General features: G+C 38.7%; 1 protein-coding gene across 4 annotated transcripts; it reads left to right on the forward strand.

The window, feature by feature from the left end:
* Positions 1 to 109,051: 109,051 nt before the first annotated feature.
* On the forward strand, positions 109,052 to 243,538 carry PTPRZ1 (protein tyrosine phosphatase receptor type Z1). Of its 4 annotated transcripts, none has more exons than XM_031046271.2 (31): positions 109,052 to 109,233; positions 141,886 to 141,951; positions 177,662 to 177,841; positions 179,670 to 179,821; positions 181,308 to 181,403; positions 181,667 to 181,733; positions 186,396 to 186,553; positions 187,140 to 187,290; positions 193,711 to 193,895; positions 194,635 to 194,761; positions 201,419 to 201,462; positions 204,197 to 207,767; positions 211,472 to 211,616; positions 218,768 to 218,859; positions 222,181 to 222,266; positions 224,523 to 224,543; positions 224,720 to 224,816; positions 225,583 to 225,665; positions 226,375 to 226,509; positions 227,784 to 227,918; positions 228,950 to 229,113; positions 229,846 to 229,929; positions 231,529 to 231,664; positions 232,651 to 232,797; positions 234,900 to 234,993; positions 235,308 to 235,381; positions 236,413 to 236,541; positions 239,513 to 239,659; positions 239,951 to 240,093; positions 240,734 to 240,869; positions 242,504 to 243,538. In XM_031046271.2, the coding sequence occupies exons 1-31, from the start codon at positions 109,176 to 109,178 to the stop codon at positions 242,642 to 242,644; spliced, it is 7,044 nt and encodes a 2,347-aa protein (XP_030902131.2). In that variant the 5' UTR covers positions 109,052 to 109,175; the 3' UTR covers positions 242,645 to 243,538. The 4 variants fall into 4 exon arrangements, with proteins under 4 accessions (XP_030902131.2, XP_030902132.2, XP_030902133.2 ...); XM_031046273.2 differs by having other exon boundaries at positions 109,069 to 109,233; positions 204,197 to 205,151; XM_031046272.2 differs by lacking the exon at positions 224,523 to 224,543.
* The last annotated feature ends 255 nt before the right edge of the window (positions 243,539 to 243,793 follow it).

The raw sequence follows: 243,793 nt of genomic DNA on the forward strand, positions 1-243,793 counted from the left end.
TTAAATATGTGGGAGAGCAAAGCCCTGTGTGAGAGTCTGTGTTTTCCTGGCTCAATGACTGTGTTGTTCTATGATCTGCATTTGAAGAATACCAACAAATTTCATCTGGTTCAAAATACAGAAGGCAGCTGCCTGCTCTTTCCCCAGAGGATCTCCAAAGACATGCATTGCACAGAGTGCCCTGGCTCCCAGGCCATTTTTAACCTGCAGTCAGCTCTAGACCATGGAGTGACATATAATTTTGTCTTTGGGGTTTTTAGAATTTGTTGTCCCTTGTTCTGAGGTTAATGATGAAGTTCATTCTGGCAGCAGTGGTAGACGACTAGCTCTGAAATTAGGACTTTTATACAAACACAAATATTGTACAAAAATCTCACACAAAACTGAACCAAAAGTGTAGCACTCCTTCCCCCACCCATATGCCTTCTTGATCTCCATCACAACTACTGAGTTCATTTGAGAAGCTTAATCAGACACTACATCTGTTGATCTTCTGAGACTTAGTGATATGGTGATCTCAAGGAAGGGCATCTGAGTAGCACTTGCCTTAACCCTTAAGTGGCCTGGAGCTCTTAATTCCAGACTACGCTGAGACACCTTCCACTTCATCTGGCTTCTGATGAATAGTAGCATTTTTAGACAAAGATGTTAAAATCTAATGTTTGGGTTTTTGATTTTTTTATTGTGTGACTCTGGATTTAATTGACTTTTGATATCTCTGTTGTCGCAAATGCTGAGACACATAATTTAATGAACTGGAAAATAAAATTGCAAATTGTCAGCATGACTGCTTAGGGTTTGGACTGCTTAGTCACTCTCAAGCCTGTGACATTTTTAAAGGTTGCATGTGATTTTAGTTGCATCGGTTCTGCTAAAGTCCTATCAAATCAGACACCTTTACCTCTCCCCTCTCAGCAGCTAATAGGAGGAAAGAAGTAATCAGAATCAAATGACCACACATGAGTTTGAAAAGACAAAGGCTTTTCCAGAAAACCTAGGGTGGATTAAACTCTTGGTAGTTGGTCTGAAAGTGTGAAGTACTGGTTAAGGAGAAGCATTTTTCACTTTACAGGCATCATTCTAGCACAGAGAGACTTGCAGCTAGAAGTGAGTATAACCAAGGTATCTATCAGTCTAGGTGTATGTAACAACTTACTTCTGGTTCAAGGGGACTATCTGTAATTATTCTGCATTTATATTATTATTTTAAAAAGAAAATAAACCCAAGAAAATGAAAGAAGAACTGTGTCAGCAGCCATGTCAGTCAGGCATATTACACTCCCAGAAGAGTAAGCAGTCTAATATTTTCAGGGGCAAACCTAATGCTAATCCAAATAGAAGCTCTTTGCATCTACAAAGGTAGCCTATGGCAAACACCAGGCTGTGCCTTATATGCCCTTTATTTATTTTCTTGCAATACTAGGCAGGAAATGGGTCAGTTTTCCCAAACCCACAATTTATACCTATTCCATTTTTGTTTCAGACTGCAGTCTGAAGTCTGTTTTTTCAGGTTTTCAAATTTCAAACAGCCTTCTACAACCAGGTAGTGAGACATTGGAAAGTCCCCCTTATTCACTATAGCAGCATGCTTAGCTTTGAAAATACAGTCTCTATAACACAGCATGCAGGGGTTTAACTTGCCTACTGTCTGAAATTCCTAGGATAATTCTGCTGTAGGTGCTGCTATAAAATTTAATGTTAAGAATTGTGTTCCATTGTCTTAATGACTTGCTCTTCACATTCTTCTGCACCTAATTAGATTCAGATCAAATGAAGTCATAAGTGCCTAAGGATAAAGAAAAACTCTTAAAGGGCAATTGACTCAGAGAGTGCAAGTCTCTAAGGGGACTTTGAAGCAGATGCAGTGATTAATTGGTTATTTAAACTTTGTGTGCTGAGCTGTTCTGACAGGACAGGTATTTTCATGCCAACTGGCTGACTCCCTTGCAAAAGCAGTTTTGTTGTGTAAGAGTGCAGCAGCGAAATGAAGAGATGGCCATTTTACGTGCACATGGGGAGTGCATCATCAAAAGTAGCATATGGCAGCTGTGCTCAATATTTAATGAAGAGCTATAATAATTAGTGTAAGGAGCCTGAGAGTATATTTCTAAGATCTAGAGTACACTGAATATTTGCCCCAAAATGGGTGAAGTTCGGAATGGTATGTCAAGTAATAAATATTTAGTTGAATAAATCTGGCATCAGTGATTTGGAAGTAACTAATGCAAAATGTAAATTCTTTTGTATTATGATGAGAAACTCTGAGAGAATACATATTGAATCAGTAGAACAATGGCACTGGGAACAAATGCAAAGGCCGTCAGGACCTATGCTATTATTGAGAAGCCATGTCCAAGCACTGGCACCTGTTGCCTCTAGCTCCTTATGGGGTTGTCAGTGTTAGGATAATTTTCTGAAATGTCGGTATGGTGCTATTCTGTTCTGATTAGCCAGTGTTGAAAAGATGCTCCATACTCTACACCTTCCATTGAGCTTTGCAATGCAAACTCTCAGCTTCTGTTTCATTTACTAATTTGGGAGCAAAACACCATTAGTAAGAGAAGGGATTTCACAACTTGTTGCCTTCCAGGCTATAACTGTACATAATTTCTGTCATATTGCTTTGACCTTTTGCGTATGCTATATCAGTTGTGTTGTGAAAGTACAGTTTGTTCTGAGTTTAGCTGCTAACAGTTGCCTCTGGGATTTCTTTGTGCTCCTGTATTGGAAGTACTTTGCATAACAGACTTTCTTGTAAGTGACTTTTTCCCATCATTCCCTTACTGTCAATCTACTTAGACTTGCATCCTGGCATCAGTTCCTTAGTCTTTCTTTGTTTTGTTCATTGCTCTCTCTTCTCATTTTTCTTTGCCTTTCCTTTTCCCTACTGCTGTGCCCTGTGCAGACACATGCCCTCTTACCCTAATGTTGTGTTTTTCTTCTATTTTTATCTCAATTCTTCTTCTTTTGTTGTTTGTTTTTTTTTTAACAACATACACATTCAGGTACGCACAATGCCCAAACTAGCAAGACTCCTGAAGGAACAGAAAAAGAAACATAATAACACACTGCACTTTGGGCTTGCTTCCCTTTGTTCTTCCCATTCTCCTGATTTTTTTGGCTTCATCTGTCAGGAATAATCAAGCCAGATAAACACTCTGGAGTAGGTACTATATCCTTTATCAGTACAGCACCTAACACGCTTTTGCATGCTATAAAAAGCTACAAGATGTGGTTGAAAATATTTGCGTTAAGAACTCAGTGATATGGGTACTTAGCATTCAGACTTGATTATCTTTCTTATGTTAGGCAATTGGCTCTGAAATAAGAACAGCAATAACAACATATGGAATTAGTCAGCTTGTATCAGCCAAGGGACTGCTCTTGGTTCATTTATAGCTTGTTTACATGGGAAAAAAAAATCGAGGCACCTTTATTGTTTCTCTACAACTTCTGCCTGGCAGTGGAATACTATTGCATTCAAGATTATACATTTAATTTATAGAGGAAGAAGATCAGAACAAAAGCCTGTAAGATGCAAATACTGCCCAAATTATGTACATTTCTGTGTAATAATGGTTCAGTGTTTTGAATTTTCTTGCTTTCACAAAAGGTTTTGCTACTGTGCATGCCCAGTGATAAACTACACAAGTGCCTTCATCACTAGATCTCTTCCCCAAGCAATCCCACCACATTCACAGGGCTTGCACTCCTTTTTACTATATCCTATGCTCAGCCCAGGAGACATCAGCCTTGCCCACAGCTTGGTGGTTAGCAAACTTGCCTGGGATGTTTGATTTGTGGGTCTGAGTCTCTTCAGGTGCCTGTGTCAAGCCTGATAGACAAGTTTCTTCCCACGCTTGCAGGAGTGCTGTGACCACCAGAATATTTGCAAGGCATGGAGAGTATTACAGCAGGAATGAAGAAAGCACTTAACTGTGCTGAGAGGGATAACTGAGAGATCATATGCCAGCTGCAGTCTCCAAGAGATACGAAAGAGAGGCAGAAGCTCAAACATAAGTTCTCTTTTGGATTTTGCTATGATATCCACCTACCCAAGTAGGTATAATCAGATATATAATAGTATAATCAGATAAATCTTAATTTCTATGCTACTATTGCTCCATTCATTGCATATGAAATTCAATCAGGACTATTAAACACTGCCCAAAGAACCAGATAACTAACAGTTAGAATGGCAAAATCAAAATCCTTCTCTGAAGCTGGTCTATGTCTTTGTAACTGTAATAGTTAGTGAGTGCATTAGACCGTGCACAGAATGAGGTCTTTTCAAACTGATTCATTGCCAGGTATTAATGGCTTATTACAATTAAAATTTAATAAAAAATATTGAAGTGTTGGAAGAAAGCAAAAAGCCTGATTTTTCTTATATCATACGTTTAAAGGGTATGTTTAAGAAATGCTTCATGAAAATTAGCTTTAACGCATAACCTTTATGGCATTATGAATAATGCTACATTATTAAAAGTGAATCAGTCTGAAAAATACAGTTTTGCATTCTTGCTGCGGGCAAAGTTTTTGCATTTTATTCATCTGTTGTGACGAGCATAGACCTTCAGGTTATCATTTTGTTTCAATCTAGTTTTATATTTCACTTTGCAAACAGGATCAAGTTTTAGCAAGCACTGACTGGAATGCGGTTAAACTCCCTTTCACTATATTTTTTTATACAATAGAAAAATGCGAATAAACTTCCAGTTTAGTATTTTTTTCCCAGTGCTAGACAGTGCAACAAAGAGAAGAAAAATAATCATCCCCTCCTCAGACAGGAGAGCTTTGAATCCAAAATGACATAATTAGATAATTTCAATGAGGTTGATGTTCCAAGAACACTTCAGGACAGCACAGGTCAGCTATGATGCCAAGTATAACCACCTGTTTTATAACATCCCTGGCCTTGTGTGGCTGTGGAGTGAGTACACAGGATCAGGGAATTGGTCTGATTAGAACTAAAGTAGAAACAAACAATCAAACAGAGTCCTACCCTTCCATGTTGTGTGCCCCTTCTTTCCCCTCCCCTTCTACCAAGAAAGCAGTTATTTTTAATCCAGGTCAGTCCCCTGACCACGTAGCAGCACAGGATAGGTTTCAATTCCGACTCCTGAATGTACTTGTCTCCGGAGCTGAAGTTTAAAGGTGAGTCCCTTACAGGGTGTCTGAACCTCCGGTGCAGTCAAGAGAGATCTAGGCAAGAATTTGGTGGGTACCAGTAAATATCTCAGATGCTCTAGGATATCTAAGGTATGTCCATGAAGCTTGCATGTCTGTTGCAAAATCTAGAGGAGACCCGTGACCTTCCAAATTGGTAGCTGGAGGGGAGTGAGTTAGTCTAGGGACGTACATGGCACTAGATATATATGGTTAACCAACTGAATATTAACGTAGACACTGAACTGTCTTAATCTCAAGCTGAATCCCAACCCTAAACTACCTTTACATACAGCAGGAACCCACTCACAAGCACTCCAACAACAGGGAAAAGAGCAGTGCAAGCTGCAGTTACTGCTCAAAGGCAGTGGGAGTGAAAACTTTCTTTCTTATAACAGAAAAACTTACTTCTGAGATTTAAAACTGTGAAAGGAACAACGTTAAAGAGTTAAAAGAGGTTAAAGAGAAATGGTTAAAGAAATGGTTAAAGAGAAAACTCCTATTGACTGCTGATGGACACTAAACCAGAATGATGTTTAGACAATAACACTCCTTCACCCCAAGGTATCATAGCTTTAGCTACAAACCGAACAGCTTCAGTTTACACTAAGCAGAGATCCAAAGAGATCTGTACAGCCACACTAGCATTCACTGCCTTCAAGGAGACTTCACTGAATTGAAATCTCCTTGTGTACAAGAAATTGTTTTTTTTTTATAAATATCATGCTATAGTAAAAGCAACAGCAATAACCTTTTTAACCTTTTCAGAATAGAAGAGGCCATTAGTTCCCCTTTAGTCTTGCAAAGCCCTCTGAGGAAAGAGGTCCAGCCCAGATGCACCTTCTTCTCTTGGCCTGCAGTCTCTATCTGAGCAAGAATTAGATTAGTCTAGAATATTTTATGTAATTAATTTGAGTTTCTTTCTCCAGAGATCAGAGTCCCTGATACAAAGAGCTTCTGGACTCAGACTGTAAGGAGGTCAGCCAGTAGCCCCCATCAGTCTGGTAATGTCAGTGAACTCTGAGGGCAGTAAGAAAGTTGAGCTGAAGTTTCCTCCACTTCTAAAGCACTAAAATGACGTAAGTTCAAATATGTGTGACTAAAAAGGAGAAAATTGTATTTCAGGAATGCAAACTCCCACTGATTGTAGGTTTCTACAACCAAATACATGGATAGCCTGAAATGAGCAAGGATGAGAAGTCTAATTCCTCTCAAATTAATGAATTTCACCTCAACTCATTTTTCTTCTGAATTGATCTGAATTCCTCACCTAATCTTGCATAAAACTTATGGACAATAAGTCAATAAGTTGGATCTTAATATTTCACCTCTAATGAAATCAAGCATTCCTACATCTTTCTGCTTAGGTGGGATTTCTATGAAGAAGGAAAAAATCTGTTCATTTTGTATTATCATCTGGACCTTTCCTTCTTGGAGATTACTGCCTTTCCCTCATACCATTCCTCCTAATAGAAACTAAAAAAACAAGCTGAGAAAAATTAAACATTCCAGAAGCAGGGAATACTTCTTAAATGTAAACTCTAGCGAGCTTTTTTTCCAGTAAACGTTGTTGCACAATTTTTACATACATGAGCACTGAAGGCTCCAGACAGCAGGATGTAGCAGAAGAGGAATGGCAGAAAGCCTGTTCAGAGAGGCTGATTCAAGAGCTGGGAGCAGCTAGCCAGTCTCATGAGGCATGGGAAGAACATAATGGGAAGAGTTGTTGCAACTCAGAAAGTCACTGAGTCGGCTAAAACCAAACCTAGAAGCAAAAACTTGCCTGCAGGAACATCATGGGTATAAGGAGAACTGGATATAATTCTTGTTTTCTTTTCTCCTCCTCTTCTTGACCTTTTCATTTTGTATTTTCTCTGTGTAGTTAATTAGATCAGCTTGTATAATAAATAATGCCTTTTGTCTTCAGAAGTCCCTTTGGTCTTTGGAACTCTCACTATGAAAAGAAAGTTTAAGCCATGGGCTCAAAATCTCATTTAAACCCCCCTAAAATTCTCAGGTAACAAAGTTCCAAATGTAAATTCTGAACTAGTGAAGGAAACCATCACTGGTAGTTAAATAACAGGATAAAGAACTGTGCGGCAACATTATAATAGCTTTAGAAACACAGAATGCCAGGTTGGAAGGGACCTCAAGGACAATCTGGTACAACCTTTCCATTGTTTAGACTGCTTTTGTCCTGGAAAAAGCACAGTCTAAACAAGATGGCCCAGCACCCTGTCCAGATAAAGATTAAAAGCGTCATATAGCAGGCATCTCACCAGGCATACCAACAAGACTGCAAATCAAGAAACAAATTTGAAATAAGATAAAATCACAGAAGTATAATAAAACATGAAATCAGAAGCTATGCCACATAGAATACAGAGTTATATCTTCTCTGGAAATCATCCATGATTCTGTTCAAGAAGATGGATACTCTGCAGGTACATTGGGTTTACCTTCTGAGAATTACCTTCAAATGCCTACAGTTGGGTAGGCATACAGCAGTGCAATGAGAGCTTCTGCAAGAGACCTCACAAGGAATAAAAACCAAATAAATAAAAAATGAGCTTCCTCTTTAGCTCTTAGTCAGGCTGAGCACCATCAGGGATGACAGACGCTTTTGCTAAATACTATAGTAATTAAATATTTTAAATGGAGAGGGCCAGCCTTTTCAGGAAAAGGCAGTTAATTATCTTCTCACCATACAAACAAACCAAGGGTACAGCTTTTTTTCTATTAACAGGAGTGTTTTAATGTTACAGGTACAGCTACAGTGTATTGAGCATCTACTCAGAAGAGTCTCGGGGAAAATTCAGACAAAGGTGCTTGAACCTGCTTGATTCAACTTAGCAAAGAAATGTCAATCACTGATTTCACAGTAGATGACCTTCAAATATTATATGCACAGAGAAGCTCCAAAGTTGTTAAGGGTGTTGAAAATCTCCTGACAAAAGTGACAGAAAATAATAAGGTAACAGATATGCACATTCAAGATATTCTTCAGGTATGTTTTTCATTTAGGTCAGTGCTAAATTGCTACGCTGTCTCATTTATTGTCAGCCAAATGTCAGCTCACAGAATAATCACTAAAATCAGCTTAGCATATGTTTGCTAAGCTCACCTACATGACAGCTGCCTTCAGAAGCAGAGAAGCTAATCAAAATGGAAGATTGGTAACACTGAGCATAGCTGTGCCCCTGTGCCTAACACTAGCACATGGCTTTGACCTACAACAGGAGAATCAGAGCTGAACTGGCCTAAGTTTTCTCATATAGAGAAACTAGGAGAAAATACGTGCTTCAGAAAGTACTATAAATGCATGTAACATAAAGACCTTGTTTGAAACTTGTCTGAATTTTTCAATTTATCATTACTTTTTAGTTTTCTGGGGAAAAAAAAAATAAAACCCCCAAACAAAGACTTTGCAAGAAATTTTGGGCATGTATTTCTCTGGGAAAAGAAATTGTATCCAATACTTCACTAGAAGCAGGACAGTATTTCTTCCAGATTCTTTTTTCACTGGTGCAATCTCCTAGATGCCTACACCCAGGCTACACCTATACACCACATAATGTTACATTATCCATAAAACTGAAATCCAAAGATCAGGTAGTCATCCCCAGAGTTCTTCCACTATTTACACAAATTTGTTGAGCCTGGAAAGTCTGAAGTTCCCAAGGTGAAGAGAAAGATCTTGTATATTTAAAGACAAAAGGAAAAACTTCAAAGGATGAGCCTTAGTGCTATGGAAGAGTTTGCATTCCTAGGACTTGATACTCTGACAAGACATTACAGAATTAAAACATGGTTTTAAGCCAGTTCCCAATTTATTACCCTGGAGCCCTTTATTTTCTTGTCTAGCAGAGGACTTAGCTCATGATTCTAATGTTAGCTTGGCAGCACTGATTACCCAGAGATGAAGTTAAATTTGACATCAAAAGGGCTGCTTTTAAAATGAATCACATACTCAAAGCATATGTGAAGCCAGAATAGGATTTAAGAAAAACAGTAATGAATGAACACTTGAACACCTATCAGCCAGCTAACTTAGGTCTTGATTCTTCAGACATTTTCAACATGCAGTACTTCACACAGTTCAGTCACCTTGAAAATAAGAGGACCTTTTGTGTGCACTGGTGCTGGAAAGACGTGCTACAAAATTGGCAGGAGCTACTATATATCTATTCTAAGTTGGATAAGCTGAAAATTCCCAGTCCTTCCTTGAACCCTTGACAATTTTGATTCATTTTTTCTCTTTACAGGTAGCTCTTTGGATGTCAGCTCAGTTCTCTGCTAACTCAATTGTTTTGGTTGGTTGTCTCTGCTACCCTGAAAACAGCAATTTTCACTAATCTGTAGCTTTTAAATATATTTCCCATAATTACCTGCTGTATAGTATTTCTGCCGGCAGTATCTGCTCTGTAATTTGCAATGGATTTTTAACTGTTTCAGAGTGATCTGTAATACCAATCCACTAAAATATTTTGAATGGATTTTCATAAATATTTGATTTAGCATCACATCCATAGATTTCCTCAAGAAAATGTATCTGGCCTCAATCAGTTCCATAATAATTCCTTATAATATCATTTTAATTCTACCCCTTATGGATAACTAATACAGCATCTGCATATCTTCCTTTAGCAACACTTTTTGAAAAACAGATACACTTAAGTATCTCGAAGAGGAAAATGCATTAAAACCTTCTGGCTTTCTAGTTTCTAAAAATTCATGTAATTTTCAAAGGCACAAGTTAAACTGATTCAACTCCCAGTCAGGAGTAAGAGGGACTTGTGCTATGGAATCTAACAAAACTCCTGTGAGAAAGGGTTTCAGCCTGGCTAAATCGAGCTACTTTCCACCATCACTTACCTACCTTTGGAAGAGCCTAACTTCAGTGTATGCCTCATTATTTAGCATGAAAGCACTTAGTCTAATACCTGTTCCTGGAAGGGGAATGCTTATTTCCCACTTGAGGCTTTACTGCCTGGTAGTTCATTCAGATAGGCAGCATTTAAGTCCTGACAGTAGCCTGTAAAGTTAGTTGTGCTCAAAGCTAACAGCTAACTTCTCCTGACCTACCAGTACCCTTTCCTCTTTCCCTACCCCTCTTTATAAGGATGTTTGAGGGGATAATTGAAAAGAGGCTGGCCTGCACGTGTGGTGTCTCTTCATTTGTGGAATATAACAAAAGTCACAAGTCCATGGACACTGGAAAGAGGAGTCTCCTGCCACTGGGGTTTTGCATTTTCCAAGAACAGCCTGAACTTTACAGAGGACTGTTGCTGGGTAAAAACAAAACCAAGGCTGAAAGTAAGTTTATTTCACACAGCAAGTGCCATGATAATTAGGCCAGAACCAGGGTTTTGCTTACCTGTTTTCCTCTGTCTTTTGCTCCCAGTAGGATGGCACTCAGCTTTGACAGAGGAACAGAGGATGCCCTAATTTTCAGGCCAATGAATGACATGAATTTAGCTATTCTGAAGGTCTCAATCCTCTTTAGACTTGGGGATTCCAATCACCTAAGTCATCCCTCTTTCTAAGCAGTTTCATTAATCGTTAGGCTATTACATTAAAGATAAATATCACTGCTAACACACAGCTCCATTAAAGTTATGAGCCTCAGAAAAGCAGGAGTAGAGTGCAACATGACTGACAGATAGCTAGCATCAGCAATCTGCATCATCCCTCAAAGTTGCCTAGATTTCCCACACAGTCAGAGGGAATTGCTTAAATTAAGCAATACAGGGTTCAAACAGCTTGGATTTTACATAACTTTTTTAATGGCACAGATTCAGAACCTGGGGGAAGTAAGTTCCCATCTGGCCACTGAACAACAGAATTGGGTAAGAGAGAGCTGAAATTACTATTTTGCAATACACATCATGATCAAACTGTTCTGTGATTGCAAGAAGTCAAACCAGGTGACTTACCCTGTAAAAATATCATATTTTGCTAGGGAGGGAATTTTCTTATTTTGCATCATTTTATGTGTCAGATGCTCCTAAAAAAAAGGCATAATGAAGGATCTTCTAGATGCCTATTGTTCTGTTGTTCTTCGGGTATCCATTTATCTTAATGTTCCACATTCTCTTACTTCCTTTTCATTAAGACACTGAAGATGAAGGTCTCACAACTGTTGTGGTTCAGCTGAACTCTGTGGTTAGTTGCATTCCCTCCCTCTGAGAAGCCTCTTTATTTTAACAGAAAAATTATGAGAAAATACACAGAGAAGCTAACTTGCTGGTGGATTCCTCCTGTACTCTTTTTTGTCTTTTTAAAACTCTTTGCTTATCCAGGGCTAATAAGGAAAAGCAGTGCTGCTGTGGTTGGACTGTCACTGGAACAATGCTAATTCAGTGAAAGGAAGAATGTGCTTTACAGTATGGCGATGGATGCAAGAAGTTTACTTGGACTATAGGGAAAAGACAAGCACTTGAAAAGAGGTTCGTTATAGACTACAGAATCTACACTGGAACTGCCCTGGACTGAAAATGGCCAGAGGCTGAGCAAGCTGGGAGAAGGGTACTGGAAATGACTGTCCTATTCTCACTCTTCCCTAGGTGACTCATCACAGGCACCACTGGAAACCAACTACTGGCTGAAAAGGAGCAATTGGGCTTCTCTTAGTGGATCCAGATTTTAAATAAACAGTATTTCTGCCTCGTAATTAACCAGAAGACTAAAAAGTATTCTGTGTATCTCTAAGAAACATTTGAAGTCCGTTCATGTACCTAAAGATGCCAGTTAAGCAAATTTTAACAATGAAAAACTTACTATGGAAGTCTTCCTCATCTCTGAATTTACCATTATAATATAGGCCTACAGGTCTGTGAGTCATATCCCTTCTAACATATTTTCCCCTAGGAATTTTCATGTATTCTTTTTTGCTTTCTTGACAGAGATTTTAGAAGCTCAGTTAAGAGCTTACAGTGTGAAACAATTAAGTAGTGTACAGTTATAAGAGTATTAACAACTACAACTGCAGCATTCTTTTTATATACAACTTTGTCTATAGTGAGTGAGTAGTTCGAATTGTAATGCTGTGCAAATGAATATGAATAGTCAGCAGTGAGACTGGGCTGTTACATCACACCCAGGGAACTATTATTTAGCGTGTACATATTATTTTCATCCTCAAAGAATTTCATGAGCAGCCATTCATCTCTGAAAGATGCTTCAAAGCCAAGCAGGTAAATATTATCATATCTAAACATGAAAGACAGAAAGGATGGGGAAGTTAAGTAGGTGACTCACCCAAAGGCAATCAGTGAAAGAAAGTCAGTATCAGAGACATAATTATAAGCCAAACACACCTGATTATATCTAGACTGCATTTAGAGAAGGAGCCTGAGGCCATGCAAGTCTAAATACTTTCATCAGCATTGAAAACATGAGGTGGTGGTGACTTTTGGATAAAGCCAAGGAAAGAAATTTTGGATTATATTCTCCTTTGGTGCAGCATGCCTGATTCAAACACCAACAGCAGTGTTTCCAGTCTTCCTTGCAGTATGATGAATGTGCACTGAATTATGTGAGATCCCTGAGCACTTCTGCTCTGTGAGTGAGTGGGATTTGTTGACAAAATAAAATCTCCTGCTGTCAGCAGTATGGATTCATGAGATCAGTTAATGATGGAGAGCAAGCTGGGTTGGACCTGATGATTTCCAATCCTGAATGCATAAGGTGGGTGTGTTTGCCACTACTAGGTCTCTTGATTTGACCATGACTGCATTTTCCCACCCCTGCTCCTTTTATCCCTGTCACTTCCCTGTCATGGAATCTCTCACGAAAGTTCAGTCTTTTTTTTTTGACTCTTACTCTTCCCTGCCTGTCCCACAGAAAAAGCCAAACCCTTTGTTCGTACCCATGTGAAGGGTAGCTGTGCCTGTTGCCTATTGACTGGCCCTTCATGATGAGGGAACATAACAATATCATCATCTGTTATCTCTCATCCTTATTAGCTTCATCACATAAACACTTCATAGGATTTCTACATTCTCCATAACCCATCTATGCAGCAATGCAGTTCTACTTCACCTCTCACAAAACTTATTAACCATTTTTTTAACTTTTTCTATGCAATTTATCTCCAATCACATCAGTGAAGTTGACTTTGCCCTTCTCTCCCTTCTATACCTGCATTTCACAGAGTAACTAAAAAAAATCTTGCTTTTTCCTCTGTCTCATTCCTTTTACCCAAGCCCTCTGCACTTCAGCAAAAATCCCATCTCAGCACTCTTTCCCTCCTCACCAAAAGCTAAATACACCGAGGATATTAGCATAATTGAGCAACTGAGATGACTGCAACCAGGTGAAGGTTTGAGGTTCTGAAAAATCTTTATCCTGTTCTCTTTTGCCTTAACCTCAACCCATCCTCCTCCACCCACACAGAATCAATTCCTTCATAATTAATAACCTTGGTTTTTACATCTATCAAACAACATATATAAGATTGTAGATGCAGATTGACTACACGAATAAGAGTTGCACATTTGTTTGTAACTTTGTTCCTTGTAATTTACCATTTAAATGTGGCAAAGCCTAGAGCATTCAATGAACTGAATGAAGGATCTTCCTGCCATAGTGGACAAACATCCAGAGCTCAGATATCTCTTTTCCATAGGCAAGAAAGGCATGAATTGTCATGTTCTGCCAGCTTGCTTATTCATATAAAAACATATGCTTTCAGATCCACTTCTATTTTTCCGTCCTTGTGGCCAGCACATGGCCAACTGTGCACAAATATACAGTGAAACTCTTTAATCATTAGCAAGCCCATTTTAATTGGTTCATACCAGGGAATTCATGATAAAGAAAATTGTAAAGAAGCAGTAATCTTAAAGGATTGAATTACCTAGACTTCAGAAACATTCTTTGGTTTTGTTTGGTCTTCCTTTATTGTGTTTCTTTTTCTTTCTTACTTAATGAAGAATAGTGCAGCCTGGAAAGCTGAGCTTATCTCTGCTTTCAATGAAGAAAACTTGTCAGTAGAATTTGTTGATGAGTGAAAAAAGTGAAACCACAGAGACCCACTGATGGGATCCTTTTCTGAGATTAATCTTTTCTGTTTGCAGATATTTCCAACAGTTAAAGCAATTCACTACTGAAAGCCAGTCTGAATGGTTGTAAAACTCTGCAACCCTGCAGAAAACACACAGGAGACAGTATTTCCAGTACTGTAAATGAACATATCACTCTCAACTTCAAAAGAGCTAAGATGTTTCCCACCAGGTGAAGACCCAATCCCATAGGAATTTCCTGTTGTGCCAGTGTTCAGTTGCTGTTGCATGTCTGGCTTCAGCTGATCTGGATCAAAAAGGTTCTCAGTCCCAGCTGCTTCTCACTGTCTCCTCTGAGGTTTATCCCCCTGTTCCCCATGCTCCCCCTTTGATATGTGTACACAATTGTTCCCTAACCCAATTCAATCACAATGAAACAGGTTAGGAAAAAACTCTACTATTTAAAGCGTGTGAGCTAACTGGATCATTTTGACTGAACTGGGTCAGGGAGTGATTATATGTGCAGTTATACCAGCTGAGTGAAAAGGAAGGGAGAAAATCTATTTGCTTGGCTTACTAACAGTCAAAGCAAGCCATAGGACTGCAGCTTTATGCGAACAATATTCATAGACTGGCTTTGGATGGTAGAAATTGGCAAGTGTTCTAAGAGATGTCTCACTGTGCACAGCCACTTTCCTTTTAATGTAGTTCCTATGTACCCAAAATGCCCCAGCAAATCCTCCTGAAACTGTAATTGAGGGGGCAAGTGGGCATTTTAGGTCTCCCAGTGTGCTGATGCCTTGGGAAGTTCTGCCACACACACTAGGTACAGCAAAACTCTTCAACCAAAATGGTTTAGAACAGTGCTGGGAGAGATTCAGGACAAAATCTAACACGTATGTCTTTTGAAATCAGCCCAATGTTTTTATTCTGGCAGATAGAGGCAGCCTCCTTTCATGTGAACACAAGAAAGTATTTGCTATTACCATCAGCATGCAAATGTTACTGCATCCTGTCTAACAGATTTGACTATTCTTCAAGTGAAGAGAGTTAATGTAGACATTTGAGTTTAACAGAAAGCACAGCCTTTATCAACAGCTCATTTTATATAACAAGCTTGTACTCTATATGACCTTTTATTTAGCAGAAGGGAAAACCATGGCAGAGGCTGCATGGCCTTGGTTTTGTACATTTTGGGCACGGAAAGCTATGTCTTTCCAGAGCTGGGGCTAATATTATTACTCTGAAACTTATTTTCTTCTTGGAAGGAGAAAAAAATACCCCAATACCCTCCAATGGTTTTGTTTGTTTCATCTGTTACATGGAAACATTCTTCACTGCAAATCCTCTGCCTCAGTTCTCCATTACTCAGGTACTGACAAGAGTAGAGTAACATTGTCCCAAATAAATCAACTTTCTAGGAATCATCTGGGAAATTACAACATGGGACTCTAGAGGAGAAATAGTCCTGCTTTGCCCAATTCACCTAGGTGTCTGCTTATGAGACTTGGGGCAGGAAACCATCTTGTCTTGCAGGCAACACCACCCGGATTTAGCACTACCATGCACTTTGAAAAAGGTCCCTTTGTCCCCAGTTCACTGACTTCCTGGCCATATAATGTTAGTTTAGTTGTTTAACTTGTCTGCACCTCTTTTGTAAAACAGTCTGGAGGATATTCTAGAACCATAGAATAGTTTGGGTTGGAAGGGACCTTTAAAGGTCTTCTAGTCCAACCTCCGTGCAATAAGCAGGGACATCTTCAGCTAGGTCAGGATGCTCAGAGCCCTGTCCAATCTGATCCTGAATGTGTTTCCAGGGATGGAGCGTCTACCACCCATCTCTGGGCAACCTGATCCAGTGCTTCACACACATCATAAAAAATTTCCTCCTTACATGTAGTCTGATTCTCTCCTCTTTTAGTTAAAAAACATTACTTCTTCCTCTGTCATAACAGGCCCTGTTAAACAGTTTGTACCCAGCTTTCTTATAGGCCATTTTACGTATTGAAAAGCTGCTCTAAGGTCTCCACAGAGCCTTCTCTTCAGGCTGTACAAGCCCAGCTCTCTCAGCCTGTCTTCATAGGAGACATGCTCCAGCCCTCTGATCAGATTTGTCCTCTTCTGGACTCACTTGGGCAGGTCCATGTCTCTCTTGTGTTGAGGACCCCAGGAGCTGAACGCAGGATTCCAAATGGGGTCTCACAAGAGCAGAGTAGAGGAGCAGGATCATCTCCTTCAACCTCCTTTTGATGCAGCCCAGGATACGGTTGGCTTTCTGGGCTGTGAGTGCACACTGAAGCTGGCTCATGTTCATTTTCTCATCGACCAATACCCCCAAGTCCTTCTCCACAGGGCTGCTCTGAATCCATTCATCTCCCATCCGGTATTGGTACTGAGGGTTGCCCCAACCCAGGTGTCATGCACCTCACATGGCAAGGTTAACATGGGCTCATTTCTCATGGTCTCAGTTGAATTAAGAAGTTGAACAAGAGGCAATTTTAAGCATTTATTACAGATGCCCAGAAAATATTAGTGAGCATTATGTATGACTGCCAGTTCATGCTATTTGAAAATCCCCCCAACAGCTTTGGTTCACAATTGCTCTCAAACTCGGCATCTCTTCAGACCCAAGGGTTAACCCCAGCTGATGGCAGTTTGCATGGGCACACTTGGCTGGGAGCTGTGGAGTGTGAAGAGCAGACACACTGCATGCTGTACAGACTCCAAAGTGGATTGTTAATCTTTCCCGCACGAAAAGGGTGGACAGCTGGAGGCAGTAACCTCTTTTGCCATTGTAGTTAAATCCATCAGGGACTGTGAATCAGAGCCCTTATTATTTTCCACATGAGCGTTCCCCATTTACGCTCTGATGAAATGATGCATTCAACAGAAAACAAAATGAAGTGCTGAAACCATTAAACTCTTTAATAAGAGGAGACACTGCAAGATTTTGTCATTAATCTGCCATAATTAGGAGCTGCTGTTAATGTTTTTCAAAATACAGAATACTGAAATGGTATTACTGGAAATGTTATCATGAAATGATATGGTGGGATGCAAAATCTCATCTACACCATATCTTGCACTCCTGCCTTTGTTAAGAATTAAAGTAGGAATAACACAAGCATAAAGTTCAAACAGATGGTTTGAAATTAAAGTTTGATTTCCAGAATTATGGTTGACTTTTTCCTGAAAATAATTTTTTTAAAATATAGGGGCTGTGGGGGGAAGATTGCCTGTCTGACTGAAAAAGAATTGTCTGGTTTTGACTCCAAACTGAGATGAAATGAAATCACAACCCAATACTTTGGAGTTCCAGGGATTGATATCACAGAAGAAAAGTGATAAGAATATGTGACATATCTATATAGAACAAGGAAGTTGTTTTCAGGTTACGTGATTTTAGGCCACATAAGTGGGACAGACTTGGCTACCTCTATCATTACATACAATTTTTGTTGACTTTATACTGTCTGAAGCAGCACTGCATGTATATGCGTGTGTCTCTGTGTATATACGTATTTTATATATGTATTATATATATACATTTACATCTCTTTCATGGACACCGCCTTGTCATGGGGAAAGAGCTTGTGTGCCCTTGTGAGGTTGGGAGCTATGCTGGTGATAGCATATGCCTCTGGTAGGGTCTCCCATGCCAGACAGGTCTCAACTGAAGGATCAGACAAAGTGTGTCCATGGGCAGGATGGGCTCACTAGCCTTGAGGCAACCATCCTAGGAGAAGGACAACTCTAACTTCAAACCCAGGCAGATGGAGCTCGTTTAGCTCTGTAAGACCATCCATCTAAGAGAAGGATACTCCAATCAAACCTACGACCTGCAGACTTTGCTGTCACTGTCCAAGCTCGCTAGGCCCTGGCAGGTAAAACTCAGGTGTAAAAGGTGGGGCCAGTTCTACACATGCTGTGCCTCACCTAAAAGATCTACTGCACAGGCCTGAAGGGTTTACTCACACTTGCAAAGCCCTGTAGCAACAGGCGAGGGATCATAGTAAGCTTGGGTAAAGCCCTTCCTAAATCTTCATTTGCAAAGTCAAGTCATCATATATATTTACTTAGGCATTATGTGTTTAGACAGGCAAGAACAGCAATATAATAAAGTGTTAACTCTTAATATACATATTTATATATTTGCAAGAATGACAGCAGCAGATAAGACCCTTTTCAAAGCAGAGCTTCTCACATTTAACAGGCAAATGCAAAGCCAATGTTGATTTGCAGAGATAAAAAACCAAAAAAGACAAAGATGTTTTAAAAAATCCAGTCTGAAGAGGATGCCAACCTCTCTCCCAAGAGTTTTCACCATTTCCAGGAAAAAACCCAAACCAAACCAAACAAAACCCCAAACCACGTATTTATAAGTAAAACTGAAAGTTTCCATTTCCACTGAAAAGCCTGGAAAGATGATTTTCCCTTCTTTTCCCTCCCCAATACAAGTTATGCTGCTGGCTCCTTTTGGAGCCAGGGTATTCAAAATTTCTGCCATACCTACAAGAGACAGATGAGAGAGAGGTAGAGAGGGCGCCAAGACTTCCCACTAAGTCTGCCTGTGGGTTCCCAAGTGGAATACTCTTTTCAGCTCACTTTTATTGATGGGTAAATGCAAAAGTGGTGAGATACTGCTGGGCTCAGAGCTGTGATTTTAGTTTTGTGAGACAGAAATATTGCTGACTATGCAAAAGGACCCTACGTACAACCTTCTTTTCAGATGTATCACAGGAAATGGAATTAGCAAAAAGTGTGAAGAGAGAAAACAAAGTGAACACAACACCATGGTTATTCTTGACAACAATATTCATGCATATCTTGATGGCTCTCTTCAAGACGATTTTTTCATGGAAAACTCAATTTTCTTCTTGCAGACAGAGTGGAAATAGCATTAGGCATATGTTATCTTCTATTTTATTGCAAGATCTGTTTCATTCTGCAAGGCAATAAGACTGCTCACGACTAATTATCCTGTAAAATCATATTCAAGCACAAAATGTGACAGAAACAGTGAAATTCTGGGAGATTGTTATGTATCATTTTTATTTATGGAATTCTTTGGAAAGTCCCTTCCCTATGGAGCCCACAATCTGTGGCTTAAGCTGTGCAATTTAAGGGAAGCCTGAGCTCAAAGCAGTTGAGAACTGCCTCATTTCCTGCAGTGGGAGCATGCCAGCTGCTGCCCTCCTTGTGAAGATAAAGCTTACACATCTGGTGTGCTAAGACAGCTTTGCTATTTCCTTTGGGTCAGTTGCATCCCCAGGGACACAGTGAAAATGTGACATACAGCAGACCTTTGAAAGAGAAGCAAATCCACCTTGAGGCACAGCCCATGTAGGCAGTTGTCTAGAGCAGCAGGCTGCTAAGCTTGCAAAATAGCTAAGATTTTATCATCTACTGTGTGCAGGACAGTCTAGATTTGCTGCTGCTGGTGCTGTCACTGAGAGAGGTCAAGGTGGGTGAAGCAACAGTTGCTGCAATGTGGCAGCAACTCCAATGCAATGCCTTTTTCCAAATGTCTCATTCCTGCAGCAAGGTGGCCAGTCCCTGACTTCCCATCTTCTGAGCAGCAAAACTTAGATTTTCCTAAACTGCCTCTGAAAAGACCACGCTATATGCAGTGTGTGTAGACAGCCCACTCTAGGGCTGGATAAACGAATATATGTAAATAGTACAGTGCACAGTCTTTCAGAGATATTAGTTTGGCTCCCAGAAGCATAATTCATAGTTTTCCACTGGGCAAGTTTGGATGATGCATCATTCTGACATGGCTATAACCCTCACAATTTTTCAGCCCGTTCATTGGCAGACAGTTTGGATATGCTACATGCTGCTACACTGCCTAATGTGGATTTATCCTTTGTGATCTTCCTGCCCTCACAGCCTCAATAGCTGAGTAATGACCCACCCCAGGCAGGTCCTAAATTTGCTAGAGCAGCTCAGACACTGGATATACTGAGTAAGCAGATGGTGTGCCCAACTCAGAGTGGTTTAGATGTCATTTTTTGATTAAAAACTGAGTAGTGCACATAATTCTTGCAACAAACTACTCCAGTCACCAGTTAATCAGTTTGAAGGGAAGATATGATCTATTGCTAGTGTTTTAACTGTTGTGTACTAGCTGCACAGGTAACAGGTTATTTCTTCCCTATAGCGACAGAATGAATTGGAGGACTCATACTTTTGTCATGTTCTTCCAGTCACACAAATGTAGCTATATATTCCACAGTATGCATTACGCAGGAAAAGTTGTTGACCAGTTACCTAGATCTTGCTTTCGACAGATGCCTGAATTTATCTTTGTCAAACTCAAAAAACCCAGTGTTCTTTCAGGAGCCATGCAAGGATAAACAGTAATGGTTCACACTACACATATGCATATGCATTGATATGTATTTTGGTTCTCTTGTGATACCTTCATGAAATTTGACTTTCTTTATAGGAAGTCATGGTCAATACAAATAATAATGTCCCATGTTACACTCCCTGAGAGGACATGTCAACTTGCTAAAAGCAAAAACGCCCCTATAGCAAAGTGATGTTTTGTCTCAGCTCCCAAATCCTGCAAATATGAAGAATGACTCAGAGCATGTAAGCTGAAGTTTCCAGGAGGTCATTTTTTTCTGAAGGTTAGGGGCTTATGTAGTTGTCCCTAAAATTGCCATAGCCTGAATCCCTAAGTACCTTTAAAAATGTATTTGAAATTTCTTTTCTCTGCTTTCAGGATGTTTTGCCTACATGTCCTTTCATATAGATGTCCTTCAGGATCCTCCCCACAATAAGCACACCTAAAAGTATTCAAACAAAAGCATAGCTAGTCTCACTGAAGATGCCTGGGGCTGCCCTATATAGAATATCTCATTGGTCAGGCACTCATCAATAGATGTTCTGCATTTCTCTTGACTTGAAAGCATTCAGACCAAGAAAGACCATCTCCCAAGAAAATCAGCCATCAGACTATTATCACCTTCCTTCCTTTCTAGCTGAAGCTAGAGTCACAATGGAAAAAAAAAAAATGCAAACTTCAGGATGACAGAGAAAAGGGGTCAGATTCTGTAGCAGTTTTCTTCACATAATGGAATTCAAAAAAGCACACAAATAAACAAGATTATTTAAGGAATTTTGATGTTGAAAATTCATTAATATATGCAAAAAACATGCTACCATTAATTACGTAACTAGCTCAGAGATGCTGCATTATTTTCTCCTTCATAATATACATGGTACAGATACTCACTACTGAAACTATTATTAAATCATATACTGATGAATGAGCACAGAGCTATTAATGGCACATAATTTGCAGTGCACATGTCCACTAGAGTATCTAGCAATCCATGTAAATCTTATAGTATGCCCTATGTGCTTTGATTTTCTCTGTTAGATGATTAATGAAAAATATTCATTAAGAGATTTCTCTAATGACCTGTGTTCAAGCATAAAATAGGCCACTCCTTTTATAATTTAAGTGTGGGGTTTGGAATATAAATATCCTCTGATTCCCTATACGAACTGGCTTCAATTAGGGATTTTGTCTTAACACAGATTTCAGGATCTTTGAAGGGTCTTTGAAGTTTATAATTGGATCCAAGCTGAAACGTGATGTCACTCACTCAAACAATGGAGTTCTCACTACTTATGGGTGATGGAAAAGATGACTTTATTTTTCAAGATATATCCCAAATAGTCTGTGGGTACACACTTAGCAGAAAGTTGGAAAAATATTCACGTCACAAAATCAGTACAACACACACACATACACATATATACCACACCCCCCCGCCTCTGGTCAGTTAATCTTGGATCCCATTCACACAATTGCATCAGCCTTAGTCTCTTTGTTTTTCATTAATTTATTAAAGATAGGGGAGGTTGTGTTTTTATTTATTCTGTTTTTATGTACAAGGCACTGAGAATGCTTAAGCAGAGCAATAGGCATTTTAAAAGAATATACATAAAGGTCAAATCTTATAAAAAGCAAAATAGTCTTCTCTCATCTACTCAGGTGAAAAGCACAGAGTGAAACAGCCCTCTGAAATACCAAATGTATTACTTCTGTTTCTTTCTGAAGCCTCTTAAAAGTAGGAGCCTTTACAGCATGTCCTGAGAGTGAAACAGATATGAGCTTCTGGTCTCCTTGGGGAAGTAAGCCTAGCCGAGGACGCTGCTTGTCAGAAGTGGCATTTCTGAGCTGGATGAGCTCACTGGGATTTTCTGTTGCTTTTTAATGTTGAACAGAGTGATAGACCAGGAGCATTCTGCTTCAGTGAAGCTACACTCTTTAGCAGTCATGAATGATTCCTAGCTGATGTTAAATTGGAAACTCACTTTAGCTTCAAACTCCCACCACAGCTGTCCAGCTAGGCTTCAAGCTGAGTTGCTGCACTCATCACTGCCTTGGCCTTCTCAAGTAGAGGCAAAGGAGCCTTCACATGTTGGTAAATAAAGAAAACCAAAAAAACCCACGGAAGCAGAGAATAGACCTTGGCACTGAGATTTGACAAAAAACCCAACATTTTGTAACCTGCTATGTCTTCCAGTAGCTCAAAAAGAAGCACAAAACAGTGGTTCAATCAGAATTAGACTGAGCCGCCTAACACAGCTAAAGAGAGTTTGGTTTTAATGACTGCTCTGGAGGGACAAGCATGGAAGGGCTCTAATCCCACAGGAATGCTCTGTCAATTAGGTTAAAGTTACATTTCCTCATACCTTATCTTCTTTTGTCTCTGTGGTCACTGACCTCCTGGTACACATTCATATCCTCCTGAAATATGGGATGTATGAGTTCAAACCACTCTTCAGCTCAGAAGTCATAGTGAGATTTCTTCCTTCCTTGGCAAGTACCCAAGATGATAGATTTTATGGTAAAGGATAAAACTGATGCCATCAAATTTAAGTCAACCATGATTGTAGGTAGCCATCCAAATGGATTATGAGAAAGAAAAAACACACATATTTGTAATGTAACGTATCAAGATGATCAAAGTCTAGTATCAAGCCTAACAATTTTCTTCTTTTTCTCAGCCGAAACACTTTGAGGACAATCCTGATACTGAGTATGAGCATACTGTCACATCATAATTTAATTATTTCTTCATTTTCTTTTCCTGGAAAGTCATCTTGAATGGTGTCTTCTGTGCTGAATGCTACTCAGTCAAAATCCTATTAGTTATACTGTCAAAACCAAATTCGTTATACTTCCCAACTGAATTTAGGCAATCATTCTTCAATGTCATTGATGTGGTCGGAATACTTTTTCAATTCATTTCTGTAAGAAAAAGATTCCAGGATTGGGAGTGAGCAGCAATTTCTGCTCCTGTAGGTCATACGTGCTTTTACATTACCTCAGTTTTATTGCAAAGGTTCAAAGACACACTTTTCAGTTCCTGTAAACTGGCAGTTTGCTCATTGAGACACAAGTGAACAAGTCAGGTAATTAGGCTAATCTTGACAGCCCTATATCACCTGTGCCTTCAAACCTGAATTTGGTATGAAAGCTTGTTTCTCAGACCAGAATTCAAAGAGACAAAATAGCCATTTTCAACATGATAAGAAGCTCATTTCCTTTTGAAGACACTTTTGATGGTTGCCTTCTATTTTTCTCACATCACTGAAAACAAGCATGAATTCAGTGCCCATACCTTAATAAAACTGACAGCTTTACTGCCTGACTAATCCACAGCCATTGCTAAGATAACCAGCATTTTTGACATGTCTTTTGCTGCAATAAATACCACTGTGATCAAACTTCTTCTTGTTCTTTAATTCTCATCACTCAGCCAAGGCTTTCCAACGGCTGCTCACAGTCCTCTGTGGGTTACAAACATCCACCATTCATTGTGAGAAATTCACTGTACTTTAGTCATCATTCACTCTGGCACAGCTTTCTGCTTTGAGAATACTCCATGAATAATCCACTCAGATCCAAGCTTTGCTATGAAAGTGGCTGAAAAATGCTAGTGAAATGGCTACTGCTAATTGCAGAGACCTAGACATTTTGGAGCTTTTCCAATGCTGGAGAAACCATGCTGCAAATAGTTTTCTACAAACACCTGTCTGATAAAGGAACATTTGGCAGCATTATCGCATAAGCCTTATATTTAAAGTGCTGCACAGAGGGATAAAAATGTGCAGTATGACTGGCCAAACATGCCAAAAAAGACACAGTAATTTCCTTTTTCTCCCTACGTTCTTCTCTGCAGAAAATTCTGTGTTTGAAGGCCCCTCTTAGTTGTTATACCTATAGTCAAGGGAGATGAGGACTCAAGTCACTACTAATCAACCAATGTCAGTTTATATGCTCAATGGAAAGAAGTACATGCAATGACAGGGTTAGAAGGACTTCAGTCTCTAATTGCACAGGTTTTATGTATATGCGATTGAGCCAGTAGCTTGGGGCTAATACATGAAGAGCAGGTGAAAAAAAGGCAAAGCCTGCTCTACTTTCAATTCCATACTGAATTACTTAAGATGTCATGCCTTCATGTTGGCTGAATATGGCTTATATTCTGTTTCTGCACAAAGCACGAGAATCTCACTCATTCTGTGAAGTTTGCAAATCTATGTAATCTCACTCTGGGCAATGCTGCAATGTCTGTGGCACTTCAACACATTTGTTCATTCTCCTTAGCACTCAAAGGCAGTTCACAAGACAAGTGGTATGGGGTTGCACCTCTTAATGAGTTGGCAGATTTTGTTGCTTTCAATGGAAAGTGTACTTAGTTGTGCTTAAAAGCTCTCCAAGTTCTGCTCAAGCCTACCACTGATGTGACCAGACCTTCACTGAGTTTCTCCATTAAAAGGGGCCTACCAGAAAGATAGGGAGAGATTTTTCAGCAGGGCTTCTTGCGATAGGATGAGGGTGACAGTTCTAAACTAAAAGAGGGGAGATTCAGGTTGGAAGCGAGGAAGACATTTTTTTACAGTAATGGTGATAAAACACTGGAGCAGGTTGCCCAGACAGTTGATAGATACTCCATACCTGGAGACATTCAAAGCCAGGTTGGATATGGTTCTGGACAACCTGGTCTATTTCAGAATGTTCCTGTTCATTGCAAGGGGGTTGGACTAGTTGAGCTTTGAAGGTCCCTTCCAACTCAAAGCATTCTGTGATTCTATGATTCTATGTTCTTTTTTGAAGATGACTACTTGTCTTCAACTGGGGGTCACTGTCATGTTCAGAAATTTAAGCCATCTGTTACGCATCTAAATCAGGGGCAAGAGAAGGTTTCTAAGGATATGTGAAGGTCAGTGTTGAACCAGGACATGGGAACTTCTTAGTCTTCTGTAAACACGAAGAATGCTCCATCCCTGGTGGTGTTCAAGGCCAGGTTGGATGAAGCCTTGGATGATATGGTTTAGTGTGAGGTGTCCCTGCCCAAGGCAGGGGGAGTGGAACTAGATGATCTTATGGTCCTTTCTAACCCTAACTATTCTATGATTCTATGAGTCTAGATGATTGGCAAAGATCTGGCCGTGACAAATTCAGCAAGAGAACAGCTTGGTAGGGAAAGTCTGAATGGAGGAATGAGGAGATTTAAGAAAGATAATGTCTAGTCTGACCTGCATATGGGAGGGGTGTAAGGGTTTGCATTTGTGTAAGGCAATTCTAGAGGCAGGAGCAGAGCCCTTGGGAAAGTACACAACATTTCATATGAGCATCAGGCAACTTCAGCTCCTGCAGGCACTTTGCCTCTCATGGTCTATGGGGCAGGTACCACAGTGGTGGGCGAAGTTCACAGGGGCTTCAGAAAAGCTTCAGCTGCAGTCAGCCACACGCTCTATCCATTGGACCTCACCAGCCCAATTCCCCTGTCTGTTTCTCCATTGAGCCTAGACATTTTTCAGTGTATTCTCCTGCTGTTAGGTAACAAAGTTGGGTTGGCAGTGTAAAGGTAGCATATGTACTGCAGCTATGTGCTGTGGGGAAACCCTGTGATCTGAAATGACCTGGAAAATGCATTTTGCTTTTCAGATATGTTCTGGCATGCTCCAAAGCACACACAAACAGTCTCTTGCAAACTGAAAGGCTTTTTGGCATACCACTTCAAACAAGCTTATCGAAGAAATACCTGTGGGAGATATGTCTCTGGGCAAAAACCCCAGAAAGAATTAATGACCATCCTCTGCATTCCCATCTATTTTACCACCTTGGAACTAACAGTGGTTTAGGAACTATAACTGTAACACTCCAGCAAGAGAGAGAGAAGTATTATTCTCCACTTCAATAGATGAAGAAGCTGAAGCTCAGACCAGGGAAATGACTCACCAGTGTAAGTAGGCGTATAAAACATCCCTGGAGTAGCTGAGATGAAAGTAACAAAGCAAGGCTAACAAAGAGCTTCATATGTGTATGTAGCATAATTCCTGCCAGTCACTTTCACTTGAAAAGCATATTTTTTTTTGTCCTTTTTACTGTTATCATTCATCCTGATCTTGCTCTAAATCCACATAAACTGTGCTAATTGTTCAGTTTGGTCACTCACCATTTTTGTCTCATATAGTATTTTGTACTTGAGAGGTCTAAGTTGAATTCACCACTGAATCTCGTTGTAGGTGGTCTTGCAGATGGCATCCACTGACTTTCTTAAGTAATAGCTCCTAAATTCTTCTACTCTCCCATTGTGTAGAAGCCAAGTACACTGGGAAAACCATTTTTAGTTAGCTATCTGTTTTTTCTCATTCTTAGGATTCTCCCTGAATAGCCTACTAGTCCAGCTGCTTTCAAAGAAATGCTATGTTATAAATCTGTTTCATTTGCAGCTTCCTGAACACCTTGGTGGCAAAGCAGGATATAAAATCTGTACCTTGATTCATTAAAATTTGATTTGCCATGGCAGCCCAGCTCTGAGAAACTTCTCTTTAAAGGCTAGCACAACATGTTAAACATCTGAAGAGTTCAATGCTGTTGCCTTTGGATACTGCATAGCATGGTAGCAAAATGCGAGAAAGATATAGAACCAGAAATGCTGCACAGAAGTGCACTAATTAGATCATTGCTTATTCAAGAGAAGAGATCTTTCATCTCCAGGAGCTCAGGCAATTAGGTGAGGTCCCTCACAGTACACCACAGGGGCAGTCAGCTGATACTAATGAGTTTTGTGCTGTAGTTGAGTAAACAACCGGTCATCATGGTCTCATTAAGGCTCTTCCATTTCCATGTTTTCTTACCAGATGCTTGGCTCTGTAGTCTGTTAATGTGTAAAGGCCTTGTCATTACTTTGTGCCTGTACATATCGCTTATGCTTGCTCCTTCTACTCTGTTTTGTCTGCAGTGTGGGACTGGTGCTGACCCTGCCCATTCAGCCCTCACCCCATCAACATAATTCTTTTCATGTCCTAGCACAGCTTCCACTGAATGCACAAACCTGCCTATAGACCTGCCTCTTTTTTTGAGCTTATTTTACCAGCAAAAAAACTTCCAGTTACAGAGAATAACTCAGTTCTGATCAGCTACAATGCTACTCAGCACAACAGTCATCACAACTGGATGAGTTTCAGGCTATTTTATAATGATCATCTACCATAAAGGAGCATATTTTTAAGGTACACTGACAGCTCTTCAAGCCATCAAAATACTTCAACACAGCTAATTTTCAGTACACCTCTTGAACCCGTTTTTTCTTATGTATCAATTAATATTTTGTGGGCATTTTTTCCAAAATAAAAATATCTGCACACAAGAAAATAACTAAAGTCTGAATGCAAATCTGCTTTGCCATTTGAATTCATAAAGAGAGCAAAGATTGGCTCCAAAAGCAGATACACAAAGAAATTTGTGGACTCTGGGCCAGACCATGCTCTCCAGTGCATATCAACTGTGACTTTATACTGGAGTAAATGACAGCAGATGTGTGATGTGAGAAGTTATAAGAGGCCAGAATGTGAACTGCAGAGCTGGACAGAGAATTTTGGGTAGCACTAGAGACTGATGGAATCAACCATTCTTCTGAAATTTAAGACCTTATCAAATGGGATCAATATCACTTGTGCTTTATTTTCAAAGACACCTAGACAACATCAATGCATTGTTTTCTTAACCAGGGCAGTAATTCAATTTCTTATTTATAATATTTCAACATAGCTTCCTTTTCATAAGAGGAAATAAAAATACTTGCAATGAAACCAAAGATGTAATTCAGTCACTTAAACAGAGGTACCTATTGCCATTTAAGATGCACTGGCTGCCTGCTGTTGCTCCAGAAAGGAGGTTTCCTTTGAAGGTCCTGTGTGCAATTAATATAGCACAGGTAGATAGATATAAATATATACATTAGATGTTTGTATTTAGGCAACTAAATCACAGCACCAGTGACTGTCAATAATTGTTTAATGCCTGGATACTTTTCAGCATTAAGATTAACATTTTTAGGTTTCTGTTGCAATTAAAGTCTTTTCTGGTTTTACGGTCCTTGAAATTATCCCATAACATTTTCCTTAAAATACATTTGCTCCACCTCTTCTACATATTACTTACTCTGACACTTCTTGAGCTATAGAGCATAATATTCCATTGTTTCTAATCAAGAACAAATTATTTTCATAAACAGATTTTTATAACATCTGTCTTCATAGACTTTATTTGGGACTGCTTACCTGAAACAAAAAAAAAAAAAATCAAAATTAAAACACTTAATCCAGGAGGAAAGTATTTGGGAAATAGGTAATGCCAGGAAAATGTATTCTCGTTTGAATAAGGTTTGTGCTTAGGGTTATACTTAATTCAATAGTCTTGCATGTGTATACAGACAAACACATGTGTATTCCATCTTAATCCAAGGTAATTTTCAGATGCGTACAAAGCTGTAGCTATTTGCACTTAGTTATATGAAACAAGCTTTTCCTTGTCATATGCTTTTCTTTCCCAACCTTTTCTTTCTTGAAGTAACCTAACCCTTTACAAACAGAAGCCTGTCACACTGCAGAATTTTTTGTCACTGAGGGAGCCCTGAGGTATCATTGAATAGGCACAAAAAACATAAAAATGCCCCAGAAGTATGCTTTATATAAGCACATTTAGCAACAGAACCTGTCTCAATTCTCAGCTTGAACATATTTCACAATAAGCACAAGAAAACATGAAATGGTGGGGAAAGCAAATGCCACCTGTTTTAGTGCCCTCTGAAATGGTAGTTTGCTACAAAATTAACTTTAAGCTGAAGACAGCCACTGACAAAAAGTGTATTTAAAACATAGTCTGCCACCAAATTTTTGAAAAAGAAAAGATTTTGGTTTGTCTGTATTTTCTTAAGAAACACAAGGTTCATGAGGTAGAGCAAAATGCAGAACTTTGAGTGCAGATTCAGATCTCGGTTTAAGTTTTTGCTTTACCGGAATTTTGTAAATAATTGGAGAACTAGACCCTATATGGACTAGACCCATAAAGGGAGCCTTTAAATTGACCCTCAGGCCTCTGCAGCCCATGGGTATGTGCTGAATGTTGACAGAGTTCTCAAACTGCAGATGCACAGAGGAGGATTCCATCTGTTTCACTCTCAAGAGACTCTTGAGGAAAAGTTGAAACATAACTGCACCTCATTGACAAGGGAAACCCAGAATAAAGAGCTGAACCAGCTGATTTCTGGGCAGGGGAACGCCTAGCATGCAGACAGCTGAACACAGTGTCTTCCCCAGTCAAAAACCTGCCATACTTGCAAAGGATATGTAACTACATGTAGAGAAAGGGACTGCAGAATATGTCTGCCCTGCTTCCCTTGGCTCATTTATAAAGTCATTCGATTTCTGCAGCAGAGACAATTACACTGAGTTTTACACTTGTGAAGTAGGAGCTGTCTGTGTTAGATTTAATGAATATACATTGCAATGTTAAAGAGAAAGTCAAGCCCAGTCATTTCATGTGGCTATTTTTTCCCATAGAGTGAGACCACCAATTATTTTTGCCCAGATAATCAAAAAGCTGTTGTGGTAAGTATATGATTGGCTTTTTTTCTGCTGAGCTGGACTACCACAAAAGTCATTGACCTGAAAGTGAGATAGCCGCATGGCTTTATCCATCTTTGGATAAGTTATTTGGTTTTTATCATACCTTTTGCTAAAGAATGACTAAGAGTTGCCAGTCACTTTTTAAAAATTATTAAAGATTGAATTCTGTTCTCGTTTACACCAGTGTTAATAACACCATGGATGAATCTGATCCATAAACAAATGGCAAATATTTTCTCTGATACGAACATAACTCGCTCTTCTGTTATGTAACTTGAGCATATTTTTAGCTTTGTTTTCCTTTGTGGCTATTTCTTCTTTTTTTTTCTATAGCTGTAACATGAAAACAGATGGGAGTTCTGGTCAATATAGACATCCATGAAAGAGAGATACTTTTAATGTAGTGGCTTTAGCTATTACATAAATGAATGACTGTCCTTCTGATCTTTGATTTTTCAGTTATTTTTCTTTTTGTCTGTGGTTTACAAATGAATTTCTTTTTCTTTAGTAGAAAATGTCATTGTGTTCCTGTAATTTTCATGTTACGTTTATGAGGCACATCCTGTTCATTATATCCAGTCACTCTTAAGCATCGAAAATTAAAAATACAGCCCTGCTTCGTGCATGGGTGAAACACAATGAGGAACAATCCAACTAGGCATTGAAAATATTAGATAGTGTTACAATGGCAAGAAACTTATCTATCAATTACAATAAATGAATTCCAGAAGAACATTTAGATTCTCTAGTTGATACAAAGGAGAATACAGATACTTATCCAATTACAGCTAAGATACTATTACAATCACATGGCTTCCTTAAGTGCCTTGTTCTTGCATACAGTGTCTAAATAGACATTGTAACATTATATTGAATAGCACTCTACAATGCAATATGGTATAAAATAAAACCCCACTGTCTTTATCATAGAAAGACTAATAAACAGAAAAGACATTTCACAGTGAGTATTACACCTAAAAAAAATCTTTAAAATGCCATTATTATTTTATCTGTAGTTGTTTCCAAAGTTATTTCCATGTTAACTTTGTTCACAATTGTTTATAATGTACTGAAAGATTCTATTTTCAGAATCAATGTCTCTGTGTTTTGCCTCAAATAAATAATATAAACTGTCTTGTCTGTGATCTGTTTTCCTTCTAATACTTATGTCTCCTTGTTCATTCTTTCTCTTTTCCAACCTCAGCTGAAGTGAGCCTAAGTACTGTTACCTAAAATTACATTGAACAGCAAATCTTTGTGCAGCAAAATTCTAAATGTGTGCACTGACCTTTAAAGATTGTGCACAATAAATTCTAAATGCACCTGTGATTTTCTGTAAGCCACAAATGAAGAGCAACTTTTATTCATAATTGTGCACAGTGATGGGTCTACTTCTTCTCCAAAGGCAAAGCCTCTAACTCCAAATACTGTTACAGTTCTCAAGCTGATAAAATGGTGGATTTATATATACAGAAGGGACTACATCCTATATTTCAGTGTTGGTACTCTACCTCCTGTTCTGGTATCTGAAGCTGCATCTTACTGGCAAATAAAATAGAGGAGGTCCCATTCTTAGCAAGTTGCACCATGTAAATCATGTATGTGCAGTATAGTTACATTACTATCACCCACCTCTGAAAGACACTGTCCTTCCCTGTACTCCTTACTGGAAACAGCTGTTGGCCTAACCTGTTCCATACGCTGGGAGTGTTTACTGGTTTAGATCAAGTGTTTTAGTAATGTGGAGTGCTCAGTGCTGTGCTTTGGCCTAGTTTAGTGTAGTATTACAGGCAGCTCACATGATTTCTGGTACTTGTTTAATTGGCATTTGATATGCAGTTGTCATTCAGCATTTCTGCCTTGCAATTGTAGTTTGACTGTCTAGTATTACATAATGGATCACTTTTCCATGATGTTCAGTATACTTCCCTAGGTCATAAGAGCTCCAGAGGAATGTAAATAAATCCCAGGGCATTTTCTAGCTTTTTATTCTGATGTCTTTCCAGAAATCAGATTTATCTAGGTATATCTGCTTTCAGAGTTTCTAGAGTCTCTGGAGAGAATGTAGACCTTCAGTGATGGATATGATGCTTCTTCCCTCAATGTCTTGGAAACAAGATATAAACTTTGTATAATAGTTCACAGCAGTTCCACCTTCCTGTTTGATTTACCCTGCATATTGTCTGGAGCAATTAAGAGGATTAAGGGTCTGAATCTGCTTTTAACCCCCACTCTCAAACCTGAGTAAGTCTTGTGTTATACTAAAAGTGTAGGATTGAAGAACTGCCAATTATGAGTGATGTTAAAGGTAAATAATCATCAGTATGCAGTAAGCAACGCAGTGGTATTTAAATGTGATGCTGAAGTGCCATGAAGCAAATGACTCTTGATTGTTAACATGATATAGTTATCTCCTCACGCAATGTGATTTTTATAGCAGGTAATGAAAGGCCTTTTGCATAAAGTATAACAACTGCTGCCACTAAAATTAACAGCCAAATCTACATAGAGATACCTCTAGGGGAAAAGGGGAAGCAAAAAACTTTTTAGGTACTATGGAGAACATAGTCTCTAAATGAAGGGCTGATTCTGAAGTTTTTACATCATAACCTTACACAACATATTTTCTGGTTTGTATCCTTCACAGATTACTATGATAGATAAGTAATATTGGTTTGGAGTTGATGTCATTAGACCAGAACTTACACCTTTTTGCTTAGAGTTCTTAGGAGTCCTCAAGTACCAAAAGTTTATCACTATTTTCAGAGCTCAGTCCAATCTACTGCCATCACATGGAATTACTAACCTGCAAACAATAAACGATTAAATAACATATCAGTGTTCAGCAAAAGCCATGTGTGTTCTAAAGTTTTCTTGGAATTAAGAAAATGCAACATTTTGTGTTTCTTTATCCAAGACTCACACTCAGAGTTTATTCTTGAGCACACCATGATAACTGAATGCAAGCAGATACAAGATTTTAAAGGATTTCCAAAACATAAATATATTTTATCATAAACATACACATATCTACAACAAATAATAACACAGCTGCCAGAATTTCCCTGCCTCATTTGCTTTCTCTTCAGCATTAATTGGATATGCTTCAGTGTTCTCTGAGAAATCCAGGGTCTTCCCCACACTGAAAATGAAAGCTCCCAACACACTCATGGCTTCTCTCTCGCTCTTAAGCAAGCAATTTTATTTCTTCTTTGGCTTATCTCACCTGCTGTGGCTAACTATGGGAGATGGAGCTTAGTGATGTGATATAAACTTTGGGCTTAGAAAATCTGCTAATGGCAAACCCACCTGAAATATATCTGGTTGCAATAACATGGGTATATAAAAGCATCTTATGAATCACTTCACTGGGAGCTGTAAAACCTGAAATAGAGAAAGAAATGAGATTCAGGTAGTTCAGGCTGCTTGAGGATGGTTTTGAATATAACTGTAGATATAGAATAATAGAATAGTTAGGGTTGGAAAGGACCTTAAGATCATCTAGTTCCAACCCCCCTGACATGGGCAGGGATACCTCACACTAAACCATGTCACCCAATATAAACTTGTGTTCTATGAATTCATGTCGCTTTTCTGCTGTCCAGCAGTCCTCCATCAGTGTTATTTCTCCTCTTGTTCACCGTATTTCAGCTATGGCACTTTTCACAGGCAGCTGTTTTACTCTTGGAGGAATCAAGCAGATTTCAGATGTTGGTTTGCTGCAGAACATATGGAGAAATTTTTTTCCTGGAATTCCTCAATCTCAGTTCAAAGAGTTTTCTCTGAGTTATATCACCAACCCTTTAGATCCTGCTCTAGTAAATAAGCAAAGAAAACCCCATATTCAAGCCAAGGTTACAATCTGAGCATGGCACATATGGGAAATTCCAAAGTCACATCAGTGTTATAATCTGCATTTAGATATATTCAACAGATTATTAGGTGTTGATTATAAATGAAGGCATGCATTTATAGTTTTTAAAACCCTTAACCCAGTAATTTCTTCTACATAATTAAATAAGAAATGTTTTAATGACAATAAACATAGGCAGTGATTGCTTGCTCATTTCTTACAAGATTTGCCACAAAGTCTCTTGATAACCACATTTCATTCATTGTTCTAAGGAAGAGTTAAGAAGGACAGCCGTGTTACATGCTTTTCCAAGTTTTCGTGATAAACTAAGAATATCCACATTAAAACCTTTGCTATCAAACACCACAGCATTTCTGCTAAAGACAGCCCAAATGAGACTTTCTTTTAAGAAATTAATAAATAGTGGACAATCCTGAACTGGTTTTAGAATATCTGTTAGAATATCTCTTGTTTTTTGCTGAAGACAGTGGTCATTTGTTTCTTTCTCCTGGGGCAGGTGAATATTTCAAATTGTCATAATGAAGTTAGGGTGCAATCTTTGTCCTGCTTAAGTCAATGAGATACCCCCTTCAGCATTTTTTTTTGTAGTATTTTCACAGAATGAGAGAATATCTGAGCTTAGGAGGGATATCTGGAGGTCATTTGGTCCAGCCTCCTGACTCAAGCAGAGTCACCTAGAGCAGGTTGTCCAGGGCCACTTCCAGATGACACTTGAATATCTCCAAGGAGGGAGACTTCACAACCTCTGTTAGCAAGCTGTGCCAGTTGTCAGTCATAGAGCACTGGATACTCAGGTCTTTTTCCGTAAAGTCACTTTCCAGCCAGGCAGTCCCCAACATCCTCTCCAGGCACAGGCCTCAGTGAGGTTCCCCACAGCCCATTTCTCCAGCTTGTCAAAGTCACACTGAATGGAAGAATGACCCTCTGGTGTATCAGCCACTTCTCTCCATTCTGTATCATCAGCAAAACTGTTGAGACTATGTCCCATCATCAAGATCATTAATGAAGATGTTGAAAAGTACTGCACCCAATATTGACTCTTGGGGTACATCACTAGTTACTAGGCTCCAATTAGACTTCACAACTCTGACCACTACCCTCTGAGCAAAGCTGGGGTAGTTTTCAGTCATGTCACTGTCATCCCATCCAGGCCTTATTTCATCAGCTTTTCTACAACGATCTTATGGAAGACAGTGTTGAAAGTATATTGAAGTCAATAATGAAGTGCCCACTGCTCTCCACTCACCTACCAAGCCAGTCATTTCACCACAGAGAGTCACGGGGTTGGTTTGGGTATTCTGACTGAGTTAGCAACAGGGGAACTGGTCTGCAAGTATCAATATCTCATGCTGAAGCTATTTCAGGGCTTCTGAAGTCACTGAAGATCTAGAAAAGATTAGAGACAGAGTCCTAGAGATAGCTGAGCTTGAACACTTATAAAGGAATATAAGTTGGTTTCTGCCCAAAGACCTCCATAAGCATAAATGCAATGGTACAGGAAGGGACAAATCTATATATTTTTTTTTTAATTGAACAAAATAAGGTCTGAGAAAGAAGATTGTAGTCTTCTTTTCAGTTACAACAATGGAGACACTATAAGAGGACATCTAATTCTGTCTTAGCTGACAGTAGAGTTAATGCTAAACGAAAACTATCCTGAATCAACACAGTAAGTAGTGGCACAGGTTTCTTGAACTGGCAGGAGATACCCAATTAAACTGACACTACCCCTGCTATAAAAATCTACTTCACAAAAAAAGGAAAGATCACCTCGATACTAGAAAATATCTATTTTCAAAGACATCTGAAGGAACTGAGACTACACTGCCTAGATATCTGTTTAGGTCATGGGCAGGTACATAGAGGTGGCTGTGTGCTTCCAACTCATTATAAAGCTATTTGCCAAATCTTGAGATCATTTTTATTTCTTTATTTCAGTTTACCACAATTTAAAAATAATTTTCTACCAGAAAATTAATTTTAATGGTGATCTTAGTGGTATCAAACTGCTCACTGAATTCTAATTTATTTATATATTAAACCACAGATTCTATGCAAATGGTATAACATTACCTAGGTTGAATTGCTTAGGGGGTTGTAAGGGAATAATGTGAAACAAATTGTAAAAGTAATAGAGTTTCATGTCTTTCAACTGGTATGTCAAGTATGGTGATCTTTCCTTCCGGAAAATATGTGTTGAATATTTCCTATTAGATTCCACTGACGTTACAGAAAAAAAAAACATAAAAAAATTAAAAAATCTAGAGAGAGATTTTAAAGTTCTTTTTATGTTCTTACTTAATCTTCCACATCATTATATTCTATGTCAAAAGTGGTTAAGAACAGGAGACATGACTGTACTAAGGCAATACAGTCTTTTCGGCATAAAGGACTTATGGCATCATCTATGGTAATTTTCTACTAGAAGGTTGTTATAGACAGGTTGAAAACTGTCATTTGACATCTTTTTCTTTTTCTTTTAAGTAAACGTGCCTATTCTGTATGATGAAAGACAGTGTAGCTATTAGAAACACAATACAAAAATAGGTCAGCAGTGGATTACAGTAATGTTGTGGAGAGCACAGGTTTGCAAACATTAGTCCTTAGGGGTCCTTTGAAAAGCTAGCTAAAAGTGATTTTGCTGAGCTAAACTGGATACACAGACCTTCTTATTTCAATATTCCCTAGTAAACATAGCCAAAAACCACAGCAGCAATTGATTGGAGTGACAAGTCCATGTGAATATAATGTAATGGCAGGTCTTACACAGATTTTGGCTAACATCAGGTAGAAGAACTGAACAAAGATGCATATTTATTAAAAAAGGCAATTTGAAACTGCTCTGCTTGGTGGTTCTTTTAATTTTATTTCCCATGGATACAGTTTCAAACAGGAACGATCAGTTAAACAATACATTTCTAATGAAGCACTAGCAAATAAATATACGTTCTTCTTGTGGAGAAAGCTATTTCCAAGTTTTACTCATCCAATTTGAGGAAGAAAGGAACATCATGTGATGAGCATGTTCTAGCACAGTTCAGATTTTGCATATTCCTGCCAGCAGAGTCTACATATAAAAATGATTTCCCTGAAATATCTGGAGAATAAATTAGAATTGCCAAATGTTTCATTAAAAATGTTTCATAAAAAAAAAAGCCACAAGAAAACAGGCTATTTGACTATGAGAAAGAGCTAAAATAGACAAATTATTAACTAGGGAGTAGCTACTTAGCTTTTCCTGAGATATTTTAATAGCTCGTTCTGAATAGGATAGCAGTTAACTCTTTGTAAATATTACAGATTATCATAGAGAAAGATCAGTTGTTTCAGGTAGTCAGATGATGGCATTGATATATGTGTAAATAAAAACTGAAGTCTTGTTGAGCTTTTCTAGTTGCTTATCACTTGATTCTGAGGATGATCACTTTTAAATATGTTAATGTTTGTATTAAAATGTAAATAATTACTTATCAGATTCTTTTCTGCAAGACAACTGCTTTATATGCGTAAGCTCAGGCAGGCTATACTGATAAACATCACACCTATAATCTGCCCAAGCAACTTGCTTAGTTTGTTTATAAAGTGTGATCAACAGGTTTTCTTGGGTTGGGCTGGTTTTGTTTCAGCGTGTCTTGTACGAAGAGTTGACTTCTGTCTTATGTAATGTGCTCAATACACTCTTTTTCTCCAACACAAAAATCTTGCAGTACCACATGGTAGACACACTATTTCTCAGCTGTTCAAAATCAGTATTTCATATCATAAATTTATAGCATGACATGTTACAACTGTGGCATTTTTCTCCATTGTTTGAAGCTTTTTACAGGCCACTATAAGAGAAAATATATTTCTTCTTTGAAAACCTCATCTCCTTTACTTCTGGGGAAACCATAGCTAATTAATTCAAACCAGCTACAAATTTTCTTGCAATTTGTAGAAATGTCTCCCAAATCTTTCCAGAATCTGACCATATCTAAATGCAGTGACCATCTTGTGGATTGCCTCCTCTCACTCAATTGCATACTCATGCTATAAAATTCCAGCGATGTCTGTCACTGACAATAGCACTGGTGTACTACTAGTTGCCTTTCGAATTTTTCAGTGAATGAAACAAAGAAAGTTATTAACTAGGCTTTTTTCAGTGATATCCAGTGGTAGGACAAGGGACAATGGGTGTAAACTGGAACATAGGAGGTTCCATGTTAATATCAGGAAGAACTTTACTGTAAGAGTGACAGAGCACTGGAACAGGTTGCCCAGGGAGGTTGTGGAGTCTCCTACGTTGGAGATATTCAAGGCCTGCCTGGACAAGTTCCTGTGTGATGTACTCTAGGTTACCCTGCTCTTGCAGGAGGGTTGGACTAGATGATCTTTTGACGTCCCTTCCAACCCTTGGGATTCTGTGATTCAACTGATTTCTGACACAGAAATATGGATTCATACCCAGTATTAAGAAAAAATTCCAGTAATATGTTTAATCCTACACCTGTACACTTAGGAACTTTTCCACAGTCAGGAAAGGAGTGATACGAGTGATAACATCCTTGGTCCAACATGTTAAGAGTCTCAATACGTCTCTTAACAGGTGTAAATCCCTGAGACTGGACTGTAGTGCAAGCACTGATCAAACTATCTGAGGACTCAATATTTTGTCACAATGTCTTTCAGCATTCTTGGAGGAGATATTGGCCTGGGTGATTTGGAAACATCATAGAATCATAGAATAGTTAGGATTGGAAAGGACCTCAAGATCATCTAGTTCCAACACCCCTGCCATGGGCAAGGACACCTCACACTAAACCATGCCACACAAGGCTTCATCCAACCTGGTTTTGAACACTGCCAGGGATGGAGCATTCACAACTTCCCCGGACAACCATTCTAGTGCCTCACCACCCTTACAGTAAAGAATTTCTTCCTTATATCCAGTCTAAACCTCTGCTATTTAAGTTTCAACCCATTACCCCTTGTCCTATCACTACAGTCCCTAATGAATAGTCCCTCCCCAGCATCCCTGTAGGCCCCCTTCAGATACTGGAAGGCTGCTATGAGGTCTCCACGCAGCCTTCTCTTCTCCAGGCTGAACAGCCCTAACTTTCTCAGCCTGTCTTCATACAGGAGGTGCTCCAGTCCCCTGATCATCCTCGTGGCCCTCCTCTGGACTTGTTCCAACAGTTCCGTGTCCTTTTTCTGTTGAGGACACCAGAACTGCACACAATACTCCAAGTGAGGTCTCACAAGAGCAGAGTAGAGGGGCAGGATCACCTCCTTTGACCTGCTGGTCACGCTCCTTTTGATGCAGCCCAGGATACGGTTGGCTTTCTGGGCTGCAAGTGCACACTGCCGGCTCATGTCCAAGGCACACATGTAGACGTGTAATCTCAATTCCTCTATAGAGACAACTGAATGGGCCCAAACAGGACTCCAGCAAATAAATAAAGTTTTAGGTCAGTATTTAGTCTATGCAGAAATACATTATTTGTCTTAATGTTGGATATTTCTCCCCATTCCTCTTTAAAATGTGACAAACTGCTTCTGAAGCTGAAGTTTTGTCACTGTCAACTAAAAATGTAATCTAAGTGAACCTCTCAGCTTTAATTGTCAAGACCTTAGAAGTCAAATAATTTGCTCAGACCCTCAGTGTCTAGGGTCATTTGATTCTCTCTGGGGCTTATAAGTGTATGTGTATTTAGTTTGGCAGATGTGGCAAAGGATCTATAGGAAAATTGGTGGAGTAGCAGCTATGAGGTAAGCAAGACATCTTTGGGCAGCTTAGATGGCATTGAATCCCCTCATGGAGACTGTAGACTCAAGATCCTGACATTTACAGATGCATGTGAAGTGAACCTTTTCCTAACTGGAATTGCTGATTTAACTTCACCATATATTTCTGCATTATTCTGGCACTGGGTAAAACTGTCTGCTTAGCAAACCAAGTTGATTGACTTTTGGGTTGACTGACTCTAGGGCCTTTGTGAAACATGTAGCAGCCTGGACATTATTATGCTCTAATGCTGTGAGAAACTTTCATGCTTCTCAGAAAACAAGGTCTTTGAAGATGCTGCTTTATTGGTCACTAAATCCTGGTGGAAGTGCCAATAAAATCATTTAAGCCATTAAAATGTTCATTGGATGCATTTAATTTATATCACCTACATTTCAAGACTGATACCACGAGGAAAAGATTTAGACATTTGACCTCCTTTTTCTTTCTTCTTTTCTTTAAAAAAAAAAAAATACAACAACAAAGCTTGGCTCCCATTTCAATTTTTAGATATCTCAAATTGGATTGTAAGGAGGAACAGAGAATAAAAATTGATGTGGACTTCTTGGGCCTGCTACAGCCAGCTATTTTTTTGCAGTCATGCAGTATACATATGTGGCATGCAAGAACAAGATGACTGGAAGGCATGTTTATGAGCATATTTGTACATGTTTGCTTTGAATTGTAAAGCACAAGAGTTCCTGCATTGCTTTATGTGCAGAGAAAATGTTGAGGTGAGTATTGCACTGATCCTGCTTTTTCAGGAATAAACTCTGAATGGTTTTCATAGCCTCTGCATTAAATCCATGCTCACAGGTCCTCACAATTGCCACCGTACCTTTGTTGTTGTTACCTTCTCCCTTCATTCTTTTGCACACCTTCTTACCTCACATCCTAAGTTTCTAATGGTGAAAAAAAAGAGGAAATATAAGTATACAGCCACAGTAGCAGAAACAGAAACTATTATCAAGTTAAATAAGGAAAAAAGGGTTTTTCTCTGTGTCGGTGCATGTGTGATATTCTCATACGCAGAGAAAAGCAAGAATAGGTATCGTGTTGGAGAATATTTCATTTGAAAGTGTTTTGTTAGTTTTCAAGTAGGTTATACCTCATGTGATTTGTGGAATTTCTTTCACTGTTTCTTTTTCATCCTAGGTAAGAGCAAAGATTTAAACACTATAAAGCATGTATGCTACAGAAAGGAGGGCAGAAGAATTCTCTGATTATAGAAGTTCACCCAACTTTTTCACCAATTAATTTTCAAAGCTTTTCAACAACTGCTGCTGGCTTGTGAATTCTTGTTCTCTCATTATTTACTCTGTCCTGTTTGTAGAACCCACAGTACATGTAAACACTTTGACATTCTAGGTTCACGTCTTATCTCAGCTGAGTGAGTGTCATGCCAGTGATTTTGGTGAAGTTATCCTGGTTCCAGGCCAGTCATGGGTAGAAATCAATCCTTTCAAGAATGTTTGAACAAAAAAAGCATACTTGAGAAAAGAGGGAATGTATTAACAGCCGATTGCTTTCTAATACTTTGGCCTTCCCACTGATTGCAGTAAGAGTGAAGATGATGAACATCTTGTTCAGTTACACTTGTTTACTGAGTTGGAAAGCTCTGAGATGGGTAGAAGTGGAGCTCTACGTAAGACCCAGCCCAACTATCTCCTCCCACAAACCTGCGTCAGAGTCTTCAGGCACAGAGATTAAATACAAATGTTTCTCTTTGGTGCTTTATCACAGTTGCCAACATTTGAAAACATTAGCCTAATTTTCTCACCTACATTGTAAAAGGACTTTCCTAGGCCTGTTTCTAATTACAAATCCATTTTCTTTTACCCTCTGTATCCCCACCCCAATGTTTGGGTTTTATTTCTTTTTTTTTTCTTTTTTTTTAAATATAAATTAACATTTAAACATTCCTTTTGTGGAAAAATAACTCTAGGATATATGTATGCTTCTTCTCTTTTTAAAGACATGTTTCTTTACTAGCACAAAAATTTATAAAAAATAATATAAATAATCATCTTTGTGGCATCTTTACACACAAAGCCCTTTAGAGAGGCAAGAACCTCAATTTTCAAACAAAATTAGGTTTTCAGAATGTTATTGATTTGCACTTCTGCTTAGTGGTCTCTTAAGAGAAAGCATCTGTTTAACTTCAAGCCAGGAAACACACATGCTTTCAAATTGCTTTGGAAAATCATAGTCCCTTCAGTAAAAGTTTATCTGTATTCAGCACCTGAAATAGGACAACTGAATGACTTTTTAAAGACCTATTTCCAAAAAACATGGTTTTTGTACCAATACCTAAAAAAATCTATTTCTAACACCAAATCACTAAGGGGTTTTTTAATGTATTACCCATGAAAGTCCAGCTTCCATGTGAATTCAAAATCTTCATATGGTTTCCTTCACTTTGCACCTGAAAAAGTGCAAGAAATTCTTATCATTTACTAAGTGATGTTGGTGGTGTCGACACTTTGGAAACACATGGAAATGTGATTCTTGTCTTAAGGCTCAGTCAACCACAGAAAATGGTTCAGACATGTCCGAATATATGAAGGTAAGAAGATATTTACTTGTATGCTTAATAAGTGAGTGTGCTTGAAAGAATGTTTTGGTTGCAAATTGGGAGCAATTCCCTGCAGGTAGAAGATGTTACCACTTCTCTAAGAAAAGATGGAAAAAGTTACCGCTACAAAGCTGAAGTCCCTGAAGCTCTTAAAAAAAAAACCCAGAAGTGTTTCCAATAAACAGGTTTAGGAAGCCAAAGCTGGTGAAGGACAGGTTTTTTCCCACCAGTGCAGTTTCTGAATCCAGCCAAATTCTAATCTGGGCAGTAGCAGTTTTCCCTGAAATCACTCACCAAGCTGAGCAGTGAGCCACCAGGCTAATTTAATTCAATTTTGGTGTATATCCATGAGAGAATTTAATAGTTCTTCCAGCACAGAAAGAGAAATACCACCAGCAGTTGCAGGGAGCCAGAGGCTATCTGGCTTTTGGAGTAACAAGAAGTTAAATAGGCTGGGAGCCGGCTGAAGAAAGAAGGCTCGGTAGCTTGGATATTGGGATGAAAGTCTCAGAGCTGGCATGAGAAACAGTATGTTTCTGGTAAAGGGGCTTATAATAGCCATGAAAGAACCTTGTGGGTGGCCCATTAAAAAGGGGGGTTACAGCTGTGTCTGAAGGAGGCTGGCAGAAGAGGGTTCCTGGATGTTGAGTTTGCCAGCCTGAGTATGCTTGTAGCAAGGTAATGACCCACAGGGAGCTGGCTTTCTGCGCCCAGCAGGCATTGGGCTGTCTTTAGGGCTGAATGAAGTGTGGTGATTTTACATTGGTTGGTAACCATTTGTATACACAGAATATGAGAAGAATATTCCTCAGAAACAAAGGTTGAGAAAGGGTACCTTCAATAAGATCAAATGAACACAGTGTTTCTGAGAAAGGCTTATTTAAACACATCTGTAATCCTCTTGGTACTGAGGCTGCACATCCTCCTTAGACTAACTTTTCTAATTCCTTACTCACCTTAAAATTATAGAGCAATTCCAAATAAAAAAAATATTATAAAAAAAAAGAGTAGCATATTAAGCTATTTCCTTCTTGCCCTACCCTCTGTGGACTTGGAATACAGAAGAGAATTATTCCTCTAACAAAAAGAAGAGAAAAAATAAAGAACTGTTACAGGATTGAAAGACTTTTGGTGTCTTTCCTCTCTTGTTTGCTTTGTTTATATGTATGTTAAATATACCGATATCTTCCAATCTTTTTTATGGGTTCTATCTTCTGAAGAGCTCTTTTTGCTATCTTTCTCTAGATTTTCTTTGATTGCATCTTTCTTAAAATAGGATGGCTTAGTTCAGTATAGTACTCTAGCTAAGTCCTTACCAATGCCAGAGACAGCAGGACTGCAAACTTCCAGACAACACAAAACGGCACGTTTGTGGTTTTTTGTAAATTTGCAAAAAAATGCCTTTTTGTAAGAGCATGACATACACAGTGAATTCTGAGTTAGTCTGTGAAGCTTTCTAACTTTCAGGTCCTTTCTGTGTTACTGCTGCCAATCACTTAATGCTGTCTTCTGTAGTAAATCCCCAAATGAAATATATTGAATTTTACGTTTATTGAAATTCACCTTTTTAAATCAAATGATTTTTCAGACTATCAATCAAGATCATCTTCAGTGAATCTTGCCTGCCATCTTCACTCCCGTTTTAAAGAAAGTAAGTTCTTTCTCCAAGCTATTAGAATATACTGAAGAATATTAAGCACAGGACAGAGACCTATAGAACCTAACATAATAAGTAGTGGCTGACAAATAGCTCTGCACCAGATATGTGCTTTTAGCTGTAAACCTGCCCAAACCATCCTCTATACAAGACTTTCTTTAGAGGGTGACATGTGGAGAGATCTCAGAGGTCAAAAGTCAAGATAACCCTCCTGCCGCCTCTCTCACTGTATATGACATGTTTTTCTTTGAAAAAGAAAGGAATTACAGTGAATACGTTTAACTCTTCACAAATCAGTTGTCTTTTTTTCTTATTATGTGATTTTATTTTAGATACTTCGCAAGCTGCTTTCAATAATTTGCTTTTGATTCTTCCCGGCCATCAAAATGTTTTACTTTTATAATTCCATTCCACCTATTTCAAAATTAGAAAAATCTTTGCTATCGGGTTCCCTTGGTTTCCATGATCTCTTTGAGAAAATTGCTGCAGGGTTGGGGGTTGCTGTAATACACTCCATCAAGACCTCCCAAATTTGAGAATATCTGAAATATTAAAAGGTTTTTGAGCCTTGGTTCTTACTTCTGGTTTTCATTCTTCTTATTTTAAACATGTAGAAAAACCAATTTTTCATGATAGTTGAAATTAAAAAGACTTTGAATTTCTCAGCCTCTTTCAGCTTCTTTTCATCTATTACTTTCTCCTCTTCCCTGATTCCCTGGTAAGCACTGGGCTTGTTCTTACCTTTTCCTTTCATTTGATTCTAAAGCATAATTAGAAGTTTTTCTTCTTGTCTATATTCTCTTGTTAGTCACTTAAACTGAAGCGTTTGATTGTATTCTCTCAAGCAGTCAATTTTTTAATAATAATTTTAACAGTAATAATAAGCTGAACTATCTCAGCCTCCTGGCTCAATTACATCATTACAGCTTGTTCTACTTTAATCCTTCCCCAGAGTCTTTCAGCAGATAGGCTTCTGGTTTCTTGGGAGCCATCACATTAAGCATATTAATTTTTGACATATTACACTGCAATATACGTTGTGTTCACTATTAAGTCTATTGCTCAGGTACTTATACGAAGGGTGTCTAAGGAACAAAGGATTCATGTGTCATAAGCAGGTGGTCTCATAAATTATGGTGATTGATAGTCATAAAATCATAAGCATACTAAAAAAGTAGATGACAAAATGTGTACTGCTTTGCAACTCACTTCTTAAATGGAAAGAGAACTCCAGCTATGTTGAATATCTCTCAGCGCACATTGGAGAATTACTTTCTCTGTAATCTAAAGTAACTTCCTGCACAGTGAACCAGTTCTCTTTCTCTTCTGTTGAGACTCCCATTCCCATGAGGAAGGAAAGCTGAGTGTCTTTTGTATTTTCCTGTGCCCTGTGCTGAACAGAAAGCCTAAGGTCTTGCCTAGCATAAAGGAACTGAAATAAGTAGACAGTGTATGCAACGGTGGCTTCTGGGAATAGTTTCAGGACTTTGTATTTCCTACTTATTTTGTGCTTTTTTGTCAAAGGGTAAACATTTCAAGCTAAATTATTCAGAAGGGATTTAGGAGGTGTTTTCTTTAAGTTCTGCTGAATACAAATGTGTGGAGAGAAAGAAAAATCAAGCATTCGGCTTTGGTTTTGTGTTTTTGTTCACTGGTTACACTGAGATCTTTGAGGAGAAGGATTGTATAGATGTGTGGGGTAATCCAGTTTCCCTCTTCCTGAGTAAGGTTCTCATAGGAAGTCGCTCCAAACCACTGCTTGAAGAGGGCTATCTCAAGCTTACTAAAGGAGAGAATACAAAAATCCTGGCAAATGAAGACCCATGATAAAATCTGAATTGACTCTACACCAAGACCACTGTGTTAGCCACATTTCTTCAGCAAATAGAGGGCACTGAGTACTTTCCAGGAGGCGGTATTATGGGAAGTGGTGGCATATTTTAGCACTGCAACCCCAGAATGAGGCCTCAGAATGTACAGTGAATTTGCCTTCCTGAAAAAATATCTTCTTTACAGGTAGGTGAAGGGATGTAACTCCTTAAAGTATAAGGCAGAAATTTAAGTAGGAGCCATGTGCTTCTGGATTATCACACTAAGAGTACAGTGTATGCATACACTGAAGTGCTTGTAATTTAAACAAACCCAGCATCAGTAATTACTGGAACCATGACATGTCCAAGCACACATAGTTTGCATGAAAGCCAGAAAAAGATGTTTGACCCCGTACAGTGAAGCCTCGCCCTAGGGCTGCTGGAAATGCCATCTTCCAAACTAATGCTTCCTGCAGTACGTGGGAGCAGATGGCCCGCCAGCACCCTGGGATATGACCGGCTGTAAATCGGGACCTCGACTATGGCTCAAAATTTGTAATATATGTGTTTTGGAATTTGTGAGGATGCTTATATGGGAGGTGACTGAGAGGGGAGCAGTTGTTTCAGAAAGGAGAAAACATTACATAGTATTGTGCTCTCGAGTGATACTGAGGACTTAAGGCTTGGTTATGCTAAGTAACCTGCTGAACCTGTGTGCCTTGGTTAGGTTGAATAAAACCAAATGCTCTTAATAGGGTCATTGTCTCCCTTCAGTGTGCCCACAGTGTAATTTCGGTAGTGGAAGAAATATTAACCCCCAGAAAGCTATGTTCCGTGTGGCAACCTGTCTCTAGAACAGTGGGCTGCCTCCTTTTACAATTGGGCCTTTCGGTAGTCAGCATTCACCCATGCTAAGGATTATTCCTCTTATCTGCTATTAGAGATTTGACCTAATTCCATGTGGTACAGAAGCATATGTTTACTTTTAAACACGTGAACCACTATGCTGACTGCAGGCTAATTACTTTTTAGCAACTGACCCCAGGAAAACAATTCTGTTCCAAAACAACACACTGTTCCAGGTATTTTCATAATGATATTCTCTCATAGTTCACAAAGTAGTAGGTGGCAAGGGGCAGGCACGCACAAGAAGTTATGTACATACCGGTTTTTTCAAACAGGAGGTCTAGGTTTACATCCTTGTCCTCTGTCTCAGCATGATCTGTGATTGTTTAGGTCAGAGTTTTCAAGCTAGGACAGCTATTTCTGGGTAGGTTTCCAGTATGTAACTGTGAGACTTACTTGCTTGAAACCCTCTCAACATTAACTCTATTAAAATGAATTTTGGAACTGCAAGGTAATACTGCTCTTTCTGTGCTTAAAATTGAGTACATGCTTAAGAACTTCACTTGTCTGAGCTTGTGAATGAGTCCCCCAAACTAATCAGAAATGGGGGTGAGCTACTTATGACAGAGTCCCAATGCAAAATGTAGTATTGAAAGATAAGGATGAGCTTGGTGGACAAAAATACAATCAATTCTCTCTACGGTGTATCCTTTGTAGATTTCTATCATAGGCTTGAAATGTTGCAGCAACCTTGGAAGAATTTAGGGATGTCCCTAAGGAAGAAATTAATTCCTAATTTGCATAGAAAGGGAAAGGGGTAAGGAAAGAGGAAGACCCTACTGCTATACATTGCTTTTGATTCTTAAAATTCCCCACCAGAAGTCAAGGTGTAATGTGAGACACGCGAGCTTTGTTGGAGGAAAGTTAGGATTACATTTTGCTGTTTTGTTTTTCCCTTTGTCAATTTTTTTCCAGCCCTGATATTAAGAATTTAAGATTTGCCTTTGCTCAAATAAGCTTGGATTAATTTTCCCCATCATCTTTCCCAGTGCTAAAGTTGAGGCCAAGAGAAGCTGACAAATTCAGCTCATGTTCTGTTTGCTGGAGGTAAAGTATGCAAGTACCAGCCTAACACTCCCCTCATGAGGTGCACCCTGACATGGGGCTGAATGTTCTCAGCCAGGCTGGAAGGTCAGCCGGGGCCTGGGAGTGCCAAGTGCTGTATTGAGAAAGCTGTTCCTGGCAGTCACAAAGAACACGCCTTCTTCCAGGAGCAGGTAACAAAGAGAGACCCCTCACAGCAGACCCCCAGGGAACCTTTCAAACCAGTCCATGGCTCCAAGGGAAAATGCAGCAGCTTTCAGCACAGGAGACAAGGTTGAAACTAAATTAACCAACAGAAAATGTTGCACCATACTGATCTGATTTACAGCCCCTTCCTGCAAAGTTGCTGCTACTCTAAAATATTCAGTAGAAGGTGTTTCCAGCAGAATTAAGAGGCAGCTCCCTTAGTGTAATAATTTTCAGGGAATTTAGTTCCCTTGACAACCCTTTGACCTGAGATCTCTACTGTAAAATGCTAGTCTGTTCTACCTGTTCTGAAAGGTGTCTAGTAGTTTGCTCATTTAGGTGGGCATTGCGACCATGCTGTTGTTTTTATCACTTCAATCCTTAAGGCTTCTCTCTGCACTGTCAGACTCAGGAAAGTCATCAGGGGAATTATTTGAAAGTCTGCTTATAACCAAAACACAGGTTTTGTAGTAGGCCATTAAACACCAAGAAGCAGGCTACCAGGGTATAATCTGTTCATGGAGGTTCTCAATAAAATAACAGAATACGGATCCTAAAAATACGTCTTACAAATGCTAAAGTGTATGTTACCTGATACTTGTGCCAGGTCTCAGCTTACTTTCTCCAGTCACATCCAAGCTAGATGATAGACCCACTGGTACTCAAATCATTGTTCATTAAACTATGATTGGATCTGTCATTTGACTGTTATATTTCTTACCCCTTCCTTGAATAATCCTGTCCCATTTATGAACCATTCAGCAGGGGGGTGGGGGGGATGCTGTATTTCTCTAAGATGCAAAATACCCTATATGTCTTTCACCTAAGAAGCATAGGATAGAGTGTTTGTGAAATGCCATGTCTTCTCTGTTCCACATGGGAAAAATAAAAACCTCAACAAAGCTGTTTGTCTAATGAGAGCAGTAGGTAAGAAATAAAAGCAAAAAACCAAGTGATGTTAAATGTAGAGAGCCATTTGCCTGAAACCTGTGAAATAACCAATTTGTACTCATATTTCAGTATGAAGCGCAAGCAGCCCTTGGAGTAAATTATGAACATGAAAGCCTGTGAAAAAGTATTTACTGCAACATAAAACCCTGATATTCTTCTCAGATTTAAAAGGTAAACAAGCAGTGGAGAGGGTTGTTATTTTTTCCTGCAGAATAGGTGGCAATTGCGCTGACACTGTTTTATAGCTACTGTTGTTTAATAGCTATTGTTGGATTCTTTTTTAGGTTGGTACCAAAACAACAGATGCAAAAGATAAGATTATATTGGAAGAGACTTATACAGGAGTGCATAGCTCCTCGTATTCCCAGGTCCTTTAAAAAGATTATATTCCACTCTAATGGGAAACAAAAAAGTACAGAAGGAGAATGCATTTCATTACAAGGAACCCAAGAGAACTGTCTGGGTATTCAGCCTCGTATTAAGGCAGTGCTAAAATAGAAACATGAACATTACATTTTCTAAAGACAATGGTGTGAAATGTTTTCCCTTGAGATGCTTTTAGACCAGATATCCCCAATACTACCAAAAGGAGAGTGTCCTAAAGAACTTCTCTGATATTTTGTGTTTGTACTCATATACCTTTCTCTTTCCAATCCTTTTGCCAAATCTAGGCGAAGCATTTAAAATAGAACATAGCATATGAAAAAGTGCACATTGGGCAATAACATAAATAATATCACCATTCCAAATCATGGGGATAAAGGTGGAAAGCAGGATGTGCAGGGTGTATTGAAGGTAGTTTTAAGAAAAGCCTTTCAGAGATATTAATTGCTGCCAAAATAAGCAAACCAACTTTATTTGGAAGAAATAGAAAACAACTGTGTGGAAAGAACCCTATGCTCTTCGGCAGAAGAAATTCAAGTGCAGAACGCAGGACTGAAGTGATAGTAATTGCAGCTTGAAATGGAAAGTATAACAAATGAAAAGGCTTAGCTTAAAATAATAGTGCCCAAGGTCTCCCAAAAGGTCCTAATTAAGCAAAAAAGAATATTAGCCTCAGGAAACAGCTTCAGTAACCCAAATACCATGACAGTGTAATGATAAAATATTAAAGTAGTGGTTTTAGTCCCACAGCAGTCCAGGTTAAGTCATGAACTTGTGAGGTAAGTGTGTGTTACTGAAACATCAGAACCTAAATTTACTCATAAAATATACAGAGAGGTGATCATGCACAGAGCAAGCGCACACCCACTGAGAGTAGGCAGCCATGCATGCAGAATTACCTCCTGTCAGTGTGGTGCAAAGGCGCTACTTACAGCTCGTCTGTGTTTATTAATGGGGTGCAAAGAAGAGACAGCTTGGATACTGTGTATTGCTAATAATTGAAAAAGGTGCACTGGAGCCTCCATAACTAAGTGTAAGAGAAAGGGTTATAGCAATGCCTGTGAGCAACTACAGAAAAAGATAGAGAGCACTGGGCTTGTAAAACATAGTTCATACTCCTCCTCTGTAAGGCTTTTTCTTACAACCATAATTAGACATGTGCAAATAATTGATTTTTCAGTTTGGTGGCTGAACCTAAAAAATACTTCCTAATTTGTTGTAGGTCAAGCCTGGACTGATTTCCTTTTTTTTAAACCAACAACAACAACATGTGGGTTTCAAGCACTTTTTGAGTTTATGAAAATGATTTCGTAACTACTTTTTTTTTTTAATGAAATAAATAGGATTTGACTTCTGCAAGGAATAATCATTAAAACATTCATTTCATTAAAACTTTTATTTAAAAAGAAAAATAAAAATTGGAATTTGATCCCATATCCACAAATTATTTTGGTAGACCTAAAACCTCTCTTCTCATGTAAGTTCTTTCTTCATTCTAATGTGAATAAAGACACAATCTCCATTTTGAAAAATCTTTACAGGTTTTTCTTCTAATTTCATGTTATTACACTTAATTCTGCCTTCATGTAAATGGAGCAATGTAGCTTTCACAACCACAGGGTCCTGAATCAGCAAAGGACTTGTGTATGCCCTTAATGATAAGGAACCTGAGAAGTCATTTGTATTCTGTCTTAAAAACTGGGTCAATTAAAAATAATAATGAGGTGAACATCATTTCAGCAGTTTACTTCTGCATTTGTTTCCCCCCCACTCCCACATTGGTGTCTGCAATAAATACAGAAACTCTTCTGTACCAAAACTCTTGTCTCTCCTATCTGGGGTCCCCACAACACATGCTGCGGGAAAGGTGATGGAAGGCGGTCTATAAGCTCCCAGGCTACACCACTGATTCCTGAACTGAGGAGCTCTTAGGTTATTTCTGGTCTCCAAGATCTAGATCCACACTGATTTTATCTTGGGGTGATCCCTGTCTGTGTACAGCTCTTACCACACTGATTATTGTGTGGAGGAGATCCAGGCATATGGGCTAGATGAGACCCAAGGAGGACTTAAGTGAAGCTGTCAGCTGGGTGAATCAGTATCCCTGAGTTTTGCCCCAGTGTGAACCTTCTGCAGTTGAGGAGCTGTGAACCATACTCATCCCACCATAGCCCCAGTAGTTAACCCCTTACAGAAAAAAACATCCAGGAGGTGCACAGTAAGACAGGAATTGACTGCATTGGCAAATGGGGAAAATTGACTTTGTCACTTGAGCAAAACCAATAAAATGAAGAATAGAAAAAAAAAAATCCTTAGCAATAATGGCTGCCACTTGTAGCAGCAGTTCCCAGGACATTTAGAGAGGGATAGTGAGCGCAGTACTACTTCAACAAGTTGTCCAAACAACTTTATATTCTTTCAGGCTTTTTATTCTTTTCCTTGTTTCAGTTACACATGAATTGTACCTAAGACAAAAGTAAAAACATTTCCTCCTATTTAGGGTGTGCTACAGGAAGCTTAATTCAGGACATTAAAATCTCAGCCAGATCCAGAGCCCTTTGATAAAACCTGCTTTTGTAGAATCCAGACCCCTGCTGCTGCCTCTTTTCTGAAAGCTGTGCCACTACTCTTGGCAAACTGGGCCTCCTCTCCTGTTCAGAGGATCCTCATTGGATTCAGACTAGGAAATCCTGTTTCTGAGTGGGGAATGAGGCAGTCCTTGCCATCTGCTCTGTCAGCTCTGTGGGTAGCACTTATTTCTCCTTTCTGTCTGTTCAGGCTCAGTCCCAGAAGTCCCTTCTCCAGAGAGGGCCCATGCAGCTGTCCTGTGCTTAGGTCCAGCTCTGGTTCGTGGTCCCAAACCCAGCTGCTATTCAAACAATAATATGTGCCTTATTACTCTCAGTCCCAGCTGAAGTACAGATTTTGTCCCTTCCTTACTTCCAAGTATTTATCAATTCCTATCCCTTCTCCCTCTGGCATTTAAAATTTGGAGACCCTACTGATGCACAAATGTTAAAATCCCACAAAAGGGTCAAAGAGGTTTCAAACCTCAAAAAGAGGTTTCTCCATGTGTGTCCACATCTCTTTTTATGTGCAAATCCATCTAAATGATGATGGAGGAGAGCAAACAGTCCTGCAGTATCTGTGAGTACTTCAACATTCCCAAAGTTTGAAGGCGATGCAAAATTGCGGGAACTGGCTTGATTGCAGAAAAGAAACAAATCCAACTGAGTCTTACTGGCTTACTGTGAAGCCACAGGTTTCCATCAGGTTTGTCACATCATTTGACTTGTATTTTAATGTCTGTGTCTGTGCTCCATGACAAAAATCTTCATAGCACCAAGGCAAATACTGAACTTTGTTTCCCACAGTACTAGAGTCTGCATGCATGTGCAGCTGACATTTATTACATATTTGGTATTGGCATCCATGTCTTCTGCCAAAAGAGTTTTTCAAGGTGTGCATTTACAATGCATTCAAACAGCCTGGTTATAGCCTAATCTGGGCTGATCACTGTCTACACAAGCTGTTGCAGTGGACCACTATGTGGAACAGAAAGTAAATAGAAGGTAGAGGTAACCTGACCTGGTGAAGTAAGGACAGTATTTAGGAGGAAGAGAGTACTGAAATTAGTCTCTATTCCCGACATTCCTTGCACATTTTGTCCAATAAGTGTTAAGTGCACTCAGCACAGGTAGTAGCAGCATGTGGCACAGCAACAAGGACACAGGACCTACCCTCCCTCTCGTTATGGAACCTCTGTACTGAAGGACCACACCACCAGGTCACCTCTTTGTCTCTTTTTCACACAGGCTCCTCTAAGTGGTAAATGTCAACTTGTGAGCTAATGTTTGAGCTCTCACTATAGTCAGCTCTATGCATTCACCTAAAGATAAGAACCTACTGCCGTTTGAGATGCCCTGGAGTCTCTGAGATGCTTGCACAGGTATAGCAGATATGAATCAGGACTTATGGTAGTTTGCTGCTGAGCACTGCACAACACCAAAAATAAACACCCAAATGTGTTTAGACAACTGAATCCCACCCTAGACATCTAGATGACACAGACAGTGGAAAAGAGAAAGCATCCCAAATGTCTAACTATAGGTCAGCTTAAAAAAAACCCTAGTCTCTTATGAGCTGTTGATTCAATCTACAGTCTTTTTTGAGAGCTTCAACACTTAGTCAAGGTTTATAAGTAGACACTTAGGTTTAAGGATCTTAATCTGAGAGCTGTAACCATAAAAGTATGGTCTTTTTTTCACAGCAGCTTTATGCTGGCAGATAGGACAGCCCAAGTGCTTAAACTCTATGACTGAAACTATATTGGCAATTGAATTTAGAGCCATACAGGCTTGGATGTGAACTACTTGCTAATTTAGATAAGCTCAACTGTCAGAATCTAGCCATTATTTCTGGACCCTACAATATCTAAAACTATTTGTTAGATTTATAATAAATAGTATCAGATGCTTTTAGAGCAAATTGAAAGAGCTGTCTGTGAGACTTCTGGCTGAGAGCAAGGCTGGGTGCCAACATTTAACTGAAGTTTCTTGCAGGGGTAAAAATACTTGCATTTATATCAAAGCCACTCATTCAAAACTATCACATTATATCCAGCTGCTTTTACTGTCTCACTGCCACTCAGTAGTGCCCATGTAGAATGATCAGAGTCTATTTGCTGCACAAGGAGGTTCTATCATTGCAAAGGCTCCATTCAGCTCCCTTACACATAGTTTCTCAAAGGAGACCAGAGAATTGTTACTAATGCTTTTACTCAGCCTTGCAAGTTAGGCCTGAGCCACATTCACTGGACATTGTGTAAGGATAGCAAATCGTATCTTCCCAAGGTGTTTAATATATGTCTTCAATTTCTAGTTTGTCAGTCTGATAGCCTTCACTCCAATACCCATGCACATAAAATGAATACATAAATGCAAAACAGCAGCATTATAATAAGCAGTGTCAAGAGTCTCTGAGAGAAACTGTAGATTACTTCTGACAGAAATATCTGTGAGTTCTAAAACAACAGCTGAAAAGATGCCAGAGGGGCAGGGAAAATGAGATCTTTTCTACCAGTTCTTAGTCAGAATTGGTAGAAAACTGAACTGTACTGGGAAAATTTTCCCTAACCCATAATAATCTTGGCAAAAAATCAGCTCTACCTATCTAATCAGTTGTGACATGAACCCTTAATATGATGGCAAGCTTTTTTTGCAGGTAACGATACAAAGTAGAAAGGCAAAAATTTTTAGAATGAAAATCTGCTGCTTATTGCAAACAGACTGACATTGCCATAGGAGCAAAGTGTCATTAAGTTGCTGGAGTCTTTACCAAAATAGCAAGACATTATTCCACAAGTGGAATCTATGTGGTTTATCTTTCTATCTATATAGATAGCTATTCAAATATCTGTAAATTCAATTCCCACTCCTTCATCAAAGAGCTTAAATCTGAAAAATGTAGATCTGAAACTAACACACAAAAACTATGGTAGGGAAAGAGTGACAAGTTTAAAAGGGAAAATTAAACCATGCAAACCATCAATGAAATACAGTGTGTTAAGTACAGATTACTCAGACAGCTGTATGGGATTTGCAGAGTTCACTGTAGGGCAGGTTCAGCTCTGTGCTGTTCCCCAGAGTGGGGAGGTAGCTGGTGATATTCAAAACCTACTGAGAGCAGGGCAGTAGCTACAGCTAAGCCTCGACCCCAGGTTTGCAGATGAAGGGCACTTGTGATGGCCCAAGCCTCCAGCCTGATTCTTCTGTAAAGGACAGTCCTGCAGCAGGCAGGCCCTTTCCACTGAAGCATACAGAAGTTACAGTCTCCAGCAAAGCAAAGTAAGGGTTACAATGGAAACTAAAAATTCTAGCAAAAAAATATCTGAGCCAGGCAAACTGGAGAGGAGAAAGGAGTTGGGAGAAGATCTGCATAATGAATTATAAATAAGACACAGGCAACTTAACTGCAGAAGACTCAAAGAAAAGCATCAGGTTTAGACATAAAATATATTTCAAGGACAGGAGTGCTCCTGCAAGTCAAGGGTCAGTGCTGGATGTGACAGGAACAAAGGGTGATTCTTGTTCTGAAACCTTGTTCTTGACCCTGCCGAAGTCCTCTTCACAGCATAACAGCAGGAAAGAGTTGTTAAGTGTATGAAACAGCTGTTGCTGTGCCTTCTGCTGTCTCACAGAGTCCTTTGATCACTAAAAAATATAAGCAGAGGGTCAGGTTCATTGCTAAGCAACAGCCACATAGCTAAATTCAAGTGTGTGACAAGGTATTGTTCATGTTGGTAGGACATAAGCTTGTAACTCATTTGAAATCCATGTGAATGTTTTGCTGAATATGGAGGCAAACTCTGCCCAACACCACCCATGTCAGAGAAGAGGTTACATGAAGCAGAGGTTTAGACTGGATATAAGGAAGAAATTCTTTACTGTTAGGGTGGTGAGGTACTGGAAGGGGTTGCCCAGGGAGGTAGTGAATGCTCCGTCCCTGGCAGTGTTCAAGACCAGGTTGGACAGAGCCTTGGGTGATATGGTTTAGTGTGAGGTGTCCCTGCCCATGGCAGGGGGGTTGGAAGTAGATGATCTTGAGGTCCTTTCCAGTCCTAACTATTCTATGATTCTATGAAGCTACAGAGATATCAGACTTTAGATGCTTTTTCAATGCTGCTTTTGGACTCAATGTTCTTAAAGGTCTTTTCTAACCTAAATGACTCTATGATTTAGCTTCAGCTACTGCTGGTTTATGCCTGTTCATTCATTTTCTACAGCAGTTTCTGTTTTCCCTTGTCATGAATTAGGGGGAAATGGACCATGAGTAAAACATAAGAACATAACACATGAAGGGATCACTGGATCATCTAATCCCATTACCACCACCATGGGACACCACACGCTAGGCTTTCAGGATCAGGGAAGCTCTACAGAACATCCTCTCCCCCACAATAATCCTGGTTTATAGGACAGAATATAATATATTGGCTAATGTAGGACAGATTAATTTCTTGGTCTGTGCTGCAATTCAGCTCAAGTCAGCAGTCAGTGGGCTGGTTTAGGCTGATGAAATTTCCTCAAGGAACACTTGGGAACTTCTATTGGCATTCTGTTCTGAAATCACAGCCCATAAAAAAGAGGGGGAAACTGACAATGTTATTCCGAAGCTGACTAACCCATGGGAAGACTGATGCAGTAGAGAACAGTGTTAAAATGTTTCTTCTACTTATAAAAGAGTGAATGAGACAGAACATACTTTAAGCCCTCTTGTAGTCTTATCACAGCAGAATAAAAGCCATGTGAAACCCACAGTCTGACAGGTTGAGGATTCATTTAAGGGCAAGTACATGGTATGTTCTTCTCCATCCTCCTCTATATATTGCCTTGGCTAACAGTTTCTTTCCAACATCAGTTTTGTTCACTAAAACCATTTTTTTCTGCATTTAGATTCCTTCTTCATGCCCCTTTCTTCTGCAAGAAGGGTGAGTGACACGATTTTTATGTATAATTATGTGTGTATGTGTGTATACAGAGATAAACAATATATACACAAATATATGCATTTACATAGCCACTTGCTTTCAGAAACATGAGAAAAGGAAATATGGGGTCTGCTCTGGGATTCATGCTTCGTTGCCCAGTATTGACTCTACTATTTTTTACATTCACTCCTCAGAGCACTATGGAAACAAGTTTATAAGCATTTGGCACCTGAGAAGTGCAATTCTGTTCAATCTCTCAAATCAATAGTTCTAGATGCTGCTGAAAATCTGCAAATGAATTAGTTGCTATAACAGCCACTAAAATTGTGTTGGAGAAAAAAATCTAACTGACCCGTGAAATTAAGGGATCACAGATGTTCACAGTTATTCTATCTATTTTTACTAAAATCTACTAACAAAATGTATAAAGACAGCAAGACTGCACCAACAGCCAGCTGGGTTCTGGGCAAGTGCCTTCATGGCTGAGAATGGTACCAAGGTTTTGCCAGCTGTTCTTCAAGAGACAGGAAGAAGAGCAAGAAATGCAGTCTCCCACAGAAGGGATTCCTCACAACTCGCTGCAGATGTTTGTAATGTAAATTCCTGTGTTTGAGGTAGCTACCCCCAGGTAATTTTACCTGGAGACAAAACATCTTTCATTGCCAGATCCAGGAATCAGCCTGACTCATCAGATGCAAGCAATGTGTAATTATATAGGCTAATTGTGGTTGCAGTTTTCTCTGGTTGTAACTTTATTGTTATAAGGTTTGGAGATCTGTTCAGTTCACTTGAACCACACCTGCTCAGAGAGCAATTCTAAAACTTTGCCTCATGCTTTTTTTACTGACATAATGGTTGTAATTATCACCCCACTTCAGGCAGCAACGCTTTTGATGTGGCTTCTGAGGGCTCAAAGATGACTGTACAGTGAACAATATTCCTTAAAAAAAAAAAGCTGATTTTTACTTATGTAAAATATTTCACACAAATGTGAGTGGTATTCTGGACCCATTACGCTCTTCTTGCAAGTAGGAGATACATCCAAGCAACCTTAATAAAAAAAAAAACAGAGCAGCTCTGATTGCAACTAACCACAATGTACCAGAAACAGTTAATCTTCCCCTCCACTTTCAACACCATTCTAATTTCAACAGGTCTGAAATGTATTTTATCTTGATCAAAGGCAAAATTTCATTTTCATGTCATCATTTCAATTATTATCTTATGCTAAATGTTAATGTGTATTCTTTCATAAAGTTAAAAACAATTTTTGTGTTTTATTGAAAGTAGACATAACACTGGAAGCAGTTTAATCTTTTCCAAACAGACCATTGTACATGCACGATGATGAAACATCTCAAGAAGACCAATCCAAATTTTTAATTCTTTAGAATTTTGAAATATTTGGCTTCTCATCCCATTTCATATCTCAGAGATCCTTTCAGAATGGAAATTCAGATGAAGCCTGGTGAAATTTTTTGGGGAATATCCAAGTTCTCTGAAGTCTACTCAAATTCAACTACAACTGCCTGGAAGAACCATGGAAAACTATTCTTTCTAAAACCTAGATTAATTTTTCAATTTGTGTGACTGTGGCACTCCATTAAAAAAATCCATATGATATAAATCAGAATCCCTGAATTATGATTACTGAGAAGACACAAAAAATCCTGTGCTTTTTGCACAGAAATAAATGAAGAGACAGTGCTTGATTTAGGTCTTCTCTCTGATATCTTGGTATGACTTGGAGAGCTAATAAATTTAAGTCCCAGAATGATCAATTAATTATTGGTATTTTCAGTAACTTTAGAAAATGGTAAGGAAAAATCAATTAACTGGAAGCACCTAAAACAAAGTACTTAGATGTTATTTTAGACTCAAATTATAAAGACCAAAGAACAAAACCTTACAGCAATCACCAGCATCACAGGAGATCTTTTTACTAAGCTCATTTAAAACATAGATTTGCACCTAAATCCCTTCTCATGATCTTCCTTCTGTCTAAAATTTCCCAGAAGCATAAATGTTGAGGCACTGGTGTGCAAATGGAGCAATTAAAAGTAAGATTAAAAGAAATTTAAAGAACATATTTCCTTCATAACTCCTCTTATAACTGCCCTGAATTTTCTCTGAGTCTTGTTTGATTTCCCCAATGTATTTTTAGTTTTATTCTAGTTCTAATATCAGTCACAATCTCTCCCTTCAGAGTAACACATCTATTCTCAGGGAAAGGAAGGGCAGACACATAGCGAACCTCGTCTAAATCAAGCCAGAAATCTTGTGAACTAGTTATTAATTTTGTTTTCTTTCTGGCATTCTCACTGTCATAGAGAAGACACAGCAGGTAAAGAAGCACTCGTTGTGCATAGAAAAATATCACATAGTTTATAAACTATAGATAAGCCACTTATTTCTCATGAAAGTCAAGTGTATTTAAATAAGCAGATCTCACATTTATTAGGAAGAAATGGGATTTGGTTTTGCTATTGTTTTCTAAAGGCAATTTAGGACTTTGCCTTTTGTCACTGACTGTAACAGAATGAACAGTTGTTTTTAAGACTGGAATGATCATAAGCAGTTTATAGATATAGGCAATTTTGCTGGAAAAAAAAAGAAAAAACTTCATGAGGAAAAATAATTATATTTGCCCCAAAGAATTGCCTTATTTATTTAAAAAATTAAATGGCTTAAATCCTTGAGGAGTTATGTGAGCTTTCACCTTCCCAGAGTACAATCCATAAGCAAGGAACCCAAAACTGACCCATTTGATTTTTAAAGCTCTTCCATAGCTCTTGTAATTTGGACAACCCTGTTGCTGCTGAAACAGTTTGATCAATATGCTCTCTACAGTTGTCTCATATACAAGTTGTAGTCAATGGAAATAGAAGAGTCAGCACAGTTAATTAGGATTTTATTGCCAAAATAGTTTCCCAACTTGATTAGCCAATATTAAAAGGTAGCAAAACACTTTCTACTACCTTTAATAGCCAAAACACTACATCCCAACCCCTAGGAAAGAACCTAGCCACAGCCATATAGGTTTGAGTTCTCCTACTTGGATATGGATGCTGAGACATGGTGAAACCTTAACCTCACATAGCGTGCAGCAGCTCTCCTCTGATGGGCATAAATTCTGAGAACACCTGAGGTTCAACATCCAGCACCTGCAGCTTCTCTCCCTTTCACTTCAAAGTCACACTGACACTGTTGGGCTGTCAAATGTTTGATTTATATTCAGCAGACTTACTTAATTGACTTCATTTTTTTCTGTATTAACAACTGCATAGTTACTCTTCCCTTAGACAATTAAACCAGCAGTGCGTAGGGAGTGCAGGGAAAACGCAAGATCTCCAGCTGTGAACCAGCATAAGAGAAATAGAGAGAAACATAGTAGAAAACCAGATCATGCTTGGAATAGACTATAAAATATCTGCAAAAGGCTTGACAGTATTTAAGAACCAAAGAAAATAATGGAAATAATAAACTACAAAATAATGTACAAAAACCTCTCAAACCACGAAGAAGCAGAAATGAGTCCCATTATGCTGTCCACTATTGACAATGTTATGCAATCCATGGCTAGCATACTGAAAGCCTTACCGTCTAAAGAGAAAGTCAATATGGAGTGAAATCACCTTATCCTTTTATCACTTCTAGAATTGCTACAGTTCAACTTACCTAAGCCTCGTAACTATTTTATACTGATTGGCAGCAAATCTTAAACTGTCCAGAAATTACATGTGGAAAGACATATTAAGTGACAAAATCTACCTGCTTATCTTTACAGGATTGTTTCCTAATCAATTACTCTTCATCAAAAAGGTTACAATCCATTCTTATATGACTTTGAGCTCAAAATTAGTTTGTGCTGATTACCATACTTACTAAATGTATGGTACCTTACAAGCCTTTAAAGAAAACAAGAAGAGGCATTTATTCCAAATTTCTGGATGAAAAATTGACCTCAACAATATTTTAGTTCCATGACTGCACTGAATCACATTTTATATTCTCCATATCTTCTAGGTGGGTTATTTAAAACTTCCAAAGGTTCACACATTGGTTCTAAGATCTTCCATTTCTAAACTGCAGCTGAATGAATGGACTCAAGCGCATCTCTGCACTGAGCTGTACTTCTTCTCCTTTGACAGCTGTAGGTGGAGTGAAATGCAGTTTCTTCCTGGGTGCTTCTGCCTACTCAGGATGTGAGAACAGAAATAACCCAGTAGTGAGTTGTAGTAGTTTGTGAGGTGAAACATGACATGCTAAATGCCCTTCAATTCAACTTTCCTATGAGTTTGTTGATACTGCTTAACACCAAACCTGACAGTTTGGGGCTTTAAGCAGTCTATTTGGATGACTGTATTCATTCAGCCTTTGAAGGAAGCACAGAAGGTAGGTGGCTTGATGACCCAGACAATGGCTTCCAGTTACTAAATGTGACCTGAAGGTGATGTGGTTAGCATTTACAAAGTTTATAATAAGGCAATGCTGTACAAGTCATTATGAAATGCTAAAATAATCCTTTAGTTTTTCCCATCAGCAGCATGGCTCTAAACCTTTCAGCTTTCACTATTGCCCCACCTTTCTTCTTACAGGCATTGCTGTCCTTGTTCTCAGTGTATATGTGGGGTAGTCAGTTCCCCCATTCTTTCCCTGAAACAAAAAAATCTCACTTCCTTTTCAGAGAAAAAAAAAAGTAAATTTGGAATTCAGAGTATACAATCAACGAATGAAATGACACATAGCTTCGTGATCACTACTACTTGCAGTGTTCTGCAGGACAGCATCTTACTTGGCAATCAAATGAGCTCATGTTTGCTTTGAACTCTTTGCTTCCTTGGGAGAACAGCTCTGACTCAGTATATGACTCTGTGATGCTATGTATACTGATCACATAGTTTAATTTAGAAGCAAACCCAGATCAGTCAGCAGCAATCTGCTAAACTCTCAATGCACTTGCATAGATAGCATTAGTACTATAACTGTTCTGTACATGCTGGCTTCTGATATGTTTTAAAGAACTACTTCTAAATAGTTGTACTAACGATAATTTATTCTGGCCTTCATAGCTTACGTTACACGCTCTTCTCCTGACAGTAAAATAGCCATTAGAACAATGAATTGACTGTGGCATAAAATACTAGAAAATACTATGCATTTATACATATGATGTGGCTAGTTACATTTGCAATTAACAACTAGCCACTGCAAAGTCTAAGCCTGTGTTCCATTAAGAAGTCCTAGTGACATCCGAAGCCATGAATCCAGAGCTTAAGTTATACAGACACTGGAAACCCTCTGCAGAATCATATCGCCAACTGTTCAAAACAAGGTTATTTTTAATATTTTATACCAACATAGGTCTGAGCCAGGACCTATGACCTGCCTTTATATCTCCAAATAATTGCTTATAATGCATTTCTTCAGCCTGGAAATATTTTCTGTCCCTTCCTAACCATTTAGGACTTTTTCATTGCCTTCAGAGAGTATCTCTTCCTCCATGTAGCCCACTGCTGCATCTTCTGTCAAAGCTCTCAGAACTGTCACTATACTTTTTCAAGATACACACCACCACCTCCAGATGCTCTGCCTTCTGTCTTCATTTTTACCTTCTCACTGGAAAGGCAAATAATTAATCTAATAATTCATCTAGTATCCTCTAATAATCCATCAGCTTAAGGAATTTCATTCTTTCTAACCAAATCAGAAGTTATATTGCCACAGACTTTGCTACCAGCTTGGTGCTGAATTCCACAAACTAAGATAAACTAGCAATTCTTTAGAATTTTATTCAAGAATGTCTAGAGACTTACCCTACTGCTAGAACTATACTGATGTGTCCATGTGACTATGCTTCTGATGTTGTTATAAAGTGTGTTGAATTTATGATTCATTTCCATTTTGAAGATAGTCAATATACACCCATATACACAAAAATCAAAAGGCTTGTCATCACTTAACCTTTTCAAATACAGTTTACTTTCTATTTGATGTCAAACACAGAAGCCTTGTCTGATTGTAAATGTTGGATGCTACTGTCCATGACTCATTTTTGAAGTGTCATCATGGGAGGAAGCTTGAATCAGAAACTGCTTGCTCTTTTATTGAGGATCATAAAATGCAACACGTGTTGCTTATTAAGTGATGTTAGGTATAAGAGAAGGAACAATATACTCCTTCGTGAGTCAGATTCTGTGCAAGTTAACTACATCCCAATACAACAATCAAATGTCAGAGGTGAATGTCACTGTTAACTTTTACTTAAATTCATGGTACTTGCATATGCAAACCGTTTCAAGAAAAGGATGCTGTGACATACTCCTAAATCCACTGAAGTTAATGAAAGGCCTCAATTTCTAGTGAAACAATTTCAAATCCTATGACAAATATTTTTAAAATTGTACATTCCTGATTGCCAATTTTCTAAAAAGTACAGCAGTTATTATATTTCATTAGTAATTTTTGCCATAAATTACGATTGGAAAATACCAAATGTCAGAACTTCCCAGTGAGCACATGTACTTCTGCAAAGTTTAATGAACAACGTTTTTCATTTGTGGTTTTTTATTTATTAGTTTGTTTACATTCTCATTCTACAGATGATTTGCATCCCCTAAATACCTACTTCCCTTTATTTACGTAAGTGGAGCCATGGATGGTTAGTACATGCATACACACAAGAGCATAGATGTCTGAAGTTAGGTGGATTGAATCCCAGTTTTGTTATTCAGAAATCATGACACCAAAGGAGACATATAAGACAGCATGACTTCTTGCCCTACACAGGCTACAGAATATTACCCAATGATCTTTCCTCCAGGTCAAGAACTTCCAGTATCTGAAGGGGGCCTACAAGGATGCTGGAGAGGGGTTCTTTGTCAGGGGCTGTAGTGATAGCACAAGGGGGAATGGGTTTAAACTTAAACAGGGGAAGTTCAGATTACATGTAAGGAAGAAGGTCTTTGCTGTGAGGGCGGTGAGGCACTGGAACAGGTTGCCCAAAGAAGCAGTAAATGCTCCATCCCTGTCAGTGTTCAAGGCCAGGTTGGACAGAGCTTTGGCCAACACGGTGTAGTGTGAGGCATTCCTTCCCATGGCAGGGGAGTTGGAACTAGATGATCTTAAATTATTTTCCAACCCTAACTATTCTATGATTCTATGATTCTAATAGATAACTGATATCCCACCTGCTGAATGAAGTAAGTGAGAAAGTTAAGCATAGGCAAAAAAAATAGGTAACATACAACTGTATGTAATCCATTATTCTAGAGCCAAGAAAGACAGCAGATCATTGACAGCACTATAGTGAACAATTTTGTCTCAAAAATACCATCAAGGCTTGAAGTTCCAGTCAGACATCATTTCCCTAGTAGTTTTGTTCCAACTAGCTCAAATGTTAAAAATATATAACCTCTACATAATTATCTGGTTTAACTTCAAGACACTGCCTTAGCCTGCTAGATTAAAGACTGATTGCATCTACTGATCTCTCTTTGTTGTGTACATATATATGTATGTATATATTTATACCTACATAAATATCTAGGCTGTGCATTGATTTTCCTTTTGATCACATAGAATCAGAATCATAGAATAGTAAGGATTGGAAAGGACCTCAAGATCATCTAGTTCCAACACCCCTGCCATGGGCAGGGACACCTCACACTAAACCATATCACCCAAGGCTTCATCCAACCCGGCCTTGAACACTGCCAGGGATGGAGCATTCACTACCTCCCTGGGCAATCCATTCCAGTACCTCACCACCCTAACAGTAAAGAATTTCTTCCTTATATCCAGTCTAAACCTCTGCTGTTTAAGTTTCAACCCATTACCCCTTGTCCTATCCCTACAGTCCCTAATGAATAATCCCTCTCCAGCATCCCTGTAGCCCCCCTTCAGATACTGGAAGGCTGCTAAATTAAGAATAAATCCCTCACTTTAACTTATGAGCACTTCATGAACTGTGTTACCTTATTGATATGTGGTGGCAAATGCTATCTGCTTTAATGTAATGTCTTCACTACAAGAAAATAAAGACAGAAATATCATACCCTATTCATTGTAATGAAAGTTTTAGTGTCTGTATCTAGCTTTACCGAGTGCAAATTAAACTCTAGAAAATAGCACTTAATAGGATCAAAAACCCCATTCTGGTTTTAATTTTCCAAATGCACATCAAAGCCTCCCACTCCCTTCCTAGGGCTCTCAAGCTGCTGTATGAATATGTGCTCTGTTGTCTGACAGTAAGGAAGAAGGAATGTTCTGGCAATGTGACCACTGCAAAGCATAGTATTGCAGGTAGGGGAAAGAGAAAGTTTTACTGTGAGGCATCATGAAACTCAATTGAGCTAAGACTATTCTATGATTCCATGAAAAACAGGTAAGAATTGCCACCCAGGTTTTAAAAAAAAATCAGGTGTTCAGAGGCATCTTTTGACTCATGGAATAGAAGCATGAAAACTTGCCCAGCAACCAAGGCACCCTAAGAGTCTCTCACAATGCCACTCAGAAGTAGAATTGAGTCATATTTCTGCTCATTACAGTTTAGAGACAGTCAGTTCTGTCAGCTCTGTCAAGTAACAAAGAACTTACTGCTCTTCTAGTCTACCGAGATCCTGTGAGAGCCTCTTTTTGCACCTCGCTACATCATCTGAAAGGCTGGACATTCAGTCAAGTGTAGATCTGAGAGGAAGAATTTTTGCTGTTTCTCCTACTTGAGAAGGAAGTGTTAGTTCCATGCTGTTTGATCCTTAGATGTTGTCTCTTCATGACCTCAGGCATACTGTCTTCCTTAAATCCATTTGAGTTTTGCAAATCCCAAGTGAGGAAAAAGATAGATGCTGCTATTTTCTAAAAGGACACCAAATAGGAGTATGCATTGCCCTGGTCAGGCATTTTGAAATGCATTGTACTTGAAAAATAATAGATAATTCTGAGCTTTACATGCTTTCTCAAAGAGCACACAGTACCTTGTGTTAAATAAGGAATAGTAAATCATGCTGCATTGCATTACACACCTGACATGAACAGATTGTTTCATATATTAAAACAAAGGACAAAGAATTGTTTGTGTAAATTAGTATTTCATTTGTAGGCATTACCATTTGCTTTCCATGCATCACCATGGTATATCAACCCCTACTACCTAAGGGTTAACAGATTGTTAAAAACTATCAGATTAGAGGTGCATCTCCTTTTATCGGTAAGTCAGATCTTTGTTTTCTACATTCTTACAGAAGCTTTATGGAAGTTTTCTTGTGGCCAGTAATTTCAAAGGCTGAATTTATTTGAACATACTAATATCTAGACATCCAGATAGGACCTTTCTGTCTAGCAGTATAGGAGCACAAAAGGCTACAGGTATCACTCTTTTGTTGCATACTGAAAAGCATCTATGATCAGGTGGAAAAAAGCAAACAGGACTGAATTCTGGGCTCCTGACAAGAACAGTGGATTAGAAATATCAAATGTCCTGGGTTTTGTGCCTCTTTTCCTACCTAGCTGCTTCCATGGAATTGAACATATCCTGTAAATAACTTCCCAAGGAATGAAGCCTTCCTCCTATCTTGAGAGTTTTGGCTTCATTCCCAGATGCTATAGGGGTCAAAGGATGCAAAGAATAGGGGTCGTTACCATGAGGTTGTCACAGTGTACAGCTCCAATAGCAAAATGCATCCTTCAGCACAACGTAAAAACCCAGGACAGATTAATTCCTGTAAAGCTGGAAGGCATTATATATTCCTTAAAGTAAAATCTTCAAAAGGGCCTAAATTAGTTAAGGTGTTAAAGTCCCATTTTCAAAAATAACATAAGCACTTAGAAACATAAATCCCATTGAAACCATAGCCTCCTGATTACTGTAGCATAGTAAGTTACTTCACATCAACTGAGAAGCTGTAACTACTGTGCTTATCCTGCTAAGCTCTGCAAATGAGGCTTAGGCAGCTCTTCCTTTGCAGGTTAAGTACAGTCAATCTTTTCTTACTTCCCATGTAGTATGTGTGCAGCCTGTTACAAAGGCCTACCTGACACATGGCAGATGATTAAGTTGTAGTAACTCCAGCATTAGCAAATGAAATGAATAGGACTTCGGAAATTATGAATATGTAAATTCAGCTCGTGAGAGGTTTTTGAGTCATATCCTAGACAGAATTTCACCCACCAGAATTTCCTCCAACAATCCCACAGTGGCTCTTTGAAGACAGACAAATGCACACAGAAGCTTGCTTCTTTATCCTTAGAAATAGTTGCAGATGTTCTATACTCTGAAATATTATTCTGAATATTCTTACACAAGAGCATGTATTTTTTGCTGAGAGCCTGTTGATCCTTTCTATTCCTTTATTTCTTCTACCTGTGTCAGGTTACTCAAGTTTTTGAGTAGGTATATGCCTTCTTTGTGTGTGTGTGCATGTGTTCGCACGCACATGCATGTGTATACATTAAAACTATAAACAATGAAAAATGCTTTAAGAAAAGACACACTAACAGGTTAATCATCCATATAAAACTGTGTGTGGGTGGCTAAATAATTCATTTGAAATGTAGCTCACTTCTCACCCACTCACAAAGGTGTTACCGAAGGCATGAATTTTCTTTCATATCTGAGAACAAAAAAAAGACTTTTTTTTTTTTGCTTTTATAAGAAACGCTAAAAGCAACGTGAGAAATCATCTTTTCAAATACACACAGAGTTCTCACAGGCTTTTATGCAACATCTGCTACTGTGGGTTGAGGCTAGTAAACAGTAATGTTAATACCAGCTAATAATATAATATTACTAATAGTACGAAGTAATAATATGTTTCTAATGCTTAGGGCATCTACAAGTGTGTTTCCTACGGCAAAGCCTGGATTTCGTCTCAAGAGGCATTCACTGAAGAACTGCTGGTTTGATGGCAGGATCATACTAGTTAGATCAGAATATACTGGATGTAAAAAGATTGCTTTCATGACCATGGTGAGTTTTCTTGTGGTACTAGCTGCAACTGGATACCTCACTTTAATGAGAATTACACAGTATTCTCTATTTACAGAATTTCATTGTTTCCAAACTGCTGGTGTTGGATAACAAAAGCTTATGAATATTTTATATTCATGTGTATTAAAATTCTCAGTCAAATAGGCTTGAAAGGGAGCACCTTTGTGTTGTTTTAACTTATCAGGTAAATATATCTCCCATACCCCATGAAACATGACTACCATCCTGTTTTCTTCCATCTTTTTTATGCTATTTAGGTAATTTTAGTTTAAAAAGAGACATGACATTCAGAAATTACAGGAAATTATGTTTTCATATAAGAGATGGTATATTCTGGGAAATTATGTTTTCAGAAAACAAATTCTAAATCCAGTGGTTTGCATTTTAGAATTACATTGATAAATTGAGGAGAATGTTTCTGACACAGGGAAGGTAGGCTTAACATTCAGATTTAGGGATACTTTAACTACACGGTGCAGCAATCCTGAGCCTCTCCTCCAATGACGCACCAGCTTTCTGGCAGTCACTGCACAGTATAAACAAGATTAGGGTGTGTTTTGTGCAAGGGTTGACATAATGCGATTTCCCACTATACCTTACAATTTGGTATCTTGCTCACCTGCGCATAAGGTAGGCACTGTGAATCGCAAGAATGCTGTCTTGCAGGAAAGGATTTTGTGGTTCACACTTTCTCTACTCAGACACTCATTTCTCCCCTACCTATTGTAATACACAAGCAAATCCATCTAAGCGAACTCTGCACGTAAATGCAGCCCAGCCCCTTCATTTGTGTAAGTCTTATCTTCACCACAGATCCAGTTCAGACCCAACTGGACTGGAAGGGGGTCTTTCCACTGTGTTTTAGATCAGGTTATGCATCTTGCCTAGGATAACCCAACAGACAAATAGGTAAGAGCTGGATTTGCTCTAGGTTACACAGTGGTACTCTACTGAGTAAAACAAATAATGTACTGATTTTTTATATATATATATATAAAAGGCCTTCTAATTGCATTCTAATTCCTTTCTAAAAAAATCTTCCTCTTCTATCAGGCGATATTCTGAAATATTCTCATTTTCCTCATGCTGTGAAATTACAGTACATGGTTTTTATGGACAGTGTATGATGTGACTGGCAAGTGTTAAATAGCTGGCCACCCACTGTGGAATAATGGTGGATGGTTGCAAAAGCACAGTGAAAGTCCATCAAATAAAGGGCCAGAATTCCTTAGACAACAGTTAAAACCCCAGGGATAAAGCAGTCGAGCATCACTTCCTACTTAAGATAGATGACATTACTATCCAATGAAAACAGACCTAGACTCACAGATCAAATCCTGAGATCTAGATGTGAAGACACCCCATTAGCTGCACTTGTTATCTGTCCACAAAATAATGCATATATCTGGAGTGCCTCCTGTTTGGAAAAATAAAAGCAGTATATATACCAGTTTATAATTTTTTACAGCTCCTCATTGCAGCTGGCAATTGCTAAAATAGATGATCTCATAGTCTGCTGTGTGCCTGCCAGATAGCTTGCATGCAGATAGATGCCTTTGTGCTGCAGACCATAGAAACCTGCATAAAATTGGCCTTCTTTCCTTAATAGAGCTGCATGAACAAAGATGAGTTTGTTGCTGACCAAGAACTGAAAGCTTTGTTTTGTAAGACTCTCTGAATGTATTGCACTTTGCCAAAGGAGAAGGTTGTCCATAAAAAGAGAAAGAGAGGGGGAGAGAGAGGAGGAAAGACAGAAAGCAAGAGAGAAAGAAAGAAGGAAAGGAGAAAGAAAGAGAAAAAAGCGGAAACCAGGCAAAGTGCATGCACTTCTGGCAGTGGATATTTGTGACTAAAGTGGGCTGAAACCTTTTTTTTTTTTTTGAATACTGGTCACATTTCTTGAGCTGAATGAAAATGAAGGAACTTTAATTAATGGGATGCCTTTTGATTTGTAGAGCAAAACTGCCAGAGCAGATGTACCAGCAAAGAGGATTAGATTGTCCCTTCTCTGACACACTGAAAATTTCTTTTTCCCCTTGTAGTAACCCCCATTGAGGAGAAGCTGTCTTTAGTGTCTAAGATTCAGCACTGCTAAAGAAACTGTTGTATTTGGGTACAATGGGCAGCTCCCACAAGACTAGACAGAATATGTGAGGAGAGAGCTAATATTCCTTTAAATCCAAGACTGATTCCATTTTAGTATTTAGAAAAGACTAAATAAAAGAGAATTTCTGAGTTCTTTCAGATCTTATCAAACATGTATTAAAGTGAATCCTGAAACAGCCATGACTAATGTTCATCCACTTTAAAAGTTCAAGTAAGTTAGATAAAGTCCTGAATCTATTTTTGTTTTATTTATATTAGCCCATCAATTCACTTATTTTTGAGATTTTTTTTTGTCTCCAGCTGCACTCCTTCTTTAAGCAGGCAGCAATCAAGTGTGCATTTAACTGATTAATTTTATACAAACAAATTAGGCTGGATTAACAGATTCCTTAAGTATTCAATTATAAATAATTAAATTGTGCTTTAAAAATTATGGGGTTTACTTCTATTTATTTAACTTTCTTTATACTAGCTGTGAGATAAGGTGTATATTAAAATGTTCGTTTTCCTAATGCTTGCTTAAGTTCAATTTGAGTTTCTTCTATACTGAAAAGTAGCAATAATAAAAAGGCACATTGTACTGGAAACAGGTAATGGCTCAGCAGTGCACATGCTAAGGTGGTGAGTATACACCAGCCTGATTTACCCAAAGAGAAACTGAATGGCTAAATGAGTTAAATACTTATAGGCTTTTTCATATATTTTGTTCCACCTACAAACAATGCACTTTTTCTAAAGTCTATGTGCTCACAAAAAAGAGGGGTAATGAAGCATTTTGGGACTTCCTTTAGTCATTTGCTTTGAAGGAATGGAAAAAAAAATAAAAGTAAAATTTTTCAGGCCACAGTGCTTATTTCTTGATTTTTTTCCTATGACTCCTGAAATGGAGCAGGCACACTGAGCTTCAGTTTATATTTTATTTCCTTTTCAAGGGATAGTAACTCTGGACTACACTTATTCCCACCTTAGCCATAAGATAACCTTGATATCCGCTTTCATCAGGATGTGCCCAAATTTATGACCTTATTGCTTACTGGTTGGTTAAGTGATAATTTTCTTCCCTGACTGTTATTTTTCTGCTGCTAGACTAAAAAAATATTTTTTCATTCATAAATATGTCTCTTCAAAGAAGAATGATTCTTTTATTGTAAAATTATTTAAAAGAATTCAAGTCCTCTCAGCAAAACTCATAAATTCTGATATAACTGAGTCACGTATAGAGAGACAGAACAGCATATTTACACTGTGAAACCAGAAGAGAAATTTAAGATCAGTAGTAAAAAAGAAACATTTTTGTCAATATAATTTCAGAAGTCTTGTAAATCACTTCTCAAAGATGAACAGGAGAGATCCTACTGCAGAGGAAGCCTTGCTTTATTCTACCTATGTAAAATTCTGCTTTTTTTCTGACAGTGATTACAGGGAATACCTCTACCAGCCTTCTTTTCTAGTCTCAGCAATATCAGATATTTTATACCTGACTATCAAGCACCTACTTGAAATGAAAATACCAAATATTTACCAAGCTCTTCATATCCTACTGAGGCAGTGCAACATATAATGAAGATACAGAGGAAACTTTCAAAAATTTGATTGACACCCTGAGAATTTTCATTGAGGTCTAATATTTTAGGTATTTTTGTAAATCAGTGGTAGCTCTCACTGATTTTTATTGTCAGCCCCTTTGCTCTGAAACACGACCTCTAGAGGGCGAGAGCAATGGTGACCAACTCCTGGTGCTTCAGTTTCTGGGTAACCAGATCAATCACCAATTGAGGGCATAGCTGAGGTAAGGCTTAGGACAATGCATCTGCCAAGACAGGCAGGAGGAAGAACAAGAATTGTAAAGTAAAAGGGAGCTAGGTCAGAAAGAAACAAAGACATCAGCAGTTAGAATCAGAAGTAAGTAGCAGTGATCCTCCTTATTTCATAGGCTGGGACATGTGATGGTGTCAGTGTCATCCTTTTGAAATTATTAAAAAAGACAATAAACTGACATGATCACTGGGCAAATTCTTCTAGTGTTGCTGTCTCCCTCTTTTCTTTTAGAGCCAACAGTGACAAAGGACAGGGGTCCTCCTGGGGACCACAGAGCAAATGACAGGAATCGTCCACCAGCACCGTCAGCAGCATGATAGCAATTACAAAACCACTACAGAAAGTCACTTATGGGTGGGAGTAAGTCCCTGGTGTCCCTCTGAGAGACAGCTCCTGGGTGGTTTGGAGAGATGAGGGTGCTGTGAGCTCTGAGGACCCTGGACCTCATGTGTCCAGGCACAGCCTTCAGTCTCCAAAGAGCTGGAAGAGACTCCAGCCTTGGCAATCACTTGATTCCTTAGGGAACAAGTATATTCTTACAGGTGACCCCTCTGAGAGCCACGTACATCAGACCTGTGGGCTACAGATTACTACAGTTTGGCATTACCAGGGTTTCTCTAAAAATTACTTTCAATATATCACTTCTATCATATTGACTTCCCCAGAATGGCTTTTATGGACAAATGTCAAACAAAAATCAAAGCCCCAGTGTTTTCTTTCATCGAAAACATCTTCTTCTGGTGCAGAACTTGGCCATTTATTGCTTTCTCACAGGCAAAGTTACTAGGTGGTTCAGGCTATGATATTGAGAAGTTCAGGTCCTAATGAAACATTCTAAATTTATTTCTTCTTATTGCGAACCGGATTATACATTATACTTGGCATAATACTCTTGTTGCTACTATAGTGTCAGAAGCTTTTTGTTGGCATCAAAAATACGTATATCTTTTCCTCACAGAGACCTACCTATGAACAGCATATGCATTATTGTCAGGGAACCAGAGCTTTTATTTAGCCAACTGTAAAACCTGTAGAACACAGATCAAAAATCAATAAAAGACACTGGCAAGTCAAGTCATCAACAGCAACTTTATGATGGTATTTAAAATGTTTGTAAAACTTCTCCCACATCAAGGCTGTGGATGTCTTTCTGTAATGGATGTAATGGTACAACCAGCATACCAGCAGATAAGTTATCTCAGGGAAAGGGCTTATTGATATCAGCTACTTTCTGTGTGCACATAGTTTGCAGTTCTTCCTTCCATGCTCAAGTCACATACCAACAGAGAGTAAAAATGGTCACATGGATTATTTACCACAGAGCAATAATACACTGCTCTCCCCTTCCCAGAAAGAGCTTGCTTGGTTGCATATATCCAGCAGTTGATCCCTACCCTCAGCTTTGAAAATTAGAAAAAGAAGACATGAAATCAACTTAAAATTGTTACCTTTTGGCAAAAAATGAGTATTCTTATGAAATTTTATGTCATCAGGACAGCAGATACCTAAACTGCCCATTCTAAAACTTATTAGATCATTACAACAGACATTTTCCAGGGCATTTCCCATCCTGTAACAAAAATCCAAGATTGGCAGAGACAGGGATTACAGTCCATATAGTGCATGGAAGGGCAAATATGTAGACTCATTTTAAGAAGTTATTAACATTTTAATTAGTAAGATGATTGTGGTTGTGAAGTGCAGGTGTTGTAATACTTGTGTAATAATGAAGAGTAGAAGAGGAGTCAGGCATAAGACAAATTTTCTTTTCCCATAGATCTCCTAAATGTCAAGGAGATTTCCTTCAAGTCTACTCCTCTTTCATTTTCAGCATGAGTTTTCATGTATAATTTTACTGCTTCAGTTTTTTTAATGCAGTTTATATCACCCATTGACATAAAGATTGGCTATAAACTTGCGCTTTTGTTTGTTTAATTGTAAGTATAGCATTTATTAGGAAGGAAAGCATAGCTTTTTAATACCCAGCTATTGAAAGAGCTACAAAGCATGTCTTCCTTTATACTGGATTTGTTGTATCTGTAGTGACAGAACTAAACCTAGCATTCTGGGCTTGTGCATGGGAATTGAATTAGCAACAGAATGTAATGTGAACAAGTTTATCATAGTCACATTTCCATAAGAGCATTACAACCACTTTACTTGCACTTGTTGTGTAATTAAATTCATGATTCAGCCTGTTTTGTTCAATTACATTCATGTCTACATATGCAAAGACCTGATTCTTTTTCTTTTCTTCTTCTTTTTTTTTTTTTTTTATTCTGGAGCAGAGTTAGGATGGAGCCAGTTAAATCAATGCTTGCTTATGAAGCACTACACTAATGCTTTGTTCTTTCTACTTTTTATTTTTTTAACTCTAACTTGCTTGGTTGGTAATAAATGCAACCCTCTGTTCCAATACCTTAGCTTCACTACAGTGGTTTAGTTGTTTGAGTGTCGGTTTTTTTTCGGAGGGGGGGGATGTTTTGATTTTTTTTTATTTAATGTACCTTTTCCTATATTTGTACCACATTTCCTATACTTACATATTCAGATTAAGTAATGCAGTATCCACTGATAGAGTAATGCAGGCCCTTTATGTTCCAATTCTCCAATTAATGCCAATTAATCGCTTTTTGTAGTCTAAGTTTTATAAGGTTTATTCCCCTTTAAATATCCCTCAACAGCTTGCCTTATTTGGTTTCTCTGTATTCAATCCCATCCCAGTCTTATTGTAAACACATCTATTTTGGCACCAAACTCCAGAGATTTCAGTTGACTTGTAACTCCAAGCCATATACAGTTAATATTCAGTCATTTATCTCTCAAGATACAGACTATTCTAAATGATTCTGAAACAACTAACTCTGCAATTCATGTTGTATTGGCTAAAATAGATTTTTTCTATAACATATCTTGTGGTTTTTCTTTTGCTCTTCCCTTCAAATGCAGCTTTGCAGGTTTTGCATTTGTGGATTGAGAACAAAAAAAAAAGAAGGTAATTTGTGCATTACATTATTTGATTTAGACACTGCACTTGAAAACTCATATGTCATGCCAGGAACTGGAAAATAGTTGATCACTAGACCTGTACCAGAGGTGTTCTCATCTCCATACTCTGTGACATGAGAATGATCAGCAAAATAAAACTTACTGATTACTACCCTGCTCCAGCTGCATTGCCACAGCATGATTACTAGCACATGAAGAGACATCAAACAGACATGGAAATATGCATCCATGGGAGGAACTTCACAGTGGCACTGGATATTGTCAAATCAACTTGCAAAGCACAGACTTGGGTTATCAGGCAACCATTACCCAATGAACAGCAAAGTATCCAAGGCAGGGCTATAAAAACAGCTCTTGGGGGTTGCAGTCCTCAGCTGCTTTGGCAAATTGGGACATACAAGAAGGGTTATATTAAAGAGAGGAGATATGGGCAGAAACTCCAGGTGAAGGCAGAGGCAGAAGTAATAAGAGAGAGAACAATGGATTTTACTATAGGAAAGAAAAGCAAAGCAGATGGGAGAAATATCAAAGATCTACCTGTGTTGCTATGTGATGGCAGGCCACATGTGAATTTTTTCCCATTCCCAACTCCTTTCAGATATTGCAATATAAGGGATGATATAACATTTAGATACAGAGTGTACTCCCATCCCCTTTTTAATGTAGAGACTAAGAACTCAACTTAGGTGTGATATTCAGGCATAGACACACTTCCACTTTGGATGCCTGCCACCAGCAGGAAGGAGCAGAAGAGGAATGCCTGAAAGCAAAAAGATGTCATCCCTTTACGCAGAAGAGAACATTGGCTTCCCTTGCCCTGTGCAAAGCTTACCACTCCTTTGCAAGGCAGCTTAAAGGAAGCCAAATACACTGTTATTCAGGACACCACAGGGCTTGGGGGCTCTCCATCCTTCAATACAGCCTGAATGGAATCCAATCCTTCTCAGATAAAGAAGACCTGAATTCAGGCTTTGGTATTCCCAATAATGAGCACTAATCAGCAGTGGATGCTGCAAAGAGGACACAACTGATGGTTGAAGTTCAGGGTTGGAAATGTCTCCTCAGTACAAATGTATGTGAGTGTTGAGAAGTTTTTCTAGTCTTCCTTCAATGACATGTGTAGGAAGATCATTGCCTAAGGGGTTAGGAGGTAGCTAGGTTGGAAAGATGCTACCCTGTTTCACCTGCCTTGCACAAAAATATTTTATTTGTATTTATCACAAGATCTAATTCTGCCAATTTAATTGTCATTGAATAAGCACCTTGATCTGTGAGCAAATCCATCAAAATCAATTGGCTCTTCTCACCTACTGAGGTTCAATTCAATATAACTCAGAGCAATAGAGTCATGGCCTTCAAGAAAATATGACTCACTTTGTTACCCTCTCCACCTCTCCAAAACCCCACTTACTACAGACTTTCTGGCCATGAATCTTCCTCTTTTCAAGGTCCAGTTATTCTTTAAAATGTGTCTTAAAAGAACTCTGCCATTTTCAGAATTTGTAGTTGTCATCAGGGCACTTTATAACCCGGAATGAAAGGTCAGGACAGATTCTAAATTGGTATCAATTGGCCACAATCCATGAGCTTCCATGGAGCTGAGTCTATTTACATCACACGCCTTCCTGGCCTTTTGAGAACAAGATTTTATTGTTAATATTATTATCCTCTTAAAGGCTACCAAGGCAGCAACATTTATGCAGTTTGTTTCTTGAAAATTGGATTTGTAAACAGAAAGGAAAACAAAGCCCCCCTACTTTCTCTTTATTAATTTTCTAATTAAATCCACATGGAGGAAATTGCCACTCTAAAAATAATTGGGCATATATTCTTGCTCTTGCCAGCATAAAAAATTTTTCAGCAAACATGATTGCATGAAACATCCCTTATAATAGGCTCAGTGGCTCTCACAATTAATTGTGATATTATATCATAAGAAAAAGTCCATAATGCTCCTTCACCACTGAACCAAAGAAACAAGCGTATTAATATATGCACAAAAGTTTTCCTCAAGCTAAACTCCTGCCTTTTGCTCAGTCTGAAGCTGCTGCTATACCCCTGCTGAAGGGAACATCATTCAGAACAGAGTCACAGCAGCCACATTATATCTAGAACTATTTTACAGTGTCAGGAGCAGGCATCCTCTCTCTTGGCTCCTGCATATATAGACTTTGGGATTACCCCATCCCCTAGCATTGCAGTGTGCAGTAAAATGCCATTTACCCTGTCCAGGTGACCCTGTGAGACCCTCACAGCTATGGCAGCCTTTCTCCTGCCCAAAACCAAGTCTTACTCTTGGGCTGAGTTCCTGTATCCACTCCTGCTCAACAACAGCACAAATTAACATGGGGCTGCAATAGCAGATGCTCAGTTTTAGACAGACTCACAGTTTCCAGGCAACACAGTGACCTTTTTTGTTCAAAGGTATCATTTTGTTGACCATAATTGTATAGATCATCTCTGCTTTAATGAGAGACACCTAGCAAATTATACAGGGAAGCATTTCACAGAGGGGAACACAGGCATTCTGAGAAACTCCAGCTGTTACCCAGGAACATTTATTATTCATATGCCATCCGGCTTTCTGTGTGAAGCATTTCACATTACAACAAAACAGAAAGCATAGATGTTATCAGTTGATGTCTTGCAACTCTGAATATAAAAGTTTAACAGTTCGATCCTATGGGCTTCAGGCAGGTTACTTTTGGCTTAGTAGGGTTTTCGATGCCTAGTAAATAGTTTATAGTAGATAACGAAATGAGTGCAAGAAATTCACTAGCACTATAATAGGATTAATTTTTTTTTCTGATGGGTAGAATTAAAGCTACACAGTATCTTTCCCTTTCTTCTAGAAAATAGCATGAGAATATGACAGGTCAAGAACACCATTGCTTGCCATTGGCAGGCAAAAGCATGTGCCCATGTGCACACGTCCATCTGTGTTGTTAATTGAAATTCTTTGCAGAAGAAATGTGAGGTCATCACAACCCACATTTATTCACGTGCATGCAACAAACATGGAAAAGGACCATAACAAAAAGGTAAGAGAATGGGAGGAAAAAGGAAAAATTAAATTTTCCTTCCTTTCATTCTCATCTCTGTCTGACTCTGCTCTGGGTGCTGTGATAATGGGAAAATCTTGAAAGCCCAGACAGAGACAGATAAACCAATCTGCCTACCCACAGCTCCCTGACATTATAGGCGTTAAACAGGAGCAAATTAAACTGATAGACTGAGAAAGATGACCCCAGATGACCTGCAGCATGGATGTTTGATTTCATGGGACACCACATTGAATGAACATTCCCAGCCCAGCTAAACAAATCATCTTGATATGCTTTATTGAAAATTGTGCTTCCCAGAGATGGCACTTTGGGGACATCCTATTACCCATTGCTCAGAGCTTTACAGACCAGGTAAAGATGGGTATAAAGAGGACAATTTCCCATATACTGCAGAGAATGAGTGATGATTGAGAACAAAAGCATTGGCATCACTTTAATTAAGCCTTCAGGTCTGTGGAACAGAAACACTGGATTCACGATTAATAGCCAAAACACATAACGTTGTTCTCAAAGAACAAATGATGCACTATTCAATAACACCATGGATACAAGGACAGTGGACAGAGCTGTGGTGAGTAAAGGAGAATTAGGGTGCCATATGGCAGCAGAACCCACACAGAAAGAGCAGCTGCAAATTCACAGCAGCAGCAGCTGCTGGAAGGGACTGAAGGACAAGGAGTCCCTAAATAAAGAACCCTGAAGTACAAAATTATGGTGGTGTAGGGAGTGCCCATGCAGCTATATTTCTTCCTAGACTTGTGAACATGGATTCAACAGTATTGCTAGACATTACAGTGGAATGGTATTTTCCTGGTTACGACTTTTTGACCCACAAAAGCTTCTCAGCTGGCTCTGCCATGTCTCTGTGCCCTGTCCCTCCATCCTTCCTAAGGTGATTCATGCTCTTAAGATGGGAAAATAACCTTGAAGAGCCAGTTCTGTGTCTAATCTGGAAGTTCCATATATATAGCCTTGTGACTAGAAGACCTTCTAATCACAAAATAAATACAATTAATTGTATTTATTACACAACCAACAGTAGAGCAAAGGAGCCATGGGTAGCTCTCAGCCTCCACTCTTCAGTCTCTCCTGGATGCATCTACTTGTGGCCAAGGAGAGAGAGAGATATATATAGATCAGTGTTAAAGAATAACCCTTTACCTGAGGACTGTTCCACCTAAAGGCATGTTGCAATAGATTCTGAGTATACAAAACCATATACCATTTCTAACAACACAGAAAGAAAAAACAGAACACACATGAAATGCAACCTATTACAAAAGGAGAAGAGTATTTTAGCTATGATTTCTTTTTTGAATGTGCATGTACCTTTTAGAAAAGCAGTCAGTCTTAAAGAAAATTCCCAGAAATGGCAAATCCATCAATACACTGAATAAGTTGTTTGCCTAATTAACCTCACCATAATATGCTAATCAATAGTAAATAATTTTTTTTTAGTGGCTACCACTCTGTGAAGCCTTTAATTACCCACAAGTTTCCTGTAAATCATCACCATCTCCAACCAAACAGTAACATACCCACTAATAGCTCTGAAGCTTCATAAAAATCTTTAGTGATTTGACTGTGTCATCCTCCAAGAAGCCAAGCCTTGTCCCTCCAAAGTCAGGTACTCAGAGCAAATTAGCAGATTTGTAAAAGATCAGACTATAGATGGGGAAAAAGTCGAGTTTCATCCACACCTGCCAGGCAGAGCTGGGCTTTTACATAGTTGTTTTATCTTTTGTTTAACACACGCATTTCATTTATGATGAAAAAAATTTATGCCCTCATTTCATTTTCTATGTAGTACATATGGGAAAAGGCTTCCATGTGGTATCAGTGATCTTAACAGATGCTCCCCTTTGGGCAAACATGGGCTTTTAATGGAAAAAGTGCTGAGTGAGATGCCACATACCTTATCTTGATGGAGTAAATTCACTCTTAAATGAAAGTTTAGATTATCTTCAGTGTTCCTTTTTTATGATGTTAGCTGTGAGCTGTTATTCTGCATCACAAGCCACCTTTAACTTAAAAATATTCACATCAGATATAAAACCAGGGAACTGGAACTCAAATCAGCTAATGAGCACAGTCCATTAAATTGCCAACTTAACCCATGAAAAAGGGAGATTATAATTGGAGCTTATTCTTCATATGTCACTCATTTCTCTTAAGCAAAATTATTATTGCTTTTTACATAGAGTCATCAGTCAGACTCATAGGTACCTGATGAACTGTGATAAAATGAACGTAGGAAACATAGAGTCAAATCATTCATTACTTTCTCTTGTACACCACTTGTAGACAAGGTGCCAGCTGCAGGAAAATCTCTCTCTGCCCCATACTTGAGTTGCAATAGGCCTATTATTCAGTGCCAGGCTATGGTTTCCTAACTTTTCCGGCACTAGCTTAATAGTAGCGTCAGCTGGGCATCATGCCATGTACATCAGCTATGCCTCATTTACCCTCCTGATCCCAATTAGCTTGATCATGATGATAAAACCAGGAGAAAGACCTTTGGATAGAAGGCACATATTTATTTGGCCAACAGTCTAGTAAAAGGAAGGAAGGATGGGGAACTCATAAAGGGGAGGAAGGATGGGTTGTGATCTTGGCTGTTCTGCAAATGCTCTGCGTGACTGCCACTTCTCCTGGCCTCCTCTTCTCCTTCCCTCCACAACGGGGATAATTATTTGCTTTGCTCATGGGAGTCTTGTGAGCCACTCAGACACCACAGTGACAAGACACAGAAATTACTATAAATGTGGGAGTCCAAGAACTTTAAATAGTAGAATTAAACACTCAGCATGTTCACAGATCTGCAGTTACTTGCTGATGTTTGTTCATCAAAAATCTGTGTTGAATTTCATGTCATCATATTTTGCTTGCTGTGGCTGTTAGGTTGTGAAGCAATCATCTCATCTGTAAGCCAAACAGCTGAATATGGGTATTTTGGGCAGAGGAAAGAAACCTTCTGCTTAAAATCTTTGTGAAAGAATTATAAGCCACAGTAATACAGCTGTGAGAGGGAAAGCTCTTTTATTTATCCAGCAAGTAACGTTTGCACTAGCATGCAAGAGCATTACTCCTTACAGAGATACCTAGATTTGAGATACAAGCGGGAATTACTATATTCTGGACATGAAAAGCCAATTTGCAGTTCCCTGATATGGTCTTTGCTACATTATCTGAAAACGGAAGCACAGATCACCTAAATGCAAAGATTCTGTAACTCCCTTTGAACCCTCGTAAGAAAATGTTCTCAGTTCCATGGCAGACAAATTGAGGAAGAGATGCTAAATGTCTCCCCAACAGCTACAAAAGAAAATCTTCACCTTGAAAACTCCAGAGTTTATGATGTCCTTCATTTTGTCCTTTAAGTCCATTTTCTGTAACCTGTTGCTCCTTCTCTAAAAAATCCTTTTGCCTACAGGATTCACGGACTTATGAAGAAAGATGTTCTTTCTGATGATAATGAAATTGGATTAATGTTGTATGAAGTCCTCCAGGAAATCTGCAGCCTATCTGGTCATGATGGATGTTCAAGGCTGGCACAGCCAGTCTAGGAGTGCCAACACCCAACACAGGGCATATTGCAACCACAGACCATGGAGACAAAGCAAGAGCCAATGTAAAGGTCCCATTCAGACTAAATTTCTGTCCATTTCAGGTCAGAAATGTGGTGAAAGTCAACTGCAGATCCCATTTGATCAGGTCTATTTCCTGTCCCTTTCTACCATCTTTAAATGGTCAAGCTGGACATGAAATGAGCCTTGGTCCTCATCCAAGCCCCAAGCATTTCCCATAGTTTGTCATTTTAGCTGTGACCCTTTATTCATCAAAGTGAGTGACAGTGGAAGTAAAGAGAAAAAAAGAGAGATCAACATGTGATACCATTTTTATGCCATCTGGTAGAAAGTATGGGGAAGCATATGGGCAAAACACTATTTAGAAGGCTTCTGAAAATGTTTATGTACAGAGATCTACTAGTTCATTGGTGCAATCTTCCCTGACAAGAATAATTCTCAGAATAACTATATCCTTTAGAACTTGTAATAGTATTTACATCTACATTATTTAAAAGTAATGTCCATGTTCCACCTAAACAGGCTTTCTGTTGGAGGGACTGTGTCCTGGGTTCAGCAGTAGCAGTCATTTTTCTCCTTCTTGGCAGCTGGTGCAGTGCTGTGTTTTGACTTTCAGGCTGGGAACGGTTGCTGATAGCAAGTATGTTTTGAGTTACTGCTCAGATTTGTTTGTCCAAGGCCTTTTCTGAGCTCATGCTCTGCCAGGGAGGAGGGGAGGCTGGGAGGAAGGAGACACAGGACACCTGACCCAGGCTGGCCAAAGAGGTATTCCATACCATAGCACATCATACCCAGGAGGTAACCGAGAGTTAATCGGAAGGGCTGGAGCTCTGGGGGGATGGAGGAGGTATCGGTCAGTGCTCGGTCGGGCAGGGTGGGGTGAGTTATGGGTTGGTGGCTGGTGAGGTGTTGTATTCTCTTCACTTGTTGTTTGCTTTATTATTATTATTTGTAGTAGTAGTAGCAGTAGTGATTTGTGTTATACCTTAGTTATTAAACTGTTCTTATCTCAACCCGTGGGGGCTACATTCTTTGGATTCTCCTTCCTAACTCTCCGGGAGTCGGGGAGGGGGGGGGAGTGAGTTGACGAGCTGTGCGGACTTGGTTTAAACCACGACACACTGAATAGAGCGCAAAACATATTTGCATGTGACTTTTGTTCTCCTGATTCAAAGATTTTGAATTTGCTGTGCATAGCAAGAAAACATCCCACTATTTGACTGCACTAAAAAGTTTCAGCTATTTTTTAGAAATCAAATGTGAATCGATATCAAGTCTATAGGAATCAATTTCATCTTCACTGTGATAAACATCTCTGCCTCTGCTCACTTTTGTGTTTCTTTGCCAATTGGAGACTAACATGCTTGTTTCTTTCCAGCAATCATAATTACAATCAGGTTCAAAATTAACCCCATGTTTCTTTGAGAGCCTTAAGTTCTTATCCAGAAGACATCTTCATCTTCGGAGTGTGCTTAGAAACACCCAGTCTTATTCTAGGGTTCATGTAATCCCATCGCTCTTTAAAGTAGCTGTCAAAAACGTATATATTATGATGCCTTGAACGTGTTCCTAACTTTGCTCTCATAAATTAATAGTATTCACTATCACATTTGTAGAATTGGGCACTGAGTTTCTACATAATCTGACTACATAATGTAAGTATGTTAACTTCCAGCAAACCATTTAAGTTAATAGATTTACTTTGTTACAGAAGTAAAATATTCCTCTTCCTAACATTCCAAATCTTTCTTTCACTACTGTGAGCAAGATTGCATCTCAATGGGAAAGACGCACCTCAGTTTCAGCAGTTTTTGGAATGCTTTCTGTTTTTCTGTCAGTAGACTTTCTACCAGGGTATTGCAGCCCCAAGCACTCTGTCATAATTACTCAAATAATTAACAAGGAGATCATTTAAGTTGAGCAACTCTCTGAATACACTCATTGCTTTCTAACATGGGAACAGCCACAAAATGGGATGGTTGTGCAATGGCATTTGTATGCAATATCAAATAATCTGGAACACCGTATGAAGAATATACCGAAAGTCACAGACAGGATGTCTCCTTTGCAGCCAAAAGAAAATGCTGGTTTTCAACTGAAATGCGGATTAGAAGAAATGCTTGCTTTCTTAAAAAAGTACTTTAGTGCCAAACATTTTGGAGATATTGTTGAAGAACAGTCCTTCCTCACATAGAAGTTATCCCTGTGATGCTGCCAAGGTCGGTGCCTGAGCAGTGATTTGCCAAGGAAGTGCCAGTTGTGTAATGTATGCTGTAGCAGGCATGGAAGCAGATTTTACTTTCACACCCGTCTTCTGAATTAGCATTCTTTGCCTCTTTTGTGCCAATGTTGCTTCTCTTTCCCATTCTGTGCCCTCTCTTTTCACTGGAATGCCCTCTCCCCTCACATATAAGCTGAATGTCCCATTGTCTGGTATAAAGCAAGACTTGCTGAATATGAATTTTATGGAATTCGCACAGGAAAGACAGAGTGTATTACTTGTTACATACCTTATTCACACAGTGGCCCTACCAAGATTATACTGTTTTTTAAAAAAATTCATATTTCATCATATGTACTCATCTGCCTCATGTAACATGGATGAAAATAGCTCTTCATTCCTCCTGAGCTCTTCTTTCTCATCAACCCATTCTGTCTTCCTGATTTCTAAATTTTGCGTCAATATTTTTTTCCTCTCAAATCTTGATTGTCTTCAGATGTCCTCCTTTTAGGTTTGCAAATTTCCATTGATTAGATAAATATTTTTCTACTTTTCAGTCCTCAACAATATGTTTGGATTCAAGTCTCTAAGAACTCCACACAGCACATCTTTCTAAATGCTGACATGTTATCCTCTCAAGCAGGAAAACTGGGCTTACCAAAGACTTTTTAGGAGCAAGAGCTAATAGGCAGGTATGCTTATACAATCAAATGATAGGAATTGTTGTGCAATATTAGAAAATTTCTGAAAGTCAGATGTATCTTTGGCTGAATTCAAGAGCAAGATCCTTGTTCTGTCTCTGTTGCTTTTATCACAGGCTTGCTGTAGATGACAGAAGTTCTCTTTTTTTGCTATGTAAACATGGCAGGATGTGCAGGCTGAACAGGGATCATATTTCAGAGTCCCACACCTACCTCTTGGTGACCAGAGTAGGAGATTAGCATTGCATCCTTTGAAGTTGCAAAGGACTCCTTCCAAGAGCCAAGAACAGGCTGAGGAACAATAGTCACTCTGAGGTCTTGGATGTACATACAGGCTACCTCACCTCCACAGGTCTTTCCTCATCGCTCAAACAGCCGTATCAGTCAAGATGCATGCTCTGGTCCTGGGGCAATCATTAAGTGTTTCAACTTAGTTTGCATTTCTTTCACTGTGGCCTAATCTTATTTTCCTTGTTATCACAGGGTGCATACTTACACAATTACTGCCGCTCAACCAATGCTTGGTCGAATGTCAAATATAGTAACATGATGTGGTGGAGAAGCTCTGAGTCATAATACCTTTACAAAATGTTTCTAAGATGGATCACTTAAACTGTTCCCTGCTCCCTACTCCCTGGCTGAGGAAGGAGTCCAAATGTTAAGCCAACTGAGTAGTGTATTAAGGTATTTTATGTGCATCTTTTAGCCAGAAGAGACAGAAGGGACCTCATTGTGTAGGGCTCATCAAGCCTCCAGGGATTTGTGAAACCCAATTAATACATACTTTCAAGGGTGGCTGCTGCCAATGCAGAGTGACCATTCAGCAGTCTTATACCTGGTGTGCACAATGTCAGTGAAGCCTTTGGAATACAATGATTTTGCCATGGGGAATTCTACTTAGGAGAATTTTTTATTGAGGCAAGTATTAGTTACTCATCTGTTAATGTCTGCTATCCATGGGAAACAAACAATAAAGACACCCTGCTGAGGGAAAAAAAAATCACCAAAAAAACCAAACCAAAACAAAAACCCCACCACATTTTGAAATGCCTGGATAATGTTCTTTCTTATTTCTGCCGAAAGCTATAGCTTCATCTAAGCATATGTCAAAGGAAGCTATTAAGAAAGAGTAGTTAACTCAGTTTAGACTCCCTGTCAGGTTTCTCCATTTCTAGGCTCATGAACACACAGAAACAGTGGGACATTGAGTACAGCATTTGTACAGGGAGAGAAGGCGAATGAATAGAAACTCATTAATTTCTTTGGAAATGTTGTTATTAAATAGGTCACCTTCTTTAACAGGGAGGAAAAAGTCTGCAGATGCTAATCTTTGCTGCACTTCGAATCACATGTTCCTTTGCAGAGCACTATCTGCACTTTGCTAAAACTGAACTCAGAAGAATTGCAGGTGTAGCCATCTACTATTACTGTAAGAAATAAAAGTAGACAGAAACCTTCTCCAAGTTCACCAGTATTTCTTTGTATAATTTGATTGCACAACATGTCTATAAGCAGGTTAACTACATTTGGAGAAAAAATCCCCCAAACTTAAAGAGCACATGAGAAAGCATTCTTACCTAGGGCAAAACATATTTTATACTGATTTAAAATTATCTTTTGATAAGCTGACTTTTTGAGTTATTTTCTCAGTGGGAGATTGTATTTCTTCAGTTCTTCCCACAGTAAAATGTTTTTTCTTTTTTAATAGCCATTGTTTAATAACTTCCTTCCTATCAAATATTGTAATAGGATGTTCAAATTGTCTTATTCATCCAGAGACCTCACTTTATCTCATTATTTTCACATTTATATTACCCAATATATATAACATCTATGTCTAATTTGTTAGTATGCATTAGCACAGGTTTGTTGGTTTTTCATGAATAAATAAATAAGAGCACAATACATTAAGTTTCCTTTCTTGCATTTCTTAAATTCATGGGAGGTAATAAAACATAAACGTGTCTTTGTAAAAGAGGGTTTTCACTGCATCAATCCACCATCTTTCCTGTAACTTTTCCTGGCCAAACTTCACTGGAACAAATTTTCAGCTCCTCCTTCTTTCCCCCTTCTTGCTTTTCGCTCTTCCCCTTCCTCTTCCTCTCTTCTTCAGCATCAGCTTCGGCTTCTCTTTCTTGACAGGTTAGATTCAGTCTGTGTCTAGAACACTTGAAGGTGCAAGTCCTACTCTCACAGATTTTTAGGGAGCCAAAAACAGACTCAAGATGATCCAAATTACACAATATACTAAAATTACTCAAGAGGACCTAAGTCTTCACAAGTCTTCTGTGTGTTGATTGCTGGACCCCTCCAAGCTATGGCCCATGCTTTGAATGACACGGACTCCCATCTTATTACATGCCAACACTAATATGGAAACTGCTCTTCCAGCTGGACTGTTAAGCTCAAAAAGCAGATGAGAATTAAGACAGGATAAATTTAGCTTTTCTTTAGTTAATAAATGCCATTAAATTCTTAAAGATTTTGAAATTTAAATTAATTGGGGCATAAGTACATGGACAGAAAACCACTAACGTGTCTCCACTTCACTGATAACCTGACTTGTTACCCCATAAATTCATTTATTGCTGTTAAGGGCCAACTGTTAAAAAAAGCTTAATATTCACTCATCAGTGCACATCACTATATTCTCTGTCCTCCTTTTGGAGTTTAAGACAATACTGAGTTACAGTCCTTCAGTGCTTGTATTTCTCTAGCCATATTCAGAGTTACTCTGAATGGTTACATGCAAAAGCTTACATGTTTGGTCACTTCTGTGACACTTCTACTAAAATTTGTAGATCAGAGTTTCAGGCTATCTTCTTAGTCACTTTAGAGAGCTATCACAACATTTCCTGCTACATGCTTCCTGCTCTGATATAAAGGTACAGCTATAACACTGAAGGCATCAGGTTTTTTTGCTGGGCTAATCACCAACTCCACTTTTAGGCACCCATCATCAGATTCATCCTTCAGTGGAGTTGAAACCTGCTTTACTTTCGTTTTGAAGACTATTCCAGTATACAGTGTACCAAGAACTGGGCTATTGCAATTTACAGGGTATTCAGAGGAAAGAACAGAAGTTGAGGAAGGATGATGAGGATATCAGTCTGTCTGATAAATTGATTGTTGGGGTTGCAGTCTGTAAGTAGTTTTCTTCATAAAAAATAATTTATTTTTGCATGTCAGGAATCTGCTCATGTTATTATCTGAAATGCAATACTTGAAGCATAGGGGAGTGCAAACGTGAGGTGAGAAATTCCTAATACAATTCATTAGTGTATCTAAGCAACCAAGCAGAAGACTGGATATTCTGTCTCATGGTCTTCTGAAACTTTACAGTACCTGTCACTCACCAGTGTGGCCCACTCTAAAAGACACAAAAATGGAAACTTTGATAAATCTGAGCTCAGGACAAGCAGTATGACTAAACTGTTTTAGCATCATAGACCCATCATTTAAAGTATTCAAAAGAGCTGCTACAGGCTGAGAAGAACAAACTTTCCATCTCTGCTTCATTCACCATGATGTGCCTCTCACTGCCTTCTTCTCTTCCTCAGCCCTACTATCCCCTCCTCCTTCTCTTTTCAACTCCTAATTCTTTCACTGCTTCCCATTCAGACTTTGCCCTCTGCATTCAGTTTCTGCTTCTCATTCCCCTTTGCCCGCTCCCCACCCTGCCTGTTCCTTTTTGGGTTCAGTTCTTCTCACTTCAGTCTTTTATTTCTCTGAGGGATTTGAATAATCACTCCTTCTTTTTTGATCTCATTGTCATCTCAATAGGTCTTGCTGCCTTCCACCCTCTCCTCAAAAGGTAGGTTTCCAAAGAATGTATTCCCCCCAGAAAGGAGGAAAGGGACCTCTGAAACTCACTGACCCTTTCTAAATTGGATGCCCCATTGTATATCAAGGAATTAGGAATTTTTCCATTGTATGAGAATGTTAACTTTGCTAGTGAATATTTTTTTTAATGAGCACATTAAATTCCTCCTTAGCCTTAAAAAGATGTAACTTTCTCTATGACTCCATAATCATAATTTCTGTCTCAGCTTGACTGATGGTCAGTTTTAAAAAGGCTGATTTAGTCATACACTAACTTTTATGTAAAATGTAAAGGAAGGAGTAGTCCTTCCTAAAGGCCAAATAAATGCTTTTATAGTGTATGAGCTGACAGTCTAAGACAAGGCTGACACATAGCTTATACTCTTGACTGTACTTTGAAAATGCTCCTCAAATCTGACACCTGCAACTGAATGCACTTGAATGCAGCTATGCACAGCTCAGCGTTTGATCACACTGCTGGGTCAGAGAGGGCTTTCACATCTGTTATTGTTCCTTGCCATAGGTCAGATCAACAAACCAGATGCAAACACCAGGTATCTCAGAAAAAAATTATTAGGAAGTTATTTTAGGGTCATACTTACTGACAAGAAATTGGAGAATAAGAAGAAAACTAAAACAGGAAACATCTCACTGCATGTGGAAAATTAAACAAAATAAAATTCTCAGAGATATGTTGAGGCCACAAAACAAGTCCTTAAGCCAAACTTCTTCAAAGGTCAAGGATACAGACATAAAATACTCAGCTAGGCTTTTTGCTCCTTATGTATTCTTGCAAAGGTTTACAGCCCTAGTAGCTAGGGCAGGAAATGTTAAAACATTCCTTTTTCTCCTGCAGTACCCAATCACCAGGGTACTAAATAAGGTTTCCAGAATAAAATGAAAGCAGAACCATATGGTTAGTTCTGACTACCATCTTGCAAGAAAAAATCACTCATGTTTCTGTTCTGAACTACAGATGGTTCTGATGGACAGCATTATGCAAAGCTACCTTTTTATTGCTGAGGAAAATGTGAAGATAATTCTGAAAATCTATTTATGGAACATAATATTCTTCTATTAGACACAGGAATAGGTAACCAGAAAGTACCTTTAAAGAGCTGCCATTTCTATTCCATATTCTGCTCCATGTATTATCTGATCATAGAAACATCTTAGAAAATGAAAAAAATGTTATTTTTACAAATGCATTGCTGAATCCAGCCCTTAAGATTCTATTTCCTTTTATCATTTTCATCTGGATTCCCAGAATTCTCGTCTCTACTTGTAAGAGTAAGCCTAGTGTTACTTGACCTTTTTGTGCATCAGAAATTATGGTTATTTTGTCTTGGTAAGCCTGACTGCCTGGTCTTTTGAAGCAACTGTGGTCTTCAGTTGTATAGTTGACACATCTGACTCATTACCTTAAATCTGCAGGCTGTTGACTAGACAACAAAGACAAGAAGAATTAGTCCAAGACCGCTTTTCCTTTACACTCGTAAACACCATTCATCTCAACAGTTTTCTTGTTAATGGGTGATATAAACCAATGAATAATTTTAACTTTTTAGATGTTCATTTATAGTTTTCTTATGCTATAGGACAATAATGTCCAAAAAAGTTCATTCTAAAGATATAACAATATTGCCAAATAAAATTTTACTGCAAAACATACATATTTAGATTAAAATGTCTCAGAATGATCTTCTTCACAAAACACAGGAAGACCCATTTTAACAACATCAAAAAAATCATTCTCATGTCGTCTGCCTGTGACCATAATATTGTGAATTTCAGTCTGCTCCCCCCGAACTCAGAGAAGGAGAAATCCAGCCCATTCTCTCTCATCCCCCTCTTTGCCCCTTGCAAGAATTAAAGATTTCCATATCTATTTTTACTACTTACATTCTGTTTCACAAATAAGCTGTTTTGTGTAAATGCCGATACCACACGTTCCTTGGCATTCCTTATCTACATTCAGTTTCTACTAGTTTGCATCATTTTCTCTTTAGGGATTCTTACAAAAAGTGACAAGGGGATGGAAGTCTTTTTTTTTTTTTTATTCCTCAGCCATGAATTCCATCTGTTGTCATGGCACTGAACCCAGTGTTGAATAGCAGCCAGCACTGCTTTTGATGTTCTGTAGGATTAGTAGAGATGTCTGATGTTATTGTGTAAGATTATTCATAGAATAGCTCTACCTGAGCTTTATGCAAATGTTCATTTGCTAAATTAATAGATGAATATGGTTTGTCATGAAAGTTCACATTCTGGGGGCATTCCTTTGGACCTTTATTATTTCCAAAACAGCTCACAGAAAGTTTTTACAATTACTCTCACTTCTACAAACACAAACCAAATGTATGCAGCATTTTGTTAGAGGCAGTTGAGAATGCCAATGAAATATAACTGATGATCTGTATCTGATGATCTGATGAGGCAACACGTATTTGTGTGATCTTCTGTCATGATGAGTGTGAAGGAGAATTGGAAAGAAAGGTAAAACCTGTGGTTTGAGATAAGAACTGTTTAAAAATTGAAATAAAAATAATAATAATAGTTAATTGCAACGAAAAGGAGACAACAAGAAGAGATAAAACCCCAATAAACCCAAGTGATGCACAATACAATTGCTCACCACTCACTGACTGATACCTAGCCTGACTTGAGGAGCTATGGGCCCCTCCTGGCCGCCTCCCCCAATTTATATACTGGTCATGATGTGCTGTGGTATGGAATACCCCTTTGGCTAGTTTGGATCAGGTGTCCTGTCTCTGCTTCTCTTGGCTTCCTGTGCCCCTCCCCGCTGCAGAGCACAAGAGACTAAAAAGCACTGCTCAGCAACAACTAAATATTGATGTGTTATCAGCATTATTCTCACACTAAATCCAAAACACAGCACTGTAGAAAGTTATCTCTATCCCAACCAAAACCATGACATCTTTTATTCAAAATATTTAGCAATTTGGCTCTACCTTTGATGATTTTTACTGAACTATCAACTAGACAAACCTGCCAGTGATCCTAATTGTGGGAGGAGTCAAATAACCAATAATTAAAGGTATTCTTTACACATTAAAGACATTAAGGTTAGAATATTCAGGTTTTCCCATTTCAGACCCTCAAATCTCTTGACACATGTTAAACAAAGTTTTGCAAATGCCCATGGAGTTGAAAAACCCTTTTTTTATTGTTGGTTGAAGGTTCTTTTGTGCTCTATTGTTTGGATGGTTGGTTTTTGGGGGACCAGTGCTGCTCAGGAGTTTTTCCTGCCTTTTTCTTTTCCATCTGAGGTTGTCAGTCTACCAACCTATCTATTCACAAACATTTCCAAGTTTCAAGATGGAATTTCTGGTCAAAACAGAGACCATCTCAGCTTGGCATGAGCTCAAGAAAGGAAGTGTAAACAGTTTTCTGCAACAGATAATCACAAAGGGCAGCAAATTAATAGAGCTCTGCTTCTTACTTTTCCTGTCTCTAAGAAACCAAGTTTGCTTGTGCTTCTCAGGGAATAGCCAGGTTATATTATGCCAGGGAAGTAGCTTTCACCTTGAGGGGAAGAAAAGGTAGCAATTGGCACTTCCTGTACTCAATCATCCTTCCCCGTAGGAGCAGCAAGCCCATTTACTGTGTTGTTTCCTATGAAGAAGCAGTCTAGCCCTGCAACCTTGTAAGACAAATCTTCAGTTTTGTCTCTACAGCTATGAGGTCTTGTCTCAGCTTTGGCCTAGGAGAGCAGCCTACTGGATGGGTGTTCCTAACAGAAGTGGAAGACTTGGGTCTAAAATGCTAAGCAGTCTCAGCAGAGGTGTAGATTTGGCATCCCACAGTGCAGTGCTACTGTCTTCTACTGCTTCAACAAAACTATTTAAAAGAGTGCCAGCCTGAACTCTCTGCATCCTGAGAAGACAAACAGGAACTAGATATTTATTTTCTTTCCTAACTTCTGGAATATTACAGATCTTCAGCCCCTTAGATTTATGGTATATTTTTAAACAAAAAAGGGCCTTTTTCTTTTGCCTAGGTTCATGATTTTCGTATCAACAGCCTACAGAGTTCTTGAGAATGGCATTGGATTCTTACAAGTGTTTGCAATTTACTCTGGCTTTTTCATATGTGAGAACTCTAAATGAAAGCTCAGCTGATGTTTATGTGCAGTAAATCCACTAATTTCAGTAGTAATATCTGAGGTTATTTCAGTGCATATTAACATGTTATTAAAGTAATTATAGAATCATAGAAACATAGAGTGGTTAGGGCTGGAAAGAACCTTAAGATCATCTAGTTCCAACTCCTCTGCCATGATCAGCTTCTGATTTGAAATGCAAATATAGAATACAGGTATGTTGCCTTGCAATTCAACGGCAGTATGCTGAGGTTTCCTGGGGAAAGGATAAGTAAGGATGGTTGGACCACTTGGGATACAGGATGGAACACAGAATGGCAATGATTTGCTGGGCAGGTGGAGTTTCAGCTGTGGATACCTTCCTTAAACTAGTAGGCCAGTAAGGCTAAACTTTGAATATAGTGAGACTAGGGAGCTTTAAAACTGCAGTAAGAAATACACAAAGAACACCTGTTACAGAGTTGGTAGAGGCAAATCCTTGCTTAATTTGAGAAGAAAGAAACAAAAAAAAATCAGCATAATTTAGCCTGCTAACTGTCCTGAAGTTGGCAGTGAGTGAACTGGCAAAAAGAAGAAAGTCATCATGGCCCACAGTACTTTTTCTTCTTTCTATAAAGGCTTTTCAACTTCTTCAACTCAGCCTATTAAAGGCATGTTTGTTTTACAGCTGATGTACCAATGTCTATACACACGCAGCATCACATGTAGATGATTGGGATAGGGCTGGACAGTAAATTTATTTGGAAGCAGCACCGCTTAGCTACTGGTGACACGTAGAGCAGGCACTTGCTTTATACTAATCCTTAAATCTCATCACTGTGTGACTCCTCAGTCCTGAGCAGCTACAGCTTGCAGGAGATCTGTAGTATGGGAGTGGCATTAGCCTGGAAACTTTGCTGAGCATCAGCTGCAGCCCTGTTCACCTCTGGCTTCAACCTGGTCACCTTTGTGAGAGCAATGCAATATGCTCAAACATTTGCCGTACAGGCTCTGTCCCCAGGGCTTGATTGTGCATCCTTCAGCAGGACTGAGAAAGAGATTACCACAGCTGGAGATACTAGTGATAACTATACCCTTGCTTTTCAACAAAGAGATGAGACAAGAACAGACGATGACTGCAGCAAATACAGAATACTGTAACTAGAGCTGCCCAGCTGTGTGAATGGGAGTTCCTTCTGCTGCTCCATAGTATGAAAAGGGAGGTAGATCACTAACAGTGACAGCACTACAGTGACCCCAGTCCAAGGTCAACCACAGCTGTTTTACTGGTTTTCATGTGCCACAAAGGAAGGGGAAAAACAAAGAGGCCAATAATCTGGAATTCATTTGCAGATTAGACTGAAATTCATTATAGTGAAAAATGTCTCCTTGATATAATGAATACCATTTAGTCCCTGTATTAAGCATGCAGTGCAAAGAATACAATATAGATGCATGTAATTTGTAGTCTGTAAAATTAAAGATTGCCTTTTTACAGATTATTTGACTTATAAAACACATCCTCTGTAGGCTCCCAGTGCACAGTAGTGGCACTGCTAGCTGAACATGAGCCCTCAGGCTGCATGGTAAGGAGATGCACATGTATTAGCAGCAGGTTCTATCAGTGAAATTGCTTTAATTTTTCATCTAGTTCTGTGGGTTAAACTAAGCTGCCCTTCAGTAAGCAGAGTAGGGCCTGGTTTCCCACACCCAAAGGTAAGGTCTTGTCTATTGAATAAGTGTCATGATATCTGTGTGAATTTTACTCAGTTTCATTTTTCAAGTCCTTATTATCTCATGTAGTCCATAGATAAAATATAACCACAGAACGACATATAGGTACAGGGCCAGAATAATCCTGTCTCCTCTCAAGAACCCTCCTTGGCCACCAAAACATTTACGATCCCTCTTCAGAAGATCAAAGAGTTAGTATCTTTTCAAAAAATACACACAGAAATATGATTAATGTCTTTTTTTTTCCAGTGTTTTAGAAACTACACTTTATTATTTGCATTTTATTTGGCTTTCCACTGCACTGAGAGTATCTTCAGAGATAGAAACTTAATTGATAAAAAGCAAAACTGTCTAATCTGTGTCAGTCATGCTGATGGATGCTGTAGATATCTTGATATTATGGTGTTCAGTACTGTCAGATGGAACTTGCAGATCAGCATAAAATTATATCTACAATGAAGCTGGGAGCAAACAGCAATTAATATCTACTGTTAACAGGTTTTCAAAAAGTGGCAGGAAGCCTACTGAGCTCTCTTCTCACAATACATCACCAGCAAAAGTTTTAGAGATAACCTGTTTTCAAAAGGCAGAGAGGCAGCAAGATAGCAAAAAGGTGAGACAGAGCTCTATTAAAGCAGAAGCATTTAGGACCAGATTAGGAAGCCTTTACTAAAGTTGTTCAGCACTTAGATGTCAAGTCCCATTAGCTTCAACTTCTCATTAGCATGAGAAAGAGTTGAACAGTTTGGCCTTTAGTGAGGTGGTAGGCTTAAAAAATACACATTTGTGGACTTCCAGCTGACCCTTCTCACTAATACTAATTCTATTCAGACTACCCAGTTAAAAGAAAAGTGAACAAAGTACCTGCACTTTTTTTTCTATGCACTTGTGTACACAGGGCTGAAATCCTTTCCACTTTAGAGAATGTAACTTCTAGTCTAAGATTTAAAAAATAATCACCGTCTGCTGCGTTTTCTTCCTCGAATACTGAGGCAATCTTTCTGAAATGTGTTACAATTTGGATTAATTTTCTGAAATCTACACAGATTTCACAGGTACTCCATAATATTTCCTTTTTATGTCTAGAGAAACAACACAAGTCTTAACAACAACTGAATATTTTTGGGCAAAAAACTGCCTTCAATATGTTTGCACTAGGAGAAAAATCTGTTTCTTGACAAAATAAAAACTACAGAGAGCTTTCCTTCACCCAATGTTAGTAAGAATTAGCTTTTTCCTAATTTTACAATGATTTCAGAATTACATGATGCAGACATGTTTTTTTTTTAAGGCTGCTCAGGCAGCGAAAGGGAAGGTGCTGTTTCCAGAGTTCTTTTCTGTATATTCTTGAGGCTATTATGTATGCCAGACAAATCACACACCAGAGGCTGAATGTGTACTGGGATAGTCAAACATTTCAGGGTGAACTTTCAGGGCCCTTACCACTTTCAGTAATCCTATGTTTTAATACATGAACACAATTCAGACTGGTTTATCCTCTGAGGATTTCCATAATCGTTTTGGAAAATCAGTGTACCATTCCAGTTGTTTTTAGGTAGAATCCAATTGTATCAAAATATACAATAATATAGACATGTCGAAAAACTTGGTAGCATTGTTTGTCTATGGTATTTAGAGATAATGGAGAAAAGAACCATGCAAATTTCAGGGTGGAGATAGGCTGGGTAATGCAGATTATGTGTTTGACATGTTTTAATTGTTGTAATTACATGTTTTAATTATTCCACCAGTGCATTTCCTACCCTTTCTCACTTGTTGCAATTAAAGAACAACATGTCTCAATATGAGTATAAATCTTCCTCTCTGATTGTTCTGGAGAGATTATTTCTCTGCCTTTGCAATCTGGTTTTCAAAAACATTTGTTTTGCACCTGGCCTCTCCAAAGGCAGAAGGGAATGACAGCATTTGAAAGTATAAGGGCAGCACCTATTCTGCTAACAATTTCAGAGCTAAACAGGAGTCTACAAGTATCAAAGAAAATGAGCTTGTAGTACACAAAGGTATTTTACAAAGTACAGGGTATTAGATTAAACCATGAACATTTGTAAACAAGGGAGCTGTACCACTGGCTCCACCAGAGGCCAGGATTTCATCCACATTGCATTCTATGGAAGATTTATAAATGCTTCCCTCCATGTAATCTGATGCTGAACTGTCCTCATAAATGGTGCACCTTCTTCTGTAAAGACTTGATACTCTTATCTGAATGGAAATGAAGACAGATTTGAAGTGGGAAGATACAGTGTTACAGTACTGTCAATCTGAGGCCTAAAACTCACAGTGTATTTTTACAGATACACCTTGGGACCAGACAAGGACTGTCTTACCTGTACAGATCCTGCCACTGTCATTGTCCTGCATAAACTTGTGAGAACATTCCTCACAAAGAGGTAGTTATATGGGGTTCATATGGGATAATGTAGGAAATACTGAGAAAAGAAAGGACAGCTATGTTTTCAAGACCTTCTTATCCCAGGCTTCACCTAGGACCACCACAATAAGGCTACAGTCCATGCCAGAAGGATCGCTCGGTTTTAGCAACAGTCATCTATCATGTGGGAGAGAAACATAACAGGAAAACAGCGTTTAAACCAGGCTTTTTAATTTTACACTGTACAGTTCATAAAATCCACCAGTCCTGAGAAAGAGCAATCTGTGTGCCTCCCATAATAATTTATAGCAAGTCCTACAGTAGGACAGAAACAGTTCAATAGTTCACGTATGAAAGAAATTATATTCTAAATTTTGAACTTACCCATAGTACATTTCTCACAAAGGAAAGGTGTGTTAATGTGGCATTTTAAAGAATCACGGTTTATGTTACACTAGAGTTTCACAGCCAGTTGACAAGTACAGGCAGCTGGAAGATGAAAACCCTCTGCTGTTCAATGCTCTAAGTACAAAGAAACTGAATGCAAAACACTTAAAATTTGGTCTTTACTTACCATGTATACTAAGAAACTGTGAAACAGTTCTTTCAAGAAGAAGCCAAGATGTTTTATAGCTACCGCACATTTGTATCCTGTCACAATTGGACTTAATCCAGCACCACAAGATTTAAGTTACAAAAATTCATTAATTTTGTTACAAACATGCTTGCCTCTATCATAAATTGGTGGTGATACTTACCTTCATTTTAATAAAAAATATTAGAGGTGTGAGCCTATTTTCTGGTACGTGGGAGCAAATTGTGTTTTTTCAGTTGATCTGAGCAGTTGACATAGCAAACCACAGGTTTTATTCCAATCTGTGGTTTAATCAGACGCTTTCAGCATGGGCTCTAGAAGTAGGGAAAAGGGCCGTTGTTTTCAGAGTCCTACATCTTGTAGCTATGGAATTTGTCACACCTTTACACACAGAAGATCTTTTTTAAGGCTACTGCCAGCTTCAGGGCAGTTAGCAGATAAGAGAGGCCGTAGCAAGTCTGACTGTCCAGCTCAGCACTGCTCAGGGTGAGCCAAAGTACAGAAGAACCCACACCACTCTGGCTACAGTTGGCCATAAGGGAAGAACTGTGCAATTTGTCCTCATATTTTAGTATTTATATGTATTCTTCACTGTTGATGGAGTCTGAAAGATAATTTGAGATTAAAATATAAAAAAATAAAACATGTGGGAGCTTGCTGCGTTCCACTCAGACGCACATACACACACAATGGTCCGCCCATCCCTCCTCCCTCCCTTGGTAAAGTAGCTATCTATCTTGCACATCAAAGGTTTCAGGGTATTTTTGATACCTTCATAAATCACTCAGGAGACGAACGAGCTTATTTGTTGCAAATGATGGAAGTTCAAAGTATTTCATTTATGCTAATGTAGCCACTCATGTGTGTGCTAATCCCATTTATTAAACCTGTCTCCTATTAATAATAATGTAGCAAAATATGAGATGTTTCAACAAGGTTATTCATACTTTCATATATAATTATGCCAGATATAGGTGTAGGATCTTGATAATAATCTTCACAAAGTCTTTAATCTAAATAGAGCTTGGAGTGCCACAAACTGTACTAGGTGCTGCACACACTACATTTGTCTGAAAGACTCCTGTAACTGAGCTGTCTGCAGAGTTATCTCCGAAATCCATGTGAGTAGAGAAGGGCTGTTATCTTTCTCAAGCAGACAGAAACCTATAGAGCAGAAAAACAAAGAAGCAGAATCCACAAAAGCATTTACACAACTTAATGGGTCCCAGGATCTTCAGGCAAACTCTGGGAGTGAAAAGAAGCAGTGAACTTTGCAAACAGGGTGGGCAAAGGACCTAGGTGTTCCAGTCCCTATGTGAGAGCTTCCGTTTATACACACAAAGTGGCCTTTTCTCCTTTCAGCTGTGCTTGAAAATGATCCAATTGTCTGTACCTTGAAAGATTATTTAGACCAAGATAGTTAAGTCTTAGGAGCCATGGTTTCCAAATCTGTTTTTGTGACCTGCTACAGCTTTGTTTACCTCTGTTACAAGTAGTTTATTATTTCTTTCATCCCCCACATAAGTAGTCAACTTCGTTTCCCCTCTCCAAGCCCAAGAAAAGCCCATTTCTTCCTCCTCCTCCATACAGGTATTACATCTTCCCTTTTTCCCCAGCACAGCTCTGCCATCTCATTGATCTATTTTTTCATTTTCATACAGGGTAACCCACCATCCCCATATACAGCACTTGCACAGTCAGTCTCCAAATTGCATTGTGTGAACACCTTGCCTTTCTTGCCATCATCTTGGTTTCTGGCAACATTAGCCTGAACACATTCTCTCCCTGCCATTATGACAAACACCACAGCAGGATAAAAGCTATCTCTTCATCTCCACCATGGGGAAGAAGGGGGACAAACAGAAGCATCCTCAAACCCAAGTACATGGAAGGGCTGTGACCCCCATCACACATGAGCACCAGTGAGTCCTGAAAGGAGGATACTGATCTGGAGAAAGAGAGAATGTCTGCTCATCCCTAACCCCTAAGGGGGGTAGCAATTACCTCAGCATCATGAATGGTATTCCAATAACCAGGCATCTGAAGGCAGAATGGAATGAAACTCAACACTCATGCACCAATGCCCCTATGAGGATTTAGCTCCTAGCAGTATCCTCAAGATGACAAATAAGGGAGAAGATTCAGCTTGAAGATGATGACTGAGTGCATGTACCTATGTGTAAGCATCTGGTGACATCTGAGATGCTTTGTGAGTTTCATGCTACTCCTTATGGCTGTAAGCCATCTAAGTCCTGAGGCAGAGATTTAACAGCACAGTGTGCAGGTCATGGAGCTTTATAGGTTCTCAAATACCACTAAATATACTATACTATAAAATATACAATATATACTATATATATAACCTACTATAAATTATACTATAATTAGGATCCTGAATCAAGTTGTTAAATGTCTCCATGTATGAGAGGTTTCTAAGTTCTCACAGTAGTCAGTAAAAATCTAAACCAAGACACACTATAGTTTTTAGAGAGCTATTCAACATACTCTGCAAAGCAGACACTGACATTTGGTCAGAAAACACTGACCAGTTCTCTCTGAGCTATAATGGGAGCATAGTCATCTTGGGTGCCTTTATATTTATGTGTCTTCATTTGCAACCTATAGCTTCCCTGTCGAGACAATCTAAACCAGAATCAGGAATTCAGCTTGGCCTTTTCAAGGACAGCCACAAACAAGACAGCTTACTGATCCTCGTAGGCTGATATCATATAAACTGATGTTCAGGATTGACTATCATCCACCCCAGTTTCTATCTGAATTATATTATACAGTATTTTAAAGCAGTGAAGGATCACAATACAAGTGACAATCCAGCCAGCCTTCACAGGACTATTTATAACTTCTAATAGCTTCTCACTCTACTGTTTATTACGTCCCACAACATAATGTCTCATGTCATGTTCAATTAGCTGAACCTCCAGCCAGGGCACAGTCATCTCCCTGCATACCTTACAGTTGGCTGCTTAGTGTTTGCTTAATTGGTCCCTAACCCTCACCTTAACCATAAAACTTACTTAGGGATTTTGCTTTCTCTTGAAATTTATTTCCATGGAAATGACTACATTTTCTCCAGATGTAGCTTAAAATAAACAAAGGACATTTGATAAAAACATGACCTAATGGCATTGCTCACTAATTGCAGACAGCATATTTTGATGTTCTAAGAGCAAACCCCATTGTTATGCTGTTTTTTTTCCTCTGGCATATTTAAATGTGCTATAGTTTATACCATCACCCAGGACCATACCTGCAATTAACAAGACCTCTGAAAGTCTCAGCTGTCTGTGCTGAAGGCACCTGTAATAGTATAATCCAAAAGTGTCATTTGGCTCAGAAAAAGCAACTATTGTCTCCCCAGCTGTTAGTAGATGCCTAGAAAAGAGAAAAGCAGTTCTGGTATACGATACTTTCCCCAAGTAACCACCAGCTAATTGAGTTCAGGAGATTTACTGAGACTGACGGCACATGTCCCTTGAGTAACCTCTAATGAATCTTCCAAGCTCATGCTGGTCTGCCCCTAAACACTCATCAATTCACTGAGTTCAGAATACATTGCCAAGGATCTCCACAGGCCTGACACTCATTGCCTGTGTCAGGAAGGAGGTTCGGAGTCTTTTCTGTTCTTGGCTCATACTAGCTTCATTTGCTGCCAACAGTTTCTTCTGTTGGACATGTAAGCAGTAATTCCCCATCTATCCTCTCCATGGTCTGATCTGGTTCTATACAGACCTTGATCATAGGTTGTCTTCTCTCCAGACTTAGGAATCCCAGCCTCTTTTCTGTATCTGAAATTCATCAAATATACCCCTCCTTGTTCCTTAAACATAGAAGCCATCCCACCTCACTTGCTGCTCTTCTGAGAAGAAACTTTGTGAATTTGCACGTGTGCATTGAGAAGAAAAAAAAATAAAAAGCAAAAAGATCCTAAAGAATCATTTTGGATTCAGTCTGAGCTAGAAGTGGCAAGAGAGGATTTATAAACTGGCATACGTAATGCTCTCTGTCTTGTTCTCTATTCACTTCCTAATAATTATAAATTTTTTTTTGCCTTTTTTATACATCTACCAAGTACTGAGCTAATATTTTCACACAACTATCATAATCTCAAATTTGACTCCTGAGTGGTTACAGTAATCTCAGAACTTGTTGTTTCCCATTAGAACCTAGAATCCTTTTCTCTACATGCATCACAGTTTTTGATGCACATATTACATTTTGTATGTTTCAGTTGCTACATTTGATATGCAGCTCTGAATATTTAATAACAAATGAAGATATATTTATGTTTTGTGATTAATTTTTTTCAAATTTAAGAAATTACTCTTTCTAGCAATATATGTTCTGAAATCTTAAAAGCCATTACAATGGAATGACTGCTTTAAATATTTTTAGATGTTAAGGAGGAATAGTGTTTTACTTAGTTATTCCTTTCCCTGCTTGAGAAACTTCTGTGTTTTGTTTTTATGTGTTAGAAGCCAACATGTCTACTTGTGTTTATTTTCCTGTCAATGTACCAGCAAGACTGGTGGCATTGTCAAAAGAAGGATGAGCTTGAATAGTTTATTTTGCAAATACCTTGGATGCTGACAAGTAGTGGCTATTTTTGAGATGGGTTATGGCACATCAGCATACCCTTTTTCTGTTTCTGTTTACCTTTATCCCCAGGTAAATGGCAGACAGCAGATATATTTTGAATAGCAGATTTCAAAAATACTTACATATTTAAAAGCAATAAGAATAATAGCAGTCAAATCCTAGATTCCATAATCAAAGTTGTTTTTAGTTCCAGTTATAATTGAAACATACCCTCTAAAAGTGATTCAATTTTCTATAAGCAAAAATATGCAGAAAAACGTAGATAAACATGTATTTAAGAAAAAAAAATAATCCGAGGCTCATTTACCAGCAGTGAAGTGTTCCTACCATTCAATATGCATTATTTGAAAACTCTGCTGTGCAACATCATCAACAATGTTTACCCAAGCATAATGATTATGATAAATTGTTCCAGGGACTTCATATCTATTGTGCTTGTGGGTCAGCACTTGCTGTAATAAGAAGGCCAACAGATTCATAAATGAAACAGAAAAAAATAGATAAATGTGATGCCAACATAAGAAATACTGTTTGATTAGGTCTGCAAATGAGCCGAAACAACCTGCTCCTGGCTGGAAATGACCTAGTAGATCTCAGTTTAATGGCTGGCTGCAGGGGGGAAATATTTATTTATTAATTTATTTACTATTAAAAGGGCTATTGTTAAAGACTGCCATATACATAGGAATTGTCTGTTTACTCTGCATGATCAAATGTTTGGGTCTATGTATGACTTTAATACATAGCTTAAGCTTCACTGGAGTTTTCCACTTTGACTTGCTGTTTTTGTAGGTATACATTTTGGTTTTACTTGTCTGAATTTCCTGTCAGGATGTACACTATCTCTAAAAAGAAGGCAGCAGAAAAAGAACCTTTAATCATCTCCACCACTGAAAACAGTGCCTTATTCTGCAGTTACTGTTGGAAAGAATTTTCTTCATTGGAATAGAAAACGTTTCTTTACACTCCGCAATGAGAGCTGAAGGGGAAGGAGACCCATGAATTTACTTGTAGACAGTTCACTACATGCATGACGCAAAACATGGTGGGTTTCTTATGTGCCTCTAAGTGGAGGGCGACATTCAGTGCCTGGATAAGTTGTGGAGGAGCTGGGAGAGGCTTTGCACTGGGCTCCCACTGCCCCTGGCATTTGGGCAGACCTGATTCTACTACCCCTCTGCAGAAAGAGAAGCAAAAATAAGACCTCACAGAAGGTCATTCTACCCTCTGTTTGGAACATGGGAGGAATCAGATGTTAAATAATTCACTCCTGCCCACTCTTCGTTTATTGTTTCAGGAGTTAGCTTCATCTGTCTCTGTGGGAAACTAATGTGTTGCTAACAGGTAACCATGCAGTGAGATGATATGCTAGTGTGGTAGTAGCTGTGCTTTGTGTGCCCAGTTTTTCATTTAATAATCCAATCAGAAATGAATAGGAATACTAAACAGGAGTATGAAATATTATTTTCATTTTCTCTGCTGCTGCATAGCAGGAGCAAAATAACCAAATGCCCCTCGAGGCATATCCGTTTGCCTAGAACATGGGAAGGGAGTTACAACAGGAGTCAGAGCATTTAACAACACAGCCATGCCTTTCACAGGGCTGAAAATACAGTCAGAAAGTCAGCCAGTGGTGCATCTTTCTTCACAGATAGGTTTTGAGTGGAGAACTAGCACCAACCTTCGTGGAAAATGTTAGAAACACTTGTTTGCACATGTGTTGAGGAGTAGTAGTATGTGTTGAGTAGTAGTGTTGAGTGCTGCATCACAGAGAGGTAAATTGTAAGTGAACAGCCACAAATGAATATGAAAGAAATGTAGACCGATTTAAATCAATGCTTATGCACATATACATAAACCAAATCTGTTCAAGGTTTGCATTTCAGCCCATCATTGCTTATTTCTCATACTGTATAACCACTATACTCAGTAACTACTGTGGTTAGGTCACTCTTCAGCAGATTTAACAAGGGGCAGCTGTTTTGACACTGAAAGAATCAGCTAGGTACAGACCGGTTTTGCCAGAAGAAACAGAGTTTGTAGAGAGTTGTGGTTTTTATTTCAAGATGAGCTGATAAAGCTGTGAGAAACAGATAGCTAAGATTTCTAGCACACAAACCTTTCATTAGATCATCTGCTTGCCAGAAGAAGTTGTACTGAAGCCTTTGTCATGGCTACACCAGACACAGCTTAAAAAGACAGGTTTAACCCGTATTGTCTTCAAGGCATCTAACAGCCCAGCTCTTTTCAACTGGTTCTTACGGAGAAGTAAAATAATAAAACTAGATTATGTGAATAGGCTTTATATCTCAGCTCTTCCCAGGGTTTGATGGCACCTGGATGCTGTCAAACTGTCAAGTTCTGATCTTTCTCTCTGAGAGAAAAATACACTCCATCTACTGTCCTCAGTTTTAGATTCAAAAGCAGTTGAGCTACATCTTCTGTTTAGCAAAAGGCCAAGTAAGAGGTTCAGTGTCACGATATTTCTTGTCTCCTTGTCTTTCTGTGTTCTTGGAGGCAACTGAATTTGAAAGCAATGCCTCAGACCAACCCAAAAGAAAGGAAAATAACTACAGAAAGAGAAAAAAAATGCAACTATCTTAAAATATAAAAACAAAATTGAGGTAGACAAAAATACTAGCTTTACTTTGATTTTGTATCTTAATATTATAAAAAAATAAGACTTTGGAATGCTATAATAATACTTCCGCTTTTAACATTAAACATTGAATACTTATGGGAAAAAGTTCTCTAAATAAAACAGTACTCTAACCAGGCAGATCTGGCACATCTGACTTCAGCATGACAGTTAAAGAGTTTGGATTTTGATATTGCATTATATGTCTAAATGATTCCTAATGAAGGTAGTTACAATTATTGCCAGGACAACACACCTATTGCACACACCTTTTTAATACTTTGAATTTACACATGGGTTTCTCCAGGAAATTAGAAACTAAAAATGGAAGTCCACCAGATTCTTTGTTAATGTACTGTACCATACATATCAAGACATGCTGGTGGTATAGCCTTCATATAGGGAAAACAAAAAATAAAAGCTGCATGTGAATACAAAAAAAAAAAAGATTTAACAAATATCAAGGATATAATGTGAAAGGAAAATATATACTACAAGGACAGAAGATGAATGCAACAAGAAATTGACATTATACTGAAAAAAACCCCAACCAAACCTGAAAACCGATAAGCACTCAAAACAAGCTAGGAAAAAAAACTGAACAAGATATGCAATGACTCATCCTAGAAAATAACAAGATTGTCACAATACAAAGGAAAACACAGTATCAACACTGAGAAGAGATTCATTTAGACTGAGAAAAATGTTACAATGGATAAAAAGAGCAGATCTGAAGAAACTATTCAATATCAAATGAGTTGAGTAAAAGAAAGCTCAAAATTAAAAAAAAATGACAGGCTTATTAAAAGGGGGAAATGTTAACACAGAAATTAAACAGGGACCAGTTTCTCATCAAGACTTGTTAATGTTCCATAAAAGGACAAGTAGAAATATTGTGTAATGAAAGATAAGCTTTCCGTAAATCCACAAGATATTTACTAAAGAGTACAGTGATGAAAGTAATTTTCATTGTTAAGTCATCAGTCAGAATAGTAAGTTTTAAAGGAATAGAAATCTGCCATATTAACCACAAGTCTTTTTTATATCTGCTTGCTATTGTATCATGCTGTGGGTTATTGATACTCCATATAGAAGAAGGAGGAAGCAGTAACAGAAATCATGTTGTTAAGAGCTAGTGCATTGATTTGCTTGTCAGATTTCCAAATTAATTTTAGTAAATTTGCTTGACAGAGCACAAGCTAAAATATCATGACCTGACAGCTAAAGATGAAGATGAACAGTGTAATCCTATAACAGCCAGGCACTTAGACTACAGGGAGAGCTTCTTTACCATCAGCCCAAGAACCAAAAGGGTACTGTAGGAACTGCCCTTTGGCCTGGTGTTTTTCTAAAGCATTGACACTTGTTCAAAGCACCTGTAAAGTACTATCACATCAGGATATTATAATTTTATTCTTACGCTGTCTGGGTATGCAAACACACTGAAAGGACAGAGATGAACCTTCTAATTCATCCTTATTATCTCTGTATTAAAAGCTGTAAAACTGCAAATTGAGTTCCTTAGGGCAGACATTTGTGGTTATGGTTTAAGGAGACTAAATTCTTGACGTAAAAGTTACAAATTATGGAGAGTCTAACACATTCAGTGGTGATTGTCCTAAATGTTTATCATTCACATTGTAAAATATTAGAGTGTGTTACCTAGTGGAAGTGGAAGTTAACTGTTGGCATAATGACTGCCAGAGCCAGATTCTCTGTGTAGTAATTTACTGTGGAAAACTAGGAAATAGTTCTGCCATCTATGAATGCTGGGTTTGCCCTTTGGTGTGGGGTCATTTATGATGGGTAACTTGTCCATGGTATAAAAAGGGGATTGCTTCTTAAACAAATCCTCTAAGAAAAGGAGTGCACTGACCTATCTAAAGCTTTTCCAGCACCTACCTGGGTAGCTTAAGCACCAAGTTAGCAACTGCTAGAAGCAATCCTTTAGCCTTGTCAGATAGTCACAAAACTGGCATGGAGAGTAAAAGGCACCAGACTGCATGAAAGCTGGTCCCCACCAGGGTGTAGGATGAACCTGGAAGCTTCTGCAAACACACAGAATCATAGAATAGTTTGGGCTATAAGGGACCTTCAAAGGTCATCTAGTCCAACTCCCTTGCAATGAGCAGGGACATTCTGAACTAGATCAAGCTGAACAGCACTGGTCCCAGTACCAGCACCTGAGGAGCACCACTTGTCATGGGCTTCCACTTGGACACTGAGCCATTGACCACAACTCTCTGAGTGTGGCCACATACAAAGTTATGGCATTTGCACGTTTAATACAAATAAAATAGGCTTTCAGGAAGGTACAATAGCAAATATTTGAAGATCATAAGACAAACTCACTAACACCTACATGCCTACTTGCCAGAATTCATCTTAGCATTTTGCACTGGCTGAATTCAGTAATGTCTCAAGTTGATGAAAACTCTTTTTAAAGATGTCTCAGGTTACTCTACTGAACTGTGTAGCACTTCACTTGGCTAGGCAGTTGAAAAAAACTTGATTCAGTTCACTGAATCAAGAAGATTTTTGTCCCCTCCAACACCTCTAAATAGGGGGATGAAACAGCACAGACTCCTTACATTTTACATATTTTAGTAACAAGATCAAAATCAGAATAATCTGATAAATCTACCTGGCCTGATTCTTGCTTGGTCCAAGAGAATTTCTTTAACAATTGTTTTTCCACTGCAACTGGAAAGCTGCGGGAAACGTTAGGGCTAAAGATCAGTAATACCTCAGAACCAACACAACTGAGTTATGTCCACCTACCAGCTTAAGAAGAAAGCCAAGTGGAGCTATAGCCCAACCGCCGCCCATTACTGCAGTTCTGTGGGCACTGACCTTATATTTTATAATAATATGATATGTGATACAGTGCAATTCTTATTCCTACTGAGAAACTAAATCAATTGCAAAATGGTGTTTGAGCTGGAGCTTGTCTTAAATATGTTATTCATGGGTACTGGTATTTTATCTTGCATATGTGTATCGATGTGTTTGCACGTTTCTATGGGTATGGGTTTTGAAACCACTGCAGTTGTTTCCTGGCATCTAGATTCTTTCAATAACATAAAAATCAGCTGACTAAAGTCTTTTTAGCACATGGAACTTGTTTCTTCCTGTGATACCAAAGTCCGTTTAACAAGAACTGTCATTCAAAGTTAATCCTTCTCCTAATGAGCCAACCTCTATTGTATGTAAACTCTGTAGTACCCTGGAAGATGCTGGCCTTGCATGAGAAGACGCATCCACAGTCTGCTTTCCAAACACAATCAACTGCTTGAGCATCTTGAACTTTGTCCTCTAACTTTTGTTCACCCAGAAATTTCCAGTTTGCTTCATGTCAAGATAACTCACAACCTCCCAAACAGCCAGGTGGAGTCTGCAGACATGGAAACGAAAAACTGACACGAGTTTTTTTCTTTGTTTTCCTTGAAGGACAAGCTGGCATAAGCACTCCTGTGCCTGAGGACTAAGAGGCTCAGTGGAGCTCTACATATAAAGCACCAAAAGTTTTTACACTTAAGTTACCCACCATTAAAAGTCACATCACATCCGTGCTGAGTAGACTTTCACTAGGGTGGGAACAGTATCACACAGAAGCCGTTCACACGGCTCCTGGGCAGCACCTCGGTGGACCTGGGATGAAGCGGAGGATTGTGTGTGTCTTCTTAAAGCCTGGGGTGTTTGAAGGGACATCTCCGGCCCCCACCCACCTTTTCACCCCAGGATAACCAGGAAGGCACAGCAAGGCTGCGGGGAGGGCAGGCGCAGGCAGGGGCAGGGTGGCCGCTCCCTTGGCTCGGGGTGCCGCGCAGGGCACGAGGGCTCGGACAAGGCTTCAAGCGTGTCTCCCTGCCGCGTGGGTACCCCGTCTCGGTGCCCGCCCGCCATCACGCGGGACCTGGTGCTCGTTTCCCTTAATTTTTCACTTCTTGTTTGGGTATTTTGGGGGATTTTTTATCTTTTTCTTTGGTCTTGTTTTGTCTTCCCCAAGAAACGGTGCCAGTGCCTGCGCCCTGACCCAGTTCTACGGCGGATAATGATATTCCGCGGCTTCAACCCCTTCCCCCTCTCCCCCGCCGGTTCCCAGGGAAAGCGCATCCATCCCCTCCGCTCCCCGGCTCGGGGAGCAGCCTGCCAACGCCCCCTGCTTACGGGCTGGTAGCGCGGAACAGCCCCGCCGGTCTGTTCTCACGGTTACCCTCAGCAGTGAGCTCCTGCAAACCCGGGCACTGAGATCACGGGTGGAAACCGTCCCCCAGCCGGTTGCTTCTGCGTGGGGCTCCCTGTCTACGCTCTCGGCGGCACCCCTCCGGGCTGCCTGCCCCGCTCCCACCGGCCCCTCACCCCGCTGACTCCCGAGACCCCTCCAACCCCGCAGCCCCTTCCCCGCTCGAATAAACTCTTCGTTGCACAGTGCCTGTGCCCCGCGGAGGGGGGACACCCCACGCTGAGCCGCTCTCCCCCACCCTGGCGCTACCATGAGGTTCTCAGCCCCTGGGCTGCACTTTGGCCTCGGCTATGTCCCCCCCCGCTCCTTCCCCACCCGGCCAGCTTCCTGCCCACCCGGGGGAAGGGGGGTTCTGCCCCTTCCCTGCCTCTTGTGGGTGCACCCCGCCTCACGCACACGCTCACGCACATTCACACGCGCGCAGACACGCGCACACGTGCGATCTCCGCCCGCCCTCCCCCCCCCCCCCGGCGAGCACACACACAAGCACACACGCACGCACACACACAGCAAGCAGAGACCCGCACACCCGCTCGGCGGAGTACGCGGTGCGGAGCCGTGCGGTCCCCGCCATGCGCTGAGCCGCGGCCCCGTCAGCACCCAGCGCCGCTGATCCCGCCCGCCCGCGGCGTGGGGGCGGCCGCCGGGCGCGGCCGCGGAGCCGGCTCCCCACTGTGGAGAGGTGCAGCTGCCCGCGGAGCAGGCGGCAGGCTGAGAGGCGGTCGGGCAGGCAGACGGACGGACGGAGGAGGCAGAGGACGATTTGGACATGCTCATTCTAGGGCGCTTGGTTGCCTGCATCCAGCTCGTCTGTATCCTCAGAGTGGGTGAGTGATCCCTGCGTGAATTCATCCTGGGCTTCCACACCAACTTTTCTCCCCGCGCTCCGGGGGGTTTTGTCCCTCTGCTACCTTCCTCTTAGCGCTGCAGACGCGAACACCGGCAGTTTCACACCGCGAAAACCCTCTGCCAGCGCTATGAGTGGGAACGTCCTTCCTACCCCTTGTCACCTCAGTCTGCCGCTGCCGTGCTCCGCGGGTGCGCCCACGCCACCCCGGCGCAGGCGGGCTGCTCCGCGGAGATAGAAGGTAGCCTTCGCGCCCGCCGAGCCCTCCGTAAGGGTCTGTCCCCGCCGGGCAGTGGCAGTGCCCCGGTGCCGGGAGGGAGAGAGGAAGGGAGCGAACCCTGCCAGGCAGCACTGGCACCGAGCTGCTTGGTGGACGCGGGATGTGAAATGCCGTTTCGGCCTCTCGCATGGACTGTTTTAGGAGGGAACCGGGGATGGGCGCGGGATTTCAGCCCAAAACAAGGCTCGCGCTCCGAGAACCGGCAACGTCAATGATTTCTCTAAACCCAGGTGTAGCTGCTGCCTCGAAAAGCGACATGCTCGTCGTTCGTTCACGTGGGACCCTGCCTACAGACTGTGGTTCATATATAGATTTTAGTAGGACTACTTACATAACCAAATTAATTTCCAGCTCATTAAGATCTGTGCAGCCAGGGTGCATCCTGAAAATCATGCAGTGCTTAGTTATTCTGTTATTGCTATAACCTGTGTAAGTCAGCTGATGCTGTCTTAAATACTTTGTCAAATGCATAGTAGGAGCTTAAGTGTTGGGGTTTGCATCATATTGAATTACGGTTTTGAATTTGTACGCTCCGATCTAGTTGTTTGCTTTTATTTAAGTATGAGGAACTTGGCTTCAGTTCGTTATGTGCAAACCCGGTTTTACAGTAGGTCTCTCGTGACAAAGTAGGCACTAACCTACATTTCTTACCCAATAGGTGGTGCTGCTTCTGAAACCATGAAGCTCCTATAAACAAAAATCGGTGTTAGGTTACTCCCAGGCAAAACCATTTCCTACCAAGTCCTGCCAATTACAGGAAACTGCTTCCTAAAATTTTGTCCTGAGAAAAAATATATGTAACAGCCTGAATGTTTAGTGCAATGATACAGCTACAAATGTGCTGCATGTAACTGACCTGTAATTAAAAGGTGTGATCTTTGTAAGGGCACTTATAGGATTTTAATGTCACGTTTAAACTAACTTCTTTCTAAAACCAGGGTAATTATGCTAGAATAATTTTCTTATATTAGTTTGACAAAGAGTGGCCTGTCATGAAACTTTTGATAAGTTTCCATAGCATCTTTCTGATGCTGTCAACCTGTTACCTAAAAGCAGATGTATTCCCAAGACTGTTTAAAGAAACAACTTAGCAGGTGTTTGTATATGTGTGTGGAGGTAGTTGAAAACATGCGAGCACAGAACAAGTAAACTGTGATATGATCAAAATGTAATACAACACGATTCAATTTGGGAGGCTAACTGCCATGTTCAGATGATCCTAATGCATTGCAAGCGATGCAAGACAGAGACAGAACTTCTGTAATGAAACCTGTGGGGTTTTAATAATTTAACCTAGTATCTTTCTAGAAATAAGGTGATTTTGCATAATGTCATATTCAAATACATGGTGTGCATGTGTATGTTGTATTCATGAATTTAGAAGATCTGTCAGGATGGGAAAACAAGGTTTTTTACTGAGACATGACGTATAAGTGCAGCTATTTTTTTTCCTCTTTAGTATGATACAGTGTTATTTTCATACCTGACCTGAAGGGGACACCCTTTCTAGGTGTGATGGATGTTCAGCGACATGATTGTTCCCAAGTATGAATAGCCTGTACAGGTTGTTAGACTTATTTAATCAGATTTCATTTGAATATGTTCCTCTTTGAGTATCTTTCCTTAACTAAATCTGCTCTCATATGATAGTGTTAATTCATAAGAGTAAATATTTTATTAGAATTTTGATTTCTTTTTTTCTCTCCTCATTAAAAAGTAAAATAAGTGATATCATTGCAGCATCTGGTTCCTAGGGCTTGGTAACAGAGGAGGACTGGCTCAAACAGGCTCTCTCTTATCATTGGACATTTCTGGTATGGAAGAAACCAGACCCAGGGCTCTGTGAATGGGATGTGGCTGAAGAGCACAGCAGTCTGCCTTTGCATTCTTCAGGCTATGTTCACTGGTTTGAAGCTAGGCAACGTGTAGATCTCAGCCTCATTTGCTTGTAGTTTCAAAAACTGCTGTGGAGTTCTCTACTGGTCACATATAGAGCTCTATAGGAGGTCCTTTCTAATGCACCTGGCTGGGAGGTTCACTCTTGCCTCTGAGAGATTGAGCAGGAAAATCTCGGTCTCATATGTGTTTGGAAAAGATGAGGTGGTCACATCAACCTTACTAAATTTTGGGAATGACAAGACAGCAGCAATTTGCTCCCTGTGTTACTGAAGAAATGCTCAGGGGCTTGATTCTAATATCCCTGCTGAGATATGAATAGCACCTTCCTCCACAGTATTACTGAAGCCAAGTACCGATGTAATTATTTATGGAGCAGAGTATTATCTGACTATCCTCAGTGAGTGCCATTCAGTGAAGTTCAGTGACACTACTTGTGGAGTGAAATGCTATTCAGTCGCAAGTAAGGGCACATGAGAATTCCTGTATGAGTATTTGTGGACACTACTCTGTAGTTAAAATGGAGATGTCATAAGAGGTTCTTTTTGTCACTAAAATTAAGTGAGAAAATGTATAAGTCTGTAACCTTCATCCTGCATAGATCTCAGGCTGAAGATATTCTTTGAAATTGTGCCCCATCTTACTGATGTGTTCTGTATAACCTCCTGAAAGTCAGTGGGGTTTGCTGTTTTTGCAGGTTTTTTCTTATTGTGCTTATGGAAAAAATATCTGGACTGTTTTCATAAGTAGACTATTTATGAATCTGTGTAGGCAAGAAAATATTAATAGAAAAAGGAGCATGCTTTAACAAATTATAATTATGGCTAAATTTGAATCAAAGTGTTGTAAATATTTAGGCAAGACTTAAAAAAATTTTCCTGCTCTCACTAGCAAAATATGTGGGTAATTTTCCCAAATAATGTAAGAAGTGTCTCCAAAATTAGCTCATCTACACCTTACTACTGTCACTATCTGACCTCAGCCAGGGTTTTACCTTTCAAAATGAAACCAATTAAACTATTTAATTGTTTCATTAGTTGTATCTCACTTAATTTTTTTATTTTTTAAGAGATTTCTATATTTTTTTAGATTGTTTCTGGCATCCTGAGTACCATGACTTTACTCACAGAAAAGTAGTAACATTTATTCTATATATTCTAATTTGTTTTTTTATAACTGACACCAGGACTGTGTTTCTAAGCTAGCATGCAGCACATAGCTCACTACCAAGAAGAAAAGCAACACTGCTGTGCTTTTTGCTGGACAGCCCCAACTAATAATAAAGAAAACCTGAAGGGTAGCTCAGCCTTCTAAATCCAGTTGTACTTTCTGTTCATTCTCACATCTGCATGTTTAGATCCAGCAAGCCCTTAGACTGCTAAAGTACCATGGGTTCAGGTCCTTCTATTTTGCAGTAACCTCTTTATACTGACAACATTTTTGTAGGCCAGATACCTCAAATGCAATTACATCACGGTAATATTTCTGTATATTATTTTTAAAGGTTTAGCATATTTTACACTTAAGTAAGATGACATGTTCCTTTGGATAATGATATATAGTTTCTATGGAGAAATTTAGTCCTGCTGTATCTAAAGTGTAAGAGCTAAAACAAAAGTAAGAATTTTAGGACCATTAAACTGTCTATTTTAGTCATCTATACTGTAGCCATCTATATGTTACGTATTTTTGTGCCATAGAGATTGATAGATACCAAAATGTAAATATACAGTATGGATTTATTTTAGGTTTAAATACTGGCAGATATGAAAAGCTGTGCAGAAATGAATGACATTTAAAAAATTAATGTCAGTGTATCCTAATATTTATTCAGCACACTGGTCTGTAGGATATATCTAAAATAGTTAAAGCTGTAGTTTTCAATGTTGAAACAATACAGTGCATAAGGAGAATTTTCTAAGTTGGATTTGGCATTACTGCATCTCTAAATGATCTTCTATCTGAATTCCTGGAGGGAAAGAAAATATATATGTATAAGAAAAGTCATAATTTAAAATTATTGTAATCTGAATTGTAAATCAGGATGTTAATTTTTTAAGGAAGGTGTTTTCCTTAATTTTCTGTGCTCATCATTTACGTGGTCACTTCCCACTATGAGTTCTCTAATTAGGAATTTAAGGGTGAACAGATTCTGTTCTTTCGCTGACAATTTCAATTCCTCTTCAAAAGTACTATGCTTCTCAGTATTCCCTGTAGGGCCTGGAAGTCTGCAGCAGTTCCGGAGCCCCCTGCTCCCATTTAACAGCTTGATTCTCACAGCTTCATGCACCATTTATGTGGCTTTCCTGTATGAGACATCCTTTGGCTATTCAGTAAGCTGTTTTTCCCATAAAGACAAAAGTTACCTTTTTGAATACATGTCAAGGCTCCTGCATTAGAAAGATAAATCAACAGGAAGAAAAGGACTTACAATATTAAGAAAACACAAAATCCAGTAAATGAAAAATAGCAAATTTTTCAAAGAGGCTTGGACTGTAAATGAAACTTGGCTCCAGCAGGTTGTTGAGGAACCACTGGCAGCAAAATACATTTGTAAGAAGGTATGGTGCAGGTTGCTTGTGGAATACAAATCATAGAATCACAGAATAGTTGGAGCTGGAAAGGATCTTAAGATCATCTAGTTCCACCCCCCCTGCCATGGGTAGAGACACCTCACACTAAACCATGCCACCCAAGGCTCTGTCCAACCTGGCCTTGAACACTCCCAGAGTTGGAGCAGTTACCACTTCTTTGGGCAACCTGTTCCAGTACCTCACCACCCTAACAGTAAAGAATTTCTTCCTTATATCAAATCTAAACTTCCCCTGTTTAAGTTTCAACCCATTACCCCTTGTCCTATCACTACAGTCCCTAATGAATAGTCCCTCCCCAGCATCCCTGTAGGCCCCCTTCAGATACTGGAAGGCTGCTTGAGGTCTCCACGCAGCCTTCTCTTCTCCAGGCTGAATAGCCCCAACTTTCCCAGCCTGTCTTCATATGGGAGGTGCTCCAGTCCCCTGATCATCCTTGTGGCCCTTCTCTGGACTTGTTCTAACAGTTCCACATCTTTTTTATGTTGAGAACACCAGAACTGCGCACAATACTCCAAGTGAGGTCTCACAAGAGCAGAGTATAGGGGCAGGATCACCTCCTTTGACCTGCTGGTCATGCTCCTTTTGATGCAGCCCAGGATGCGGTTGGCTTTCTGGGCTGTGAGTGCATATTGCCGCCTCCTGTTCAGTTTCTTCTTTACCAACACTGATGGTTTTCTTTGATCCACCAGAATATATATGTTCACCCTACAAATCAGTATCTTTCATTACTAATTGAAGACTCTAGGAGCTATTTTTTGAGTTAGCTAATTTCAGAAATCATTACTGTGGTACATCCACAATACAAGTCCCGTGGATGACAAAAATACTGTCCTACCTCTGATAAGGAAAACTAAGCACTGAAAGTAGGATGCTGGTGGAACGTAGGTGTGTGAACCAAAAATTCTAATTAAAAGTGTCCCTGAGTCAGCTAGTACCTTTCAGGGCTTTCAGAGAAGCTTTCAGGCAGGTACAATTTCACTTATGCGTTTGCTTTACCTGACCCTATTATGTGCAACTCAGTGCTTCTTTCCCTCCTAATTTTAATTTGGATCCAGATCCAAATGTTCTTTCAGATTATTTCCTTCATCCCAAAGTCAGTAAGGCTTCCCTGAATAGAAGCTGACAGGATCAGGAGTTTTGATCTGGCTGCTGCTGCTACTTCTGTTTAAGACAAAGGACAAGGTGATGGCTATGCCACCTTCTCATGTGATTGCAGTGTTAACCAACACAGTCCAGAAGGATGACCTGTTCAGATCTGAGAATTTGAACCTACTTCACCTGTCTCCAAACATCAGGTTTTGTCAAATGAAAAGACTCTGTATAATTCTTACATAAGGTGACAGGATGAAGCATATGGGTTTTTTTTAAAGGTCAAATGATAGGAATGGCATGGAAGGAATAGTGAGACAAACAAATAACATCAATTATGCCACTGCCTAAAATCATAGCTAACCTACTTCTTAAATACCATGTAAACTTACGTTCCCCTCATCTCATAAAGGGCACAGCAGATTTGAGAAAGAAAAAAAAAAGTAAGAAAATGGCAACAGGGAATATCACAGGTTATCTGTTTGGAGGAATGACTAAACAAGCTAGGACTCCTTGTCAAGAACAAAGACAACAGTGTGTGTTATGAACTCATGAGTGACGGGAATGCATTCTCCACTGACTCTTCCAGTATAAGAGCAAGGGGACAGCAAATGAAGGCAGTAAGAGACAGATCTGAAAAGAAGATAAAGAGGTAGTTCTTCCTCCAATAAGGGAAGACAAAACTCTGCTGTAGGCTGCTGTGAGAGCAAAATGTTTTGAGAGAATGGTGGACAAGATCTTGAAAGAGAAATGTACTGAGGGTTACTAAGCAAATGAAACTACATCCATTTCAGGAATTTTTAGAGCTGGAAGCAGAGTCGGGGAGGATTTTCAAGGGAATTTTCAAGTATATCACATAACTTTGCTGTTTTCTTACTGTTCCTTAAGCATCTGCTTTCAGGGTTTTGAAGGAAGGACTCTGAATTGATAAGATATTACAGCAAGAGAAGAAATACGAGTTCTTATGCTTGCTTCTACTCGGTATTTCATTATCTACTTCCTTCACTACCACTGCATTTTCTCTGGTTGTACTCTTAAAAGAGCAGATTTTACTCTCCTGTCAAAACTTTAGCTGCTCTCCAGAGGAAATTCTAAGCTGCACTTCTGAAGGACCAATCTCCCCAAAGTGAGCAGAGATTAGATGCATTTCTTCCAGCTCAGCATTTTACACCAGCTATCCTGGGCAGCTGAATACCATTTGGGTAAGCCAGTTGCTTGTTACAGCACTCAGCTGCCTAGTTCACCAAAACACAGTGAAGGAGCCTAATCTTCAAGGCTCTGGAGCCTACTACTAATGCCTAATAGGTGAGTGATTTGGCTAAATTACACCTTGTATCTGGGCTTCTAAGTCAGTGCTCTCAAATATATCATTTACACTGCACCTTCAGATTCAGCAGCTAAAAAATGGGCTAGACATGGCTTGACTACTTGGTAAATAAACAGTATTTCCTTCTCTAGATTTTTATAATATCCAGTTGGACATGCAAGGTAGCTATTTCCTACAACCCTTTATGTTTCACTAAACTTTGCAGTTACCTAGAAAATTTTCTGTGTGATGTTGAAATATTAAAAGTCCTACTGTGTAGGTATCATTCATCGATTTACATTTCTGCATGAAGATATTAGGACTGCTCACCTGACAAGTGAGAGGTTTCATTAGGTGTTTTCTGGAGCAGTGTATCTGTTAGTACCTTGACTGACTTGTCATCCTCGTTGCCAAAAGACCTGCTAAGTACAAAGCAGGTAGCATTTGAAGAAGTATCCATCTTCACTGCCTTATTTATCTGTTTGCTGAGATAGGATAACAATAAAAGCAGTGAAGAGCTGATTAAATAATAACATCAGAAAGGGTGACATAAGAAGCATCTAGAGTACTTTTGCTGTATTGAACTTGTGTTACAAAATTGGGTTTTGAAATACTATAAATAAAGGATGTTATATAAAAATAAATTAAATATATCTTAGCGAGTGAAGAAGTATGTTTCTGTAAATGCCCTAAGAGAATTTGGCCAAGAATTCCTGACTCATTTAAAATTCCGGTAGAAATCATGACATGTTCTTCAATGGAGACAGGTTTTTGGTATTTTTTTTTATATGCTATCCAGGCAAATTTCCTAAAGTAAATGGGAGGATTTATTGACTTCATTGAGATTTAGGCTGATTTGTATCATAATTCTTCAAAATACACTTTCCAAATATTTTTCAAATATTTTTCAAATATTTTTCAAATATATTTCAAAGCTGTCAGAGCTTTGGAAAGCTAAAAAAAAAAAACCATGTTCTGCAGGGGCAGCTTATACTGAAGAAACTGAAAGCTTTTTTGAAAGCTAAAGCAAGTATTTTGAGGGAAAATTAAGCCTTTAAAATCAGTGTTTTAAAAAAGACTTGGTTCTTCAGTTGCTTTACATGCTAAACTCCATGATTTCAGCAGAAGTTCCCAAAAAGAAAAACATCTGCTTGCTTAGACTAAGTAGCTAATGATCAGTATAACAGCTGGCTATATAAAAATGACCTAGTGTTACTCCAGGCAGTTTGTCTTCTAGTTCCATGCCCAAACTGACCAACTTTTTTTTCATCCATTTCTAGTGATTTGGAAGAATTCATTTTGTTCCAAGTGCATGGCAGTTGCTTCTGTTGTTTTCTTTTGTAACTCTTATTCTGATAGGTGTGAGTAAGCATAATAACTAACAATTTTGGCAGGCTGGGACTTCCTGTGAGGCAAAGGAGACTTCTGCCAGTGCCCTGGAGCACTACTGTTAGGTGTGTGGGACATTTCCTGTTATTTGGTGCCCTCACTGCACAGACCATCCACCCGTCACCTGTACAGTTTGGAGTGAGTCCTATGTGGTCTGTGCCTACATCTTTCTTTGTAATCTTTGATGTTTGGATAGTCGCTTTGCATTTCATGTGTCTTGCAGTGTTGCAGGTTCACCTTGGATTTAGTTTTGTTTTGTTTTAAAACCACCTAACATTTGTGTTAAAAAAGCCTGTATATTACTGTAGATACACAGATCACAACAGAGTTACTTCTGGCTCACGCTGGTAGAACTGTGCCTGAATAAATGCTGTATGAGCATCAAGGAGAAAGAGATCCAGAAGAGCTGTTTAAGTTTTAGGGTAGTGCTGACACAAACTCAAATGGGTATAAACTGGCAATGTGCAAATTTAAGCTGAAACTGAAGAGTACCATGTTTTTTGCCTGTATTTTTTTATTATCACTGACTTTCTCCTTTCTTTATTTGCGATGAAGAGATTCATATTTTGCTTACTGCATTAGCTGTATGGGTACATGTAAAAAGAAACTGAACATGTAAATCAATACAATATGTATTTGATCAGAGGTCAAGTCAGTTACTTTCAAAAGAATTTATTTGGGGATACTTAGACTAGAAATTATTCTTTTAATTCATTAGTGGAAAACCATCCATACAAAAAGATTATGGGATGCTATCCTTTAATCTGAGTAATTTTTGCTCTTTTCTGGTTGGTGATACCCACTGTGGGATTTGTAATGTGTGAATCAGCAGAGAAAATACGTTTCTGTGCAGCAGTAGTATTCACTATCTCTGTGGGAAATTCCAACCTTTTTTTTTTTTTGTGAGGTGATAAGACTGTGACACAAATTCTGTCTCAGAAGTTGCTGTACTCATATGGAACTAGATGATCCCAGGGTCCCTTCCAACTCTAACCATTCTGTGATTCAATGATTCTATGATTCAGAGAGGGAAAGGTGACAACAGGAATAGGTATACTGTTCATTAGGAATATGCTCACACCTAAATTATTTGATTAGCTCTTGCAATTATTTTTTTTACAGTAGGAAAAGATTCATTATCTTAAAACAAATTGCAAGCTTAATTTAGAGCAGATTAAAACTACCCTTATTGCCCTGCTGAATGGGAGAAGACAGGATCACCTAATTAGGTGAAGCTAATACAGTGGTGCATAATGTATAGCTTCAGGTTACATGTAGTTTAGTGAAATAGAAAAAAAAATGTATATGGAGCAAACAGAAAATAATACTCCTGTTTTTGGTGAATAAGGTAGTGTGAATTAATCAGCTTTTTCTAATATGACCTACACATTCTATCACAATTGTAAGCAGTACACTTGAATAAAACTGTAATCCGGGTTTTAATGGAATAATTGCAGTCATTGAGGGGGTTTTGTTCATTAGTTAAAGAATTCCTTGGATATACAAGAGTTTTTCTAAATGTATGAAACCCTATTCTCCTGAAATCTGCTGTTCATTTGAAAGCAACAGGAAATTTGACCCACTCAGAGTAGCTTCATGGTTAAATCAAAGAAGAGGTTTAGCCACCTTGAAGTAGAAGTCAGCACACCAGGTCAGGTATCCTTGTCATGTACAGAGCATGAGAGTTATAGGTGCCTAAACTGGGAGTCATAGCAGCCAGCATGTTCAGTGCGTTAAGATCAGCGTAGATAGAAAGCAAGCATAAACAAGTAACAAACTAGGAACTCATATTGGGAATAACTATGGCAAAATATTTTGCGCAGATGGCTAGACCTGACAAAAAAAAATCTTGGAATTCAGAACTGTTGATATTATTACTTCTAAAACAGCTGTAAGATTATGATACCAGAGACTTCTCATAATCATCTTATAGTACAACATTTGCCAGAGAATAGGAGATGGCAATCCTAAATCTGTCCCATGTAAGAGTATTTGAACCACAGATGTTAAGAGCAGCATTGTCCACAGGATGACAGAGCACAGCAGTTGAAGATGGACAACAGTGGCAATCTATACGCAGGATGAAGATGGAAACAGTAGAAAAGTTTGGAAGAGAAAACCTAACTGTCCAGTCTAATGGGCTAGATAAGGTGCTCCAGCACAGCATTTCAAGGTGTCAGGCTAGATTTTTACCCTCTTTATTGTGCCCCCACCACCACCTGCCCAGGAGCAGCAGCTGCTGCTGTGTCTAGGCAGCAAATCCCTGGTCTCCTGCTTGTGCTGTAGCATCTCCCCATCTCTCCTTGTCACTTTGCCACACATCACTGTCTTTCTGTGGCTGCAATAGTGCATCTTCCTGCTGTAATGGATGCAAACGTGGATGAAGGCATTTGGCTGCAAAGGCAGACTGTGTTGCTGGAAGGGCCACTCTGTTTGCAATGGGAGATAAGAGACAGGCTGGATTAAAGCCATGGGTCAGCAGTTAGACCATGCTGCATTATTTCTCTCGGTGAAAGGAATGAAACATGGGGTTCCAGTCCCTGTCAGTTTGATTATTGCTGTCTTTTATCTAGCCGCTATCTGATGTAAAAAACACCATGATTTCTGTTGCCTCCTGTAGTTTTGAAACCTGCTGAAGCATGCTAATGTATCTCCTAGATGGGTCAGTCTGATGCTTATCTAGGTCTTTTGGGAATCTCTGAATAGCCACCTACTTAGCCTCGATCGATGAAGTCTTTGCATCTTTCAGTCTTGGACCAGTTCCTATTTTTTTTATGCTGCAGAAACTGAAGCAGTTAAGCCCACAAATGTATTGTATCTCCAAGAAGAGAAAACCCTGTAGCTGTATCGTTAGTCTGTGTAGGAAATGTGCGCATTTGCACCACCCCTGTTGGAACAGCAGGAGGTTTTCTGCCGCAGGCAGGTATGACAGCTGAGTGAGCAGCAGCTGCAGTGTCCTGGAAGAAAATACAGCATGTGCTTCTTCCTGTAGCAAATCAGCTGCTTTAGATGGCATAGAGACAACAGATTCATTTCCCCAGTGAGTCACTAAGCCTCCCTAAAGCCCAGTATCTCCCAAGGCTTTCAGCTGATATGAAACATGTTACACTGCTCCCAGTACAGCCAAACCTTAAAGGCTTAGTCAAACCTATAGTTAATTAATGTTTGAATAATACTTACAAGGTACAACTCAGTAGATGAACACTAAGGGTGTTGCTGATGATTTTGAATCTACAAAGCAACTTCCTAAAAACCTTTGAAATTGGCAATTAAAATGTTCTGGTTAAGATGGAAAAGCTTTGATCACTGAGGAGCAGGAAATAAATGACTTAGAGTGGAGAGATCCAGTGAAAGAACAGCAACAAACTACTAAGTACACTGGCGTGGCAGAGGGCCAGAGGAAGATTTGCTGTTCTTGCTTCCAAAACTTGATTTGAAGCCCTTTCAGTATTTCTGTGTTGCATAAATGACTGTGAAAGTCTTGGGAAGTCTGCAGTTCCATATGCTTATGGTCTGAGGATAAGACTTCATTGAAGAATTTTACTTTCATGCTCTCTTCACTTTTTTTTTCTATGCAATTACAAAGCTACATTCTAATACTGTGCTAGAAATGACCCTAGTGAAAATATTCTGATCTGTCCATCTTCCAACACAGATACGTTATTAACATTTGTTTAAAAAATGCTGACATTTAAAAAATGTGTCTGAAAGCCTGTTGCTGCTTGTTCAGGGGTAGGAATATCTTGTAAAGAAACTACTGCCTAGAAGCTTGATTTTGCTGTGGTGCTTTCTGAGAGCGTGACATCCACCAAACTGTTAAAGTTTTTTCCGAACTTGTTTAATTTTTCATGAAATGATTAAAACTTGAGATCTTCTTTGGTATAAAACAGTGTAGTCTTTCCCTATAAACTTTCTATACTGCCTCAAATAACTTCCAGTTATTCATGGGTAGAAGAAAGAAAACAAGGGCATTTTAAGAAAATCATTTTTAAGGATGCGTGCATATTTTTATGCTGGTGTAGTGCAGAAATACTCTTTAAGTTGCTTCTTGAAGGAGCAAATATTATTGTAATGGTTTTATGTCATAATAACAAAATAAAGTTACATACAAGTAAAATAAGGAGGAAGTGTTGGTACTATGCCTACTGATGCGATATCAATATACTTAATAATTCATTCAAACATTTAAAAAATATGTAACTGGTTATGGGAAATATAGCCATTTAAATTACACATTTTACTTAATTTGATGGACAAATTAATCTTCTAAATGGGCTTTCACAGTTGTTGGATATTTAAATAAAAATGGAATCTGATGTTAACCTGACTTGTGCAGCTGTTGTATAATCAGGACATTTCTATCATTTAATATTTATATGTTGATGACATCTAAGTGCAGGGGTTTCATTCCATAAGGTACTGTGTGAACACAGAGCAGGTATATGACCCCCAAGGGAATTTAGAAATAAAATACAAAAAGACTGGCTGATAGGACAGAGAAGATGGGAGGAGCTCTTAGAAAAAAAATCATACATTAGTCAGTATAAAAAAAAAGCAGTTCAGATGGTGAAGCACCAATTTGCCATATCTTTTCTAGCTATTCCTGTGAGTGAGAGGTATTCAAAGAGGTGTTGAAAGGTCTGGTCAGCTCCTCATCTGTAAGGCAGAGGTAGTAATACTTTACTAAAAGGTGTTTTTTGTGAACAAGAACATGTTCATGTTTCTAAAGTTCTTTCAAGCGATAAAAGGTGTCCTGGGTTCAGCAGTAGCAGTCATTTTTCTCCTTAGTAGCTGGTGCAGTGCTGTGTTTTTGACTTTCAACCTGGGAACAGTGCTGATAACACCAATGTTTTTAGTTGTTGCTCAGTATGTTTAGCCTGGCCAAGGACTTTCTGAGTCTTATGCTCTGCCAGGGAGAGGGGAAGCTGGGAGGAAGTAGAGACAGGACACCTGACTCAAACTGACCAAAGATGTATTCCATACCACATTATGTCATGCCCACTATATAAACTGGGGGCAGTTACCCAGAAGGGCTAGATCATTGCTCGGGTAGGGCTGGGTATCGGTTGGCGGGTGGTGAGCAGTTGTATTCTCTTCCCTTGTTATTTCCCTTATCATTATTATTGGTGGTAGCAGCAGTGGTTTGTGTTCTACCTTAGTTACTGGACTGTTCTTATCTCAACCCATGGGAGTTACATTCTTTCAATTCTCCGCCCCATCCCTCCCGGAGTGAGGGGAGGAAGGGGTGGGAGAGTAAGCGAATGGCGGTGTGGTTCTGGGTTGCTGGCTAGGCTTAAACCATGACAAAAGATTAGCTCCATATCTTGCTCTATAGGGCAGGGTTCTGCTCTGGGAAAGTTGTGCATGTAGCCTTTGGAGTCTCCATGTACCTAAAATGTGTGTGCAGGCAGGTTGATTTGCAGTTACCTGGAGCCCCTGGTGCAGCCCCTTGCTTACCATGTCAGCCCCAGGCAAGGCTTACAGGAGAGGAGAGGAGACCCAATGTATTCTGGTGAATCTGGAGGAAACCAAAAGTCATGAGATCTAGGAACCGAACCTTGCAGGCAGTGCTAACTTAAGTGTGTCGTTAGCTGTCTGCGGATCTGAGACAATAACCTGAAGCCAGTTTAAGAACACAAGCACTGTGTAAATAGTAGAGTGCACAGACAGGACATTGTTGACAGCACTGGCATGTGAGGAGCTGTGGTATGCTGCTTCTGATGGCAAGATAGCCCTTTAATCATAAGCAGAGCCTTCCTGATGGTGTATGGCTTCACTTAGGTGAGACTGCGTGTATATTTACACCTGACAGCTTGGGTCAAAACAGCTGATCCTGAACATTTATCATATGGTGGAACTTTTCTCATCATAATCCTAAATGGAAATTCTTACCCTGTGTGACCCAGTAATACCATAAATTGTGGACTGTGACAAGGCCTGCTACCTCATGGTCCCAGCCTGAAAGCACAGAGAAATGTGGCAAAATCTGATAGGTGTTTGCTGTATAAAACAAAGCTTTTGACAACTCACAAAAGGAACAGTTATAAGGCATGGGCGTACCTTTGATGTTATTTTATCTAATTTCTGTAATTTAATGTTCATATGCTCTGCATAGCCAGAAGTGTTGTAGGACATCCTAAAAAGTTAGGTTTTCCCCGTGTGTAGCAGTCAGGACAGTTTGGGTCTGTATGTCATGTTTGGTGATGATTATGATATAACAATAACCATATCATCCTATATTGTTCTTTTTATGTCATTCTTCTGTGGAGGCTGGAATGTGAGCATGAGTAGAGGGCTGTTGGCTGTTGGCAGCTGTTTTCCATCAGCTGCCATCTTAATTTCTCAATGTCTAGCAAGACACATAGTGTGGTTGGTACCTGGTGCCAGATGAATCTTGAGCAGGTTCTGTTCATCTCATTTTTTTAAGTGTGGTGCTGTTGCAGTCTGTAACTACTCACCATTTATAACTGCTAGAAGACTGGGGAAACAAGTTAAATTATTCCTGCTGTGACTTTCACAGGCATTGCTTCACCAGACCCAGAGAGAAATGAAATGAAGTGACTGAATCCGAAGCTTTCAATTTCAGGCATTTTTAATTACTCTCCTCCACACAAGGTGAAAAATGAAGAGTAATGCTACCAATTTCTTATGAAAAAGAAAAAAATGCAGTTGGGTGGAGCTTTTTACACAACCTTTTTGCACATTTTTTTTCACAGTTTATGACATGTTAATTCGTCACAACAGAGAAGAAAACTGTTCAGAGCAAGAGATGAGGAATCTTTATCTATTTGCTTTTAAAAGGAATTGTTTATATACCTTTCATAGCATCATCACCACAGTGATCTCAAAAGATATGTGGGTATATAATACTTCTATCTGATACATAAGAAAGGAATTATAGAAAGACACTTGTTGACACTGGCAAGGAGAAGTGATGCAATGAGAAGAGCAGCAATGGGTATGGGTAGTAAGAGACACCACCTCCCTGTCCCCTTGCCTGCATTTCCTCACTGCCTTAGTCTTTCTCTGTGGGTGACCCACAACCATTCCTCTATTTCTTGTAGGGGACCTTATGCACTCCCCTTCCCCTTCTTCTGTTCCTCAACCCCATATATGGATGTGACCCAGATTTCCTTTCAGAAAATCATGTTCTAGAGGCAAGGAGAGTTCTTGTCTCACAGGGGAGGAGAGAGTGCTGCAAACCAAATTCTGTGTATTTGTCACTTGCTGCCTGTGGCAGGCATCCATATCTGAGATTATCATTTAAATTCTGTTTATACAACATGCAGTGCCTATGCAGCTAGAGTTCTGAGGATAGTCTGACAATATTACAAGTAAATCATAGTAATAGCTGTTAATAAGTGAGTGCTGACAGTGATATTCAGGCTGTAATGACTATTGTAACCTAAAAAAAAAAACCCAGGAGCTTTACTGTTTTCAAGAGAAAAATGTATATCCTTAGGCTGAAAGGTAATTTCGTTGGAGTGGTACATTTCATTTGTAATGAATGATTCCAGACTTAACACTACCTCCTTGCACAATATGCAAAAGCAAGATTTGACAGTAAAACTCACTGCTCCTGAGTATGGCACAGTGCTGCTTCTATGGGCAGAATATAGTTTTGTGTTAGAGATCAAACATGGACTTTGATGTTTTCACCAGAATGCATAGACTTTTGGCAATAACCAGTTTTGTGAGCGAACCTTGGATTTGTAGGAACTATGGCCAAGAAGAGTTTTAGTGTGCAAAGAGGACAGGCTGGTGTGTCATGTAAGCATAAGTTCTTTTTCAGGGAGATAGTCATTGGAAATAGGTTTCCGCTAAATTTCACAATTATTTTAGTTGGAGTAAACAACTGTAAGTTCTTTCTGATGCAATTTCTATAATGAGTGCTATTTTAAGAATCCACCCAAGGCTCTAGTCATGAAGAAATATGTGCTTGAGTGGGTTGCATTCACTCTAGAAAATAAAATCAATGTTCTGCTTGCAGCTCTTGGTAGTCCTTTCCACTATTGCGCCTTGTAATACAAGAGAAGGGAGAGGTAATGCTGATCCATATGTTCTAACACTTCAGGGACCGAAAGTCTTTCCCCTTTGGGATGAAGATTAGAACTTCTCTAATGTAGACTTCGGTACAGTTATCTATTTCTTGTTGAATTCAATTACCTATAATACATGCCTCATGAGAATTTTCAGAAGGCACCATTCTCACAGATCATAGCCAGCACACCAACAAGAGGTGTGCCTTACTCCAAAAAGGGCACTTACTTCCTGCTTACTTCCATATGTCATTCTCTTAGAATGGAAGAAGTTTGGTTTCTTACTTTCTTTTCTTATTTTGCTTTGGTACACTCGTGCAGAAACCGATGGTTTGGGAAGATACGGTACTCCTCATCATACATTATATATAACTTCAAAGCTAAACACTTGTAGCTCAGAAAATTTACATTTCCCATAAATGAAAGTTTATAATTTATATATTGCTTTCACATAGCAAAGCTATTTCCTTTTTATGGGGAGACTGATTATCGTGAAAGTTCCTTGAAGCTGATGGTAAAACTGAAGTAACAAGATAATGGTAAGAAGCACCAGAGAATATTCTATGAAGTATTGAATGCTAAATTTCAGAAAGCTATGTGGATATATGAAAGATGTATAATTTTGTTGATAGTAGGTGTTTATGGACTGAAGAAAGAAAGATTTTTCCAGTTTCTTCTCCCAGCTGTCCTCTATTCTGTGTGTGCCCTTGGACAAAGATCTCTTAGGAATTCAGGATTCGTGTCTTTTTCAGATGGATGTCAGGATTCTCTGGTACTTCTCAGATTAATTTTAAGAGCTGAATTTAAGGTACAGCCTCAAGATTAGCTTTACAGTCCCAGACAGAGGTCACTACATATATATATATACATGCATGATTATTGATGTCAGTGTAAGGATTTTACTTACTAGAATTCTCTCTCTCACACACAGTGAATGCTTGAATAATTTACTCAGAATATACAATGCCTCCTACAAATTATTTTAATTAACTATGAAATGTTTTTAATTGTTTAGAAATAATGGTTAAGCCCTGTATTGGGATGAGCAGATAGTCTAAAGCATATAGGGAATTTAGCTTTAGAGGAGAACAGGTAAGAGAAAAGTTTCTTTGGTTCATTTGTGTAAATTGTGTTCCAAGCTATTTGAATTGAGAACATTTTAGATAATGTTATGAGGGGTTTTTGTACTATTAGATCCCACTTGAGCTTAATGATCTCAGCAGAATCAGTGGCAAAACTTCCTGGTCCTTTAATAGAGTTAGTTTTCTTGGAGAGGCTTGCGTGTGTAAGGGAGACAAGAAGGAGCTTTGTAATTAACATTGTTATATGGTAGTCTGACTTAAGTAATTTGCAGCTTGTCAGAGAAACTAGCAGTTAACTGTGAACTCTGTAAAATTTCCATCCTTAGATGTAAAAGAGAAATCTGTTCAATTTGCAGTTATCTTTATGGGCTGTAAAAATAGAATTCCTTTCTTTGAAAACCATTAGTTTTGTAAGATGGAAAGGGCTTTACTGTGGATATGTTGATCAACTTAAAACCTCAGTGTAATTCTGTTAAATAAATAGATAAAACCCTGGAAATTCCTTCAGCATGTACACAACAGAATCACAGGGAGGGTTTTGCAGGAGCAGAAGCTGCTGAGAAGGAAGCCAGTAGAGGGAGGGTTTTTTGGAAGGAAGACACAATATCGGTTACCCTAAGTGAGCTGAAAGGAGTGGAAGACTAAAGATTAGATGGCAGTAAGCTCACAACCAGAAGCTGGAGCATCTGGGACAGGCTGTGTGTTCCTCATTGCCTTTGAAGTAAGACGCTGTTCAACTAAGACACTGACCTTCATGCCGTACCATACTGTTTCCCAACAGGTTCATGTAACAGAACTGATCCAGATTCCTCAGAAACATCTCATTTTCTCCTCAAGAGACATTTTGTAACAGGAGGTATATTGCTGCTTTTCAAGAAAAAAGTTTTAAAAGAGTTCATGTCATTTAGGTGTACCGTATCCAGTAGCAGCATTTGAATTTGGAAGACTGGAATCTCACAAGCTCTTTTTAGAAATTAATATTTAATAATGATGAACAAATATATTTGCAATAAATCCAATACCTGGAAGACCCTGTCCTGGACTCTCCTCATTCCAAGTCTTTGCATGCAAAATTACAGTGATGTCTTATGGACCACAACTGATTTCAGTGAATTTTTTTAAACAAACTTTACCAGAATGGATGTCAGGGCAGTAAAAGTGCCCTCCTTATGTTCACAAGAGCCCGGTTATGGCAAAAATGCCTGTCATTTGTAACAAGGTGAGCAAAGCCAAACTGAGCTGAGGGTTCCTTGTTGGTCAAGTGAAGATACTATCTTTGTTTTGTTTTATGTGTGACAGATGCACTGCTGTGAATTGCAGAGTGTTTTCTTGACATAAAAAAGGTCACTATTATGGCATAGCAGAGTAGCATTTTTATTGTACGTAGGATACTTCCAGACTATTTTGATTTTGCAACAAATTAGGCTAAGGTAGGTGAATACTGATTATTTTAGAAGACTGTTTTTAAAGAGTTGCCTAAAACATTTTTTTTCTTACTATTTAACTAATTTGCAGGTTTTTACTGTAAACTGTATTTTAGGAGACAAAAATATGTATTGTTTGAAAGTTTTATCACAATATTCATGCCAGTGAAAGCTTGGCTGCCTGTTTTCTCCACAGACTTATGTAAATTTCTAGGGACCTTGTGTGAATGGAAGGAGTCTGAATTTGTGTCCATGGTAATCTGTTCAGTGTGTAGAGGAAGTTACAATGGCATTAACCCATGAAAAGGATCAGTTGTTTTCATGGGAAGCAGTCAAGACATACTTTGAATTCTGATAGTCAACTTAATCAGAATTGGACATCGTTTTTTAAGGGTTTCTCTTTTAAAAAGCTTAATGCTGGTCACCTGCTAAATGAAAATACATTATTTATCTTTAAAGGGGGCATAAAAATTGAACAGTAAGCTGAAATAACTCAAACAAAAATGATTAAATCCTGCAGTTATTTATAATCTCTACTTGGGCATTTAAAAGCATGAAAATGCCATAGCTGTCCTGGCTCATTACCTGCCGTCTGGCACTGAGAGCTGAGTGAATTAACGTGGAGCTTCTTTAGGACTGGAAATTCCGCAGTGCCAGTCCTCACTGCCTTCCTGGCTGCAGTGGGAGTCCTGCCCGAGCAGGGGTGGCCAGCACACCTGAGAGGCAAGACACAGAGGGGCTTGAGCAAACATGGTGATTCGGGGTCTTCTATCAACCTTCACAGGACATAACAAGAATTCTGGTCTAGTTCCGCACCTCATCTAGCTTTTTCTCAGACATAATTGTGATGCTGGTTCATCTGCTGTGGAAAGGAAGTGATTAAGACTATGTTCCCTTACCTTTACCAGAAGAAATCATAGGTAGAAGCCTCATTTGGGTTTTTCTCCTGCATTTAAATTAAATCACAGTACAAGGTTACGTTAGGCAACCTGTGTTTATTTGGCTATTCAGCAGAGATTTAGTTTGCAAGATTAAATAATACTTGTCTCAGCTTCATTTGTTTAAGCAAGTGAAAGTAATAGATCCTTGTGCTCTGTATCTTAATTGATTTGCTACAGGATATTTCCACGGATTAATGGTAGAGTTGTATTAGGGGTGCTTGCTTTTGATGAGGATGACAAGGTTGAAAATAATAAATACAATTTATGTAAGAAAATAAAAAGTTCAGTGTCTGCAATTCCTGTAATGTTTTTATAGTATCTGTCTAGTGCTACTTGAACACTTTATACCAGTGTTAGCTAAATGAATTTGCTGTATTTGCTGAGTGAAGATGCGTTTAGAGAGCATTGTAACTCCATTTCCTGGCCTCCGTTGAAAATGGCATTACCCAACAGCTTTCCAGTGGGAAGAAGCAGGTATTTCAATGCAGAGCTCTGAATTAACACAGCAGGAACAGCTGGCATTTGCCCTTAATCCAATTCAAGAGCTGTAAATTCCCAGAATTATTTTCATAAGAACTACTGTGCCTTGTGTGTGTTCACCAGTGGAGATGTTTGGACATTAAAACTATAATGAGAAACACCGTTAACTGCTCAAGGCATAAGGGAAAAGACCACTGATGCATGATCACAATTTGAAAATACCATGACTTTATAGAAAGCGTACTCCGTAGTGTTTCTTAGGCCAAAATCTGCTCAATCTTATTCTCTTACAAGAGGAGTGCAAGACAATACTATCTAAAATCAGCATTTTATCTTTGAACGTGGTGGATATTGCAACATGAAAGAGTCACATAATCCCTAGTTCTGTAAGCAAGTTGCAATGGATGGATCTGAGATTTTTCCATTTATTAGCTGCGTCAAGAGGAGCGTGACCAGCAGGTCGAAGGAGATGATCCTGCCCCTCTATTCTGTTCTCATGAGACCTCAACTGGAGTACTGTGTCCAGTTCTGATGTCCTCAACATAAAAAGGACATGGAACTGTTGGAACAAGTCCAGAGGAGGGCCACGAGGATGATCAGGGGACTGGAGCACCTCCCATATGAAGACAGGCTGAGAAAGTTGGGGCTGTTCAGCCTGGAGAAGGCTGCATGGAGACCTCATAGCAGCCTTCCAGTATCTGAAGGAGGCCTACAGGGATGTTGGGGAGGGACTATTCATTAGGGACTGTAGTGATAGGACAAGGGGTAATGGGTTGAAACTTAAACAGCAGAGGTTTATACTGGGTATAAGGAAGAAATTCTTTACTGTTAGGGTGGTGAGGTACTGGAATGGGTTGCCCAGGGAGGTAGTGAATGCTCCATCCCTGGCAGTGTTCAAGACCAGGTTGGATGAAGCCTTGGGTGGCATGGTTTTAGTGTGAGGTATCCCTACCCATGGCAGGGGGGTTGGAAGTAGATGATCTTGAGGTCCTTTCCAATCCTAACTGTTCTATGATTCTATATCAGTTCACAGACATGTTTTGCTGTCTCTGACGGAATTTGAGACTGCTAAAAAGCATCTAGGGGCACACTCCCTTGAATCTAAACAAGGGAAGAGTCAGTCATATCACTTGCTTTAGCCAACTTTTTGAAATTAACTTTGTTGCTCACCTGGATGTAAGTAGAGCATCTATAATAGAACAGTATGTGATGTTTATATTAAGTTTTAGTAGTAGCTGCATTTCATTTAGGACAAGTGTTACTACTGTTTCAGATGCTGTGGGTCATTCATGTGTAGTATGCAAATAACAGGAATAGCCATGTTCAGTCATACCTAAATTCAATATTGTCTGACAGAGGCCAGTGCAGAGGCTTCAGAATAACAGGCATGAAATCCCACAGTAGGTAGAAGTGAGATGCTTCCCAAGTCTTTTCTCAAATCTCATGTGTGCCAGGTGCCTTTCTAAATGTATTGTGATAACTCCAAATATTCCTGATATTTTTACAGCTATTTCAGTCTTCAGTTAGCTGTTAGCCTCAGCGATTTCTTGCAGTGATAATTGCCTAGATGTGAAAAAAATGTATTCTTTCACTGGTTTTCTTACTTTCAGATTTCTCATAATGCCCCTGGGTGTTCTTGTTCTTCTAGTGAGAGGGGGAAAAAAGTTCCCAGTCTTCATCTTAGCAACATTCATTATTCTTTGTATTTGTTTTCCTCCCAGAATAAGCATTCTTAACCTTTTCTTTCCATCTCCCTTTATTTGGAATTCTTCCATGGTCACTTTCATCAGTGGTCCCTCTCACCCATGTTCTGCTTAATTGTTTCTGGGAGGGCAAGACCAGCACAAATCCAGTTTTTCAGATGAAACCACAGTGATGATTTGTGTTAAGGTGCAATAGTGCTTTCTCCATCATTTCTGACATATTTTGAAATTTCTCCTTGGGCTTCAGCTATACACTGAATGAAAACCTTGATTTAGCCCTGGTCTCATCTATCACCTTATGCAATTAATTGAAAACCCAAGAAAGTAAAAGTATTTTAGTAGTTTTCAATGGACCCCCCCTTTTGTTTTTCCAGTTTTTTTTTCACTGCTACATCTGTCAAAGCTGAACAGATGCAGCGAAAGCTAAATCTTTTGGCATTGTACACATTTGCCTTGCTTATTATAGCTTTCTGAACTTCCTCGAAACCCTATCTAAATAACTGAAACATCAGTGCATCACAGTATTCAGCATAACCTCTTGAATCTTTGAATTTAACTGACTGTGTTCTGGAAAATCAGTAGGTATTTTGAAGACTTCTAAAAAGTGTCATTGCTATCAAAACTGGAAATATTTTTATCTTGGGGATCTTTTAAAAACTTGTGCATTGTATTTGCTAAATGTTAGTGTCAGTGTACTAACTTGGCACCCTTGCTGTCCCTCGAATTATAACTTGCATTGCAGTCATCACTGTCTAATGGTTCATCTGGTGCTGTTCTCTAGGTGGCCTGTCTGCTGTGCCTGTTACAGGAATTTCTCAAAATGGCCTCTGCTTGTTTCCGTTCAGGAGCTACTTTTCAGATTTGCATCTGCATTGTTTCGCTAAGCTTTGTCCTGTTGGGCCATTTGGCCATTTTGCATATGGTCTTTGAAATCTTACTGGTTTGTTACACTGTGCTGCCCGATAGGAATTCAGTTTGCTTTTCTTTGCTAGACTTTGAGGTGTAGCCATATTTTTATGTATAAAGGTTCAGACTTTGTTCTGGTATAGAGTCTGGTATGTTCCTCTCCAGTTTTATTTTCCTCATGTGTTTTCAATGGCCTAGAAGTTTAAACCCTTCTTGTTCACTCAAGGAAGAGAGTTTTAGCACTCTGTTCATTTTCTGTTTGGGCCAGCACCCTTAATTGGAAGCATTCATAAGAAAACAGGCAGTGAGAGAGCTTCTTCTAAGTCTATATGTAAACTTCCAGGCCATCCCCTATTCATAACTTTGCATTACTAGGCATGATGTGTAAGTCAGGCTTCCTCCCTAGCACAATGACAGAAGTGTCTAAATAGCTCTAGGACAAAGCGTCCTAATTACGTGCCCAACGAATATTCACAGAAGACACTCTGAATCCAGTCTATTGAAGTTTCCCCCCATACCATGAAACCTTTATATAAGTATTCATAAGAAAGGGAGAGACAAGCACACACACACTTCACAGGCTGCTAATTAATGCCTTTACCCAGGGCTTTAGTGCTCTACACCTAGACCCAGGGAAGGTGTCTCTTTATCAAGGGCTTTGAGGACTTTGAGAGCTTGCAATGGGAGTTCAGTGTTAAAATCTCTTTCTAGAAATTCCTTATCACTTAAGAGCCCAAACCCCTTAGCTCTGTTGGAAGTTAAGATCCAAACCAGAAAAGAGTTTGGCAGGTGAATTCTCTGTGTGGGAATGAGTTTATTAGTCCTAGTCTAAATTCACAAGTTACTTTATGTGCATTGAAACCTACTTAGAAGATTTAAGCATGTTCAAACCATTACCTCGCGATACATATTTAGATAATGTTTACCCCTTATTCTTGTTGCTCTTAATTGGCAAAGCAATTAATTACTTCATTAATTGGCAATAAAAGTAATTTAATCTTGGTAAATTAGTCATTGCAATTAATGGAACACAAATTTTAAGTTAGGTACGCGGCATCTAATTTCTTCGTTTTGCAGTGTTTGGTTTGTAGTAAAAGTCTGCCTATGAATCATATTGACATTCTCAGGCTTCCTGATTTTTGTTTCAAAGATTTAATTTCTTACTGTTAGAAAGTCACAGTCAATTTGCAGTTGGTTATTGGGTGTTGACAGCTGACTGCCACAATATATGCACTTTCAGTTGTATTGAACTAATCCTAACCTAGGATTGCTGCAATGAGATTCTCAGTTCAAACTGTGTTATGCACTCAGTGTAAGATTGCAAGTAACAAGAGGTCAGAACCTCCATTTTGTGGTTCAGTGCACAAATTAAGGCTTTTCATGGACTGCCATCACCACCTGAGACCTGGGAAAAAGCTTTTCAGTGCCTTAGTGAGAGGTGGATTATATGGGGAAATGGTTATTGTAGTAAGGTGAAATTTCACATTTACAATGATTGATTAAACCATGTATCTATCATCTTACAGGGCTGTTATTTACACATTTGGGTCAAACCTTGCTCAACAAGGTTTGTGTCTGCTGACAGAATTCAACAGGGTTTAGAACCGAAAATATACAAAATAACAAAACAATGCTGTGGGTTTGTTGGTTTTTTTGTTTTATTTTTTTCTGAAAACATTAAGCTGTATTCTGTCTCCTGTTACTGTTAATGTAAAATGTTCATGAGTTAGGCACAAGGAGGTTGAGCAGGTGAGGGATGTGTGCCTGTTTGTGTTGTTTGCATTCCCATAAGCCTCATATAGCTTCCCAGGCAGATTAATCTCCCCCCACTCCATAATGAAGAGCATATTGATTAAATACAAATGGACATACAAAACTACATAGATAATGCAAAATATTTGATTAAAACACCTGAGTCTTCACTTCCAAATATTACTAGCATCTGAATTCCAAAATTGCCTATGAAGTTACAGTTTTCTGGGTGTTGTGGGACAGGATTGGGGTAGGACTTCTGTTTCCCTCATGGTAGTTTTGGGCATGCAAAAACATGAGAAGGAATTTGACCTCAAAACTACATCAAATGGTAGATACAGCATAGATAACAAAGTACTGGCAAGAATAAAAAAATAAATCAAAACAGAAAATGTGACAAAACCAGATTTTAAATTAGTATAACCTTATTTTATTTTTTCTATTTCTTTATTTTTTAATTTTACGGAGAAAAAGCCTCAAATGTTAATATTGCTGCAGTTAGCTACAATAATCCATGACCTCCATGTACCTCTTTTCTGGTCATTTCTGGTTTTAGATTGTGCCATAAAAGTTAAATTCCATGTGCATTCCAAATATGTTGGGGTGAAATCTCTGTTAATATTAAACTGTACTTAGAGTCAAGAGTTGTGGTTTGACCTATTCAGCAGTGATTTTTCCAACTAATTCTGTAATTTTAAACATCAGGAGTCAGACTGAAAAGCAAGACTTAGGCAGGTGATAGACCCTCAAATGCAAAGTTACCCAAATCCTGAAAATACTGAAAAATCTTAACCTGAAAGTCTCACAAATGCTTAAAATTGTGCTTTAGAATTTGCTGAGAATTTCTCAGTCTGGATACTGTAGAGCAGCTTAGAGCTTATTTTATATCTCAAATATGCTTCTAAATAAAAAAAACTGGTCACCTTTCAGGCACCCTTTCAAAATTAAACCTTTTCAGAACATGTTAAAACACACATCTGTAGTATTAAGCTCCATGTAAGGTATTAGTGACACCAGTTCTCCTTTTCACTACATCCTACTGGCTTGAAAATTCCATTTGTTTCCTTTACTTCCTTCCTCCGCCTTGGGAAGATGTCAATCTACATGGCAGTTGCACTTCAAAAGCACCCAAAAGGCAGATGGAACAGGAGGGAAGTACTGCCTGTGCACTTGTTGAAGGGAACCTAAGTGGAGGGGAAGAAAACACAAGTGGCCACATGAGTGTCTGGTCCCATGATCAGTGAAGCTGTGGGGAAGGAAGGAGCATAGATTTTGGTTCCTCACCTCAGTATATTTTGAAATACAGTATCATGAATAAATTTAACAGTAGTTGTAATTATTCTGATTATTTTGTCTGTGATCTTCCTTATGCCACTTTAATAATTCTGCTGTATTCTAGTAAAAAGAAAATTGCTACTTAAAACCACCAAACAAATCAACACATTAAGTGTCTTTGTTTTGCCTTTAGTTTGTGTTTTTAGGGTGCCAGTGTTTGTCACATTTTTCTCTGATGTGTCTAGCAATCATGAGACATTTCTTTTTCTTTTCCAAATATATGATTATGTAATTGATTGCAATAAGGAAGTGGCTAAAGGAGTAAACGTGAGATTTATAGCATGATACAATCATAAGAAATTGCAGTCTGTATGTGAGTATATTTATATACCCCTTTTTGAGAAAGTCTCACAACATACATACATCTAGACATATGTATGCATATATATAATTGTTAGGATTTGTCAAAAAATGTCAGGTTCTACATTTGTTCACCAGTTTTTCATTGTATTGTTTGCATTATGTTCATATATTTTTTAGCAAATAGAGACATGGTTTTGCAGATGTGCAGTTGATATCAGATGTTCATGATAAGCCTTGGAAGTTTTCAGTCTTGATGTTGAGGGTAGAGCTTTCTCAAGGGAGCAGAATGTTTTTGGTATGGTTTTATAAAAGGTATGTGGTATAATCCCTAGATTTATATGAATATGAAAATCATCCAGGGCAACTCCTCTGTCTTCCCATTTGTAGTTGGCAAAAGGATTTCACCAGGATATTTCAAGTAAATACCTCCCTGAAGCAAAAGAAGGTATTGTTGTCAAAAGAGCCACCTTTCAGGAAACTTACTGTAACATGACTGGAGGGATAATGGTTGAGTAGAATTTACAATTCCAGCATCAAATAAATGGGAAAGAAAAATACTTAATAATTAAAGACTTCCTCCTTTAGAGAATATATTTCCCTCAATATCCCCCCCACCAACACATTAATAGAATTCAGTCTAAGTCTCTTCATTAGGGTGCGCAAGATGATTTTAACTACTGAAATAGTTCACAAAAGAAAAAGTTTCTAACAGCTTGACTTCACAGCCCCTGCTGTGCTATAAAGCATTTATGTCAGTAAATGTTCCTTTGAGATGACTTGCATAAGGTCTATTCTCAAGAGTTTTAGATATTATCAAAGCTATAGAGCTTTACTGGTCTGTAGATGTTAATATTAACAAGCAGAGAAGCATTGGGGAAACACAGTAAAGATTTTTAATAACCTTTCCAACTAGCACTTCCTGCTACTTTGCCTGTAGTCATAGGGAAGGTGGAATTAGGTAATTTACATAGATTGGAACATGCCCCACATTGGAAAAAGCCCAATCCTGAGATCCCTCCCACTTTCCACGGACTGCTTAAGAATTTCAGGAGCATTTAAATGTAAAAGACATTTAAAATTCCAACGGGGGTAGAACATAAATTGGTCAAACTGGGGTCCTTGCTGCTTTTATGTATACAAATGCACTAAAAAATTATGATTAAATGTGATTAATAAACCTTAGCTAATACCGCAGGGATTATCCTTTTAATTCATGGCATTATTTGCTGTAAAGTTGTGACAGGTTAAAGTTAGGAGTGCCTCTATTCTTCTGCTTAGTGATAATTGCTTCTAATGTATCCAATCAGTCTGTTTGCTGGGTTGGGGGGTTTTGGGGTTTTTTTTGGGGGTGGTGGTGGTTTTTGGCTTTTTTCTTTGTGTTTGTTTGTTTTTGTTTCATTTGTTTTTTTTTTAATAGATTTAAACCAATTTGTTTCAGTAAATATATCACAGCAATTGTCAAACTGTAAAAGGAGTTTTGTTTTAGCTTTATATTTAGTGCAGGGAAAGTCACACTTTTTCATCTGTATTGGAATGAGCATCCTACACTCAAGCATAATGAAGGGAACTGGCAATAGATACCCAAATATGTAGCAATGCCTAAAATACTGCTACACAGAAGAAACTGTAGGTAAAAAAGATTTATAAATTTCTCTACACAGTCTCAAACCCATCTTGACAAAAGATTTTGACACATTGACTTTCAGGAGAACGAACGTATGAAGTTTTAGAGATGGCTTATTTACGGCTTTTTTTGGTTTTAAGGATTTTATAGATCCCATTACAGAATTGGTACATCTTGGTAGCTTTCCATGGAGGGGGGTCAGTTTATGTGACAGAATACCTGAAACTAGGTAAAAATAGTCTTTCATCCTTCTAAACAGTTTGATGAGTGTCTGGTCAAGCACAATATGTATGTGAATAAAAATCTTCAAACTGCTTCGCTAGTTCATGACGCTTGTCTGCTGTCCTGTCTCTTGCAAATAGCAAATGCCTAGGCAAGTGCATTAAAACAGGGCAAATGTGCAATGACTGTTTCCCAGTATCATCCTCCCAGTTTTATCAGTGGACTTAGTGAGCCAAGAGAGGTGTCACTGTGTTTAAGAGGTGTTTGTGGCTCTCTCCTTCATGGATTTTTAAAATCCTTCCTAACCTGTGTAAGTTTGTGGTATTCACAGCTTCCAGTTGTGGCAGAGTTAGTAATGTGAGTGTACATGGAGGAGAGACCTCATGAGACACAAATTGTTTAAAGCAAAGTCTTCTGTATTTCTCAAAGAGAAATTGATCACAATTTTTCAATGTTTGCTCTCATCTTCTCTGGTATCCCAAGAGCTCCTGTCCTCTTCCTTGGCCTAAGAACCACAGGTTGCATCCTGCCCATGTAAATTGAAATTGTCATCAGTTTTAGTACCAACACAGCCTTTATCTCCATGACTGTAATAACATTGTTGGTTATCCACTTACACTAAATGAATGCTTATGTCTTTAGTATCCATTCACTTTGCTCCCAGATTTGATTTTAATACAGGAGGAAAATACTAAGTGACACCTGGTTTCCCAGGACCAAACTGCTGGCAGTCTAAATGTAGTTAATGGTGCTTACCCATACTGTACATGCATAACAGCAGCACCCTGTTTGTAGAAAATCTCACAAATGCAGACATTACTGTGTTCCAATTCCCATAAATAAGTAATTCTGATGTCAAAATCTCGTAAATGGTGTCTCAGTTCAGCTAAGTGAAGGTAAAACCATAAGGAGTTTGTCCTTTTAAACTCTTGAATGTAGCAGCTGGTATCTGTTCATGCTGCTGTGTCAAAAAGGACAAGCAGAAGGGGCTAGTAAAATTATAGCATGCTGGTAGAAATTGCAGTGCCAAATTGCAGATGCAAACCTGAGTTTGTATCATGTCTAGCAAAGTAGCATGCTGATTGCAGCATCCTCAAACATACCTTGTGTCTTGGCGCTGTCCTCAGAGTACCCTTTTTAGAGGTGTTTAGGAGAAGGGCCTCTGATGGATACTTGGGGCTTGTTGCCTCAGCATCTCTGATAGGATTTTCTCCAACAGAATTCAGAGGTTCATAGTCCCATTTTCAGTTCTCTGACTCATTTCCCTGGCACAGAGTGCCAAATCAAGAGGGTCTCCCTCACAGATACTTTTTTCTGTTAATCATGAAAGCTATTAATTTTTTACCTTTACATATGAATAAATACACATTGAGGATCAGAATGTTTCATTCACATCGATAAATCAAAAGCAACTCAACCAAGACCCAGAGGTATACAAGCAGTATCAGACTCATGTCAGGAGGAAGAAAACCTGGTTATTTGTAGTTTTAAACAGGAGAAATATCTACAAGAACTTATTATTACCATGACTATGCTTTAACCAGAAGCCCATCTTTGTTTGTTCCCATGGCTGAACATGAGACAAGGTGAGCTACAAATCAGTTGGTCTAGCTACTCCTCATGAGCAGGAGAGCATTTGGCACCATTATTCCTGACTTCACAGGCCTTGGGCACTGGGGTGCTCACTGTTTAGACAGAATATGAAAGGAAACAGCCTCAGACAGAAAGCTCTGGCTTTGAAGAAGCATAGAAAAAGGGAGTAAAAAGCATTTCATGATATCCTGCATGTCTCCTTGACAGGGATAGAAAGATAACCATACAACTGCTTAAATTATCATCCCACAACTGAGCTTCCTTGTTCTATGAATAAATAAGCAATCTATGGAAACATGCTCAACAGCTTCCTGGGATCAGAAGAGAACATTAAAGATTTTTTCTTCATAAAGCAGCACCTCAATCAGTAAAATTTAAACTATTTTGGGCACTAACTGGAAATGTCAGTGTCACAGGAGTCATTCTGACTGTCAAGCTGATTAAGTATCAGTATCACAGATTTACATATAAACCCACAAATCTGACATTGGTTTTGCCTTCTCTTTTGTGATGTTCTCATTATACCTATATTAATTTAAATTAAATGTAAGGAATTTAAATACAGTATTTTAACAGCAGTATTTTTCTTTCCTAAACCATGAGTAAAATGAATGGCAATTTGTTAACTCTTAAGTAAAATAAATTTGTAGAAGAAAAAGATCATTTCCTTCCAGCTGGTCTCTACACTATTAGCTGGTCAACACTGACAGTTTACATGAGAACACTTTATGGGATGTATGATTCTGTTTTGCTGGGGCAGTTTACACAAGTAGTTCATGGGAAAAGACACCAGTGCTAGCTATGATTCTTCAGTTTCTTCTTTCCCCAGAGGAAATTTGCTTTCCTTCCCCAATTCTGCCATATATTTATAATGGAAAGAGGAAAAACCAAAACCACTTACAATCCCTGCAGATGTGGGAAGGCATATGGCTGTGAGTGTTCTGGGACAGGCTGTGGCAGCACAATAGGTAAATAGCAGCAGAAAGAAGGTGTATGAACTCCTAATGTCTCTGGCCATTTGTAAAGACTTTCCATAAGATTTACTGGGTCTATAAGTGTGTAATGCACCAAAAAAAGTGAACCTTGCCCCTTTTTTTCTTGTTCATTGAAGCTATCACTCCTTGTCCATCAGACCACCATGTGGAATTTAAAAAGTGGTGGGACGCTCTCACGCCCAAACCCTGCTTAGTTAGCATATGAATGCTCAACTGATTGTTTGAAGTAACAATTAGGAGGACAATGGATAAAGGAGGAAACTGGAGACATCAACTAACACCTGTGAATCAGAACTTCAACAGCTTTCTTTTACATAATTAATTAAAGAAGGAGGCACAATGCACATTGACTTGAAAATGTGATCCAAGGGCAATGCTGGTGCATGTAAATCCTTTTTCAGTGTCATTACTTACATGTGAGGTTTGATCTTTTTGTAAAAGTTTTAGTCATGAGTGAAAGTTGTGAAGTGTTGCAAGTGGGCTTTTAGGTGGGGAGGAGAAAGGAAAGAGAAAACATTTAAGGACAATCACAATTTCATGGAGGAGGCAGAAGTCCTGGTGAAGTTATTAAAACACATGGACTTCAGAGAGGTAGCGGAAAGTCATTATAAGGCACAACATTTCTAACCTTGCAAACAGCAATTATGATTTAGCATCCTGTAATCAGAGCTATATAGTGCTCTGTATTAAAGAAAAAGAAATGGATGCTATGAAACTGTTTCATTAAATTTGTGTTTATTGTAGAATGTGAGCTGAATGCTATGGTTCTTTCTCAAAGAAGCAATCCATATGTGTGCTCAACTTACTCATATGCAATTATTTCTTGAACAGGTTATATTGTACTCTCTAGAAGAGTATTTTATGAAGCTAGTTAACATTATGACTCTAGAAATGACAGTCTCAGAAAACCTATAGCTACAATTTACATATCTTAATAAGTATAAGGGGGCATAGTCATCTATTTGCACACACCAATAGTTGTGTATCTAGAGTTGTACTGGCATAAAAAGGATAACAGTGAAGGTTATTCGGTGGTCAGAATAAATCAATGAGTATTTATATGGTTAGATATCTCTCCCTAGAGAAGTATAATGTCATTAAAAAAGTACCTAATGTCTAGACTTCTCTCTCCATAAACTTTATGGAAATGCAAGTGACTTCACATACTTCAGCTATAATATTGCTGATAGTATGCAGTGAAATGACATCTTAGATATTTTGTTCACTATCTTTAAATGGCATCAGTAATACCAAGTTAGATAAAGTCTGTGAAGTCCTGCACACACTGAAGCAAAAGTTTAGCTTGCATGATTTCCAAGTAATCTAGATCACAGGATCACAGAAGATGGTTTCTTCAAGAGAAAGTTGCATTAATTTTGAAAGGGAAAGCATGATTCTCGTGAAAAGTGGAGGAGGGGAAAGAGGGAGAAAGAGGGAAAGGGGAGAGGAAGAAAGGGTAGACAGAAAATCATTTCCATTTGCTTTGTGTGTTTTATTGATGGTGTTTATATTCTGTTTAAACAATACTTGCCATTTGAGGGCCAAGATAAGGACAAAGTAACTAATTAATCAGTAATTAAAACAGTGATGATCTTGTTGGGGTGGTGGCTGTGTTATCAACATTTCATGTTCCTGTTGGGGTCTGGTATTTATATTGTAAATTCATGTCTATTTTGCAGATTTGGTGTATGGATACTATAGACAACAGCGGAAATTGATTGAAGAGATTGATTGGTCATACACAGGTAAGCAAAAGTGTCTACTGAAGAACTTAATCCACTTTGACATCTTCATATTCATTGCTATAACTGAAAGAGCCTGTTATATCCATATACCACTTACCGTATGCCTAAACAATTGCTAAAGTAAAAATGTAGGAAATGGAATCTGAAAAATTACAGGAACTTTACGTCAGTTACTGACATCTGTTACTTTTGTAAAGAGAAAGTCCACGTCCTTTAAACCTTAACCTGAGACACGACTTACTTGATGAAGGCTGGGACAATAAATTGATAGGTGCTCATTTATAATCTGAATATTACTGTTCTGGCAAGTTTGAAAAACAGAAAGAAAAACTGAAATGAGGCACAGCACGTTATGTGGGTAAGAGCATATCTATATACTGCATGTGATTTTCTGCACTTCTGAGAACCTGAGCATCCTTTACAGGTCACATCCTGATTCTCCTAAAAAATCAGTCATTTGGGCTCTGCACAACCTTTGCCTCATCACAGAAGTACTATGGGAAATACACAAATAGCCTCCTAGGTTCTCCTGTAAAAGTCAAGCCCCTTTCAGTAATACTGAAAAGGTAATTTAGTCCTAAACTGTAGGTATATTTTACATAGAATGTAAGAAGTAACTTCCTGAGGATATGCATAGACTTACATTTTTAATTATTTCAGTTACTGTTTCAAAAACCACTGATTAATGAAAAGAAATAAGGACTGTCAAATTTCAGTCTTTCATATATTTGGTTCAGAATATTTTCCTGTAGTTAAAGGAAGTTACACCATTCTTTTTCTTTCTCTCACTTTCTCATTTTGACAATAGTTTTTATCTTCCAGGGTAAAACATATCTAACAAGTTTTGAGCCTAGAGAGAATTGAAACAGCTAGTTATAAGCCCTTCAAAATGAAATTTATAATGAAAACTCCCACTTAGATTGTACTGCAAAATTCAAGCATAAGCTCAATCAATACAATATTTCATGTTCAAAATCCATACATTTTTTAATATTGCAGTCAGAGGAATGCAGGGATAAGCCTCCAGGATTACAGGTGACCAGAGGTCAATTTATGAGTTTACTTTAAACAATAGAGTATGGGGTTTGCATAGGATATCGGAGGATTGAGCTCTTCTCTAGCCTGAACAGAGCACACACCCTGCTGTGCAGCTGCTGCAGCAGCCACAGGTTGTGTTTGCTGGGTATTTTGGGCAGCAAAACAGCACAGACTCTGCAAGCGGGAAGATCCATACCTGTTGGTTCTCTCCCTTAACATGTGAGATAGATACCTTCATGTAATCATTTCAGTTCCTATGCCTTGCTCTAGTGATACCACTGGCAAAGCCTTCCTCCCCATCCAAAACCTGAATAGTCACATGCATGTGGTGCATGGGGTGGCTGAATTTGAGAGGAGTCCTGCTCAACACTGCGCGCCCTGTCCCAGCAGCATCCTATCCCTGCTCCTGCTGCCTCACAGGACCCTCTGCTAAATAGGCTCCATGTGCCTTCAGCACTCATAACACAGCTGGCTCCACACCTGGTCAAACATGGATTTTCAAAGCTTCTTGGGGGGAGCTGCACGTAAAGCAGATACTTGGTGTTGTACTCGCTTTCATGAAATACCAGACAATTGATTGAGGGTTGATATGCTGTTTTTCTTTAAAAATATTCCCTTCTATATAAAAAGAATATACAAATTCATCTTTCACTTAAAAAGGACAGTCTTCCTGAATGGGAAGAAAAATCACAAATCTCAGCATTGTTTTGGAGGCGCAGGAGTCTAGAGGCTGAGGCATATTGATTTTGATCTCATTAACTTATAATAATTTGCTTATATTAATCTCATTGTTTTATCCTTCTAGCAAGTGATATCAAGTACTGTATGTATAACTGCTATACCTAGCTCAGACTTACGGTTTTGAGGCACAGACCAACATGTAAATTTCTGAATGGGTTACCAATGCTTTATCAGTACTGCCTTTCCCCAGCCACCAGTTGCAGTCTTCTGTCTTAAAACCTGCCCACTGAAAGACCTGAAAAATTAGCCTCTGTGTGCTAGTGGAGTGTTATTGGGCCTGGGGATCCTGCAACCATAGAGTTTAATCCATCTTAATTAAGAAAAATCTAAGTGTCTTGATAAGCTAATTTGAGTTTGAGCAGATGTACTTCTTTATATTGAATGAAAAGTTTCAGATCCATTACTCACAGTGGGTCAATACACTCCTTTACTGGATGGTGGTGTGAGATGAAAGTAAAATGGAACTAGAGAAATAACTTGGATCTTACCTGCTGAAATCATACAGTTTCTGGAGGTGGAGTTTCATAATAAAGCAATTTCATATACTGTAATTTAATGTGAGTCATCAGCAGATTTTGACTCTCAGGTAATGTCTAATGAATGTGTAAATGTAACTGGAGACATTTTATAGTACTTCTAAGGTCTCTGCTTTAAACCATAGACAAATCTATCTTTTGCAAGCAAGAATTTAGTTTTTTTGTGTCCTAAATTTGCATATATTTGCATAAACAAATGCAGTGTTAAAGACGTGGAAGGCGCGAATGCTCGTTACAGATTCACCCATATTTTTCAGGAATAAATGGCTCCTAAAGCTAGTTTGTCAGCAAAATGATTTCATTTTAGCAACCTTTCATCTTATTTTTCCTTAAAACAGTGATATAAATAAATATCTGATAATATAATGAATATGTTCTGTATCTGAATATTAACTAAAAGTGAAACCAATCTTTTTTTGTTGTAGAAAAATAAGTGTACTAAGAGAGTTAATTTCCTCAAATTACTTACATACTAATTGATGACCAAACCATAAAGTGAGAAGTGTGAGCTTCAATTATTTCTCTGTCATAGAGGTGAAAGGTTAATTTTTATTGATGCTTTGTTTACCTGCACTGGTTTTGCCAGAAGGGATGATACAATGCTGTTTTCTCTTGATTGGGTGGGTTTTTTCCAGCATGGCTGGTTGACAGTAGTCCATGAAAATTCCAAATCTGAATGCTCACATGTAGAATTATCAAATTATACCACAAAGAAGGCTTCTTTTGTTTGTTTTGTTGGCTGTTTACTCTTGGCAGGGAGAGGAGGAAGAGCAGCTTAATTCTGTTAGAAGCAGGAAATTCTAAATAATCTTCCAGGAATTCTGTGTAAATGAATAGCACAGCCAGTTCAGTGTTCTTTGTCTACTCATTCAGGAGTATTAAGTTCAATTTGTACTGCCATTCCTTATGTGATATGCTGATACATAATTGCCTTATAAACACTGGCAGCTCTGATCTTAAGGAAGGGGTGATTTTAATTTAATATAAACTGTTGGGTCTCTGGGTATTCAAAGAACAATTCTGTTATTTGCAAGAAGAACATGAATCATATTTCCTTTTTCTCTGGAGGGAAGCATCATGAATCACAGAATAATATAGATTTGAATTGGCCGTTGGAGATCTTCTGGTCCAACCCGCTGCTCAAATCAGAGTGAACTTCAGAGGTGAAGCAGGTTGCTCAGACCTTGTCCAGCAGAACATTGAAAACCCCCAAGGAGGGAGATGCTGCAGCCTGGGCAGCGTGTTCCACTGTCATGTTGAAGAACTTTTTTCATTTATCCAGCTGCACTATCTCTTACTGCAACTTGTGATCATTGCCTCTTGCCCTTTCTCTGTGCACTGCTCTGTAGATTGCCTTTACATAGCAGTAGACTTCAGCTACATTCCCCTTCTCTTCCCCAGCCTTGGCAAACTCAGGTGCCTCAGTGTCTCCTTGTACGTGATGTAGTCCAATGCCCTGATCATCTCAATAGCCTTTAGTTTGTTAAGATATATCTCATGTTGGTTGAGGAGGAAGTCAAAATTGGACTCTGCATTCTGGATGCCACCTCACTAGTGTGTGGTAGAAGAAAATAAACACTTCCCTTGTTCTGCTGGCTGCAATCTTGCTAAGGTAGCTCAGTATGTTCTTTGCCTTCCTGGCTGCAAGGACATACTGCTGACTCACACACAACTCATTGTCCATCAGGATAATTATGATCTTTTCAGATAATTTTTAATATCTGGTGTATCTCAGTGGTGAAATTTGGCAGTAAATTGATGAGGCTCTTCTGGCGCTTACATCAATACTTTCCACAGTGATAATGACTAAGCACAATAGCTTGTTGGCTTTGCTCCCATGTTGAATATTGAATTAATCTTGTTAAGATTAAAATTGCTGTCATTCTATGTCTGATTTAACACCTGGAGATATTGCCCTGGTTTCTCATTCCCCATTACTATTGCTATGTTGACAAAGCCTCAGTTCTCATTTGAAAGTCTGGTTTTGCTACCCCAAGTCCTGGAAGTTTGCAGTGATGGCTTCAAATGTTGGTGCCTATAGTTTGGCTGAGAAAATGAAAAGGGCCTTATTTTCAGCGGTACTGAGAAAACATAATTCTCTTTCTTGCCCAAACAAGATCTAATGTTTTAATTCCAAATATCCTGTCATCTTTCAGTACTGAGGAAATTCACTGCTTGTAAAGTTTATGGGAAACTAGGTTGTTGGTTAGATCCATAATAATTAACAGGTGTATTTTGCTTTTCACTCAGGTGAAAAACTGAGCAAGAATCTGCTCTATCATCTCCGCTGCAGCTCAGGAGAATGGTTTTAGCATTAGCAGCTAGTTCTACTTATTCTGTAACTTGCCTGCCGCTTCTATTACCACATAATTTGTCACAGGTAAAGATGGAAGTTTCTGCCTCTCCCCACATTCTTGCCCTGTCTCACTGTTCAGCAGCCATCTGCTGGGAACATGGACAAGGGCAGGCATTCAGGTGTTGTTTTCTGCCCAGCAGCTGCAGTGGAGAAGCTGACACAAAGAGTGTGAGTGTGGCCACCCCATGCGTGCTCCTTATGAAACAGGTCCAGGAGGGGGGAAAAGGGAGCTAAAGGTTAGAGGTGTGGGGTTTGGGTCCTATCCATTGCAGGCCAGACGCAATGTATGGTAGAAAAGCCATTTCATGAGCCAAATCCTGACAATTGGGCTGTGTCAGAGAGCAGGAGGCAGAAGCAGGAGTCTGCTAGAGGTGGGATCCAGGAGCTGGCTGATGAACTAACTGATTTAATGGACAGTTCCACCAGACTAAACTGAAATGTCTCCAAGAGAGCCCTGGCCAGAAGCTGATGAAACCTCCTGCCTTCACTGGCTGGATAAAACCATATTCTGGGGAGATGATGCGTACAAAATTAAGTTCAGCTTTTTTTTTCTTGCTAGCTAACTACCATGACATTATCAGCGTAACTCTGTGAGAAGAGCTGGTCTTTTTATCACCTCCTGTGAAATAAATCACTTTGTGTTTTATATTCACCAGGTATAATCATGATTGATGCGCTGCATCAGTTGTGAGTAATAAAGGAAAACCTATACTCTTGGGTCATGTGGGTTCCTTCTGTGAAGGATGCAGCATAAGAAATAGCTCTGCAGAGAGCCTTTTTAGTAGACTTTACGCTTCAGAGGCAGTCATACGTTTTTAGCATGATAGTTCATTACATGTATTTACATCCCCCAGATCACAGTCATTCATGGTTCCAGTGTTTTGTCACTAAATTCACAGGCTCACTAATTAAAAAGTCTATTACATTATTATGGCTTTTGGAAGGCTGATGATTCAGCAACAGAAATTACAGTGTTACGCATCTGTTCACATCAAAGAGACAAGGTGTCCTCAAGTGGGAAGCTATGTGATAGCATGGTTGGCTGTAAAGAAATTCCTTTATAGATATCTCAGTCTACTGAATCAACAACATAGAGCATGTTATTCAACACAAGATATCTACGAATTTTGAATTCATATGAAGTGGTACAGTTCGGAATACTTGGTTTCAAACATCCTTTTTTACAATCAGGAGATCCGATCTCTGAGCAGTAGAAGGCAACAAGCAGCAAAGTACAATTTATTTAGCTTTGACTCAATCAGTTTCATTTCTCCACATACCCAGTGTGGAATGCCCTGCCTACAGAAATGTAAAAATGAGCTTACAATATCAGATATTAGGAAATAGTATCAGGTATTTGTTATATAGGTATCTAACCATGACATATAGTATTAGATACTAAGAAGAAATTCTTTGCCAAGAGGGAGCCAGTGGCACAGGTTGCCCAGAGAAGTTGTGGCTGCCCCATCCTTGGCAGTGTTCAAGGCCAGGTTGGATAGAGCTTGGAGCAATCTGGTTTAGTGGAAGGTGTCCCTGCCCATGGCAGAGGATTGGAACTAGATGATCTTGAAGGTCCCTGCTGAGCCAAACCATTCTGTGACTAATGTTTGTAAGACAAACAGTGGAAAACTGTTGCAGGGGATTTTTAGGGAGGAGGTAAGAGAATTGGACCACATATTCATGGACTTTTCAAAGTTCAGTGGTTGTAGGACAGGTATAAAGAACCACACGTTGGTATTTGTATTTGGCTCATCAGTGGTAAAATTATAGCGTTTTTCTTTCACTAAAGATTTAAGATTTAAAGGCAGAGTTTACTGATAAGGAACTCTAGTAAAACCTGCTCCCTCATTTTACTCCTGTAGTGCTATAAACAAAGGCAACAAGAAGGGTCATTTTCAGAAACTGCACAGCATCTTATTCTGATCATCAGCTAGATTATTTAAATGCAGGAGGGATGGTTTCTGAAGTATAGAAATCAAAGTGTGAGGTGACACTGCTGTTTTGGTAAGGTCTGGCTGGGGGTCAGAAAAATGCAGAGACTACCCATTAAGTAAATGTGTTTTGAAATAAAAGGCTTTTTTAGGAATGCTGTCTTTGGGAATACACCAAAATGAAATGAAGAAAAGCAGATTGTGGATATCTCATAGTAGACTACAGCCTCTCATTAAGCCTCTTTGCCCTTCAAAATGGTAATAAAAATATCCTCATGTATATACAACTGAATGTTTTATCATTTACAGTTGTGTTAAATCTGTGCTGCAGTGGGAAGGATGTATTCTTGAGGACTACTTGCTTGCAAAATGTGCAGATGATTGCTTTGAGATCATCTTCACTTCCATATCAGTGTGATTTATGGATTTGTGAAGTTTAAAGGCCAACAAATATTGTCCCATTGCTTATGTTTACAGACAGCCTTGCTTTAGTCACCTGCTATAGCCTATTTGTTCAGGGCTTTTTTAGGAACATTTTTACTTCAAGGCTATTCTACTGTGTTCATAACATTTTTGGGTGTTCTTTGGGGTTTGGTTTTTTTGGGCTTTTTTGTGTTTTTTTGGTTGGTTGGTTTTTGGTTGGGTTTTTTTTGTTTGTTTGTTTGTTGCTGGTTTTATTTTTTTTTCTTAAGGTATTAAAATCACAGTGATTTTGCTGGGCACAGTTTACTAATGTACTGGAGTAAGGGCAGTCTAATTCTCTGTAATGTATTCCCAAATTTGAAGCCATTCACAACCTTCCTGTAACTCATTAATTCAATAGAAAATGAACCTTTCTAGATGGTTTTACTATGGATCAGTAAGGGTTAAAGCAGCCCTCTAAAAGGCATGGTTAGACAAGTCAGTGTGGCTAAGAGTTCAGAGAGGAGGAGGAAGATGAAACGAAGAAGGAAAGATCCTGAGAAGGAAGGGGCAGAAGTGTGATGCTCCCATGGACAGCAGAAAGCTTTTCATCTAGTCTCACATGCATCTGAAGCCCCGACTACATCAAGCTCAGTGATGGATATATGCTTGGTATTTTACAAGTGCACCTGACTTAGTTAAGCAGAGCATAGGAGGGGCAGTACATACGATTTCAATTTTGAAATTTTGAATACTAAGTTTCTGTAAATTACTGCAAATGAACTCAAACCACATTTTCATGCTGTACTTTGAAATTCCGTTTTCAAATGCAAAATAATATGACTTTTTCCCCACAAAATAGTATTTTCTCCCAAACTTTTCAATTTGATAAAGAAGGGAAACCCATCAGCAGTTCTGTTGTGGATGAACCAGAGCTTTCTGGAAAACAAACAAAAAAATTGAAACAAAACCCCCTAAACCACTGAAAAATCTGACATTTCTAAAATTAACTTGTAGAAATGTCACTTTCAGTTCCATGGGTCTGCCCCTATCATATGTAAAGCATGTCACCTTCTAATTTCAGAGGTAAAAGTAAGCTTCTGCTTATATTCATCTGCCTGTTGGAGCCAGCCCAGTTTGTAGCATAGCTAGTTTGGTCTGTAGGCTTGCTGTAAGTGGTAGTAATTAGCAGTAAAGAAGATAAATTAACAACAGGCAGAAATAATTTTTGTTTGTACACAGAATACTTTCTGTCAAGAGTTTCTGAGGAATGGTGTGTGGTGTTTATTTATTGTGTTTATTTATCATGTGTGGTGTTCATTTATATACAATTGTTTATATTGGCAGATTAGCACAGTTCTAAGAAACCCGAATTATGCAGGAGTGTTATACAGCTTATTATTTCCAGTGGGGAGATGGTACACTCTAGGGAGTTTTCCTGAAGAAGCCTGTGTTCTGTTTCTCTACCAGTGTAACAAGCTTTCTACACCACCCTGAAGAAGCAGTGGGCAAGTCGAAAAGCTACTTAGGTCCCGAAGGAAGTATATAATCCAAATTAAGGCTCTGTGCCCCTGCACTTGTCCTTGAATTTCAGTCTTTCCTTCCTTTGCCTTTTTTTTTACAGTTGTGATGCATATAAAACCAATCTTCCACATTGGAAGTCAGCAATTCTTGTGGAAGAAGTCTTGCTGAAAGCTGTCAGTCTGTAGCTGTTAATTTGTAGCAGTGCATTGGACAGTGGCTGTGGCAAGTGTATGTCCACTAGCTTTACCAGTGGATCAGCTCAACCTTTCCCTCCATTATCACTGAAGTTCTGTTCCAAGCATCTGTTTCAGCTGTGAAAGATGCACAAAATCCTTTCTGTGAAAAGCCAGGTCAAGGCACCTACCTGCGTACACATTTGGCTAGCTCTTGCTAGGCTTCAACAGTTGTGCTTGCTCCATATCTGTCCTGTAGCAATCTTTCCGCTCTCTTCCAAGAGGTTTCTTTATGAGAAATTAAATTATAGCTTGATCTGGTTTTGCCTGGCATTGATCCTATTTTAGTAGCCACAGAAATAATTGACTGTCTTCTTTCATCCTTTATCATAGATGCTACGTTTAAGAGCTAAGCTGTTTTTCTCTGAGTGTGGTGTTTGCTAAACAGAGATAGAGATATTTTTAAAAGGCAGTTAAGAAAATGAAGATATTAAAAATAGAGAAGCAAAGAGGACAGTGTGCTGAATGCTGGAAAAGAGAAAGGAGAATTGTTTACATGTATGGACTTGCAGATTTGCTGTCAAACTTCTGGTATTCCCTTAGCTGCTTAAGGAGTCCATTAAGGGTTTGGGTGCATGATCATAGACTGCCAACAATTATTTTTCCTGAGTTAATGGCAAAAGCAAACACACACCAACAAAAAGCCTAAAGTGCATTACCCTGCCTAACTGAAAGGGGAAAAACTGAAAAAATACTGTTATTAGGGTATTTAGGAATGCTGAGTCAACTTTTCATAAATTCTTTTCTCCTGTTTCAGAATAGAGAGGATTTTCTGCCTACTTATACCTGTTTTGACCACTTTGTGTATAATGCAGTACAGTGTGATCAATCTCTTCTAATTTTTCCAGCTACATATTTTCTGTCAGTTTTCAGAAAAGCAAATATCTGTGACTGGAGTGCAGTCAGGGAAAACTCATAAACAGATTTGTAAAATTATTATTATTCAAAGTTCCCCTTGTTTCAAAAGGCATCCTCTTGAAAGGCAGCTTTGCAATAGGGCTGGGGCTGTGGCATGTGGGGGCAGAGCTCTCTAAATGGGAGCACTAGCACATTACCTCTTTAATTTTTATTTTACCTGCTTTCAGAATATCCAGAACAGATTGAGGATGAACAGGACACACAGGCAATAGACAATATGTAACATGTTTTCTTGCAGAGGGGGCAAATACTTTAAATATTGCAAACATTCATTTTCTTCAGCTGTAAGTACCACTTCAAACAGATCCTGTACATGATCATAACTAATCTTTACCAACACGTTTAATCTCCAAGAAAAGAAAGATCTGTACACCTGCCAGCCCTATTCTGACCATACCATGTGTCTGTTCAGAATGAGAGCAACACTTTTCCTCCGCCTAAGTGGAACCCAGTGATAATCTGTTGAAGTAGCTTGATCACATATCTGAAGTTCCCTTTGAAATAATTTATTTTATCTAGAGAAGCTGTGGAACATGTGCTAAGAAGAGGTTTTATGGATGACTTCCTGTGTTTTCTTACTCCATCCCTTTCGCAAGAGAGGCCTTCTTACCTTTTTCATTTGACACTTTTTGTCATATTTGCTTATTTCACCTCTTATGGTGCAGCCATGACTTGTTTCCCCTTTGCATTATCAAATTCTTCTTTTTCACACCGTCAAGTGATCATATAGGGTTTTGTTGCCTACTTCTCCCTGACATTCATTAATGGCTGCACAAAGTAACTGTCAGTTTACTACTTTCTCTCCTGTGTTTCCAGGCAAAGTCTTCCTCCTCCCAAGTAACTAATGGAGCAAGAGCTGGCTGTTTCCTGGACTATCTTGCAGTCTCTCCCAGCTGCCTTTTCCTAAATGTCAGGGATGCTCTCCAGCGTGGTTACCATGGTGCGCTCAGCTAGCGTGCCTGCAAGGGTTCACAGGAGCCAGCACACCCACTGCACCTCTATAGGAACATGCCATGAGGGAAGGCACTTACCTGCTGTATAACAGTTACATAGAATGTAATGAAAGGTGCTTTTTGATGCATGTTCTGTATAAAATTGCCCCCAGTTTGGTACTGTAAAAACCATCAATTTTCTTTGTGCCTCCATTTATGACAGTGTTGGTATATCTATAGATGTGGTACAAGTTATGCGTATAAACTGGCTTGTAAATGTAAATGCTGATGAAGAACAGTGAGATTTATACTGTTCTGTATTCAGTAACTACCTTCTATAAAAAGAATTGAAGGTGCTTTCTATTTCCTCATAATATATTATTCAATCTGAAACACTGTTACTAGCAAAAAAGCTTTTCTTTGATACGGTTTCCTGATGTGAAAGTCAAAACAAATGAAGTACAATGTGCATCCAGCCATCAGAGAACACTGTTTTTTTAAACCTCGGGTTTATAGCTAGCAACCTGTAGATAGATTTGTAGTTGAAATGGCAAAATCCTGCTTAAAACTCCATGAGATTTAAAAACTCACTTTGAAATGCCATGCAACTGCATCACAGTATTGTTGCTAAAATATGTAATTCACTTATAAACAGATTTCAAGCATAAAGGTGAATAAATGCCTTTGTTTCAGATAATGCTACCAGTAAGTTCTGTTCCAGTCACTTGTTTCGGATTAAATTGGTTGTATTATCTTCAAGAAATAGTTAGACTGGAAATACATAGTATCAGATTCAGTGATCATACAGAGAAGAGTTCGTAGCTACAGTGTACTTTGGTCTTGATAAATGTTTCATGGAAATAAAATATTCTTCTCCCAGTTGCACAGCTTTAGCCCTTGTGAATGAAGTCGGTAGGTTTTTCCAGTGTGATTAAGTTCCTTTCATTAAATTCTTCAAGCTTTTCTTACTGGGACCAGATATGAACTTCCCAACTCCCAACATCCTGCTGCTACAAAGAGTCATGCCCTCTATATCTTGCATAAAATTAATTGAACTCTGTTTTAAAAGTGGTTATGTTATATTGTGTCATAGTTCCACTGAAAGGCTATCTCAGAAACTCACTTTTGACTTTTGAAACTCACCTGGATTTCCAAGCTAACTGCATTAGCAAGCCATTAGGGCCATCTGAGTCTTTTAGTAGAATTAGTTTGTTTTTCTGAGAATTCTTTTCTATTGCCAATATTTACCTGCTCTGGTATCTCTCTGTGTTTTTGGTTTGTTTTTTTTTTTTAATTAAACTAAAATTGTCTAGTCTCTTGTCTCCTTTTGATTACTGCACAAGCTTTTTTTGCTCACCCCTGGTTTAGCTAAAGTTCTTTTGTCTTCAGCATAGGTTACCAACATCTCTTGCACATATCACAGATGAACTCTCTCCAGGACTTTGTGTGGAGACATTGATACTTTCCTATCTTTACTAGGAGTTGCTTGGTTACAGCTTCAAAACACACTTTCCTTTCAATCACTTGCCTTTCCATCATACTGTTTGCAGTCCTCTGAGACTGTCAGACATGGTCTGATTCTTTTCCTCCCCCATGCTTTTCCTATGGTGAGATTCTCATTAGTAACAAAACCTCCCACTAGCAGTTGCTGAATATATGGTTTTACAAATTGCATTGTTGAATTTCATACCATTTCTACTACTCCAGTTCTCAGGGTCAGCACTCTCCCACATGCTATACTGGACCTCCTTGTGATGGCATGTTTTCACATGTCATACCACGAGTAGGTGTAATTAGCAGAACTGAGAAACTGCATGCACAGAGCTTAGTACCTCCCATTTACTGCAGCTTACTATTTTTCTCCTGCTCTCGTATTTACTAAACAAGTGAAAGTATTGTTTTGTTCCATAACAAATTGGTAACAAATTGGAGTGTTTACTGATCTATTTAGCACAATTACAATTTTCTGTTTTTCAAAATCAATCTTTATTTAAAAAATCTATATATTAATATAGATTTATATTCTCATTCATCTTCCTTCCTTCCTCTCTCCTCTCCTCCCTCTCTCACTCCTTCCCTCCCTTACTTCCTTCCTTTCTCTCTCTTCCCTCTTTCTTTCATTTCTCTTTCTTTCTCTCCCTTCCTCACTTCCATCTTCCCTTCCTTCTCCCAAGATAGCTGAACTTGGATACCAGCTAAACAGCTGGCTATACCCTCATTCATATTCTACAGACAAATTCAGCCTCACTTTAACTCTATTGACATGATAAGCATGAGTCAATATAAGGAAGTTGGCTCATAAAGTGTTCTGTGTCCTACGCAAAATATCGCTTATGTTCAAAGTTTATTTCCTTTTCAAGCATCATTAAATTGCAATGATTTATAGTCTTAAAATAAATGCTTGTATGAATATTAAATACCCAGTTAGCAGTTTTATTATGCTATCACCCACAGATAAATCACACTTTGGCAAATTCCTACGTAAATAACATTGTAATTATTGCCGTGTAAGTACTAAATTTTACAACCACAGCTAATTACCTATACCCAAATTTCAAACTTCAGTCTAACAGCCTGAACTACAGACAACAGAAATCAATGAAAAGATATCCCTTAATGAACCACTCCTACCATATAGTTACTATCAATTTCTATCACATTAACAGTGTGTTATGTTTCTAAATAAAATTGAAATGTCTAGATTTTAGCAGATGATGGCATGGGAAGCAGAACTACTCAGAAATGCACAGCAAATATTTATTCTACTTTTGGTACATAAAAATTATTAAATTATTAAAAAACTTCTCCTAGAAAATCTAGAAGAGATTGGCAGTTAGGTGAGGAATCCCTCTCTAATACGTAGTGGCAATTAGCTGTCCCTGTCCAGACCCCTCATTATTTTATAAGAGAAATTACAAGCGTATTAGCTTGATTCTACAAAGTTGATCATCAGTGAAAATTAATGTTGACATTTAATTGTCCTGAAACTTCATATTTAATATCTCACTAAGATGAATGGTTCAATTTACACTTTCCAGAGTTATTGTTTTCAGTCCATGGTAGTACCAGATCCAAATTAATGCACGCAAGTATAGCTTTTTTCTGCACAACTAAGAATGAGACTTGTACACAATTAATGGTAATATGAAAATATAAAGTAATTTCAGAGAGCATATCAATATATATCCAGCAAAGTTTCTCTCTGGATGTGACGTATTCAGTATTTTCACTAGTATCTAAGATGACAGAAGAAAGAGAGGGCATTTGCAAATTCATGGGAGACACCATGCTGGAAGTTGCAATAATTTTGCATGACGTAATCAGAATTCAGAATGAGCTTAATGAATTGGAGAAATGTTCTGAAATCAATCAAACAGAATTTGTTAATGCAATGGTAACAATAAGAACAAAATACTCCAATTGGGAAAGTCATGCATATAGATGCAAAATGATGACTGGCTGCTTAGCTGGCTAAATGGCATTATCTGTAATTGTATCTGAATTAACAATATGCTGTTGTTGCAAAAAAGGCAATCCTGTTTTGAGGTGAATTAACAGGAATGATGTATAAGGCATGGGAGGCAATTATTCTGCTCTACTTGTCACTAGGAAAGTCTCAGCTGTTCTGTGTTCATCCTTGGGCCTCACACTTGTAGAAAAGACAGTGACAAATTGAGAGAAGATCCAGGAAAAAAAAGCAAAAAGAATGAAGGGGGTCTTAGAAAGCCCAAAATCCTTGGAAAAAAAAACTGAAAGACATAACTTGGTATAGAAAGGGAGTTATGATAATAGTCTTCAAATATTTAAAAGTTGTTAGAAGTGATGAGTTACTCTCCATTCCACTGAAGTGACAACGATGACTCAGTTTTATTTGAAGAAGATCTAGGTGCAATATTAGAAAAAACTAACTTCAAGAATAACTAAACTCAGGTTGCTTAAGAAGGCTGTGGAATCCCTCTCATTGAAGCTCTTTCAATAAATGGAGAGGACAGGCATTAGTGAGGGACACTAATTGCGCTTGATCCTGTAAGGAAGGAAAGGATCCAGATGATCTTTCAGTCTCGCAGAGTTGTGATGCTTTGGGATAGCTTAAAACTGTACTTAATAATCTTCCAAACAACACCTAAGGTGTATGTTGTTGCATAGACAAAGAGAATACCACCAACTGTTCCTGAGGTTACCCAGATTTTCAGGTCTTCACTACTTTGATAATCATCAATCTAAGGCTAAGAATATTATTTTCTGTGCTAGGTCATTTCCCCATTTTTTACTCTTCTGGGCTGTGGGAGGAAAGACTATAGGGAGTATTCCAGACAAAAATATTTATTACAGTGAGACCCAGAAAAATGTAAAACATCTCTCTTCTGGTGAAAAAAAAAACAAAACAAAAACCAAACAACAACAAAAAAATAGGGCAAGAAAAGAAAAAGAAAGGCAGTCTTTTCTCTGAAAATCCTAATATGGCTCATTTTGTATCTGAAACCTGGAATGATGAGGTAGCTTTTATTTTATCAACTCACTTTCTGTTTAGGGCCAGTGTTTCTTGGGAAAGCTCTTACCACTATGCCCTGACATAAAATATGTGTTGAATTAATTTACTGGGTGATTTAGACTACTGTAATTATTTTTAATAGAAATACAGTAGGATCTAATGAGGCAGAAACATCTGTGTGAGGGCACAAGGCTTGTTTCTAGGCTTGGGTGATTTGCATCTACAGTTCAAATTTGACATGCATATGAGATTTCTTGTAACTCTTGAGTTCCTAACTTTTTGTGGGTCTTATCAATCACTTCTCCAAAGCTTTTGGAACCATTTTGAAAACCAAACTCATTTGCTTCACATGGACATTAAAAAGTGATTTGCTTTTCTTTGGACAGTTAGTGCATACAGTTTGAGGTCAAATTTATTTCATTTTTCTGTGTCATGGACTGCTGCAAACTTGCAGGCTTTCATGCTCATTGCTCTGTCTGATTGAAAAGCTCTTTATGGTGGGGCTTCAAGGACTGGCAGTGCTTTCTTTCTCCTGCTGCTGAGCAGCTCTGATCATCTGGGCTGTCAGCAGCTGGAACCTGCTGACCTTCCCTTCACAGCATCCCAAGGGTTAGATATTTGTACTGCTTTTAGCATCCTCTGTATTTGTAGACACAGTGTGGAATAGCAGTTTGTCGTTCCATCAAACCTTCTGCAGCCCTGCCATAGCAATGCAGCTGCACAGCATCATCTGTTCACCTAACTAAGGGCTTCTAGTGGATGTTCTGTGCTTATTGTAGCATTTACATTTTACATCAAAGTGGTATAAGAAATCATCTTTGCCAGCATGCTGTCTCAGAACACCTCCACAGCTTCCTTCAAGCAGCACAGTGCACAAGTGGTGCTCATGCATTTGTCCTTGGTGAATCAGTTTCCTTCATGTCACACTTTTGAGCTTTCTGCCTAGCTGATAAGTTCCTTGTAATATTCCCAGAGGTGGATGCACCATGGTGTGTGATGAATCTGTGTCCCTGGGAGGATAATGTTTCTTTTGTGTGTCATGATACTGCATACTGGAGCCACAATATATGCCTAGAAATGGAATAGATGCAAACAAAACCAACCTAACAATAGCTGATCTAGAAAGAAACAGTTGTAATAACTTTTGTAAATGTCAGGCTTGCACCTGTATATGCTTATCAATCTTTTGTGTGTATTCTTTCAAACACGAACCACATTTTGTTTGCTGAGCAGCCCAGAGCAATTACTTCATTGGATGTTCTGTACATGCTTTTATGATAAGATAGCACATTTAAGTAAATGCTCTTTTAACTACACATTCAGGACCTGATTCTAACTAAGCAGTCCTTTGGGAACTGAAGACACTGCAATTTACAGGGTTATGCATTCGGGTCTTTTAAAGAGAGTCAGGAAAAAAATGTCTCTGTCACTTCCCAAACATCTTTCTTCTTCACTCTGACATCTTTCCGTAACCCATGAAGTGCCTATTCTTGTTGTCAGAAACCACTGGCTTCTTTCTGGAAACAGAGTACAGAAGTGCTGGTGTGTATGAGGAGCAGGGCTGTCTGTCTCTGTATAAGGGCACTGTGCTCATCAGCCTCAAGTATCACTTGTTGAGTTGTTTTATTTTCAAATGAAGCACCCACTGCTATTAGTTAGTTAAAGTGAAATGAAATATACAACCAAATAACACTTTTCTCTTAAAATGCCATTTGGAAGTGCATTCAATTTTCTTTTTACCTATTTGTGTTCTCCATCTTCCACATACCAAAGTTTATAGCTTACAGTTGCCAAAGCTGCAGGCTTCTACATGAAGTGTAACTACTCTTTGTAACCTCATAAAGCCCCTTTCTTCTTCCTACAGTATGGTGCATTTACCCTGCTGTCCTGGATTCAGCAGTAGCAGTCATTTTTCTCCTTAGTAGCTGGTGCAGTGCTGTGGTTTTGACTTTCAACCTGGGAACAGTGCTGATAACACCAATGTTTTTAGTTGTTGCTCAGTATGTTTAGTCTGACCAAGGACTTTCTGAGTCTTATGCTCTGCCAGGGAGGAGGGGAAGCCGGGAGGAAGTAGAGACAGGACACCTGACTCAAACTGACCAAAGACGTATTCCATACCACATTATGTCATGCCCACTATATAAACTGGGGGCAGTTACCTGGAAAGGCTAGATCATTGCTCGGGTAGGGCTGGGTATCGGTCAGCGGGTGGTGAGCGGTTGTATTCTCTTCCCTTGTTATTTCCCTTATCATTATTATTATTGGTGGCAGCAGTAGTGGTTTGTGTTCTACCTTAGTTACTGGACTGTTCTTATCTCAACCCATGGGAGTTACATTCTTTTGATCCTTCTCCCTATCCCTCCAGACGCTGGCGGCAGGAAGGGGGGAAGTGAGAGCAACTACATGGTTCTGAGTTACTGACAGTTTAAGCCATGACACCTGCAAATAAGAGCAGCTCTGGAATCAGGGTTCCATACATAGTTTTCCCACTTCTCAAATTAGATGGTCTCCGAATAAAAGGCAAAAACAAGACCTAGAAGAAGAAAACAGACTTCAGGCTGTTCCCTTGCTCTCCTTCCCCTCTACTGAATGCTATAACTGCAGGTGAAAATCAGGCTTCTTTTCACCTTGCAAGCTGAGGTCTCTTGTTGCCCAGAGGCCAACAGCAGCTCAGCCTTTTTTGGAAGGGACAACCACTACTTTCTTTTACTGGTTAGGCCTTTTTCTTCTGTCTTGGAATAACTCCTTCAGTAAAAATAAACCCAAGAATTCAAGTCACTGCTTCCTCACCCAGTGTTCTAGCCACTAGTGTAGAGGTGGCAACAGTATCTTATCTGTGGCTATCATCCCCATTACCATTAAGAGAGAACTACCTGGACAGTTTAGTTTGCCCTCTGGAAGGTGCTTGCCTTCAATATGGGCAGTGAAGAGAGAGACATTTAGATTACGTACAAGACTCTTCACCTCCAGCTGCGTAGCATATTTCACCAATTGCACTAGATGTACTGCATTAAGTCTGTCCAAAAACTTGAGTGCGTTTTCCCTCTCAGTTTTCAGTTTTTGTTTAGGTGAAGTTATAGCGTATGGATGCTCTGTGGAAAAACATAAAAACAGCCTTTAAAATAGGCAATGTGGTTGTCAAACTTCAAAGGCTGACAAATGTGATCCCTCAAACGAAGTAATCTAATTCTCTTGAAAATCACTGACCAGGTTGCAAGTTGGCAGCAAGCATCCTTTAAACTTTATGCAGGGCAGCAAACCTGCAGCTTAAAAGCCAAAATCTTAAGCAGAAATGCAATTTATGAAATGCTGAAATGGCTAAATATTTCTTAAAGGTTATTTATATATTCACTTCTTGTTTTCCATACTTTCCTTCAATGAAGGTTTTTTTTACATTCCACAGCTCATGTGGGAGGCTGTGCAAGGAGTTATTAATAAAATACTAATGCTGTCATCCCACAGGACATATTGTTTATACCATCACAGATGCAGATTGTATCTCAGCAATTTTTAAGAACCTCTTTCTAAAGAAACAGTTGGACTGTGATTACAGTTGTCCACAGTAGTTATATCATACAACAAATTAGGAAATATATGTCAGGACCCATTATTCTAATGGGAGGTCTTGTAAGATTTTTAAGCAACGTAAGTAGATGCCAGACTTGCAAACCGGCAGCGCAATTTGAAACAATACCCCCACTAGAGAGGAGAGAACAAAAGTACTGTTGGCTTGTACATAGCTGTCAAGTTAATGCTTCACAGGAACCCACAATACTAATCGTCTGTCCTGAATGCATGTTCTCCGTTTCTCTATCTCCCTCATAAGGTATCCCTTAAGCACTTATTAGGCCAACACAGCTGAAAATTGCTACATTTTCTTTCAGTGTCAGCTACTGCCATTTCAGGGCTGTCCAGATATGAAAGAGACAGAACTATACTGCTGGTGTCGCTTTGTTTCCTGCAGTATTTGTAAAGAAACATTTTGGTTTCAAAACCCATTAAAATAGAGTGAGATCTTGTATATTTATGTGCTAGCAAATATCTAGTATGTATAAGGATGAAAATGATAAAACTATATAAGCAGAGGATGTAAATTCTCCATCCTAAATGGCCATTTAAGTAGCACATCTGGAGAAATGCAGCTGCCAAATTCTTAGCAATCAGCAGCAGCATTAACAAGGGAACCATTGTGGTATGTGTAATGGTAATATTTATTTTATGCAACTAAGAGTTTGTCCAAATATCACATTAAATTATGTACCAAATTAAAGGCAAGATCATGCTTTATGCTCTTTCAATGGGCTCTACTTATGGAACAGGGACTTGTCAGACCTTATCTGAAGCAGTGAGTTTATGCAGGTATACAGCTGCAGTCAAGTCAAATGGCATGGGAATGTGGAGGGGCAAGGGCAGGGAGTAAAGATCCCATAGTGCTCTGTGCTTGCAAGCTGAGGATGACTTGAACAGTGATCAAGTGTTCTCAGGAAATGTGTTTCAATTAAATTCTGCTCAGCTAAGAAGTAAAACAAGGACACACTTGTCAACAAAATCCCCCCTTAATATGAGACTGAATGCTAGTATCATGAGTCCCTCACAGTGTCCTCAGTATTTTGGTTTGATAGGATAGACAGGCTGAGAAAGTTGGGGCTGTTCAGCCTGGAGAAGAGAAGGCTGCGTGGAGACCTCATAGCAGCCTTCCAGTATCTGAAGGGGGCCTACAAGGATGCTGGAGAGGAATTATTCATTAGGGACTGTAGGGATAGGACAAGGGGTAATGGGTTGAAACTTAAATAGCAGAGGTTTAGACTGGATATAAGGAAGTGTTCAAGACCAGGTTGGATGAAGCCTTGGGTGATATGGTTTAGTGTGAGGTGTCCCTGCCCATGGCAGGGGGGTTGGAACTAGATAATCTTAAGGTCCTTTCCAACCCTAACTATTCTATGATTCTATGATAGCAGTAATATTACAGGTTGATAGCACCGAGGCTGGCAAGGACAGCACTGTGCTTCCTGACATTGCCAGTGTGGTCATGGAATATAATTTTCCAACCTGTGGAGCTGTATGCACAATTCATCCCCAGGTTTTGTGGGTCCCATAAATGAGGTGTGGTGCCGAAGATGGCTATGCAGAACACTTGTAATGCCCTAGGAGTGATAAGCTCTGGTATAGCTTATGCAGCTCTGGTGAATGGGTTTTCTTTCTGACTTGGCATCACAAGTCATTGTTTTTTTCTTTACAAGGTCCAGCATAATGGGAAACAAGTATTGCTGTATATCTTCATCGGTCATCTAGATGAGGGCACAGCATGTGCCATCAAAAAGTTTGTGGATGATACAAAAGTAGGACTGGTGAGAGACCTCAGCAGGCTGGAGAAATGGCCTCACAGGAGCCTCATCAAGTTCCACAAGGGCAAGTGTAAAGTCCTGCACTGGGGGAGGAACAGCCCCAGGCACCAGTCCGTGCTGGGTCCAACCAGCTGAAAAGCAGCTTTGCAGAAAAGGACCTGGGGGTCCTGGTGGGCACCAAGTTGAACACGATCCAACAATGTGCCCTTGCATCAAAAACAAAGGTTAATGGTATCCTGGGCTGTATTAGGAGAAGTGTTGCCAGCAGGCTGAGGGAGGTGATCCTGCCCCTCAGCCCAGGTGAGGCCACACCTGGAGTACTACTGTTCTGGGCTCCCTTAGTACAAGAGAGCTGCGGACATGTTGGAGAGAGTTCAGGGGAGGTGATGGGCACAAACAGAAACACAGCAGGTTCCCTCTGAACACCAGGAAACAATTTTTAACCTGTGAGGGTGACTGAGCACTTGCACAGGTTGCCCAGAGAGGTTGTGGAATCAACATCCTTGGAGATACTCAAAAGCCAGATGGACATGGTTCTGGGAAACTGACTGTAGATGACCTTGTTTGAGCAAGAGGATTGGACAGTGACCTCTGAATGTCCCTTCCACCTTCAGCTGTTCTGTGGTTCTGTGATTCTGAGTAAGAGTCTTACACAAAAGACATCATGACTAAACTGGGAAAAGAAGGAAGGAAACAGAAGAATGACAAGCTAAGAGATGACAAGGGTGAGCAAGTCTCAATATAAGTCTGCATGACAAGTCTTCACAGAGTAAGAGTTTCAACAACAATCACCAGTCAAGGAATTATTTATCAGAACTGTGGTGTGACAGGATAATAGCGAAAGTAGGAGCAGTATAAGAAAAACCCCTTATTTTCAAAAGATCTCCTGTGACTCACTTGTCTTTTCTGTGAAGTCAAAAACATCTTTTCTTTGCAGAAACAATTCCGTGGAATCTCCACTCCCTGAGTCTTCTAGATTTGTTGTTTCCCCACAGGGTGTTAGGCTGTACTGAAAAAGAGATTCTGGGTATTATTCCGAGATAAAGCTGATTCTTGTGCAGGGAAAGGTTGTTGCTGCCTACAGCAGAAAGAAATTTATTAAAGAAAGATTTCACAATTGCATATGCAAGAAGCTGTCTCTGCATTTTCTCAGAAACTTTCATTTACATAGTGCTTTTGCCTTGCTTTCCCACCCCCGAGCTCCCACATTTTTCTAATCTAATACGTTATTCCCTATTGTAGAATTGATGTGGAAGAATCATATAATTAACCTACAGTGGGTTTTTTATCAGCCCCTTCAAATTGACTTCTCTGTGCAAATGTCATACAAGTTGTTCACAAATGAGACTAATGTTTTTATAACTTCAAAACTACCAAGAGATATGGATTTAGTACTTGGGCTTTAGTATGCTTTAAATATGCCTTAGCTAGAAATTCTGGTCTTATATGTGTTTTAAAAAAGTGGTTCGTTTATACTTTACATAATTAGGTGAGATTTTCATCTCTGATTTTCTTGATTATGATTTTTATATGCAGTCTGAGTTTCTTGTTCAAGAATATGGGAATTAAGCATCATTTGATACAGATTTTGATCAGCAGAGGTTTTGTGACTTTGGTCACCAGAGGAAAATTTATCACAATGAGAACAATCAGCCATTGGAGAATAATCTTCCCAGGAAAGTGGCAGATTCTCCAACACTGGCCACTTTTAAGATTCAGCTGGACAAGGTACTGGGACACCTAGTCCAGGTCATGATTTGCCAAGAAAGGTTGGACCAGTTGATGCTTGAGGTCCCTTCCAAGCCTATATTCTATGATCCTATGATTGAATTGTAATGGAACTGTGTCAGAAATCTCTTAATTCGTGCACTGCAATTTGATGTTAAATGCCATATTGTTTACGCTAGCCATTGTGTTGGAATAGCAAATATGCAATTAGAAATTTATTATATTTAATTATTTTTAACAAATACTTTCTCTGATTGCATTAATAATAGTGAGGTTTGTTTTGACACAAAAATAGTATCTATTTATATGGACAGACTAATGTTATACAAGGTGTTTTGTGGCTATAATTTCTATGACAAGAATAGCTGACTGTCCACATGGATCTGGTTGTGAGACTGAGCCTTGTACAAATAAGAACCAAAACACCAGAGAAATACTACGGAAGAATTAGACTGATTTAGTGTTTATTTGTGCTAGTGTAAGCTACATGTGGAACAATCTAAGATTCAAATTTGAAATGTGGTAGTTATTTTGCAGTAATTTCCAGTATAGCCTTCACAAGTGCACAAAGATTTAGCATGTCCCATTGTAAAAGTATTGATGTCTAGGGATCATAGGGAATGAATATCTTTCTTAAGTTCAAAATTCAAGGTTAGGCGTCTACATTAGGCACCTAAACAACACAAGGGGGAGTTACTTGCCTTGGAATCCACAATTAGCAGAAAGGTGCCTGTTGCACCTCAGTTGTGTCATCCCAACTATTTCACAGCTGAATGCTCCAGCTGCTGGTCTACAAAATCATCTTTCTCTTTCCTCACCTTCTTGAATTTTTAGCTTCACAATATCACAGCACTGGCAGTGATTTGTTCTCCTCTTTTTAATATTCTCAGGACTTGTCATGGGAAATGCAAAATATGCATCACAAATAATCTTTTTTGGCCAAAGAGGGTATTTAACTCATGTTCTCCTGAATACACTGCCTGGCTGTATCTGCTATCTGCTGGGATATTGTATTAAAATGCTGTTGAATGCTGTTCAATGGCAGGAGGTGCAGCTGCAGAGCTTTGTTTTCATCTTGGTGCTGTTGGCTGCACAGAGAGTCACTAGGTGCGTGCTGGCTAGTGCCTTGGGAGGTCATGGCAAGCAATGATTTGTTTGTGAATCCAGACTGGTCTTTCATTTTGGCTGCTCAGCTTAGTCAAACTGACAATGCCTCAGGGCACAGGCAGTGATAGTATATTTGGGGAGCGTTTGGTGAAAATTTGGGTACCTATGAACTGTAATGTAGCTTGGTCTCTTGAGCCTGATCAGCTACATCTCAGTGAGCTGCACAGTAAACATGTATTGGAGAGATTTTGTTCTAGCAGCTTACAGATCTGTGTTTCTTTTCATAATGGCTGGTCCAGTTCCTCGCAGGCTGAACAAGAAAATTCTTGTCAGAAAATTTTTCTTCTGGAATAATTCAGCAATTGTAAGTGCATTTTTCAAGATAACATACCAAAATAACGTTTATCTTCAAGATAACATGTTTAGGGTAGCATAAACTCCTTGGTGAGCATAAAATTGGTACTTTTCACTAAGGGAGAAAAGGAAAGGAGAAGCAGCAGTAGTTAAAATTCCAATCAAACTTAATCTGGTTGTATAGAAGCCCTCCACAAATCTAGAAATGTTTGAATTCTTGAATACTTGGGATCACCTGGTACTAAAGTCACTTATGTGCAACCAGCCCCCCCCTTAGGACTGGCTGATTTCCCTTATGTGAATGACAGCATAACTCTATGGCAGAAGATAACTGCTCCTCTGCACTGGGGAGAGATATAATGGTTAGATGACATTAATGTTTCAGGAGTACCGTATGTTCCTCTTGTTTCTGCCATACTAATTTCCTGCTTAAAATACCTAAATGAATCAAGAAACATGCCTTTAATTTATCCAGCTGTGATAAAGTATGCTATACATGTATATATATATATATCTTCCTCCTTGAATGGTTCACTTAGTAAAACATTTATCTGCAGGGGGTAAAAAATACTCTACATATTTGATTCCTGGGTAACAATGTAAAGAAAGCAAGTAACATGCTTCTCTGATCCTCTTTACTTTTCTGTGTGTAGCAATTAAAAGAAAATATCTTTTACTCCTCAGAGAAAAGAAAAAGAATGGCACAAATCTCCATGGAATTTGATTATTCTGTGTATTAGCCTTAGATAAAAAGAAAAAGAAAAAAGAAGTACTAAGCCATAAAAGCATTTAAGTGAATATAAAGCAATACTGAGATGGAAACTGGAATCCCCATTATGAAGTTTTGGATTAGGGGGAATAGGTGAGGTCACAGTTTTTATTTATTTTTTTTTTCAATATGAGTAATGCAATGAATTAAATCTTAGATTCAGAAAATCTGAGGTAGAAAACAGTGCTCCTAACAGCAGCGTGACATTTTAAGCCAGTTTTAGCATCACAGGACTCAGAGAGGGCCAAGAACTTATTGCCTGACTGAGGTAGATAGGAGGCCACAGTTGCCCAGAGATGCATGAATTACATGTGTGCCTCTGTAGCAGTTAATGAGGCTTCCATTCTCATTTCAAAAAGTTTCCACCATAGAGTATAATGGAAGAGCTGTGAAGCTGTTAATGGGCAGAGTTCCCCATCTGAGGTAAGATACTCCTGCTGCTCAATAGGTTTCAGCTATGCACTCTTAAGAATAACTAGTCAGCTCAGAAAGTGACTGAAAGATTCACTGGTTCGGCCTTTTATAGAGCTGCAAGGAAAAAACAGGGATTCACACAATGTATTTGTGCAAAAAATACTTGGAAGGAATATCTACTGTGTAGTTTACATCATGCTGTTACCAAGCCAAGGCTGGCTAAAACCTCACTCAATGAAAGAGATGGCTAAGAGCGGTTTTGAGGATGTAATAATCTAAATCATGTAATAGTATTATTTAAATTTAACATTGAATATTATCAGAGGAAGAGTCATATACATCCACTGACATGTCTGTGGCAGTTCTGAAAGTATCTGTTATAAAGTCTGTGGACAAAATGGAAGTGTAATGTCAACACTGAAATTATGCTTAGTCCAAATAAAGTAATACCATTAGTGCAGGCAGGTTTGTGGAATGTTAGGAGGGAGGTGGGTTTTTTCATTTTTCAAAGGATTTTCTTTTAATTTTGGGAGGAAAGTTAAAGAGAATTTAAGTTTTTGTTATTTCAGTCAAAGTCTTTTCTAAAGAGCTGTTTTATGAACTAGAATTGGCTTGCTAAATAGAAATAAAATCTGATAAGAAACTCTGTAGATGAGCACACATGCAGTTATGGCTCATGTATATGAAATCCATATGGCTCAATATAATACTATGTAATAAATTCCTGCCCATCACCTACTCTTATCTTTGCCATTATGCAAACATTATATGTATTGAAATTTCCACAAAAGTGTGATGTCAGATTCTACTAGATGATGCTAAAAAGAAATCCCCACTTTCCTATGGTATTATATTCATCTGGAGATATGTAGGAGCTTCATTTTATAAAAATTGAAGCTCTGTAAAAATGATAACCTGGGGAGAAAAAAACAGAATTACTTCTATGTCCTTTTGGACATCAGGGTAATTTATTTGCTGGTAGTTGCTGACCAGTGATATAGTACGGTAATCCTTACTGTATTATATTTTTTGCCTTATGTTTGTCTCACTTTGGTTTATTTTTTGACTTGTCTGCTTTTCAGGATCTTTTTGTTATTCTTTACAGTTGAAATAAATGCCTTTTTGCTATTTGAGGGTAAATGCCAACCTCATTCATGGCTATTTGTGGAATTTATGCATCCACGGTTCCACCAGTGGTGTTTAATAGTGAATTTTTTATGTATGCACAGCTGATCTGATCCAAAACCCAGAGAACCTACTGGTGATTTATTCATATACATCAGCAGGCTTTGGATCAGAACTTACAGCTGTGGCCTTCATCAGATATATTATTCTTCTGGATAGGCTCGTACGGACAAAAGTTGTTTTTGTAGATGATAACAACATAATAATGCACGTGTGGTAAGAGGAACAAGTGTCCCTGTGGTATACCACCACGGGCCTTTTCATGGAACTGAACAGAGTGCTCATTATCATTTAGTGGTCCAGGAGGAGGGAAGAAAGGGAGGAGAGGAAGGAAGAAGGAAGACGGAAGGGGGGGAAGTGGAGTGGGGGAAGAGAGAAGATCATATAACAGGAGATAAAAGGAAACCATACCGGCTTTCTCAGTGAAAGCTGAGATATATTGTTAGATCTGTTGATCTGTTGAGAAGCTGAGAAGGAGAAAATAACATGCACTCTTAAAATTCATGGTTGCATTTTGTTTCTATGCTGAGTGCCTGCTTCTTCCACCCAAGATAATTTCTAAAATACAGCAGAGCTTACCCCATAATAATGACTGAAAAGCAAAGACTGTCATAATACAATTCATTAGACTTAGATGGTGATCTTTACTTTGGCAGACAAGAGGTTTCCTCTTGTTTGAGGTGGGTTTCATTGTGCTCATCTCCTGGGACTACATCAGCTCTCACTGATCAGATAGATGCTGAATGCTACACTTGAAATAGGTTGTTGCTTCCTCCTACTTTGCTCAAGCTGATATCCCATTAAAGCGCATTTTTTATTTCTGTTTAAAACTCATGCAAGCTTTGAATCCACACAGTTTTTGTCATATGCAGCCTTTATGTTTCTAATAGAATGGTACTTGAAAGATACAGGACAGAAGCTTATGCCATAAGCTTCATTTATGCCCATGTTCACCAACAAATATACAGTATACATCCACTACTGTGCAGTGGCTGTAAGTCTGGGAGTAAGCTTTCTTTTAGGAAGTACAGCTGAACTGTGATGGGGCTGTACCATATTGGAAAGCAGTTGCTTTTATTTTGCAAATCAGGGGTGGCTTTAGACAACAAAGCCTGCAGTCCTCCCATTTTATTTGTCCTTCCTTTCTAGCAGTGTACCAAATGGCTTGAAAACAGGTGTGGAGTCCTCTGTGAAAGATCATACAAGCCTTTGACATTGCCATGACACAAAATTAACAGGTGCTTGGTGACAGCCAGCATGGCTTCACTAAGAGGAAATCCTGCCTGACCAGTTTGGTGGCCTTCTATGATAGGGCTACGGAACTGATGGATAAGGGTAGAGCAGTTGATGTCATCTACCTGGACTTGTGCAACGCATTCAACACTGTCTCGCACAACATCCTTGTCTCTAAATTGGAGAGATATCAATTTGATAGGTGGACCACTCAGTGGATAAAGAACTGGCTGGATGGTCACACGCAAAGAGTTGTGGTCAATGGCTCAGTGTCCAGCTGGAGACCAGTAACGAGTGGTGACCCTCAGGGATCGGTGTTGGGACCAGTCTTGTTCAACATGTTTGTCGCTGACATGGACAGTGGGATTAAGTGTGCCCTCAGCAAGTTTGCCGATGACACCAAGCTGTGTGGTTCTGTTGATATGCTAGAAAGAAGAAATACCATCCAGAGGGACCTTGACACACTTGTGAGGTGGGCTGATGCCAACCTCATGAAGTTTAACCATGCCAAGTGCAAGGTCCTACACCTGGGTCAGAGCAATCCCAGTCACAGCTGCAGGTTGGGCAGAGAAGAGATTCAGAGCAGCCCTGTGGAGAAGGACTTGGGGGTGTTGGTTGATGAGAAAATGAACATGAGCCAGCTTCAGTGTGTGCTCACAGCCCAGAAAGCCAACCATATCCTGGGCTGCATCAAGAGGAGCGTGACCAGCAGGTCAAAGGAGGTGATCCTGCCCCTCTACTCTGCTCTCGTGAGACCTCAGCTGGAGTATTGTGTGCAGTTCTGGTGTCCTCAACATAAAAAGGACATGGAACTGTTAGAACAAGTCCAGAGGAGGCCTCGAGGATGATCAGGGGACTGGAGCACCTCCCATATGAAGACAGGCTGAGAAAGTTGGAGCTGTTCAGCCTGGAGAAGAGAAGGCTGCGTGGAGACCTCATAGCAGCCTTCCAGTATCTGAAGGGGGCCTACAGGGATGCTGGAGAGGGACTATTCTTTAGGGACTGTAGTGACAGTGCAAGGGGTAAAGGGTTGAAACTTAAACAGTGGAGGTTTAGATTGGATATAAGGAAGAAATTCTTTACTGTAAGGGTGGTGAGGCACTAGAATGGTTTCCCAGGGAAGTTGTGAATGCTCCATCCCTGGCAGTATTCAAGGCCAGGCTGAATGAAGTCTTGGGTGATATGGTTTAGTGTGAGGTGTCCCTGCCCATGGCAGGAGGGTTGGAACTGGATGATCTTAAGGTCCTTTCCAACCCTAACTATTCTGTGATTCTACGGTATATGAAATGAATGAATAGGCCATGCTTCTCAACACTGGGCAAAAGGCAGTATCTATTTCTTACCATAAATGTGAGTCAGCTCCATGAATTCCCATTGTTTTCAGCTCTGGTTATCTGTGATCCTGGAATGATCTGTGTCACTCAGCAGTGTTGTATTCAGTTTCATTACCTTAAGTATTACTAGAGGTAAAGGAAATCATTGCTACAACCTGAATTCCTCAGAGCAAGGTTTGGAAGTACTGAGGGCTTCAGATATTGTTAAAGATGAAATAAAAGCAGGGGGAACAATATGTTTCTTTTACATTGGACATTTTCCGATTTGGCCCTGTACCAAATTTCCTTCCTTAGCACTTATTTGAAAAATATAGCTCAGATCTTAACGCTACATTTATTATAAAAAATTACATGGCAAGTTTTCATTATATATTGCTACATCATTATCTAGCAGCAGTTATATGCAAATTTAGGAGCAATGGGATGAGAATAATAGAAAAGAGGTATCTTGAAAGGCTGCCTGAGTCTCTCCCATAATCCTTCCCCTAGTCTAAACAGCTATCTCATTGAGTGCACTGCAAATGGAGCATCAATGATAATCTGTTTTTCTCTAACATAGAAGTGTTTGGTTATATATTTTCTATCTAGCCTTCAATGGCCAGATTTATCAGGGAATGAAAGAAGAAGAGGAACAGCAAACCGCTGCTATACTGAAAGAAAGCTATGCATTGGCATTTATCCTCCTACGCATTTTTCTCAGTAATTCACTTATTCTGACTATGAATCATCAGACTGACTTCCAGGAAGAAAAATCACCAGACACTGTATTAATAATACTGATTGCAGTTTTCCATCGTATCTCAACAACTGTTGTGTGAGGTGTCCCTGCCCATGGCAGGGGGGCTGGAACGAGATGATCTTAAGATCCTTTCCAACCCTAACTATTCTTTGATTCTATGATTCTCTCTGATGGGGTGCTTTTCTGTGTGGATACAGTAAAAAAAATACATAAAAATATTTTTCTCACTCGCTTGCTTTTTGATTGTTTTATAGAGCAATGTCTGAGTTACTGTAGATGTGGAGCAAGCATAAAGTTTATGTTCGAATAAATAAACAAAAGATGAAAGATCCAGTAATCTCAAGATAACAAAATGTTTCATCAGAATTTTCCTGATTTATCTTCTATGTTAGATTTTAACAAGGGGTAAGTGGTCTAGCATCTTTTACATGCAGAAGAGAGAAGATTAACTTAGCAGAGTTCAGCTGAAGATAGGTTACTGCTGTGCCATCTTTTAGAATATTCTTCTCAGGAAAAGTCTATATTTGTCTGTGCATACTATAGGTTTTTTGTGTGCACGTACACACAATACACAGAATTCAGTGTAGTTGTGTTAATACATACAAAAATGACAAATAAAGCACTGAACGGAATAATAGATTAGAAGGTTTGGCTTGCCTGAATGTATCTGGTTGCAAAGGAACTAAGGTTTCTTTTGTTGATTTTGTTTGCTTTATTTGAAATATTGCACCAAACAGTAAGGTAATGTATTGCATTCATTTCTCTGTTCCTGTATGCATGCCAAAAAGTCCATGGGGTAAATATATTTGGCTCCTGCTCATTGAGAAGCAAATTACTTCATCAGTGTTGAACTTTGAGGGTTTAAATGCTATTAATTTTTTTTGGAGTGGCCATCCAGTTACTCAGAGGGCTGTCTCTCTTGAACATAACCAGTATAATTTCATATTTGACCTAGATATTGGCAAGCAACCCAGTCTTGGAAAACCCACAAACAGTTAAATCACTGAAACAGGCATTATAATTGGCTAAGGTCAAACCTGGAAGGCAAAACTCCCTCTCTGTAGTTGTGACTCTGTCCTGACAGGTAATTTCACCATTAAAGTCTGGATTTTTGCAATCTGAAGAATTTTTATAAACTTTATCACACTAACCATAAACAGGCTGTGGGGATAATTGGGGCTTTTGGAGGCAAAAGCCACAAACCCTAAAAATGCTCACAATGAAGGTGAAGCTGAAGCATTGTCTTCTACTCAGCAATATGTGAAATTTAAACCTTTTTTTTTTTTATAACCAAAATGTTTCCCTAAAATGCAATGTCATGTTTTTTGTAATATAAGCTATGGTAACATTCACAGGATTAACATTGGCAGTACTTCCCTCTTTGTGCCAGGGGCACGCTCATGCAGAGCATGAATTGAAATACTTCTGCCTTGGAAGATTAGAGATTGCATTGTACAAGTTTTGGTAATAAGCTAAATGTCATAGCTATTAATGGTATGAAGTATTTTGAAGTTTGTTGATATCTGTCTCTTCTGTTCATCCAGTTTGGATGCACTGTCTAAATAGTGAGGCAGAAATAAAAGGGAGGGGGAAGAATAGCTCTACAGTTTGGTATTCAGAGCAGTATTGATTGGGCATCTAAATTTAATCTTTGTCCCAGTACAAGTACCCACATCTTTTCATGGCCTTATTTCTGATTTCTAGTATCTGAGATAAAATATTTTGCTCTGCAAAACCCCCCTTCAAATCATTTAGCACTTCAAAGTGGTTAGTAACATATTTGATAAGGCAAATCCATTATTAGCAGCCCACAGAGAAGGGATATCCTTCATCCTCTCTATGTGTCCAATCTCTATTTATAAAACTAGATATATAATTTTGAAAGCAAAAGCTGGTGAAAAACCCCTTTCCTGGTAAGCTGCTGGGAGGACCACAGCCCACTCAGTTTCACATCTTGTCTTCATCCCTGCTCAGCCTTTCTGCTTGCAAAGGATACTGACACACAGAGTTGTCTGACATACTTTTTTTTCAAGTATTTTTACAAAATATTGAAGTACAGTAAGACCTTGTGGGCCAGGTCTTCCAAGGACAGCAGCAGAGGAGGGCCACGAGGATGATCAGGGGACTAGAGCACCTCCTGTATAAAGACAGGGTGAGAAAGTTGGTGCTGTTCAGCCTGGAGAAGAGAAGGCTGCGTGGAGACCTCATTGCAGCCTTCCAGTATCTGAAGGGTGCCTGTAAGGATGCTGGGGAGGTATTCTTCACCAGGGACTGTAGTGATATGACAAGGGGTAACATGTTCAGACTTAAATAGAGGAAGTTTAGATTGGACATAAGGAAGAAGTCCTTTACTGTGAGTGTGGTGAGGCACTGGAATAGATTGCCTAAGGAGGCTGTGAATGCTCTGTCCCTTAGTGTTCAAGGCCAGGCTGGACAGGGCCTTGAGCAACCTTGTCTAGTGTGGGGTGTTGGAACTAGATGATCTTAAGGTCCTTTCCAACCCAAACCATTCTATGATTTTATTATTCTGTATAACTGGAGGCCAAAAGGAGAAAAGGATACTTGTTGCAGGGGTGGTCATTGGGAGTAAGGATGAGGAGCAGAGTTAGGTATGAGCATTTCTTAGATAGAAAAGGTAGGAGAATTTTCTTTGGATATGCTGCCCTGGGCAAGAGTGGTAAAGGTTATGGTATAGGCAGTCTTCCATTAACTTATAATCTTTTGTTGAGGCTGATTTTCATTCATTGTGAATTGCCAGTTATATCTTCTACACTGACAGCTTTGACAAACATTGCTTCCTCAGTGCACTCTTGAAGATACATCATGCACATTTTTATTCTTCTCGCATTTCCAAAACACAGTTTGAGGAAATTCATTTTCAAAGCTCAGTTGCAACAATATTTTTCAAAATGGCTGGCATGGTTTTGATTTATGATTTCCATCATAACTCCTACAGCAAAACAATCTGCTCTTGTTTAAAAACATTTGGTTCTTTCACTTGTGCTTTGTCTTTCTGCAAGTCATGTAAACTGCAGCAGTTTCACCAGCTGCTACCTACACTGGATGCATTTACGTTAACAGTTTAGCTCAGATTGGGAGTGGACTTCAGAAGCAAATATCCTGGCTGCACCCCGCTTGCCAAGCTTTGGTTCACAAGGTAGACCTGTCTCACAGAGTGTGACATAGGTTCATCTCAACTAATACTAAACAGGAGATGTGCGTCAGGGACTTACCTAATGCACTTAAGAAGCTGATGGTTGTTCGGCGCATGGGACCAGAGGTAGGCTGAGGTAAAAATCTTCTGAAAGACATATGGTATGGACATCTGGTCCTCACACTGTAAATCTGCTCGTGTTGGTCTGCACCACTTGCTAATGTAGGCACAACCAATATCTGCTCCAGAATGTATGCATAAGCATGTATATTGCTGCTCAAATATAATGTAGATCATCATGACTGAACTCCAGTTCCTCCTGGAATTCCCTGTGTTCCTGCCCTAGCCTGGAGCCTGACACTGATTTCCCGCACATCTCATTCCATTGCTTTGGATCACTGCTACAGCTACTCACTGGTTATGAAAGTGTGATTTTCCTCTTGAAATGTAAAATGTACACACATCTTGTTCATCATTACTATGCTTAATATCATTTTTACCTTATACACTGTCTGTGTTTCGCAGTGCTGAGATCATTTGTACTTCTGCAACTGTAAGCAGTAATGATGTCCTTTGCTTTTGTAGCTTTTTCAGCTACACCAGCTGCTGGACCACAAAGAAGAAAACTGATTAAAAGTTGTCAAATACATATTCAGATTTGCCAGCAGGAGCATTGACTTGAGCATTCAGTTAATTTGTCATAGCTGGAAGTCTTATCTCTTGTCCTCTGCAGACATGAAATACTTTTCATTTATTCTTGGTTGATTTCAAGGTAACATTCAAACACATAGGACAGACATGTTAACTAGACTGTAGCTGAAACAGTATTTGCATCTTTTTCATGCATAATATACACAGATCAGCTTCTTACCATGACTATTGGTGTGTGTATGTCAGTATGTAATTACATGAAAATCGCTATTCTAAAACTTTCCTTGGGGTATAAAGATTCACAGATGCTGTAAGAATTTAGTAAGTTGTAAATAATGAAGTTCTTTATGAAAAGAGAAACTTTTTATAATTGCTTGTCTGAATTGCCTTTGTTTCTACACAGTAAAAAGGCAAAACATTTTCAAATCTTTTTAGAAAGTTCATCTCATAGGTGTGAGGCATCTGTGGGGGATAGGAATCATGGATTCATACAGCAGTTTGGGTTGGAAGGGACCTTAAAGTGGCACCTTCCACTAGACCAGGTTGCTCAAAGCCCCATCCAACCTGGCCTTAAACACTGCCAGGGATGGGGGATCCCTGGAAAGGAAACAATGTTGCTTATCTTGCCTTCAAATTTCTTTAATTTCTTTGTGGCAATACTTAGGAAAAGCTTCACATCCAGAGTGAAAGAGCAAACTTTGTTTTTTTGTCGTTCAGGCCACAGCATCACCATAGTGCCTAAGCCATCATCCTATGTAAGTCCACATGCCCTGGTTCCAAATGTTGTAACAGATTGGCATGACACTGTCTTCTGGGATGAGCTAAGGTTATTGTTGTTATCATTAGCTTCATGCTAGTAATTTGTTCTATTACACACTGAGGCAAACTGAAGAATTTACATTCTTCATAACAAAACCACAAAATACGAAACTATGAAAGTTGGAAGGAGAAGGTGGAATATTAGCCACTCTTTTCTTATGAAAAGCACATTAGAAATCAAAATAGAGTATTATATTCACAGGTGATAAACTGTAACTGACAGCTGATGTCCAGGACAAGCATGACTTTAGGAGCTGTAAGCTTACCCTGTGTGCGATTCCCAGGGGACCAATGCTTGCTCTTTACAGGTCTCTAATCACCACTGCAGGACAGTGAGATTCATAACCCTGTGATTTAAATTCATTTTTGTTTGTTTGTCCCACGCAGTTTCTCCTGTTGCTGTTTGCAAGAAGTAAATTGGTTTATACATTGGTTTATACGTAGTATACATACAGTTTTTATGTAGTAAGTCTGATGCAGCAAAGTGATATTGGTAACTTGCTGGACTTGATACTTGTTGAATAATTTAGCTCAGGTTTGTTTCAGTACATAGCTATCCAGATGACTATCTTGTATTACTGTCTATTGTCATGGTTACAAGACTGGCTGTATCTCTTCTCCCCTCTCTTGAGTTTTCTAAGTGCAATATAAGGGCTGTCCTTGCCTATGGTACAATATAGCAAATCTTCCACTATAGTGCAGCGGCCTGTAAATGAGCACTGGCTCATTTCAACATGTCTAACTGAATTAAAATGTGTGCTTTGGTTGCACTACTATTAGCTCTGAACTACCAGTAAGTGGGAAGCTAGCTGAAGCAATTACATTTTCTTAGGATTGTGCAGTTAACTCTTGGTTTTAATTAGCCTTTTGAAGCATTACCAGTATTCCCTATCAGGAAAAAAATATTTATATGTATGGAAACACATAAAAATACACAGAGTGCTGCAGTATTTATATTATTATATTATATAAACAAAAGTTTCTCATAGCATCTGCTAACTCCTCACACTTATCTGTAGAGTTCTTGAGCATTTCCTATGGAAAATAATCGGATCTTTGGTGAAGAAGATGCAGTGTGTGTCCATGTTGTCTATGCATGAATTGTCCACAGTGAAATGGCCATGGAGGCTCTGGGCTCTGAAGAGGCTGCAGGACTTCCTGGCCCCTCTTGCCTGGTGGCTGCAAAGGGTCATGGCTGGAGTACATGGGCAAAACTGGACCCTACAGCCAGGCATCTAATCAGTGACTTTTGTCTTTTTTCAGGATAGAGCCATTTCACTTTTTTCCCCTCTGTGTAAGGATTTTTTAAAAGATCTTACTGTTTTTATTTACTCAAAAATTATACTGGATTGCTGACTTCATTGGGCAGAATTAACATTAATGGCATTCATGTGATGGAAAGTTATTTGGAAAGGAGGGTTTTGCAGTAATTCCCAAGTTTCCTTGAATGACAGCTTCTTTCATCTGAAAGCTTCCCTTTTCCCTTTTTTTTTTAATTTCTGTAAGCTGTGTGTGAGGAGGGTTTTGTTGTTTTCTGCTTTCCCTAAAGATTCATAAGCATGTGTGTATGATTTCTAAAATGGTCAAAAAGGTGACTTAACTACTGAAGGCAGTATGCAATGCTAGGTGTGCCTATTGCTACAGATGAGGCCCAAAAGAAAGGCAAGTACTCTTATTATAGATTTCAAACTGTATTTAAACTGTCCCACACTAAAAATTGTGTGGATACTAGTTCAGATTTTAAGTGCATTTACCCCAAATGCTTTGTTTTTTAGGAACTTTGAACCAAAAGAACTGGGGAAAGAAATATTCAGCCTGTAATGGTGCCAAACAATCTCCTATTAATATAGATGAAGATCTTACCCAAGTAAATGTGAATCTGAAGAAACTTAAATTCCATGGATGGGAAAAGGAAACTTTGGAAGATACTTTCATTCGCAACACTGGCAAAACAGGTAAAATGTCAGATTTCATGGAGTTAAATGAGGTCAGAAAAGTGGTGTAGGATAGACAATCAACCAAGAACTTTTAATTCAACATTTTCATTTCACATTCCCTTACATGGTGTGTTCTGAATTTGTATATAAAACTAAAAAAAAAAAACAAACCACAACAGGTGATGACAATAGCCAAACATAATAGAGAAATCACACAAATAATTATGTGCACAGACAGATAGAGCCAAAGCAATCACATCATTACTATTCTCCCATCACAGGCACTGCATTGAAGCTAAACATTAATTTAGCATTTGCTTCGAAATAATGATAATGGTTACTACACTGCTAGAATCTGTGACAAGTATACAAAAATGATTTTTTAAAAGTATGAATAAATTGTCTGCTCATCTGGAAGCACTTAATGGATGAGTTGTGCTTTCAAAAAACTCAGGATGGAATTCATCTAACCTGCGCATAAACACCTATGATGTAGACACTTCTGTCTCAATTACTCACTTAGACTTCTTCTTAAGTCAAAGAAGAGAAATAAGTACTTTTATGGTCCCAATTTGTCTTACCTATCTTAGAAATGTATTTTAGAAAGAAGTGATTTATGCCTACAAGTGCTTATTTCTCCCAGCCATAAACCAAACTTATGGTGGCATTTACATCATTAGACAAATCTTTTTGCAACCACTTATAAATCTAGGATAGCAGTAACTGAAAGCTGCTTGTTGAAAGTATTGTTTCTTGTTTTGGGCATAGGTGTGGAGGAAGGAATCTCTTAACAACTGTCTTTGACCTTCTACCAGTTCTGGTGGAAGCACTAGATCAGCTTTTTTGTTTGATTTTATATTGGTTTGTTTTCATCTTATTTTAGTGGCATTATTCCTGGGTTTTGTTCTTGACCCAGTCATGTTACTTCCTACATACCACTCCACAAATCACTTACTTCCCTCTTGCCCTACCAGCTGAGATAGATAAGTAGTGTATGTGTCTTTTCAAGAGATCCCTAAGGAAACAGATTTTAAAGTCCATAAAAGTGAACCGAGCTCTTCATCACCTATGACAATTCAGGTATTGTAAAAGGAACTGCTAAGCTCTGCAGTTAAAATTGTCTTCAAGGTTTTGAGGAAAGGAGTGTAATGAAACTGAACTCCATTAATGATGCTCTAGCAAGAGGTCAAACAATTCACTATCACTGGAAACCCAAACATGGGGCTTTGGTCTATTCCACCCTGCTTATTCTCTCCAGAAGACAAGCACTCCCAGCTAGAGCATGTGTCCATCTATCTCCATTTGAATGCCTGTCATGACTTTCTTCCATGGGAGACTGTTCCACACCTAAGGGTTATCAAAGACAGGACAGTCTTTCTAGGAACTACAATTTTCTTTTCTTGTGTTGCCACATGATTTGTGTCTAGAATTATGATAGGGTGATTTTCCTTTTTTGTTACAAACAAAGCTGCTTTCAGGAAGATGTGTATTTCAGGGATTTGTTTTCTTTGACAGCTTGGTGGATAAGCCTTTTCTCTGAGTTTTTTAGTGTAGTTCTGTGGCTAGTTTCAGTCAACCAGAGACCAATATAATAGTGCACTACATTAGATGACTATTCTGAGAACTGCAACATGAAATGAAATTTATTTCTCCATGCTAATAGTGAATTGCTACACTTTTTACTTTGTTTAAATAACCAGTTTTCTGACGAATTGCTTATGAAATACAGGGAAATAAGCCTATCTTATTTACCTTTTAGCACCTAATACTGAAATATGAGTCATAGATGCCTTGGTTGGCTTTTATATTGACACTCCTTCTTCCCTCTCTCTCTCTCTTTGTTCAGTGGAAATTAACCTGACAAATGATTACTATGTAAGTGGAGGTGGGTTAGACACTGTGTTCAAAGCAAGCAAGATCACTTTTCACTGGGGAAAATGCAACGTGTCATCAGATGGATCAGAACATAGCTTAGAAGGACAAAGATTTCCTCTTGAGGTAAAGTAAAAAACAGATTTTGATGATTTTGATGATTTTGAAGATTTGCATTCTGCTAAAAGCAATACTGTTTATGAAATAGCTTTGTCACTTGATTATGTCTATTTGCAAATATAATCATTCACTTAAATCCAAATTAAAATTATTTAAATGATGCACTTTAGAAGAGCGGCATAAGGCGTTATTCTGTGGCATGTTAAGAATGTCTAAATGGTGTTTTCACATATGTCATCTAAGATGACATTAGAATTTGGGTCTTCTATTCTGACAGCGTTCAAGCTCCCACTAACAGTTAAGCTTCTACAAGTCTGTCCCATCATATTCCACAGCAGTCAGTTGTCTAGATTATAAATGAACTTTTCAAAACTGGGGCTTTGCTGATTGCCCATGGGAGCTGCTGAGCATTACCAGGGTAAAGCATGACCTGTGTCGCTGGGCTGGAAAGAACTGACAACAGCATGCCAGGAGCCACTATGTGGGAGCATTAGCAGGCACCCAGACTTCTGTACCACTGGGTGGTTTGGCAGAATAGCCTGCAGCAGCATGGGAATTGAGTGGAGGAGGGGAGAAGCTCTCACTGAGATCCATGGGGGCACTCTGCAGACCACACTTTCAATCCTTAACGTGATGTTGTGATCACTTTCCACTTAAAAAGATAAGGTTATGCTAGGTGATTGTGCTGCTCCTCACTCTGAGCCCTTTGGACTTCTATGTCAGACCAAAGCAATAGAGCCTAGGTTGTCCATGGCTCCATGGAGAGCTGTGAGCCAGGAACTTTCCCTGGGCAGTGTCATTTGGTTTTGCTCATTACCCATTTAAAAATTCCCACTCACACTCCACCTGTCCTGCCAAGGCATCTAGGGGAATATTCTCTTCCATTATCTTCACACAAAAACCTAGTAGGAGAGTAGGAGCAGGACACTCCCCCATTCGTGTTGGTTACCTGGCATTAGAGAAGATTTCCCTACTGCATCTGAAGAGAGGAAGTGGTGCAACAAAACCCAGTGCCCACAACAGCAGACAAATGGGGATACAAAACACCTGATAATCGTTTATGGGCAATACTTCTCTACACTTCTTGCAAGACATATTGGTAGGACATCTTGCCTTATTATTCACATTTTACCAGTGATTCAGATTTTACCATAAGATTCATCTCACCTCAGTTCTTTAGGTTAGATGTCCATTATCAGCAGGTTGTCTCAGTTTACTACATTATCTATGGAGAGAACTGTGTTCCTTGAAAGGGTAACTAACTCCTGCATACTTAGTAGTTTTTCAGAAGTTATTGTTAGACAGCTAACAGCAGATGAATTCCATTCTGTATCTTGAGATAACTCATGAGAGATAGTTAAAAAATAGACATATGTTTGTAATTAAATGTATTGCTTGGACATTTTTTCTCAAAATGGGACTACAAATAACCACATTGAATATTTTTCATTACTTTTCCATACATAACATTTGAATATATTTGTATTTGCAGATGCAAATCTACTGCTATGATGCAGAAGAGTTTACAAATTTCGAAGAGGCAGTTAAAGGAAATGGAAAGTTAAGAGCTTTATCGATTTTGTTTGAGGTAAACAAAGTATATCTTTGTGTCATTAAAAAAGCTTTGAAACACGGCACATGTTCAAACTGAATTGAACCGGTTCCAGTGTCTGATCACTGACTTAGAAATTTGCATATATCTTTCTAATTTATTCTTACAGAAAAACAATTGGGCAAAATACATTTGCTCTGCTTTAATTTCTCTATAATTTTGGTGATAAAATGCAACTTTCAATTTTTTTTCATGAAGCCTGTACTGTTAAAAAAATGCAATTTCTTTTTTTTTAACAGATTGGTCTAGAAGATAATCTGGATTATAACCCAATCATTAATGGTGTAGATAGTGTTAGTCGTTTCGGTAAGTCTGTCTCCGTGTTGTATTGATTACTGAATAGACTAAATCCTCTTTCAGGGTAATTTTATGAAACCTCTGAAGGCATTGGGGAGCATGGTTCTCTAGAGCTCAGCTATGTCTGTTTTGTTAGAAACAATAAAAGTCATCTGGATAGACCAATCGCTAACTGTGTGAAATTTAACATGAATAAGTGCCAGTTTCTGCTCCCGATACAGGGTAATCCTCATTACATGTGCAAACTGGAGGATGAGAGACTGGAGGGCAACTGCATGGAAAGCGACATAGGGTTGATAGTAAGTTGAATATGAGCCAACAGTGTGTCCTGGCAGCCAATAGGGCCAGCTGTGTCCTAGGGTGTATCAAACACTCCATAGCCAGCTGATCAAGGGAGGTGAGTGTCCCACTCTACACTGCATTCACATGGCCCCACCTCGAGTACTATGTGGAGTTTTCATGCCTCAATATAAGAAAGACATCAAATTGTTAAGAGTATGTCCAGAGGAGGGTGACCAAGATGGTGGAAGGTCTTGAGGACAAGACTTAATGAAGAGCAGTTGAAGCCACTTTGTTTGTTCAGCTTGCAGAAGAGAAGGCTGAGGGAAGACCTCATAGGAGTTTACAGCTTCCCCAAGAGAGGCAATGGAGGGGGAGGTGCTGATATCCTCTCTTTGAGGCCCAGAGATATGACACAGGGAAATGTAATAAAGCTGTGTTGGGGGAAGTTCAGATTGGACATTAGGAAAAGATTCTTCATTGAGAGGGTGACCAGTCAGAACAGGCTTCCAAGGGAAGTGGTCATGGTACCAAGACTGTCAGAGTTCGAGGAGCATCTTAGTTAGGATAACACTCTTAGTCATATGGTTTAGTTTAGGGTAGTCCTGTGAGGAGCTTATGGTCCTTCTGGGTCCCTTCCAACACAAGATAGTCTGTGATTCTACGATCTGTTCCCCAAGACAGAGCATTTCTAACAACAGAAGTGTAAATCATAGAATCATAGAATAGTTGGGGGTGGAAAGGACCTTAAGATCATTCAGTTCCAACCCCCCTGCCATAGGCAGGGACTCCTCCCACTAACCCAGGTCAGCTAAGGCTCTGTCCAGCCTCGCCTTGAACACCACCAGGGATGGAGCATTCACAACTTCCCTGGGAAACACATTCCAGGGCCGCACCACACTCACAGTAAAGAACTTCTTCCTTATATCCAGTCTAAACTTCCCCTGTTTAAGTTTGAACTCATTACCCCTTGTCCTATCACTGCAGTCCCTAATGAAGAGTCCCTCACCAGCACCCCTGTAGGCCACCTTCAGACACTGGAAGGCTGCTATGAGGTCTCCACGCAGCCTTCTCCAGGCTGAACAGCTCCAACTTTCTCAGCCTGTCTTCATACAGGAGATGCTCCAGTCCCCTGATCATCCTCGTGGCCTCCTCTGGATGTGTTCTAACAGTTCCATGTCCTTTTTATGTTGAGGACACCAGGACTGCACACAATACTCCAAGTGAGGTCTCACAAGAGCAGAGTAGAGAGGCAGGATCACCTCCTTTGACCTGCTGGTCACACTCATTTGATGCAGCCCAGGATACAGTTGGCTTTCTGGGCTGCGAGCACGCACTGAAACCAGCTCATGTTCATTTTCTCATTGACCAACACCCCCAAGTCCTTCTCCACAGGGCTTCTCTGAATCTCTTCTCTGCCCAACCTGCAGCTGTGACTGGGATTGCTCTGACCCAGGTGTAGGACCTTGCACTTGGCATGGTTAAACTTCATGAGGTTGGCATCAGCCCACCTCACAAGCGTGTCAAGGTCCCTCTGGATGGCATTCTTTCCCTCTAGCTTATCAACAGAACCACACAGCTTGGTGTCATCGGCAAACTTGCTGAGGGCACACTCAATCCCACTGTCCATGTCACCGATAAAGATGTTGAACAAGACTGGTCCCAACACCAATCCCTGAGTGTCACCATTCATTACTGGTCTCCTGTTGGACACTGAGACATTGACCTCAGCTCTTTGTGTGCGTCCATCCAGCTGGTTCTTTATCCACTGAGTGGTCCACCTATCAAATTGATGTCTCTCCAATTTAGAGACAAGGATGTTGTGTGAGACAGTGTCAAAAGCTTTGCACAAGTCCATTATGATGAAGAAATAGCATCATGAATTTGCAACTCTTTAAACACTAAATCAAAAGTAATGTCTGATTCACTGTATGAATTTTCTTACTCATATATTTCTGTACTTTTATAGGTGATTGGAAACTAAATAACCTAGTTGTAGCCATTCAAGATGTGTCTTAGATAAGGCTGCAAGGCTGTCTGAATATCAGTATTCAGTAGATTCAGCTGCGATTACTGTTTTTTGTGCTTACCCCTATGTAAATCTGAAATAATCTAATTTTATTATATTTGTAGTATCATTATTCAAACCAAATGTTGATACTGGCTGGTGCATGAGGAGATCTGGGCTCTGTTTCTAAATCAGTTTCATAGCAGCTTCACAGAAGAATAAACATGAATGAGCGCTGTCGGGTATTTTCATACATCATAGCTAACATCATGACCTTAAGTAAATAGCTAACTTTGTGTCAGTTTTCCTATATGCAGTGGTGCTTGAGATTTTAAAGGCCCTTAATATAGATAGGTTGAAAGTGTGAAAAGTTACCAGCCCACTATTTTAAAAGCTTTCAAAATTATGGCTCTAAAATCAAGACTGATTTTCTGTAAAATACAAACACCATTCTCAAATGTAAAAGGAAGCAACTTTCATAAATCACAAAGGCAGAGGAAAGAGAAATACAAAGCAGTTAAGATTCATTATCTTTGTGTGCCATCTTGTATGAAATACAAAGGAGAATGAGTAATGGATCAATGCAGACACTGTTCTACATCCTTGGAAGGAGCTGTAAAACTATCAGCAGCAAGATTCAAGATACAGCCACTACATGGCACTTCAACAATGAGTAGAATATCATTTTCTTGAACAAAATGTAAATGAGCTCTGAAAATTCAGGTCATTACTAAATCAAATTGTTCCTCCTGAAGAGAGGTGAATAGCACATGATCTGTCCTTGTCTGTGATGTGCATGATTTGTTCTTTTTAGTCATATCTGTATTGTGCTTATTTGAATCCTAATTGATGAGTTCTCAAGCTCTGCAGAGGAACAGTCCTGTTTCTCATCATTCTTTGTAGGTGTTTGATTTTAGAATCTAGGCTGTTAATCATATTAAAATCCAAGTGGCAAGATTCTTACTGTAAATGAGAAGTTTCGTGTCCCCAAGATATCTCTGTCAAATGTACTGGCCATTCATTTTACTGAAGGAAGAATGTGTTAACTAGACATTTACCAGACAGCAATGATGACTTCTTTCTGAAGATTGATTAACAAGTTTACAGAAGAAATAGGATAGGCTTTGCTCAGCACTGCCAAATGTTCCCCTTTTGTGACACATGAGAAAGAGCCAGCTCTTAAATCTTACCTCAGTGGAAAGAAAGGCATCACTGATTTATAGTAAACTGTTAATTTAATTTGCTGCTCTCACCATATTTGTAAGGAATTATGAAGATAAAGATAGGTCACAAATCTGTACAGGGCTCAAAAAGTAATATGTGTAAAACCACAAGTTAACACAGTCTGAAAATTCATTAGGTATTCATAAGTGAATACTCAAATGGAGAGAAATTTAAAATCAGTAACTTTGCACCGAAATAAGGTGCATGAGGATCTATGTTATTTCAAGACATAAAAGCTAAGTATTATTTTGGATGCAGCAGACAGTAAGGCAGATAATTGTTACAAAATTGATAATTGTCACAGCCTGGAAAAATCTGCCAGTTGGTACCATTTTTGCCAGTTTCTGTTGCTGGACCCTACTGCCGTACCAGCATGAATTTAGGTTTCTGTAGATGGACTCCGAGCAATCCTCATGCGTGCTCCCAACTGACAAGGTACCAGGTAAACTGCTGACCTGAAAGACGTGACACTGTTTTCACAGGATGATAAACAGAATGTTCATACTCTCCTGGAGGAGCTCTTTGCATCCTTCTCTGCTTTGTGTTAGAGCTGTTACAGTTTTTCACTGTATTTTTAAATCCCCTGATCCATAGAAATTCTGCTTCTGGTGTCAAGAGTAACACAACTTTCAGATCTAACATGACAGCAATGATTTTCTGCAGAGGTTAAGATCCTGTGAGAAACACAACAATTTGAACAAACTCAGTGAGAGTTTGAAGCTGTGTCATGAGATCAAAAACAGAGATTTAATGTATTTTTTTCTTTGAAGTTCATATGTGAGACAGTGACCTGACATCTTTGACATTTATGAGTAAACTTGAACAAATTGTCATGAACCAGCATACTGATTACTGTACTTATTACTGGAGTAACTCATCACAACTTCCCAAGTAAATAAAGTTGTTTTGGGATAATATTCAAACTACAAAGAAAAAGCTCAGCAATTTATTTTTATGCTAGTCTCTCTGGCTATCAAATTTTGAATGGCCTCAAAATTAGCATGTTTCTATAATGGTAATTCTTTTGGAGAGTTTATTTATTCATTCCTAAAATACATTCATATATGTATATGAATATATTCTAAAATACATTCCTATTCATAAATTCATAAAATACTTTTAATGCAGTATTTTAACTATATGACTATAATTTTTTCCAGGAAAACAGGCTGCCTTAGAACCATTTATTTTGCTGAACCTCTTGCCGAATGCAACAGACAAATACTATACGTACAATGGGTCTTTGTCAACTCCTCCCTGCTTTGAAACCGTTGAATGGATTGTGTTTAAAGATACCATAAGTATTTCTGAAAACCAGGTAATCTGCTTAATGTATTCCAATTAAACAATAGTACATAATAGCAAAGTTACTATGTATATGGTAAAGCAGTTGCTATGTATATGGTAAAAGCCCATGACATTCTTTGCTAGCCCAACAACCAAGATTTTCTTCTATCTACTTACAAATTTTTCATGCAGATGTTAAATTAGAAAGTATATCTATTACTCCACTGTGTTATCTTTTCTCTTTTTTAGTTCACGACTAGATTCTGAATCACTTCTTGCCTTAGAAGGGAGTAAGAGCACCCTTCCTAATTCTGCAGGCTGTCTGGACTTACATATCCCAGACAAAGATGAGTGCAAAATGCTCTTCCCATATTCCCCCAGCTAAATGGTGGTTCTGGGCAAAGCATAGCTCCAATAGTAAAGTGATTGAGAAACACAGGTGGAGTAAAGCATTAGATATACTGCTGGTACAGAGGAACAAAAGTTCAGTGCTACCCAGGAGAGCTCAGCTGGGAGACTTTACCCACCATCTGTTTCCCCAGGGCTTTTCCCTGTTAACAGTGTCCGTTTAGTTTGTTATGACTTTTGACTTCTTTTTTTTCCCTTGCCTCTTCTAGTTAGCTGTGTTTTGTGAAGTCCTTACAATGCAGCAGTCTGGTTATGTTATGCTGATGGACTACCTGCAAAACAACTTTCGAGAACAGCAGTATAAATTCTTTGGGCAAGTGTTTTCGTCTTACACTGGACAAGAAGAAATTCATGAAGCAGGTATTTACTGAGCAGTCATTCCTCTCCCCAGGTTGAAAGACAATTATCAATAAAAAAAATCATCACTAGCATGAATGTACTCATTTTAAATTGTGTAAAAAGTAGCACACTGTATTATTACTCATAAATCTATCACTTCAGAGAAAAAAAATAGCAATCATAAAACATGTCAGATTAAATGGAGTGGAAAATTAAATGCTTGTCTTGACCAAATGTTCAGTGAAGATCACGTCAGTTCAAACTTTCTTGGTCTGCCCTTTAAATGTTTCAGACTTAAACAAAGCTGCCTTTTCAGGGGCTGCAAGAGGATTTTGTTTTACAAACCCTTTTGGTTCTTTGTTGTGTAATGTTCCAGCAAAGGCTGAAGTGAGGTTACTGAACTAATTTCACGTAGTCTGCTGAGAAAACAAGAAATGGAGAGAATCCCAGAAGCCAGATTCTGTTTTCTGTTTTACCTAAAACCTCAGGGAGGTTTCTGAAAGTTATATGGCCAAAGCAATACATTCTGTAATGGGAAACAAGATTTAGCACTAAATATGGAAGTCAATGATTTCTATACTTACAAGCATAGAGGAATAAACAGTAAATGTCTATTTGTGGGGATTATGTTGCTACTCAGGTGGGGATACCTGTAGATTCCTAAACTCAGTTGCATTGTGCTTAATCAGACATAAAACAAATGAGTGAAGCATGTGGTGTAGTTGTCTCTGGATGAGAAAGAAGTGTGGCTTCGTTTTAATTCACATTAGTTGGGTAGGTATGTTTTTTCCCAATGGAATAATATGATGTATAAGACTTCCATGCAAGCTAGCGGACATTCATCATTCAGAACTGCTGGAGGGCTGAGTCCACTGCACAAGTACATGACTCTGTTTCGCCACACTGCTTCACAGGATAACTTTGCTGCCTCATTTCTATAACCAGTCCATGACATTTCTGCTTTGGCCTCAGCTTGTCACAACCCCCTCGGATGTGTGCTCAGGATGTGAATTGGTTTGCATTGGTCAAAGCCAAGAAATAGCTGTTATGGCAGGGTTTCTTTGTTCAGGTACTAAGTAGAACTTGAAATTTTGAAGTTTGGAAGAGTATGGAATTGAGCTGCAACAATTGAGCAAATTGACACAATTAAATATATTTCTGTTTTCGAATAGACTTACAAAAGACATTGTTGATTTGGCCTGACTTAAAGAAAGATCGTGATTCCCCAAGTCCTGTTTAATGAAGTTCCCTGGGAGAGAGACCACTTATGTCCATGTGTCAGTAGGAAATTAATCTTCTCAGTCCTTAGTAACTAGGAGTCAATCTACAGTGAGGAAATGTCATAGGCAGAACACCTTTGAAAGCAGAGACTGGGACTTCTGCCACCTGCAATTCACTTGCCTCCCAGGTGGTTGCAATACAGCCATGACCTTGGCCTTGGCTCTTGTCCATGCAGTAGAACGAAGCTACTTTCAGCTGTGCTATCCTAATCTAGATTTCCATAGAGATTTGCAAGAAATAAAACTGACTAATACTATTTAAGACAGGTTCTTGCTTCCTTCTGTCCACTCCATGTGCTGATACCTGAAGGAGTGTAGGTTAAAAAATCTGGTTTGGCCATAAACAAGGAGGGACAGAAATGATCATGAAAATTTCAAGTCTACGTGTATATATTTCACATTCTGCTGATATTTGTGTGTACTATGTAAATGCAATAAGATGACATGTACATACATAATATACATATTTATGTACACACATTAATATATAAACACATGAATGCAATTATAGGATTTGTTTAGTATAGAGCATTTGAGGAGCATTTATATTTTCACCTCTGTTTTAAGAAAAGGTAAATTAAAAGTCCTGGGAATCATTGAACTTAAAAGTTGAGATACAAAAACTGTAACATGAATGCCCACGTCCTCAAGAATAAATAGGCTTATGCATTTCATGTTCAGTATTCCAAAACTCTTGTAGTCAACAGAAAAAAAGCAATCTTTGAAATCCCTTTAGACAATGCAAGAGGAATTACTAGACTGGCTTATACTCAAGTAGATAACTGAGAAATCTTAACCCAGGGGCATTTCCATCATTTTTCTTTCATCTCCCATCCTGCTGAGGAGGGAGACTGAGAAAGTGGCTAGGTGGGCACGTGGTGGCCATCCAAGGTCAAACCCTCACCCGTACTTTGCTGCTCCACCTCCATCATAAAGAAAGGCTGGGAATACTGACAAACTACTTTTTACCACACACTGGCAGGGAGCTGAAAAGCCCTTGAATGTCTTAATGCAAATGAAGTGTTTTCACAGCTTCCACAAGTGAAAATTGGATTTAAAAGATAAAAATCTCAAACCCATATTCAACTAAAAGTAGAAGAAAGCAACAGATGTGAAAAAAAATACCCTGAGTTATCCAGTGCTGCCTCAAAACTATATGTAGTTTTATTCCAACTGTTTCAAACTGATAGATGTATAAATCCAGGGTTTTTTTTTTAAATATATATCTGAGTAAGGCAAATTTGGGCAGCTTAGAAAAGTCTTTTTGTAAAAAAAATTAAGTCTAGGTGGTTTTTTTAAATTATTACTCTAATGTACCCTGGTGCTGCCTAATGATGCGATTCAGTTTAGATTAAGAACTTCTAAATTACACAGGTAGCATTTTATTCCATAGAAGAATAAGCAAATACAGGTACATTATCATGATAAGATATGCAAAACTAGTATCTCTGGTGCAAACAGAGACCAGAATTCATGCCCAGCAGGGGCTTGGATAGGTCTATATCTTCCTGTGAATAGTATTTTCCTACTTGAAACCTGTAATCCAGTTGAATATCTCTAATTTTGGATTAGTAACAGACTCAATAACTACCTTTCTTGTGGTCTCCTTGCCCAGATTTTCTAAAAGTCAGTATCAGAGCAGAAGTCTTTAATTAGGTAAGTTGTTATGTGATGTCCTTGCTTTTCCCAGTCTCTAGGGAGGAAAAATGGGAAAAGTCAGAAGCAAAATACTTCTGTGTTACTGAGACTGGCAGGAAAAGAAAGGAAACAGCACAGTTAGAATGACTGATGAAGAGGCATCCAGAAGAAGGGCAAGAGACAAACGCCTGTGAAGGAATTGAGGTGAAAGAATATGCAGATGTCTGTCATGTAGGAATATTGTTGGTCACTGCTGAGATGAACAGGACCAAGAATCAAAGGAAAACAAAAAGGGAAGACACCTTTTTATAGGGGGAAAAAAAAAATATATATATATAGATATAGTTGGAAGAAACATCTGGTAATGAAAAGAGGAAAACTGAAAGAAATAATACTAGAATCACCACTCTTTTACCTTTAAAAGCTTTATAATACTGCTCACTTGGTCTGAATACACTCAGAGATTTCATAACCAAATTCACTCACAGATGAAAAAGGGAGAAAAAAGGACAGTAGAGTTTGAAATAGTGAGAAGCTTTGTACTTATACTGTGAAAAACTGGAGAGTTATTTTAAACACCTTAAAAAAAAAAAAGCTGAAGAGCATTTAGATTCATTTAAAACAAACAAACAAATAAATAAATAAACCAGAGTCCGTCATCTGCCTTAAGGCTCAGAATTGAGAACTGCCTGGTCTAATGATTTCCTGTTGCCATCTGGTGAAAGTGGAGTAGAACGACAAGTTTTAGTAATGCCATGGAATGTACACAACTAGGTTTGATTTGGTTTTGTTTGTTTTGTTTTAATTTGCTCTTCCTTTATGTCAATTCAGAGAATTCCGTGTAATTAATTAAATGCTATGTTGGATATATAGCACAGGAGATTCAAGGCAAGCTACAGGATTCAACAAAGTTACATATAGTGACACTGCTCCTACCAGTAGCTCACACACACACAAAAAGAAACACTGATTATTTTCCATTTCAGCTCAGACCAGCGCTGCTCAAACCTGCCCACCAGCATGCAGAATGGAAGACATTGGCTTTAGACTGAGAGAGGGCAGATTTAGTTTAGATATTGGGAAGAATTTTCCTGTGAGGGTGGTGAGGACCTGGCACAGGGTGCCCAGAGAAGCTGTGACTGCCCCATCCTGACAGTGTTCAAGGCCAGGTTGGACGGGGCTTAGTGCAACCTGGTCTAGTGGAAGGTGTCCCCCTGCCAACGGCAGGGGGGGTTAGAAGTAGATGGTCTTTAAGGTCCCTTCCAAGATAAACCATCCTGTGATTCTATGAATTGTTTTTCAGAATATTTTCTTGAGGGGTTTCAGTGCCCTCCTGTGTTCAAGTGGAATATTGCAAAGTTAATGGAAAGCATTTTTTCTCCTTTCTTTCAAAATGCAGTATTGTCAACTAAAAGTGCTGTAGTATCATGATGTTTGCTTCCTTTAAAAGAACTCCAGAGATTCTACACTTGTTTTGTTAATTAGCTAGATAGGGTTTTTTGCTTTCTTTTCCTAGGTACTCAGAGTTTGGTTTAAACAAATTCTGAGTTTTGAAAAGTACGTTTCTTCATTTATTCCAAATAGGGAATAATGAAATAACTACTGGTGCCAAAGTAAAGCTAAAAGCTTTGTAATAAAAATATTTTCATCTAAACATTGTAATATGCAAGATTTAATTAAATTGTTGAATGATTCAAAGTAAACTTCATGTACTTTGATCAGTGATTTTGAGAAGTGTAATAGATTAAATAAAGCAGTAGAAATAAGGTAGTAAATGGAGCAATAGACTGAATAGGATGCCTTTTCAGTACATATGAAAGGAAATTCTGTCCATAAGAAAGGAACTTTCCAAAAGCCAGGGCAAGCACAGACAGCCACTCTGACCATTTCAACCAAAATTAAAAAAAAACATGCAGTCTCAAAAAGATAAAAAGAGGGTTTTATGCCAGGGATCCCTGGCCCTCATTCTGAGACATCAGAACAAATCGAGTTACACTACTCTCAAATTAGGAACCAAAAGTTAGGAACACTTTTGACAGCCATCTCCATTCTTCAGTGCTGGGTCTTAGGACACAGTTCTCCCACCAACAGAGATGATGGTAAGAGTAGGGGAGGGAGAATAGGGTCTCAGTCCAAATCCAAACAAGCCATGAATGCTGCAGCTCTATATAATGTTTTTCATATATCACAACTTACTGGTCATTTTTCAATGAGCTTCAGCTAAATAATTTACATTTTCTGCTAATGTATTTTTTTCATACAGTTTGATATACATTTGACCTTGTATGTTATTTTTAAACCACATACAGGTCCTCGGGCAATTTAAAAAACAAATGTCAGAGTCTGAGTAAATTTCTAGCACACTGGTAATCAATATATCTGTATGTCTAGAAAAGTATTGAAAGATGGATCTTGCTTGAATGAGATGAAAAAGCCTGGCAGAGAGGAGAGTCTGAAACACATGCAAGAGCAGCTGCCTGGCCAGAAGTGCAAGTTCCAGGCTCACAAAGAAGGTGCATGAGCCGGGCCCAGGACTACAACCATCTGCTCAGACATTTTCAGCCTATGTCTAGATGGTGCCTTAATATAGTATAATAACATGAAATCACTACCTGCTAGCTTCATCATTTTTACTGAAGGAAGAATGCATTAACTAGACACATACCAGATAACAGTGATAGCTTCTGTCTGACAGTTGATTAATGTGTTGACAGGAGAAATAGAAGCATAGGCTTTGCTCAGCACTGCTAAATGTTCCCCTTTTATGACACATCTGCTTCTCCTGTTTGCCTTTTGTTTCTCTTTTGGTACTATAAAAAGATTCAGACATCCTTGAGAGAAAACTCAAGTGTGATAGGTTTACCTTTAACCTTTAAAAACCTATCTAAGTGACAGGACAAGAGGTAACAGCCTCAAGCTGCACCAGGGGAGGTTTAGACTGGATATTAGGAAAAAAATCTTCACTGAAAGGATGGTGAGGCATTGGAGGAGGCTGCCCAGGGAAGTGTTAGAATCACCATCAATGGAAGTGTTCAAAAACCATGTAGATGTGGCCCTCAGTGATATGATTTAGTGGTGAACTTAGCAGTCCTGGGGTAAAGGTTGGACGTGTTGTAAAGGTCTTTTCCAATCTAGTTGATTCTGTGATTTTATGACTCTATGATTCTGTTAGACCCATAAGGACATAATAATGGATAGTTTTCATCCCCAGGACATGTATATGAATATGTTTTGTGGTTTACATTCTATTTCTTGTGAACTGGATATTAGTATTTCACAAAATATGGTATGGGGGGGGGGGAATGGCAACAATGACGTAATCCTCAAATTAACTTGCTTTTGAAAATCTAGTGTTTAAATACTGGCTCTGTTTATAGTGTATAGCATCTCGAGTATTTTAGTCAAAAACTAAAGGTGAGGCACCTGAAAGACTTGCACTGATTTTCTCTGGAGGTAACTCGAGATCCCAGTAAAGTCACTTGTACAATTTAAAAAATAGCATATTCTTTCCTCTTTCTTCCAGTTTGCAGCTCAGAACCTGAAAATGTTCAATCTGATCCAAAGAATTATACCAGTCTTCTCGTTACATGGGAAAGACCTCGGGTTGTGTATGACACGACTATTGAGAGATTTGCTGTCTTTTATCAACAGTTGGATGGAGAAGACCAGACTAAGCATGAGTTTCTGACAGATGGGTATCAGGACTTGGTAACTGTAAACTCTTCAAGTTTCATACAAAGGGGTGATGGCAAAACACTCACTGTCAATTATCTTAATGGATTAAACAGTAGCTGAGAGCTGAATCAATGAAAAGTCACTTCTTTGGCTGCAGCTCACAGAACTGTACTCCATTCTTCAGCTGTGAAGCTACAAAGACCAAGAAAAATAAACAGCCTGTCTTGCCCAGAAGAGGGAAAGCTTTTGCTGGTTGCTGTTCTGATTTGCTTTTACTGTGCCCAGAAGTTTATGACAGTATTAATCTCAGAGCTCCTTAGCCATAAACCCCTTAGCCAGTTAATAGTGATCTATGCTTTGTAGTTTACTGAGGTGAAAGAATGATCTGCACAATCAATAAGATTCAGTACAATCATACAGCTATAAATATTAAGTTACTGATTACAGCTTCATGGTGTTTTACTAATGTGATCTGTTCCTCTAACCCCCTTTAAAAACTCATAGCTTACTTACCAGAGATAATGTTACCTAAGCTAGTGTTCAGCATTAAATAATCATAGTTTGGTATCCTCCATGTAAAAATTCATAAGATGTTTTTTTTAAGTTGACTGAAAACCATTTGTGACAGTAAAATATAAAAAGCATACATTAAGAGTCCTACAAGAAAGGAGCTGTGTGGTTCATATAAAAATGTGTTATGAAAAAAATTAACATTTTCAAATATTTTAATCTTATTTGCAAGTAAATGATTAAACATGTTTTTTTCTTTTAGGGGGCTATTCTAAATAATCTGCTGCCCAATACAAGTTATGTTCTTCAGATAGTTGCTGTTTGCTCTAATGGTCTATACGGAAAATACAGTGACCAAGTCATTGTTGATATGCCTTTAGAGGACACAGGTAAGTGGTCTTTGGAGCTTTGTGATCACTTTCAGATGAAAATCTGTATTTGAAGAAGTAATTTGTTTGCAAACCAGTTAAATTTCACAACTACCAATATATGCTAAAATGAAATTTCAAAATCACTGCAGTTAACTTTCAGCATGTTCTTTGCTACTGATATTTTACCCAATGTAATTCTCCATTCCTTGTAAACATGACCTATGAAAGACTGCATGTTATTTTTTTAATTTTCTGAAAAACACCTACCTGATTTCAAATCTCACAAGTGTATCTCTGTAATGTAATGTAGGGAAATAAAGCCATGTTTGGTATTATTTCCCTATAGTTCAAGCATCCTCCCAAAATTAATCCACACAGCCAAAGTATTAAGCAAACAAGTAATACAAACCCAGTATATGACTTAGAAATCTGTATCAATTGATTTTAAAATTTGATTTCTTATGATTACTTGGAGTTTGATTTCAAAAGACTTGTGGTGATGGAATTCCCTTGCTTCTTAATGCTGCCTCGCAAAAAATCAGAAGGCCTAACAACCAAATCTTACTGATTTCACAGCCAGATTTACTTCTTCTGCCTGCTGGTAAATATGAAATAATTTAAAACTCTAGCATGAAGCTTGATCTTGTCCTTAATAATTCCTTACATTCTGTGGAAGTTTTAGTGTTAGACCCAATTCTTATCAAAGTGAGCGTGTTATTAACTAAGAACCCTTTAATTAATCATAGGAAAAAATCAAAGACTTTCTGATCATACAAGAAACCATTTTTTACCTAAGGGCCTGAATTCTTGTTGCTCATTTATGGATTCTGTAAGTTCAGTTTTACAGTTCATTAAGTCTGTTCAGCTACAGCGAGGACCTTAGCAATGTTGTGATGTACTCCCAATAGGTCAGTTTTTAATTTCAAGGCAACCATATTCCTTTGCAGTGAAAAATACTATGATTCTCAACAATCTCTATCTCATAAATTATGAACTAATAATGGTAATGGGCTTATAATAGTGTATTTAGTCTGAATGAGGGAGGTGCAATTTCAGGTATAAATTTTCAATAGGTGTCTGACTTTCCTTTCAAAAACAATGTATTAAGAAGAATTTATTTTGGAGTCTTAAACTCATATCTGCTAGAATTTTCATACTTCTCTTCAGCTTTCTAAGAAGTCCGTGACAAAGTTCTGACGTTCTGCCTGACATTTCACTTTTATGTTTATCCTTTAGCTGCCTCTTATTTACTATATTCCTCCACTTCCTTTCCAGAATTTACAGGTTTTGTGTTTGAAGAATTTTCTCAGATGAGAGTTTGTCTACAAGCCCCCACTACATAGATAGCTAGGCAGATAGATAGATAGACAGATGATAGATAGATAGATAGATAGATAGATAGATAGAAAGATAGATAGATTATAGATGCATACATATGTACATACATACATATATACATAATCTCTATACCTCCATCCATTTCTACATGGAATGACAAATAAGCAGCATGATGTTGTCATTATTAAGCAACAGTTCAACAAATCAAGTCAGTGCAATGCTGCCATCACAGCTTGAAAATCTCTGAAAACAGACATTGCAAGCCAAAATCCAGTATAGATCATGCCTATAGAATGAACCAACCTGCTAGTACTGTTGCATCCCTCCTGTAAGGATGAGTTGCATACCACCCCACTTGCTGTGTGCCGTGAGCAACTTTGGAAGTAAAGGTGGATGCAAAGGCAGAGGGGGAGGCAGGAGCACTGGGGCTGGGTAACTGCATGGTGAACCTGTTGTGCAAGCAACTACTGACTGGGAGCAAACTTGGCAAGAGGATGATGGAGTGTTCACTTGTCTGTGGTTAGCTAGTAGCATAGATATAGCCATCAGTCATGGCATCCTCAGTGAACTTCTGTTGAAGTCAGGCAAAGCAGTGGCTTTGCATTCATTTCAGTAGAGGAAGAGCATAGGCCTTGCTTCGGAAACACATACTGGAAAAGTTATTTCACCTTCCAGCATATAAGCAGAAATTTCTCTGAGATGTGTACTGTCAGACAAGATAATTTGGTGCAGTAAATGTTATATTTAGCAGTTCTGAGTGAAGGTCTGATATTCTCATGCCTTTTTGCCCAGATACTCTACTAATTTGTTCTTGTTAAAGAAATGAGAAAATAGAGTACAAGAATACCTAGAAGGCCTAACAATATAAAGATGTATCTGTATAAATTATGAGCAGGTTAGCATAACTATAGAATGGCATTTTTTGTGTCTTCTGTCATTTAAACATTCAAATATGTCTCCTTAACGTTGCATTAATGCATACAAGTATATTCTAATTGTGAGCTTTCTTGGTTTTAAATAAAGCACTGTAAAGAGGAGAGTTAAACAATCTGCTTATCAGAACTGTAGAAATACCTGTGCTTTTTTGTTGGGTTTTTTTATTTCAGGCACTCCTGAAAATTCGTAATAGATTGAGGTGTGTCTAATGCTGTTCATTTAGTTTTCCAAAAGCTTCAAAACTGAGGAAGATTATTTCAGGTCAAATTAAGTGTTTCAAGGGTATTTTATATTAAGAAACAAAAAGAGGGAAAAGTTTTTAAGTGAAAATGAAATAGCAAAATTAATATTTTGTGTGTTTCAGAAAACTGTTTCTTTGGGATATTTCCAATCTGAAATAGACACAGTTATTAAATGTACTTTGTGTTTGCTTATTTTCGTGCTTCAATAGTGGTACATCTTAAAATGTAAGACAAGGAAAATTCAGGGAAAAATCCCTCCCATCTAATTAGTATTATTCCTATGGGTGTACATTGCTCTGTAAGTTTTATAGATGCTGTTGCAACCCTGAATATAATTTTTAAATATGAAAAAAGCTTCCATTAATTTCTAATACTAATGTTTGTTTGAATACTTACTTTTACTAATTTTTTACCTCTAAATTAACTGCTGCAAATATTGCAAATATTTTCATATTTAGTATCTTAATATTGCAAATATTACACAACAGAGATGTGAGAATGTAGATATCTAATGACAAAGATCTGTTCAGAGCAACTTGATGGTTACAATTATAACATCAAATTGGTTTTGTGATCTGCTTTATAGATCTTGAGGCAAAAGGGGATTTCTTGGAGCTCCAGCTTATGAATTTATGAAAGAAAAGTTACCTTCACCATGAAGACATGAAATAAAATTGACTCACATAAAGCATAAACTAAAACTTTCATTTTCAAGAATTACTCTGAATAAGCCAGTTTAACTAAGATGAAATTCACTGCAGTCACATCCACGCCCATTAATGTTCATGTTAAGAGCTAAAGTGAGGCATGAGTCATGGAAAAGTATCAGGCTTTTCCAGGAAGAATTCTGACCTTGGAGTGTTTATCTTTAATGAGGGAAGTCTGAGTATACTGTGCAACACAAATCTGGTGTTCAGAAAACTGACAGCCATTGTTTTAACCTTTTCCTTTTGAGATGCTTGCAAGAGAGAATGCTTCTCTCACCTTCTCCCCACTCTGAGTGCAAGTGGTTAGTAAGGGCTCTGCAAGGCTCTGGGTGATCAGCAAACCCTCTCATTCTCAGCAGTGCTTCATAAGAGGAAGGACCTCTTTCAGGCCATGCTCTGCCTCAGTTTATGGAAGCCACAGGCTCTCATATGACATTTGGCAAATGATCATGGTTGAGACCCCTACTTTGAGACCTCTTTTGTTTTTTTTCCTGAACTGTTTAGAGTGGCAGGCTTTTATCTTGCAAGATAGTGTGTGTGCACACTAAAATGCTTTCCAGTTAGTTTCCATTTAGTAAATGCCACTGGATAGCTACACAACCTGCACTGAAAATGGTAGGAATCATGTACAAAGTGCTTTAGTCAGCTTTGGTAAAAATTCAGTCTTTATTTACCAATTTATTTTTTTTTTTATTTTTCTGGTAGAATTGTTTTTTGAATAACTACCTAAATGTATGCTTTGACTCTCTAGATAACATCCGTATAGCTCTAAAAGTTCTGCAGTAGTTTATTGTGTAGTTAATACCAGTGTTACATGTTTTTGCTGACACAGGAAATGATAAATAAGAATATATCTCTCCTCTCATCTTCCTTTGTGTAGATTTTGGTTGTTTATCAAAAAAAAAACCCATGCCGGGATAAGGCTCTCAAATGCTGTCTTCTGCAAGGCAGCTCATGCTGTCAGCAATGCTTTGTGAGGGTCTGACTATGCAATTTCTTTGTAACTTATCTTTGTGATTTTTGTCCTAAAAAAACTCTAAGCATATATTAAATGTTTCATTTAGGGGATGCTTTTTTCTAATTCTGTATTGCTAAATGTAGAAATCTGAAAACTAATTTAATCAGAAAAAACAGGCTTAACTTTTATTCTTGCCATGCAGTTTATTACATAAGACAGTACAGAAATGAAAACAGTTTGTGTTGTACACGTTGTTCTACAATTACAAATCAGATTGTTTTAAGAGAGTTTTCTAAAGATTTTCATTGAACATAAATGTAGGGAAATAGTTACCTTTTTTTGTCTGCTCTATCACTAAAATGGATTATGAAAAGACTTCTAAAAAACTTTCTAATGATTTCATTATTTTATTTTAAAATGTAAGCTATAGAATACTCAATATATGGTTCCATTAAAAATAAACAAGCTTGTTCATCAGCCTACATCAATGGGTTGTTTTTTGGAGGGTGCGGTTTTTCTTGGCTGGGGGATGTTAGCAATTTCCATCATCTCCTATCAAATCAAAACCACAGCAACAGGACTGACAGAACTTTTATAAGTGTGTGTCTCCAATGCTTTTGACAGATACATTTTCTGCGACCAAGTAAATTTAAATAGGGTTTGTAAAATGCCTGAAGATTTAGTGCTGTTAATGTATATTTTGTATATGGAGAAAACAGCAAGAAGCTGTAGTTTGCTGGTGTTATGTGAGAGCACATACCCTACTGTATACTCTATGTGCGTATTTTATTTCTCTGACGGAGTCTGATTAAAGCTCAACTCAAGAAGAGTGACCATAGAAAGAATGGATAGAATTCTTCTGTGTTAAAAATATTTTTTAGAGAAGTCTATTTAGTACATAATACCTGGTATGGGTCTACTGTGGGAAGGCTTTCAAACTAATCACTACAATATTTGATTTATATCATTGAGAAGCCAGGGAATATCATTATCTCCTCCGCCCCTTCCTTCCCTCTGCTCCCCTCCCCACCCTGCCCTGGAGACTCCTAGGCTTCCAGGAGTCAGAGGTAAGATCATTTTTCTCTATCTTGTTAATGAAAAGCTAATTCAGTACTCGGTAATTTATAAATGTTTATTACAAAACAACTTACAAAGATTTTGTGAAGCAAAACTTTGTTTACATGCTGTAAACTACAAGGAAAGCTGTATGAGCTTGCTAGTTTGATAAACTTTATCTAGTGTATGTTGCATGTAACACGTCTCACCTTGCTTTGAAAAGTAGATACAAATTAAGTCATAGATCCACATCTGACTTGCAGAAATGAGAAGTGTAGAGACAACATCTTTGCACTAGTATACCAAGGAAACTTTATTTGGGAATTGTGGAGGAAATGCAGAGATGGAGCTCTCTGTGATGCTATTGTTAGAATTGCTTCCTAGGCTTAGGGACTGGAATTTTTGTCTAGTGGTAATCAGCCCTCAGAATGCATGCTAGCACTGGTATATGGGCAGAGCACTAGAACACTGCTTAGGAGACAAGCTTAGAAAGACTTAGAAAGGAAATGGACCTTTCTGTGGATCAAAGCAGCAGTCAGATGAGTTAATGCTATGGAAGGGGTATTAGATTTCATCACTGGAGATCTATGCCAGTTCTTACCAGAGATTTATAGGTTTCTTGCAACCTTCTTTGAAGCCTCCCTTCCTGACCACCATAAGAAGTAAAATATTGGATTTAGCTAAAAAGACAGACAGAAAGAAGGTGAGAGACTAACTCTAAACTCAGATGGATTTTTCACCTGGGCTGAAGGAGATTCATTTATTGATATTTTTTCAGTTGTTACTTATTTATGAAAAGTGAGGAGACCTCAAAAGCCTTAGAGTAGTTCTTCCCAGAGCACCTCATACCTGTTTATTGGGGACTTCTTATGGGATGTGATACATGTGGGTTCATGTCCTTACATTAAATCAAGTGGAGGAGGAGTCTGAAAAAGGCCTTACAGTGCTGAACTCTAGGAAGGGTGGGTTTCTTTGGTCTGCCGTGATGGAGGCAAGCAGCCCCACTGCACACTGAACATGGTGGCATGGCTGTTGTGCTAGTACCTAGCTCCAAGCTTGGGTGCACAGATTACCTTTTTTTCTCTCACCTATATTTGTGCATTAAACTGTACTTTCTCATAGAAAATGTTTTCATAAACTTGGTTTTTCCTGACCAAGATACAGTTTCTCAGTGCAGATCCAACATGTGTTGCAGTATCAGATTAGAGCCAGGCAAAACTGTTGTGGCTGAATGTCTCCTGTCTGAATGAACATTGCTACCCCTCAAGCTAGTCCTCAACATAATCTCCAAACACAATTGTATAAAACATCTTAGACTGAAGGACCAGGACAACTGGGTTTCAATAAATACATTAATTAATCAGTTGAGTCCTTGCAGAATTAGTCATTCTGAGAATTTGAAATGTTGGATTATATGGTCTGTATTTTTGTTTTATAGAGGCTGACCTCATTCCTGAACTGAATGAAACTGAAGAATATGAGGTATAGCATTCATTTATATTTAAGAGAGTATTTCAAATGTGTACATTTCAACTAAATTGAATTTATACTCCATGAAAATTTACAAAACTATGTCACCAACTGAATGTATTATCTGCATTCATATACACATATTCATATATGCATATACAGGCTTCTCTTTCAGCTATATTTCTCTCTAGATAAGTAGAGATACCTCTCTATTTAGTCCTGTGGTGCTGGAGATACATGGAGAAGTAAGTGATATCACAGGGTATGCCTAAATATTTTTAAAAATGGGGCATCAAGTTACTGTCACCTCTGAATGAAAATGAATGACAAAATTGTTCATTAAGCAGAGTCAAAGCTGGCACCCAATGTTAGGCTTTCTAGTTTGTTTAATGAGAAATCTGGCTTGGGCTTGCTTATGATTGCCCGGTTGGATGGGGCTTTGAGCAACCTGATCTAGTGGAAGGTATCCCTGCCCATGGCAGGGTGGTTGGGAATGGGTGATTTTTAAGGTCCCTTCCAACCCAGATTATTCTATGGTGGACTTAGTTACCATGTAGTAAACTAAAGTAAGGGAAGAAGGCAGTTGTCCAGAAGAGTAATATTCACATGTGTCACCTATGAGTGTGCTATCAAGTGAATTAAACAGTTACTCCAGAATTCCTGGATAAAATTCTTCTAAATACTTCTAAAATTCAAGTTAGACATTACAATATAACTCTATTTTATACAGTTTGGGATGTTTTGTGAAAACCTCTGCAGACTTCATATTTGGTAACTAGGTTTCTGGTGTCCCAGCAAGGAGAGAGGTGAAAATACTACAATTGTGTTTTTAACAATTTGTAATACTGATTTTATAACATGGACAGTTCCTTTGGTAAAACCTACATTTGTATCGAGTATTCCCTCTGAATTTTTATTTTGCAGTTTCAGTCTATGACCACAATATTCTCACCAAGTGGCAAGTCCTTGTTAGTTAAATAGTCAGTCTGTGCTTACCTGGCTATCTATTTTTACCCTTCCTTGTATTTGTGGACACTGAGTAACCAATAATATGGCTATTACTCTGGTGATGTAACCTGTGTAGCTAGATTGTTATATTACATCTGTCAGGACAGTAACTGAGTGCCAGTGAATGTCAACTGATTTTTACCTGAACCAAGAAAGTTTACAAGTGTAGGCATTGCCCTACAGAAAGTAGATTTTCAGAAACAAGGGCCTGTCTAGTCCAGTCTGGGTTTGAGGACACACAGTCTAGTTGCTGCTGTCCTGACATTTTACGTATTTAGCTCTCAGAATGAAATCCAAACCTGAGAGTCATATCTGAGGTACCTTATATTATGCGAGTGCACAAAAGGTTCCTGGTATGAAAAAAGGACAGCAGTGTGAAGCACAGCTCTAACCTAGTGGTTAAAGCTCTCACTCTGGTGAGACTGGCTAAAAACTAACAACTCCTAGTAGCAAGTGCTCTAGTTAACCATTTATTCAGCAGTGCTTTATCTTGGGCATTTCTTTCAAAGTCTTGATTTTACATTCTCCTCTCTGCTGTGCCCTGTTCACTTCAGTACTGGAGTGGGAGATCTACTCAGTCTAAAATACAGTGGAAACTGAGGATTTCTTAGACCGATAACTGTGTCTCAGTCTCCTATCTTCTGGGTGTTTTCTCTCAACATTATGCTTTTGAATAAGAACAGGTGGGTATTGCCACCACATCACCAAGCCAGATCTTCAAAAGAAAAAGGAATTGCAATTGTGTTGTGCAAGAGGCTATGTCCTGCTGGTGTCTCTTAGGGCTATGTGTGCTATCAAATCAAGTCCCTTCAGAAGCTGAAGGTGCCCCTCAATCTAGTTTGCAGAGTGTTACTTGAACAGGTTTGGTTCTGGTGCAGTTCTAGATTGGAGCACAACAGAAAGCTGTGAGCACTGTTGTGTCTAGGTCAAAACAAATATGCCTGCAGAGCAAGGTTCCACATTGTGTTTTTTTATTTGAGGCACGGAAAGTTGGAGAGGGGGTAAAAAGGTTTGAACTTCGATCCTCAAGAACAGCCCAAATCCTGATTGTATTTAGGCTTTTCCCACCCCCCCTCCTCGCCCCCCCCTTTTGGATCTGTCTTTAGAATTCAAAATTTGCAAGACAGATTTTCACAAAGTATCATTATTCATGCTCACCAAACAAAGGATCATAACAGGGAACAAGTGGTATCACTCACAACACTTGTGAAACTATTGCAGTCACGGTTACCATCCTGAAATGTTCTCCAGAAACTCTGAAGATTCAGCAGATTTGAGGACAGGTCATCAATATATTTTAAAAACATTACTATGACAGTTTGATCAAGAGTAGGATATTAATGCAAATCTCTAAGAACTTCTGATAGCAAACCCGTTTTTTCATTGGTGTGTAGTGCATATACAATTGCATTTTATTAGGAAAGAGATAGAGCTTTTTTAATAGAGTAGATAAATACTGTGATCTCATTTTGTCTCTCAGGGTAAAAGTAACACTATGTAAGAAATTGTTGTGATACAGGATTTTTTGTTTCTATTGCAAAGTAATATTTTCAAGAGAGGATACCTGTTCTTGCAGCTAAATATTTTGATTTAAAACCAAGAGATCTTCTCGAGTGTTGTCTTGGTTTGCCTCTTGTTTTTATGGAGACAGAAAAATGGGTTTTTTTGCAGTTTGGGTTTTCATTTATGTACAGTGTCTATATTTTTAATTGCCTTCGGCTATGATATTTTTTCAAAGGATGAAGTTGAGAAAAAGGAAACAGAAGTGAATGAAGAAACTGCAGTGACTTCTAGCACTGACAGTACGGTAAACCAGATGAGGAAAGGTGTCCAGGTGACTACATCCAGCTACAGTCAAGGAAAAATGGGGACGAGACCCAGTGAAACTAAAATAAATAGATACTTAACAAGAGAAGAAGAATTGCATGGTAAGGATGATGTTTTCAAAGCAGTTTATTACCCTACTTCTCCACCTCTTGGTGAAATTTCTGAAGAAGAGGAAGATCCTTTTTTGGAATTCAAAAGAGTTACTGGAATTCCTCCTCAACTCATTGACTCCACCAAAGGCATAGAAGAAGAATACATATATCTTTCTTCAGGCACTGAACCAACAAGAATAACGACTACTGGCCACAGTGAGGAAGATTTCTTATTGACTCCTTTTAAACCTAATCAGGAATCAGATGACTTTTGGAGTACAGTTGTTACCACTTCTTCAGTACAGCTGGTTACAGAGGAGAGCTCCCAAGAGGTTCCTTCAGGAAGCCCAGATATAAGCATGCATGATGTTCTTTCACAAGGCTCCATTAAGTATGTTTCAGAAGGTGTAGCACCCTCAAGCTCTGATGAGTCTCCAAAGCATACTTCTTCCACTGATGGAAACGTATGGTTTCATAATGCTACGGATCAGACAACTCAATCTGTTGATACGTCGCATAGGAGGCAATTGTCTCAGACCATTTACACAGATGGTTATGTAGAGGGATTAAAGCCAGCTACAGTGCCCTATTCCAGCAGCCCAGTGGTTTCACAAGACACTTCACATGCGGATTTAGAATTGCCACATTATTCTACCTTTGCTTTCTCCTCTGCTGAATTATCACCTCATTCTATCCCTTCAAGCTCTGGAGAATATGGTTCTGCTTCTGCTGCCAGTGAGGTACTCTCCCAGACAACTCAACCAGTCTATAATGGTGAGATACCTCTTCAACCTTCCTACAGTAGTGAAGTGTTTCCTCTAGTCACCCCTTTATTGTTTGACTCTCAGATGCTCGACACTACCCCTGCTACATCAGATAGTGATGTGACCTTGCATGCTACACCTGTATTTCCCAGTGTTGATGTGTCATTTGAACCCACCCTGTCTTCCTATGATGATGTACCTTTGCTTACATTTTCCTCTGCTTCCTCCAGTAGTAAAATGTTTCACCGTTTGTATACAGTTTCTCAAATGTTTCCACAAAGCGCTACTCCAGCTGTTGCAAGTGATAAGGTGTCCCTGCATGCTTCTTTGACATTGGCAGAGGGTGATGCATTAATACAGCCAAGCGTTGCTCAATATGCTGATGTGATGTCACATCAGACTACTCATGCTGCTTCAGAGACACTGATATTTGGTCATAATAGAACTCATATGTTTTCTCAAGTTGAACCATCCAGCAGTGATTTAAATATGCATGTACTATCTACAGTGTCTGAACTTCCTTATGCTTTGTCTAGTAATGTGGGCTCCCTCCAAAGCTTTACTGTTTCCTATGACTCTGCAGAATTTGTGCACGATTCTGTTGACGTATTCCGTCAAGATACTTTATTTAGCAGCTATAACAATGTACTGGTTCATAAACCTTCTTCTGTAATATCACAAGCTGATACATTGCTGCAACCTACTCGCTCTCTATCTAGTGATATGGATTGGTCTGAAGCATACTCTGGTAGTGAGTCCCTTTTGCCTGATACAGATACTTTGATGGTACTTAACGTTTCTTCCTCTGATTCTGTAGATGAAATTACGTATGAATCATCTGGGTTTAGTGATGTTAATAAGATACTTCAAAAAGGTGATGTTATAGATGGAGATGAGAGAGAACTGCACATTTCCTCTTCTTTAAGTGAAATGGCTTCCAATGCTGAAAGTAAAGTGATACCTGAACTTTTTATATCTGTTTCTAGTATTGATGTAATTAAGCAGAATACATCTCTGCAAGAAAGCCTACTTCCTGTTTCTAGCACAAAGGGAATCCTTCCAGTCTCTCTTACTTTTCCCACTACTAAGATATTTGATCATGATATTAGTAAACTTACAGAAAAGCACCTTTCCGTTCAGCCTTTGCATGTTACAACTCCAGCCTTTGATGACACTTTGCTTAAACCTATGCTTAGTGCAAGCTCAGATCAAGCTCTCTCTGCCCCTGCTTATAGCAAAATGTTATCCTCGACTCAGCTGTACTTTTATGAGACCTCAGCTACATTAAATAATGAAGCATTACTGCAATCTTCCTTACAATCTTCTGTCGATGGCACTCTGCTTAACACAGCTGCAGTTGTGCCTAGTGATCCAATATTGGCTGAAAGCTCCAGGGTTCATAAAGATAGTTCTACATTTGACCAAATATTGCATCAAATGGAACCAGGTTCTACTACAATTGAAACCATGCTGCTTTCTACATCTGCGCCTTCCGTTGATGATATGTTCTCCAACACTTTTAGTAAGCCCACAGCGTCACTTCAAGGTTTACCTGTTTCTCATGAAAGTAAGGAGTATGTTTCATCCAGTGTGCTTAACAGTGAAGATGATCAGAAGGTTATGCCTTCGTTGTACAGTAGCGATGTTTCATTCCAGCTGACCAGTTTAGAAAATACAAATGCCTTCCCCCCACAAGCAGTGAATGCCATAACAACTCCCTTCCTAACAGGTGATACATTATCACATGTAGCTACTCCTGCAGACAGCCATATGTCTTCAAGTGTTTTTGAAAGAAGTGAGGCCGACAGTGTCTCTTCAAGTTCTACATTTGGTTTTGATCCAGTCAGTATGCCTGCAGTTGTTTCTGATTCTGACGTGTCCATTCATCACACTCTTCCTTTACCAAATGTACGTATTTCTGTTACGGCTGTTCCTCCCAAAAGTGAGACCCCTGTAACTTTGAGTAGGTTGCTGGTTCCTTCCAGAGAATCCTCTGGTTTGTCTCCTAGTGTAATGTCCAGTACTGATATGTGGCCTTCTGTAGTTGAGGATGACTACGATGAATATGACGATGGCTTCCCTGTAAGTAACTGTATCTCGTGCACGTCCCATAGAGAAGCTCAGGATATGGTAGTTGAGGAACAAGATACAGAGGTGAATGATAACAAGGATCAGAGTAACCTAATTATAAGCTCACATTCTAAGAAACTTGAAGAAGAGAAAATTTCAGCTGCTGCATCAGACAGTCAGATGAACCGTGCCACGGACAGACATAATTATACATCCGTACCAACTTTGACAGCAAGCATGATACCTAAGAAGTACAATGACCCAACAGTTTTGGAGAACCACATTGAGACTGCTAGCGTCCCATTGCAAAACACATCAGAGTCCAAGTCTTGGGCTGTTTTTACAAGTGATGAAGAAAGTGGTTCTGGCCAAGGTACCTCAGATAGCCTTAATGATAATGAAACTTCAACAGATTTCAGTTTTCCTGACCTTAATGAGAGAGACACTGAAGGGGCAGTTGAAGCAGGTAACTCAGAATTAACTCCTGGATCATCACAGACATCAGCCTCATCTGTTACTAGTGATCACCCATCAGTATTCAACATCTCTGAGGCAGGTTAGTTATGGATAAGTCTAATGAATAGCATGGAAAGCTGTGAGGGGATACTTTTTGCCATAGAGAATAAGAAGTTTATCTACATATAATAAAAGGAGAACGTAACAGTGCCAGTGGGTGTGATTAAGGAAGCACTGGGGAACAAGGGGTGCATGCTGACCTGTTTGTCTTGTGAATGCTATTTCTGGCTACTTAAAACTGCACCTGAAATATTCTTCAGTAAGAAGATTCATACTCTGCTTTTGGATAGATGTGTACTGTCAGCAGAAGTTGGCTGGTGCTCAGTCTGAAATCTGAATTTGTATTAATGTTAACAGTTTCATTTTAGTTTTAAAGGTTTAAGAGGGACCTAAGTTCTCTGTACAAAGACAAGTGCTGCCACTATGGAAATACACCAGAGGAAACCATGCTTCTGAGTTTCTGTTTTTTAACTTACAGCAGCACATTTTCTCCTTGTGTTTTGTTTTGTTTTGTTTTCTAAGATGTATTGGGCAAGGAAGAAGATGCTTCAGTTTGGTTCTGATTCATCTTAACTCATAAAAACATCCATTTTCTTTCTTACTCTGTATGCCACCTTCAGATTTCAGTGAAAGGCAGATTTTTCGTGCCAGATTTTAATGTTTCCAAAATACTTGGAGCCAGATTCTGCTGTACCTATTTCTATTTAGTGCTGCTTTCCTATTTAGTCCTCTTAAAGTCAGCAACAGTATTTGTGATCTGTGATTCCCAGGATAAGGTCAGAACACAAAACTGAACCTCACATGGATAAAAAGCTGATTAAATAGAAAACACTCTCGTGTATTGAAAAATGCATTATGGAACACACAAAGTATTCAGACACGTAATTTCCATTGTCTCTGTTAGAGTATTGAAAATCCAAGAGTAAAGTCAGAAATTATCTATGATATTTGAAGAAAAAAAAAGCAAAACAAAACAAAGAACATGGTTAAATTGGTATTTTAGAAAACAACTTCAGCTAAGTACTCACAGCATCTGTAGAGGGCAGTATCGTTCAACTAAACCCACTAAAGAATGGCATCCACAGAGCATGGGAAATTTTCGTCCCAGTCCTACAGATGCACAGTTAAATCACATGAGGTTGTCTTACTCATGTACATTAGAGTTATATTTTCATATTAGAATACTAATATGAAAAAGTGGCAAATTTACACTCGGCGTAGCTGGGCCAGGTAGAATGTGAAAAATAGAAAACAAAAATTAAAATCAAAAACATACTGAAATTAGTAGGAGTTCTAAGAAGGTAGGTGTTGTAAAATTGAATCGATAAGTGAGTTAGTTCAGTAGGTAAGTAGTTACCACATTATATGAAATACATATTTCTTTAAAAATTAGCAAAAAATAACATCAATATTTCACAACCTATGGTACTAATGTGAGTGAGCGTTACCATTAGAGATTTATAGTTTACACATGGGTCTCATTTTAATTAGCATTGACAGTAAAAAGGATTGTACGAGACTGGAGTAGTAGTGCAACAGACTTAGAGTTTCTCTTGTAGGTGTTATTGAAAGACATTATACAGTATCATTTCATGTACATTATTCCAATAAATGATGCCAAATACTGTCTTTTAATAAACTGAAAATACAATGTGAGCATGTCTAACATGGTCTCCTGTAAATCAAAGACATCTTCATTTAATTCAATTATAAAGAAATTAAACAAAAAAAAAAGAAAGAAAAAACCCACTCTCAGCAAAGAACTTATTATACATTACAATGAATTCACCAGAAATTGATTAAATGTCTTCTTGTTGTGACCATTACAGAAAAATTGTCATTTAAACTTTTCTCAGTTTTTGTAGCTACTGATGCATATTTATGCTGGTTCTTAATGAAGGCTTTCTCCATAAGACCTCTATGACTACCTAAATCTTTCAACTTCAGCTGAAAAACTGTAAGAGATATTAATATAAAGAAATATGCAAAGGATCCAAACACATCAATTATTAGGGAACAAAGATACTCACTATAGATAAGACTGCCTTTTCAGCTGCCATCATTGGAGTAATGGCCAAGTGGACAAGAAACTCTCCATTACAGGTGAAGCCAGCTCTTCATTCCCTGTAGAAGGAATCCTAACAGGACTTGGTCATGCAGTTTGAAGGAACCTTATCATCACACAGATAAGGCTGGGTTTTATGTTGTGTATTAATCCAGAGTTGGATAAGCAAGTATGAATGCTTCAAAGGGATCGTATTCTGATCTCTAATGTGTACACCTGGTTTCTGCGGAAATCAGTAGGAAATACTGATTTTAGCCTACTCACCAGAAACTTGGCAACAGGTTTTTCAGAAGCAGCTTGTGCCTGCAATCACTTTGCCCACTGAGCTACATGACTTAAAGAGTAATGATTGATTTGGGTATTAGAGTACTTAGAACTAAACCCAAGAAGTTGTTTGATCTTGATGTCTGATCAGAGCTTAGATGTTTTTGCATATAAAGCCCTGAAAACCTCTAAACTCAAGAAAATGGAAGCAAGTGAAGGGCTGCCTGGAAATCTGTACTCTGTGAAGCTGTTTGGGTTTTGATGTCGTATTTAAAACATATGATTTGTTGTCTTTTTTTTTTTATTTATTTATTTTTCACAGATCCAGCTCCATTCCCTCCTCCCTTTTGTCTGAAAGATTTTAATTCATTAGAATTGGTCCACTTGAAATCCTGATGGAGTGCAGCTGATTTCTAAACAGCTCCCATACAGAACATTAATTGAATTAGGGCTGTTCACAAAAGCAAAAAACCGTCTTAGAAAATCTAGGGGTTCCATTCTAACAAGTACAAAAGTGCTTCTTTCTGTGCTTTAACCAATGTAATGGTCAGAGGTCACAGTAAGCTGCACAGATTTAAGAGAATTAGTAATTTTTTGTCAAAGTCACAGTTTTAAAATGTTTACTTAAGTTATGACAAAAATTAAAAATGCAGGGTTGGTCTCATTCACTGTTGTGTTCCCTTATTTAACGAGATTGTAAAAGATACTGTTTTAATCTTCCTACAGTTTCCTATGTTCAAATATTTCTGTCACCCAGCATTGCAAGGCTGACAGAAATGTGAAATCTGGACATTATCTGAATAATAATTTGGCCGCCTGTAAAGACAGAGGTAGGAAATTTAATTCTGGCTCCAGTATACTTGGGTGAGGAAGTACTACAATTGGATTCAAAGGCAACAGGATATGTCTACAAGGCAAGATACAGGGTGGGCAATGAGTACTAGAATACAGAAGACTTAACTGCAATGTGGCAAGCACGCAGGGACTATTGTAAGAAAATTTTCTATTAAGCTAATAGCCAGAGAAGTGATTTGCATTATGTGACAGTTCAGTATCAAAGTGTTCTTTATACATTCCAATATTATATTTTCAGATTCTTTAACTCAGTTGGCTTTCAGCTAATAAACAGATGAAATTAAAAAACTTTGTTCTCCTATATTTTAACAACAATCTGCTATTCTTTAAAAGAGAAGTCTCCACTGCTGGAAGGCCGAGTCACATAAGCTTCAACACTTTGCTTTACCCTCTATCTGCTTTTTTCTGTAAGCTGGTTTGCAAATTTATGTACTTTCTGCAGTACATAGTAAAACACAGAGGTAAGTGGTATTAAGTAGTCTTGTTATAAGACACATTCACTCATGTTGTGCATTCCAAAGAATTTAAACATGGACTGTTTCAATTTTCTCTGACTGCAGAGGCAAGTAATATTAGCCATGAGTCTCGTATCGGTCTAGCTGAGAGTCTGGAATCAGAGAAGAAGACAGTTATACCACTTGTGGTCGTATCAGCCCTGACTTTTATCTGTCTAGTGATTCTTGTGGGTATTCTCATATACTGGAGGTAAGTGGTTTTCTTGGTTGTTTGGGGTTTTCTCAGTTCTAAAGAGCTCTGATTTGAAAAAATATGATTGACACTGCTGCTCCTGGTTTACAGGAGGGAGACTGGATCTTGTCTCTTAGCATGATACAAAGCTGACAAAATAAGGTGTTTTGTGTCCAAAATGCTCAGTTATAATTTTTTTTATTATTTTTTGGGGGGGTGGGGTTCAAAGGATTGAAACATTGCAAATAGCTTATTTCCATTTGAGAGGTTTTACTAAACAATTAGTTGTGATTATTAATGCTTAGAGGCCAAGTGACTTAACAGAACACTGGGAAGAACAGGAGGGAGAAGAAAAATAATAGCATGGCACAGATTAGTTTCTTATCTTTGCAATCCTTTAACAGTTAAAAAAAGGTAGTTGGCAATTTTGAATGAACATCTATAGTCATCAGCAAGACTGTGTGACTAAGTCGTTCATGCAGTAGGACTGTAGGAGTGTAATGTACCTGACATTGTATGCAAGATAGAAACTGGGTAGTTTAATGATACCGTAATAGTGTAAATGCTACTGAGTAGCTCTTACAGTAATCACAATCTTATGTGACTGAAAAGTTCTACTTTGTGATTCTGCCACACCAAAATTCACCTTTCAGACAATTCAGCAGGTAACTAAGTATGTGTTTCATGTGCATGCACATGCTGAGGTTCCCTCATGGGTGTGTTTCTCTGTGACTCGATAAATATATAAGACAGAAAAAAATAGGCTAAAGAGAAGTGACAGCTGTAAGAAGTCATGATAAATAACTAGTGAGGGCAAAAGAAAATATCTATATAATAAAAATAAATATATCTACATATAAAAATATATATATATAAAATATATATATAGAAAAAAATAAAACAGACCAGCTGGCATGGCACAGATCTCTACAGCTGAAGTCTTTTCCCTCACAGTGGGGAAAAACAGTGGCTGCATTCGCATCACTAGCTGGAGATGGTCTCTATGCTATGCTAACCCCAAACTGTGTCGAGTGTTATGTGATATAATGCCAGTTGGCCTGAGCTAAAAGCATACCTGGAATCTAGTTAGTATGTGGCAGTGCTCAAGCTTTTGGCTGTTTTTCCTTGGTTCTAGATAAAGCCAGAGAGTCTTCCTAGGAACATGTTTGCCTAAGCTCTCATAGGACTTTAAAAATCCATGCACAACCCTATCACTCTCTCAAGTGTGCAGGCTGCCAGGGAGGAAGCACAGTAGTGGATCAGAACGGGGCAATATGTTGCAAAAAATTCTTCCATGGAGATTCTTGCTGTGTTGCGGTTGTCAGGAACCTAATCCTGTTACTGCTTCTGCAGTGCTAACACGTAAACTAGTACCAAGAAACAGGACCTTGTTCTTCCAGGAGTTGCATGAACAAGGGGGAAGGCAGTCTCAAACATCTCACAGATGCTTCCACAGCTTCTTTCTCCTTTTTCCATTTTTTTTCCCCTGTTCAATCCTGCTTAATCTAAAATGTATAAATGTTGTGAAGAACCAGGAACTAAACCTGAACTGCCCTTCCCAAGCTACTTACTACTATATTATCTAGGACATAACATTATGGTTGTGCATACTGACTTTTCCTCTAATCTCCTGACACCAGTTTCCTACTGGCCCAGCAGGAAGTGCCTGACATGGGGACAGAATACATCCTGTCCCTGAACAGACTAGGCTTAAGAAATTGACTTTGAACTTCCTTTGTTCTGGGCAAGGGTGCTAGTGAGTCAGACAGCCCCTGGCATGGTTAAAGACACTCTTGTGCAATGAATTTTCAGCACGATTTTTTCTTTCAAAATAGGTAGTTAGTTGCTGTAAGTACTGCACAACTCATTTCTTCCTATATATCTAGCTGGATAATTACATTGTCCATTGCAGGATTTCCAGCTAACCGCTGAGAACCTTTCCTTTCTTGTTACGCAACATGAACATTCATATTCATCTTCCCACAGTGTTTCATCCCTGATGCTAAATAGTATTTGAAATCTCTTCTATTTACTGAAGAACAGCATCCATTTTAAGACCCAGATTGTACAGCGCAGATCCAGTAATCCTACAAGTTACAAGCTTGTTTCTTTGCCAAATAACATTGTGTTCATTTCGTATTTTTTCTCTGGGAATGAACAGTCCTTTAACACAGGTCTCCTCAAAACAAAACAGAAATCCTGTTAGCAGTAATATCTTCTTGACTTGAATTTAATCTTTTCTGTATTTCTTTTGTACTAACAAAAAAAAATGGAGCTCTTTTATTGTTAATCCTCAAGAAAATTGTAACACCAGTAACACGTTTTCTTGTTTCAGAGGAATGAAACAAAAACAGTATGTATTTTGGGTAGAACTTCGTGGCCCACTTTCAAAGGTGTCAAGACCCTTGCCTTTTTTTTAGAGCCTGGGAAAAATCAGAACATTAATTTCGCTAAGCAGTTTTTATTGAGTCTGGAAAACATCAGCATAAACTCTGGAAGAATGTTTATGGTTAGATTTACCTTATTTCAAACTACGTGATGTAAGCTGACTATGGGTTGGGTTTTCTTGTTTGTTTGGTTGGGTTTTTTTTATGTGGGCCAATTAGTTTCAGTTATTAAAGTTCATAAAAAGTTTAGGTTTGCAAGAAGTAACTCTGCATTTCTTTGGCAAGATTTCTGAAAAAATACCTAGCCAGGTATTTGAGTAGACAGTGCTTTGAGTTGTTTCCACTATTAGCTCCTAATATGGATATGCAAAAAGTATGTTTAATATGCAAAATGTGTGTTATTTAGTTTACAACCCAAGTAACTACCAAGAGTGACAAGTTCCAGTCTCTCAAAGTTAAAAAAAAAAAAAAAAACAAAATTATTTTGTTCTTCACTTAAATGACTTATATCAGAAAAATAATTCTGTACCATCTGTTGTTTGGGTTTTGGTGGGTTTTTTTTACATGAAATTGTTAATCAGCACTTGAGGAAATTCCCCAATCTCTTTGCTATCTCATTAGGCAAAATTTCAATCTTTCTGTGATAAAATATTCACTTCTCTGACAGGGTTGAAAACTTTTAATGGCAATATTGTCTAAAGGTTGTCTAATTGCCAGTAGGAAAATACGCAATTTTGAACTACTGTAGTTCTGTGTTTATAATTCAGTTTTCAAGCAATGTCATTTTCCTTTCATTTCTTCAGCATGATTAAGATTACAGTGGAATAAGTAAGGAGATTCTTTTGCCTGTTTAATGGCCTTGTTGTCCCGATAGTTATTTATTACAGCTTTAGAGTGAAATTTCTGTCCAAATCTCGAGTCTATCCATCTCTCTCAGTATCTATCTGCTTGAATGACTCCTTGCAGCATATATGCAGCAGCGATATTTGAATCTGCTTCCCCTGCTCTTTTAATTTCTGGATGGCTTTAATTAACCATATTTGTTAAGGTGACTGAAACTGAAGTTTCTATCTGCTGACATATAACACACTGAAAATCACACATTTTATAACGTTTTGTTTTGGAACAATTTATAGAAGTCGTCAATGAAAATAAACCTGATTAAATGGTGTATAGGAAGAAATGACAGGCTGTTTGTGTAGATCACTTGTTACAATGGCTATTGTGAGAAGAGCTTGGAAAATAGTAAACTGGTAACAGTTGTCAGTGAGAGTTGTACCATTCAGGAATCTTTTTCCACAAGGATATGTGAATGTCAGTTAAAGACTAGCTCTAACAATGTGAATAGCAAACTGCTAATGGAGTTCCAGCTCCATTTGTATCTACAGATATACTGAGCATCAGCTGGCTGTCATGAAGCCTCCTAGAAGTTATGTGACATCAGTGCTTCGGAAATAACCAACTCAGGGACAGACAACCTGAGTAGTCATTTAAATTTTATCGTTACCACCCTATATCTTTGAAACAGAGCTGTCAGAGAATGTTCATATTTTTGTCCATGATTTGAACTGATGCCTTGAGTCCTGTGTTAGGTTTACAGGAACAGAGCTGAGAACCCTCTCTAAGGATAGCACATGCTAAAACACACTAAAAACAGATTTAAATTTACAAAGGCTACACTCATCCCTCCATGAAGGAAATACTTCTTCACTATGTGACATCAAATTATAAATAAAAGTATTAACAATATTTGGAAATTTAAATTTCAGTTAACAAGCATTCTAAAATTAATTGGAATCATTTAAAAACTGAGTAATTGGAATCATTGGATCCATTGAGGATTGATTTAAAGAACTTTTGCATCCACTGGATCTCTAAATGATCAGAGCCGTTTAAAAATAAATTCTAGTAAGTGTTTGTGACTACTTATTGGCCTCCTGTGAGCAGAAAAGACCCTGAAATCTTCTGAAAACAAACAGAAATAATCATGCATCTAAGTCCATTCTGAGCAAGCAGTGAATGCACAAACCCATTCTGTCAGAGAAGCTTCTGACTTCTGAGGTTCAGCTTCCTTCCTCAATTGATGTGAGTGCTGAACACCCTGCACCATGCTGTGCTGCCCACCTCCATAACAGTTCCAGTCCAGTCCTTAGCAGTCCCTGCCCCAGGGGAGAAATATGCAGCACATATCCTCAGCCAAGGTCCAAGAGCCTGCACACCAGAAAAACAATGTCCTCTGCAGTCTGAGGTGCAATCTTGTCCCAGGTAATTCATATATAAGTATTAATTCAGATCTAGTATCTCTCCTGTTAAACCAAAGAGCTGCTGCTGCATGCCTTCCTGTACAGATAGAGACACTGTAATTAATTCAGTGTCTTAGCGCTATCTTCATATATAAAGTGTGTGTTTGAAGAAGTACGGTGTCTAAATTACAAATTACAGTTTTAGGTTGAAGATCTAAATGCTGTGATGAAAGGTGTAAATTAAATAATCAGGTTAACATTGAGTGATGGGACCTTTGTCTGGAAGTTTGAAATAGTCATCACTTTTTTCATTAACAACAAGTGATAATTAGCGAGACATGGTTGTTAACATTAGGTTTAGTCATGAAGGCTTTCACTGTGATGCAGAAGCAGATGGAGTGCCTATTTATGAGTCTTATTACAGGTTAAGTCAACTGCTATGAATTTGTCTCCCAAATGTGCTAAGGGGGTAATTTATTTTCAGCCACAATTAACTTGTTAAAGATTAAAGATACAGTGGCTCAGTGAGGGATAGTGAATGTATGGCACATTATGAAGACATTTTAAGGACTGCTTAGATGTGAAAGCCATTATGCTAATTAAATTATTTTTAGCTCAGTCTTTTCTGAAGCAAGGAGGTGGCAAATCTCTGTAATGTTAGTCCAGAAACTTTATGTATGATCATATTTCATAAGTGGTAGGCATTAGGGGGAGGACATTTTTTAGTTTTAGAGCTTAAGCATCAGGCTGGTTGGCATGTTTGATTGGTGCTGTTTTTAATAAACACAATACATCAGCCTTCTCTGTGTCAAACAGGCAGGGCCATACTTTCAAAAAGTGTTTAGTGATTTGAAGTACTTTGTTACTCACCTGCCTCTCACGGACATTTCACACACAGTCCTGAGACTGACTCTTATGTACTGTGCTAGCATTGAGACAACTTCTCTCCCGTCATCAGCTGCTAACTCTTTGAGGTGCTAATGTTAGAGCCTCTTTAAAAATTAGAAACATGTCCCCAGGCACATGTGTCTGCATCCAGAATTGTCATAAGTAAAACTAAGTACATAATGGATAGTCTTATTGAAAACGTGTCATTCAAAGGCAAAGCTCCTATATGAACATCACAAGTATGGTTTTAGAGGATTCTAGCTGGACTCCAAATTTGTCATGTGAATCATCAGAACTATTTTACATGCCACAATTTTCCCTTTGATGTAGTTATCCACTTGTGTTTTAGGAGAATCTGCATTGTACACAGACAGAAAATTCCCAACACATTTTGAGAGATGGGCATGTTTCCCAGAGGCTTAATTCAAATAAGCTTACCAAAGTCTCTATGATCTACAGTAGTGGTTCTGGAAAAAAAAGTCAATATCTACACGTTCCCTCTTTATTTCTCAAAGTAGCTTCAAAATTTTATTCTAACAATTATATGAGGGACTTATCACTGGAGTGATACAGAAACAGTGCACAAGAATTGAAAGTAAAAGCAATCACACAGAGCAGCAGTCATACAACAGCTTCAGCCAACAGCTTTGAAGAAGCAGAATCTCGTAAATATAAAATGAGATTAATATTTTCCTGATGTGTATATTTTTTTTAAAATGTAATGGTTAGTGAATAATCTTTCAGATAGATTAAGTGACCCAGAGTAAGGATTGTTATTAGCATGTCTAATCATATGGAGATTTTTTAATTAAGGAGGCTTTGCAGGGCTTCAGCAGCAGTTGGTTATTTAGTCCCTTGAATAGCTTGGACTCCTAACAGATGCTATTCTTATTATCTTCACATCTGGATTACCTCACAGATACAAATAGTGTTGTGGGTCATAGTTAAGGTTGATTCCATTTGTATTCGTACTCCAATGTTTTTGCAACAAAGCTAGCATCTCCTGGAGCTATAAATTCCCTTTTCTGTCTGTTAGCTCTGGGAAGTCCTCCTTGGTAGGGGTGTCCCTCAGCGTTGAGATTAAAATACAAAAAGAATTGTTTAGCCCCACCTGTAGTAGTTCCAGAGCTGCTGTTTTGTCTGTTACAGGACATGTTCTTTACTGCGCTTCCGTGTCTGCAGTAGGATCTATCGATGAATTACCAGAACTGATCTTGTACACTGCTCCATCTTCAGGCTAGCATAATCATATAAAAAGGAACAGTAATTACATGTGTGAATTTGGATAAGCAAGGAAGACTATGGCATTTTTTGTACTTGGAGTTGTTATGAAGCATTTGCAGTAGCTCCTGATGCAAAGTTCCTCTTTCAACTTTCACTATGTCTGATGTGTGCTCTGTCTTCTGCCTCCAGTATGGGTAAAGATGTATGAACTATGTATTACGCTGAGTTAATGTAGTATCTTCAAGTGGTATGCATAACTTAGTGGTGTGTTGGGGGAATATTTACATTATAGCAGTAGTATTTGACACTCTGGGAAAACTGGTTTTTGAAATCATGATTTTCTTTCTTACTCAATAATGACAGAATTCCAAAAGGTCTCGGGTAATGATTTTTTTTGCAATATTTATTTATGTTTTTTCCCCTCTAGGAAATGTTTCCAGACTGCTCACTTTTATTTAGAAGATAATACATCACCTCGAGTGATTTCTGCTCCCCCTGCTCCAATCTTCCCAGTCTCAGGTATTTTTTGTCAACTGTTCTGTGGATTGGTGCTAGCTATTTGAAGATGCAGTGTTGTATGTGTCCATAGGTTAATTCTTCACCTACTGGAACATCTGTAAACCAGAGCTTTGTACCCTATTGTACTAATAAGCACAGTTGCATTTTGCACAGGCAGAGAGTAGAGTTACTAGTTCTCTCCTGTAACCCCGAAGAGAAATAGCCTCACCTTAGAGCTGTCTCAAAACTAATGCTGTGCCTTTTAGCCGTAGACTCACTAGGAATGGCTGCTAGTGTAGCCGTCTGAGCTACACTAAATATCTCCAATTCACTGTCACAAAGTAGAGGATTGCACCAACAATGTATTCTGCTGGTTTTCTGCCTTTGCTTGAATTTGTCACCTATTCATAGAACATGACCTTTCCTTTTGCTAGGTGAACCCATATACGCTTCATCTACCTGCATTATATTTACAGTTATAACATTTTAACTTGCAAATTTTGCTACTGGTAAAGTTTTCTGTGAGCCTCTCATAAAAATGATACACAAGTGCAGAATACTATTAGCATCTTCTGGTTCCATATCCACCACAGTTATTTGGAGAAACTGTTTCTTTTATTTCCTCCACAAAGAGTATTGGAAGAGCATGTGCAGCTGTCAGCTTTTTCAGTAGAATGAAAAGCACCTTAAATAGATTAATTCTGCAGCAGAACCTGAGCCACATTTCACCCATAAGAAAAGGATATCTAGTTCTACAAGTAATGCTTTTGCAAAGTGTGCTTTTACACAGGGGGTGAGCGCCCTTGGAATGACTAACGGAAGCAATATTAGCCCTTGTATAGATAACTAGTAAACACATTTCATTAAATAAATCCTAAACATTAGGCTGCTGCTTTAACTGAATTGTAGGCATCTTTAAATGCCTCTCATACTGATTGCCTTTGTTAGGAGATGCATAACCATTTTCTAAATGGTTAATAGGCAGGGATATGGCTTGATATCAGAAAACATGTGATGATGTATGAATGGCAAGTGGCAATCATTATAGGATATCTCTGCTCTTACTCTCTGTCATTAATGATATTGCAATGCAACTGTATAATTTTCTTGCATTTTTTTTCCTGACCAGCTCACCTCAGGGAGATAGTGTTTTCCATTGTCATAACACAGAATTGCACTGACAGCTATTCTGAGTGCTTATAATATGTGGTCTGATGCTGCAGGTTTTCCTTCTGAAATACTGATAAATGCTATCTTAAAGAGAAAAGTGTTTCTAAGTGACTGAAAGACACATAAAGTATTTTATGGAAAAAGCTGCAAACATTGAGGAAATATTTGTGTTTTATTGAGCCTGCAACAGGCATCAAGTGAGCAGTTTTTGTGTTTTCTATTACACAAGAGTTTCAGCAGTGTGATTTTACAACAATTGAGATGAACTGCGATGCAATACTGGCAAAGAGTGTGGAGCAGGAAGAGCATTTTGTAACTGTTGAGTTTAATTTTTTGTTATGACTGTGACTAAAAGCACACTCCACAGATCTCATTATCTGTCAAGTTTTCCTTTTCTGGGGTTTCATTGGCAGAGATAGGAGAATTGAAGTTATTCACAGAAAATGCCCTGGCACTTCACAACACAATTCACAGATGTAGTCAGAACAAATAATGAATTACAGTGTAATATTAGGACAATATTAGGACCCACTATCATCCATTAAGTAGTTTGAAGTGATACCTGCCATCCAGATAGATATAAAATATATTCATGGAGTCAGAGGTGATTGAACTGGGAGATTATCACTAGCAAGGGAAAAAAACAGTAATTACACCAAACCTGAGATCTCTTTCTCCCTTACAGTCCTTGCTCTTAGGGTCATTTACCTTCCCTTCTGGTTTTGTGTTTGCATATTATTAGAATAAACACTTTATGCCTGGTTTCATCTCTGAAGTGTGAAGATAGTGTTACACGTTTGTTCAGCTTCTCTTAGGCTTCACTGGATAAATTCACTTTTTGTATTCAGATCCATTCATGAAAGTGGAAGACCAGATGGATCTCAATACAAATCAACAAATTCTTTGTAACTGAAAGCTAAAATTATTAGGTGGCCTAAATGCTGAACATCTGTTGATGTAAATAACAGGTCCTTATTCAATGTTTTTGATGTTTCTTTCTCATATGAAACAGCAATGAAATTGAAAAATATGAAGTAATCATATTTCTAATCCATGAAAGACTTAAGAAAAAAAACACCAAAATTATTCTTCATAACCAAAACTAGCTGAAATAATGTCATCTTTTAACAGGTAATTAACAGAACAGATGACTGTTTACATAGCATATTTGCAGGAAAGAGAAGATTGAAAGTCCCAAAGGTTTTTTATGTGATCCCTAATGAATGTTCTACACAGGAGTGTTTTTCTGTATTTGTATAAAGTAAAAAGGAGATGTCCTGAAATATAAACATCAGATGGAAGATTTGGATGCGGTATCACAACCCAGAAGTGGCTTAAATCACATTCATTGGTTAAGAATATAGATATTGTCTTTATGGAAATCTAGAAAGTCTAAAACTTAACTTTTTAACCCAGAATTTGAATTATAAAGCCTGATGTGAAAATTTGCAGTCAGTACTCCCAGGATCAAACATAACATTTGTTAACAGATAATCATAGAATCATGGGGAGAATGGGGGAAAAATTCCTACTGGAAGTCCTCACTAATGCAGTAGATGAAAATTAGTTGTTGTTTGCTCTGGATGCCAATGCAAACATGCAACACATCAGTTAAAATTATACTACTGCCATAATGCTGCATTATTTTAGTAGGCTTGGGACTATGCAGCTAGTCCATGTACTATATCAGAGTCCTGGTGCAACACTAATCAGCTGAAAGCACCGAGACAACTCTGCCTGATCATTCTTTCTTTGGATTATTTGTTTTTGTATTATTTGGAGCCCTGCTCCTACCCTCTCACTTTGAATATCTTGCAGCAAACTACTAATCCTCCCATTTCCCCTTGACTTCAGAGGGAGTTACGACTGCTCAGCTAGCTCAGCATCTTGCAGCATCAGGGCCTTAATGTTGGGGTCTTAGAGACAGAGCAAGGCATTTTCTTTATCTTCTTTCTGAATAGTCATTAAGGAATGTATAAGTGTTAGACAATGATTTTAGAAATGTTAATGGTCTTAAAGAGTGGTTTTATTTTTGTGGGAATTGTATATTCAAAGTTCATGCCAAAATTTTTATTTCAGGATGTTGTGTGGATTGCCTACATATAAACTTCTTTGTGTCACTGGCTTTTTATTTTTTCATAAATATATTTTTTGTCTTTTCCCACCCCTAAGATGATGTTGGAGCAATTCCAATAAAGCATTTTCCAAAACATGTTGCAGATTTACATGCAAGTAATGGTTTTTCTGAAGAATTTGAGGTATGGTTCTATGATGTCATCTTTCTTCTTAGCACATACAGATAATGTTAAATTTAAATGCCTGGATACAGAGAACTGGGTGTTACATTCTGACCTGGGGACTACTTTCATAAATATGAGTACTGCAAGCCCAGTGAGGACTTGCTTTTTATAAGGACTAGAGAGATTTATGAAAGCTGACAGGACTGGGACGCAAATGGGAATGTTTATCCCTGTGCTAAAATACTAAAGTACTGTATGAATAAACTGTGAAAAGATAATGAAATCTGTATGGTTTATCAATTGAATTTTGCAGAAGCTACCCACATTTGCTTGTTCTATTTACAGAGGAAAAAAAAGGAAATAATAATGAGCACTTATGGCAAGACTTCTGATTAACAGGGGAGCTAATGTAGTCTTCATATATAGCAGCTTACAGTTCTTTTTCTAAAGTATATGGTTCATAAGAGGTTTTTCAAAATTCTGAAACATGCTCTCATCATTTAATATTGCTATCACCATATGTAACTAATGAGCTTCATTGTTTCATTGTTTTTCGCATTCATATGCATTGCAAGCAGTTTAAAGCTAGGTATGTTCTAACTAAAGGTCATGTAAAATAAACATTATAACTCCCTGTAATAAGCATTATAAACTGTAATTGAAAATGTACTATTAGAATTAATGACAAGTGATTCGTGAAAATGCACTATTAGAATTCGTGACAAAAACAGTCAGTTGGGATGGAAACAAGTTTTTAAGTCATCTCTATTAAATTAAACTATGATTGTAACATTCCTGCTGCAAAAACAATACTGAAAATAAAAAAAAATCCTATCTGTTGGTTTTGTTTTTGCTTTGTCAGCCAATGTATTGTCATCTAATGGACCAAAAATTCCATGTCATTTACCCAGCCTTCTTCATCAACATTTCTTATCCAATCCATTTAACATTAAGAATATCCACTTGATTGTGGGACCAAACTTGCAAATGCTTGTGAATGCCCAGGACATGCTGTGAATGTGCATACACACTGGCAGGACTGGGCTCCAGCTAGACTGGCTGTTCACAAGAGCAGATGTTGAAAGACTGTGTGTAAATACGCTCTTTCATCATAAGTGAGAACAGCAGTACAAAAATCAAATTGTTCATCCTAAATTGGGGTTTTTTAACTGAAATTGTTCTTTTCCTAAATTACAGCAGTGATCCAAAGACCAAATATACTGCCTCTCACTGAGCTACACTTACACCAACTGAAATATTTCAAGCTTAGGTGTTTCAGAAAGATCAGTGTCCTCATAATTTCTTGGAGATCCTTTTCAGCTTTACAGACTGTCCCAGAATTAGTGTCCTGGTCTTTTCTCTACTGATAAAGAACTTCTTAGAAGATACAGAAAAATTGAAATAGAGTCATTGTCTTTACAGAGTCAGCATACATTTGGAGAGTACAGGGGCATTTCAGGTTTCTTATTTATATTACTATAAAATAACTCATATTTTAAAGCTAATTTTCAGACTGGAACCCACTTTTCTCATATATATGTATATTTAAATAGCTGAAGGTGATTAATGTTAAAATAAATCTTTAAAAAGTGTTGGGAAACATTATTACAGTACTTTTAAAAAAATGACAATGTATTTCCTACTTCACAATGCGGACCTTATAAATGCTTGAGTTTCCTGTCAGTTAAATAAATCAATAACAGAAAATCAATTATTTTGTGAGTCTCACAGACCTTGTGCCTGTCTTCTCAAGCCCATTTTTCTAAAAACACTGGGTTCATTGAGAAACTGCTGTCAGACTGATGGTTGTAGTGCTGTCCTTCAGTACAGCACCATAGGGCTAGCTGAACAGCAGCTGTCCTGTTCCAGAGATGATTTTACAATTGAATGTGAAGAGAGCAACAGCACTCTCCAGAGAAACTAATGCAGTTATAAGGACCAATAACAAATCCAATGAACAGTAAACAGATAGATAATCTGGCTAAAAGTCAGTGATGTTGCTCAGATGTATAAGCTTTCACCAGCCTAAGGTCTAACATTAAAGCTAAAGATAGGAAACCAGATACCACTATTTTAACAGGAAAATTGTCTCTTGTTTCCTTTAAGAGTTACATCAGAATGTTAAACTTTGTTGTTATTATGGAGATATATATTGCATGACCATAACTGTTTTCCATATAGTAATTGTAATTTATATAAACACTTTTATCCATCTGTTCTGTGCTGTGGAATTTGATTTTTTTTTTACTTTTCTTGCATTCATTCCCTCATTAGACACTGAAAGAGTTTTATCAGGTAAGGAATTATTTCACTGCATTTTTTTTTTTTAGCAATGAAATAGTTGTAAAATATCATAGATAATTGGGTATAAGGTTGTGGTTCTTTTTGTGCTGACTTACTGTATTTTAAGACAGCCTATGTACCTTAATGCTCATTAAAGCATGACATACATTTTATTCTTTATATTTCAGGAAATCCAGAGCTGTACTGTAGATCTAGGTATTACATCAGACAGCTCTAATCACCCCGACAACAAGAATAAGAATCGATACATAAACATTGTTGCTTGTAAGTAAATGGTTCAGTTGATATTTTAAAGAAACAAACATTATACACTGAAAGCTCTGGCTACTGTTCAGAAAAAAGCTTGGGGAGAAGTAGCATGAGATCTCACATCTCTTCAAGTTAGTTCTCTGGTGTTCTGCTGCTCTGATGAGCGTGTGTTAGCAAGACGTATTAGTGTTTTCTGTGATGACCCAAACAGATTTCTTTATAATGCCATTATAAAGCCAAAGAAGCTGTGGGTTTTTGTTGCCAAAATTAATACATCTTTGAACTGGAATAACAGTGATTTATCTTGTCTAGAAGCTTTCACAATTCCTGGATATATTTACTGTCAAATATAAATATAACTGTAAATGTAACTATAAATGTACTGGGTTTATGTAGTGTTGTGCCCTGCCACAATGTAAAAGTTCAGCTTCGTTAACCAGGACACGTTTTCCCATTGTGTCACCATTCACTATCCCAGATATTTCTTCTCTGAAACACATCTATGCAGTTTTGTTGTTCTCTCTTGGAAGATACTGTCTCTGGGCTCTTGATCATTTTGGTGAATGTTTTGAATCCTTGGATTCATTAGTTTGTTTTCCTGCAAACTTGACTGTTGAATCTGATTCATACCTATGCACAGGATGTTTGTGTTTGTAATCGTCACTGTATGAGTCTTATGTATCATAAAAATCCATTCCAGTATTTTTAAAAAAGATACGTTATAGAAAGAATATAACTCTTGCAGAAAACTATGCTCATTTTTTCTCTTGTTTTACTCCAGATGATCATACTAGGGTTAAATTAACACAGCTTGCAGAAAAGGATGGAAAACTGACTGATTACATTAATGCTAACTATGTTGATGTAAGTACCTTTTTCTGTCTGCCAGTTTATTCATCCGTAGCCTTTTCTGTAAAAACTGATTCAAGGCAGTGAACAAACTTAATTAAAAAAAGGCATCACAATTTTACAGATTTTGTTAAAAAAAAAACTGAAAGCACAGGTAAAAGTCCCATTCTTTCTTGAATCTATCTTGATCTTGTAGCAGCTGCAGCTTAGTGAAAAGTTTTGTGAAACAAAAACTGTTCTGTAAGATGTGAGTCATTTCAGAAGCATTTTGCATCTGAATGTTATTTTATATATTTTTGATAAATGGTTAATTCTTCTGCCTGAGATAATCTCATGAGAAGAAGATGCTATTTGGCTACAAGCCTCACTGACCTAACATTTATTAAGTTTTCATTACCTAGCAATTTACATGTGAATGATCTTCATTCATTTTTTAAAACCCCTATCATAACAGATGTCTCATAATCAGTATCATGTCAATATTCTGCCAAAACACAGGCAGTTGAATATATATCCTATTTGTTGGAATGATAAACATCGACATAACAGTTGCATTCATATGTCATATGGGTTTCTGCAATTTGGACAGATATAAATTCAAAAGTACTTAGAAGTTCTTGAGACTGTTTAAAAATAGATACATAAAAAGTCACATACTTCTCCCAACCTCCTTTTGCTTATGCGCTGTGATTTGACAAGTGTCATTTGTTGTATTTCAATCCAGGGTTACAACAAGCCAAAAGCCTACATTGCAGCTCAAGGGCCACTAAAATCGACAGCAGAAGATTTCTGGAGAATGATATGGGAACATAACATAGAAGTTATTGTGATGATAACTAATCTTGTCGAGAAAGGAAGGGTATGAGTACCTTTGTCTATTACTATTTCTCTGATATTGATAGATCTACCTCTAGTAGGCTCTCTCTTTTAAAAATATGGTTTAGACATTTACTGAGCAAAAAAGCAAGTCTGTAGTAGTTGCTTGTGATACAATATAAAAGTATAAAAGTATAAAGGTGAGGATTTGTAGTATGAACTAAAGAAAATATTTAAATTCAGCTGTCAACAAGTCCTGAAAATACCATATTCTAACTGAAAAAAATAAAATAAGTCTTATGCTGAAAAAAGACTTCTTGTATGTATTTACGAGTGCCCAGTCTGTGGACCTTGTGCCACATTCTGCTAACATCTGCTTTTGTATCATTCTTTTTGTCAGAGGTGCCTTAGAGCTTGGAAAGGAGAAGGCTGTAGTACAGGTGATATTTTCTGGATATTCACTGGCTGTTCCCTGTTAACATCCCATAGAACCCATATTCTCTTCCTACTACATGACTAGTTACACCTTTGTGCAGTGAGACAAGGTCAAGCCCCATCACAGGATATGTGTTTCTCCAGTTATGTGATGGGAGTATCCCATTCGAGTCACATAAGAATACATTACATCACATTTGCCACAGATTGGCAGCAATGCCTAAAATGTGTGTAAGTTTTGTCATATGACCTATTCAGCATCTATCAGTAATATAGACACAGCAAATGCAGACAAGGGACACACTGTGAGTACCACTTCATTTATAACACCATGCTATAAAAACATACTCTTGTAGTATTCTGAGAGAAGGTTATACTTCTACATAACCAAAAGGGTAGACATCAGACTCTCTGTATTCTGGCACACACAAGCTCACTCTTACCCTTGCTGATCAGATAAAAGTATCCTCTGCCCATGCTATGAGCCAGCCAAACTCAACATACAACTCCACTGACTTGAATATGTTCCTGTTTTTCCTATAAATTATCTGAGGGTTTTGTTTAGATTTCAGAGTGCCTGTAGAATGGTAAATTCCACTATAATAGAGCTCTTTAACTCTGATAGTATGATTTGAGCCTCTCTTTTTTTAGTGTATTCCAAATAAAGAGCATCTTTGCACAGCCATCTATCCTTACAATACAAAATGAATGCACATTATTTGTTCTCTTGCACTGAAGATCATGGCTTACAAACTGAGTGTACTGAGAGTCCCTATATGTTTTTGTGTTTGACTGCGCTCTGAAATTTGAACTTTTCAGCTTTCTAGTTTGACATTTTTTTTCCTTTGTCTTTTTCTCTGTTTTTCATTTGCTTTCTGACAGAGAAAATGTGACCAGTACTGGCCTGCTGAAGGCAGTGAAGAATATGGGAACTTCTTGGTAACTCAGAAGAGTGTTCATGTACTTGCCTATTACACTGTGAGGAATTTTACTCTCAGAAACACAAAGATCAAAAAGGTGTGTAGCATCCTGAAAACACAGTAGGCAAAAGGGAGTGTCACTCAGAATACTTTTTAAGGCAGTTGGCAGCTCTTTTATGTTGTATAGGTAAAGCTGAATTCTGTAGATCTCAGCCAGCCAAGATGCTTGTCAATTTGACCAGATCAACAAACTGAGAAGTCTCTGGCCTGTAGTACTGGTGCAATGTAGGACCATCAGGGTAAATCAGTGATCACATTAGAGAGCTGATGTGTCTTTTGCCTGCCTAGTGAGCAGGAGGATACATTTTCAGAAAGGGAACAAATAGCAGAAAATGTGGTGTGAATTAAATTATCCACCTCAGATATCTGTTTTCCTTTTTAAGGATAGGTGGATCCACACCTTATTTTATTGTAATCAGAACTAGCATGCTTCCAGCTCAGCAGTGTGACATTGGCTACTTTGAAGGGGATACTGAAAGTTTCATTTATTTCAGCCTCCTAAACGTAACACATGTAGTCTCTCAGCCTCCCTGTACAATTATTGCATAATGTACAGCACTTACTGTCAAGTAGTTTATTCTGCCTATTTTAGAAACCAATCTTTGAACAAGATGACCTGCTCTCTGAAGGTATCCTTGCGTCTGAGCTGTCACTGAGGGAGGGAACTTAGGAAAGCAGTCTGCACAAGCCTACTTCCCTTGTAGGTCACTGAAGCTGGGTGAGATGATTTCCGTCCACCTAACAGAGGAGCAGATTGGCAGAAATAGCAGGAGACTCTCAAGAACAGTTGTAATTTGTAGGCCCTTCAGTGTTCTTAACCTTTCTCTATGGCTTTCTAAGGGACAGTGCCAGGTCATTTTTTCCATTCTGTGGGCAAGCTGATGTGACAGAAGGCACTGCTCCTTCCTCTTCTCTTTGAAAGGTGGAATTTTCAGCTAGGTGGCATGTTACTAACTAAATTAGGACATGACTAATTCAGGAACTAATGGGTATGGAAATATTATGAACTGTTGCCAAGTTATGAAGAGATGTGGTCTGCTTACATATGGAATTATTTTCCTCCTGCAGGGTTCCCAGAAAGGGAGGTCTAGTGGACGTATAGTAACTCAGTACCATTATACTCAGTGGCCTGACATGGGTGTCCCAGAATACACGCTGCCCGTTCTCACCTTCGTGCGGAAGGCATCGCATGCCAAGCGCCACGCTGTCGGGCCTGTTGTGGTTCATTGCAGGTGTGGTTTTTACTGCTGTAAGGTTCACTCTGCTTTTGTTTTGCAGAAAAAAAGAAATTTTCCATGGTGGGTTAAGCAAAATTTCACTCTCACATTTAACAGTTCCTGATGGAATAAGATTAATTCCTTAGCTGATATTTCTATCCTTGGTAAGGCCAACTAATCAACTGTCTGTGCTATTTCTATATATCTCCGTAAACAAGATGCTGCTGCTCTGCACTATGTTTCTTCTTTTTGTTTTATCTTTTTTTCTTCTTTTTTTTTGCAAAAATGCTTTTATTTTTACCTTTTTGCACATTTCTGTACTACTCTCTTGACTGTTGTGAGCTTACCAGGTACAGATATAGCAGTAATTGCTTAAATTCTGCAAATGCATTGTTAGGATGTTTTTGGCTCATGCTTTCTTTGGTGCAGGGATACTCTGTAATCCTAAGAGGAGCTCTGTCTGCAAAAGAAGACTCACTCTATTCCTGGCTGAACTTCAACTCTGCTGTTTTTAACATTACTCTGTGCTCTAGCAGTCATTTGCACTGGAGGAGCATTCTGGGGAACTGTTTGAGGTCTGCATGTGCCGCAGTGTGCAGGCAGGTGTTCTGTCAGTGCTCACTAAAACTGGGCAGCTCAGGGAAAATTGGTTAAAAAGGGCTTGTAGGGCCTGGAATGACTTCACAATGCCCGTGAAGGACCGGGTTATTCTAAAATATATAAGCAGGTTCTGGTTTTCCACTGTAGTACCTCACCTTTGATGGAACATTTGGAAAGAGAACCTCCTCATGAATTCTGTCCTTCTGGAGCTGACTCTGAGGAAGCCAACAGGTAAAGTCATCTCACAAATGCTGCAAATGAAGATATTTTATTTCTGGGATGATCTAATCTGATTGAAATCTGTTTTTAGCTTGGAAAATGAAAATTCCATGTTTTGGTTGTTCTGCTGCTATCTACACCCTGCCTGTTCTTGGGAAGTTCAAAATAAGAGTTTCCCCAAAATGCCAAGCCTGAGATCTATGTCAGTGAGTTGAAAGATCAGCAATACATTATAAGTCAATTAAATTCGGTTCTTAGAAATTGAACAGTGGTAAGTTGTGTGGCTTCAGTCAGACCTATATATAGATGCAACTCATCTCTGTCTGTGTAGGCAGTTTTATTCAGGTCTTAGTTCACCTGTCCCCATGCACTATGGAATCCCAAAGGAGTTATCTCATGTTAGAAATGCAACTTTCATTTATCTTTACAGGCTATATGGAGGACACAGATGATAAACTTCATGAAACTTTTATTAGCTATTTTTATGCTTTGGTACTTTTCACGTTGTCTTTCATAACAAGTACAGATGGTATCTGGTAACCTTCATACTTTTTTGCATCTAATAGAGTGTTAATAACGTGGACCTTTCAGTTTCATATCACATTTACTTAGAGAGTTTATTACTGCAATCTGAGCTCACACTACCCATGCTTTTTGCCACCTCTGTGGTGTGGGTCTTCTCTGCGGAAGAAATTAGATGACCTATTCAGCATGTACAGACTGAGCTTGGATCTGCCTGTAATGGACCATGCAGACCCAGCACTGTGTTGCTGTCAAGTTACATGTACCACTACACATAATGTTTCTTCATAACTTAGAGGGAAATTACAACTGATTAATTCCCATATATGTCTAGATAACAAAAAATGACTTCTTGACCTTGCACTCTCTACCCAGATACTTTATGAAAGAAAAAGTTGCATTTTAATTTTACAGTACAGCCATTTTAATGCTAAATGTGTCAGAGTTCATAACAGGAGTGAGATGATTAACCATTGCTTATGCATCATTTTAAGAAGGGTTTCAACCATACCTTGCCATGTTAGCTCTATCTGAAGAGCACTAAGCTTTTTCTTTCATGGGTGTACCTTCAGCAGCTCTGCCACTTCCTGAGCTTTTCCTCAGTGTGGAGTCTTTGAAATCTCCCACATCTGTAGTGGGTGGCATAATGAAACGTCCCCTGTAAAGTGATGTGTGTTCCAACAGAGCAGCATGAGCACATTAACTGTGCCCAGATGCTGCTGGCATATGCCACCCTTTCTAGATATATTTGATAAAGTATCCTAAAGAATATTAGAAGCCTGGAAATTGCAGACCTGCAGGAAACCCCTTAGTTTCAATTATTCAACTGATTTCAATTATTTTGGTTGATACTTTAAAAATCATTTGAGAAAAATTATTGTAGATCTGTTCTTGCACAGAAAAAGCTGAGTTTTCAAGATTTCTCTTCATTACCATCCTTGAAGTTTTAGCACAGTATGTCATACAATAAAATGATTTGTAGAGGAAAATCTTGCTTACACACCAGTTTGTTGAAAAAGCTGTGTAAATGAAGCAGTTATTTTCACAATTGTTTTACTTCAGGCTCAAGACTATTTTTTTGTTTTGTAGTGCTGGTGTTGGAAGGACAGGCACATACATAGTGTTAGACAGCATGCTGCAGCAAATTCAGCAGGAAGGGACAGTCAACATATTTGGATTCTTAAAACACATACGTACCCAAAGGAACTACTTGGTGCAGACTGAGGTAAGAATGAAATACATATAGCAAGATGCTATTACAGATGATTTCTGTTTGCAGGAGGAGAGATGATACAGTCCTCTTTTTGGCACCACCACCCAGACTGGCAACTGGTCAGCAGACTGGACTTTCCCTTTTTCTTCCCTCGTGTTTATAGAGGAATTCTAGGCTCGCTTAGAGCAGTGCACTAGAAATTACCTGTCTATGGACTCTTCTCTGTTTATCAGGGAGAACTCGGTAGAGAAAAAGTCTGTTTAAGTTACATTTCCCACAGCAGCACTTTCTTAGCAGGGAGTGCATTTTTGTCAGAGACTCTTTTAAGGAAGCACTATCATTAGGTGTTCAGATCTTCGTTGAACCTGATCAAACAGTTGATATTAGGGAATAAAAAGGAGAGAAAAAAACTGTTTCAGACAGAAGATTATCGCTGCTTTAAACCAAAGATTGTATATAGAATAGTGGAAGACCATAAGAAAACAATAAGGGCAACAGCAGGGCATTTGAAAATCTATTTTAGGTTTCAAAGACAGGTGGTTAAATTCCCCAATGCCTTTCAGTAGACAGAAAGGTAATCAACAACAGCATGAGCACTTGCTCCAAAGGATGTGAGAGAGAAAGTGGAGGATAGCAGTAGGAAGTGGGAGTGGTCACTATTGCAAGAAAGGCAGGAGAGCCATTTAACAAGCTGGCTTGAAACTTGACTCAAGGCTATGCTTGCATTTTTAACTTTGTTCTCTGAATATGAGATACCACAGGTGGTGGGGATTTGGTATCATATCATATCTACATTGCATGTGTAGTTGAACTGTGCTTGTAAATGTGTACTGCCACTGCAGAGGGGCAGCCTTCACTGTAGAGGATCACTTCTGAGAAAACTCAGAACATCACGCTGTGAAGAAGTACTGACAACATCAGAAGTGGCAGCTCAGCCAGAGGTGTCCAGGGGAGCCCGAAAATAATTATAACTCAGCTGTTTGTTATAATTTTCCTAGGAGCAGTACATCTTCATTCACGATGCATTGGTTGAAGCGATACTCAGTAAAGAAACTGAAGTCCTTGAGACTCACATTCATGCCTATGTTAATGCCCTCTTAATACCTGGACCAACAGGAAAGACAAGACTGGAGAAACAATTCAAGGTGAGCATTCCCAGATAGCAATGTGAAAAGCTTTAGGTTTTCAAGCTTGAATGACTTAAAAATATAGGTTTGTCAACACAATTTTAATGAGCTTTCTTTATCTAAAATTCAACTGCTGAGCCTAAATTCAGAACGATTTAACAAATGCGTGCAATCAGTTAGGACAAAGTAATTATTTGCATATTCTTAAAGAAGATATTAAAAAATAAATAAATAAGCATGAGAAACAGGTCTGTATCTAGATTTTGGAAAACCTAACTACATCTTTGCACAAAGATCCCAAAGGTAAAACAAAAGTCTGGAAAGTTGTCATTCTGGCAAAAAGATGTCATGAGCTATATTGATCAATCAACATATTCCCCTCAGCATACAGTTCTGGTTTGAAGAGAGACTTTACCTCAACAGGCAATACGTGAACACTCTGGCCACCCAGAAAAAGAGCAGACCCAGGGTAACAGAGTCTATGAGGGACTTATGGGGAGAATGAGAAGTCTGGCTTGCTCCCTGGGTCCCTTATAGAGGAAACACTGAAAATCCTACCTTTTCAGATGAATTTGAATTCAGAGAAGCAAAACACACTTAAATGTTTTCCAGATTATATGGTAAAACAAACTTTAGTCTCCTTAATTTAACAGGAAATTAATTATTAGAACTTATCTCTCAGGATTTCAGTTCTAAGGAGGATAGTGTGGGACAACGTGTACGCTTTCTACAATAATCTATTGGATCATTATTAAAGAACTTAAGCAGATAAGTCTGTAGATAATATCAGCACATAATGAGTCTACAAACAATATTACTGGTTTTTATTTTCTGATGTAGTTTGGCCACACACGCATAGTGACTAGTTTTTCTTCAAGATAATGAATAATGCAGAGTAGCAGAAGAGGAACAACAGACTGAAGGACTTCACACTTTGCTGCCATTGTGGCTTGAATGATCCAATCGTGTTGCACTATTTTTTCCTAGGGAAAAGGAGAACCTCCTATGTCAGCTGTGATATGCTTTGGGAAATAAGCACCCCACCTTTCCTACACAGATGAAAGAATAAAACACATACACAAACAGAGTGTGTAAATATATGTAGACATAAAGTGTGCAGTGCAAATTGCAGGAGCCATTTAGAGCTCCAATTTCAAGAGCTTAATTATTATCTGAAAGGGATATGTCTCATTTTATCTCATTTTCCTTTGCAAGCTAAAATTATTAGAATAATAAAAAAAATGCGGAATCTTGTTTTACTGAAGAACTGCTTTAGATGAAACAAAATTCTGGTCTAACTCATTTTTATGGAACTTCCCTGGTTTGCTCTCTGTTTTTCCAAGGCAGGCAGCTTCTGAAAGCTACACATGCCCAGCCCAAAACATCACAGAAAAGTCTTTTGAATTCTTTGAGCATTCTGTTTAATTCAGTTCATTTTACTAGCAAGCAAAATAAAAATAAAGAAATGCACAAAAAACCCCAACCTAAAACCTAGGGAAAACATGCTTTCCAAGCTTACTTCATGCCTAAGAAGTATATAGATAGCATTTTGGTGTATATATGTATATACTCATTCATTCTCATACTCTTGTCTATTTGAATTGTATTAGTTGAAACAGTAAGTCAATGAGACATTCCCAGCGGTCCTATTTTCCTCTCACAGGTTTGGAGAGAAAATTAGAAGCTCACAACTGAGATATCTAGAGATGCCTCACACAAAGAGCTAATACTACCTGCATAGCAATGCAGATTTTTCTGCATAGACATTTACCATTCTGCAAAGACAATCTGAAGTTATGCAAATAGCTGTGCAGGCAAAATGGAAGTGACACCAGGATGGCAACAAGCACTGAGGGGCTGGTTACGGAAAACATAAAGCAGCATTTCCTTCAAAGACATGCTTGTCAATCTAGGGCTCAAAAATCATTTGAACTGGTAAAACAGTGAAGAAATAATATTCTCATGATTTGCTAAGTAGTTTAGCCAGATAGCTGTATACCTAAAGCTTAGAGACAGGCAACCTGCAATACATGCGCCCTTCTGTTAAATCCAGCTAATGAAGGAGTAGGTTTTTTGTACAGTTACCTGATTATTTTTTTTGTTTAACTTCGTTGTTTCAGTTACTGAGCCAGTCTAACACACAGCAGTGTGATTATTCAACCGCACTCAAACAGTGCAACAGAGAAAAGAACCGAACTTCATCCATCATTCCTGGTAAGCTTGCTCAAATCAGCTTCTCTTTGCATGGTGAAATGTTTATGAACTATGTGTATGTGTCAAGACTTTAATCTTTCCCCAGCAAGAACTGAAGATAACTGCATTGGTGCACAGCAGTGTTCTGTAAAGTACTTTTAATGAAGAAATTATTTAATTACTACACATAGGAAAACAAAATAGATGGCTGAATAGCACTTTATCCTGATTGATGGAGATTAGTGTTATCATTATTGTGAGATAGGTGAGATAATTGCTGTAATATCTGAGTCATTACAACATACCTACTAGATCATGACTTTTGTTTTTTACAGTGGAAAGATCTCGAGTGGGTATCTCATCACTGTCTGGGGAAGGGACAGACTACATCAATGCTTCTTATATTATGGTAAGTCAGTTAACTGTATTAGTGGAAACATTGTCCTATTGTATTGCTGTTTTCAGAGCTGCCACATGTCTAAGTTTGGGTAGCACAGTCCTGACTTGAAAGCTCCTTTCTTTCATTATTCACTCTACCTGAAAGAGTTACTTCCCCCAGGAATTATTACTGCTGTTTTTACTGGTTTTAAGTTTGGTTAAATGCATTACACTTCAATGATCTGTAGAACCAGAAATCCCAGCATAGTTTTAAAAACCAGTAAAGCTGAATGCCAACTCTGGAAGAATCTTCAGAGGTGAAATGAAAGTGTTAACAAATTAGTTTTTAATGGCTGTGCTGTGGCTTGCCTTGGGACATGCTCATCCCACAGAGCTTTTGCAACTGGCACAGCCCAAGGCAGCATAGTTCATCAGCTTTCCATTATCTTTTTGTTCCCTGGGTTTTCTTCAACTCTTTTCCCCTTCATTAGCTGAGAGGAAGGAGTAAGTGCTTCCTGGACATTCAGGAAAGAGATGGGAAAACTCCCTGCTGTGCTTTGCATGCATGATCTTTCATCAGGTGCATTAGTGCAAAGGAATTCTCTATCGTTCTTTCCTGGTAAGAAGTTGATCTGGGACATCTGCACAAATTAAGAGACCCCCCTGGGATTTTTGCAGATCTTTCAAGTATTTTTTAATTTGTTTCAGGTTTCCAGCTTCTCTGGAGCTGTGGCTCATGTAGAACAATGATCGCGTGTGTATGAGTTAATGTGCTCTCATTCTGAGTTGGCTGTTCAAGTCTCCACTCATTTGTCTTTTTCTTTTTTTTTTTACATCAAGTTTCTTTAAGCTTAAAAAAATATTTTGGTGTGACTGAATTTATTTTTTTCATCTGGAAAACACTGCATTGGAAGATTTATATTCTTCTGATATTTGCAGGAAGTCAAAGGAAGCACAAGGCTGTAATTTATTTTATAGGTTTCTGGCTCTGTCCACCAGAAGCCTCCTTCAAATGTTAATAGTTGGGCATCAGTTCTGAGTCTGTTGATGTTTGTTTTGCAGGGTTATTATCAAAGTAATGAATTCATTATTACCCAACATCCCTTATTACACACTATCAAGGATTTCTGGAGAATGATATGGGACCATAATGCCCAGCTAATAGTCATGCTTCCTGACAGCCAGAATATGGTAAGTTTTGTGGCTGATTGATTATTATCAATGTATGTATGCATGTTATTAGTATTGCCATTTTGAAATGTGCAGGACAGGAGACAATACCTTGGATTTGAAAAAGAAATAAAAAATTATACATTAATAATAATATTTTACTGAGTGTAAAATCTCCAAATCATCTACTAGAAATCTCGTGATCCTTGTCTGGGCAGACTGGAACTGATACAAGAAAGTGCGAGTCATTCCTGTATAATTTATAGAAAGAGTCAAACAGCAGAAGTGTCTGTTGTGCAAGGCTGGTTTTCACTCAGTTTTACTCTTACTTCAGTTATAATATGGCGTCTTCACCCATTATTAGGTAAGGGGAGAAATATGAGGTTGTTTCTTACATGACAGTGGCTGATGGGACCTGGGCAGGGCCGGGTGCAGTGTCAAAAAACTGGCTGCATGGCAGAGCCCAAAGAGTGGTGGTGAATGGAGTTAAACACAGTTGATGCCAGTCACAGGTGTTGTTCCCCAGGGTTCAGTACTGTGGCCAGTTCTGTTTAATATGTTTATCAATGATCTGGACAAGCAAATTGAGTGCACACCAGCAAGTTTGCAGACACCAAGCTGGCAGAAGTGTTGATCTGCCAGGGGGTAAAAAGGCTCTGCAGGGGGATCTGGACAGGCTGGATCAGTGGGCCAAGGCTAGTTGTATGAGATTCAACAAGGCAAAGTGCCAGGTCCTGCACTTGGGTCACAACAACCCCATGAAATGCTACAGGCTTGGGGAAGAGTGGCTGGAGAGCTGCTCGGTGAAGAAGAGCCTAGAGGTGTTGATCAACAGTGGCTGAACATGAGCCAGCTTGTGCCCAGGAAGCCAAGAAGGCCAACAGCATCCTGGCTTGTGTCAAAGACAGCATAGCAAGCAAGGCCAGGGAAAGGATCCTCCCCCTGTACTCAACACTGGTGAGGCTGCACCTTGAATCCTGTGTTCAGTTCTGGACCCCTCACTACAAGAAGGACATTGAGGTGCTGGAACATGTTCAGAGATCAGTGAAGCTGGTGAAGTGTCTGAAGCACAAGTCCTGTGAGTAGTGTCTGAGGGAACTGGGGTTTTTTAGCCTGGAGAAAGAGGCTCAGGGAAGACCCTTATCGCTCTCCACAGCTGCATGAAGGGAGGTTGTAGTGAGGTGAGTGTCAGTCTCTACTCCAGAATAACAATCGAAGACAAGAGGAAACAGCTTCAAGCTGTGCCAGGAGAGGTTTAGACTGGATATTAGAAAAATGTGTTCACCAAAAGGGTTGTCAGGCATTGGAACAGGCTGCCCAGGGAAGTGGTTGAGTCACCATCACTGGAGGTGTTTAAAGACATGTAGATATGGCACTTAGGAACATGAATTTGGTGAATTTGCCAGTTCTAGGTTAATGGTTGGACTTGATGATCTTAAAGGTCTTTTCCAACCTAAATGATTCTATGATTCTATTGCTCACCTCCTAAAGTTGCAAACAAATATTTACCTGGGATTTATCTGACTCTAAACAGCAAAAGAAACACATTTTCATCCTGCATGTGTAATTTAGTAACAAATTAGTATGTTTTTCAGTTACTAGAAATGCAAGAATATCTTGAGAGCTTTTAGATTGGTACTTAGAGCAATCTTGAGATGTGAAAGAACATAATGTTTGGTAATGAGTTAGGAGGAAAGCCATGTTTTGAAGAATCTTGCATGACTGGAAAAACATGTACAACTAAAACAAATTTTTAAGTTAGCCCTTGTGATAAGGGAGGTTGTTTTGCCAGGAGGCAAACAAGAAAGGCACTCAGACCGTGTAAAGTACCATTTAAAAGGCTACTTATTAGAGCTAACACTTGGAGTATTGTGTGCAGTTCTGGTGTCCTCAACATAAAAAGGACATGGAACTGTTGGAACAAGTCCAGAGAAGGGCCCCATGGATGATCAGGGGACTGGAGCACCTCCTGTATGAAGACAGGCTGAGAAAGTAGGGGCTGTTCAGCCTGGAGAAGAGAAGGCTGCATGGAGACCTCATAGCAGCCTTCCAGTATCTGAAGTGGGCCTACAGGGATGCTGGTGAGGGACTCTTCATTAGGGACTGTGGTGATAGGACAAGGGGTAATGGGTTGAAACTTAAACAGCAGAGGTTTAGATTGGATATAAGGAAGAAATTCTTTACTGTTAGGGTGGTGAGGCACTGGAATGGGTTGCCCATGAAAGTTGTGAATGCTCCATCCCTGGCAGTGTTTAAGGCCAGGTTGGATGAAGCCTTGGGTGGTATGGTTTAGTGTGAGGTGTCCCTGCCTATGGCAGGGGGGTTGGAACTAGATGATCTTGAGGTCCTTTCCAACCCTAACTGTTCTATGATTCTATGATTCTATAAAGGAGAGGTAAACTTACATCACATCACATAGATGCTGGGAGCCCCAAGTTGTGAAGTGAATAGGTCTCCTATCAGGGTACATTGTACCATGCAGGTGTCATCCACAGAAGGGTTACCCCCATTTTGGTCAATCAGACTATTAGAGGATTTTCATAAAAATCCGTCTATCATTTCTGCTGTCAAACAGGCAGGTTGTTCTCTTGAGAACTTCTTACTGAACTTTTAGATAATCCTAAGGCCATGCAAGTGGTGTACTCATCAGTACACTGGGAGCTGCCTGAGGGCTCCCACTTTACGACCTATCACCTGGGTTTATCCTGTGATCATGGGCTGTGGGCAGCACAACACAGCCTGAAGGCCAGGCTGGACATGTGGCACAGTGCAGCACATGTAGGTTACGTGAGTCGCTATCTCCATAGGATACAATGGTCTTCTGGTCAGGATCACTACAGAGATGTCTGAAAACCATCACTTGTGATGCCTGTAAATTCTTGTCAATTTAAATCTAGCTGGCTGCACTGATTACATATTATTTATTAAGTTTGATTTTAAGAGCTCAACATTACTTACTTTTTTTCTGGTTTGTTTTTTCTTTTTCCTGGAGGCTGAAGATGAGTTTGTATACTGGCCAAACAAAGATGAGCCTATAAACTGTGAGACCTTCAAAGTTACAATGATTGCTGAAGAATACAAGTGTTTGTCTAATGAGGAGAAGCTCATAATCCAAGACTTTATTTTAGAAGCTACACAGGTAACACAGTCATAAACACGTAACTCAGGACTTGATTTGGTAAAGGTAATACCTACATTTTGTGACGTTTTCCACTCTATGTGAGCGATAAAATTCCATACCTTTGAAACACCCAGGGAGAAGCTTCTATAGGTAGTGTGGGTGTGGTGATAGGGGGACTAGGTAGTCTAACCTCCACAACAGTGGAATTCTGTATGCGTAAGCTGGAGCAGGACTGGAATGGGATGAAAGATAAGAATAAAGACAGTAAATCCTTTACCGAATTGATTTATGCTTTTTTCACCCTTTTAGGATGACTATGTACTTGAAGTGAGGCATTTTCAGTGTCCAAAATGGCCAAATCCTGATAGTCCTATTAGTAAAACATTTGAGCTGATCAGCATCATCAAAGAGGAAACATCCAACCGTGATGGACCCATGATTGTACATGATGAGTAAGAACTGCAGCTTTCAGTTTCTTTTGATGTTTTTTTGCCTGTAGAGCTATTCTTTCATTTCATTTAGAGTAAAAGCCACTGAAAGAAGGCACAAAGTCTGCTCCTAATGACAGCGCTACTGCTTCTGTTTCAGCAGCATTAGCAAGAGAAGCATTTTTATTTTATCACACTTCAGTGTTCCCTTTTCAATTCTATCATTTTGATACTCTGGGTGATTGTCAAGTAGGGCACTGGAGAGGAAGGAGATCGATCAGGTCTTCACTGTTTCTTACTGAAAGAAGCTAGACTATTCAGATGAGGTACCTTACTCTCCTTCAGCTCTTTAATAGCCAAAAGTAATGAAATGTTGAAATACTGAAGGACCTGAAGCCTTTGGGATTTGTTTATTAGGGGATTGTAGGGAAATAACTAAGACTGGATTATAAAAACCCTCCAGAAGTTGTAGCCAGGTGCTGCAAAGGTTGTGCTCAAGCACTGCTTGCCAGGCCTCTTTCAGAAAGTGTAATGATCAAATGACAGAAATTAATCTTACCAGTTTACCCTGGATTTTGTGTGATCTCCAGCTGCACAAACTTGATCCAGTTTCCAGAGACTTATTTTTTGTGTGTGTTTTGTTTGTGTTTCTAACTTTACAAAGGCACGGAGGGGTGACAGCAGGCACTTTCTGTGCATTAACAACACTGATGCATCAATTGGAAAATGAAAATTCAGTGGATGTTTACCAGGTAGCGAAGATGATCAATTTGATGAGGCCTGGAGTCTTTACAGACATTGTAAGTAATAAGTAAAATGTGTGCATACTCTTTTTCCTATATGCGGTATTATTAGCATACTTAAACCTTCAGGAAACATTACTGAAGCACTGACATCTTCATTTCTGCATGATTTAATCAAAACTGTCTTCCAGAGGTGCTGTAGTGAACTTGCTGCTCATTCCAAACTAAAGTATTTCCTGTGAAGTGGTCATCAAGTGGTTATCAAGTGGTCATATTCAAAATGTGCAGAGCTGCCACCAACATCATAAGATCTGTACTATGTCATATAAATAAAGGTTTTATTCAGCAGGAATAAATCCCTACTCCAAATAGACCCTGACATAGTTACCCTAGTTTTCCATTTCAGGGTGGACTTTGATATTTCATGATCCAGTGAACGGTCACTTGACACCATTGTCACTGTGCTTACAGAAAGGAAAAAATAAACAAACCAAAGCAAACAACCTGAAAAGTGCAATAAATGAGACTTTTTCACTAAGTCAGTGTCCTACAAATGAAAATTTCTTCACAGAAATGAAACACTACAAACCCTGCCCTTTTGTCACGCCACTACAAATCTGACGGCTGTAGAGCTACAGTGAGCATGATAAGAATATTTTAAGAGTGAAACTAGGGTTACAGTTATCACATTTCTGACAGAAAAATCAGGCAATTACAACAAAAGCAGGACATGTCACAGACTGACAGATGTGTCTGCCCCTTGCCCTGCCCTGCTAGACCAGAATGAGGAGTCTGGTGGTCAATGAAATGAAAATGGAAACCCTTCCCACCCCAGCAGCGCACCAGGAGCCTCCAATTGCCTGGACACTGTATCTCAGGTTTCCAGTTTCCCATCTGCTACTGCAGATTTTCAGAATTGTTGTTCTTCCTACCCTGTATCTCTTAGTCCAAAACCCACTCTATTTAGCCTACCTTGCTGTTTCTCACTCCTTCTATCATAGGAATTCTTTATCCTCATTTATCCATCAGTGAACTGAAAACACTCCCCTGCCCTTTCAGAGCATCCTCTGTTACCTGGTGCAGCACAGCCTTCATTCTCCCTGCACAGAGCCTACTGTTCTTTCCCCCTTCCCAGCGCATGCTGCGGGCCAGCTAACCTTTGGTGCTCCCCATTTCCCACTGCACCCAGCCAGGCAATGGCCTCAGTGAACCTTCCCACAAAGTCTCATCTCTCTTCTACCTCCTTTTCCTGGGATGATCTTCAAAAACATAGACACTAACCACGAGTACCAAAAATAAAAAAGAAAAATATTCTGCCTGGATAGAATTCAGAGAGCAAAAATGAGGTCGTATTCAAGGGGGGGAAAGCCCACAGACATTCAGTAGCCCTAATCCTGACCCCATTCAGTTAAAGGGAACTTTGCACTTTAACAAGGATCAGATTCAACACAGAATATTCCTTTTAAAGCTTGGCTTTCTCCCTTACCTGTACTGTGTTCCTTAATGTACTTTGCATTGTGTACAGGGGAAGACTGTCAGAAAATTAGTAAAGCTGCTAAGTAACACAGTGAATTGTGGAGCACACAGCCAGACACATCAGCTGTTAATTAATTTTGAGGAATAGTGTTAGGAGATAATCTAGTGTTATTATTTCCAACAACACACTGACTACATCCTCTTCTCTTCCCCAGGAACAGTACCAGTTTCTGTACAAAGCTATTCTCAGCCTTGTCAGCACAAGGCAAGAAGAAAACCCTTCAGCATCTATGGACAGTAACGGCTCAGCTTTACCTGATGGAAATGCAGCTGAAAGTTTAGAATCTTTAGTTTAATTAACACATCAAATTAAACACACACATACCTGTGTCACACCAGGTGCACCTGGAGTTTACCATTGTTATTTTCAGGTTTATACTTTGGGGGGGAGGGAGGGAGGATGCTGTCCAGTCACTATATCTATAACCAGATCCCAACCATTGCTCAGTCATTTCTGTTATGTATGACTTTACTGTGGAACTTCTATCATTAACAATGTGTGCCTTTTCTTGGAAGATTTCTTGTAATATGTTGTTACGTCTGGACTAACTTGATTGACTTTTACAGTGTTTCTAAGAACTGAATTGTGGTATGTTTTTTCAGTATTAGTTTTTGATTTATCTGGCTTTACTTTGAACTTAAAATTATCATATTTATAGATGTTAGGGGGTTCCCAACTACAAACATGTCATGGGTTTAGTATTTGATTGATTTGCTGCATTTATAACAATTTACATTTGCTAGAAATATAACTTTTAATATGGTAGAATGTAAATAAAATTCTGTTCTCTGTAACATTCAACATTTTAAGACTTCAATTAGACATTTAGAATAGTAATCTGATACTTACTGTAAATACTGCTACTTCTGTAGTGATTCATGGACCAAATTTATATTTATAATTGTAGATTTTTATATTTTACTACAGAGTCAGTTTTCTAGTTCTGTGCAATTGCCTTGTTAAAATGCTGTAGTCCAGTATGTTTTTATTTTAACAAAGTCTTCTGATATATAATTGTGCATCTTAAGCAATTAACCTTCATAAAGCTGCATGTGATTTTAACTTTTTGTGGGAAATAGAAATCATTCGTTTTGAAATGAGAAGTTTTTATGAAAATAACACCTGTACTTGGCATTGTTAAATTGTTTTTACCTATGGCATTGCAAAAATAAATATAAATATTCCAGTCTGTGCTTAGCAGTCTTCTATATGCAGTAAAGAGTCGTCACTGTCACCTAGGAGAGGCTTTACTTACAAGAGCAAGGACTCAAGGCTGACCTGCAGACAGCTGCTGTTCCCATGGAATCTGTGAGTTCAGAAGACGCTTTTGGAAAACCCTTTTGTTATTTAATCTCTACTCTGCTTCCATCCTTAGCCATAGTGTTCATGTTAGCTCTTATTTTAGCTTTTCCTTGCACATCCCCTGTCTGGTCCCACAAGGTTC

The sequence above is a fragment of the Melopsittacus undulatus genome, chromosome 5, assembly GCF_012275295.1.
Source record: "Melopsittacus undulatus isolate bMelUnd1 chromosome 5, bMelUnd1.mat.Z, whole genome shotgun sequence".
Lineage (NCBI taxonomy): Eukaryota > Metazoa > Chordata > Aves > Psittaciformes > Psittaculidae > Melopsittacus > Melopsittacus undulatus.

What these genes read in the sequence shown, in the direction of transcription:
- PTPRZ1 (XM_031046271.2), top strand. Translation starts at nt 109,176, where the DNA reads ATGCTCATTCTAGGGCGCTTGGTTGCCTGCATCCAGCTCGTCTGTATC. An exon ending in GATTGATTGGTCATACACAG is followed by an intron (nt 141,952 to 177,661) that starts GTAAGCAAAAGT and finishes TTTGTTTTTTAG; the next exon opens with GAACTTTGAACCAAAAGAAC. An exon ending in ATTCAACATCTCTGAGGCAG is followed by an intron (nt 207,768 to 211,471) that starts GTTAGTTATGGA and finishes CTCTGACTGCAG; the next exon opens with AGGCAAGTAATATTAGCCAT.